At 38.1% G+C, this 246,086-nt stretch overlaps 7 protein-coding genes across 8 annotated transcripts in view; 2 read left to right on the top strand and 5 right to left on the bottom strand.

Moving 5' to 3' along the window:
* Positions 1–2,801: 2,801 nt before the first annotated feature.
* LOC126380067 (sushi, von Willebrand factor type A, EGF and pentraxin domain-containing protein 1) lies at positions 2,802–130,809 on the bottom strand. Its single transcript, XM_050029261.1, has 18 exons — positions 130,561–130,809; positions 47,510–47,689; positions 46,932–47,141; positions 45,090–45,185; positions 34,302–34,430; positions 33,938–34,101; positions 31,707–31,833; positions 26,851–27,000; positions 22,600–22,776; positions 20,618–20,916; positions 14,829–15,063; positions 13,252–13,425; positions 11,786–11,965; positions 10,759–10,995; positions 10,275–10,454; positions 4,846–5,031; positions 4,114–4,402; positions 2,802–3,155 (listed from the first exon to the last, which is right to left on the bottom strand). The coding sequence occupies exons 1-18, from the start codon at positions 130,619–130,621 to the stop codon at positions 2,879–2,881; spliced, it is 3,351 nt and encodes a 1,116-aa protein (XP_049885218.1). The 5' UTR covers positions 130,622–130,809; the 3' UTR covers positions 2,802–2,878.
* Positions 130,810–134,901: 4,092 nt separating this feature from the next.
* LOC126380128 (melatonin receptor type 1A-A-like) lies at positions 134,902–156,142 on the bottom strand. 2 transcript variants are annotated; one of them, XM_050029380.1, is made up of 4 exons: positions 155,921–156,142; positions 143,044–143,244; positions 141,928–142,097; positions 134,902–141,249 (listed from the first exon to the last, which is right to left on the bottom strand). In XM_050029380.1, exons 2-4 carry the CDS (start codon positions 143,222–143,224, stop codon positions 140,542–140,544), a joined length of 1,059 nt encoding a protein of 352 aa, XP_049885337.1. In that variant the 5' UTR covers positions 143,225–143,244; positions 155,921–156,142; the 3' UTR covers positions 134,902–140,541. The 2 variants fall into 2 exon arrangements, with proteins under 2 accessions (XP_049885337.1, XP_049885338.1); XM_050029381.1 differs by lacking the exon at positions 155,921–156,142 and adding an exon at positions 146,899–146,982.
* Positions 156,143–168,028: 11,886 nt separating this feature from the next.
* On the top strand, positions 168,029–175,328 carry LOC126380151 (solute carrier family 66 member 3). Its single transcript, XM_050029411.1, has 5 exons — positions 168,029–168,273; positions 168,899–169,074; positions 172,776–173,001; positions 173,694–173,814; positions 174,924–175,328. The coding sequence occupies exons 1-5, from the start codon at positions 168,241–168,243 to the stop codon at positions 175,130–175,132; spliced, it is 765 nt and encodes a 254-aa protein (XP_049885368.1). The 5' UTR covers positions 168,029–168,240; the 3' UTR covers positions 175,133–175,328.
* A 5,673-nt stretch (positions 175,329–181,001) lies between these two features.
* LOC126380199 (uncharacterized) lies at positions 181,002–184,376 on the bottom strand. Its single transcript, XM_050029457.1, has 2 exons — positions 182,348–184,376; positions 181,002–182,293 (listed from the first exon to the last, which is right to left on the bottom strand). The coding sequence occupies exons 1-2, from the start codon at positions 184,374–184,376 to the stop codon at positions 181,002–181,004; spliced, it is 3,321 nt and encodes a 1,106-aa protein (XP_049885414.1).
* Positions 184,377–185,053: 677 nt separating this feature from the next.
* Positions 185,054–191,210, bottom strand: LOC126380126 (LETM1 domain-containing protein 1). The gene is made up of 4 exons (XM_050029376.1): positions 191,003–191,210; positions 189,371–189,733; positions 187,728–188,016; positions 185,054–186,140 (listed from the first exon to the last, which is right to left on the bottom strand). The coding sequence occupies exons 1-4, from the start codon at positions 191,101–191,103 to the stop codon at positions 185,817–185,819; spliced, it is 1,077 nt and encodes a 358-aa protein (XP_049885333.1). The 5' UTR covers positions 191,104–191,210; the 3' UTR covers positions 185,054–185,816.
* Positions 191,211–218,922: 27,712 nt separating this feature from the next.
* Positions 218,923–222,263, top strand: LOC126380198 (uncharacterized). The gene is made up of 2 exons (XM_050029456.1): positions 218,923–220,882; positions 221,009–222,263. The coding sequence occupies exons 1-2, from the start codon at positions 218,923–218,925 to the stop codon at positions 222,226–222,228; spliced, it is 3,180 nt and encodes a 1,059-aa protein (XP_049885413.1). The 3' UTR covers positions 222,229–222,263.
* A 6,948-nt stretch (positions 222,264–229,211) lies between these two features.
* LOC126380149 (band 7 protein AGAP004871) overlaps positions 229,212–246,086 on the bottom strand; it is a 21,312-nt gene continuing 4,437 nt past the window's right edge. The window contains exons 3-7 of the mRNA XM_050029407.1: positions 244,294–244,366; positions 238,962–239,044; positions 238,211–238,470; positions 231,010–231,190; positions 229,212–229,799 (exon numbers count right to left, since the gene is read on the bottom strand). Of these exons, the coding sequence (XP_049885364.1) occupies positions 229,701–229,799; positions 231,010–231,190; positions 238,211–238,470; positions 238,962–239,044; positions 244,294–244,366 (696 nt within the window). The 3' untranslated portion in view covers positions 229,212–229,700. The remainder of the gene's footprint in view (positions 229,800–231,009; positions 231,191–238,210; positions 238,471–238,961; positions 239,045–244,293; positions 244,367–246,086) is intronic.

Genomic DNA, 246,086 nt, shown 5'->3' with positions numbered 1-246,086 from the left:
CAACTCAGAATCGTGGTCTGAATCATCCCTCTAAGTTTTCGTTACGATGTCACTAACACCTTGTATACCTACGACGAACGGTTCTTAACTGAAAATAAACTGAAAATAAAACAATATGAATACAAATCCAAGAAATTTATTAAACGTATCTATTCACTAACGAAGTTAGGTAAGTATTTAAAATTATTTAAAAATTACAAAATTTGTAATACATATCCTATACAAGTAAAAAGTTGGAAAATTATCACTAAGATAGATGATCACAACGTAAAATATGACAGAAAATGTATTATTTGTAGAATGACAAGGTAATATTGGTAAGATTGGCAAAACAGATTATTACATTCCATTTTTTGTCAACACGTGGAATAAAATAGCTTAAGTAAATAAGAATAGGAAAAACAATTAAGAATGTTTGAAGAAATTAAAATGGTCTGCTTAATTTACGTAAAAGGCAGTGACAATATTCAATAACTACTTAAAAGTAAATAATATCTTCCTAACTAATATTTACAAAAATGATAAAAATAAAATTAAAAAAGCAATAATACATTTTAGACTTATATAAACTAGACAGGCACTTTGTAAAGTTAGTTTTTCACTAAATTGATTTTTGAATAGCACTTGAGACGAAAGTAAAAATTCTGAGGAACAACAAAACAGTTTTATATTCCTAAGTTAACTCCTATCAAGCGATAGTATTATTTTGGCATCATTTTTTTAACTATCAATATGACGACATACAATAACTACTTACAGTTCTATATAATAAATTGTATTCTTAACTAAGTTTTAGAAAAATAAATCCTGAAGGATTTCTTTGTAGGTTAAGTTCTTCATTAAATACCTACTTTCTGTCGACATTTTTACCTACTGCCGATATTTTTTGGGATGTGATGTGTTCTCTACCAGTTCGTAGACAGGCATATCGGTACAGAAATTCTGACTTTATTTTTTCTCAAAATCAGTGGTCTTAAAACTATATAAATATCAATATATATATCTCGTACAGTTCCAACACATTTACATCTTTGGTTTAATACCTAGTAAGGGTTGGCTATCTCCCAACACAATGGAATCTGTTCCGTGACCTTACGACTAACTTCTAATACTTAACAGTTTGAACACTCAAAGTCTAAGGCCGTATGCGCACGAGTCTGGCGTGGTTCTGACCAACTTGTGCTGGCTGGACAATTCTACAATCTTGTAAATTGCGCAGTGTAAGTTAATAGCACGCGTCACAATCCTATTTATATTGGAAGATGAACAAGTTTGTAGCGTTGTCCAGTATACGTGGGCCCGAGCCGCGCGAATTTTAGCGTACTCTCCGTAAGTATGCTTAATACATACAAAGGCGGTTCCGAGAGCGTTTCAGAAATCCTGTTTCTTCAATCGCTAACGTAGGTATTACACGTCCGAATTGAATAAAATCTTAGCGTCAATTTTTTTTTTCTTGACGTGAATTCGCCTCAATGGGGATGCGTAACTGTAAGGCATTCTGATTCGCGCGGGTTATAGTTAGCGAATGTAGAAAGAAATAGAAACATTTTCCGTTTGGCAATCTCGGCGGGAAGGTGAAGTCTGCGATATATAGCCATGCTGAGATATTTGTGTAAACGCGCACTTACAAACTCGGTTACACAATATCTATCCCCGGAAACGCACCCCGGACACTATAGAAAAATCTTATTACCGCTTAACGCGTAAGTGCGAACGAGACACAGTCCGCGCGATCTCCCCCTTCCTCCTTAGCGGCTTACGGCCATTTGGACTAAAGTAAGACCCAGAGGGGATGAGGTCGGCGCATACGAACCGGTGCGGGGCGGAAATTCTATAAGTAGTAGTTCTTTATTCTATGCCGGAAGGATACCGGTGCCGCCTCTGTATGCATCGAGCTTTATTAACGGAGTGATTTGTTGTTTGAGCGAATTCAATTGCTGATAGGCAATCTGCACTACAAATTAGGCATTATTTTCATTAAATATTCTTTTTCACTAAGACACAGCATCAAATGTTCAGGTGACCGTTCAGTTTTTTCACTGTTAGGTATTTTAGTTAATAATTCACTCGAATCTTCAAATTAATCTGTATCGCCTTAAGGTTATACTGGGTTTTCGTACTCGTCAAACGGAACAGCGTTTGAACTTATAACATGTAGGTAGGTGCAAAGCGGTTCCATAAATATGATGGAAAATTCTTAACTGTTTCTTAAAATATATTATACGTCATTAAATGTAGCGTGGTTGGTATGACAGCAAGCCAGAAATATAGTGTTAATTACCAAATGCGAAAGAGACAGGTATCTATCGTCTTTTTCGCACTAGGCTGTATACCTCTCCGCCTTGATGTCATTCTCATGAAGCATATAAACTGTAAACAACGGTGGTTATCAATTTGACCACTATTTAATCAATTTATTCTTGGAATTGGATAATATTCGTTTTTAAGGCTTCTGAACATGTGTGCTAGATTTTATACTATGTAATTAAGTATATAATGGCCCCGATTCCTGCAGACATCTCTTAATTTTACTTTAAGTTATACCTGTCATTTTCTTATCCGCCGAAAAGGAAAGGGACGGATGATTGACAGCTCTTAATTTTAGGAAGAATGCGTAAATAAATGAATAACCCGGGCGAATTTTTAGACGGTTGTTTTAGATTTGTGCTTAAAATTGACGTGTGTTCCATAAATTTTATGCTTGTCGATTACCCGTCCCTTTCCTTTTCGGCGGATAAGAAAATGACAGATATAACCTAAAATAAAATTAGATGGTATTTACAGGAATTAGCACCAATATGTTTGTCTACGCATTTTTTATCCGTTCAAAATCTTCCCGCTCTAAGTTTGGTTCCCAGCATAACCTTTTACGGCTCGATCAACGGACAGCGACTCCGTTGATGGTGACGACTGCGTTAGGCCCCGTTGGCTCGGGTTCATAGGCTGAGTCCGTGTCGCTCCTACGTCCGTAGGCGGCGTTATCGGCGATGTGCTCACTGTATGGCGAGTCGTACACGTTGTCCGTGACGTGGTCGTAAATGTGACGACCATTTGTGTCGTGCAGTGTGGCGTAGCTCATCACGGCGGCGTTCTGGTCTTCCTTGCGCTCGGCGCCCTCGATGTTTTCTGTGTTCTTCACGGGCGTCGCTTTGCGGCTGGGGAGCAAAATCGGATGGATTAAAACGTTTGTTTGGTGTATAAACATTTTTTTGACGTGACTTATTGCAGATTTGCCGCAGATGGCCTTAACTACTTGGCCGGACAAATGGGGAGCGTTGAAGGCTCTCACTCGGTTGGGCGCGAACCTCGGCTCAGTGCGTCGTCTGAGAGGAAAACTAACCTATAGGTATTTTATTTATCGTTGCATCGTAGAAACGACTAGCATTTATGTTTTACATCACCGACAAAAACTTCAAAATGTTCGGGTAAGGAGCTTGCTGCAGCTTTATTTTTATTTCAAGAAACTAAGTAGGTAGTTCTACTATGAAGAAAAATCACGTTTGGAACTATCTTTCTGAAAAGCTTCAACGTAAGTATGTGGTATAAAACTTCCAATGATTAAATATAAGTACTTACAGGATGTTAGTGACATCGTAATGAATAAGGGGAATGATTCAGCTCATTATTCTGAGTTAAAATCAAGTGGAATTTTCCATCGCAAAAGTAGTATAAAGTTTAAAAAAAAATATGTAATAAAAAACATGAATGCGACGGAAAATTCCACTTGATATCAACTCAGAATAATGGTCTGAATCTCCCCTTCAGTATTGCTACGATATCACAGACCCGTACAAGTAGCCCAAGTACGTATGGGTGTTAGTGACAACGTAATGAATACTGAGGGGGATGATTCAGACAATTAATCATTCCGAGTTGAAATCAAGTGGACTATTTTTTTCTTTATTTCTTTCTAAACATTGCAGCTTCATAACCTGCAAGTAAAAAGTAGCTGGAAGAAAGACACAGGGTCCTAAACGTTCGTAAAAAATATTCGGAAGTATGGAAAAATAAACGGGCAATACCACGGGTGCCGCTAATATCCACAAGCGGCGGTGACCACACACCATGAGGTAAGCCTGTTTGCCGTCTATGACACATTAAAAATACACTTACAGCCTTAAATAGATGACTCCTAGCAGCATGAGGAGGAAGAGCACGACACCACAGCCTACACCGACACTGAGTGGCAGCGTGCCGCTCTCTGCCGCCTCATTGCTGGCCAGCTCACAGCTCGGGTCCTCTCCAGACCACTTGCCATCGTCCAGGCACTTCCGCAAGAACGGCCCCACCCTCTGGAACTGTGGTAGGCAGTGGTACTCGATCGAACTCCCGAAGAGCGTCGTTCCGTTTGAGATTATAATCCGCCCATTCTCAATCGTGCCCGGTGACTTGCAGTCGATAGCTGTTCGGATGAAAGTTGTTTTTAAACATTGCATTACTGATTATTTTAACTTTAAAAAAGATTATTAGTAAGAAAATAAGTGACAGCCCTGTTAGGAGAACGCGTGTCTACATTGTAGGGTCGCGGGTTCGAATCCCGGCTCGGGATATAAATCACTAAATTTGACTTAATATTCCTCGCAGGTGTCTGTGCATAACGATGTTATTGATTATACATGTCGAAACATGTACAACTTGACTATGCCTTCAGGGATAGGGTTGCCAGATAGGGGATTTTTTTTACTATTTTGGAGAAAAAAAAACTTTAGGGAAGTTTTGGACGAAAAAGTCCCTTTGTAACTTATCAATTGTTTCAGCCAATCCAGCCCCTGCCTATTTGAAGGACATTGAAATTGACGTGATACTGGCGAACTCCTGGCTAACCTGCAAACATGAGGTACTCACGGAAGCAAACTGGTGGTGAGCCACTCCACTGTCCTCTTGGGAGACAAGTTCTAGACTGGTTGCCCTTTAGGCTGTACCCCCTCTCACAGCGGTAGTGGGCCTCCCCGCCGATGCTCAGCGTGCTCGTTACAACCACCAACCCTGTACTTGTCTTCATCTGACTCGACGGGTCCGGGCATGTGATCTCTGAAAAAGAAACGAATTTTAAAATAAGAATAAGTATTTAAATGTTTTTCTGATATATGTTTATGAGTTCTTAAAATGTCGCCTTAGAGTGAATACCTCTTAATAAAGTGCATTTTTGCTAAGAAAAATATACCGGTGGGAAATAAACGAGTGTTAAGAGAATTCCTAAGAAAAATCTAAATTTTTATTTTGCAATAATGCACTTACGAGGTTTTCACTTTAAGGCGGCGGTGGCGGTGGGTAATACCTTTAGGTACTATGTTCAGGTACAATATACGATATAGGCCTGCAATAAAATGTTTATTACGTTTATTGTTTAAACTTTCTGCACACAGACCCGGGAAAGATAAGCGGGCGCGGGATTTGGATACGAAACCGTAAACGCGCCCCAATCAAAGGTGATCCGGGACAAGGGTCCCGGATATGTTTACATGAATGTTTTGGGCACTTAACTCACCGAGACGCTATGGCCACGTCGCCGGCGAGCCAAACAATTCATATTGAGATACGACGTTTTGGCAACGAAGCCATTACAAAACAAATTATTCTGCGACGTGACTTTCGCGTCTCGGTTATGGCCCTAATAGTTAATAAATGTAATAAAAACAATTTAAAGTGCAGTTGACCAGTTTCAGTGCTGCTTTCCCAACGTGTAGGACAAATGTCTGCTTCCATTTTCAGCTGTTTGCAAACAGTTATTTTTTCCACGTTTTCTTTTTAACTCGTCGTATGTATATTTCATAGAATGGATCATTGTGTTTTTTCAACCATTATTTGAGAAAACAAATGAATGGAACAATTACTCGTTTTAACGTAAACAAAACATTTTAGTCTTAGTTGTCTTATTAGACATAAGACCAAGAAGGGGATATATTAATCGATAGATCTAGGTAAATAAGAAATGTAAGAGAGAGACGCACTATTTACCCGACTGCTCTGACATGTTCCGGATAGGTTTTATCTCCAAATATGTTAATAAAGAAGACGCCGACCTCACTCCCTCTGGGTCTTACTTTAGTCTTAAATGACCTTAAGCCGCTAACGAGTAAAAGGGAGCGCGTGGACAGTCTATCTCGCTCGCACTAGCAGCACGGTGAGAATAAGATTTTTGTTTGGACTGTCCCTTACTGACACTTATCATCCGATATATCGTCACAATATCCGAACTATGCGATCAGGCTACAACATATCGGTTACCATTGGTTGTCATTCGGCAAACGTGACAAGTAAATATTGACTCTAGCATCGACATCCGAGGCGTCGACGACATCAATAAACGTCATGCAATAAATCTAATATAGACACCATGCAGCAGCACTCTGAGAAATAGCATCAGTAACATTGACATTTTCAGCGAGTGATATCCGAGGCGGGTTTGACCGTAGCTGGACATGATACCGGGTGTTAGTGACATTGTAACGAAAACTTTGACGGATAATTCAGACTATGATTCTGAGGTGATATCAAGTGGAATTTCCGTCGCAAAAGTATGGAACTAAAATTTTTTTTATGAATTATCCGATAGGAAATTGAAATCCACTTGAAATCAACTCAGAATCATGGTCTGAATCATCGCCCTCAGTATTCGTTACGGTGTCACTAACAACCATAGGTGTTTGTACGGGGTGTAAAGTGACATCGTATCGAAGACTGAGAGGAATGATTCAGCTCATTATGTAGGATTGTGATTTTATTTCATGATAATATCAAGAGCATGGCCACCCTACCCAGCTCCTGTTTACTCGGCCATAAGGGAAGTCCGCCTCTGTCTTTAGACCAGTGTTATGTAAAGGTTGAATTAAACCAAGCACCGTGTTGGACATGAATGGTTCAAGGTTCCGCAGCATCAGTCATAACATTTTTTTATTTAATATTTAGCTATGTTTTAAAAGCAGTTACTATTTTTTTTAATGTGACTTTTACTAGATTAGTCTCGGATGACATTCACTTTTTGACCGGACAAATGGGGAGTGTTGATGACCATCAGATTATTGCCCATAAATATAGCCTTGCTTATTTAAAAATGTGAACATCGTGCATTTTGCCTTTTCTATTTATGTGTATTTTTCTGGGATAATTAAATTAGTTTTTCTTAGACGTATTTATTTGTTTAAGTACTTATATTTTCATCTATCTATCGATGCCCAAAGCGATGACCAAATTTTAATCATGACGAAAATATTAATGGTTTCGGATAGGTATATAAATGGTTTTATATCTATACCAAAGGCCTCTAAAAATGTGTGGGTATTTCTTTTAAATCCATTGTCAAGTCCAGATGCAACGTAACCCACGGACGCACGGTTCTGTAGGTATTAACCGACTTCAAAAAAGGAGGAGGTGCTTTATATAGCATACCTACATAAATAGCCTATATACGATCCACTCCTGGGCACGAGTTTCCTCCTCTCAATGGGAAAGAGTATGGAGCACATTCCACTTAGCGTGCCTTCCGAAGCACATAATCATATTACTTTTACGGACAATCAGGTGCGAATTCAGTCTGTGTCCTGGGCAAGCTAAGAACATCCTCGCGATTTTTTTGTTAGTAGTGTCTCCTGGAATTAAATCCAGGACCTGCGGATCGTGATCGTGGGTCAGAATCAGAATTTATTCAACATAATTACTCGTATCATAGATGAACTCGTCGAAGACCGATTTAACATTTTTGAATCTACTAAGTACATCATTTATCGCAAGGTATTATGGCTGAAAAAGAAACTGCAACAGCAACACCTATAAATACAATATCTATACATGAGTTCCTCTAGATATTAAATAACTTGTAATGTATAGGACTCATTTAATATAATTTTTATTATTTAGGTAATCATTAGTTTTATAATAAGCCTGTTCAACCATTGAACCGCGGAGGCCGAACATTTAGTAGGCAATAAAACTAACTCCCAATAAGACTAAATCCCAATTGTGATAATCACAGAGCTTTGTGTTAGACCAATGTGTTAGGTGGTGAGCCGTATCGCCGTCTATAATGGTCGAGCCAACTGTGTTAGTGAAAACTGCACTTAAGATAAATTAATAATAATAACTCGTTGGTGCAAGTCCTTGAGGAGCTCGGTGGCGCAGCGGTAAACGCGCTCGGTCTGCGATTGTTGAAGTTAAGCAACTTTCGCAAAGGCCGGTCATAGGATGGGTGACCACAAAAAAAAATTTTCATCTCGAGCTCCTCCGTGCTTCAGAAGGCACGTCAAGCCGTTGGTCCCGGTTGCATTAGCAGTCGTCAATAACCATCAATCCGCACTGGGCCCGCGTGATGCTTTAAGGCCCGATCACCCTATCCATCCATAGGGAAGGCCCGTGCCCCAGCAGTGGGGACGTTAATGGGCTGATGATGATGGTGCAAGTCCTGTACCGGAGTTCGAACCGGCGCTTCCCGATTGAAAAACAAGCGGATGAAGACAGTGACTTATGAGTAGCCAATACCTACAGGGTGTTAGTCACATCGTAATGAAAACTTTGAGGGATACCTCATTCCCCATTCGCAAACGTATGGAAAATATTAAAAAACACTAAAAAAACATGAATGAATTCATCAATTTCATGAATTTTCCGATAGGAAATTCCACTTGATATCAACTCAGAATCATGGTCTGAATCATCTCCCCCAGTATTTGTTACGGTGACACTAACACTCATACGCACTTATATGGCTACATATATTCAAATTCAAAAATATCTTTATTCAGTAGGTAACATAGTTACACTTTGAATCGTCAATTTTTACATAACGACTAGCTTCTCACAACCTGTATAGCCGGGGAAAAGAAGCTGCAAGGAAAACCTCGGCACAGGGCCCTAGACGTTCTTTAAAAAATAAAAATACTTAAACATAAAATATTGGTATACAATTGAGTAATTTAGCTGCCTAATATCAGTTCTCAAACAGTTAATCCCATGCATTCATATCTTCTAAATAATCACTAACTTTATAATAACCTTTTTTGTAAAGTTTTTGTTTAACTACTGTCTTAAAACAGTTGAAAGGCAAATTCTGAATGTCAAACACATGGCCGCAATAAAACATTTCTATTTCTATTGTAAAAACGTATACATTGCCCCTTAAAAGATTTAGTAATCTTATGTAATCGACTGACTTGTAAAGCATATTTATTTTTATTCCGGGTACTTACTTATTAACAATGTGTCGATCGCTATTTTTTGCAAATAATCATATTATACGTACTTGTACATGGTGTAAGTGACACCGTAACGAATACTGAAGGGGATGAATCAGACCACGATTCTGAGTTAATATCAAGTGGAATTTTTCATCGCAAAATTGTGTATTTTTTATTATTTTCAATTCCATACTTCATGTTGTACTTATAGTTTGTACCCGCAATCTTTCAATTTACATTTTTATTTTTTTTCTCACCTTATGGTTGTCTGGAAGAAATCGCTTTAAGCGAAAAGGCCGCCATTTGCCATTAGCTATGTCTTTTGTAATTATTTCTTTTTATTTTGCTGCAATAAAGTATATTTGTATTTACTAACACCCTATATTTGAAAGCATAATATTATCTGTATGTCCGCATTCCTCACGCTATGTTGTATCAGAGTTGTATTACAAACAATGCAAATAATTTCAAACGACTAATCAATACAGAATGCAACAAGCACTCCACACAGAAATACTTTTCGAGTTATTTTAGTAAAATTACTAATAGCAAAATATTGTTTGCAGCCGATATTAATAACCGTTAGCATCTTTTATTCTGTTCTGGGAGCTTAACAAACACCAAATTCAGCTACTTGTCTTCCCGGGCATTATTAACGAGTTTTATTTATGAATTAAGTGACAATGACTACGACTTTGTCTCATAAAATAAGTATCATATATGATTTCGGGAGACTCCGGAATTGTGAATTGAATTCGGAATTGTTTTCCGGGAGTTGTGTGTTACTCCCTGTTTTAAATTATATATTTGTTTTGTATTTGTTACTGTGGTGTCCCTTTATAATAAACGTTTCTTTCTTTCTTTCTTTCTTTATAGACTCCAGGAGTCTCATATTCCTGATTAACGCGGTAGGAACCTGGTATTACGTGTTTTAATTATGATAAATAACCGCGTAAACTTCATACAATGAGAACGACGTTTGACCGCTTTTATTGATGACGTCACACGACAGGATTACCATACAAACTCCAAAGAAAATGTGCGTTTTGACGTTTCGTAAAAAGTATCTCACTTGACTTGGTTGTCAAGTAGCCTATTGCTTACCTTTGCAAGCTGGAGGCTCGGAGCTCCAGGTGCCGTTGTCCTGGCAGAGCCTCCTGGAGACGCCGTCCAGCTGCCAGTGCTCGTCACACTCGTACAACGCTGCTGCTCCGTAGTAGGTCGCGTTGGTCGCCAGCGTCACCTTCCCGTTGTCCAACCTGCCAGGGTTTCCGCAGTCCACGTCTGCGAAGGTTAAGGTGACTTTTTATTATCCTTAATCTCCCTAGCATCATTTGATTTTGAAGATTTGACAGGTTGGTTTACAAAAGCGACTGCCTGTCCTACCTTCCAACTCGCGAAGGGAAATCAACCCAATACATTTATTCAATAAAATATGAATAAAAAAATACTATGTATTGTATGCTCACGACAGTGTGGGAGAGGTAGACAAAAGAGTTTATCGCGTCTTCTCCCGTCTCACCTTCGAAGACCTTCAGATGAGATGCTTTGTACATAACGGACTTTTGATAAATAAAGATGTACTCACACTGGCATTTGGGTGTCACCCCGCTCCACTGTCCGTTGTCTTCGCAAGTGGACAAACTCTCTCCGACCACCTTGTACCCTCGCTCACACCGGTACTTTACTAGCGCACCGATTCTGTACGTGTTCCCACTGTTCACGTTGACACTTGTGCGGATGAGTGTACGTCCGTGCATCCTATCGTTACCAGTCACGGATACTATGCTGTTTTCAGCCACCACAGGCTCCGGGCAACGGATTTCTGTTGGAAAAAGTAAAAAAAAATAGAAATGTTTCGGAAAGATAAATATAGTACTTACATAGTTTGTAAGTTATCATACAAGGTTTTAGTGACATGAAGGGGATGATTCAGACCATGATTCTGAGTTAATATGAAGTTGAATTTCCCGTCGCAAAATTCATATTTTTTTATTATTATTAAGTATTTTCAATTCTACAGATGGCTCAGAAGTTCAGGTTCAAAATGAAAAATTAGATAGATGGGCTCATTGGCCACTACCATTGGGGTACCGAACTGAGCATAGTACCCCGCTAGCCACAGGTTGGTAGTGTGACTAGGGATCGACGATCCAACAGTGTTGTGTTGGAAGTTGTATATATGCGTCTTGCCGTGTAAACTTCGATACCGCGTTTCACGACCGCTTGAAGACTGCATTATTGAATGTGGCGCCATCTGTTGCATGTGAGCGGAACTAGGTGGCCAACTAGTTGGGTCCGCTACACACATGGGGGTGTTTCTGATAGCTAATGAGCCTCTCTATCTAATTTTTCATTTTGAACCTGAAGTTCTTGGCCACCCTGTATACTTTGGCGATGGAAAATTCCGTTTGATATTCACTCAGAATAATGAGCTGAATCATCCCCTTCAGTATTACACTGTAGCCATACAGGTACTTATGGGTGTTGGTGACACCGTAACGAATACTGAGGGGGATGATGATTCTCTGAGTTGGTGCTCCTGTCGGTGCGGAGCAGAGGGCTTTAAGGGCTCGTCTATTCGTATATTCAGTTGTGTTGTGTAACTAATTTACCTTCGCAACGGGGCGAGTTGTCGCTCCACTGATGGTCTTCAGTGCAGACCCGTCTCACGGGGCCTGTCAGCCGGTAGTTGGTGGTGCAGGAGTACTGGATCACACTGCCCAGATGGGTGCTTCCGTTGAGCAGCTCAGCTGATCCGTACGGCAGGGGAGGCAGTTTGCCGCAGTCCACATCTGTATAAAGACAAATAAGTCACTATTGGTGTCTTCCTCCCTTGTGGGTTATGAGGTCAATGACCGACCGCATCACCTTGGTGTCAGAGTTATTAATATATTATTGAGCCACCTAAGGCCCCTGACGTGACTTATGAAATTGTATGCGAAATAAATAAAGAAAGAAGAAAGAAATAAACAAATAAAGAAAGAAGAAAGAAATAAACGTTTCATAAAGAAAGAAGAAAGAAATAAACGTTTATTATAACGTCCCACTGTTGGGCACAGGCCCGCCTGAGGCCGCAGGCAGTATGGAGCATATTCCACCACGCTGCTCCAATATTTAGTCTAGAAGCCCGGGATCAACGGCCTAACGTGCCTTAACTGTTATTGATATTAGTATAACTCTATACCTTATTTTTTGAGAAATAAATTCCACACACAAAAAAACTAAGGCCTATTGGACTATGGAATTCCATTTGCTTCTTTCTTCTATCGTGCGGGTTGTGAGGTGAATTACCAACCCCATCAACCCTGGTGTCAGGGTTATTCTTGAGCCGCCAAAGGCCCCTGACATGGCTCGTGTAACGACTACGTACTTACATCAGTATGTAGTAATAACCCACATAGGAGAGAAGATTACTATTGTTGAGAAGATTATTATTGTTAATTTAATTACTAATTTGTAGATGCTATGTACACTGTGTAATTGTATATAAGTCTTAATTAATTTTAGTAATTGTCTTAGTTGTTAATGTTTTATACAGGGTGTTAGTGACATCGTAACGAATACTCAGGGGGATGATTCGGACCATGATTCTGAGTTAATATCAGGTGGAATTTTTCGTCGCAAAATTCATGTTTTTTTTTTAGTTTTTTAAAATTATTTTCAATTCTATACTTTTGCGATGGAAAATTCCACTTGATATTAACTCAGAATAATCAGCTGAATCATCCCCCTCAGTATTCGTTACGATGTCACTTACATCCTGCACAAGTACATACGGTAGCCATACAAGTAGGTATGGATGTTAATGACACCGTAACGAATATTGAGGGGGATGGTTCAGATCATGATTCTGATTTGATATCAAGTGGAATTTTCAGTTTGAATATTCATGAAAATTTTTGTGTTTTTTTTTAATTATTTTCAGTTCCATACTTTTGCGACGGAAAATTCCACTTGATATCATCTCAGAATCATGGCCTCAATCACCCCTCAAAGTTTTCGTTACGATGTCACTAACACCCTGTATATAATATTATTATGATGTACTTAATAAATAGATAAGATTAAACGAACATACATTCGCATTTGGGCGACTCCCCGGACCACTCGCCGTCAGGTTGGCACACGAGGCTCGGTTCTCCCACCAGCTTGTGGCCCTTCTCGCAGTGGAAGTCGATGGTGGAGTGCACGTTGTAGTCGTACGCTTCCATGTACCCTCCCGCCGGCACCTCCGGGTCCGCACAGGTTATCACTGTTAAACAAACAAAATAAGCATGTAAGTTAGTCATACTAACATATCTATGGACTGTAGTCTGAAAATAAATGATTTTTATTTTTTATTATTTTTTTTATTTGATTTTTATTTTTTTTTAATATATGAATACCTACAAAAATTACACATACATAAACAACCTATATACGTTCCACTGCTGGGCACAGGCCTCCCCTCAATCAACCGGAGGGGGTATGGAGCATACTCCACCACGCTGCTCCAATGCGGGTTGGTGGAGGTGTTCAACAAAAAATTATCATACATTTTTTTTGGCAGCCCTAAGGATTACGCACACATACATAGTCGCACACACAGATGTTGTTGTTCTCTACCAATAGGGCTAACATGCGCATCGTGCTAAAATTTTGTCACGGTTATTTTTTTATCGATTCTGACGATATAATTATGTCATTTTGTCGATTTAATCTAAATAAGTCATGTTGTTCTGTCAAAATACGAACTAAGTCACGTGGCATGCATGTTAGGAAAAAACAAACATATCGATTTTGACAAAAAATATTGAATCGATCGATAATGTTAGCCGTGCTGGTGTGTGGAAGGTTGTAAATAATACGGCGACTTTGAATTCACCACGTTATTTATATCATCAATAAGGCACACAAAAAATACATGTTACGTTGCAGTCGATCGTAGAGAATGAAGAAGAAAAAATAATAAAATATAATTTGTTGGATTTGACCAACAGATTAATTATCATCGTCATTAACAGCCTGAGCTCTTCGACTTTGGTCTTCAAACACTGGGGTATGGTTAACGGAAAGACTCAGACGAAGTTTCCTAAATGCTCCTATAAATATGTATGTACTTACCTATGCATTTAGATAAATATACATAATATTACCTACATACATAATGTCACACCTATTTCATGACACACAACGAAACTAATTAACGGAACTTAATTTCTTAGAATTTTATAAAGCAAGCTCACGACGTTTTTCAAATAGGGCTAGTCAGACGTCTTACGATTTTTTAGCTTGATTTAGTTTATTTCCAATGTAAAAAAATGGCTGCAATCTGCGGCTTCTGACTTTTCCGCAACCCGCAATTTTGTTTTTGTTTAAACCGCTTACATTATTCAACCCTCTTGTGCTCCAAACACACCTATTGTACACACAACAACCTCAAAAATACACCATACTTAACACTACTAACATTCGAAAAGTGTTGAGTGATAGTTTTGGTTCCCGCGCGACCCCTTAATAAGTGAGTTTATTGTTTAAAACACTATTCTCATGATTATATTCCCACCTACGCTCAACGGCCACCAGGGAAAGCTGGTGCCCGTCGTAGCTAATAACAATAAAAGGTGACCGGCGGTCCTGCCGTCAGGATAGCCGGTCACTAACGAATATACTTACATTCACAGGACGGTATATCATGGGACCACTTTCCATCTTTGTTGCACGTGAGCATCTCAGCGCCGGCTAACCAGTAATCTTGCTCGCAGGAGAATTGGGCCACGGACCCGTACGTTGTGGTCCCATTGAGCAGGCGGAAGGAGCCCTTGTGGACCTGCGCGGGGGTTCCGCAGTCCACGTACTTGCACGACGGGGGGACCCCGGTCCACACGCCGCCGAGGTTGCACGTCACGCTCTGGAGGAAAATAGTTTCAATTTTAATAATTTATTTCTGCAAGATACACCCTAAGTATACAGGGTGTTAGTGACATCGTAACGAAAACTTTGAGGGATAATTCAGGCCGTGATTCTGAGTTGATATCAAGTGGAATTTTCCGTTGCAAAAGCATGGAACGGAAAATAATTTTAAAAAACACGAATTAAAATTCATTCATTCTTTCGAATTTTCATGAATTTACCGACAGGAAAATCCACTTGATATCAACTCAGAATCATGGTTTGAATCATCCCATTCAGTATTTGTTACGATGTCACTAACACCCTATCTACTTGTATGTACTTGTACAAGGTGTAAATGACATCGTAACAAACTATTTGAGCGGGAATATTTTCTGCTGGTTTAGATGCACAACACACACATATAAAATATTGCATTAGCAAAAGTCTCGTGTATAAAGATAATAGACACCTTTACCGGGCGTGTGGTACAATGTGACATTTCTAACGTGGTGGACTAATCTTATGGGCGATAGGCTGATTTTATCACCATTCTGATGTGATTTTCTTGAACGAAAGTTCCATTTCCCTGAATTAATTTAAAATTCCCTTAAAATTAACTGGAGAGAAACTAGCGTGCTTATTGCGTGTTCTTTTTCAACCCTCGATTCACATCCGAATGGGATTTTTCAAACGTGGTTTTCACTATATTTTTTATTAATATTCCAAATATTTTTTAAATTCAAAAAACTATTACTCAATTCCGCTCAGCGTGACATACCAATCAAACTTTGTGTTTTGGCCATTCTAAAATTTTTTGTTTGTTTTTGTTTGTACTCCCGTACAGTCACCGACCGACCGTCAGTCAATCAAAGCTTACGTTGGTTTAGAGTTTCACCCTCACATGGAGGGCGCCGGAGGACTATTAATCCGCCCTCGCTTTCAATTATGCAAATCTAATTCATTTAGAACCAGTCAGTTTCAATATCCGGCAACGCAACGCCGAGTTGTGGATGAAATAAGATTAAAAAATGAATGCGTTTTCAAGACGTTCCGACCCGCGAATATTTTTTTGTTTTTAATTTAAAAAAGGCATGATTTTGACAATATGCGGCTTAAACTTTAAGTTCGCATTTGTTAATCGCGGGCCGGGTGCTAATCCACTGAATTCAGACCAATTTTATTTTACCTGGATTGCAAAAATGTCATACGGAGATTTTCCAAAACGGTGCTTTTGTAGTTTTCACTATAACTTGATTCAAACTTGACGCCACTAACAAAATAGGTATTGTTAACGCAACCCAAGACCACCAGGATTTTTTATCGACTTATCGTAGATTTGCCACAATATGACAACTGGGGAGCGCTGAGGGTTGTCACCCGGTACAAAATTTGAGTACAATAGTACAAAAATAATAGAAAAAGTGCCCAGTGGGCGTGAACTTCGGCCAAGAGCTTCGTTTGAGAGGATCATATTTAAAAGAATTAGTCGACCTTAATAGGCTGATAACGATTAAGCGCTGAATAAGGGTCGGTTCTGAAGTGTTTGTTGTCGCGAGCTGATTGGCCAAAGCTTGCTCAGACTTCTGCTAAAATCTTCAGTATATTTTGCTCGGGCCAAGCACTTAATGCCATTTGCACGTCAAAACAAAAACTATTACTATCGATTAAGTTTTTCACCCTCTTCGTTCGGACTTCAGTTATCGCAGTAAAATATATTTAGTTACTTTTTTCACAAATTAAACTGTAAGTCAGTCTTACTAAATGTCAAGAATGTTACTGCAAGCAAAACCGTATGTACAACCGTACAGCGGGTAAGTACATGATATTGCTCATGACGACCTTGAAAAGTATGTGTTTACTTTCATCCAAATCAGCTCAGCGGTTTAGGTGTGCATCCTACTGTTGGGAACAGACCTCCACTTAATCAACCGGACGGGATACGGATCATACTCCTACTATAGTGGTAAAGCAGTTTTTCAAATATCAACCCAAAACAAGCAGCTGCTTTTTTTGGAAATGACTTAAATTAATATGCAGATTAGCCAAAGCGGATCTATCCAAAGATAGGATTCACAGATTCACTATTGACCACAGATAGGGATTACTTTTATATTTATTTACTTTTATTTACTCGGGCACCGATTCCTGCAGACACCTAATTTTATTTTAAGTCATACTTACCTGTCATTTTCTTATCCGCCGAAACAAAAGGGACGGATAATGACAACTGCTAATTTAAAATTTGAATAAAATAGGCATCTCGCTCATATTCAATCCGTTTGACGTGTGATGTTAACTTAATTCTATCGGGTTATTGGCCACTATAAAATTTTGGACTTTTTTCACTTCTGCTTAAAATTGACATGAGTTAAATAAATTGTATGCCTGTCGATTACCCGTCCCTTTCCTTTTCGGCGGATAAGAAAATGACAGGTATAACTTAAAATAAAATTAGATGGTGTGTACTGGAATCTTCTTCTTCTTCTTCCTAGCGTGAATCCCGCCGTCTTGCGCCGGGGTCCGCTTTCCTACTGTTCTTCCTCCACTTTGCCCTATCCTGGACATCGTCTTCGGATAACCCGCAACTCTCCATGTCTTTCTCCACGACACTCAACCATCTCAGCTTAGGTCTTCCTCTACGTCGCTGACCAGTAATATTGAAGTCGAGTGCCACGTTGCCAATGTACTCAGGCGGTCTTCTTTTAACATGCCCATACCAACGCAGCCGGTTTTCCTGCAGTTTGTCAGCCACGTCACGTACACCGAGGCTACCGCGCACATACTCGTTGCGAATCTTGTCGAGCCTCGTCACGCCGCACATCCAACGTAACATCTTCATCTCTGCAACTTGGATGGACTGGACATGTTTTTTCGTTACGGCCCACGTCTCGCTTCCATAGGTTAAGACAGGTCTTATTACTGACTTATAGATAAGCCCCTTCAGCTTTACAGGCATTCGGCTATCACAGGTAACGCCAGTAACTTCACGCCACCTGAGCCAGGCTGCTGATATACGGTGCTGTATGTTGCTCTCCAAATTTCCGGAACTGCAGATTATTGTCCCCAGATATTTGTACTCCTCGCACTGTTGAACAACTTGTCCATCTATCACTATAGGGTCAGCGCTAGGGTTCTTGACGTTGCATTCCATATATTGGGTTTTAGCTACACTAAGTACTAGCCCACCTGCCTGCAACTGACTTTTCCACGCTGCGAGGGCATTCGCCAGTTCTTGTCGGCTTGATGTGCAAATCGCTACGTCATCTGCATATATGTAGGTCCATGTGGCTACTTTCTGAGCATCTTCAGTGAGGGTATCGAGTACGAGACTAAACAAATACGGACTGAGTACTGAACCTTGATGAACACCCTCAGTCACGGGGATGGATTGTGTGACTCCTACTGTAGTTCGTACAAAAGAGCGGACATCCTTGTACATGTCGGCTACGATGGTGACGTATGCCTCGGGAACATTTTTCCTTCTGAGACTCCAGTATATTGTATTTCGGGGCACACGGTCAAAAGCCTTTTCCATGTCTAGGAATGCAATGTAGTGGGGTTCATCTTTTGCTCTGTGCTCTTCAGTAACCACGGTCATTGCAAAGATTGGATCAATAGTTGAGAGCCCTGGGACGAAACCATACTGATTCTGAGAGAGACAGCATTCCTGACGGAGACGGTTATCTATGATTCTCTCATATAACTTCATGGTATGGCTCATTAATTTTATACCTCGGTAATTATTACATTCATAGCGACTTCCTTTGCCTTTATAAAGTGGGATGATTGTACTCATCCTCCAAGCATCCGGCATGCATTTAGTCTCCAGGAGCATGGTGTTGAACAGATTCTCCAGTATTACGACTCCGGTATCACCCAAGCACTTCCATGCCTCAATTGGAATGCCATCCGGACCCAACGCTTTCTTATTTGACATTTTATTTAGCGCGATCTTAATTTCTTGAGGTGTTATAGGGTAAATCAAACCCAGATTTACATCCTCCTGAGGCAAATTTATACTTGCAGTGTTAATATTTAATAGGTTGTCGTAATATTTGTACCACGTTTTCAAGATGTCGTCGTCTCTAAAAAGTAGATTGCCATCCGGTCCTTTAAGTACTTTTGTTTTGACGATATCTTTAGTAGCCTGATCCCGTGACTTCGCCAGCTTGTAAATGATTTTGTGACCATCCCTACTCTCTAAGGAGTGGTACAGATCTTTGTTCGCTTTCGATCTCTCGACAGCAACTACTCTTCTGGCAATCTTCTTTTTCTCCTTATATATATCCCGATCCTCTGTGGTTTTAGTAGACTGCCATGTTTTAAAGGCTTGTTTCTTATCCCTGAGTGTTTTCTGCACTGGTTCTGTCCACCACCAAGTATCTTTAGATATTCGTCTTCCTCCCTTAGTTCGCCCGAGTACTTTGTGTGCTGCCTTTAAGATCTGAGCCTGTATGTGCTGCCACGCTATATTTACATCTTTTCCAATGTCGTCAGGGATACAGAGGTGTTCTAATTCCTTCCGGAACCCTTCAATATTCTCACCCTTTAGAATCCACCATCTGGTGAGTTCTGGTTCCTTTTCTTTCTTAGGTTTTATTTTCCTTCTGAATTCCAAATCCATTACGACAAGTCGATGTTGTGGCGTCACACATTCTCCGGGTATGACCTTGCAATTTTTAACTCTTCCAATCAATGTTCTATTTAAAAGCAAGTAGTCGATTTGCGAACAATTTGTGCCACTTTTATATGTGATGAGATGCTCTGGCTTCTTTATGCAAAATGTATTAACTATTGCAAGGTCGTGAGACATGGCATGTTGCATAATAGTTTTGCCATCTTCATTCGTTGAACCAAAACCGTGACCTCCATGTACTCTCTCGAACGGCTTAAATTCCTGGCCCACATGGCCATTTAAGTCGCCACCAAGAACCGTGGTTTCATTGCTTGGTATCTCCCGTAAAATGTCATCCAGAAGAATCCAAAACTCCTCTTTTTCCGTTTTAAGACATCCTGTTTGGGGTGCGTATGCAGCTATCACATTTACCACTTCTCCTTCTATGACAACCTTAACGCTCATGGCTCTGTCACTAAACCGTTTTACTTCGACGACATTATCCAGGTGTTCCTGACTGATTGCAACAGCTACTCCATTTCTACCTCCTTTTGAGCCTGTATACATCATTTTGTAGCCTTCTCCAATGTTGCGAGACTTTGCCCCTTGCCATCTAGTCTCCTGAAGACAGATAAAGTCTATCCTGCGGCGTTTACATAAGTCTGCGAGTTCCTTTGTCCTTCCGGTTAGTGTTCCAACATTTAATGTGGCAAAGCGGACTTTTAGGTTGCTCTCCGGGACTTGCGTCTTTAACCGAACCCGTCCTTGATCCGGTAGCCCTTGCAAATTTGTCACAGAGTTAGGGCGATGTGTCTGCGCGTCGTTATGCGGCGACGCCCTATCCATTATACAGTTATTATTTGGCAACCTATTCATCTTCATTCTACTTTATCGACAAGAATGGTGTGTACTGGAATCAGCTCTAAAAACTATGTATCAAAAAGTAGGTACTCACAGGAGGGCCAAAAAGGATGAACCCATTTTTGCAGGAGTAGGTTGCGAGGGAACCGGCTTTGTGGCCACTGACTGAGACTGTGGCCCCGGCGACTGGAGGGGGCTCAGGGCACCAGTCGAAGAGGCACTTCGGGGGCTCTCCGGTCCACACGGCCTCGTCGCCGCACTCCCTCTGGGCGTCCCCAACGAGGGTGTAGTTCTCCCGACAGGAGTATAGCGCCTTCGCCCCGTGAGTCGTGCGATCGTCCACCAGCGCCACGTCTCCATCTTGGATCGGCGTTAAGCCGCCGCAGTTCACATCTAGAGGGCAATACAAGATTATTTTGTTAAACGAGGAAGCAGTTTTAGGTCCCCGATACCGACCCCGCCGGCGTGGTCGACGATTTCCCTCAATCAGCGCTTATCGCTATCGACCCACTAAGGTCGATTAATTCTTTCAATTATTTTCCCTCTCAGACGACGATTATCACGTGCTCAGCGGTGAAGGAAAACATCGTGAGGAAACCCTTGCGGAGAAAAGTGTTTTCAGAGGTATGTGACCTCCTAACCTGTATTGGGCTGGTTTTCCCTTCGCGGGTTGGAAGGTCAGACAGGCAGTCGCTTCTGTAAACCGGACCTGTCAAATCTTCGGGTTAGGTAAGCGGACCCTGTGAAAAACGGGATAATGCTAGGGGGATGATGTTTCTTTTTTAAACCCAGCCCAGCAGAATTCAAAACAAACAGAATGTAATCTGAATATTTAATGGAAAAGTAAAAAAAACTAATAAGTACTGCAATCGTAGCCCTAAGGGCCCAGACGTACAAACCCCCTGTATCATTATCACAGTGCCCCCTCTCGACAGTCGAACTCTATTTATTAACATGTCTGGCATTCAATTTCAACCCTCTGCATTTAACATCGCATATTTTGACCGTCCCCTTATGTCAGAGATTAATGGTGTGCCGTTCCCGGGAATGTTCCCAAAGTGGGAAAGTTCTCGTTATAAAGACTTCAATAGTAAGAACACTGGCAGCTTTTCTTTTTCAAATTGTTCTTCCTGGTACTCTGGATTTTTTACACAACTTCTGCGCCTTTTCACAGCCGCGAACGTTCCGAAAGTGGGAACATTCTCGGGCACTGCTCCCGCTAAGTACACTCAAAACTGCATGTAGTTGGGACAAAAACCGGGCTTTGACCAACTTGACACGTCTGAAAATGGAATCCGGGACTGTGAAGCCATTACCTTAGGGGTTGTCAACTATTTGATTGCACGAATTCCGTTAAAAACGAAGCTTGCATCTCCCTTTTTTTAAACTAGCCGTAGTTTTGACGGTCGTCCAGCTCATCAAGTCATCACCTCTTTAGCATTATCCCGTTTTTCACACGTTCTTACCCAACCTGAAGAATTGACAGGCCCGGCTTCGGTCCGCGCATCAAGTATTGTATTAATTAATATCTACGTTAATCGATAAGTACGTTGAATTGATAACATAAATGCTCAGACAAGTTCCAGATAGGTTTTGTCTCCGAATCTTGCATAAAACACGTAAGGGAAGTACGTTATCTTAACAAATAAGACCCCAAACTAATACAAATAAAAATATCAGTTTAAAAACTAAAATTCGACTACAAAAAAAGTATTTTTCTATCAATAATTTTAATAAGTACACTTTTCCCGCTCTTTTGATGACAATAATGCAATTCTTTCTGCCTTTTTTGAAAAAAAAAATCCATTTTATGTACTTACTTACATGATAATATTAGGTAACATACATAAGATTGTACTTACTGTTTTTTAATATTGCATTTTTTTAAGACTTTATTCACACAATAAAGTTTAAAAAAGAAAATTTGAAAGTTAACAAACAAAAAATATTAATACATGGAGATGATACTTGCTATGTGTATGTATTTGTGGTTGATGTGTGTGTGTATGTGGTGTGTGTGTGTGAGCTTTACTTGATTATGTTTAATATTCCAGAAATTGAAAGTATTTAACTTACATTTGCAGCTAGGCGCAGATCCGGACCAGAACCCGTCCTTATTGCATTCCCTGGTCTTGTCCCCCATCAACATGTGGCCTTCAGGACACCCGTAGGCGATGCTGGCTCCCACCTGGTAGCTGTCTCCAATGATGGTCGTGTTGAGCAGCTTGTCTGGACTGCCGCAAGATGGCGGCACTGCGGAGAGAATTCTCTTTACTTTACGTGTCCACAGCCTAGTTGGTTTTCGCTTTCGTACACGATTGAGATGCGCTAGAGGCTTAGCCAAGCAGGAAATGTTCCTATTGGTCAACAAGGATCTTTTATCACTAGGATGACATTGCCAAGAGGGCGCTGGTGTGCACCAAATAACAACTGTCAAAAATGACGTTTCCATAGGATGCGGCGTTGGTTTCACGTGCCTTAAGATTCTTGTTAGTTTGTAGCTGGATTAGAATGACAGGGACAAAAATACAGTACAGTAGTTACGATATTTTTTTTTACACTGGGCTGTATTTTATATCTTTTAATTCTAATCAAGATTTAAAAATGAAGCATAACCAGACGTAAACCTATGGTTTGGTTAAGGTTCTATATTCTTCATAATTTAAAAAATACGTATTTTTTTTAAATTATGCCTACATAGTTACTTACATACGGGGTCGAATTGATAACTTCCTTATTTTGAAATCGGTTAAACTACATAATTAAATGTAGTGAGGCGAATATATTCGTCGAATTGAGAAACACAAAACTATGACACCTATTTAATTGAACGCAAGTTTACAATACAATAAACCTATACTTAGGTTAGAACATACGATCACGATTATATTCCTGAATGGGCTAATCAGAGGTAAATCCATCGAATATATGTGTGAGCATATGAGTGCCCACGCTTTAACTGCGCTTTCTATAATTTATTTATTTTATTTTATTTATTTATTTCAAAAATTTATTACACACAGTGATTATGCTAACTAGCATCGTTAAACCATGGTTTGTGTCGATGCTAGGTATCTACGATGTCCGTCTTACATTATACATAGATGAGTAGGTAACAAAAACTTGTGGGTAAGCAATAGGTAAACAAACATTTTATGCAGTTTGTGTCTCGGCTACGTATCGCAGAGCGCAAGCAAGTGATATGATAACTACATAGTTACAATTGTACCTATAAAACTTATGCCTACTGGCCGATGTGCATAGCAACACGGTAATGGTGGTGGCTGCGCTCACTGCTAAGCCGGACCCTCCCGCCTTCACCTCAGCCGCCGCGTACTCGGAACCGATATACAGGGAGGCCCAGATAATGTTAACTAGATACGTACCTACTTATTTTTAAATTATGTGGATATTTTAATAGACCAACGTGATAGGTGGTAAGTCATGTCTATAGTACAATAGGATAGGTTAGTATTTTTATAAAAAAAAAGAAAATAATAATAACCGGTTCTGTTATAGCAATACCTAAACAAGTATCTATTATAACAACATAAATCGTCTTTATACGCCCCACTGCTGGTTACACGCCTCCCCCTAATCACCGGAGTGGGTACACGAACAAACAAACAAACAAGCAAGCAGGCAAGGATATTAAATAAAGAAATAAAATATCTACAAAAAAAATAATTCGCCGCAGCAGTAACCTACTTAATGTATTTCGCGTGAGAGGTGTTGTAAATGCTTTCTGGCTTTGGTTGAGAGGATTCAGTTTATTAAAAATGTATCTTTTTTAATGTAAATACCGCAGAGCATTACTAGACAAATTGCAGCTATACTCATTATTTACACGAGCACCTCATTGAGGTGACTGGCGACTCATACTATTAAAGGCTATATCGCAAAAGGACTAAATATCATTTCACCTAGATCTTATATTGACGTAGGTATACCTATTCATCGCATCGCAACTTCCCTGAAACCGATCAAATGTAAAAATAAAGCGAATATACTATTGGAAAGTGCCTTGGAAATATTTCTTACTCGTGCGTTAACTAAGTTATTGTACAGGTAAGTCGGCAAGGCGTTTGCAAAGTTTTTTATTTCGCATGAGCAGAGAAATCTGATTTGTCGAAGAAGAGCTGATTTATTTTCTAGGTTTTCACTTTAGAGTTGAGTGCATACATACATAAAGTCACGCCTGTTATCCTTATTGGGGTGCGCAGAGCCAAAAGTAATCAGAAGACAATTGAAGCCACTCTTGATACGAAAGCTTAAAATGGATAATAATATGATGAACCTGATGGGATTCTTCTTTCGTGTGGGTTATACCGACACTGGTATCAAGATTATAATTGAACTGTCATAGTCCGACACGGCTGATGTAATGACTACACACACAACACAGACTTCTAAAAAGACACATCAAAGTAATTCCCCTAAAAGCAATGTAAAAGTAAGTGCGTAATGCTAACAAATGTCAAAAAGCAATATTGCTTTTTTAGATGAATTACGTCAATATGACCTTTTTAATTCCTCAGTAAGCAGTTAGACGGGAACAACGGCTTAACGTGCCTTCCGAAGCAAGGAAACATCTTATTTGTCCGACAGTCAGGTGACTTCAGCCAGCAAAGTCCAAGTGTATGGTGACCAGTGCCGTCATCCATTTATAAGTTTCATCATGTTAGAAAAGACACAATGTCTCTGTCGGTTTTTACGACAGGCCCGGGAAGACAAACAGCTGAACGTGTTCTGTTTTTTATTCGCTCGCAGTCCAGCATAGACGCATTAAAAATATAAAGAAAGTCACAAGATAGAAAGATGAATATGCATTCGCATTATGCAGCACAACATGGTAAAAATACACATTGGTCCCGCTGCTTGGCACAGGCCTCCCCACTGTTTGGAACAGGCCCTCCCCACTGCTGGGCACAGGCCTCCCCAATGCTTCGCACAGGTCTCCCCACTGTTTGGCACAGGTCTCCCCACTGCTGGGCGCAGGCCTCCCCAATGCTTGGCACAGGTCTCCCCATTGCTGGGCACAGGTCTCCCCACTGCTGGGCGCAGGCCTCCCCAATGCTTGGCACAGGCCTTACCACTGCTTCATTGCATTAAATTCACTTACACTAAAAGAAAACACACTAAATCCAACTCTATGCTTATACCTGAGAAGTTTAGAAACGTTTTCCTAAATTATTCTGGAAATAAAGCAAAACCGACTGAGTTCGTGGCCAAAGAATCTTCCTATTGCACAGTTGAAGCTAAGGGTTCAAGCGGTTGTGAGATATTATTTTCTTGTTCCTTTAACTTTTGTAAGTAATTCCGTCCTTTTGAATTCTACATCGGGTTGTAAAAGCAGTCTTGTAACTAAATAAAATCTCTTCCACGTACATTTTCTTGTTTCTTTCATTGGAAAAAGTATGCATTTCTCTTTGACTGGGTTTAGAGCCTTTCATGTTTTCTTTGGAAATATTATTTCCAAGGAATGGGTACGTACCTATTTCTCTATTTTATAAAAGAATATAAGTGTCCACGGTCCTTTTATGCTAAGGAATTCTGAGATATTTCAACGGAATGTAATAAGTACCTATTGCATTACGACTAAGTCTTCATTTAGCTAGCATTTTATTTCAACGTTTAAGTGGCTTTTAGATTTGATCAAGCAAACCTAGTTGTCTGGGGACCACGCGGTTAGTCTGTTGATGCATAATATCGTTGCCTTATTGTGAAAGCCACGTGGGCGCCATTTTGACGTAAGCGCATTCTTCGTTGTTCTTCAACAACGTCCTTCATTTCTTTCAATTAATTTTAATCCGCGTAAAAATTGAGATCACAATTTGTTACCTAGTTTAAGCTAGCTCGTCTATTGCGAGGTCTAAAGTGACTTACTGGAAAGTGGCGACGCCCTGTTGGTCTTCTTCTATCGTGTGGGTTGTGAGGTGGATTACCAACCCCGTCAACTCTGGTTATTACTGGACCGCCATAGGCCCCTGACATGACTCATGTAACGACTATGTACTTACATCAGCAAGTAATAACCGGGACCAACAACGGCTTAACGTGCCTTCCGAAGCACGGATCATCTTACTTTTGGACAATCAGGTGATCAGCCTGTAATGTCCCAGCCATACTAGGGTCACAAAGTGATTTTTGTGATTTGTCCTCACCGGGATTCGCACCTGGGACCTCCGGATCGTGATCACAACGCTCAACCACTGGACCACAGAGGCCGTTACGCCATGTTAGTGTGAACGTTACAAACCATTATTCAGTCACGCATTCGCTGGGGCGTACAGAAAAAAGCGATATGTACCTAGACGTGACACTCACGGTACTGGCAGATCCAGTGGAGGTAGTCCAGGTTGCAGCCCACGTCGTTCCACAGCCAGGAGCGACCTCCGTCCAGGACCACACAGTTCTGTTCCCCGTTGTAATTGTTCGGCTGGTCCTTGCCCCAGGTCGGCCGCGACACCACCTCGCCTGGCAGAGAAAGAGATTTGAGTATAAGGGTATTTGAGGCCAGACAAGACCGCGATAGTTATCGCTCCCCATTTATCCGGCCATCTCATGGAAACGCTTAAAAAAGCAGTTCAGTCTCTTTAACAATAGGTAAGTTAGGTATTCGCACATACACAAGCAATACAATACAATACAAATACACTTTGTTGCAACAAAATTAAAGTGAACACATAATACTTATTTATGTATATACTCATCTATAAGTAATTGTTATATTTCTATTTATGTAATTCAATTAAACATACACAATAAAGGCACACACACAAACAATCAATAACTTTGCTACTCTGAACAAATCCCTACACTTATCACTTAGACCACACGCTATTACACTCACACAGGCACACGCGCCACACGCACTCGCAAAATTGCTGTCTTTTCACACTCGCACTCTTTGCACCTACACACACACACTCATGCAATCACGTCGTATTTCGAACTACTTCTGTACCCACTAACACACTCACAACATGACAACTCCCTACATCACCTTTTGCTTAAATTGTGGTGCACCGCGGATCTTTTTATGTCTACCTACGTTATTAAATGTAAGTACAAAATGTTAGCATACTGTGAGGTGTGGGGCCTGGAGATCTGTAATACAGGCCTTGAGCCTAGTACAGACTCCAGCTCTCATAAGGAACTAAAATTGTATTTTACGTTTTACTAAAATTTGTGTACCTACCTACCTTGTGAGAGAAATAAAGAACTATATTATTATTATTATTATATTCACGAAACAATATCTTTATCAACCGGAGGCAGTGTTCTTCCGTTGATCTAACTATTGACTACGGACATTAAATACATATTATTAAAGAAAGAAAGAAACATTTATTACTTCCGGACACCACAGACACAGACAGACAGGTACATTACATTCAACACAGGACAGAAACCACACGGAAATCAATACAAAGAAAAAAAGAAAACAAAAAGAAAACCAAGATCAAAAATTTTTAACAAAAAAAAAACCGACTTCAAACGCAAAACTAAAAAGCTATAAATAAATTTACTTCGCACAAAGTAATTAGTACGTATTTTCAATTAGTTAATTAATTTATAATTCTGAAGTCGGTGCCAAGTAAATGCTACAACAACCCTACTACAATATCAAATTACTATGTACACACAATATTGTTTAATACCTATATCAAAGCAATTACAAAACAATGTCAAACAAAAAATTACAAAACAATCAGTATTGAAAAATATATGAATCGGTACTTCGTTGTAGCATTTCCTTGGCACCGGCTTCAGATTTATAAAATAATTAACTAATTGAAAATACGTACTAATTACTTTGTGCGAAGTAAATTTATTTATTGCTTTTTAGTTTTGCGTTTGAAGTCGGTTTTTTTTTTGTTAAAAATTTTATTTTATTTTACGATTTTAAGTGATGGTTAGACCGAGCAAGGATGCAGACAGACAGATTTTCTGATTTATATTCATATATAATAATATAATATATTATTAGTAGTGATCACAATTATTATTGATGAACATGTTTACACACACACACTCACACACGCGCTAACGCACACGAGCACACGCGCACGTACACACGCACACACACAGATACACGCACACACACAGATACACGCACACACACAGACACACGCACACACACACACACACACACACACACACACGCGCGCGCGCACACACACGCACACACACACACACACATGTGTATGTGTACATACACACATGTGGTTGTCAGTGGAAGCTGCTATCATACACACTCACGCATACATATAGATACAGTAGATTTCGTGTGGTTCGCTCGCTGCTAAAGCAGCTCGCGTGTCCTGTTTATTCGAAACTGTCCCTCTTCGTATGGCGGCCATCTTGTTTTTCCGCCATTTTGTTTTATTTCACCGGCGACAGAATTTGACCAAGATTTAAATGGGTGTCGTGGAAACAAACAAAATCCAGGTGCAATAGGTTTGCCAGACCGTAGGATGTCTCCCTGATTGGGAGCAGTTTTCAAAGATGACGTTCCGATCACACCCCTATACATCATTTTTACCCCCAAGACATTTTCTGGAAAAACAAAATTTTGTATGGCGGCCATCTTGTTTTTTCGCCATTTTGTATTTTTTTCACCGGCCATTAAATTCGACCAAGATTTAAATAGGTTTCGTGAAAGAAAAATTGGTTCAGGTGTGATAGTTTCGCCAGGCCGTAGGGTGTCACCCTGATGCGGAGCAGTTTTCGAAAATCGGGAAGTATTTCCATACTTAACATGACGATCCGATCACAACCCCGATATATATTTTATATCCCGAGACATTTTCTGAAAAAACAAAATTGTGTATGGCGGCCATCTTGTTTTTCCGCCATTTTGTTTTTTTTTTACGCGCTATGGAATTTGACCAAGATTTAAATAAGTGCTCTGAAAGAAATATTGGTTCACGTGCGATAGTTTTGTCAGGCCGTAGAGTATCTCTCTGATGCGGAGCAGTTTTTGGTGACCAGAAAGTATTTCCGTACTCTACATGACGTTTTGAGTAAGCGCCCCATACATTATTTTTACCCAAACGGGCTTCTTCCAAAATCGACAAAATTTTGTATGGCGGCCATCTTTTTTTTCCGCCATTTTGTTTTTTTGCACTGGCGATTGAATTTGATCAAGATTTAAATACGTTTCGTGAAAGAAAAATTGCTCCAGGTTGTATAGTTTTGCCAGGCCATAGGGTATCTCCCTGATGCTGACCAGTTTTCGAAGGTCGGGAAGTTTTCCCGAAGCCTAAAGATCGATCCGATCAATATGACTTTACAAACGCACTAGTCGCTCCTACGATTTTTGAAAATTCCCCTCGATTTCTCTGGTCTTCCATCATCAGATCCTGACTTCCTTGACATGGGACCCCCTTGGGTATATCTCCTTTCAAACAAAAAAAGAATTATCAAAATCGGTTCATATACGACGAAGATATGCCCGAACAAACATAAAAAAAAAAAAAAAAAAAAAAAAAAAAAAAAATACGGTCGAATTGAGAACCTCCTCCTTTTTTGAAGTCGGTAAAAAATAAAAAGAAATAATTACAAAAAGACTATTAACACATATACACACTTTTTACACTTGAACAAGAAGAAAATAATGAAAGATACATACGTATACAGGGTGTTAGTGACATCGTATCGAAAACTTTGAGGGTGATTCAGACCGTCATTATGGGTTGATATCAAGTGGAATTTTCCGTTGCAAAAGTCTCTTCTACCTTGCGCTATCTCACTTTACTAATTGCTCTCCTAATTTTGCGGCGCCATGACATTCTGTCTAGGGTTGTCGAATCGGGTAAAAAATATTTAGTAATCGGTCGCAAAAGAATGGAACGGAAAATCATTTAAAAATACAATAAAGTTTTCATGAATTTTCCGATAGGAAATTCCACTTGATATCCACTTATAATCATCTCATCTCAGGGTAGCTACGTATTGGTCCCACGCACACGCCTCCCTAATTATCCGGGACTACATAGTCTCGAGACAACATACAAATAATACCTTATTTATTGTGTAAAAAAGTAAGTACAACTTTATTTAGCATTAGAAATAAGGCACAAGGAAATCAATGAAGCTTTAAAATTGCTATTTGAAAATTAAAGTGCACAGCCACTTCGCTGATGGGTTCAGATTGAATGCTTTTGAATCGACTTCGTTCGCAGTAAAAATAGGATTTGTTCACTCCACAAGAAAAGAGAAGAAAGAGGTTGGAAGGGCCAAGGGGACGCAGTACAAGTATGACCGCTCATACTTCAAATTTCCACTCCACTCGTCCTTAAACTTCACGATGATATACCTCTATAAACACTTTCACTATGTTATTTAAAATTCGATATCAACCTCTCACGTGCAATGTTATTTTTCGATAAACACATTGGAATTTTTGTACATAAACATTATTACAGGAAAAAATGTGCCTCGTGTACATGCACGCATGAGGTTCAATTGCCTTATATGTGGTTCATACACAGTCGACGTGTTAAAAGAGCGTCTTGTGCATTATAACTTCTAGGGCAAAAAACTTAGTATCAACCTAACACTTGCACTATTAAAGACCTGTACGAAGCCACTGACAATGCCGTAAGCGTGGCCAATTATTGGTCAGCAAAAATTTAGTTTCGATCGCCATCGACTCGCAAAGAAGAAGAAGATCACGCAAGGAGATCCCTTCGTCTCACAGGTAAACTAAAAACTGTCTGTTACATCTGCCAAAGTACAGAAGCCAATGATGTATCAGTCGATTGATTACGTTCTATCGAACATTACTTTGGAAATCTTGTGGTACTTATAGAATGAGTTGTAAAAGTAATAGGTAGGTCACATCACTAATTTAAGAGCCACGCTCTTGACGGTGTATTCTCCATTCTTGTCTATCAAACGCCTATTCTTTCACTTCCTTATTAAGACACGACATTCACCTTCTCTTTGATTTGTTGCATGTAAGCTCTATTCTTTCTTTCCTTGTAGCATCCCTTCTATAATGTTTTTAATAAATAGTTAGGTATTATAACCTGGCTTATATATATCTCTCTCTCGCTATTTAAGAGCTGCGCTCTTGTCGGTGGAGTAACCGCCATTCCTCTCTTCTTCCCGCCAAAACCTTCACCTCCTTTTATATATCTACCTAGATAAAAAACGAAATAGGATTGTCTTACCATCTACCCATTTCCAGGTCCTGGAGGTGATCCCAGGTTCTTTCTGGGCGCCGATCCATACCATCTGAGTTTTAAGCTGGGACTTGCGTCGCTCCAATTCTTGAATCAGAAAGCTGGATGTGGCACCCTGGAAGAATGTAAGTTTTCAATTTCTGCTCATCCATGCTAATAATAGTATAAATACGTGATAGTCCGGAAGACACGTGGCTTACATCGTAGTGTCTTCGGTTCGAATCCCCGCTGGGGCTTTAAACCACTTAATAATAATTAAAAAAAAAAAATAAGTTTATTTCTCACTCACAATTATTGTCAAACTTAAGTTGTGTGTGTGTATATGTCGTGGCCAGATCGTATAAAATTGATCATTTCATGATGTGTTCGACCATTTCATGAAATGGTCATTTTTCATGAAATGGCCAACTTAAGCTGACCATATCGTTGAAACGTCAACGTTTAATGATATTTCAATCAACGTTTGGCCATATCGTTAATGTAGGCGGTGTCCACACTATGTGGTGTAATAAAAATGCGAATAGTCGATTAATTTCTTAGGTTCAAAATTCCCTAACCTTTCGATATGGAAAATTGTACAATTACATTGATTCATCGAATATAATATCAATCAAGTTTTAAATATAATCGACAGCAGCGCCACTATAATGTTACTAATTTTACGATATGATTGCCAACGTTTCGCCATATCATGAAGTACTTAATCATGCATTTAGTTGTTCATATAGTTAAACGTTTTGTGTTCATTGATCTGGCCAAACTACATCATGATGTGGCCAACGAATGATATTCTATTTCATGAAATATGAACATTTCATGAAATGATCGAGCACATCATGAAATGATCAATTCTATGATCTGGCCACGACATATATGTGTGTGTGTGTGTGTCTGCCTTTACACAGTGTTATTATAAGTGTTCTGAATTCCACTGAATTCTACTTTATGAGTTTGAATTCATGTTCGTAGATGATTGGTATAACGTAGTTTCCAGGATTTGTGCCGGTTTCAATACCTATAGACTGACTCACTAGTACGGTCACGAGTACTAATATGTATACACTTTGATACCATGTCACATTAAGTTTTTTGACAAATGAAACCGTAAGTCTCATTAAATGTCAAATATGATAGTGCGACAGGGTTCTAAAGTGGGTACATGATATTTTATTACTCATGACTGTACATGAGATTATTATATAGATTTTTTTATTTGTGATGTAGTTAATGTAAAATAGTTTCGCCCATCATTACGTGAGTTAAACATAGCTTGCGAGGAGTGGGTGTCTGCTAAACACATCTGCCTACCCCTTCGGGGATACAGCGTGATCCTATGTTATATTGTTTTTTTAATTCACTGGTTGTTAGCGATCTCACATACAAACGTTTGACGTTCGACGAAATCGGGCCTAATCACTGTTTCTATTGTTTGTCTCTGATGCAAATTTCCAGCTCATTATAGTTGGTAATGAGAGAAAACTGCAACGCACAGTACTCTGTACCCACACTACTTACGCTGTAACTACACTTCACTGAGGTAAAGAGTTAAGTAACCGACAGAACAGAACTTATTAAGTCAGTTTCGCCGCTTGCTTAATACTGTCTGATAACCTATCAAGAAATTATCCGAAAAAATAATATTATGTACATTGTACATACAGGATGTTAGTTTTTTAATTATTATTTTTTGACGTGATTTTGCCGGACTAATGAGTGTTAGTGACATCGTAACGAATACCTAGGGGGAAGATTCAGACCATGATTCTGAGTTGATATCAAGTGGATTTTTTTTCGTTACGATGTCACTAACAGCCTGTGTATTTTTTTAATATTTGTGTGTCGTGTCTATATCTCGGGTCTATGGAGTCTCGGGCATTTGCAAGGCGTGGGGCCGAAGCCAACACTTTTTGAGGCCCTTAAATGTATTGTGACACCAACCGACGATTATCCCTTGCACTATGGGAGTGCACCCAAAGACAATTCCCGGTTCGTCTTGGACTATTGCACTATTAAACAGACACTACCCATTGACGTTATGCTTCACGTGCATCTGTGTGTGTGACGTCTGACCCCTATACGATTGAAGACTAAAGTAAGACCGAGGGGGTGAGGTAAACCTAGCTCAGCCACTGGTGGGGAGCGGAGACTTGCCGATCTATATGTAGTATTATTCCTTATTCCATGGTTGAGTTTGAGTTAATGTATGTACGTGCATGTACCTGGAAGCCATGTATGAGGTCCCCGCCGTGAGCCTGACACTGCTTTCTGGCGTCGTCGAAGGAGCCCCCTCGCTTTACGTTGAACTCGTAACAGTTTCTTGAGAACGCCGCCAGCTCGATGTCTGCTGGCGCACTCTTCGGAGCGCAGCGGTCGTTGGAAAACTCTGTACAATGTGAGAAACTATGAGAAAAACTATGTGAGGAACTATGTTAGAATATGTAACGATAAGAAACTATGTGACAAACTATTTGTTTTCGAAAGTAAGACGCTAGAATTATATTAAGTCTTTTGGCTTGAGAAAAACCACGAGGTCGAATTCTCGAAATTCGAAATTTTCTATCTTAAAAATAATAAAATGCGAACCTTCAGTAGTGAAGACCTCAACCTCACAGAGGGAGAGGGACCCCTCTACCCCCACCAGCTGCAGGAACACGTGTTGACCAATCAGGGTGCGTTGCCTGGCACACGTGAACGTTTTCGTCACACCTTCGTCTGAAACAAAAATCATTAAACGATTAGGTTCTATGCAGCTATGCGTTCTCTAAAAGCAACCGTCACTGTCCGTTCGTCGACGACCCGCCAACGACGGACTTTTTCTTATCTATGTCTTCAAAGAAATCTGTCTAACTTCTAATTACGTTATCCGAATAATTCGGTTCGCAATTGCATTGATTTTTTTTAAAACAAAAGTTGACCTTTTATGTTCGGTGAAAATGATTTTAGTTCCATATAAAACTGGAATTTTTGACGGCGCGTACTGTCTGGAATAATTTTATTCACTGAACTTTTAGTATATATACACCCACTCGACTATATTTAAGGGTGGTATTAATAAACCAATCTCAGCTTTGAAACTGCCTTCAAGATCATGTCAATGTGACAGTTCTCATATAAAAACAGGGACTTATGATCTTGAGGGCAGTCTCAGCTGAGATTAGTTTATTAAGTCCCATATAATAAGGGGCCATTAACCGGGCACAAATTCTAGAAACCGCGCGATATCAATTGCCAATCTAAACATTAATTCAGACTCATAAAGTCGGAATTCAGTGGTTCAACTGTTGCGCGTAACTTTAATGCATTATACCAGTTATTCTCTGCTTCGGTAGCATAGTAACCGCATTATGTTGTCACTCCATACCCTGGTTTCCTTGCTGCAATGAACATATGCAGTTCTTATGGTGTAATATAAAGACACGGTTGACATCACAAACGTAATATTATTTTGCCTTTGTTACTTCATCGTCATCATAATAGCCTGCGTGGTCTAGTGGTTAGAGCGTTAGGCTCACGATCTGGAGGTCCGTGTGCGATTCCCGATGGGGACATGGTCGAAATCACTTTGTGAGACTGTCCTTTGTTTGGTAAGGACTTTTCAGGCTTGAATCACCTGATTGTCCGAAAAAGTAAGATTCGGAGGGCACGTTAAGCCGTAGGTCCCGGCTATTAGCCGTAAAAACACCTCCACCAACTCGCAGTGGAGCAGCGTGGTGGAGGATGCTCCATACCCCCTCCGGTTGATTGAGGGGAGGCCTGTGCCCAGCAGTGGGACGTATACTTCATCGTAACACAAAAGGAGGCGGCCCAATGAGACCTGGCGACGCTCGGTTGACCGGGAGTTGAAACTCTCATGTCATGGGAGCATGCTACAGAGGCTACAAAAGATCGCGAGGAGTGGAAATCTGTCATTCGAGCTCTACATCCCAACAGGGGATCTTCTTCTTCTTATCGTGTGGGTTGTGAGATGGAATACCAATCTCATCAACCCTGGTGTCAGGGTTATTACTGAGCCGCCAAAGGCTCTGACGTGACTCATGTAACGACTACATATGTACATTATCGTAAGTAGTAACCGGGACCTACAGCTTAACGTGCCTTCCAAAGCACGGATCGTCTTACTTTCGGACAATCAGGTAGTCAGCCTGATGTTCTAACCAAACTAGGGATCACAAAGTGACTTTTGTGATATGTCCCCACCGATGACATGAGATTGGAGTGGAGTAGCAGTAGGTAGATAGATCCATAATTTTCTAAGGGCAGACATATCTGTCTATTCTCTTTCTTTGCCGCTTGTTTATGTATTTGATATCGAGATCATCGGAATCATCAATCTCATCAGTCATCCCGTGATCATGGCACTTACAACATGGCGAAATATCGGGAGTCTCATTCCTGATTCAAACGCGGTAAGAACCCGTTATTATGTGTTTTAATTATGATAACAACTGCGTAAACCTAAAACAATGTATATATTTTTTTGTTGAACGTGTCGTGGAAATTCCCTCATTACGTCACTTTGTGATACTCATAATCGTAAACTAAAAATCTTGCTAAGTAATCTTAAATGCATTGAGTAGAAGACACAATAAAAGAGAAAATGATTAAATAATTTGACCGAAACAAAACTATTGTCTTAGGCTAAACATGTGAATTTGCTGTTACGTGTGTGTTACGCGACGGTGTAACGCACACTCTGCAAAACAATATAATAGCGAAACATCTTTTATGAAATGTGGGAATGTTTAAACAACAATTGTTGATAATCGGAACCTAGAAACGGAGCTTTAGAAAGTGAATTTTTATACTTTCACTAATGTCTCTATTCATAGAAAGCTCATTGAGGTCACGTTTGTTGTTTCGTCATCGCAATGATCTTCTTCTTCTTCTTGGTTCTTTGTGGGTTGTGGGATGGATTATCAACCCCATCAACCCTGCCTTCAACCTTCTATTGAGCCGCCAAAGGCCTCTACATGGCTCATGTAACGACTACTTACTTACATAACTTACATAAGTAATAACCGGAACCAACGGCTTAACGTGCCTTCCGAATCACGGATCATCTTTCGGACAATAATGTCATGTCCTCTTTCTGCAATGTCCTCCGTGGTCTAGTGGTTTGAGCGTTGGGCTCACGATCCGGAGGTCCCGGGTTCATATCCCGGTGGGGACGTGTCTTCACACGGATCATCTTACTTTCGGACAATCAGCCTGATGTCCTAACCAAACTAGGGATCACAAAGTTATTTTTGTAATATTTCCCCACCGGGAGTCGAACCCGGGACCTCCAGATCGTGGGACTAACGCTCAACCACTGGACTACGGAGGCCGTTATCGCAATGGTGGAATTAATTATATTAATCAGATAATGCCCTCAAAGGGACCATTAACATAAACCCGCTAATTATGATGATATTTAGTTACGCCATGCTATTGTGTTGTTTTTATTACAAAGCTGAACTTCTTTAAAAATAATCTGGTTCGCTGCTTACGAGGTAAGTAAACGGATAAGGATATAGTCAAAAAGCATACTTATTGGAAATTCCCGTTGTCCCGCTTTCACAGGGCTTGCTTTAAACTAATGATTTACGGGTCCGGTTTTTTTACAGAGCGACTGCCTGTCTGACCTTCCAACCCGCGAAGGAAAACCCAGCCCTATACCAATTAGATCTCATGAGTTCGTTTATCACAGAACACACGTTTTAATCATTTACAGATATATGCATCTTTTATCTTTGTTTTTGGATATATGACCCTTGTTATTACACCCAGACACAACGCATCTTCTGTCCATTGGATTAATTATTGTGATCAAAATTATGATCCAAACATCGATTCGGAATTCAGAAACAAATTATTAGCCCCGTGCTGGGAATCGAATCTGCGACCTAACAGTGAGAGTCAAGCGTTCTTCCAACTATCTCGTTTGGTGATGCGTTGTCAGAGCTGTCACCATACATTTCATCATATTTTTTTTATATAATAAGTCGGCTTCTGTAGTGCAGTGGTTGAAAGTCGGCTCTCGTTCGGATCGTTCACCTGACACCAAGTTTGATGAGCTCGATCATTGATCTCACAACCCACACGACAGAAGAAGATCGGCATTATTTTTTTTATTTTTTTTTTGTCGTGACTTTTGGTAGCTTCACCATAGCATTAACTACTTGGCCGCGCAAATGAGGAGGGCTAAGGGCTCCGTGAGTAGATTTCTCTCGGATGAAACAACATTTTTCACGGTCCTGTTAGTTCCTCCGGCCAGCGTCCAAGTCGTCCCCATCTCTTTCGACGTCTACCACGACGCCTGTACCCATCATGAGGCACCCAATGCGTGACGATCCGTGCCCACCGCTCAGGGTGCATGCGACAAACATACCCGGCCCAATCCCATTTGAGTCTGGCGGCTTTACATCCCCCATCAGCGATTCCCGTTTTTGAACGCAGCGTTGTATTTCGGACTCGATCGATTCGTTTGACACCTAACACACTACGCTCAATCGCTCTTTGGCAGACCTTGAGCCTGGAGTTTTGACGTTCCGTCAATGACCTTGTCTGGAAAAAATGAAAGAGGAGGACACATACATACATACATAATGTTACTGTGGCGTCCTCTAATAATAAATACTTTCTTTCTTTCTCTCATAAACTCCCGCCCATTTCCCATCTGGGTAAGCAGAGACTATAGAATTCCATTTGCTTCGATCCTGACACACCTCTCTTGCTTCCTCCACATTCATCAATCGCTTCATACACGCACGCCGGTTCAGAGAAGATTGTATTAAACCTTTTTTAAAAACATCTCCAATGTTAGTCCTTCTCGATCTTCCTCTGCTAGCCTTACCATCAACAAAATAAAACAGTGAAGAAGAGAAGAGGAGGAAGAGTGGGTCTCAGTGAAAGAGGGGGAGAGGTTGAAAAATGGAAAGAGGAAGGAGAGGCCTTTGCCCAGCAGTCGGCTATGTTGTAGATTAGATTAGATACAACTTAGCCGAAGAAATAGGAACCTACACGGTATCACCCAGTGCAAGGTGGCATCAGTTACATGTAGTTAGCAAGTGCGCAGCCCAGTGGAGTTACACAGAATATTCGAATTTCCGATATTCGGTATTCGATTTCCAGTAATCCAAACCAAGATTGATAGTGAAATGTACCAGGGGCAATGCCTGTCTTTCACATGCAAACCCGTTGCTATTGTGAGAATTCCGATTTAGAGCCGTAATACTTGGAAATGTATCAGCTCCAATGACCATAATAAGTAGTTTGTTAATTGAAAAAACAAGTGAGATTTTTCAAAAAAGCGCGTAAGTACTTACTTGCGATATGTATTAACTTCGACTAAGAAAACTAAGAATGTTTAGTTACCCGAGTCTGTTCAGGCAAGTGAGACATTGCGAAATTGTACCCAAGTATAATGTTATAAAGTTATTTATGTATTCGCGGTCATAATGCGCGTGAGTGTTGCAATGTTACGCAACTTGGGTTGTGGCACTTGTGCCAGTAATAGAAGCTCAATGATGTTATCTTATTAATTATCTTTATTTATTTATATCAGGTAACAATTTATATAAATATACTTACTTACATACAATATAAGCAGCGAGGAGCTCGGTGGCGCAGCGGTAAACGCGTTCGGTCTGCGATAGTTGAAGTAAAGCAACTTTCGCAAAAGGCCGGTCATAGGATCACAAAAAAAAAAGTTTTCATCTCGAGCTCCTCCGTGCTTCAGAAGGCACGTTAAGCCATTGGTCCCGGCTGCATTAGCAGTCGTTAATAACCATCATCAATCAAATAAGGCTCGATCTCCCTATCCATCCATAGGGAAGGCCCGTGCCCCAGTTGTGGGGACGTTAATGGGCTGATGATGATGATGACAATATAAGGAGCGGGAAAAGCAAGCAGAGCCAAATCAGTTTATAAAAGTGATCGGTGCAAAAGGAAAAAGAGGAAAAATGGAAGTAAAGAAAAGTGGAAATGAAGCAGTGACAAGTGTAGTGTTAAGCGCAGAGTTAGTGTAGTGCTAGTGTAGTGTTTTGGGTTGTGGCATTTGTGCCAGTAATGGAAGCTCAATGACGTTATCTTATTAATTATCTTTATTTATTTATATCAGGTAACAATATATAGAAATATACATACAATGGTATGGTATATAAGGAACGGGAAGAGCAATGGGAGCAGTTCAGTTTTTAAAAGTGATAAGTGAAGCAGTGACAAGTGTAGTGTCATGTCAAGTACAGTGTTAAGCGCAGAGTTAGTGCAGTGCTAGTGTCTTTCGTGCTGTGTTCGAGAGTCGCGAAATAAAGTGAAGTGACGGTGACGGAGTTATGTCGCGAAGCCCTGTGCGGAAGCTGTATCGTGTGAATAGTGAAGAAATTCGTTTCTTCTTGGACTCAGTGAGTTTTCTTCCAATCCCGAAACCCACTTCCGTAGCAATAGTAAATCAGAAAAATGAGCTGAATCACCCCCCCTCAGTATTCGTTACGAGGTCACTTATACCCCGTACAAATACGTATAAGTTATACAAGTACGTATTTTTGAATTTGGATTTTTATAAATATGACAGCATGATTACAAGTTATATGCAATACTGCGCTGTCAGTTGCATTTCCCAGGCCCACTGCGCATGCGCCGTGAGAGCATGTGAACTCGAATGACATGATTTCGACTTTCTTCTGATCGAGTGAGGCAATCACGCCTAGAAACCTCTGACTCTAGGTTTTAGTGGGGGACCCATAGATATATATACAAGTCAAGACAGGTTTATGTTATCACCAGCTTTTTCCCGCGGCTTCGCTCGCGTTATATTCGGGGTAACACGGTTCCCCTTTTCTGATATACCAAAATGTAACTCTGCGAAAACTGCGAAAAGTCCCGTATAAAACTTCACCCGCTTAACAATTTCTTCCAGGCAACCAGTTAAAACCATTATCTTTATTAGTTAAACAGCCGATCTACCGCGGCGTGTGTATACACTACAAATGCATTGTGACTATAAATCATTAACAGTTTATAAAATAAAAAAAAAATAGGCCAAAGGGTTTCAACACCGACCTGCTTCGGAACTAAAAATATTGTAATTGCGTGCTTTAAAAAGTGTTTGAAGTATCAAATGATAGATATACGATATTGTAGAATTGAGTAGGTACTTTACTTTCATTGCGTTATGTTTTTATCAGAACAGGCAAATTTTCTTTATTATATCTAATCGAGATAATTAATTTCATGCATTTACGTTTAGAATTTCACTATTACCCATGGTAATATAATTATTTTTTTTTCTCACGATCCGGAGGTACCGGGTTCGAATCCCGGCGGGACACAAACATATTAATAATTCCATGATCCCTTCGCGGGTTGGAGGGTCTGACAGGCAGTCGCTTCTGTAAAAAACCGGACCTGTCATATCTTCAGGTTAGATAAGCGGACGCCGTGAAAACGGGATAACGCTAGGTAGATGATGATGACGTTTAATGTACAAGACGATATTTTTACCGACTTCAAAAAAGGCGGAGGTTCTCAATTCGACCGTAAGTATATATTATATATATAGCGACGGGGAAGAAGCAAATACTCCTATCTTACATTTTTAGGCAAATCGACTTTTAGATGTAGTTCGATGCAAAATTTAATTTTACGTTGGCTGGCAATATCTCTTTTGGATATTGTCCACTTATAGGGCGATTTTCGATGAATAGAAATAGCTCTTAAAATAAAGATTTTATATGTAGCAATATTTTTTATAAATATATCTCCTTTCTGCAGAAATAAATAACTCCTATCTCATGTTTTAATCGATTAATATATTATATTTTAATATACTACCGTGGAGCTCCGTGCGTCGTAAGTTAGCGGACGAGTGTATTGCAAATTTGAAGTATGAACTATTTGCGCATATTTAACATTAGAACACAGGTACCTACTTATATTTCAATCAACGTAAGTTCCATGTCTGCTCAGGCTGAAGTATACTCAAGTAATAATGTATCCAAATTGAATAAGCAGGTTTCTTTTAATTTGTAATTAGTATAGTAAGTCTCGGAATGTTATTTAAGTACCTATACCTACCTACTTTTATTTTTTTTGTAGTTCAATTAGTCCAACTCCAATGTTGTTTAAAACTACTCATATGAAAGTGATTGTTTCTCAGTAAGCGAAATTCTTTTTGAAATAAAGTATCTTAAACCTTATATTTGTATAACGCGGGTGGAGCGCTCGCTTGGCCCTTCCAGCCTCTTTCCTCTATTCTGTGGCGTGAGTCATACTACACCTGAACAGCAGTGAAAATGTTTTCAACACTGTATCTTAAGTAAAATAAACACAGGACGCTCTTATTGTTAGTCAGTGGCGGCTCTAGGGCGGTGCGAACGGTGCGATCGCACCGGGCGCCATTTTAGGGGGGCGCCATTTTAGGGGGGCGCCATTTTAGGGGGGCGCCAAAATCAGCGAAGACGGGACCACCCTATCTAGCAGCCCCGAATCTACAGGGGAGTAACTGGGTTGGGCACACCTGCCCTGTGCATTAGACCTCTTAGCAGCCACATAAAACTCATACATTTGGGTATGGGTATAATGGGTGAACGACATTCTTAAAAGAATCTTTTCTCGTGTGGGTTGTGAAAAAGATTACCAACCTCATCAACCCTGGTGTCAGGGTTACTATTGAGCCGCCAAATGCCCCTGACATGACTCGTGTAACGTTTACTTACCTACATCAGTAAGTACCTAGTAACCGGAACCAACGGCTTAACGTGCCTTCCAAAACACGGATCATGTAATCAGCTCAGAATAATCAGGTAATCAGCCTGTAATGTCCTCACCAAACTAGGGATCACAAAGTAATTTTTGTGATATTTCCCCACCGGGATTCGAACCCGGACCTCCGGATCGTGAGCCTAACGTTCAACCACTGGACCACGGAGGGCGTTACTGGAACACGGAGGCCGTTGAAGTTTAAAAGATTTAATTAAGTATATTTCGGTGGCCGTAAACTAATCGAAAAAGCTATATTTTGGGGCGCCACTATGATTTCTGGCATTACCTAAATATTTTCAATTCAATTAAATTTATTTATTTCAGATTAATATTCATAATTATAAGTACATTAGATTAGATAAATTAAAATTAAATAAAATTAAAATTATCAATGTTCTAATAGTATAGTTTTAATCCTTATTTTTGCGTTTATTACCTATTCTTATTTTTTGTAAACTTGTTTATTACTGTTTTTTATTATTGTTTCTATTAAGTTTATTTATATTTAAATAAGTTTATCCATGATAATTATGTTAAATAAATGATTGATAGATGTTCTAATATTTAATAAAATTAATATTACTTATAAAAATGAAATATAATACATTGGTAAGGCCAAAAACACACATACATTGGTTTTGGTATTTTGCTAAGGCCGCCTCTGTTGTTAGTGGTTGAGAAACGGGGTCGATCACCTTAGCCTAAATTCTGTCGAACGATGATATAGAATACCAACATTTACTTCATAGTACGCACGAGGTACGAACCTTGAGTGTGATGTGAACGCTATGTAGTATCTGTCTGTTTACACGCTACACTGCAGTCTATATACCTGTGCATATGTTGTGGCCAGATCTTAGAATTGATCATTTCACGATGTGCTCGATCATTTCATGAAATGTTCATATTTCTCATTCATCGATTATAATATCAATCAACTTTTAAATATAATAAACAACAGTGCCACTACCGGTGGATAATGTTACTAATTTTACGATATAATTGCCAACATTTAAGGATACCAGTTGACTCATTACGGCTGATGATGATGATGAGTAATCATGCATTTAGTTGCTCAATATCGTTACAAGTTTTGTGTTCATCGATTTGGCCAAACTACATCATGATGTGGCCAACGCGTGATATTCTATTTCATGAAATATGACCATTTCATGAAATGGTCGAACACATCATGAAATGATCAATTCTACGATCTGGCCACGAAACGTCTATGAAACTTTCAGTTTTTTCTTATATCTGTCATGTGTTTGCGTGTGTAATAAAGTGTTTATTTATTCATTCACTCATCCCTTATAATACCTACTGTGAAATAGAGTCAGAAAGATCAAAACTGGCAAAATGTTCGCTTTTAGGGCCATGAATTTATGATTCAAAATAAAGAGTAGAACCGTAACGAAATGACGTCTAGAAGTTATGTAAGGACAGCAAAGAAAATAATTTTACATACTTAATTTAAATACCGTCACAGCTGCCTGGTTAAGGAGTCCAAGAACTAACACGTTAACGCATAAGTTATGCCTTAACACATTTTTTTCACTTCATAATTATCGCTATCGTTGACTTGTGGTGAGGAAAACTACTAACCTAAAATACTTAAGCGACGATTATTTAAGGCGCCTATAGCCGCCAATGACCTTGAGCAAGTCAGGATACGGTTTCATTATGATGGTTGCCGTATTATGTTTCTATGAGCGTGTTCACACACAAAATAGTATTTCGGATTCAGTAAGATGAAAAAGGAAGAGTAAAACGTGGAAGTAGAAGTATGTGGAAGACTTAACCTCCAAAGAAGTTCACGTTCAAAATGAAAAATTAGAAAGAGGGGCTCATTAGCTACAGAAACTTTTTGATTGTACATATCAACTCATTAGCTATCAGGGTCCATGACAAATGTGTTTATTATTCTTCGGCGAAGTTTTAACAACTGTAACAATTTTAGTCAAATTCTCACTTTGACTTCCGATAACTTTTTTTATCTTTGATTTGACTTTGATTTATCTTTGATTGAGCGGGACACAGCCTTAGGCATAGTTGTGAAGTAAAATAAAATAATTATTAAGACAGGGATAGCGACAAAATGATTATTTCTGAAGTAAGGTAGAAAATCTAGAAAAAGGTACAAAATGGATCATATCTCCTAAACCGTAAATAATCCCTAAACATACATGGGGGTGTTTCTGGTAGCTAATGAGTCCCTCTATCTATTTTTTCATTTTGAACGTGAACTTTTGGGCCAACCTGTATAAGAAGCATATATTTTTTAAACACAATATTTTTTCCCTAGTTTGGTTACGACATTTCAGGCTGATCACCTGATTGTCCGAAAGTTAGATGATCCGTGTTTCGGAAGGCACGTCAAGCTGTTGGTCCCGGTTACTACTTACTGATGTAAGTATGTAGTCCTTACATGAGTCATGTCAGGAGCCTTTGGTGCCTCAGTTGATATTCAACCTCACAACCCACACGATAAGAAGAACACAATATTTTAAATGGGGAGAGGACATTGGGCTTTATGACGCATTTTGGGTTACCTTCGCCTTAAGAGAATCCTTTTTGGTGGATTTTTTGGGAGTTCCTTCTAACCTAATTAAGTGAATGTAGACTCACCAATAGTGCTGGGAAACCAGGCACAGAGCGGGTTCCTCTGAGGGTCAGTGCTGCTGTTACCGACTCTGATTTCCAGGTCCTGAAGCGGCTGGTGTCCTGCAAATAAAATCAAAGTACGATAAGCTGCAAAAGTCCCATCGGTTTCTTTCAAAGTGATAAATTAACTGGTTGCACTTAAAGCCTCCTGGTCACATGTTGTTTCTGTAATAGACCAAAAAACACCTTCAAAAACGTAAATTTTATAATTATGACAACTAATGGTTACCATTTTATTACTGTTTACGAAAAAATTCTGAACTTTTGCTCTTTGATTGTACATATCAACTTAGCAGACAAGTCACATTTTATTAACTTATTGTAGATTTGCCTCAATTGGCATTAACTACGTGGCCGACCAAGTAACCCCATTTGTCCTAACAAATGGGGTGCGTTAGGGGCCCGCATTTGGTACAACATTTAAGACTACAGACTGCCTGCTCTAAGGGGCTGTTCACAAGACACGCCTACATTTAACTTTCAAGTTTAATAACAGCAAAGATTGCATAACTTTTCTCTTAAATAAAAATGTCTTATAAAATGGGTATAATCTGCTTCTGAGATATCGTCAGAGATATTTAATAAAAGTAAAATTCTTCGGCATCCAGCTTGATGCGAATGCATTATTAAATTACCTGCATACTTGCATGTTGTGTGCACTTCTTCACTCATAATCATACACGGCGAAAGTAACTATGGTCGATCTGTCTGTTAGCTTTTCACATTTAATTTCATATGGGGATAATACTTTTATACTATGTGAATACTATGTGATTTATCGTATAGGCATGTCTTAAAAATCGACATAAGTAGATAATATTGTGTCTTAATTAAAGTACATAATACCGGGTTCTTGCCGCGTTAATCAGGGATATGAGACTCCTGATATTTCAACACTGTTACAAGTGTCATGATCACGTGACGACACATCCCACCCACCCACACACACACACACACACACACACACACACACACACACACACACACACACACACACACGCACACACACAAAGTACATAATACCGGGTTCTTACCGCGTTAATCAAGGATATGAGACTCCTGATATTTCAACACTGTTACAAGTGTCATGATCACGGGACGACACATCACACGCACACACACACTCGCACACACATACACACAGACGCACACACACAGTCGTCCCGTGATCATGACATTTGCAACAGTGTTGAAATATCAGGAGTCTCATATCCCTGAGTAACGCGGTAAGAACCTGGTATTATGTGTTTTAATTATGATAATAACCGCGTAAACCTAAAACAATATTCTGTCCTTTCTATAGCCTTTCCAACATTATGGACGATGAACCGACCACTTGATACCAAGCATTTTAGAACATCGACACTTCAAATTCAAATTCATATTCAAAAATATCTTTATTTAGTAGGTAACACCTTACACTTGGAATCGTAATTTTTTACATAACTAACGTGTCATCGTATAGCCGGGGAAAATAAGACACATAAAAACAGTCATTCATACTATGAGCCGCTTGACGCGTAAGTGCGAGCGAGACAAATATACGCGTGCGAACGCGCTTACTACTTAGCGACTTACGGCCATTTAAGACAAAATTATGACCTAGAGGGGGTGAGGTTAACCTTAGTTACGAATTGGTGCGGGGCGGAGAATTACCGTTCCAATCTTTAACTCTACGACTTTGTATCAAAAGTGATTGAAAGTTGTTTCTCTACATACTTCAAGCTCTATCCGCCCCATTAGGGTTGGCGAGCGTGAGTTTATGTACCTATTTATGTACGTTCTAGCTGCAATAATCGTACTTACCACAGCAGCCTCTTGTTGTCACCCTGATGACCTTCACGGCATAGTGTCGTAGCAGGTCGACCTGCCACCACGGGGATGCTTCCCTCTGGGTCTCTGTGCACCGCTTTCCGTCGTGTTCAGTCGTCTTCTCGCCATCGTTACCGTTGCCAGCGCTACCACCCCTGACTGTCGATGACTGATTGGCCGGCTTGCGAAACGCTACGTTTGTCCCTGTAAATAATTTCAGAATAAGTACCTATAGTCTTTAGTAGGATTCCGGAAGGAGCCGCGGTAGCTCAGTTGGTAGAACGCTTGCCTTTCACTTTGAGGTCGCAGGTTCAAATCCAACACGAATTCAAGTTTGGATCATAAATGATTATCACGTGCTCAGTGGTGGAGAAAAACATCGTGAGGAAACCCACGTTCCCGAGAAATGCATTTTTGGAGGTAAGTATCTAGCTTGTATTGGGTTGGTTTTCCCTTCGCGGGTTGGAAGGTCAGAAAGGCAGTCGCTTCTGTAAAAAACCGGACCTGTCAAATCTTCAGGTTAGGTTAAGGGACGATTTACGGCTGTAAAAGTCAACAAAATTTACACTTACCACAAAAAGGGACTTCCGCAGTCCAGTCGCCCCTCAAGGTGCATTCTCGCTGGTGAGGTCCGAAGAGTTCGTATCCGTCATCGCACTCATACGTGGCAATGGTTCCCGGAACGATGTCTGTGCTGGTCAGGGTGACTCGTGCGTTCGGAGGGACGGCCGGATGCCCGCAATGACGTTCGCCTGCGAAAGAAAATGCTCTATTTAAAAAAAAAATCTATGAACATAATATTATTCTAGTCACAAAGTGCCTCCATGGTCTAGCAACAGCCTCTGTGGTCTAGTGGTTAGAGCGTTAGGCTCACGATCTGGAGGTCCGGGTTCGATTCCCGACGGGGACATTGTCGAAATCACTTTGTGAGACTGTCCTTTGTTTGGTAAGGACTTTTCAGGCTTGAATCACCTGATTGTCCGAAAAAGTAAGATGATTCCGTGCTTCGGAGGGCAAGTTAAGCCGTTGGTCCCGGCTATTAGCCGTAAAAACACCTCCACCAACCCGCATTGGAGCAGCGTGGTGGAGTATGCTCCATACCCCCTCCGGTTGATTGAGGGGAGGCCTGTGCCCAGCAGTGGGACGTATATAGGCCGTTTATGTAGTCACAAAGAGAAAATTTTTAAATAAAAAATATCTGACTCGGAAAGGAGTGGAACCCAAGTCCCAGAATGCGTATCGTAGGAAAGTCAACTTAAATACATTCTTTGCATTAAAAGTTACAGTTAAATATATTTATATATTCGTAAAGTTACCTTTGAAATGTTTGTAATAAAAAAATGATGATGTATTTGATTTATAATCTAAAATGAAGGTGTGTTGTGAGTGTTCCGTTACCTAAAAAGATCGGAGTCCCAATTGTAATGAGTGAGCTACACTATGTATGTTATTCGGATTATCCTCGAGCTAGAAATACACTGAATATATTTGCACGATCTTCAATTACAATATCATTATAAATGCTTTTCTATATAGAATAGAATAGAATAGAAATAGTTTATTATGAAAGGTCACACAAAAAAAGACAACAACATCATATCAAATTTCCACTAAAACAATTACAAAAGAGCAAGACGGATGTTAGTCGAAATAATGATCATAAGGTGGTGGTGGACGTCCTGAGATAAAAAGGGCCTCACTCAGCACAAGTCGCGGCGTGAACCACGACGCTGATATTATGTGGACCCTATTGGGTGACGCACGAACATCGCGTTCCATAAACATGTGTTAATGGTGTACATATACATTATAATACAATACCAAATTACTTGAAATAGTGTACATAAACAAATATTATCGCAAAGGTGTAGGTAAGTACACGTAAATACTTAAGGTTAGGACAAAAAATAACGTTATAGGTCATCATCATCAGCCCATTAGCGTCCCCACTGCTGGGGCACGGGACTTCCCTATGGATGGATAGGGAGATCGGGCCTTAAACCATCACGCGGGCCCAGTGCGGATTGATGGTTATTAACGACTGCTAATGCAGCCGGGACCAACGGCTTAACGTGCCTTCCGAGAGCTCGAGATGAAAACTTTTTTTTGTGGTCACCCATCCTATGACCGGCCTTTGCGAAAGTTGCTTAACTTCAACAATCGCAGACCAAGCGCGTTAACCGCTGCGCCACCGAGCTCCTCAAAAATTAATGTAGGTATAAACTAGTAAATAAATGAAATAATATAAACAAATACGAATTCAATGAATATGTATTCCGTGTACGAGTACTAATAAAGAATTTATTTTTTAAGTATTCCATTTATTAATATAGTTTCTGGAATCAGATAAGAACTACTGCGACTTTTAATGTTGAGAAATTTATTTCGCTTCTTTCTTTCCTTCCGAGAAACTCCGCATGAATCTAAGTTCCAGATGCGAATCGTTCGAGATATTACAGGTTAAGGTTACCAATGTAGATAATGGCCCTGTATAGTTCTATTTTAAATTATACCTGTCATTTACTTACCCGCCGAAAAGGAAAGCGACGGGTAATCGACAGGCATATAATTAAAGGAACACACGTCAGTTTTCAAAACAAGCTATGCATATGCATTTCCTATTACACACCAAAGACTAAAGATGAGTAATATTGTAATAAGGCCGAGTGTATCTAAGTATACTATCTTCCTATTATCGTGTGGGTTGTGAGGTGGATTACCAACCTCATCAACCCTGATCAGGGTTATTACTGAGCCGCCAAAAGCCCTTGACATGTCTCATGTAACGACTACATAATAATAATAAAACACTTTATTGCTCACAAATTTACAAAACATTTACAGGATAAACTTATTCTAAGGTAGGCAAAGGCGACCTTATCGCTAAGAGCGATCTCTTCCAGACAACCTTCGTCAAAGGATATGGTACATTTGTAACAGCTGCAGCACATACTACATCACATACTACTTACATCAGTAAGTATTAACCGAGACAAAAGGCTTAACGTGCCTTCCGAAGCACGGATCATCTTACTTTTGGACAATCAGGTGATCAGCCTATTATGTCCTAACCAAACTAGGGATCATAAATTTTTGTGATATGTCCTCACCGGAATTCGAATTCGGGGCCTCTGGATTGTAAGCCACTGGACCGCGGAGGCCGTTAAAAGTATACTATAAAATACATGGAATTTGAAGAGGGTTGGAAAAGCCATGTGAGCGCTCCACGCGCGACATACAAATATGAACCAGTAGGCCATACTTCAACTTTGCACTCCACTCGTTCGCAAACTTCACGACAGACGGAGCTTCAAGGTCGTCTTGTGCATTATAACCTACAGGGCAATAAATTAAATATCGACTATCATGCAAGGAGATCCCTCAAAGGAAAGATAAAAACCGTATGATCAGCCTATTATACAAAATATCCATTTATCAAAAACATATTTTTGCGTGCAGTACCTTACAAAAAGTATGATAAAATTGCAGCCTATCACATAAAATATCATAGCCGGTGAAGTGGCTGTGGAATTTGAGAAGCAGTTTGTCGAGCTATCGTAGTTATCTGTTTGAAAGAGTAGTAGTAAATGACAGCGGGGTTGAAGCGGTTCTCATACAAAATGCGCGTTACCAGGCCTCTCCAACCTTTCTTTTATACCCTGATAAAATATCATCATTGGTTCGCACGTATTAAATAAGGTTTTTTGTATTATTTTTAACGGTTAAGACTCACTTGCCTGGACAAGTCGTGCGTGGTGTCGGAGGTATATTTACAATCCAATAAATTCCGTCAATATATGTAACACGACTGTGATGTGAATATGACTGCGCTACGGCTGACCACCTATCACGTTGGTCTAACAGAAAGCTCGGTGAGCTGTGGGTAGTTCGTTTTTGTGTATGCGTGTACCTCTGACTACCCCAATTGGGATATAGTCGTGAGATTATGGTGATAAATATGACAGCGAACCAACAGAGGTTAGAATTGATCATTTCATAGTTTCTGGAATCAGATAAGATCTACTGCGACTTGTAATTCGTTAGCCACATCATGATGTAGTTTGGCCACATCAATAAACACAACATTTAACGATATGAGCAACTAAATTCATGATTCATGATATGCAATCACTTCATGATATGGCCAAACGTTGGCAATAATATCGTAAAATTAGTAACATTATCCACCGGCAGTGGCGCTGGTATCGATTATATTTAAAACTTGATTGATATTATAGTCGATGAATCAATGTAATTGTGTAATTACCATATTGAATAGATACATAATTTTGAACCTAAGAAATTAATTGACTATTCGCGTTTTTATTACACCACATAGCATGGACACCGCCTACATTAACGATATGGCCAAACGTTGATTGAAATATCATTTAAACGGTGACGTTTCAACGATGTGGTCAACTTAAGTTGGTTCATGAAATATGACCATTTTATGAAATGGTCGATTACGTCATGAACGATCTGGCCACGACATATATGACAAATAAATATGATCGAAGGGCAGCTGTGTTGATTTTTTAGTAACAAAAATATTGTTCGTGCTAGTCAAATATGTAACCACGCTTGTTTTAAATGGAATACCGTCCTGGGCAGAAAGAACAGAAAGGAATTTCGAACCGACAAACTGAATTCTGTAAACCGTACTAACTAGTTACAGGTAGTTCATGAACTACGAAATAACATTCTACCTAGCGCGGTACGAGTACTGACAGTCTGTTACTTCGTAAATTCTGATAAAAATTGTGAAACAGCTACCACCTTGTTATAAAACGAAGATAAACTAGGTTTAAAATAATAACCCGTGCTACGAAAGTACTCGACGAATTTTAACAAAACTAATGAGGCTACTTTCCCCAAAAAATGTAGATGGCGCTGTTCAGATTTAACTTGATAATTACCTATCTCATTGCTCGGGTACCTACATTAATATAAAAAAATATACAATATATCTACTGGCAGAGGCATACATAAAAATATATTTAGCTTGATATTTGGATCAGATGTATATATAGAATTATGTTGCTCCCTATATTGCTTCTCTTTATTTTGATCAAATAATGGGTGGAAGATGTGTTGTACCTGGGTGTTATAACAAGGGTCATCATTTATCTTTCTCTATTTAAGAGCTGCGCTCTTGTCAGTGGAGTAATCGCCATTCCTCTCTTCTTCCCGCCAAAACCTTCACCTCCCGATACGACACGACCTGCACCTTCTCTTTTATTTGTTTCATAAATGTTCTCCTAAGTCTACCCCTTCCTCTCTTCCCTTCAATGTTTCCGTCTATAATGTTTGCTATAAATGAATCGTGTCCTATCAGGTGGCCAATCATATTATTTCCTCTCCGGTTCTCTATAGTCTTCAATATGTTTCTCCTTTCTTCTTTACCCCGATACCGACCCCGCCGGCGTGGTCGACGATTTCCCTCATTCAGCGCTTATCGCTATCGACCCACTAGGGTCGATTAATTCTTTCAAATATTTTTCCTCTCAGACGACGCCCTGAGTCGAGGTTCGCGCCCAACTGGGCACCCTCAGGCCTGTTGTCTTAAACGTTGTACCGGGTGAGAGCCTTCAGCGCTCCCCATTTGTCCGGCCAAGTAGTTAATGCCAACTGCGGCAAATCTACAATAAGTCACGTCAAAAAAAAAAGAAAAAAAAATCCTTTCTTCTTTCCAGCACTTTTTCATTTGACACCATTTCAGTTCAGCTTATACCCTACCTTAAAACAAAGATAAAAGATACATAATGTCTGTTTTTCACGCACATGGTCTAGTGGTTAGCGCGTTGGGCTCACGATCTGGAGGGACGGGTTCGATTTCGCGATGGGGGCATCTCGTAATCACTTTGTGAGCCTGTCATTTGTTTGACTAGGCATCTTATGCTGCACTATCCTGCTATATTATATAATATTAAATATCTCCTATGCTTAAAGGTTGTCTGCAAGAGATTGCTACTTAGCAATAAGGCCGCCTATTGCACTAAGAAATATAAAAGTTAAAGGTTTTTATTACGTGTGTTTTTTTATCTCTTTATATTTCTCTGTTGTTTTGTATTTTGTATTTCCTGTTTGTGCACTAAAGTATTTAATTTGTTTGTTCGGTTATACATTTTTTTTTCTACCACAAGTATCTTGGTTACTTACTTTTAATCATCGTTATCATCAGCCCATTAAAGTCCCCACTGCTGGGGCACGGGCCTTCCCTAAGGATGGATAAGGAGATCGGGCCTTAAACCATCATGCGGGCCCAGTGCAGAGTGATGGTTATTAACGACTGCTATGCAGTCGGGGCCAACGGCTTAACATGCCTTCCGAAGCACGGAGGAGCTCGAGATGAAAACTTTTTTTTTGTGGTCACCCATCCTATGACCGGCCTTTGCGAAAGTTGCTTAACTTCAACAATCGCAGACCGAGCGCGTTTACCGCTGCGTCACCGAGCTCCTCTGTAAACTTACTTTTAATATAAACGTTTTTTTTTCAGTGAATTTACAATACGCCACGCGTGTGCAACGTTTCGCACTTGTTACGATAATTGCGTTTGACACGTCATAATAACACATGACACATAAAATACATTATTTATTACCTAGGCCAGGCGCGCACTGCGAGATATTCGCCGCGCGGCTGAAAAAAGCAGCGGCATAATGTCGCACTGTAATTCTGTACCAAACAGTTTTAAATTGTATTGCGCGCACTTGACGGCAGAGCCACCGCAGCGGCGCATACAGTGTAATACATACGTATTACAGTGCGACATTATGCCGCTGCTTTTTTCTGCCGCGCGGCGAAAAACTCGTAGTGCGCGCCTGGCCTTAGGCTGTTGTTCTCAAGCTCCGCTCCAAGGTTTTAAGTTGCTCATTGAACATTCACCCTTATGATAACATGTCGTGCTCATAACCAGCGCAACGCAATTTAATTTTAATAACACAAGGTTCTTGGTTCAAGCTTAGGTATAATAATGTCATCCCTTTGTGTGTCAACGAACAATATCGTCGCATCAACTTTAAAAGAATAATATACATTATTTTATTTTATTTTTATTTTATTTTATTCGGGTAGCTTACAGCCTCTTTTACAAAGTAGATATTTATATGTGTAAACAAACGCCAATTACAAAGCTACCACAGGTGAATCTAAAACATTTTACATGTCAAACGGGCTCAGTCACCTAACCTGAAATTAAATAAGGTTCCTTGTTCAGCAAGGTTTTTAAACTTTGAGTACTACTGCAGAACAGGTCAAAGCGAGAGTCAGTATTGAGCTTGTTAACTAATCTTAATGTTCTAGGAAAGAAGCTATTGTTTCTATAATTAGTGTGACTGAGAGGGGCGTGAAGCAAATTATTATGTCGCAAAATTCTATTAGGAACTCTAAGATGGATCATACTGAGGAGATCAGGACAGTCAGACTTACTTTGGGCTATTTTCAGCAGAAATGATAAATCAGCAATCGACCGACGCAGACTTAGTGGTAAGAGATGAAGTTTATGGCACAGATGATCATAGTCCAAGTCAGTGTTGATATGGAACTTATAGCACAAGAAACGTATAAACTTTTTTTGTATTTCTTCAATACTGTTTCGATATTTATCGTATCCCGGATTCCATACTTGGGAGGCGTATTCGAGGTGGCTCCGCACATATGCACAATAAATAATTTTGATTGTTTTCATTTTTTTGAACGATTTTGAGACACGTTTTATGAACCCAAGCGCTCTATAGGCTTTATCCACACACAAGTTTATATGTTGGTCATAATGTAATTTGGAGTCTAACAAAACACCTAGATCACGAGCAGTGTCTGAGCGCTTGATACATTTATCGTTTAGTTGGTAATTATTTATAAAAGTACATCTTTTTCTGGTAAAACTTATAGAAAAACATTTAGATATGTTTAGGTCTAATTTATTGTTATTGCAATATGTGTGTAGCCTATCGAGGTCGTCTTGTAAAAGTTGTGCATCGGATAGATTGTTAACTGTTCTATAAATTTTCATATCGTCAGCAAAAAGTAAAAAATAAGAATTTTGGAAACAAGATACGACGTCGTTTATAAAAATGGCAAACAGCAACGGACCTAACAAAGAACCTTGGGGAACTCCCGAGGGCACTGACACCCATGATGATGAATAGCCATTTAGTACAACTGACTGCGTTCTATTCCGTACGTATGAGCTAAACCACCTGAACAAGTCACCCCTTATACCGAGACCAAGAAGTTTGGAGAGCAGTAAGTCGTGGTCGATGCGATCAAATGCTTTGCTATAGTCAGTGTATACAGCGTCTACTTGATTACCAGCGACCATATTTGAAGTGACAAACTCATCGAGAGTGACTAGGTTAGAGATTGTCGACCTACCCCTTAGAAACCCGTGTTGCTGCGATATGAATACATGCTTGATGCAGCTATAAAGTTGGTTAAAGACAATTCGCTCAAAGACCTTAGCTATCAGACACAGTTTAGAGATAGGTCGATAGTTTTCAACCATATTTTTAAGACCTTTCTTATGGATTGGACTAATAAACGCACTTTTCCATATCGATGGCATAGTGCCCTCCCGAATTGATCGCTGGAAAAGCACACTAACTGGTATAGAAATAGCTTCAGCACAGTTGACCAGGAACAAGGCTGGTAAAGTGTCAGGGCCGGCGGATTTACTCATATCCAGTGACTTGAGGTATTTTATTACCTGTCGTTGGTCAATTTCGATGGTGGAAATGTCACAGGGAGTACAATGAATCAAAGTTTCTTCAGGCAAGTTAAAAGTGTTAGTGCTTTGGTTTAAAAAAGTAGACCTGAAATAAACAGAGAAAAAGTCACTAATCTCTTGACCAGAGTTGCTAGCTACGGATGAGTAAAACATTGTAGCTGGGTAAGAACTACTTCCACGTTTGCCTTTAATAAATGACCAAAATTGTTTGGGATTATTCGAAATAGCGTCCTCTATATTGTTCATATACTCCCTGTAGCACTTATCCTCCACTGATTTAATCCTATCACGCAGTAATTTAAATGTGATCTCGTCCGATTTGTTGCTATATATTTTATATTTAGATAAGAATTTAAATTTTTCCCTAATCATTTTAATGAGCGACGATTTGTACCACGGAGGATATGAACGCCTCCTAGTTGTACGTGTTGGTACAAACTGGTCCCGTATCTTATAGATAATTTCATAAAAAGTAGTAACTGCGTCATCAACCGAACCTTGACGAAGTATAGTCAACCAATCAGTACTTGTTAAGTTACAACATATTTGCTCATAATCAGCCCTGCGATATAGGTAATAGGTACGCTTTGGTACTTCCAGTGGGTTAAGATCGACAAAAGATGGCTGGATAACCAGGGACTTGTGATGAGGGTCTTCTTTAACCAGAGGGTCGAGGCAGTGGGTAACAGACACAGTGTTAGTGCAAAGAACTAAGTCTAGAATAACATTATTCTGATTAGTGTGGTAATTAAACTGTTTTAAACTACATTCATATATGGTCTCAATAAATAAAGTCACTATGTCATCCGTTAATATATTTGTCGGTATCAGGCCGATATCACTTGAACACCACGTAATTGAGGGTAAGTTGAAATCACCTATTATCAGTAATTCACCGGAGTTCAATGCGCTTATCTCCTTTAATTTATTTAAAAAGTTAGTCAATTGAATATTGAAGGAATTACCCATGTTTTGTTTAATCAGATATAGTACGCAAATATGAAGATTGACAGTAGACCTTGTTCGAGGATTTCGTAGTGAAACTGTTAACCACATATCCTCCGCACTTGAATTCCACTCCGAGTTAAATGAAGTAGCCAGATCACGGCGTACCGCTATGGCTACACCACCGCCCATTTTTTGCCGCGTAAGCGCATAATCACGGTCACGCCGATAAACAATGTACCTATCATCAAAAAGTTCCGCGTCCGATATGCCATCGAGAAGCCAGGTTTCAGTCAGAACTATAATATCATAACTGCTGGTATGCAAACTACGTAAAAAGGTGTCAGTTTTTGTCCTTAATCCCCTACAGTTTTGATAATAAACAAGAAGCTTAGAATACATTTTGAAGAAAGTCAACAGCCGTGTAAATAACATAATATACTTACTTCACTTCCCTCCGCCATTACAGTGTAATAATACATTAAGGTTTGAACAAAGAAAACAGTAAACATGGATAAATAACATTCACAGTATTTAAATAATACAAAAAAATAATGTAGTGTAAGTAGGTAGGTATAACATTCAAGCAAGCGCTCAACGCTGCGGTTCAAATAGTAGGCATTTGTGTGAGTGCAGTTGCTACGCACAGTAAGGCGCATAGAATACCACGCGGTGATTCTCAAACTGTTCGGGCAAAAAATACATAAATGATAATTCAAAACGTACATTGTTAATAAATTTTGTCTAAATCTTTTAAACTTTTTATAGTGATAACCTTGGATTCGGGATTTTTTCGGACAAAAATCTTCGAGTTTTTTACCCATGCATAATCGTATTCCTTGGCTTTAGCGAGCTTTTTAACTTCTGTAAAAAGCATTTTATTTTGTACCGTGAGATGGTCGTTTACGTAAATCTGGTTAGAACCCTCGAGGCCAATATCGGTAGGATACAGTTTTTTTCTTGACCGTGCTATTATTACCTCAGAATACCTCATAGTCATAAGCTGAATCACCCCCTCAGTATTTGTTAGGCGGCGTACCAACCTCATCAACCCTGGTGTCAGGGTTACTATTGAGCCGCCACAGGCCCCTGACATGGCTCATGTAACGACTACTTACTTACATCAGTATGTAGTAACCGGGACCAACGGCTGAACGTGCCTTCCGAAGCACGGATCATCTTACTTTCGGACAATCAGGTGATCAGCCTGTAATGTTCTAACCAAACTAGGGACCACAAAGTATTTCTTGTGATATGTCCCCACCGAATCGAACCCAGGACCTCCGGATCGTGAGCCCAACGCTCAACCACTGGACCACGGAGGTCTTTACGTTGTCACTAACACCCCGTATATTGTAACAATATATTGTATAATACCCAATTAGTATTTTTTCATAGTGTTTTTAGCCTAGAAGCTATGAATAAATATATTTTTATTATAAATATGTCGTATCAGTGGGGTCGGGTCGCGTAACATCATCATCAGAATGGAGGGTGGGCGTTAGAAGAGTGGGCGTTAGAAGACAATAATGGCCGTCATCAGTATCACAATCATTTTATTTACTTCCACATAGTTTTTGTATCACGATTAAATAAAGTCACAGCATAAGGTACACACTCACGGCAACGTCACGGTATTCGTAACGGTTACACAGTCTCTCGTTATCTAGCGCGCATAAGGACGTTAGCGCGAAGGGGCTACTCGCCCTCTACTTGCCCTCCACCACCCATGGTTCCTATATTCGGACCGAATCATCGGGACACGTGCTCTTTTCCGATCACACTTTCTTGACGTCCCTACAAGTTATAGGTGAGCGACTATAGCACTCCACTTTCCGATCGTAATTATTCGACACGTCCGTTCATGACGAAGGTTCGCGGCAGACTGCCCGACTAGAACGGCAGTGCAGTACACGTCCGCTCGACACGACGACTCTGTAGTGACTCTCCGACTTCACGCAGCTCTGGCCGTACGCCACCTTTCGTCGGAGCGTTGCAACTTCATAACGGAAGTGATGTAACTTCATTTTATTTTCCGATTTGATCAATTTCTCTTCTTAATTCATAACTAACGCCGACACGGCCATCCTGCGTGACACACGTCCTCGTGTGTTAATCTGAAACAATATACCACAGCACAGTATCCAAGTTCGCTCGGTCATTCCTGACCTGACATGAGACTCTATAAAGGACTCGTCCGAGCTCTATTTGTGACTCTACATGAGCTCTACTTGTGACTCTACATGAGCTCTACTTGTGACTCTACATGAGCTCTACTTGTGACTCTACATGAGCTCTACTTGTGACTCTACATGAGCTCTACTTGTGACTCTACATGAGCTCTACTTGTGACTCTACATGAGCTCTACTTGTGACTCTACATGAGCTCTACTTGTGACTCTACATGAGCTCTACATGAGACTTCAGTACACATATCCATCAAGTGGATTTCCCGTGTGCATCACCACACAGAGTAAACAATTTGAAAGAATGCCTCAATCAACAACTAATGATAAAAAAAAAACAAAAAGTATCTTAGACTGTTCATTATACACACACATACACGGGCACATAAATACTCGGTTATAAGTCAACATTGGCAACCATTTGCCACTTTCATAACAGACCATCATTGGTCAACTCAACAAGGTAATCATATACCACTAAAACCAGGTCCCCATGGACCTAAACAATCACCACACCTCCAGTCGCACACCGCGCCCTGAACAGCCTCTAACGGGACTGCAGTTACGACTACGCTGGAGCCACAGTGCACCTTAATACTCGGTGATAACATTGGCAACCATTTGCCACTTTCATAACAGACCATCATTGGTCATTTCCACAAGGTAATCATATACCACTAAAACCAGGTCCCCATGGACCTACACACTCACCACACCTCCAGTCGCACACCGCGCCCTGAACAGCCTCTAACGGGACTGCAGTTACGACTACGCTGGAAATGCAGCACAACAACAAAAGAGAAAATAACAATACCAAAGTATGTGTGCCGTGTAACATCTTATTCACTCTCTAAATCAGTAACATTTAACTCAGAAGGCAATTCGCTTCGAGGCATTTTTTCCAAGTCTATTTCACTTAATCATAATCCAAATCATTTTACTTCGCAATGTTTACTTCACTTCATTACGATTTCTAATTTAACTAAAGTTAACAAAGAGAACTTTCTGCACTATATTCATTTGTATCTTATTAAAACTTCCCATCTCTCAAATCAGGTAAAACAGATACGACTCACCATGACTTATAAGAATTTCCAATAAAAGATCAACCACTGGTCTTGTGACATGGTTTAGGTCTTCAACAGCAACAGCGCAGCAAGTCCGGACGGTATACAACGCGCTGCCATGATGTCGTCACTTTACACGGCTACAGCTCAGCCCGCGCCATTTTCATCTCCGCTTGCAATCCACCAATTGCCGAACCACGTGGCAAGTTATGACATGAAACAAAAGAATTCACTGTATTATCGTATTCAAGTGACTTTCTTTCAATCGGTTTAAAAAGATTACAAATAAAGAATATTGAATATTGAAACATTTGATGAATGACGGTAGATTACAAAACACGTTATTTAACGAGACTCAATTATCATGTCATGATTAATTTCTTTTTGCTTGGAGTGAGAAAATACAACTTTAACCACGCAGGTTAAGCGTGTCTACACCAATTCGAAATATTTTTAGACCGAAATACAAAGATTTGACAATGATGAAAACAGATTGGAAAACACGGTATGATTGACACGGATTGACACAATATGTCTCGTCAATTTTCTTTTTAAACAAAGGGAAATAATAATTTCCAAGTTAATTTTAAATCAATTTCCTCATTATTAGAAACGAACATTCACATAGCAATGAAATCAATAACAATAAGGTTCCAGTATGAAAATGACTCACCGTAATAACAGTTTCCAAGTTGAGGTACCATAATTTCCAAACACGACTGCACACATTACGGAAATATTGTGATGTTCACGCCATCATATCTCACGGCATGTAGTGATGCCGATCATTAACAAGGTTCATTTCAAATTCAGGTCCATTTTCAAATTCAGGCATGGCTGTAGACGACATCTTCATCACGTGGTCACACGAATGTGATAATCATCATAATCTTCTTCTCATCGTAATCTTCTTCTGATTGTGATAATCGAAACTTGCATTGTCTTATTGTGAACGTCGCATCACATTGTCTTCATCCAAGTTCACTAATCCCGCTTCTGATGTCGTATCAGTGGGGTCGGGTCGCGTAACATCATCATCAGAATGGAGGGTGGGCGTTAGAAGAGTGGGCGTTAGAAGACAATAATGGCCGTCATCAGTATCACAATCATTTTATTTACTTCCACATAGTTTTTGTATCACGATTAAATAAAGTCACAGCATAAGGTACACACTCACGGCAACGTCACGGTATTCGTAACGGTTACACAGTCTCTCGTTATCTAGCGCGCATAAGGACGTTAGCGCGAAGGGGCTACTCGCCCTCTACTTGCCCTCCACCACCCATGGTTCCTATATTCGGACCGAATCATCGGGACACGTGCTCTTTTCCGATCACACTTTCTTGACGTCCCTACAAGTTATAGGTGAGCGACTATAGCACTCCACTTTCCGATCGTAATTATTCGACACGTCCGTTCATGACGAAGGTTCGCGGCAGACTGCCCGACTAGAACGGCAGTGCAGTACACGTCCGCTCGACACGACGACTCTGTAGTGACTCTCCGACTTCACGCAGCTCTGGCCGTACGCCACCTTTCGTCGGAGCGTTGCAACTTCATAACGGAAGTGATGTAACTTCATTTTATTTTCCGATTTGATCAATTTCTCTTCTTAATTCATAACTAACGCCGACAAATATATTATTTATTATTTTTATATTATAAATATATTATTTATTATTATTATATTATAAACTAGCTTTTGCCCGCGACTTCGTCTGCGTGGCGTGTTATATAAGAGAGAGATCTTTGTATGTGTGCAGTTTAGATTTTTTCATACAATTTTTTTCCCAATAACTCCCATTTTTCAAAATTCAGCCAAAAATAAACTTTATATTTACTAAGGTATGCATATGCTAGATTGAATCAATTGATTGAGTTGATTTTTTTTAATTGATTGTTCATTGAGTTTTAATTTTAATACACACAGTTTTCTCTCTTCCCTTCAACGTTGCTGTGCCCTACAGGGTCCATGTTTTAGTTCCTATGCCTATGTAACACCCCATTGTACTACATGGAATGCAATAAATAATTTAATTGAATTGAATTGAAAACATCTATCTTACGCGGTTTCGATTTTTTCATACAAATGTTTTTTTTCCCGCTAACTCCCGTTTCCGTGAGAATTTTGCAATATCCTGTTGCAACTAAGCTTTAAGTTAACTAAGGTACCTGCATGCCAAATTTCAAGCGTCTAACTTAAGCGGTTTAGATTTTTCATACAAAAGGATTTTCCCGCTAATTTCCGTTCCCGTGGGAATTCCGGGAATTCCTTTCTTAGTGCACCTCTACGGTACCTAAGCTATGTCCCTTCCAAATTTCAAATGCCTACATTTAACCGTTCAGGCTATGCGTTGATATATCAGTCACTGAGTCAGTCAGTTTCTCCTTTTATTTAGATTTGATTTTTTCATACAAATGTTTTTTCCCGCTAACTACCGTTCCCGTGGGAATTTTGTAATATCCTTTTGCAACTAAGCTTTATGTTTACTAAAGTACCTGCATGCCAAATTGCAAACGTCTAACTTGAGTGGTTTAGATTTTTCATACAAAAGGATTTTCCCGCTAATTCCCGTTCCCGTGGGAATTTCGGGAATTCCTTTCTTAGTACACCTCTACGGTATTTAAGGTACCTGCGTGCCAAATTTCAAACATCTAACTTGAATGGTTTAGATTTTTCATACAAAATGATTTTCCCGTTAATTCCCGTTCCCGTGGGAATTTCGGGAATTCCTTTCTTAGTGCACCTCCACAGTACCTAAGGTACCTGCATGACAAATTTCAAACGTCTAACTTGAGTGGTTTAGATTTTTCATACAAAAGGATTTTCCCGCTAATTCCCGTTCTCGTGAGACTTTCGGAAATTCCTTTCTTAGTGCACCTCTACGGTACCTAAGGTATCTGCATGCCAAATTTCAAACGTCTAACTTGAGTGGTTTAGATTTTTCATACAAAAGGATTTTCCCGCTAATTCCCGTTCCCGTGAGAATTTTGGGAATTCCTTTCTTAGTGCACCTCTACGGTACCTATGGTACCTGCATGCCAAATTTCAAACGTCTAACTTGAGTGGTTTAGATTTTTCATACAAAAGGATTTTCCCGCTAATTCCCGTTCCCGTGGGAATTTCGGGAATTCCTTTCTTGGTACACCTCTACGGTATCTAAGGTATCTGCATGACAAATTTCAAACATCTAACTTGAATGGTTTAGATTTTTCATACAAAAGGATTTTTCCGCTAATTCCCGTTCCCGTGGGAATTTCGGGAATTCCTTTCTTAGTACACCTCTACGGTATCTAAGGTACCTGCATGACAAATTTCAAACATCTAACTTGAATGGTTTAGATTTTTCATACAAAAGGATTTTCCCGCTAATTCCCGTTCCCGTAGGAATTTCGAGAATTCCTTTCTTAGTGCACCTCTACGGTATCTAAGGTATCTGCATGCCAAATTTCAAACGTCTAACTTAAGTGGTTTAGATTTTTCATACAAAAGGATTTCCCTTCACTACTCTGCTCCTTTTGATTGTAGCGTGATGAAAAGTATACTATAACCTGTCCAGGAGTGTGAAGAATAATTGTACCAAGTTTCATTAAAATCCGTCCAGTAGTTTTTGTTTCTATAAGGAACATACAGACAGACAGACAGACAGACAGACAGACAGACAGACAAAAATTTTACTGATTGCATTTTTGGCATCAGTATCGATCACTTATCACCCCCTAATAGTTATTTTGAAAAAATATTTAATGTACAGAATTGACCTCTCTACAGATTTATTATAAGTATAGATATATTATTATGAGTATAAATTAAGTAAATTAAAGACAAAAAAAATGAGTATAAATAATATATATTATTTATTCGTAACCTAGAAGGTAAATTATTGTTAAATAATAACAATATTAGAGGCGGAAGGCAAGAGGGAAACTGCCCTATCTTTCCCTAAAAAGTTGCATCGAGAATGCTACACCGACAAGAGCGTGGCTCATTAATTAGTTATGATGATGAATAAAAATATTATAGGTGAATTATGGTTAGAAATAAATATTTTGAATTTTAATTTGAAAGCGAGGGGCCGCAGTATTGTATTGTAATAGGTATATATTTAGGTAGACGTCTACTATTTTATTGTATTTATAAATAAATACACAAAAAGTAAACCCCACTATCATGTGAGAAAAATGCTATAGAGAGAGACTGAATATAATATTACAATAGGCTAGTTTGCATCTAGTCAAATCAGTTACATTTTACTAAACGTCAAAACACGAAATCACTAAGGTAATTGCTAAAATTGTATGAACAACACTGTGACGTCATAGAAAACGTGAAAAAATGTCGGACTTATTATTACTTTTTTCTTTATTAAAATTCATAAATAAGTTAAATTGAATAAAGAAAACGTTTTTCGTTAGTTTTAATAATAAAAATAAAATAAAAATGTTTTTATTAAAGGTAAAAACCCAATAATTACAATGTTAATATAAATATAAGTTTATTATTATATAATATATGTGTATAACATAATAAAATACAAATTACTTAAAGGTACAATAGTACAGACCTACTGTATATAACACAAAAAAATAAAACAACACAAAATAAATGTGGTGCGATAATTTTTTATTTGTTTCCCGATGTACTTTGATCCAGTACGGTCACGAGTCACGAGCATTAATATGTGTACACTTTGGTACCATGTCACATTAACTTTTTTGACAAATTGAACAGTAAGTCTCACTAAATGTCAAATATGTTAGTGTGCGTCCTAAAGTGGGTACATTATACAGGGTGTTAGTGACGTCGTAACGAAAACTTTGAGGTATAATTCAGGCCATGATTCTGAGTTGATATCAAGTAGAAATTTCCGTCGCAAAAGTATGGATCGGAAAATATAAAAAAAAAACAAAAAATTTCATGATTTTTTGACAGGAAATTCCACTTGATATTAACTCAGAATCATGGTCTGAGCCATCCCCCTCAGTATTCGTTACGGTGTCTCTAACACCCATACCTACTTGTATGGCTACCGTATGTGTTTGTATGGGGTGTAAGTGTCATCGTAACGAATACTGAGAGGGATGATTCATCTGATTATTCTGAGTTAATATCAAGTGGAATTTTCCATCGCAAATGTATAGAATTGAAAATAATTTTAAAAAACTGAAAAAAAATCATGAATTTTGCGACGGAAAATTCCACTTGATATTGACCCAGAATCATGGTCTGAATCATCCCCCTGAGTATTCGTTACGATGTCACTAACACCCTGTATACCGTATCATCGGGCTTGTCAGGTCTCGGCTAATAACTTTAAGCTTGCTATTGGTGCTAATTCCTGTAAATACCATCTAATTTTATTTTAAGTTATATCTGTCATTTTCTTATCCGCCGAAAAGGAAAGGGACGGTAATCGACAAGCATAAAATTTATGGAACACACGTCAATTTTAAGCACAAATCTAAACCAACCGTCTAAAAATTTTACATCCGTCAATAACCCGACACAGATACGTAGACAGCACGTCAAACGGATTGCATACCAGTGACGTACCTTTAGATTCGCCCGGGTTATTCATTCATTTACTCATTCTTCCTAAAATTAAGAGCTGTGAATCATCCGTCCCTTTCCTTTTCTACGGATATGAAAATGACGGAAATAACTTAAAATAAAATTAGGCGGTGTCTGCAGGAATCGGGGCCACTATCAGAGCAACGCATCTGTCCCAAAATGAAGATATACGTGTCCTAATGATAGCAAAAAAATTTAGATCTGTAATCAGGATTTCATAATTTATCTTGAACCTGGTACACCCATTTGTAGAAGAAGCTGTCTGTCCTAATACGACCAATTAAGTGAGACTTGCATCTGACTGTAATCGGAAAGTACATGCCTGGCACGGAGACGTTATGTGATCTTATTAGGGACTCATTAAAGTGGGAGATAATTGTTGGTAAGGAATGCTCAGATGGTTCGTACAGAGAATGAATGAAAGTAGACTTATAAACTAAAAATATGATGCTGGTGTGTGTGTGTGGTGGTACGAAATGGAGGGCGGCCGTTGCCCAACAGTGGGACACTTTAGGCTATTAGTGACTATTAAATGCATTCATCTCTAATAGTCCATGTTGCATCAACGAAAGGCACGACTGAACATTTCTTCTAAAATTGCATTTGAGTCTGGCCTTTCTAAAACCACAACGAATTACTCGTACAACGCTGGCTAGACAAGAGCTTAAATTAAAATATCCGTTGTTAAACCGGCAATGGAGTGAGGCTCCTGGGTTAGGCAAATGAAGGACACATTGGTATTTCGATTTAATAGTTAATACCTATTTCGTAGCTGTGGTAGCCTAGTTGGTAGAACGTTTGCCTCTTATTTTAAGGTCGCAGGTTCGAATCCAACACAGGCCTAAACCAATGATTGTCGAATTTGTTTCCGAATTCATGTTTTGACCATAAATGATTATCACGTGACAAACCCACATTCCCAAGAAATACATTTTCGGAGGTATATGACCTAATCTGTATTGAGCTGGCTTTTCCTTCGCTGGTTGGAAGGTCAGACAGGCAGTCGCTTCTTTGAAAAACCCGACCTGTCAAATCTTCAGGTCAGGTAAGTGGACCTCGTGAAAAACGGGATAATACTAAGGAGATGATGAATTAGTAAAACTAATCTAGGTAAGTTTATTGAAATATAATCACTAATTGTACTTAGACGTTATGTTTAATAGTAGGAGCCTATTAATTACTTATTAATTGAAAGATGGCATATGGTGACTCGAGGTAGGTATTTATCAACATTATTAATTGAAGAAGGCGTATAGTGACCATCGTCGCGTGCGCAATGCAATATCTTCAATAGCTGCAATCAAGAGAAATGTCGCCACTTCCCGATTCCTGGTGCGTGGGAGTTCGGTGAACGCGTGTTGTCATGGCTACTGAGCGTAGTTATGGGGTGACACGCTATTGCAGATATTGGGGTACGCTTAGGTGCACGACAGTGGGCGGGACAAGTTCTCAAAACAGAATACCTGCCGTGCAGTCCTCAAAATTTAAAATTATCTTTATTGCAGAAATCATAGTTATATACAGAGTTTCAAATACTTAATTAATAATTCATATAATTATCGTTCTTAATATTATAAGATGATTCATTATCAATATTTATAAAATTACTATACAAATGCAATGACACATTAAATACTTGAAACTTGATACTTTAAATATGAAATTAATTCCACAGGGAATTCTGGTAAGTACTTAAAAATCATAAAGATGACGACGGAAAGGCGGACGTTAGGTTAGTGACTTCTTTAAGTTAAGTATCCCTACAGAGGCGGGCAGAGCCTCAAATCGATCGCCATTTCTGATGTTCCGGACGAGAACCTATTAACATGATTGCATTTTAGACTTTTTTGCCTTGAACTCATTTCGTCTCACTGCAGCTGAGTTCGTATTTAAGATACACCATGTACTCGAAATATGACATTTAATTTTATTTTAAGTTATACCTGTCATTTTCTTATCTGCCGAAAAGGAAAGGGATGGATTATTGACAGCTCTTCATTTTAGGAAGAATGACTAAATGCATGAATAACCCACTATTGACCACAGACAGGGATTACTTTTATATTTACTTGGGCCCCGATTCCTGCAGACATCTTTTAATTTTATTTTAAGTTATATCTGTCATTTTCTTATCCGCCGAAAAGGAAGGGACGGATGTTTGACAAGTGTTAATTTTAAAATGAAAGAATAACCCGGCCGAATAAAATAGGCATCTAGCTCATATTATGCAATCCGTTTGACGTGTGCTCAACTTAACTTGGGTGAGTTATTGGTCAGTATACAATTTTAGAAGGGCTTTTGAACTTGAAATTGTCATCTGTTCCAAATTTTATGCCAGTCGATTACCCTTCCCTTTCCTTTTCGGCGGATAAGAAAATGACAGGTATAACTTAAAATAAACTTAAGACGGTGTGTACTGGAATTGGCACTGTAAGTTAAAAAAAAAATACTTACAATCAAATCCACGGGCACGAAAACCAGACAATAAACATTATTTTCATTTTAAAACCATATCTATTTTGAATTTGGATTGAAACAAAGCATCGCTCAATGATGTTGTGTGTATTAAATGAGAATTTGTCACGGGTTTAACATTAATGTTTTTGATGGAATAATTCCTCACATTACATTACGTATTACCGCCAATTCCTTTGACAAACGCCTGTTTTGTGGTTGTTAAATCAGTTAATACTGCAGTTTGATTGTAATGTTATGAATTTTGAGGTTTATGCTTATTCCAATATCGAATTCAGCCTTTGTGTGATAACAATTTTAATGATAATTGAAACGGTTTTAATTGTTACCTAATCCAAAAGTATTGATATTAACAAACTTCAAAAAAAGAGGAAGTTCTCGATTCGCTGGGATCTTTTTTTTTTTCATGGTAAGTATAAGAAAACCAGCTATGCTCAATCCTATGACAAGCCGCTATTGCTAGCCCTATGACGTAAGAGTTACCACTGTGTTACCATTAAATTGGTATCTCTAACATTCCAAGGACGTAAATTTTATTATTGAAAATTAAGTGAACTACTGAATAATGTACTTATTTAATTACTATTACTTACCACATTATACAAAAATAATTTAAACTGCAAGTAAATCTTTTACTAAAAGTTCAAAATTTCCTTGCAAAGTAAATAAATATAAAAACATTGGTCGTGGGTAATTTGTTTTTTACGAAATGGCAACGCAACCTTGCGACCTTGAAAATTTGCTGTCACTTTTGAGCATGTCTCCGCTGTGCGCATGTCGACTAATGTTGAGCTGAGCTCTGTGGTCCAGTGGTTGTGCGTTGGACTCACGATCCGGAGGCCCCGGGATCGAATCCTGGTGGGGACATATCACAAAAATCACTTTGTGATCCCTAGTTTGGTTAGAACATTAAAGACTGACCACCTGATCGTCCGAAAGTAAGACGATCCGTGCTTCGGAAGGCACGTTAAGCCGTTGGTCCCGGCTACAAGTTACTTATGTAAGTATGTAGTCGTTACATGAGCCATGTCAGGGGCCTTTGGCGGCTCATTAATAACCCTGACACCAGGGTTGATGGGGCTGGTATTCCACCTCACAACCCACACGATAGAAGAAGATACATTATCCACACTCAGGATCCCTAATGCGGTGGGCAGAGCCACAAGCAGGCAGAAGACTTGTCGAATACGACGGCCTAAGCTGCCAGCCAATGTCGTATTAGAAATGTCTGGTATTGAATGTGTTCCTCTAGTTATTAAATAACTTGTAATGTACCCGCATTGATTTAAAAGATGTGTTGCTGTTGCAGTTTCTTATCATTTCTTCTCCTCGGCCTTAACACCTTGCGAAATGACGTAATCTGATTTCTGACGCTTCGGCTGAATGTCATTCAGGGCGTTAGTTGAAGGATGCCGATTAGCAAAAGGGCTAGGCTGTTAATAAAATGGCTGCGACATATAAGTAAGTATGAACACAGTCATGTTGACATACTTACTTGGAAAGTATTTGGAAATGCGGGACCATAAAAAGGCTGTTATGACTTTTACTTTTAGCGTAAGTAGGGTAGTAGGCAGTTAGATAATAGGGAGGACTGAATTCGTTTCACAAGTTTGGTATGCGCATACGCCGGTTGAATAACAAAAGAACATTGGCTATGTCGCTTTTGCAATTCTCGACGTTTGTTCTATTTACATAAATATATTTTATATTAGGCTGTTGATTTTCATGCCACAAAAATGTTTATTTTTTTCGAGGAAAATAAACTGAAATAAAATAATTTATGTATAAATCGACGTCATTTTTGGCTATACATACATGTAATACTTATAAACTTAATAATTAATAGTCATTTTAATAATTGGAAAAAAAGGATTAGGTATTTCGATTTAATATAGATTTTACAATTAATTTAGAATGCTTGGTTCCGCCTTACAATTTTATTACTGTATTTTTAATACCATTTTTGTAATATTGAATACAAAATAGGTATAATTATTAATAAAAAAATGGTCATCCAACCAGAACTACGATAGCTTTCATCACCCAGGTAATTTTTCCTAGACAAGACTCAAGATATTAATGTAAACTCTATTATTAAAAATATCTGCTTTGACAGGTATATTAGTGTTATCTAGACTGATTTTCTCGATCCGATCTTCGAATCGTGCGCAGAACTAGTTTCAATCAAAGCCATAGAGACAAAAAAGCATGGGTCGATTCAAGTCATCGACTGCGGCGTGAAACCTTCTTAGACTTATATCTATATAGTACTTATTATTGAACTTTATCACATCTAAATCTATGCTGTTATATTTTTATTTTATATGAAAGATCACTCACTGACTCGCTCAAGACAAAATCCAGAAACTACAAGTGCCAAGAGTCCCAAATATTGCACGGGAGTTCCCTTAGGACGTATGTGAATTAATGATTATTTTTGTCATTTTAATAATTTTTATTTTCTTGGCATTGAGTTTTGTCTATTTAAAATTTTACAAATTTCTTTTTTTGACTTATTAGGACAATAACAGCATGCCTTTGTTATGGCCAAATATTAAAAATGCCGTGCAGTAAATATAAAAAAAAGAAAAAATAAAAAGAAATTTGATTGATTGATTGATGGGATTTTTGGGAATTCGTTCAACAATGGGTTAAAAAACGGGTTGAAAGTTTGTTGGTTGCTTGAAAAAGCGATTTTGATAAAAATACATGACGGAAGAGAGTAGGCTAAATACGTACTTTCTGTATAAATTCCAAAGAAAAGTATCGTTTTGTCATTTTGTAAAAAGTAAGTATTTCTTCTGGCTTAATTAACCACCATAATGTTTGCATATTTTTCCAATGACTTAAACCTCAATATTGGTCTAGAAACGGCGCGATTTTGTCACGTACATAACCGCCGGCGACGGAGCGTGTCCAATGTACTCACCTCGACAACAGAATATACATTACAGCGTCCCAGTGCTGGCAAAATTATAAAGCAGAATTATATTTACCTACCTATATGAGGATTATGTCCGCATGTATGTATATGTTCATCATCCCCCTAGCATTATCCCGTTTCTAACAGGGTCCGCTTACCTAACCTGAAGATTTGACAGGTCCGGTTTTTTACAGAAGCGACTGCCTGTCTGACCTTCCAACTCGCTATGGGAAAACCAGCCCAATACAGGTTAGCTCACATCCGAAAATGCATTTCCCGGGAATATGGGTTTCCTCGCCATGTTATCTTTCACCGCTAAGTACGTGATAATCATTTATTCTGTGCTGGTATCGACCAACTGGCCTACCACGGCTCTATTATGTATGTACGCCTATCCTCTTTTAATTTCTAAACCACTTATCAGAAGTTAACAAATCACGTGTCATGAAGCGTCTTAATTATCCTGTGGTTATATGCTATATGACGTGACTAAATTCAATGTAGCGCCCTTTTAGAAGACATAGAATGAGGTATCGTGTAGTGTGTCAAAAAAGGGCTTAATTTGCGCATTTTGTTGTTGATACGAAGTCCTGAAATGGATATAATGAACCTTATGGGGACAAGAGATCAGCTTATCACCATAATATTATAGTTGTCCATCATGTTAGAAAGGATATTAGTCCATCTGTCGGATTTTACGACATGCCCGGGAAGACAAGAAGCTGAAGGTATTCTGTTTTTTTTATTCTCTCACAGAACAGCATAGAAACTACTTATGTTTAAACTGAGTGACAAAAAATCGCCTAGCGCCCGCTGTCAGTCGAGCGCATAATATGCATGCGTTCGACTTCTGATTGTGAAACATAGAAAGTTCATTTCTAAAGGATTAGAGAATAAACTTATCGAGCCATCTAATTAGAACTCACGAGCAGTTCTATGAACTCGCAAACACACTTCAGAAAAACTTAATGAGTCCATTTGAGTAAACTCTTGCGATCTGCCCCTTAGTTTGGACATTATTTTTTTGACGACGTCGTAAATGATGAGTTACGACATTTTATACAACATAAACACGGTTACCGTCTAGTTTATACTCAAATTGTCACTTGGATAAGTAGCTATCGCACGAATTGTTACGCGCCAAAGAATACATTCCCTAGGTCAGTTTTTACGATGCTTTGTATACGTATAAAGCTGAACGCGTTAATGTAACAAATTAAAAAATAAAAATTGAAAAACAAACTCGACTACGGAAAAAACACGCTCTGGAAAGTAAGAAACAAGAAAAAAATCTTTGACATTCTTCCAAAGGGTATGGTGTAAACAAACTCTTAGGTCACATAGACTCTTCTTCTATCGTGTGGGTTGTGAGGTGGATTACCAACCGCATCAACCCTGGTGTCAGGGTTATTATTGAGCCGCCTTAGGCCCCTGACATGACTCATGTGACGACTACGTACTTACATCAGTAAGTAGTAACCGGGACCAACGGCTTAACGTGCCTTCCGAAGCACGGATCATCTTACTTTTTGGACAATCAGGTGATCAGCCTGTAATGTCCTAACCAAACTAGGGATCACAAAGTGATTTTTGTTATTTGTCCCCACCGGGATTCGAACCCGGGACCTCCGGATCGTGAGCACAACGCTCAACCACTGGACCATGGAGGCCGTTACATAGACTGCCGGCACATAGATTATAACTACCGGACGACCAAGGCGCTTCTAGTGACACCTCATTTGTTATATTCTGACAGGTGGTTTAGAAGTTAGGTTAGCATACATACATAGCGGTCAAGCGTTTTCTTTTGCTTCGCTGCAGTCGGGTTATGAACATAAGTTCACGACTAATTCCTAATAGGGGTAGTTACATCCCTCACAGGAAAATCCCTCTCAATCGTGCAAGACTACGGTATAAAACAGGCATATTAACAAATACTTATATTATTCCGTTTTATTGAGGTTACTTGACTCGGTTGACCTTCATTTATATGCCTTAAAAAACTAGAACTGATAAAATCACAAAAAAAACAGATGCAAAAAGTGTACGTATCTGTCAGACGATTTTACTTACTTTTATTATTTTTTGACTTCAAATTGTAGATTTTCATTAGACGGGCAAACGGGGAGTATACAGCTGATTGGCAAGTAAATATTCTACCCATGCGAAAGTAACTTAACGATGAACTGATTTAAATTAAATTTGGAATGGATTCCCCTACCCTTATCCTATTATTCCTATTCCCTTACCCTGGTAGATCACTAGATTTAGTTTTCATCCCAGAAAACGTCCCCTAAGGAGATGAAAATGGGAGTGGGAAAAAAATAAGTATCGCGCGCGGAATGCTTGTGGTCTGTGAACATTGATCTTTAAGTATAGTATGGTCGCCATTTAAATGTTTCGCTGGACTAAGCGACCTATTGCGTACGCGCCACCTCTGACATTTCACTGTATAATTACTTTACGAAAATATAGCTTAATGTAATAGAAAAATACAACGTATAGATCGTTGTGAGTCGTTTTCGTAACTGTCATATCGTAGACTGATACCTAAAGCGTAGAATACGCAATGGCAACTTTCCGCCCGCGCTGATTCAGTCCTATCAGGTTCCGACCCCACCCCCTCTGAATTTTGCTTTGGTCTTAAGTGGAGTCAAGGGGAAAGGCCACTTTTATCGCGACAGTCACTGCAATAGTCGCACGGATGCAATACTGCAGCACCGCGGCTCATTTAAAGTCGGCCTTCGGATACTACAAAACTCACAACCATCCATATTACCTAATTTAATAAATTCGAAAGTAACTCTGTCTGTTACCTTTTCACGCTTAAACCGCAGAATCGATTTTAATGAAATTCGGTATGGCGATAGTTTGAGATCCAGAAAACAACATAGAATAGTTTTTATCTCCGAAATCGTATCTTTTTTAACTTGACTTATTAGACTTGCCGAAAATGGCTTTAACTACTTATCTTTGGCTTAATTTCTTTAAATACTTATATTTGCCTGTTGTACTACCAATTTAATTATAATACTAATGCATTTTTAATGTGATTCAAGTGCAATAAAGAGTTTTTGTATTGTATTGTATTGTACTTGGCGGGAGAAATACCACCCGGTACATAATAAAATTTAGGACAACTGGCCTGAGGGTACCCGGTTGGGCGCGCAATAACCAAAGTCCACCACGGACGGAGTAGCGTGCATAATTAGTATGTATAATCCGACTTGTGAAATTATACATACTAATTATGCACGCATATTCTCATAAGTATATATATATAATTAGAGTTAATTAGTATAATGAATAAATGTAAACCATGTGGCAGTACTAATTAAATAAATAAATAAATAAATAAATAAATAAATAAGTACTTATGAGAATATGCGGAGCCTAATATTTCGCCATTGGCTATCTTTGCACCGAGAACCCAACAAAAAGTAAACCCGTAATTTAAAAAAAAATATCAATCAATCAATAATACTTTATTGCACAACGACAAATACTCAGGACATAAACATACGAATAAAAATAAGGACAATAGGCAGCCTTATTGCTAAACAGCAATAATGTCCAGCAATAATATGTATGTGTGTTAATGTGTAATGTATGTAATGTAATGTGTAATGTAATGTGTAATGTAATATGTAATGTAATGTGTAATGTAATGTGTAATGTAATATGTAATGTAATGTGTAATGTCCTGTGTATTGTATTATTTATTTATTTTGTGTCTTATTGTAGGTACTTAGATTAAGATTAGAGATTTGTTATGTGGATTTTTTTGCCTGCAATACATAAACACTTTATTATTATTATTATTATATGATCGGAACACGAGGTCTGAATAGTAGTTGCCTCATTTCTCAAAATTGAAGCAGTCTAAGTTGTTACCACTTGACCGACTCCCACGCATCGAAATTGCTTTTAAATTAGCATGTACCCATCATTCCGCGGTGGTAATGAGATCGATGCATGTTGGGTTGAGTAACTTGCGTATGGTCAGGGTTTATGTAGCAGTAGTGGTCATGTTAATTAAGTTTTTCGTCCTCTGTGGTCCAGTGGTTGAGCGTTGGGCTCACGATCTGGAGGCCCCGGGTTTTTATCCCTGTGGGGGACATCACAAAAATCACTCCGTGATCCCTATTTCGGTTAGGACATTGCAGACAGGATCACCTGTATTGTCCGATCTAATTATGTGGTCGTTATAAAGCGTAAGCCAAGTCAAGGGCCTTTGCCGGTTCAATAGCAACCCTGACACCAGAGTTGAAGAGGTCGGTCAATGAACTCACCATTCACACGAGAAAATAATGAGATTATTCTGTCCTCATTTAAGAGAGTTTAATATCGCCCTAGCATTATTCCGATTTTCACAGGGTCAGCTTACCTAACCTGAAGATTTGACAGGTCCGGATTTTTACAGAAGCGACTGGTTTGACCTTCCAACCCGCGAAGTGAAAACCAGCCCAATACAGGTTAGGTCATATATCTCCGAAAATGCATTTCGCGGGAATGTGGGTTCCTCACGGTGTTTTCCTTCACTAAAGCACGTGATAATCATTTATGAACCAAACATGAATTCGAAAACAAATTCGACTATTCGGTTTAGGCCTGTGCTGGATTCGAACCTGCGACCTCAAAATGAGAGGGAAGCGTTCTCCCAACTGGGCTTCCACGGCTTTAAGAGAGTTAAATCACAAGATTTATTCCAATCGGATTCAATCCAAATAATAACCTAAATTAGAATGTAAAATCGTTTATTTTCAACGTGTCCACAAGTACACTGGCCGGTGAAGCCTCCTTTCTCTGCGATAATAGAAGCGCCTACGCACAGTAATGCTTCGAATTCAGTACAACGGTGACCTAACGGTGAGCGATTGTTCTAACACAAAAACCTATACACAGCGGCTTGTGGCCTACTTACATGTGGTCAAGTGATGCGAATTCGCGGTTACGGTCAACTTAATACGTTATTACCTTATCTAAGCAAATAAAGTATTCTATCCTATTCTACTGCCTTCGTGGTCTAATAGTTAGAGCGTCAGGCTCATGATCCGGGTTCGATTCCCGATGGACATTGTCGAAATCGCTTTGTGAGACTGTCCTGTATTAAGGACGCTTGAATCACCTGATTGTCCGAAAAAGTAAGATGATTCCTTGCTTTGGAGGACGTTAAGCTGTTGGTCTCGGCTATCAGCCGTAAAAAACACCTTCATCAGCCCATAGTGGAGTGATGGAGTATGCTCTATAACCGCTCCGGTTGAGTGTGGGGAGATAATCGGGCGCTGACCTCACCCCTTCTGGGTCTTAATTTAGTCCTTAATTATTCTATTATGTACTTTTTACACAATTAATCAATTTTGTTTATATGTCATTTCCACATCTCGGGCCTTTACGGAGTCCCGCACAAATGGAAGGCGTGGGGCCGATATTATTTTATTATTACTTAAAGAAAACACTCAACAACACAAGAGACAACAGGGTCACTACTAACCTAACCTTTATTTTTTTATGAGGAGAAATCCATCATGGATACCCAGCCGCCCGGGAAAGCGACTGGGTTATGTGAGACTCCTACTCACTAAAACTCACTACTAACCTAATCCAACCTTAATCTTTGTTCGATTCTGGACGAGAGCCCCATCTGCGTCACTGAAGTGGGTTACACGCGTCCAAATGTATTATAAGCTTTTGATATTGTTCTGTTCTTTTTATTATTTTATACCAACACTAGAAATAAGTCATTTACTAACATATTTGAGTCAATGGTTACTCGCACTAAATATTTTATTTATTATTAAAACCCGGTGTCAATATTGCCTAGAAGGACTTACATTGACCAAATTGGAGGTGTCCTTAGAAAAGGTTTAGTACGATCTACTCTGAACCAGCGTGAGTGTATGAAGCGATTGATGAATGTGGAGGAAGCAAGAGAAGTGTGTCAGAAGAGAAGCAAATGGAATTCTATAGTCTCTGCTTACGCCGGTGGGAAAAAGGCGTGAGTTTATGTATGTATGTATGTGTTAATATTGCAATAAAAATGAAGTAGGTAGGTATTTATGTTTTGTTTTTTTTTTCTCTAATCACATTCGCATAATCTTATTTCTCGCGCCATACAGTCGTGGTCAAGAATGTACCGGCGCGGTAACGGCCGTAAACTACTCTTACGCATACGAAACTGCGGCGAAACGGCGCACTTACTCAAATGACGCTCCGAATAACATGTCAATATTAGAACCGCATGTTAGCCGCGCTCTTTAGTTCCTGAAGTCATTCCATACTTCCTGTAAGACTACAGAAGACATTATGTTGACAAACCACTGCAATATTAAAACACCTTTTAAAAGGTAGAACATATTTTTAAATATTATATTTTTATACATTTCTCTATGACTTTGTATCAAAGCGTTTACTTATCCCGGTGGAAAATAGGCGTGAAATATGTATGTCTGTATCTGTTATACATACATAATCAGCATATACACGTCCCACTGTTGGGCACAATCTACCGGAGGGATAGAGTGGAAATTTCACAAGTCGTTTCTCATATCAGTATACTAAGAGCTGTATGTGAGAATGTGCAGAGCCAAATATTTCGCCATTGGCTATCTTTGCACCGGGAACCCATCATCATCAGCCCATTAACGTCCCCACTGCTGGGGCACGGGCCTTCCCTATGGATGGATAAGGAGATCGGGCCTTAAACCACCACGCGCGCCCAGTGCGGATTGATGGTTATTAACGACTGCTAATGCAGCCGGGACCAACGGCTTAACGTGCCTTCCGAAGCACGGAGGAGCTCGAGATGATTTTTTTTTTGTGGTCACCCTTCCTATGACCGGCCTTTGCGAAAGTTGCTTTACTTCAACAATCGCAGACCGAGCGCGTTAACCGCTGCGCCACCGAGCTCCTCAGCTGCACCGGGAACCCAAAAGAAAGAAAACCCGTAATTTAAAAATTTAATTTCCTGTGTATTGAATTATTTTATTTATTTTGTGTCTTATCATCTTTGTATGTTATGACCATACTGCACGACGCTGCTCCACTGCGGGTTGGTGGAGATGTTAAGGCTGATAGCCCGGGACCATCACCAACCGGGACTGTTATATACAGGGTGTTCGTGACATCGTAACGAATACTGAAGGGGCTCATTTTTCTAAGTTAATATCAAGTGGAATTTTCGATTCCAAAAGTATAGAATTGAAAAAAAAAAAAACATAAATTGATGGAAAACTACACTTGAATTTAACTCAGAATCATGGTCTGAATCATCCCCCTCAGTATTCGTTACTATGTCACTAACACCCAGTATAATATTAAAAAAAATGGGTTTATTTGTGAAATCATTTGACTGTACCTATCACGAACAGGGAGTATAAATATACCACAATAGTAAAAGCACAGGTCATTACAATAATGTCAGAATGAGAACGTGAAATGATTAGTGCACATGATGGTAACGTAATCGAAACCAACTCATCCCCAGCTATAACACGGCTACTTCAAAATGGGTGCACAGGTTTATTTATTTATTAGGCATCAACAGCAGTACCAGTCCTATAACCAAACTAGGGATCACAAAGTGATTTTCGTGATGTGTCCCCACCGGGATTTGAACCCGGGACCTCCGGATTTTGAGCCTAACGCTCAAACCACTGGATCACGGAGGACCTGATTGTTCGAAAGAAGGTGATCCGTGCTTCGGAAGGCACGTTAAGCCGTTGGTCCCGGTTATTATTTACTGATGTAAGTTTGTAGTTACATGAGCCATGTCAGATGCCTTTGGCGGCTTAATAGTAACCCTGACACCAGGGTTGATGGGGCTGGTAATCTACCTCACAACCCACATGATAGAAGAAGAAATAGTACCAGTATATACCTACATACAGCATTGATACCGTAACGAATACTGAGGGGGGTGATTCAGACCATGATTCTGAGTTAATATCAAGTGGAATTTTCCGTCTGTATCATCCCTCAAAGTTTTCGTTACGATGTCACTAACACCCTGTATGCAAAACACACGAAATAAAATACACATAGGAAATGTTCCGGTATGATACATGTTGTATTTAAAGGCATACAACCTTCAATGGACTTTTCGTGATTGTCAATTCAATTTAATTCTTTATTCAGAATAAATATTACACGTCAGCAAATATTGCCATGAGTAGGTACACATTCAGACGGCTTTTACATATTTTTTGACGTGACTTATTGTAGATTTGCCGCAGATGACATTAACTACTTGGCCGGACAAATGGTGAACGCTGAGGCCTCTCACCCGGTTAGTCGAGAATATATTGAACGATGGTTGGATGATAAATTAGACGCAAGCAGCAAGCAGGAATATATATCATCATCATCAACATCAGCCGTACGACGCCCACTGCTGGGCATATGTGAATAACACTTCACCAACGAATCAAGAATTAGAGGGCACGGCCAGATCTAAACAGTAATAATATACTTATGTTGTTATTATGAAGGTCGGGGATGCAATGAGTCAGTGTAAAATGAAAGGAAATGCGGAATGGAATGAGAATTTCGTAATTTAAAATGATGACGGTCAGAACGAAAGGCCAGTATGTGCAGTCTGTACTCTGCTACAGAAGCTAAACACACGACCATAGCGACTCAAACTCGTGCTTATAAACGTGTGAAAAGTTATAAAGTTGTTTTCAGATTACACTCGCCGCTGTGATTTTGCTCACGTGTAACAGTTGTATTGTATTTGTAAAGTAAGCCCTAAGCATACTACAATAAGGTTCTAGGACGCTACTTCACAAATAGAGGTCCTTTTGTGTGAGAACAAGGAAGATTGAGGCAAGAATACGAAGTGTTATTCTTTACACAATGGCAAAAGTCAAACAGTTGCGAAATTTAAAGTTTGTTTCTCAGTTTAAGTAAGTACTTGGGAATACAAATATAATATTTTTTCAGTATATTTTCTAAGACAATTACTTATAATTTAATTCCAAGAGGTAAAATAAAACTTCGATTTGTTTCTCTGTAAGTAAAGAAAGCAATTTTATTTATCGAGTAGGCTACACAAACATAACAATGTAATCTTTATATAACTAACACAGCCTTACCTGTAAGTAAAGAAACGACAATAAAAGTTTATTTTTACCTCTCGATTCACATAGCTTAATAAACTACTAAATTAATTAACTTCAAAATCTCAACAAACAAACAATGAAATTTGTTCTTTTTACAGTCACAGATTCATTGACGCGCCACGGCGCGGCTCACTCTCGAACTAACGGTGCGCGCGCATATTCAAATTAAAGAAGTAATTTTCTTTACATATATACATTATATTTATTTATAATACCACTAGTGTTTAGTATTCATTCACAGGTATTCATACTAAATTCATTTCTTCATTCTTATCTCCCTGTTCGCCCCACCTCCAGGATGAGAATTACAATAAAATAAATATAATTATCACACTTAAATAGTCACAATTTACACGTTTTCAGCGGTGCATACTCCACCACGCTGCTCTGCTGCGGGTCGGTGGAGGTGTTTTACGGCTAATAGCCGGGAACAACAGCTTAACGTCCGCCCTCCGAAGCACGGAATCATCTTACTTCTTCAGACAATCTGGTGATTCAAGCCTGAAAAGTCCTTAACAGATGTTTCGACAATGTCATCAAATTCAAATTCAAAAATATCTTTAAGTAGTACCCAGGTAACATAGTTACACTTTGAATCGTCATTTTTTACATAACGAACGTCTCATCCGCCTAAAACTACTGCAGCTTCACACAACCTGTATAGCCGGGGAAAAGAAGCTGCATCGGGAATCGAACCCGGACCTCCAGGTCGTGAGTCTGACGCTCTAACCACTACCACGGACTTACGAGTGACTCTTCACACCACTTGGCACAAATCCTGAAAACCACGTGATGTATTAGTAGTTAGTATTAGTAGTTGTAACTAATAAAAATAAAATTGCATAGCTGTTTTATAAGTACTTTAGAAATTCCAGGGACTGTAATGACTGGCGACCAATTTACTTGATATTATCATAAAGCCGCTCACCCATAACTGCGCACGCACATACATCATGCACGCATTGTTTGTATGTATGTAATATTTTGATTTTAGTAATTTAACTAATGCAGTTGGCTTGACCATTACTTATAAACGGCGATACAGCTCACCACGCCTATCTCTTGGTCTAACAGAAAGCTCGATGGTGGTTTAGGTATCTTGCGATGTACGTCCCTCTGACTACCCCAATTGGGATATAGTCGTGAGTTTATATTACGTTATGAATAGGGAAACGAGCATTCTACAACCATCGTTCAATATGTTCTGGACTAACCGGGTGAGAGCCATCAGCGCTCACCATTTGTCGGGCCAAGTATGACCATGAACTTTTGTGTGCCTTTGTTCTAATTACATGTTTAGTTTGAGCATGATGTAACTAATATACCTAATATAATTTTAAAGAAAAAAAAATGTATATTAAAAAAGGATGTGTCATACGTACCGTACACGCATTGAGTCACATTGACTCAGCATCGATATAAAAATCGGTCGTCCACCTCAAACGAGTCCAACTTTCGATTTCGCCTTGCGAATTGAATTCACGTTCTCGTAAGACAAATTGGTATTTTTAAACGCAGCGCCCTAGAAACTCTCATCTAATTTTCACAGGGTCCGCTTACCTAATCTGAAGATTTGACAGGTCCGGTTTTTTGCAGAAGCGACTGCCTGTCTGGCCTTCCAACCCGCGAAAGGAAAACAAGCCCAATACAGGTTAGGTCACATACATCCGAAATGAATATCTCGGGAATGTGGGTTTCCTCATGATGTTTTCCTTCACCGCTGAGCACGTGATAATCATTTACGATCCAAACATGAATTTGAAAACAAATTGGACAATCATTGGTTTAGGCCTGCGCTGGATTCGAATCTGCGAACCAGCCCCTTAAATAAATGAAATGAAAAAATAAAAGAAATATTCAGGATCTTGGTGACATCGTAAATAATACTGAGGGGGTTGATTCAGACTATGATTATGAGTTATAACAAGTAAATTCTTTGCAAAATTCATGATTTTTTTATTATTAAAAAGAATGATTCTGAATTGATATCAAGTGATTTTTCCTGTCGGAAAATAACAATGGGCACATTTGTATGAAAGTTGGTCCAAGAACCTCCATTGATGAGACTTATATATAATGAAAGATTATGCTGTCCCTATGATTCTGGCAAAGTCCCATCAGATTCTGTCCCGGGGTTCTTTTTCTACGTCCATGTTTGTCCTGGCTAAAAATATGATCAAATACAGTGGGGGACTAAAATCGATTCCAGATTTGTTGCTGAATAAGTAGGTCTACATGAATAATGATGTATCTAGTTATGGAATCTGGAAGAAAATCTGGAATCATAGGGAAAGCATAAGCTTTCATTACATATTAGTCTCATCAGTGGAGGTTCTTGGACCAGTTTCGCCCATTCTCCTTTTAGTGTTTTTTTTTCAATTATTTTCCATTCGATGATTTTGAGACGGAAAATTCCACTTGATAACTACTCTGTATCATGGTATGAATCGTCCCTCAAAGTTTTCGTTACGATGTCACTAACACCCTGTATAAACTCGGATTGTGTATTCGCGTCTTGTCGCATCAAGTGTGATGTGTTGTGATGGCGATACTTCAACAGTCTGCGGTATTTTGGACAAAGGAAATAATACGTTAATATAAACGTAATGTAAGGACAATAATGCACTTTATTTGGATTGTGGCAAAAATGATTCGTGAGTGAACCCCACGACATAACATACAGCTTTATTTTCCTTTTTGGTTCATTGTTGTGGATTTTCCTCGCATGGCATTCCTTGATCGGACAAACATTATTAACGGGCTCTGTGGTCCAGTGGTTGAGCGTCGCGCTCACGATCTGGAGGTCCCGGGTTCGAATCCCGATGGGGACATATCACATAAATCACTTAGTTTAATTAGGACATTACAGGTTGATCACCTGATTGTCCGAAAGTAAGATGATCCGTGCTTCGGAAGGCACGCTAAGCCATTGGTCCCGGTTACTACTTACTGATGTAAGTGAATAATCGTTACATGAGCCAAGTCAGTGACCTTTGGCGGCTCAATAATAACCTGACACCAGGGTTGCTGAGGTTGGTAATCCACGTCAAAACCCACACGATAGAAGATTATTTATTACCTAGCTCTACGGAACTATCATTATTAGCAGCCCTTAAAATCTGCTGCAGTTGAAGTATTTCCCATGATTCATGAATCATTAGCCATTGTCAGAAACCTATCATCATTATCCGTTACTTCACCCAGTCTGTTGACTCTCCAGGTCATGGTCCAGTCATCAGCTGTTTATCCACTTAGCCACGCAAACAGAATAATGATATCTATAGAAAAACATTATTTTTCATTTAGCTAAGAAACAAAAAACGGTTGCAATTAAAATAAGTGTGGGAAAATGGACACAATGGTGACTCTTGCGCCATGGCCGGTTACCCTTGACGCTGAGGTGGAGTATGTCCTCTAAGACACTTGTAAATTACTCGATACTTCATTATGTTCGTAACGGCCAATGGTCCAATGGAGCGTTGGGCTCACAATCCGGAGGCCCCGGGTTCGAGACCCGAAAAATCAGTGATCCAACTTAGTGATCCCTTGTTTGGTTAGGACATTACAGGCTGATTATCCGTGCCGTGGTTGATCCGTGCTTAGGAAGGCACGTTAAGCCGAGTCATGTCAAGGGCGTTTGGGGGCACAATACCACCTCACAACCCACACGATTTAAGAAGATTATGTTCATTTGCTGAGTTATCTACAACGAACCATGTAACCGCTCTATCTGGATAGTGGACGCAAAGATTTATAACTTACGGCCTAAATACACTAGGATACCATGGTGGCGCCACTTCAGGCGCACTTCCATCAAAATGTATGCAGTTGACACCTAGAGTTTTGTTGGTTGCGCATCCAATAAGTACTTAGGCGCGACCGTGGTTGCGCCACATGAGTGTCCCAGTGCTATAGGGCCCTTAGTGAGATGGTATACCATGTCGGGGTAGACTCCGAGCTCGGGGGTCGGATGACATAGTATGACTTGCGCAGGACCGGAAGGAATTGCGTGAAAAAGAGGAGGCTTGTTACCCATTTCTTCCATCGCGGAATCACAAAACTGTTGTATGTAATTTCAGCGAAATTTGAGGGGGTACAGATAGCCTCCAGAACTCTTTTTTTGGAAAATAGAATATAATTGACTACAAACATAAGTTTAATAATCGAACAAGGTGTAGACAGTGCGGTAACTGACAAAGTTTGACCGGCTGGCTTCAAAAAAATGAGCCAGGACTCCAATACAAAAGAATGCTAATTTCCATGTTCATCAATAATTAAGATTTATTGTCGGAATTCGAATTCAGAATTAAATATTGTATTGTAGTTTTGTTTAGATTGCGTGAACAACAGAACAATGGTAACTTCATTCGGAATTCAAATTCTGATGAGTCGGTACACGATAAATCATTAGTTTGTTCGGAAATGCGATGACTGCCGAATGATCAGAACCACACGTAGAAGCCAATTTTATTAGCCATTTTAGATAATGACGAACCGATAATCATCTGTTATGTTATCAGCGTCTTGCCCATTGCAATGTCCCAACAAATTCACAATCGTATTGATGAAATCGTGTTTTTAAACAGAAAAATTGTACTTCGTTTCATTTTTATTTTTATAAAATACGAGATTTTTCGCCCGGTCATTTGCATGTTTTATGAAACATATGTCAAAATGTCGGCTTACGGTGTCTGTCTTGTTTTACAACTTTGTAAGTGTGGAAATATGTCTGAGACAGATAAGACTGTTCCTTCAAATAGTTATGGCACCATAAAACTGTGTGGTTCAGTTTAGGGGTTAGTAAACAAATATTTGGAATATTATTACCTACCACAGAACATTCTCGTGTCCAATGGACTGAATGACATTCTATTAATGGAGTTCGTTATATTCCGGAATAATTTTGATTGTAAACCGTTGGCATATATGATTTTCGCCCTTAAATCAATACAGCTATGTTGAAAATTTATTGGCATGTATTAAAGTAAATTATTTTCATACCTTGATTTCGTCAAATACAAATACAAATCTTTATTGGTAACGTAAACAAGCTACATGTCATGTACATTAATTAAGTGTATATATTATTATAGGAAAGAAATTTATTAAAGTCATAAAATATGTTCTTAAATATCCACTCTTTTATTTATGAGCTTTTTAAAAGAGTGGGTGGACGCTGCATCCAGTATTTCCGGTGGTAAGCGATTATACACAGACGAGCCTATTATATCAAAAGATTGCTCACTCTTTTTTAATTTGTGTTGGGGTATTACCAATTGGTTCTTTTTAGAATTTCGACGGAGGCTATGCAGTAGATCGGCACCTCGACGATCAAACATGTCCGAATTCGCAACCGTCTTGTAATTAACATTCAACAAGTTTATCATGATTATTACATTGATTATCCCTGCTTTAAACGCGGTAAGAACCCGTTTTTATGTGTTTTTATTATGACATACATATTATGCTGTACACCTTTGGGAATACAGGCGTGGTTTTATGTTATGTGAAATTGCCATAAGCCGCTAAAGGAGTTAGGCGGAGCGCGTATATCTCGCTCTCGCTCGCACAAGGGAACAAATTTTGTATGAAATATCCGGGGTGTATCGGCGTCCGAAGATGATGATACGATCCCGACGACCCGATTACTCTAGAGGCAGCCAATCAGCTCGCGACACCAAACAGGACCCTGATACCGACCCCGCCGGCGTGGTCGACGACTTCCCTCAATCAGCGCTTATCGCTATTTTTCCTCTCAGACGATTCCCTGAGCCGAGGTTCGCGCCCAACTGGGCACCCTCAGGCCTGTTGTCTTAAACGTTGTACAGGGTGAGAGCCTTCAGCGCTTGCCATTTGTCCGGCCAAGTAGTTAATGCCATCTGCGGCAAATCTACAATAAGTCACGTCAAAAAAAATGTCCGGAGTGTGCCATGAGCATTTTGACAGTCGACGTAAAAAAAATGTGTTATTTATTTCGGCCATCCTTTGTGAAAAATCACATCCTGGAATTTATTGCACATTGTAAGGTTTTTGCCTTTAAAACAAATATAATAATTATTGTTAGATAAAAATGTTAGGAAAAAACTTAAGAATAATAAACATGGTCTGACTTTACTAGAGGTTGTTACTGTATAAATTATTTTTAAGTTTATTTTACTTCTTTTCTTGTCTTTTTCGGTTTGTTTGCAAAAGAAGTACCGACGCGAGGTGCGCGGCTAACGGGTTTTAATTTTTTGAATTCGGTGAGAGCTCTCAGCGCTCCCCATTTGTCCGGCCAAGTAGTTAATGCCACCTGGGGCAAACCTACAATAGGTCACATCAAGAAAGCACTAACTTTATTACCTATTTTTTATATCTGTTTTTATGATTGTAATCTACTCTTATGAAACTTGCCACATATCGTTATATCAAATCGTTTGTGATTTTTTCAAATTGGACCAGGGGTGTTAATATGGCCACATTGACGTAATTCATCTAAGAAAGCCATATTGCAATTTGACATTTGCGCATATAAAAGTAAGTGCGCAATGCAAACAAATGTCAAATAGCAATATTGCTTTCTTAGATAAACTGCTTCGATGTGGCCATTTTAAGCCCCCAGAAACGGAACATGTGTTTTTTTTAGGGACAGACTTAAGGGATTTAGTTCGCGCGTTCGTAGTTTATTAGGTACCGAAATCCCTGAGAACGAAGTTGCAGATGCAGTCGTACAGACAAGATTTTATTAATGGTCACACTACCGGTTTTGTCAAGGTTATCAACGTCAAAATGTAATAATATAAAAATACAAGTATCTTCCTACTAATTGTTCTAGACAAGTGGGTTAAATATAATCTTTGACTCAACTAGTCCATTTGCTGTTAAAATAGCAGTGTAGTCATTTGTCAATGACGATCATGACGTCACCGCTTAACACAAAGATCCATTTTTCGACTCCTGCGCTAGTAGGGTGAATATGCGATGCGAGCTAATTGGGCAAGTGTCGTATTTCTTATGTTAAATACTTACATATTTTTAATTTGAAAAGTAAATAAAATCACGAAATTTTGGTCAAAGGAAGTATGATTTAATAAAAATATTACTGTAATATAATGATTTAATAAAATAAACGGAGTTATTTTTTATCGAGGTCATAATGAATGTCGAAAGTTTTAATTAAAAAAAAAGCCACAATTACTTTATTGACAAAGATTATTCTGATTGCAAAAACCAGATTGAGAATTTAAGTAAGTAGGTATAAAGTTTATTTGATGTTCTATGGTCATGGTACATAAAGCAACCTAAACTGCTGATTTACTTAGATTAGATTTAGTCTAGTTGAATTTTATAATACGAATGATTTTTTGAATAAATTATATTTAAGTATTTTGAGATTTTGTTTCTATTACTTTTCTGTTTTTTTTTTAATTTTGACGTGTGAGGAAAACAAGAGGAAGTATTAGTTCCGATCTAGAAATTATAAAATGTCTTTAGGTGTAACTTTTTCATTACTTATATAACAATTTAAAAACTGACGTTTTTCACTATGTTTCTAGCTGACCCTAACTTATACACACTAAAATACACCTCTAGAAAGTGAAAAATACTGTTTTATATTTTGTAGATGCACAAATTCAATACCAAGTGTGTGCCGTTAGCAAAGTCCCAAATATTCAAATCCTCGTGGTGTTTCTACCGGGGAGGGAGCGGTCTGTTTTACAGATGTCGTCAGTTTGGGTCGAGCAGGGATTTACTGCCCACTTGTGGCCCACAAAAAGCCGTAAATGGACCATGTGTGGCCCATAATGATGGGGGACCGGCAAGCTGCGGAAGTATGGCTTTTTTTGCTACATTCTAATAATAATTACATCATGAAACCTTTTATTTGAGTTTTATTATTATTACATTATTAAAACGTACAATAAGACTTTTTTTTATTAAATGCTAACCTAACCTGCTGGACACAGGCCTCCCCTCAATCAACCGGAGGGGGTATGGAGCATACTCCACCACGCTGCTCCAATGCGGGTTGGTGGAGGTGTTTTTACGGCTAATACCCGGGACCAGCGGCTTAAACGTGCCCTCCGAAGCACGGAATCATCTTACTTTTTCGGACAATCAGGTGATTCAAGCCTGAAAAGTCCTTACCAAACAAAGGACAGTCTCACAAAGTGAACCTAACCTAACCTGTATTGGGCTGGTTTCCCCTTCGCGGGTTGGAAGGTCAAGACAGGTAGTCCCTTCTGCAAAAAACCGGACCTGCCAAATCTTCTGGTTGGGTAAGCGGACCTTGTGAAAAACGGGATAATGCTAGGGAGATGAAGTAAGTAAGTAGTCATGTTATGCCTGTTGTCTTGTGCTTTATGTTGTGTGGCGTCTTTGAACGTATCTTTCATTCTTTCTTTATGTAATAATTTAAAGCTTACATTTGTTTGTTTGTTTGTACTCGTCTTTCTAGTTCTCAGCCATTACTCTGCCAAATGTCGTAAGTACAAATCGTTGCTAAATTGATCTTAATCATTACGTCGAATAAGGGAATTTAATTAAAATATTTCACTTAACTATACTTAAACGTTTATATTCCAAAGTGTTTTTTTTTTCTTTCCATTCTAAAATAAGTAACATAAGCGCACGACTATATATGGTTTATATTATGCTTAGCTTATATACAGAATAAATAAAGAACCATTAAAAAAAAATGCCATATGCGAGTCGGCCTGGCGCACGAAGGGTTCCGTAGGTACTATTGACTAGGTAAACAGCAGTAGGTGCACAATTTTTAATATTGTTAACCTGTTGTTATTATACGTATCAAAAAATGTCGTCGCAGCGAAGTCTTAGTATTAATAGGGCCCCTTTTACTCTTTGGGTACGGAACCCTAAAAAGTGTTCAAGGTTCAATTTGCACCGTCAGGTGGTGAAGCCGTTCCCTCTGACGGAAATGTCTCACCTGATGTTTGCGTTGGAAATTTGCTTACGTAGTTGTGTTACGAAATATAATTTCATACTTTTATTAGACAGATTTTCAACTCGGTACGAGTAAACAAGTGTTTTTTTAGAAGGAAATGCAAACAGCAATGCTTTGATTGCCAAATGAAAATAAAAACTAGTGCGCGATAGGTTTTATTTCTGTCATTTCCATTGTGTGCATTTACCTTTGTAAAAAACGACTGTTGACTCGGGATTAAATTTTACCGAATATGTCAAAGGATTGATGAATTTCGAGAATATAATAAAAGAGCAAACAAAATAAAACTCTATGGTATTTCATAGTAAAGTATATTTATATATGTACAAGTGACAAACGCAAACATTGATTCGTAGTTTTATATTGCGCACTGCAAATTCAAATTCACATCAAAAATATCTTTATTCTGTAGGTAACATAGTTACACTTTGAATCGACAATTTTTACATAACGAACGTCTCATCCGTCTAAAACTACTGCACCTTCTCACAACCTGTATAGCCGGGTAAAAGAAGCTGCAAGAAAAAACCTCGGCACAGGGCCATATTATACGTTCTTTTAAAAAAATAAACATAAAATATTATTATACAATTGAGTAATTTAGCTGCTTAATGACAGTTTTCAGACCAAGTCAGTTTTGAGAGAACTTCTAAATAATCACTAACCTTATAACAACCTTTTTTGCAAAGTTGCACACACTTAATGAGGTTGCAACCAGAATCGACTTATTTGTTTGTAGTCTGAGCGATTTTGTAAAAGCTACCTTGTATGTATTGTGTTATTTGTCATAAGTAGATATAAGTGTTGCACTATCGGATTAGGATGGTCCTGTAGTGATAGTTGTAAGTTTTGATAAATAAATAAATATACATAACATAAGCTCATACATAAACAGCCTATATACGTCCCACTGCTGGGCACAGGCCTCTCTTCAACCAACCGGAGGGGGCATGGAGCATACTCCACCACGCTGCTCCAATGCGGGATGGTGGAGAACATAAGCTCACGACTACTTATATCCCGGGAGGCAAGCTACTCCCATCGCAAGATGAACTTAGTACCCACACCTCACCGAGCTTTCTGTTAGACCAAGGTGATAGGTGAGCCGTATCGCCGTCTATAATGGTCGAGCCAAAGGTATTAGTGAAAAATGCACTTAAGATAAACTCATTGGTGCAAGTCCGGTACCAGGATTCGACTCGGTACTCCCATTCTGAGTAGCAAGACGGTAAAAAAAATATAAAAATAATACTTATTTATTATGTTGGCAATATATTTTTATTGTTGTGTTTATACTGTTTAAAGAGATCATAGCGTTATTATATAGGGTACATAATTATGACAATCAACAATGACAGTGATAAAAATGTATGGGATATAAGTTATACATATATTATATGATATGCCAATGACATATATTTTTATCTATAACTGTCAATTATTGTCAATTGTTTTGCAACTTGACTGAGACCCCTGGTGTGTTATGAGCAATTACATGGGTGTTAGTGACATCACCCGATGGAAAATTCCACTTGGTATTAACTAAGAATGTTGAGCTTGAATCATCCCCCTCAGTACTGTTTTTATAAGAAAATAAATAAATAATTCGTTACGATGTCGCTTACACTACACCCCGTACAAGTGGGTACAGGTAGCCATACAAGTGCGTAGTGGGTGTTAGTGACACCGTAACAAATACTGAGGGGGATGATACAGACCATGATTCTGAGTTGACATCAAGCGGAATTTCTTTAAAAAAAAAAAACACTTTTTTTAATAAGTAATTCTTTTCAGTTCCATACTTTTGCGACGGAAAATTCCACTTGATATCAACTCAGAATAATAATTATGGTGTGAATTATCCCTCAAAGTTTTCGTTACGATGTCGCTAACACTCTGAATAGCCTCTAGACAAACCTTTTTTTTGACGTGACTTATTGTAGATTTGCCGCAGGTGGCATTAACTACTTGGCGGACAAATGGGGAGCGCTGAAGACTCTCACGCGGTACAACGTTAGACAACAGGTCTGATGGTGCCCAGTTGGGCGCGAACCACAGCTCAGGGCGTCGTGTGAGAGGAAAATATATTTGAAAGAATTAATCGACCCTAGTGGGTCGATAAGATAAGCGATAAGCGCTGATTGAGGAAAAACTAGAATTACCATTGAACAGTGTTTTATCATTACTTTTAACATTGAATTTCACTTCAACATTAAGTTTCAAGTTCAAGTTTATTTATTTTATATAATATGTCGAAAATTATACAAAAAAATAATAACAATATATCAGTAATAAAATAATATGTACGAGAACAGTAAAAAAATAATAATAATAAAAACAATCTAATAAAGTTAATAAAGTCACAAAAGCGTCACTATGTGAATAAAATTAATGACAAAAATTATTACCTAATTTCAATATGGCTACATGATGTCAACAGCACTGATTAAAAACTACAAGAAAAGTGAAACAGTGTTTGCAGTGTAACAATTGTTTTAGATGTAGATCAAGTTTGTTGTTATTAGGTACACACAATTGTTCTGACGAAACTTTGCAAGCTGATTGGTCTCGTACAGACAATGCAGTACTTATGCTGTTAACACAATGTCTGTGAAGGTCAGAAAATGTAATCCTCTACAATATCGGCGGTTACTGATAGTGACGGGCGAGCACTATCAAACCACCATTAGGCCGGGTTTTCACTGACGCGGAGAGCGTTCGAAAGAGCGATTTAACTAAAAAAAAGCGGCCGGCGAGTCGGACTCGCCCATGAAGGGTTCCGTAACAGTAAGTAACATAATATAAAAGTATATTACGGTTTACGATTTATGATGTATTAAAAAAAACTACTTACTAGATCTGGTTCAAACCAATTTTCGTTGGTAGTTTGCATGCTAATCAACATCATATATTTTTTTTTAGTTTTATCCTCTTCTTATTTTAGAAGTTACAGGGGGGGGGGGGACACATTTTACCACTTTGGAAGTGTCTCTCGCGCAAACTATTCAGTTTAGAAAAAAATGATATTAAAAACCTCAATACCATTTTGAAAGACCTATCCATAGATACCCCACACGTTTGATGAAAAATTTTTTTTTGAGTTTCAGTTCTATATATACCCCCAAAATTTATTGTTTTTCTTTCTATCATTGCATAAAAATCTTAATGCGGTTCACAGAATACACATATTTATCAAGTTTCAACAGTATAGCCATTATAGTTTCGGAGAAAAGTGGCTGTGACATACGGACGGACGGACGGACAGACATGACGAATCTATAAGGGTTCCGTTTTTTGTCATTAGGCTACGGAACCCTAAAAAGGACATTTCCTATTTGGTCAATGTACGTCCTTCTAAGTCTTCCTTTGATTTCCCTACCACCATCTTTCGCGTTATATGCTACTTTTTTAATTTATAAAAATAATGGTGAGTAATTTTATCAGGGGTACATTCATTGCAAGTCTAACTAAGTACCCACGCCTCACCGGGCTTTCTGTTAGACCAACGTGATAGGTGGTGAACCGTATCGCCGTCTTTCATGGTCGAGCTTATTGTAAATTCCAAAATATAATGTTATTATGTCTTTAAATTAATTCTTTTATTTTTTTAAGTGTGTCAGGATCGAATCAAATAGATTTCCATAGTCTTTGCTTACCCCGTTGGGAAATAGGCGTGAGTTTATGTATGTATGTATGTATGTAGTGAAAACGTTAGCGATTTTATATCCTGTAATAATTATTTTTATAACATTTATTAACTTAAATAAATAAATTTAATATTTTTGACAAAAATTTTAAATCAAAGTATTTGCGTTGTTCACTTGTAATAAGTACCCAATCAATATGAATAATTAAAATACCTTTCTAGTAATTAGTTAAAATTGTTTCATCGAAATTGTGAACCGGAAAACTTTATCAATAAAAAACATCGAAATAAACGCATTCACTCACACACATAAACTATTACACTTATGTAAGTGCTGTTAAAACGTGTGATGTGTGGAGGACGGAGATATTATGCTGTTGTAAAATTCCATTTTAGATTTTAAACACAAAATGGAATTGATATTCAATAAACTAAATAAAATCGGAAACGTGAAAGGTTCAGTAGTACATAACCGTGCACAGTTTAAAACCGTATCACATTAAGAAATTAGACAAATTCGAATTTGTAGTCTCACTAAATATAAACGGCCTCTGTGGTCCAGTAGTTGAGCGTTGGGCTCACGATCCTGAGGCCCCGGGTTCGAATCCCGGTGGGGACATAACACAAAAATCTCTTTGTGATCCCCAGTTTGGTTAGGACATTACAGGCTGATCACCTGATTGTCCGAAAGTAAGACGATCCGTGCTTCGGAAGGCACGTTAAACCGCTGGTTCCGGTTACTACTTACTGATGTAAGTACGTAATCGTTACATGAGCCATGTCAGGGGCCTTTGGCGGCTCAATAGTAACCCTGACACCAGGGTTGACGAGGTTGGTAATCCACCTCACAACCCACACGATAGAAGACTAAATATAAAATAAATAAATGCAATAGGGTTCTAAACTACGCTAGTGATACTTGCAATATTATTTAAACCTGGTACTTACATACATAATTATAATTAGGATGTTCTAGTAGGCAAAGTAATCGTTGAATCTTTATTAGACTCTCATATTTATTTTTTATCCCATTTACCTGATCCTATTTTTGTGTAAATTTCCGTTCCCGAATGTTATTTTCCTTCCTTTTCGTTTCCCAATCTTTTAAAACTTGACATTGGCACAAAGCAACACTAGTGCCATAAAAAAAAAGTTGAATCTTCGTTGTTATGTTTACTGCAGACATTTTTCTTTTCTTTCGTCTTATTTTTAAATAGTTTATTTAAATTCAGCATGTTTTATTCCGGATCGGAATAGTGAATTGTTAGTTATTATTATTTTTTACATATCTTTTTTGTGTATCATTTGTTTTTAATAAGTATAGTGCAGCTTGTTTACCTTATTTGTAGTGTGTGTAGTGTAGTATTGTATAATTAATTTTATTAACATTGTATTTAGTAATAATAATTTTACTCTAAGATTATAATTAATTTTACTTGTTTTTGAATTCGAAATAAATAAAAATGTTTATTATTATTATTTTATGTTTTTTTCTATACGTTTTCAATAAGTTTAGTGTTTATGCTTGTTCACCTTACTTGTATTTAGTATAGTATTGTATAATTAATGCTATCAGACCGATTTATACTATGTCTATTTGTGGAAACCTATAATTGGCTCCGCTGTATCGTATATATTTTTTTTATGTATATATGTAAAAGAGGAGGAGCTCGGTGGCGCAGCGGTTAACGCGCTCGGTCTGCGATTGTTGAAGTTAAGCAACTTTCGCAAAGGCCGGTCATAGGATGGGTGACCACAAAAAAAAAGTTTTCATCTCGAGCTCCTCCGTGCTTCGGAAGGCACGTTAAGCCGTTGGTCCCGGCTGCATTAGCAGTCGTTAATAACCATGAATCCGCACTGGGCCCGCGTGTTGGTTAGGGCCCGATCTCCCTATCCATCCATAGGGAAGGCCCGTGCCCCAGCAGTGGGGACGATAAAGGGCTGATGATGACAGCTACATTAAACAATATAATACAATGTATTATATTATATTGTTTTATTACATTGTATTATATTGTTTAATGTAGCTGTTGGTTTTCCGAAAATAAGTAAATAAAAAATGTATGAAGTTGTATAAAGGATACCTCACCTGTCGCCTTATGTCATTTCGTCGATTGGTGCCAATAATTGAACCCAAATAAGTCGTGCCGGTCTGTCAAAATATGAACAAAATCACGGGGCACGTATGTTTGACAAAAAAAACAAATTTATCGATTTCGACTTTATTGAATCGATCGATAATTTGATCACTGCGCATGTTAGTTCTGCTGAACACTTTCGACAGTTTTTGTTAACGTCATTTACCGGATGTGGTACTAACTACTTGGTCGGACAAATGTGGACCGCTGAGGGTTCATACGGTAACAATTGACAGTGACAGTTCACTGTTTCATCTTGTGTCAATTCCATACATTTTTATCACTGTTACGCTGCCACTGCTGATTGCCATAATGGTTTGCAACTTGGCTAAGGCCCTAGGTTAGTTTCCAACTAGTCAAATCAGTTACTTTTTACTAAACGTCAAAACACGAAATTATTATGGAATTTGTATGAAAAAGTAACCTGTCGGAATTATTATTTTATTTTTCTTTATTAAAATTCATAAATAAATTAAAAAGAAAATGTTTTATTGAGGCTTTTTGGCGGGAAACGGGAACGGGACAGTTGCTTTCTTCATTGAATAATCTAAATAATTAATACGAAGTGGTGTTTTGTGGTTAATGATCGCATTAAGTTAGTCGGAAGACATTCGCGAGTGTTATTATATTGGAGTATTCAATAAACAAAGTGTATCTGCCTATTTTCGCTTCGTGCCGGGAAGCCGCTTCATAACTCAAAAGTTTATGCGGACTTTTGAGTTAATTCGTTTGGGGTTCGGAGTAGGAGTCTACTCCGAGGGTGAGTGCTTAGGTTTCATCATCATCACCTTTCATCATTTCATTAATCACCAAGAAAAAAAATACGTCAGACATGGCTGTATGGGAATAGTTCCCTTTGCCTTACCCTTCGGGGAAAACAAAAAGAAAAAAAAAATGCTTTGTTCTAGGTTCTAGCAAATTCCCCAATTGTTTCACTTTGTTGAAAGAAAGCAGATGACATATGGCGGACAAAGTATTTCTAAGACAATGTAACATCTGGCAGATCACTGAACAAAGTAACTTCAAATAGTGCTATTTTTGCTTGACTGAGAGAGAGAATGGACAATTAATAAAAAAAAGCTTCTTTTTCGGACATGACTTACTTATCGTAAATTTGCCGCATTAAAGCATTAACTACTTGACCGGACAAACGGGGAGCACAATAAAGAAGGTATATAGCTGCTTATTATAGTAGCCACTTATGTGCGCTGTAACCTAGACGAATACATAACGGCTAGGGAGGTGCATGGACGCAACCTGCGGAATGGTGGTAGACTGGTAGGTGTTCGTCACAGACTCGCCAAGTCCGATCGGCTGACCCACGTCATGGGCCCGTCGGTGTACAATAAACTGCCGACACACGTCACTGACGCACCGTCTATACCTTGTTTTAAATCGCGACTCAAACGTTGGCTTCTTGAGCACACGTTCTACAGTTACGATGAACTTATTAATTTGTAATTTAGATAATTAGGTACTGGACAGTAATATTGTAATTTGTGACTAATTTTGATCTTGACATGTAATACGAATTATTACCAATAAATTATAATTATGAATATGAATATATTTCCGGGAATGTCGTAAAAAACGTCGCGTCATAATAGTCCGCGATAGCCCTGTTTGGAGAATGCGTGAGTTACATCGCAGTGTCCCGGGTTCGAATCCCGGCTCGGAATTAGACTTTATGAGTTCAAACTCATAATTCATGGTTAGATCATAAATAATTGATATCACATGGTTTCGGGTTAGGAGGTGTAAGTTTGTATGTAAAAAATATTTTAATTTTAAAGCCGTAGAATTCAACGTCATAATACAATACGCGTGAAGCCAGGGCGAGTCGCTAGTATGAATATTAACATAATGCATACCGTAACGAGTAGATTTCAATATTAAAGTAGTCGAATTATTGGAAAAGTCAAGGATCAAATCGAGTGCAACGATCTCGTCCGCCTACTCGCTGTCATACCTAAGTTCCTTAAATCTGCGCTGGCGCATAAAATGTTCCTTTCATTAAAATGGTTATTTATTATTTACATTTCACGACTTTACAGTGCAGAAGCGCCAATGCGCCGTGAAACTTTCCGTATTAACAATAATATAATTAGACATATGAAACTTAAGTGTAAACAATATAAAACATATTAAATTTTCACACATCATTCATCACCTCGCAGAACCTCAGACACTCGCGACATTTATTTATTTATTAAAAATAAGTACAGTACTTAATACATTTTTTTTTAAATTGACGGTGCAACAAAAACCAACTTTGGTTTGTCCGACAACATGTTACCTATTTTATTTATTTAAGTAGTAACGTTTCGTCAAAAATTTATGAATTTCATTGTCATTTAATACGTGTTAGCACACTGCAATGAAGCGACGTTCCGTAATAAAAATGTAGATGGCGTTGCCTTCGTTTAACCTTCTAATTACATGGATTTCTGACATTGGCCCCGATTTCTGCAGACACCTCCTTATTTTATTTTCAGCTATACCCGTCATTTTCTTATCCGCCGAAAAGGAAAGGAACGGATGATTGTCAACAAATTAATTTTAAAACGAATGAATAACCCGGGCGAATAAAATAGGCATGTCGCTGGTCTGCAATCCGTTTGATGTGTTGTCTACTTAACTCTGTCGGGTGAATAGGCCGGTGTAAATTTTTTAGACAGTTGTTTTAGATTTTTGCTTAAAATTGACGTGTGTTCCATAAATTTTATGCCTGTCGATTACCCGTCCCTTTCTTCTTCAGCGGATAAGAAAATGACAGGTATAACTTAAAATTAGATGGCGTCTGATATAATATACATATATATTCCTATCGGTAAAATAGGTTGGTTAATTACAAAGTGAAGCAGCATTTTAGCTGCCATGCGCAAGTCGACGTCTAAATCGTGCGCGTGGGCATCATAAATGTGTTTAACAAAGAGTAGCGGCTGACTATAATCTGCAACATTGAGATCTAAGATCAATTCCACATACTTAGATAATGTTTTGATAACTTGTTTGTAGTAAGTATGTAGGTTGTGTAGTCACGAGGTATTCTGTAAAATCCAGACTTTAAGTCAAATCGAATACTTGACAGTTCTATTGTAACAATAAAGTATGATATATGTCGGATATGGTGGTTTATCATTTAATGATAATTATATTATTCAACAGCTATTTTATTAAGATCATTTTTAAATATTTATTTTTTACAAAATAAGAATGCTATTTTTTATCTGTTTATTACAAGACTCGAAACACGGGCGGCCATGATTGGGCTTCGTAGGTACGTGTGACGTCACATTTCACAAAATAAACCAAATCTATCTGTCATGTTTGCAGTTATACTGTTTGACAGTTACTTTGTTTGTTGAAATGTGATGTCGCTGGGCAAAATGACACGTGACCAATCTTTTTGCGCGAAATTTGAAAAAAATTAAGAGAAATATTTATTTAAGAAAATATGAAAATAAAATATTTTAAGAAGTATAGAATAGCCGTCTGCATTTTTTTTAAATACTTATGTCATGATCACATGATTTAATGAAGTGACAAATGGTGATGATGGGAGTAACACTTGTAGTCGTAGGGAGTGAAGCGATGGAGTTTGAGAGTGAGAGTTCGATTTTTTATCGAAAACAAAGTGAAGGTTGAGCGTGTGCCAGGTTTTAATGTTATGTAACCTACATAATTAACAAAAATGTCAGAAACTCAATGTGACAGTTCTGTAAGAACCATGTGGCATATCCATCTCAATGGTTTTTTTATATACATATTAATTACAATGGTGCAAACACTAGCCTTAAGAAAGTTATATTCATTGTTGTGTGTTTGTACTGTTGATGTGCCTAATAAATAAATAAAAAAAATAATTAAAAAAATGTCATGTTTGACAGTTGTTCTAAGTGGAAAATGTATGGGGTATTTTTATTTTTTAAGTTATAAGTACTGTACAATATATTTCTAACAAGTAGAATGGGGAACTCTCAAAATTTAAGAACACTCAGCAGTAGCGACACCTGGTGGGAGAAATAGTCAGTTTTTATCCTCATTAGGTATACCTAAAAAGACATTTGGCAAGTTAAGTACATACCTATAGTCCGTTTAGTACAAAATTATGTTACGCTTGGTAATTGGTCACGATTTAGTTATTCTAAAAAAACAGTTGGAAATGTTGCTATTTAATGGGTTGTTCTACCGCTATGGACTCGAAATGAGGGTAATGTCGGGTAATTTTAATGAAAAAAAAAACTGTATAAGAAATGGAAGTTCAAAGGTTACTGTCCACGAATAATAGCCCATTAATTGAGTAGTTATGCCTGGTTTTCCGGCAGTTTGAAAATTGATGATTTTATAGATTTGACATGGGGGGTTAAAATGGCCACATCGAAGCAATTCATCTGAGAAAGCAATATTGCTATTTGACATTTGTTTGCATTGCGCACTCACTTTTATATGCGCAAATATCAAATTGCATTGCTTCCTTAATTGAATTGCTTAGATGTGGCCATTTTACCCCCCTGCTCTTTTTGAATTTCAACAGCTTGCGCCGCCATATTGAAAAAATGGCGCTCAAAAAGAGGTTTTTGACAATCTACTTTGGCCTTGGGCAGTAATTGATATTTTTAACCGTTTTTAGATACTTATAGTGCGGGGGACGGGTCGCGTTGATATGACCATCAGTGTTTTTATGACAAACATTGAAGGGCTGTGACTTATGTCTCGTCTCCGGTTGTTACTTATTTCATAGAATATATTTTAAAAAAGTGGTCCAGTGGTTGAGCGTTGGGCTCACGATCCGGAGACCCCAGGTTCTAATTCCGGTGGGGACATATCACTAAAATCACTTTGTGATCCCTAGTTTGGTTAGGACATTACAGGCTGATCACCTGATTGTCCGAAAGTAAGATGTTCCGTGCTTCGGAAGGCACATTAAGCCGTTGGTCTCGGTTACTACTCACTGATGTAAGTATGTAGTTACATGAGCCATGTCAGGGGCCTTTGGCGGCTCAGTGATAATCCTGACACCAGGGTTGATGACGTTGGTATTCCACCTCACAACCCACGCGATAATAAGAAGATTATAAAATCGTAAACTAAGGTGGGTCCCCATTGAATGAACGTTTTATTTTCCTACGCTTTTTGCTTCTGGTATATAGTAATGGTAATGAATAAAATTAACTATTCAATGGTGCTGATTTCCTGTAGACAAAATTTTATTTTCAGTTATACCTGCCCTTGTCTTATCCATCGAAAAGGAATGGGACGGATGATTAACAGCTGTTAATTTGAAAAAGAATGGCTGAATGAATGTATAGCCCGGGCGAATCAAATAGGATCTCGCTGGTATGCAACCCGTTTGACGTGTGCTGTCATCTTAATTCTGTTGGGTTAATGGCCAATGTAAAAATTTTAAGAGGGTTGTTTTAGATTTGTGCCTAAAATTGTCGTGGGTTTCATAAATTGTATGCCTGTCGATTACCCGTCCCTTTCCTTTTTTGTGGATGAGAAAACGACGGGTGTAAATTAAAATAAAATTCGATGGTGTGTACAGTCATGAGCAATATCATGTACCCGCTTCAGAATCCTGTCGCATTATCATGTTTGACTTTTAATGAGACTTACGGTTTTGTTAAAAATTAAATGTGACATGATTTCAAAGACCGTACAGAAATTAGCATCAATGTTTTCAGAAAGTGCTCGCCTCTTCGCTAATCTTGGTCTGCGCTGACCCATACAGCAAATATCAATACTAATCCTATAATACGCAGTAACCCTAAGTGTCTATAATAATGAAACAAGTCTATCAAACTAGATCCTCGCATATTGTTAAATCAACAGATGTCCTTCTCAATCGCGGATAGCCTGGGAACTTAAGAAATGAGGTCGTGCTATTAAAAATCCTTACCATTACCAAATTAGCTTGGTCTCTAGCTATGAATAGAGTTGAAGGAATCAGAGGTCTTTTAAACTGGAGTACAGTGGCTGCAAAATTAATCTGCTTGATTCGAAGGAAACTGTTTTAATTGTCGCGTAACATTGCACACTTATATGGTCAAGTACCTACATCGTTAGAAACGTTAATGGGTTTAGCGTTCCGTATTACTCATTTAATTATCCACATGCTTACACGCGTTATTATTATGTTTATGGTATGACCTAAGCGGTGAATGCATATCGCGGCGTTTAAAATATACCATCATACCTACAGGTCCCCAGTATCCAATCCTACAGAGTAAGGTAAGTATATTTTTTTTAATTTTATTTAAGTCATAATTAACAAAACGAGGAGCTCGGTGGCGCAGCAGTAAACGCGCTCGGTCTGCGATTGTTGAAGTTAAACAACTTTCGCAAAGGCCAGTCATAGGATGGGTGACCACAAAAAACAGTTTTCATTTCGAGCTCCTCCGTGCTTCGGAAGGCACATTAAGCCGTTGGTCCCGGCTGCATTAGCAGTCGTTAATAACCACCAATCCGCACTGGGCCCGCGTGGTGGTTTAAGGCCCGATCTCCCTATCCATCCATAGGGAAGGCCCGTGCCTCAGCAGTGGGGACTTTATGGGCTGGTCATTCCCCAGCTATACAGGTTGTGAGAAGCTGCAGTAGTTTTAGGCGGATGAGACGTTCGTTATGTAAAAAGTGACGATTCAAAGTGTAACTATGTTACCAACTGAATAAAGATAATATTTTTGAATTTGATGAATGAACAAAACAGGAGTAGAAAGATTTTTTTAAAGTTCGAGGGTTTTAGAGACGTCAGACATTATATTTTTGCCGCGTAAATGCGAAAGAGACAGACAGACAGTTCCTCCTCCTTAGTAAAAGCAACATGGCGCGAGATCGGCGCATGAGACGAATTGGTGCGGGGCGGAGTGTTACCGTTCTGCCTGTACAGTCATGAGCAATATAATGTACCCACTTTAGGACACTGTCGCACTAACATATTTGACATTTAGTGAGACTTACAGTTCAATTTGTCAAAAAAGTTAATGTGATATGGTACCGAAGTGTAGGTATACATATTATTGCTCGTGACCGTATGCAGTATCATTCTTTATTCTATGGCATTGGTACCACTCTAGCCATAGAGGCGGCCAATCAGCTCGCGACACCGAACATTTCAGAACTCCAGATACAGACCCCGGTATCGACCCGCTAGGGTCGATTAATCCTTTCAAATATTCTTCCTCTCAGACGACGCCCTGAGGCGAGGTGTGCACCCAACTGGGCCTGATGTCTTAAATTTTGTACCAGGTGAGAACCCTCAGCGCTCCCCATTTGTCCGGCCAAGTAGTTAATGCCATCTACAATAAGTCACGTAAAAAAACATAAGGTATGGTACGGTCACGAGTACTAATATGTACTAATATACACTTTGAAATCATGTCCCATAAACTTTTTTGACAAATTAAACCGTCATCATCAGCCCATTAACGTCCCCACTGCTGGGGCACGGGCCTTCCCTATGGATGGATAGGGAGTTCGGGCCTTAAACCATCACGCGGGCCCAGTGCGGATTGATGGTTATTAACGACACGACGAAAACTTTTTTTTTTTTGTGGTCACCCATCCTATTACCGGCCTTTGCGAAAGTTGCTTTACTTCAACAATCGCAGACCGAGCGCGTTGACCGCTACGCCACCGAGCTCCGAATTAAACCGTAAGTCTCATTAAATGTCAAATATAATAGTGCGATAGGGTTCTAAAGTGGGTACATGATATTGATCATGACTGTACTCCTATTTACTGCTCCGCTACTGCTTCTGTATCTTCAGTGTAAAACCAAGACGTGATCTTGAACCTTGGGCAAACAATTAGCCACGCCAAGACACAAACCCACATGCATTCTTGTGACAACCAAACATTAATAACTTTACTCTTTATCCAAGTTCAAGTTGAGACACGATGTTTTGCCAAAATGAACCTTAATGTGATGGACATAAGCACCGAGGAGAAGCCTGACACTGGCATATTTGCGTTGGCGGGTTTGTAGCATCACCGAAATTCTTTCGTTGTTAAATTAATCATTTCGTTTGAATCTTTGTTTTGCTAATCAGGAAATAAACTTACTGGTTAATCTCGATATCTATATCGGGGTAGACAGAGATAAAGCGAGTAAGGCCGAGTAGTAGATGCTTAGTTCCACTGTACTTACCTGAAATTAAAAAAAAACAATTAGAAAAGTGCCAAAATGCTTAATAAGTAGTGTGACAAGGTGAGTGAAGTCCGTACCGGACATCTTGCAGTAGAATCTGTATGACGTCTGCTACCAACCTAATTCTGTCGGGTTATACGCCAGGGTTACCTACTGAATGTTACATTTTGAAAGGATTTTTAGATTGCAGCCGAAAACAACGTGTGTTCCATACATTTTTAGCCTATCGATTAGCCGTCCCTTGCCTTTTAGGCGGATAAGAAAATGACAGGTATAATTTAAAATAAAATTAGGAGGTGTCTGCAGGAATCAGGGCCATTTGTAGGCTAAATTTACAGGAAAAAAAGAATGAGTAAAAACTCTTATACCTAACTTAATTAGGTTAAATGCGAATTAGAGAATGCAATCCAGATCTCGCAAAATCTTATCTAATTTTTCGGGATCAATCTCGAAGCATAATATGACGAGATCTCATTCGATATTGATGGGATGGGGCGAATCTCCTTGAGTTATACTTTTTGTTTTCATTATGCTGATTTCCAAAGAAAACTTAATTATTTAGTTAGTAATATTGAAGAATAAAGGTATTTGATTTCTTTCAAAAAATATTTTGATTTAATTAACCTCACTATCACAAATAAGCAGTTTTCATCGTTTTCAGCCATCCTAAATTTACATTAAGTACCTATTTTATGAACAAGATGAGATCCTGAAAATTTCTGGATCTCTCGGGATTGATATTTCCAATCCCGCGGATCTCGAATTTGCGATCTCGAGTCGGGATTGCATTCCCTAATGCGAATCTAACTCCTTAGAATTTATGTAAATCAACAATGAATATCCAGCCGAACTACAGGTATTTTCTTTTCCTTTTTTTGACGTGAATTATTGTAGATTTGCCGCAAATGGCGCATTAACTACTTGCCCGGATCAAACTTCACTGGCAACAAGAACTTTCCTAGAGCCAATAGCCTTAACATTTGAGGTTTCACCGGACAAAAAGTCTTACTCAAATCGAGATATAATTTGATAAAGACTTACGACACCGGCTGCGCTTGCGCCACAGACCTTAAAACACGAACACGATCATGATCTAACAAATTGCAGACTGTTGTGTGCTCTTTAAAATAAAATATGTTGGAAACATATTGTTTTTATTTTAATTCGAATAAACTTGTAGATATAGACCGTACAACTTTAGTGTCATAATAATAAACGCTCAGACGGTTAAGGTCTAACGGAAAATACCAAAAATATTTTTTTGGCCGGCACTTTGACTTCTGGCCCAAATCCGATGATCTGAGACGTTATACCTTATTAAACCTTCGCCATGGTGCGCGGGTGCGATTCACACTTGGCATTTTTTTATATTTTTTTTTATTTTTTTGTTTCATAATTATTTGAAAAAGTTACCAACAGTACAACTAATATATTGTTAAATGTACCTACTTAATTATATATGTCTACCTTAAATAAAATAAATTATACTTTCTTTAGATCAAATAGGTATTGAGTTTGAGTTTCACGTGTATTTTTAGGGTTCAGTTTACTGTTATATTCAGTTAGAGAAGAATTAAATGCAAATGTTCTTGTGATCGCATTACTTTGTGGGAGAGAGGCAACGGACTCAACAGACATGAATTTAGGTTCAATAATCTAAAATGAATTTAAATTTAATGGCCTGGTTCTACAAACAAATATGTTATGTATTAAGTAGGTACCTTAATTAGGTGTGGTTTTAGATTTCCGTCTGAGTTATTATTATGACCCAGGTTTATTTTTGTATTGTTACTTTGACGAGTCGAGTAAACTTTCATGTTACTTTATATTATAGATAAAAAAGATGCTTTAGAAATGTTTTGAGTAAATAATTTTGTAATAAGTAGCTTAATATTTTTAATTTAATTATCATACTATTCTGTCATTATTAAAACACATAATAACGGGTTCTTACCGCGTTTAAAGCAGGGATATGAGACTCCCGGTATTTCGACACTGTTGCAAGTGCCATGATCACGGGATGACAGTCAACCCGTTACTATGTGTTTTAATTATGATAATAACCTCGTAAACTTACAACAATTTATGTCATTATCATAGACGCCACGCTCTTGTCAGTGTATCCATTTTTCTCTGTCCAAACTATTTTTGACTTCTTTATAAGCTAAACTGGAGCTTGATACAATGTCGTTTGTCCTTTTTTTCTGCTGTATTTCCTCAAAGGATCATCATATTATTTTCCTTGTATTCTTCTTCTGTGATGTGGATAATGGTGTCAGGGTATTTCTGAGTCACCAAAAGGCCAGTAATAATGCTCATTAATGGACTACGTGTTTAAGTCATCATCATCAGCCGTACGACGCCCACTGCTGGGCATAGGCCTCCCCCAAGGATCTCCACGACGATCGGTCCTGCGCTGCCCGGCCCCGCATCCAGCGGCTTCCCGCGACATTCACCAGATCGTCGGTACACCTTGTAGCGGGCCTACCCACTGAGCGTCGTCCGACACGTGTTTAAGTAAATCAAATCAAATCAATTAAATCCTTATTCATACAAAAATATAAAAGTATAAATTGTAGAAGAACGAAGTCAAGAGCAAACCCATCTTAATTAAAAAAATATAAATAAATAACATAAACTACAAATACAATACAATACAAAAACTCTTTATTGCACTTAAATCACATAAAAAAAATAAAAATAGTAATTATAATTAAATTTTGTAGTACAACAGGCGGCCTTATTGCTAAGGTAGCAATCTCTTCCAGGCAACCTTTAGGTATAGGATATGAATTTAATGAAAAGTGTAGCGGGATAGACAGTGCAAAATAAGAAGAAAAAAAAAAATATATGTTGAAAAATATAAGTACTTATATAACTAGATAGACTATATTAAAACAATACATAGAAAGCAATAAATAATGATTATAATAATTATATAAATACGTAAATACATACATTACTATGGAAGAAAGGAAACCATGACAGTACTACCTACCTTATAAAGAAGAAGATGTAAGAAGAGTGGAGTAGAAAAGAAAAGCGTTATAAAGAGGAGAGAGAGCTGAGAAACTACCTATATACGTCCCACTGCTGGGCACAGGCCTCCCCTCAATCAACCGGAGGGGGTATGGAGCATACTCCACCACGCTGCTCCATTGCGGGTTGGTGGAGGTACAAAAAAATAAAAGTATATAATTAATTAATTATGTTAAAGGTATTAAAACGAAAGTTGATGATAGGGCTGGCAGAGGAAGACCGAGAAGGACTTACGATGACCAAATTGAAGATGTCCTTAGAAAAGGTTTAATACGATCTACTCTGAACCGGCGTGCGTGTATGAAGCGATTGATGAATGTGGAGGAAGCAAGATAAGTGTGTCAGGATCGAAGCAAATGGAATTCTATAGTCTCTGCTTACCCTGGTGGGAAATAGGCGTGAGTTTATGTATGTATGTTAAAGGTATTACAAAAACTAAATCCGGCCCTGACCATTCCCATTCATATCGAAACCGTTGTGGTCACGGTGACCACGAAAATAATGACGACATAGATCGGTGATACGACCACGCTGCTGCGCCCTAATATGGCCCTGCTTATGAGACGCGGAACGGTTTTGGTACTGTCAAATTAGCTGGTCAGATGCAATTTTTTTGTCTTAAATTCCTCTCTCATTTTATGGTCGTGCATGCTTAAAAATACATACTCCAGCAGTAATATTATAGAAGTATCTGATTAGAAAGAGAGAAAGAAAAAATATTTATTCGACATACTTATTGTTTTCACATATTAAAACAAAATAATACAGTTATGAATGTATGCCGAAACGGTTCCACCTCAGCATAATGCCATAGCCTAGACTATGACGCTGATTGTCATTTGGAACCGGTAAGGTAATCAGGTAACACATTAAACAAAAAATGGACACGAAGTCTAAGCACATTTTGAATTTTCTAATTAAATACATATTTTAAATGAACGTGCTGAAAAGTAAAATATATTTATAATAAAAAAAACTAAATAAAATAAAAGGTATTCGTGTGTGTCAGGATCGAAGCAAATGGAATTCTATAGTCTCTGCTTACCCCGGTGGGAAATAGGCGTGAGTTTATGTATGTATGTATTCGTGTATGTGTGTATGTTTGTATTCTTATATGTCTGTGTTTAGTATGTACTGCAAAATATATAAGTAGGTATCTAAGATAAATATTTTATAAAAACTATTAGGCATTATTATTATTATTTACGAAATGTAATTAAGTATAGTTACCTAATTAGTTGGTCGTTTTCCGCAATAAAAGAGTCTTACCTATACATTGGCCCCGATTCCTACAGACACCTCCTAATTTTGTTTTAAGTTATACCCGTCATTTTTTTGTCCGCCGAAATGGAAAGGTACCGATTGATTGTCAACAAGTTAATTTTTTAAAATGAATGAATAACCCGTGCGCATAAAATAGGCATGTCGCTGGTATGCAATCCGTTCGACGTGCTGTCTACTTAATTCTGTCGCGTTATTGGCCGATGTAAAATTTTTAGATGGTTGTTTTAGATTCTGCTTAAAATTGACGTGTATTCCATAAATTTTATACCTGTCGATTACCCGTCCCTTTCTTTTTCAACGGATAAGAAAATGACAGGTATACCTTAAAATAAAATTAGATGGCATCTGCAGGAATTAGCACCACTGTGTTATAGAATAAGGAATAATACTATGTACAGACTGGTAGTGCTTTTATTTAATTTATTTTTTCAATCACTTTGTGAGACTGTCCTTTGTTTGGTAAGGACTTTTCAGGCTTGAATCACCTGATTGTCTGAAATAGTAAGATGATTCCGTGCTTCGGAGGGCACGTTAAGCTGTTGGTCCCGGCTATTAGCCGTAAAAACACCTTCACCAACCCGCAGTGGAGCAGCGTGGTGGAGTATGCTCCATACCCCCTCCGGTTGATTGAGGGGAGGCCTGTGCCCAGCAGTGGGACGTATATAGGCTGTTTATGTTATGTTATTTTTTCATAATATCCCTAGGCAATCATCGCAGTTCCGAATACAAACGAATGCAAAATTCATCAGAATTTTAATTTCGGAATTTTAATACCAATACTTTAATGTTGGTTGTTTACGTGGGAATTATACAACAATAAAGTACTTAGTTCTTGAATTCATATTCTGATACCTGTTTTCTCCGAACCTGTACATAAATTCTGTGTGAAATAAAATAACAGACAGCGAGCGGGACTTTACCTAGAAATGGGTAAGTACTCGTACCTATTTACAGAGAGAAACAACTTTATCCTGCTTTTATTTTATAGGTCATGAAACATTTTGAAAAGTTTTAAGTATTTAAGTATGTTTGTTTTCTGTACACATACTCACGACTATATCCCAATTGGGGTAGTCAGAGGTCACCCTTATCGAGTTCTCTGTTAGACCGACGTGATAGGTGGTGAGTCCTAGTGAAAACTGCACTTATAAAAAAAAACCCCCGACAAAAAAAAAGTACTCAATTATTATGACAAAAGGTTAAAAATGCTAAACCCTATAAAAAGCAAAAAATAATTTATCCCACATATGCTTGCAAGCAAACTGAGCGTGTAACATTCCTATCACACTTAACAAACGACCTGATGACCTTGAAGACCTGAACCGATTTCCACCAAACATAGCTAAGAACACTCTCGACTGATATACCTTTCAAACAAAAAAGAACCGCAATAAAATCGGGTCATCCGTTTGGGAGTTACGATGCCACAGACAGACACATACCACACACACCATTTACACACACAGACACGTCAAACTTATAACACCCCGTCGTTTTTGCGTCGGGGGTTAAAAATTCAAATCGCCGCTGGTGTACCACAGGACCATACTACAAGAGTTGTCATAACCTTATATGTTTTCAATTCTGATATCCCACACAACACTATATCCTGATTATTGTATAATAAACATAAAAAATAACTGACAATGTTCCAAGAGTCAATATCAAGAGTCGTAAGTATAGTGGCAGAAGGTGCAATGTTTGTGAAAGTAAGCGCAAACGTCGCGGGGCAGTGTCGACTGGACTACCTTCGCACATTCATGGTCATTCGCCACTGGCCGTATTATATCAAGAGTACGCACCAGGTTGTCAAACCAAGTTAGTAATATTTATTATCTTTGCGGAATAAGTAACTAATTCATCTCCCATCAAAAACGTTTTTTCCATCGTATCGTGTTTGGTTAGGACATTACAGGCTGATCACCTGATTGTCCGAAAGTACGATGATCCGTGCTCCGGAAGGCACGTTAAGCCATTGGTCCCGGTTACTACATACCGATGTATTAAGTCATTACATGAGCCATGTCAGGGGCCTTTGGCGGCTCAATAGTAACCCTGACACCAGGGTTGATGAGGTTGGTACTCTGTTATTTTGAAAGCTGTTAATTTGAAAAAGAGCGGGTGAATCAATGTATAGCCAGGGCGAAACAAATAGGATGTCGCTGGTATGCAACCCGTTTGACGTGTGCTGTCATCTTAATTCTGTTGGATTATTGGCCAATGTAAAATTACACGATAAAAGACGAAGAAGCAAGTTTATCTTTAATAATGTTGAATAAATAATTCTGATAAAGTGCTAAAGATACTTTTAAGGTCTTCACATTCCGTTTTCAGGTGACCTAGGACGAGATAAACTACAGCTATTCTTCCAGGAATTGCAAACAGACGACTTAAGTAATGGAAAAGCAATAAAAACACTGTAAAGCTATTTTAGATCGATTGTTCCAATAGTTGGCCATCATTTTGGTATAAATCCTGTAAAATCTAGTTCGTGTTTTATGAGTTCCTGGTATCCAAAGCGTTTGGACCTATTTTCTGTAGAAATTAGACACTAATTCAAAGAGGGTCTCGTTAAATTCTATAGCTATTTTCCTAAAATTGCTTATCTGCTGTAGTACTAAGGAAATGTATTCAATTCGCTTTAACTAGTGATAGCCTTGTCCGGTGATCGAGTGAGTGTCACCGGTTTGAATCCCAGTTCAAGCTCTAAACGACTTGTTCTATCGTGTGGACTGTGAGGTGAATTATCAACCCCATCAACCCTGGTGTCAGGGTTATTACTGAGCCGCCAACCACTAAATTCGACTTTATGAGTTTCCAGGTTTGTTTTCAGGTGCCCGATAATGGCCCTAGGTTCGCGCCCTCATCATCATCAGCCCATTAACGTCCCCACTGCTGGGGCACGGGCCTTCCCTATGGATGGATAGGGAGATCGGGCCTTAAACCATCACGCGGGCCCAGTGCGGATTGATGGTTATTAACGACTGCTAATGCAACCGGGACCAACGGCTTAACATGCTTTCCGAAGCACGGAAGAGCTCGAGATGAAAACTTTTTTTTTGTGGTCACCCATCCTATGACCAGCCTTTGCAAAAGTTGCTTAACTTCAACAATCGCAGACCGAGCGCGTTTACCGCTGCGCCACCGAGCTCCTCTTCGCTCCCTACGAGTGTATATTACTGTACCCTTTTTTACGGTTTCCCAAGAAACAGGCTCCGCCTAGTTTGGGAACCTCTCTTCATTTGGATATTGTATTGTTTTCTGGTAATAAAAAAACATTTTTAATTTTTTTACCTTCGGGTATACAGGGGTGACCCTACGTTATATTTTTTTTTCATTTACTTACTTTTAAAAATAACTGCCTTTGCCAAAAAAAGAACAAATAAACGAGTGCGGCGTCGATCAACCTTGATCAACTTAATCAACCTGCACACTAAAAAGCGTCCATTTTCTCTCAACAGCAACAGTAAATTAGGTTGTGTTTTTTTTTGTTGCCACGCTTTGTCGAAATAGACAGAAGCAAGTTGATTGACTTGCACCAATAAGAATGGGTGAATATCTAAATTTCAAGTTTGATGGCGAAATTTTTCAGAATTATAATTTTTTTTCATATTATTTTTTCGTGAAAAATTGGGTTCCGACATGAAAAAGATCCAAAAGGATCCTGGGTTTTTCATGTCGGAACCCAATTTTTCACGAAAAAAATATAATGAAAGTTTGCACAGTTTGATATTCACCCTTATTAGTCATTAATTTATCTTAAGTGCAGTTTCTACTAATACAGTTGCTTCGAACATCGACGGCAATACGGCTCACCACGTTGATCTAACAGAAACCTCAGAGGTGTAGGTACTTAGTTCATCTTGCAGTGAATGTACCTCTGACTACCCCAATTGGGATATAGTCGTGAGCTTATGTTTTAATGTTTTAGTGCGTACTCTAACACTTATGCACGACACACATACACACACACACACACACACACACACACACACACACACACACACACACACACACACACACACACACACACACACACACACACACACACACACACACACACACACACACACACACACACACACACACACACACACACACACACACACACACACACACACACACACACACACACACACACACACACACACACACACACACACACACACACACACACACACACACACACACACACACACACACAGACACACAGACACACACACACACACACACACACACACACACAGACAGAGACACACACAAAGACACAGACACACACACACACACAAAGACACAGACACATCCATCCGCGCCTTCACTTACGCACTCAACCCACATACCCTTACTCCAACACAGATGTAACTTATTCCTATCCAAATTTATATTTTAAGTTCCCTGGGGCACATTCGATCGACAGGTGTCAAAAGCGAACATTTTCAATTGAGCCTGTAGTTATGTAGCCTGTTATGCATTTACTTTTGTTTCTTTTTTTTAGTTTAGGTTTAATTATTTGTGTATGTATTACTTCTTCCTTTTTCTTTCTTTCTTGTATTATTTGTAATATTAAGTTTAAGAACATTTAATTGTTAAGTTTTTGTAAATATTTATATTACTAGTTCCCAAACAAGAAACAAGAAACATTTATTGAAAAGCTGAGTAGGTTCATACATGCAGGTGTCAAAAATTATAAAATTGTCTCAACAGTTTACAACTGTTTAATAAAACTTACAATTGTAAATTACAATGACAATTCGATGTACATTGCGGAGTGTGTGATCACGAATATTTTGCAGTTTCATATTAGCTACGTAATGAACACCAAATTGTCGTTGTAATTTACAATTGTAAGTTTTATTAAACAGGCCCCTGGTCGGACGTACAATATTACAAATAATGTCATTATTAAGCATCAAGGAAATACCTAATACCCAAGGAAGTACCTAATAATTAGTCACATTATAAACATTTGTCCCTGTGTTTATTATTGCTTTCGCTTGACAAATTTTGGGCCAAACTTACTTGGTCCATTGTCTACGGTTTCCCAAGATACAGGCTCTGCCAGTTTGGGAACCTCTGTTCATTTACAAAACTTATTATGTACCCCACCTCACGCATATTTGCCTTCTTTATTTTTTGTATTACTTCTGATAATAAACACAATCAGATTCAGAATCATTTATTCATCGTAATTATCATGGATAAACTCGTTGAAGGTCAATGTAATATTTTTGAATTTACGTCATTTCGCAATGTTTTATGGCTGAGGAGAAGAAACTTCAACAGCAACACATCTTTTAAATCAATGAGAGTATACGTTACAAGTTATTTAATTACTAGAGGAACACATTCAATACCAAACATTTTTATCATTTAGGTTGTCATTAATCTTATAATATTTATGATTTGATTATGTTTCTCTGCGTCTGTGTTTTCAAACGTCTATTATTGTAGATTATGCTAGTAGAGTAAGATCGCCAGCTCATCGTTTCTTGTGAAGTGTTTCTAGGTCAAGCGCAGGCGCATTTGACCGACGGTATTGATGTTCAATAGCGGTATTCCGCTATCTAGCTGTTAACACCTGCTTTTTAACGAAGCCTCAATCTTTTCATTATTTTCTGATAGTGATTTGTAAAAGGTACTGACACTTATCTAATTAATGATGTATAATGATATTTTCTGACCAGCTGTTTTGTTTCTCAATGTCTATGTTCTATATAAAGTGTGACAAATTCAAATATAAAAAAGTACTTTATTACATCAAAATATAAAAGAAATGTTACAAGAATGACATAACTAGGTACATGGCAAAGCGGCCTTATATTGGTAAAGAAAAGCGTTCTCTAATAATAAATATTTTCTTCCTTTTTTTCGTGCTGGACTAAAGAATTCCCGGTTTTTGCTCTGCTGCTACGTTACCGGTGGAGCTATGTGCGTTGAGCTTTATTCAAGAAAACTAAAGCGACTTTTGTCGGTTGAAACTCTAAGCGGATCTAACTAAGGAGAACAAGTTGACATCATGTCTCTATAGCATAAAATATGCACAGGGACCGGTTCTGTGACGTCATTTAGTAGCCTAGTAGCACAACTACTTAGCTTGACCACGATACGTGTAAGATTCGCTACTACATGTGTTGTTTGTGAGTGTTTTTTAAATATATGTGCTTTAGTATTTTATTTACAAGATATTAATTGCAATTTCGTTTTAATTTTAGGTTCTTAACTTGGATTTTAAGTTGTTTCTTACTCTTAATCTATTGCGTCGCTAATGCAATAAGCAAGTTTATGTTGTGTGGGGTTTTTTATCGGATCGGTACTGACCGATAGTATCGATTGCGAAGCTATAGAGAAGGTTCTCGATAGTTTGACTGAGATAGGTATCTCAGTCTATCGATAGGCAACACTATTTGGATTAGTGCTTACTTGGTCGTGAGTATATGAACGTATGCTTAGTATAAGTAAGTACCTACAGTACCTACATTTAATAGTTTTAATAATAGTTTACAAAGATCATAAAAATTAAATCTTTCTTCCTTCAGATCAAATTCCTTGGTCACGCCAACTGTGGCATGTGACCATTCATGTCCTTAGGCGAGTTTAGGTCATGACAGAACTTTCTCCCAGACAACTAGCAATTACCGGTCCGTACCGGTTTCTGAGAATATAATTTCTTTAGATAATCTTTAAGATTTTGATTAAAAAAATGAATGCGGTGTGTTTGTGTGTGCTTAAAGCATTTCTTTTTCATCCATAATAACTGGCACTAGCATTTTCGGGATTTTTCTGGTGATTAATTTTCACTTATAGAATTGAGAATATTATTAGTTGGAATATTACTTACTCGTAAGCTTATGTTAAATTATACAAGCAGATTGGTTAGAAAAATAAATTAATAACCACACTTTGTGAACGACTTAGATTTTTTGTGAGTTATTGTATATTTAACGCCCTATATAATTTATATTTAACGATTGTAACAGCCTCCGTGGTCTAGTGGTAAGAGCGTTAGGCTCACGATCTGGAGGTCCGGGTTCGATTCCCGATGGGGACATTGTCGAAATCACTTTGTGAGACTGTTTGGTAAGGACTTTTCAGGCTTGAATCACCTGATTGTCCGAAAAAGTAAGATGATTCCGTACTTCGGAGGGCACGTTAAGCCGTTGGTCCCGGCTATTAGCAGTAAAAACACCTCCACCAACCCGCAGTGGAGCAGCGTGGTGGAGTATGCTCCATGCCCTCTCCGGTTGATTGAGAGGAGGCCTGTGCCCAGCAGTGGGACGTATATAGTCTGTATTTATGTTATGTATATTTAACGCATAATATGGCATTGACTATTTGACCGGTCATTTATTTTTCTTCTTGTATTAGGCAGGTAGGTTAACTACCTACCAGTTCGGGATTGATTTCGAGCTAAACGCGTTGTATTAAAAACAGCATACGGCGAGACTTCCCAATCTCGTCCGTCTCGAACGATCTCGGACGAGATATTATGCGGGATTGATCTCGAAACATGACACAAGACTCGCGAGAATGGGATTACATTCCTTAGACACAACTTGTGACACGTCAATATGAGAACTAGGAGTGATCAGGTTTGCAGGAAATGAAACACACGGATCGAGGACGTGCAAATAATGCATTTCCTTTTCATTATCGGCTTTGTAATGCGCTGGTAGAACATTTCCTATGCAGCCTTGCATTCTCAAAGCAAAGGACAATGCTCGAAAAATCTAGAAATGTAATGTTATGTTATGCCCAGCAGCGGGCGTCGTACGGCTGATGATGATGATGAATGTTATTCGAGCTGAAAGTTGTGTCAGTTACACTGACTGAATCAATCTCATTATAACTCAATAACGTAATAATCGGCAGTATGACTACATATTGTCGAGTTAGGTATAATGAGTTTAAACCCCACGGATTCAATCAGTGCTATTGTCACTTGTTTAATAACGGCATTCACAATTACAACAACAAAACGTATATATACAGAATGTTAGTGACATCGTAACGAAAACTTTCTGAGTTGATATCAAGTGGAATTTCCTGTTGGAAATTTTATTTTAAATGTTCCATTCTTTTGCGACGGAAAATTCTACTTGATATCAACTCAGAATCATGGTCTGAATCATCCCTCAAAGTTTTCGTTACGATGTCATTAGCATCCTGTATATATACGTTTTGTTGTTGTAATTGTGAATGCCGTGTATATTGCGAGATGGATTACCAACCCCTAGCAACCGGTGTGTGTCAGGGTTACTATTGAGCCGCCAAAGGCCCCTGACATGGCTCATATTACGACAACTAACTTACATCAGTAAGTAATAGCCGGGACCAACGTCTTAACGTGTCTTCCGAAGCACGGATTATCTTACTTTTGGATAATCAGGTGATCAATCTGTAATGTGCTCGCCAAACTAGGGATCACAAAGTATTGTTTGTGATATTTCGCCACCAGGATTCGAACCCGAGCCCTCATGTTCGTGAGCGTAACGCTCAACCACTGGACCACGGAGGCCGTTATAAGAAGATACTTATTGTTATCTTCAGTAACAATAACTGTATTCTCTATTCTTATCAATGTAACTTTTTTTTAATGTTTGCAGTCCGAACATATCGCAACACTATTATATAAATGAATTTACCACATATTTGATTTTTTTAATGTCTCGCAAATAAATTGATTTGATTTGATTCCGCAACAATCCATTCCGTTATGTATTCTGTGGTTGACCTGTGTGCGGAGCTTAATATACTTTCTACTATTCTATCGGTTACCTTACAAACAATCCGAAGAAAATCATAAATTACACATAGCGGTGGTTTTTATATGTTTATTTAGTTACCGTTAACCACAGTCTTGCAATAACAATGTAACCAGATATGAAGGCGGTCATGATACTAAAGCTGTTGTCCGCGACTTCCACGAGGTTATCTTGGAAAATCCGTTCAGACGCGTCGTGGCTGCTGTGCGACTTACTGATACAATTTGTATAGATTTATGTTGCAGCGCGACAGTAGTGCGCTTAACTTGTAGGCCCTTATGGTCATATCATTCCACTGTATTGTATAAACCATGGTATAAGAAGACCAGATCTACATGGCAACCGCGCCGCGTAGGTTCTTTCTATGATGTTTTGGAGTAAGAATGTACTAACTGTGGCGTTGCATTCTTTGAGTAAACAAAGGAAGTTTACTATCATATTAAGACATTTTTAAATTATAAAGTGATACGGACTGTTGTGTGGTATTGACATAAATTGTATTGACATAAACACACACACACACACACAGACACACACACACACACACACACACACACACACACACACATAAACACACACACACACACTAACTCTTCTTTTTTTTTTCCTTTGGCATCCTCTTTATATTTTTACTAGGTATGTAATTATGTGGATAGCTGTAATTGGTCTTACATATTGTAAATGAAATCATACATTGTACAATTAGATATAAGACTGTTGTTGTCCCAAATAAAAAAAAAAAAAAAAAAAAAGTCTGACGCATCCCTGAAGACAAATCGATAGCCGGAGTAAAGAAAATGTACAATCATGAGCAATATAATGTACCCACTTTTGGACTCTGTCGCAATATATTTGACATTTAGTGAGACTTACAGTTCAATTTGTCAAAAAAGTTAATGTGACATCGTGCCAAAGTGTATACATATTAATATTCGTGACCGTATGTGTCCAGGCTTCAACGTCTTTGGCTCCAATCTGCCAGGAAAACAACCGACTTCTTTTCAGAGAATTCAAAATACTTACAAATCTCTCAAAAACCAGTCTTCTTCGGTCGTGTGGATTCTGAGGTGGATTACCAACCCCATCAACCGTGGTTTTTTTTTTTTTTAATTCTAATTTTTGTCGAGGCTTGAGCCACTCTTGGTGGTTATGCCAGCCTCATAGTTTAGAGCATTTAATGATGATCAAATCATCAATCTACAAAAGAATACCATTACAGCACTACACCATGCTGTTCAGGGATTGTTATTCCTAAGAGACACAGTACAGTATTTATATACAAGCCTTGCCGCTATATACCATATAGCATCCTCTGGCTAATCATTTTCTTCCCTCGGTGAACAATGTACTTCTTCTCTCGTGTGGGTTGTGAGGTGGATTACCAACCTCATCAACCGTGGTGTTAGGGTTACTATTGAGCCGCCAAAGGCCCCTGACGTGGCTCACGGCCAGTTGCACACATCAGAGTACTTACCAATTTTTATTATTAGTGTTTATCTCTTGTTATTTTCGTTCTTTATTGTCAGTTTTTATACGCGTAATAAAGAGTGACATTAAGTTTTCCAATGGTCGACTCCGCCGCCTACTTTCTAGTTCAGCGCGTTTAGAATGTTTGAGGTCAATACTCATTTGGGATCAAATAAAAAAACATTAGAACGTGTTTTTATTGCTCATATTTATATTGTCTGTATCTCTAAAGGGGTAGACATACTCCTCGCCAGCTATTATATTCAAGTCCATGTACGGTCACGAGTACTAATATGTACAAATTCAAATTAAAAAATATCTTTATTCAGTAGGCAACATAGTTACACTATGAATTGTCAATTTTTACATAACGAACGTCTCGTCCGCCTAAAACTACTGCAGCTTCTCACAACCTGTGTAGCCGGGGAAAAGAAGCTGCAAGAAAAACCCCGGGGCATATGGCCGTAGACGTTTTTTTTTAAAAAAAACATGAGTAATATATTGTTATACAATGGAGTAATTTAGCTGCCTAATATTAATTCTCAGAAATACGTAATTAATCCCATTCATTCAGATCAAACACTTTGAACCCATGTCACATTTAACTTTTTTAACAAATTAAACCGTAAGTCTCATTGAATGTCAAATGTGATAGTGCGACAGAGTTCTAAAGTGGGTACATGATATTGCTCATGACTGTAATAGGGGGCGAGCCTATTACCATTAACCGGGCACAAAACCTGGAAACCACGTGATATCAATTATCTGTGGTCCAGACATGAATTCAAGCACATAAAGCCAAATTCAGTTGTTTAAGAGCTCGAGTGTGTTCTCCGAACAGGGCTATTTATTTATTATGGTGCATAAACAGCAGTACATACACAAACAAAATAAAATACACATAGGTAAAGTTCCGATCGTCGTGGAGATCCTTGGGGGAGGCCTATGCCCAGCAGTGGGCGTCGTACGGCTGACGATGAAAGTTCCAGTATGCCTTCCACCGCCACTGAGGGGGATAATTCAGAGTTGGTATCGAGTGGAATTTTCTGTCGCAAAAATTCATGTTTTATTTTTGTGTTTTTCTTTAATTGTTTTCAATTCTATACTTTTACGGTGGAAAATTCCACTTGATATTAACTCAGAATAAGCTGAATCACTCCCCTCAGTATTTGTTACGATGTCGCCATACAATTATAGACCCACACAACACTGACAAAGATAATAATAAAAATTACCTAAAACTTAAATTAACAAATTAAAAAGAACAATAATTGAAAAAACATGTGAACTTTTTTAAGTAAAATTTAAATTGTATGAAAAAAGAAAACGAAAACTACAACTATTGCAAAATAAAACTTAGAAATAGGTAGGTAAGTCCATAATATTAATAGTGATGTAGGATAAGTTTCAGCATTTTACTTATTATTGATTGAATTGGTTGGAGTCATGAATTCGACTATAAATTCGTTGGTAATTTTGCTTATAGACATACTAACGACTTGGCTAGGCCCAGTGTGGGTATATCGTTCAGTGGAGCAAGCCGCCGCTAGCCGGTTCTTGCGATGCGAGTGAAAGCTATCGGGCACGCGATCTTCTCACTCAATGGATACACTCAACTCTCATCCGTTGTTACCGCCTGTGCATAAAAGTTGCCAGTAACCAATACTGAGGGGGATAATTAAGACCATAACTCTGAGTTGATATCAAGTGGAATTTTCCGTCGCAAAATTAATTACTTTTTGTGTAGTTTAAAATATTTTCAATTCTACACTTTAGCGATGGAAAATTCCACTTGAATCATCCCCCTCGGTATACGTTATGATGTCACTTCTACCCCGTACAAGAACGTACAGGTTTGGTAGCCAAGTGCGTTTGGGTGTTAGTGACACCGTAATAAATACTGACGGGGATGATTCACACCATGGTTCTGAGTTGATATAAAAGCGAAATTTCCTGTCAGAAAATTTTAGCGTGTTTTTTAAAATTATTTTCAATGGCATACTATACATAGTTACATTTTCTTTTCTTTTTGGATTTTAATTTTGTTAATTCTGAATTATGTATCAGTGAAGTTTGAAATACTTAAAAGAAAATATTATTATTATTGGAGCCCAAGCTGGGATTTGATCCACTTTTTGTGGCTAATTAATTCCTCATTCATAACTAGGTAATTTATTTTGCCCGATGCACTTATACCGTCTATACCTCTTATTACGTAATCACTTACTAAGCGATAATTATGAACGCCCAATTAGACAAGTATTTTACTGTTTACCATAAATAGAACTACTGGCAAACTCGAATAACTTGACCGGAATCAAGCTGAATCTGGCTTTATTTTGTATGGCGATTTAAGTAAGAGTAAGTAGAGACTATGGAATTCCATTTGCTTCGATTCGGACACACTTTTCTTTCATACACGTGCGCTGGTTCGGAGTAGATCGTACTGAACTTACTACGAATCACGTATTATGTTGTTTTCGTATTTACTTACTCATGTGCTGCTGTTTATATTTATTATTATACCGTTTCGGTCTTTTTAATATATATTTTTTTCTATTTATCTTTATGTTATTGCACTAAGTAATTGTAAGCGGATTATTGCGCCGAGACAAACCCGTGAGGGGTTTAGCGGTGTTATTTAATTGTTTTGTTAACTTTTCGTTGTATTAAAAAAAAATGTAATTTGAAATGAGGGACTTTCCAGGCTACGTCCACAAATTAAATCAAATCAAAAATCAAATCAAAAAATCAAATGCTTTTATTGTATAACTATAGGTAAATACATAACAGGCCTTATGCTTCTTCTTCTTCTTCTATCGTGTGGGTTTTGAGGCGAATTACTAACCTCATCAACCCTGGTGTCAGGGTTACTATTGAGCCGCCAAAGGCCCCTGACATGACTCATTTATAACGACTACGTACTTACACAGTAAGTAGTAACCGGGACCAACGGCTTAACGTGCCTTCCGAAGCACGGATCGTCTTACTTTCGGACAATCAGGTGATCAGCCTGTAATGTCCTAACCAAACTAGGGACCACAAAGTAATTTTTGTGATATGTCCCCACTGGGAATCGAACCCAGGACCTCCGGATCGTGAGTTCAACGCTCAACCACTGGACCACGGAGGCCTTATGCTAATAGTATGACATTCTCTATAGTTTACCTCTTTTCAGGTGTACAATGTTTATTAACAAAGAAATAGTAATTATTTAATAATATTACATACATAACATACATAAACAGACTATATACGTCCCACTGCTGGGCACAGGCCTCCCCTCAATCAACCGGAGGGGGTATGGAGCATACTCCACCACGCTGCTCCGTGCGGGTTGGTGGAGGTATTTTGACGGCTAATAGCCGGGACCAACGGCTTAACGTGCCCTCCGAAGCACGGAATTATCTTAGTTTTTCGGACAATCAGGTGATTCAAGCCTGAAAAAAGCCCTGAAGCCGGAGTTAATAATATTATAAATTCTAAATTAAAACATACCATTAATTATAATTCTGGACATCTCAGACACAACACAGAGAACAGACTAACATTATATTATTACAATTTACCCTCATTCACCAAAAACAATATGGCGTTGTACAGCTTAACGTGATAATCACCTATTTTCTCATTGCTCGGGTAAGTACATAGTTATTGAGGAGCTCGGTGGCGCAGCAGTAAACGCGCTCGGTCTGCGATTGTTGAAGTAAAGCAACTTTCGCAAAGGCCGATAATACGATGGGTGACCACAAAAAAAAAGTTTTCATCTCGAGCTCCTCCGTGCTTCGGAAGGCACGTTAAGCCGTTGGTCCCGGCAGCATTAGCAGTCGTTAATAACCATAAATCCGCACTGGGCCCGCGTGATGGTTTAAGGCCTGATCTCCCTATCCGTCCATAGGGAAGGCCCGTGCCGCAGCAGTGGGGACGTTAATGGGCTGATGATGATAGTTATTCCAAAATACAATGTAAGTAATGGCAATAAAAATAGTTGTTGTTTGATATTTGGATCACATTATGTACAGAATTAGGTTGCTACCAATATTGCTTTTCTTTATTTTGATCATAATAATAATGGGTGGAAGATGCAATTATACATACATACATACATAAACTCACGCCCGTAATCCCTAATGGGGTGGGCAGAGCCACAAGTAATCACAGACAACTTGCAGCCACTGTTGATACGAAGTCCAAAGATGGATATGATGAACCTTATGGTGATAAGGGATCAGCCTATCGCCCATAACATTAGTCCATCATGTTAGAGGACACAATCCCAATCCCAATGCAATTATACCAGGGTGTATAAAGAGGGTCATCATTTATACCCGAAAACAAAGATAAAATATGCATATTATGTCTGTTATCCATGATATTAAAAGGTTAAACGAAGAAAAATCTATACAGCGCCATCTATATTGTTTCTGAGGAACGTAGACTGGATAAAATATTTGACTTCTGAAAATCTTTTTTTCAATTATTTAATTAGTTACCTACCTACTTAATTTTTGTTTTTTTTTTTGTCCAAGTTATTAAAAATTGTGTTTTTCGAGGATGTTTTACCGACACATGAGTCTGCCCATCCCAATAGGGATACCGCTGTTACACTGTTGGGATACTTTATGTATGGATACCTATTATAAAGTTCAAAAGTTCCAAAGTTCAATAGTTCAATAGTTGCTTGCGTAGATCCATTTTACAGATAAGAAAAGAAAAGGTAAGTTTCATAAGAAGAAAGGCATAAAGGAACTGCAAAATAAGTAAGGCATTGTGTTTGTAAGTATCAACATTGAATAAAGAATAATAGGATGTGGTAACAGTGTAATTAGAGCGCCCGACCGTTCTAAAATTATGGCGGGGATACACATGCCAGCTTGTAACTTGTACACTTGCATGCTTGATGGAAAAATAACCGTCGCTAGCCCACGCCCGTAATCTCTAATAAGCTCGGCAGAGCCGCAAGTAGTCATACTCAAAGCCAACTTGCAGCCACTGCTGAAGTCCAAAGATGGATGCGAAGAACCTTTTAGTGACTAGGGATCAGCCAATCACTCATTAATATTAGTCCTATAAACGACGCAAGTTATAATAAAATAAAATGGAAATAGGATTTCAAAAATCAAGCTTTAATCGTCGGCTTATAGGACAACTCTCAGGTCTGTCAAATATCATAATTAAATAATTAAAGGTTAAACTTGTCGACAATCAGGTTTAGGATAAAAAAAAAGTTAAATTGCCTTTTTATAAGTTTATCATTGATAATTATTATGTTAGAGTATGTGAGTACTAAAAAGAACTAATTGGTAACAAACACCCCAAAACAAATTAAAAAAGAGCGAGCAATCAGTTTACCACCGGAAATACTGGATGCAGTGTCCATCCACCCAATCTTTTAAAAAGCTCATAAAAGAGTGGTTGTTTAAGAACAATTATTCTATGAATTTAATGAATTTCTTTGCTTTGACAATGTAAACACCTAATTAATGTACTTACTATTGACATTACTTAGCTTATGTCACCAATAAATATTTGTATGCACTTCGAAAAAAGTGCGGTACTAAATGGAATTATAATGCAAATAGGTACTCCGACGCGCCGCCAGCACTTCGGCCGCGGGAATTACTTTATGGCGCGGAGTCTACAATAGTATATTTTGATATTTGACAGATCTCAGTTGTCAGAGCAAGTTAGAAAATTGTAGATTTTTTGTGCTGGCGTACAGGCGTGTGTATCCCCGCCTTAACACCCTTGAACTTATGCCCGTAATACCTATAATGTATCTCGTTTAATAGGTACTAATGGGCCTATGTAATAGCCGTTAATGTCATAAACACAATCCCAGTGACAGTTTTTAAAAGAATCCGACTCTGCTTAGTGGCAGTTTCAAGTTACCACTACACGATAGGTATACATCGTGAGGAAACCCACATTCCCGGGAAATGCGTTTTCGGAGATGTGGGACCTAACTTGTATTGGCTGGTTTTCCCTTCGCGGGTTGGAAGGTCAGACAGGCAGTCGCTTCTGTAAAAAAACCAGACCTGTCAAATCTTCAGGTTAGGTAAGCGGACACTGTGAGATGATGCTAGGTAGATGACGATGACCGTACGATATACAGGGTGTTAGTGACAATAATTCAGCTCATAACCCTGAGTTAATATCAAGTAGAATTTTCCGTCCCAAAAGTATGGGACTGAAAATAATTAAAAATGCACTACAATTTTCATGAATTTTTTGACCAGATCCACTCAGATATCAAATCAGAATCATGGTCAGAATCATCCCCCTCAGTATTTGTGACGGTGACACTGACAGATCATTATTCTGAGTTAATATCAAATGTAGTATAGAATTAAAAATAATTAATAAATATATAAATTTACTTATTGACGGAAAATTCCTCTTGATATCAACTTACAATCGTGCTGATCATCCCTCAAAATTTTCGATACGGTGTTACTAACACCCTGTATACCGATACGACATTAACCGTTTACATCTAAAATAAGTGTAAGTAATTTTGTTCTAACGTGGTAGAGAGGTTACGGCGAATATTGCAACGTTAACAGCCTAGCGGCTACCGCTTGTAACCTGTCATTGGCACAAACGCCAAATCAATGGTAACAAGTGGAATTATCTACTTGATAACCTATTGTGCTTATGTTTTATTTGTATGTTTATGTTTTATTATGTTCTTGTGCAATAAAGTATTATTGATTGATTGATTGATTGATAACCTGGTCAAATGTGATACTTTTTACGAAACGTTAAAACGATAGTTTTCTTTGGAATTTGTATGGAAATACTGTCCTGTTACGTCATCAATAGCAGCGGTCAAACGTTGTACTCATTATTACTTAATACGAAAATAAAATTCGAAACTAAATCGAAAAGAAAAATGAGATTGATTTTTGATCATCTTAGACTGGCTTTTGTTTTTTGATTAGCATTTTATAATTTATCGTTTTCCCAGTCACACCCTACAGTAATACCCTATTACTGCAGACTGTTCTAGAAAGAACTATGATTAACAACTAAATACAAGGAACCTTGACTCACAATTCTAAACGGAAACAGAAAATTCATCGAAATGTACTAATTAGCGTAGAATGTAAAATGAAATTATTGATTTTAGATTAACTTAAACCTTGTATAATTTGAATTTGCAGATTACAAATTAAATTTCTATCGAAATACAGATAACGGAACCGTCTATCATAACATACTTACCTACTCTGCACATACATGTATAGGTACATATTGGGGTAGGCAGAGCCAGAAGTAATCACAAAACTGTCATTGTCAAATGGTCGACTTCGTATCGAACAAAAGCAGTGTCGTGACTTCCCAGTACCATGAGATATATAGAACTTTAACAACCAGAAATCCTTGGCTCCGACTCAAAGAAGTTAACCTTAAAGTGCTACAGTTCTTGCGTGCCTCTATACTCTTGTTACCTACTTTACAACCTTGTCAAAATAGGATGGTTTGTACACGAACTTATACAAATAGGTAGGTACCATAGAAATGCATTGTCTTGGTACTTTGTAAAATCTCATTTGACTGGGTTATCCTGTCATTTACCTATTAGGTACTTCTTCTTTGCGAGTCGATGGCGATCGAAACTAAATTAGGTACTAAAAATTGCTATCCGAAATACTAGGTTAAGTAACTTAATCTGTTTTGGAGTTTGGACAATATTTTGAATTTGTCAGAAAATAAATTTACTTAAATTCAAAAATATCTTTATACAGTATAGTTACACTTTGAATCGTCAATTTTTACATAACGAACGTCTCATCCGCCTAAAACTACTGCAAAAGCTCATGTGAAGCTTACTTTATGTAAAAAAGGTTATTATAAGATTAATTATTACCTAAATGATAAAAATGTCTGGAGGGTTAGAAAGGTCATATGGAAGCAATTCATCTAAAAAAGCAATATTGCAAGTAGACGTATGCGCATATAAAAGTAAGTGTGCAATGCAAACAAATGTCAAATAGCAATATTGCTTTTCTAGATGAATTGCTGTGATTTTATGATTGTGACTTTTTGTTTTCTTACTTTGTGTATCAAAGTGGCCGCCAAAATCCCCATTTTTCTTTTAAGTTAGTTACGAAATAAGTTTATTTAAATTACTCAAGGTGGTTTTATCGTTTCACTGAGTGTCAAGTAGCCTATTACAACCGTTTATATTTTGTTTAAGTACATTAGGTTAGTTTATAAGTTTTCATTAAGTGAAATGTAAATTTCTTTTGAGAATAAAGATTTCTTTAACCTGAACAATCGCATAACACATGAATGAACAACCCTATTACTACTACACCATATTGTAAAAGACAACAAAATGCTACCAAAGCCAGGAGGTATACTTTCAAAGCATTTCACACCGACATACCGATATAACCTTCGTACGTTCAAAGTAAACTCGATTTCAATGTAATCGTTATGAGAACAATGCCACGAATATTTTATACCAATTAAGTATAGGATAATAAACGAATATAATATATTAAAATGCGAATACTGTGAAATCTGTAACTAATACATCCCTATATTGTTGCGAACATAATTAAGTACCTACCTTCACGACAATGTTCGGAAGTACCTATTAGTTACAAGTAGTGATGTGTTCCCGTTGTTGTTGAGAACATCCCGAGAACGACGAAAAGCAACCAAAAACTTATGTAAAACTTATGTGAAAAGACCTTATTAACTATACTATAACCTTTAGGCGAGAGGAGCTCGGTGGCGCAGCGGTAAACGCGCTCGGTCTGCGATTGTTGAAGTTAAGCAACTTTCGCAAAGGCCGGTCATAGGATGGGTGACCACAAAAAAAAAAGTTTTCATCTCGAGCTCCTCCGTGCTTCGGAAGGTGCGTTAAGCCGTTGGTCCCGGCTGCATTAGCAGTCGTTAATAACCACCAATCCGCACTGGGCCCGCGTGGTGGTTTAAGGCCCGATCTCCCTATCCATCCATAGGGAAGGCCCGTGCCCCAGCAGTGGGGACGTTAATGGGCTGATGATGATGAACCTTTAGGCAGATAAAACCACAGTACAAGAAAGAAGACTATGAAAAGGAAAAGCAACAGTGTACTCACTTCTAAAGAGCTTTTACAACGGGAAAATTCCCGCTTTGGGGACATTCCCGGTAACGGCTCATCACTGGTACAGGGAAAGACAAAATTAGGTACTTACCTATCACTTGCAATTTAGTGAGACAAAGTTCTGTCGCCGGAATCTTTAATATCAATTACCTAAATATGTGCAAAGTATGAAATGAAGTCTGGGGTATACTCGAGAGCTACTGAATAGATTTGCACGCTGTTTTTGCCCAGGCAAACGTCCTAAATTTTTTACATAACTTAATCGTGGAGTTGGTGTCAAGGGTTTTTACCACATACTTTAAAAACAGAATAAAGAATAATAACGTACAGAACGGTAACTCTTCGACCCGCACCATTTCGTATTTTAAGCCTGATTTACCTCACCCCTAGAGGGGTCGGCCTAGAGTTCTTGATGGATAGTGTAAGTTTTGAATGTTATGATTAAAAAATCAACAGCCTCCGTGGTCTAGTGGTTAGAGCGTTAGGCTCAAGATCTGGAGGTCCGGGTTCGATTCCCGATGGGGACATTGTCGAAATCACTTTGTGAGACTGTCCTTTGTTTGGTAAGGACTTTTCAGGCTTGAATCACCTGATTGTCCGAAAAAGTAAGATGATTCCGTGCTTCGGAAGGCACGTTAAGCCGTTGGTCCCGGCTATTAGCCGTAAAAACACCTCCACCAACCCGCAGTGGAGCAGCGTGGTGGAGTATGCTCCATACCCCCTCCGGTTGATTGAGGGGAGGCCTGTGCCCAGCAGTGGGACGTATATAGGCAGTTTATGTTATGTTATGATTAAAAAATATTTATAAAAGGCATATTCGCTTGACCAACCATTCAAACCCCTTAGCAACCATGCTGTTGGAAACCAGGTGAAGAGGCTCAAGAGAATGGATGTTCTTGGGCACTAAAAATAATGGAAGATAGTGACATTGGTTGCTTTACTTCTAACAAATCAATAACAATGCATCAAATCTGATAAAAGTTTTGCGACTAATGGCAGATAAAAAGAACGGAAAAAAATGATTAAAAGAGTTTGTGACTAAATTTCTAAACACGCAATTTAGATGCACGTTTTCTCGAAAAATTTCGACTCACGAAATCTCGACACATAGTATATCGACAAACTAAATTTCGACACACGAAATCTCGACAAATGATATCCCGACTAACATTATAGGTATCCTATCCGTGTTCGATAATGACGGACACTGAAAATTACTATGAGATATCCGATGGATGCAGTGCGCAAGCTCACATACAAATAGTACTTCTGCCTCTTCGGATTCGTAATTCTCGGACAAGAATCGGATTCGAATCGGACGCAATGTGAAATATGCGCCTTAAATTTCAAAACACAGTATCTAAAGAAATAAAAATCACAATTTTTTTTACTGTTTATTCTTGTATCATTGGTTACTATAATAAACTTTCATTGAGGTTATAATTAAGTAATATAAATACTTTCTTAGTTTTATGCAAAATGATGCGGGTACGTAGTCATTGTCATTGTTGTCATGGTTTGTTGACATTTAAAAAAAAACTGTATAAAAATATGTATTGATTATATCGAAAAAATAAATAAAAATAAACTGTAATTATGTAAATAGGTAATGTTTTTCATATTAAGTTTAGTTTTAATATTATTTTTAGTTTTTATAAAATATATAGTTTTTATTTTTGTAATTATATCGAATATAGCAATATAGGTACACTTGTCGAGATAGCGTGCAAAAAAATTACGTATTACACCCATTAAAAAAACCATTATTATGGAACAATTAGAATGAACTCGTTGATGTATTTTGTATGAAGGAAGCCCTAATCAGTGTTAGCAGGCAACATCACGCCACATACAGTTCGACTGTCAAGTTCTGTTTGCGCCGATTTTATAATTTAGACTCTAACATTGTATTTAAAAAAAATACAGAGACGTGGTGTAAAAGACGATATAGTAACTAAGATTGAGAAGGGAATGTTAGGTTGGTTTGGAAACGTAGAGCGGATGAAGGATAATAGAATTGCAAAAGCGGTATATAAAGCAAAAGTTGATGGTAGGGCTGGCAGAGGAAGACCGAGAAGGACTTACGATGACCAAATTGGAGATGTCCTTAGAAAAGGTTTAATACGATCTACTCTGAACCGGCGTGCGTGTATGAAGCGATTGATGAATGTGGAGGAAGCAAGAGAAGTGTGTCAGGATCAAAGCAAATGGAATTGTATAGTCTCTGCTTACCCCGGTGGGAAATAGGCGTGAGTTTATGTATGTATGTATGTATTATTTTTGACGTCGGTTTTAATTTTTTTAAATTACTTTTTTATCATTTATTGTAGAGGGTGAAGAGATTTATTTAACAAGGGTAAAAGGTTGAGAATCGCTGGTTTAAAAGTAAGTTGTTAAATCTTTTGAGCAATAAAGTACAATCGTTATCAGTCGAGTAAAAGTAGGTACCAACTTGTCAATCAAGGCCGCACTTGTCTTGCATGGAATTTTCGACTAGACCCTGCTTTGCCTGGGTATAGTTTGAGTTTGTGTTGCTATCTTCATCTCCTCACTCAAAGACCCTTCTCTTGCACTATCTTCCAAATAAATTCAGGCTCAGCAATTAGTTTTGTTTTGACTTGAGCGGACGAATGGGAAGGACAGAGGGGTCTCATTCGGTACAAAGTTTAAGGGAGACTGCCCTCAAGACCACGCTTAAGTCCCTGTTTTTATAATAAGAACTGTAACATTGATATTGAAGGCAGTCTCAAAGCTGAGATTAGTTTATTAGTAAAGACAAGAGGCCTGAGCATGCCCAGATGGGCGCGAAACTTGACTTGTTGTCTTCTAAGAGGATTATATTTGAAAGAATTAATCGACCCTAGTGGGCATAGTAAATGAGGGAAATCGTAGACCACGCCGGCGGGGTCGCTACCGAGGTCCTGAAGAGATTGTTGTCGCGAGCCGATTCGCTGCCTATACGGGTAAAGTAATCGGGTTATCAGGATTATATTAAGTCCTTCGGGGGCTGATACTTTTTATTACCGTGTTTAGGCGGGATGTATTCCGAAGCCGCAACTACTAGGGGATTTAGGTGGTGCGTAGCAGAATCGAAGAGACGTTTAGAATCTAATTTGAGGTGTTGAGCAATTGTTGCGGTCGACCTATGTAAATGTGCAGATTTTCAATCCGAAGACCACGGGGCTCAGCAATTCTTGAACCAGGTATTGAGTGTACTTATAAAAAAATGTAATAGGTATCATTTGTATACATAACACTCACAACCCAATGACCAATGGAATAGAAAATGGCGGGGCCATGACTTTTGTCAGTAAAAGTATTCGAAAGGAACCCTTCGTGCGCGGGCGCACTCTTGCGCGATTTTATTACCATTTTCGCGCCATTGCCCACAGTCATTATAAGACAATGAAGTCTACTAATTAATTCTTATTACAAGCTAGTACTTGTTCCACCAGTTTTTATCTCCTCTGACGATATAACATTATTAGTGTTAACCTAAATTAAGGTTTCGAGATGACAACATGAATTATTGTTTTATATTTATTTATGTAATTGTGCAAACTCGTGGTTTTGTAATTTACAGAAACCAGAAATGCTGCGCCATGTCATCTCTGTTATGCGCTAGAGTTGATCTAGGTCAACTAAATTGCTTACTTCGACATTAATTTAGATATTAGCGTCACTGAGATTAATAAATATTTATATAAGTATATTGAAAAAAAAATCGAATTCGCACCGAGCTATTAGCTATAATATAATCAGTTTATATAGGTATACGTGTTATTATGTATATTAATAATAATAATAATAATAATATCGTTTATTTCAGATTTAAAAATCCATTCATTAAAAAAAGATACCACAAAGAATATACCACAATTAAAATATTAAAAATCAAATTCAAATTACAAAATAAACAACTTAAAATTAACTTAAGGTTTTTAAATTATTAAAATATTCATACAACTAACTTGATAGGTATGTAAGTATCACAAGTCACATGCATCGTATTTTTCGCATAATTCTTTTAAAGGAAGCAGTGTGCATTGTTCCACAGTGGTACCACTCACCTTGGGCCAGAGCCGGCGTAAGGGCGCTCCAAATAACAAGGCATAACACACTCAGAAACATTTTGCAATTGTCTCCTTTCGATTAAAAAAAAAACTAATAAATCACTTTTTCATAATCCACAACACTCACATCATTTTATTCGAACACAGTTTCGATTACGCGCGAAAGTAAAAGTTTCCCGTTTAAAATTCGAACGTCCGCTCGGAGCTTTGATTGGTAGAGTGCGAAACACCTTGTCGGAGTGTGCGCGCGCGCCGGACTGTCATGGCGGCGAGCCTGTTTGCCCCCACTCAGTGTCCGCCTTTCACCGTTACAATTCGTAACCCAAAAGACTGTTGAGCAAGGCTATATGACGATTGACATTCAACAAAAACGGGCCGCTTGCACGGAAATAGTCCGTTTATAAGATAAAATAATGCTCCGGGCTAAATAAGTCTCCATTGTCACTAAATTGCGTTAGCCCTCCGTCAATGCACTTTCTCTAAACCATTGGTGAAATACCTACTTACACCTACTGATATTTTGCAAACATTTAAATACAAATACTTAATGTACTTATTTTCGCGCTGAAGATGTCATCATCTTCCTAGCATTATCTCGTTTTTCACAGGGTCCGCTTACCTAACCTGAAAATTTGACAGATATCGGACAAAAAACATTATAATTATTTACGTATTTTGCAAGAAACTACCTAGGTGTGATTAAAATAAAAAAAAAATGAAATAAAGCTGGTCAGTAAGTATCTAAATAAATCTACGAAAAAAAAATAATAAATCTACGAAATAGATAATAGTTAACGATTTCCACCGTAAGCGCATTTTTGACAAATCATATCGGTCTTTTTTGTAAATAAATACTTGCAGTACGTATACAACAATATAATTATGTATACTTAGTTTCAATACATGTAATAAAACTGCGGTCTAAATTTACACTTGGATTGAAATTGATGGAAATTTATTAATAATATCGATGTTTTGTTCAAATGGGATTTTTCAAAAAGGTCCTTACGTGGTTGTCTCTGATAACGTTATTGTAGTGTTGTGATAAAAATCCATGCTAACATACCCTTTATTTGCTCTCATTATATACCTTCCTCTCTGTTCGATTGGGGGCGAATCAGAGCCCCTATTTGCGTCACTGCAGTGGGGCACACGCGCCCAAATGCATTATAAGCTTTTAATATTGTTCTGTTCTTTTTATTTCATACTAACACTAGAAACAAGTCTTGTATTGTGTTAAGTAACACATGAGTCAATGGTTACTTGGAATAGCTTATCGCTATCGACCCACTAGGGTCGATTATAATTATTTCAAATATTTTTCCTCTCAGACGACGCCCTGAGCCGAGGCGCCCAACTGGGCACCTTCAGGCCTGTTGTTTTAAACGTTGTACCGGCTGAGAGCCTGCAGCGCTCCCCATTTGTCCTGCCAAGTAGTTAATGTCATCTGTGGCAAATCTACAATAAGTCACATCTAAAAAAATGTTACTTAGATTAAAGATTTTATTTCTTTATTTATGCCATTAGAAGTACACTTCCCAACTTAGTAGAATAATTGGATGCCAGGTAAAATTAGACTGCAAATTAGGTGAATTGTATGACCTACCTATATCTGTCTTTTATGATTGACTGGTGTACAGAAATCAGAATCATTTATTCAAAGTAATTATCATGGATAAACTTATTGAAGGTCAATGTAACATTTTTGAATTTACGTCATTTCGCAAGGTGTTATGGCTGAGGAGAAGAAATGAAAAGAAACTGCATCAGCAACACATCTTTTAAATCAATTATAATAAAATATATACATTACAAGTAAATAATAACTAGAGGAACACATTTAATAACAGACATTTTTATCATTTAGGTAATAATTTATCTTATAAATAGCTTTTTTACATAAAGTAAGCTTCACAATGAGCTTTATATTTATTTTGTGACAAATTCAAAATATTTACTGGTATTTTATTGTAAAAAAAATCACACCGTATCTGCAAAAGCATCCATAAAATAGTCGGGGGGTCTAATAATTCATCTAAAAAAAGAGAAAAAGTATCGCTTTTTGACGCAGACTCCGCTTCTCAATTGTTTCTCTGTCTGTATTTTCTCGGATACATTTCGGCGAGTTAAACGCGAGTTAATTCCATCATCCCCTTTTCATCTCCAGCTAGCAGCTCTCCAGCAGCAAGAGCTGGGAACCCATCCCTTAGTCGTCACTTCGTACGAATCGTTTCGCTTCCTCATTTCTAATACTAATGGCAAAATTCTGGAATTCTCCGCCCGAGAATCTGTATCCTAATGACTACAATATGGGCCTCTTCAAGGCAAGAATGAATAGGCGCTTTCTAGGTAAGCATGTCCCAACGTCGGCTGCATCGCCACTTACCATCAGGTGAGATTGTGGTCAAAAATACTTATCTACTACCACCTACCTTTCTTCCATAAAAAATATTGCTATGACACACTTTTGATAAGCGGATCAAATATTGCTTTTTTATATGAATTGCTTCAGTGCGATCTTTTTAGACACGTTCGGTGACATGGAAGTGAAGCCAAACTCAAATAAAGAACTTAACCTCTTCTACAACTAAGGACTTACATTTAAACTTCTTTTTCACGCTGTAACTAATGACGGTCGTTATTGTTCATGAAAGTGTTAAGGGAAAGAAAGGGGGTGGGAAAATATAACGCGGCCCGCGCGACACCGCGAGTCGCGTAGGGAAAGCTAGTGGGTATACCTAAGTACCATAAAACTCAGCATCACTGCACACTTGCGTCTGGTATAACCGCATCTTCAAATAGTTCGGTTTTGCGAAGTTCTCAGCTCAGTTAGAAGTTCTGAGATGTCTTCAGATTTTAGATCCAGCTACCGCAGAATAACTTGTATGCACTTAACAGTTTTCTAGAGTCGTACAACATTTCTCAACAGATACTTTATAATTTAAGTTTGTCACCTTAGCAATAAACTACTCGTTTACAGTGGTTAGGGTTGCCAGAGTAATAAAACTCAAAACCTGTAATGTGGGGCCGCAGTGGAGCAGCATGATCATTATATATATATATAAAATGTAATGGTTAGTGTTATCTTAATCACTACATAGTATAAAACAAAGTCGCTTTTTCTGTCCTTATATCCCTATGTAAGTATTACGCTTAAATCTTTAAAACTACGCAACGGATTTTGATGCTGTTTTTTTAATAGATATAGTGATTCAAGAGAAAGGTTTATATGTATAATAAAATCCATTAAATAGTAGGGAGATACCTACTCTTATTTTTGAGGTTTTTAATGTGATGTCGTAAACAATTTCATTTTTTCCTTAGCATTGCACCCGAGCCAAGCCGGGGCGGGTCGCTAGTAATTTATAATTAAAAGCTGGGTTTCGGCAAGTGCTCAAGACTCTTATTATAAAAAAATAAGCCGGTGACAACCCTAACATCTGCACCTGCAGATTTCCTTTCATTTCCAAACTTAGAAGCTGAGTTTGAATACTTTACCGTATTGTCAATGATGAAAAGGAAAACTTGGAATTTTTCGTACATACTTACACGAGTAGTTATTTATTAGAGATTCACCCGAATAGTGATTTAACCAAATAAGTACCGACCGTACTAAGTATAAAATATATAAATCTTTAATGTGTACGTAGTTTTGCTGAAACCATCTGAGGATGTAAACGAGATAACCTGTAGTTACTATCTATTCTAAATCACGGTATTTCGAAAAAAAAAATTCGTGTGCCTTCAATCTAACCTTTGTTTTTTTTTTTTTTTTTTTTTTGACGTGACTTATTGTAGATTTGCCGCAGATGGCATTAACTACTTGGCCGGACAAATGGGGAGCGCTGAAGGCTCTCACCCGGTATTCAATCTAACCGGACGCTAGATGGTACACGCTTTCTTAGTAAATGACATGAGACAAGGTTTTTCTTGCAGCTTCTTCTCCCAGGCTTTACAGGTTGTGAAAAGCTGCAGCGGTTTTAGGCGGATGAGACGTTCGTTATGTGAAAAAATGACGATTTCAAATGTAACTGTAACCTCCACCAACCCGCATTGGAGCAGCGTGGTGGAGTATGCTCCATACACCCTCCGGTTGATTGAGGGGAGGCCTGTGCCCAGCAGTGGGACGTATATAGGCTGTTTATGTATGTTATAAATTAATAATAATATTTATGCGAGAAAATAAATCGAATACATACCGAATATTCGGCGCATCTGTATGATTTTTTGACTAGAGTATTTCTTTCAGTAAGTATTATGCGGGATGTATTCGGAAGTCGCAACTAACTACCAAGTGGATTTGGGTGGTGAGGAACAGCATCGAAGAAAAATACAATACTTTTTGATATTTTTTATTCGATACACATTGAATACAGAGAAGTATCAAGACAGGTACACATAATACATTAAAGTCAATAGACACAAAACATAATTATCATGTTAGAAGCAGGAACTTCCTAACTTCTTATTTGCCAGGGACAAGTCCGATTTTGATGTATAGTTTTCTTGTTAAGGTGTATTTTTTATTATTTAAAAACAAATACATTTTGCGTGGGGAAAACATACATTTCGACCATATAAAAAAGTTCCATATTTTTATATCAAAAATATTCATATCGTATTTATATACTTATTAAAAATATATATTTTTTGTATAAAAAATCTTTTTAAAATTCAAACGAAAAATGTGTTTTAAATAATTTTCTTTTGTACAAAGACCGCTTCCAATTAGTATTCCTAAACCGTTTTTGCATCAGTCCGTCAGAGGGCCTCACCTTACACCTCAAAAAGAAAAAAAAAACATCAAATTCCAACCCGTCCCCTGCAAATACGAAACCCTTCATTGGCTCTACTATGGTAAATACGGTTATAGCAGTTAATTACAAAAACTTACATTAACAGCTGGATTTGGTGCATATTTAGACTAGTTCAGGAAAAATACAAGCCTACATTTTCCGGCGTAATGACCTTCGTATTTCGTAGGACCTACTCTCAATCGAAATGCTTATTCATAATATGACGTATCAAAAAAATAAACAGTTTTTTTTTCAGTAAGTATCAGGATCAGTGACATACCGTTCCCGGGAAAGTTCCCGTTTTAAAAAGTCTTTAATAGTAACGAAATTGGCTGCTTTTTTTTCAGGTTTCAAATTAATATATTATTATTGTGTTTCTTTCTGTGTTCTATTGTGTACAAATAAATAAATAAATAATAATAAATAAATATATTGTTTGACAGTTTCTTTGTTTATTTAAATGTGACGTCACTGGGCAAAATTTTTAAATTAATGAAGAAACATATGTTTTTTTTTCTATTACACGTATTAAAGCTTTTTCGAAAAAATAAAATGTTTTGAGAGGTATAAAATAAGTGTTTGTAATTTTTTAAATACTTTTCCGAAAACTGTCGGTACGTACGAACGTGTAGAAAGACACCCTCCGTCCCGCACGAATTCGAGCTTGGAGCGAGCTTGATTTACCTCACCAACCCCCCCCCCCCCCCACGCCCCCGGCGGGGGCTACTTCAGTCTACTTAAACCGCAAGCTGTTAAGGAGAAAGGGAGCAAGCGCGGACTGTTTGTCTCGCTCGCACGCATGAGGCAAAGCGGCACACGATTATAAAGAGATTTATGTATGGAGTGTTAGGGCTGTGCCGGTAATCAAGATTTTATACTTACTTACTTACTACTGGAAACTTTGAAATAGTACAAAGTTCACATTTTGTTACTTTGATTGACTAGAAAAAACACAAAATACCTATCTGTTTATATTTTATTTGTTTTTGAGACAGTCATAGTATGTAAAAAAACAAGTAAAAACATAGTGGCGAATAGCAATAAATTCGTTTTTTTTTTGTAAATAGTTTCCAAATTACGCCGTAAGCCTGCACCTTACATCTACAAGGACATAATTATTAACTCTAAACATCACATTTACGCCTTTTGGCCTTATATAAGTTAGGTAGATAGGTACATAAATAGTGATGTGCCATTCCCTAGAATATTCCCAAAGTCGGATCCAACTCGGATGGGCAGCGTTCGGGAGGCTGCGGAATATCTTCTCGTCCAAAATACCTCAGTGTCTTAAGACGAAAGCCTTTGACCAGTGCGTGTTGCCAGTGATGACCTACGGCAGTGAGACGTGGCCGCTTACTATGGGTCTCGTGAGGAGGCTCGGTGTCGCTCAGCGGGCAATGGAGAGAGCTATGCTCGGTATTTCCCTGCTCGATCGAATCAGAAATGAGGAGATCCGCAGGAGAACTAAAGTCACCGACATAGCTAGGAGAATTGCAAAGCTGAAGTGGCAGTGGGCAGGACACATAGCGAGGAGAACCGATGGCCGATGGGGCGGAAAGGTTCTGGAGTGGCGACCACGTGTCGGACGACGCTCAGTGGGTAGGCCCGCTACAAGGTGGACCGACGATCTGGTGAAGGTCGCGGGAAGCCGCTGGATGCGGGCAGCGCAGGACCGATCGTCGTGGAGATCCTTGGGGGAGGCCTATGCCCAGCAATGGGCGTCATACGGCTGATGATGATGGGAATGTCCCCATTGTGAAAATTATTTCTCGTAAAAAGACTGGTTGCTTTTCTTTTTCAAATTGTTCTTTCTGGTCTTAAAGATAAGGTAATAAAGCTCTTTTTACAAAACTATTGCGCCTTTTTACTGCCGTTTTTTTTTTGACGTGACTTATTGTAGATTTGCCGCAGATGGCATTAACTACTTGGCCGGACAAATGGGGAGCGCTGAAGGCTCTCACCCGGTACAACGTTTAAGACAACAGGCCTGAGGGTGCCCAGTTGGGCGCGAACCTCGGCTCAGGACGTCATCTGAGAGGAAAAATATTTGAAAGAATTAATCGACCCTTTTTTACTGCCGGGAACGTTCCCAAAGTGGGAATATTCAAGGGAACGACACATTACTGTACATAAACGATTATAAAAATACGTTCTGTACCTAAGGTCTCGTACGTATATCCCCGCCTTATACTGACCGATTTTAAAATACGAGGCCTTAGGAACTAACAGAACTCTTACGTCTTGTCTACACTAGAGCATAATCGGTAAAAAATAAGTTAAAAAAAAATGCATTGTGCTCGAAGTACCATACTTTACCATACATAACTACACCCGACAGATACATAAAATTACCGCGAATTTATTATACTCTAGTGTAGACGAGGCCTTAGTCAAGTGAACGTAGTCTCGCGTACGTTCATAAGGTTTGACACGAAGTTATTATTAATTGTGCCCTCAGTTTTACGTCTTAGCATAGAATAAACAATATTACTACGTATAGAAAGGACACCCCCCGTCCCGCACCAAATCGAGCTTGGAGCAAACTTGATTTACATTCCCCTCCCCCAGATGGGGCCACAGCCATAAACCGTTAAGGAATTAGGGAGCGCGCGCACAGCTTTTTTTTGCTTTTTTAACGTGACTTATTGTAGATTTGCCGCAGATGGCATTAATTACTTGGCCGGACAAATGCGCGCGCAGCGCCACTCTGCAAGGACAACATTTTCGTATGGAGAATCCGGGCTTCAGTTCAGTTCTGTCCGGTTGTACCGTCCCCATCATGATGGACTATAAGAGAGATGGGAGTTAGTGCAAGAAACGTCTTCGAAAACGAATTCTTTGAAAATCATGTAAGTAAAAGTGAAAAAAAAGAGGTAAATTGAATGTAAAATAACTTAAAACAACAAGTTAAACGTGCCGCACGCCCCAATATCAACATTAATTTCATATTTCGTGTCAAAAAATATGAACAAACCTTGAGTTAGGTTAGGTTACCTACATAAGTATCGTTAGTTTATAAAATCTCTAATCAGACATTTAATACTTGTAGACAGGTATATTATAACATACATTGCATATTACATTTAATATATTTAATTAAAATGCTATTTCTTACATATTAAATAATATAATAAACATTTATATAAAATATTTGAGATACTAACAACAAAATAGTGTAATAAATAAAAATATTTTGTAAGTATTCGCATAATCTTTTATAAAAGTCTTATATTTAGCAAGTAAACTTAAGTAAAAAAGCTCTTCATAAACAACGTCTTTTTTTAAATAGGTGTTGGCATTTTTGTGCCTTCAATAGCGGCGTATTCTTGGTATTAAACTATTAAAAGATACAACATGTGCATATTATTATGTATCTCATGATTATATTTCAAGTGCAAATCACGGTACTATTATAACTATCTTATTTATATCCTTTGAATATATTTAACCTGCGTAAATAAAATTTATCGTAAGTACAACATATATTTTTTCTTTGTTTTATTTTTTGTAACATTTACAACACTGATTGATTACATATAAATGAGTAAGTAAGAAAAACATTTATAATTTAAATATCTAGTTCCAAGCAGATAAAATGAAGTTACATCAATACAATTCAACAACTGAATCTTATCTTTGCTAGGTGATAGAATTACTTTTTTTAAAGTTGAAAATAACAATCCTCTTCGTAACTTGCGGGAACAACCTCGATAGAGTTGACACTGTCCCGTGTCCACAGCTCTATAGAATAAAAATAAAAATATTGACACGACCTCCTTGATGTCGAAAATGTACAAAGGGAAAATTTAAATCGAAAAAAAATTTACTCGGACGGGACTTGAACCCGCAGTTCTAGTCAAGCCGGTCCTCCTCCTGTCCATGCGAAATTCTTTCTCCATATCTCTATAATCTCCATCTCTAATTTTCCCTTTGTGAGTTTCCCTAAGCACGGGTAAGTTCTATAAAAACAAAAACAACAGTCAAAAATGTAGTCGCGAATATAGGTCACGACCATCGTAGTATCAAAATATAGACGCGATTCGCCTGAAGAAAAAAAAAAGATTGTGCATCGTGCTCACCTGGTCAACCAGATTTATATCATCAGATTCTTAAAAACAGTTATATTTAATATATACACATAATATATAAGGCTGACAGTTTATAGCGATAACTAAACCTTAGTACATTGTCTCTCTAACAAAGAGTATATCACACTCGGTACCCATTTAAAACATCTATCATAAAGCTCTTCGGAAAATACAACGTTCGATATATATATCAATCGTCAACGATTAGCCGTTGCTTGCAACTATCATAAACCATTTTCACATTTAATACTTATAGTCATATACTATGGTGCCGTTGTGTACACCGATACTTATACATCGTCTGAAAATATTACTATTAGAAATATTATCATTACATGTATAATATATATAAATACTATAATATATATAAAGGTAAAACAGTCAGAATTTAGATTTAGTAGTAGTTAACTTTACAATAAAAATATAAAAATGCAGTCTTAAAAAAATATTAAGTAAAAAGTATAACTTTTTTATCAACAAGATGTTCAGTAAGTGCTTCTGAGACAAAAAAAAATATTGTATACTTTTCTAAAATACATTTTTAAAGCACATAAAATATATGTATAACCTTATAATAAGTATTGGTAGAAATACAGGTAAATTGTACGCATTGATGATAAATATTTGTAAATATAACCATTTAAATTGCATTATAGCGATCGAAGTGTCTGAAACATGTTACAAGAAGCAATGGCTCTTATTTATTCATCCGAATATATAGTAATGACACTTGAGAATTGAGAATGAGTATTGGCACTACAGATTGAACACAATATACCCACTAAATAATACTAGTACGTTCAAGTAGGTACATGTACCACTACACTGGTATAAAACACAATGACACGAAAATAAAGTTGCCTGCCATTTCACTTAATCTTAATTAAAAAAGGGCAAAGTATATTATAGGAAATGTGGTACAATACCACTTAGAAATGCAATCGAATCCACGCCAGTGCGAAGGCGTCCAAGCGGTAGGTATTTGGCAGCACACCACCATAAAATCAGCAGGTTTATACTGGAGTGTCTCTGTACCGCCTGTATCGTTTCTGTCGGATGCCGGCGCCATAATAACGCGCACGCGTGTTGTACACTCAGAGTTCCTGCGTGTCCCGCGAAGAGGACGCGGCCCGCTGAGGGCTCCCGGCGTTCACTGCCTTGTGCATAATGTGAACCCTAACGTCACCGCTTGCAGGCTTGTATTCCAACGCCCTCCTGTGCCGGCTGGTAAACGAACTCGACAGCGAGCTCTTGCAACAACAGTAATTAAACAAATGCGCAAACGCTCGCCGGAAGTCCCTGTTAGCTGACCCGTACAACCCGCCAGATATGACAGCACGGAAAACGCCGATCCAGATGCAGTGGTAGAACGTGGGGTCCTCCGAGTCTGGGAACCCGACCGCTATTATCACGTAGGGTGACCAGGCGATAGAGTAAACCATGTAAGCCGTCAGGTTCAGCCTCGCGGTCAGACTGTCTCTTCCGTACTGTTGTGACCGGTTGTATTGTGGATTATTTCGTGCGCGGCGCCTGACGCGAACGTAGCATATGATGAGGCTACCGACAATCAACACGAAGGGTATGCCATGGAACGCTAGACTGGTAAACAATCTATAGTAGTAGTTTCCGTAGTGTTTCCTTTCGCAGTAGTCGTAGTCCAACTCCAAGAACACTCCACATGCAGCGGAGGTGACGCTGACAGTAAACACGATGATTGACACGAGTCCAACACGCATCGACACAAACATTTCGTATTCTCTTGGGGACTTGCAGAGTTTGTAATAGGTTTCAGCTGCGACCAGCTGTGGAAGAAACTGCGTGTCAGACGGCAAATATGTAGAAGTAAAGGGTTTAGTCAATAATGTCCGATCGAAACTAATCATTACAACCGAAACCGAAATATGCATAATTTTTGTATGTATATTACTTTATCTAATCACAAAAACGTGTGCGTATTCATAGCAGCAGTTTCAAAAAGAAAGAACTCTCCACTACACTAATCGCTTTCAAACCTTTTTTTTGAGATGACGTATTGTAGATTTGTCGCAAATGGCTTTAACTATTTGGCCCGACGACTCGGGGAGCACTGAGGGGTCTTACTCAGTACAAAATTAAGACGAAGGTGCTCAGTTGGGCGCGAACGTCAGGGCGTCCTCTGAGATGATAATATTTGAAAGAATTAATCGACCTGATAGCGATAAGCGTTGAATAAGGGACATCGTCAACCACGCCGACGAGGTCTTGAAGTGTTTGTTGTGCGTTTCCGAACTGAGGGATTAAAAAGGCCACATCAGAGTAATTCATCTAAAAAAGAAATATTGCTATTTGATTTTTGTTTGCAGTGCGCAGTTACTTGAATTGTTTTGATGTGGCCTTTTTAACTCCCCTGAAGACTGCATGAAAGGCCAAAAACTTAGTTTCGGTTTCTATCGCGACAGTTCCGTCGGACAGTACTGATCAGCATTGTGTTGTCTACTTACAGAGAAGAATATGCTGTAGCAGTAGGTTGATATTTCTGTGAGGAAGTGGAGACCGAGGCACACTGGTATATTGTCCCATTCGCCGGAGAGCAGGACCACGATGCCAACTGGGATTACGCAGGTGGTCACTATCAGGTCTGCTAAACCGTTGCATGCCAGGAAGACGTTGCCTGCACAACAGTTTGACCATGTATCGCTGCGTCGTAGTGAAGACCACGGAATAGAAGAATGAGGTTGGAAAGGCCCTAAAGCGCATTTTGTATGCGAACCACTGTCGCCGATTCAACCACACTCTCTTTTACTACTACTCCTGCAAACAGTTAACCATGACAGATCTAATATTGCTTCTCAAAATTTACAGCCACTTTACCGGCAATGTATATTTTATATGATAGATGTAGTTTTTATATTAGTTTTCGAAAGATACTGTACCTATATAAAAGTATTTTTTGATAAATAGCCGACCATACTAAAGTTTTAAGCTCTCCTGTGATAAGGAGGTCCTTGTATGATAGTTGATGACTAATTGCCTTGCAGATTATAATACACAAAACAACCTGTTAATAACGGCTTCCGTGGTCCAGTGGTTGAGCGTTGGGCTCACGTTGGACATATCACAAAAATCACTTTGTGATCCCTAGTTTGGTTAGGACAAGCTGATCACCTGATTGTCCAAAATTTTAAGATGATCAGTGCTTCAGAAGGCACGTTAAGCCGTTAGTCCCGGTTACGACTTACTTATGTAAGTACGTAGTCGTTACATGAGCCATGTCAGGGGGCTTTGGCGGCTTACTAACCCTGACACCAGGATTGATGAGGTTGGTAATTCACCTCACAACCCACACGATAGAAGAAGAACCTGTTAATATATTTTCGCGGAGCACCGTGGATCGTAAGGTTTGTGGACGAGTGGAGTGCAATGATGAAGTATGAACTATTTGCTCATACTGGTAAGGGGCGCGTTTCGCGGTCCCTTAGCCCATCCCACCTCTTCTATTCCGTGATTTAAACACGCAAGCGTCTTCGATTCGATAAGCTTGTCACACACATTAAATAAAAGAAGAGATTTTTAATATGTTATTCAATATATAATACAATGTAATAAAAACAGCTTACCAACTTTCTTGAGGGTGTGCTCTATGAAAAACGAGGAGACGAAGAATCCATTCAGGATCGACCCCACAGTCGCACAGAAGAGTAGGAACAGAAGCTTCTGGAGTTTCGGCCATTCTGGACTCAGGGTTATGGGTGAGTACTTGACAAGGGCACTCCCGTTCACGTCTAGAGCCACATTCATGGATTTCTTCTTCTTAGCCCCTGTTGGCAAAAAAGCACATTTTTTAGCACCGGCAGATGCGGCTCCATATTTTTTTAGCTTTGCAACACCTCCATGGTCCAGTAGTTGAGCGTTGGGGTCACGATCCGGAGGTCCCGGGTTCGATTCCCGGTGGGGACATATCACAAAAACTACTTTGTGGTCCCGAGTTTGGTTAGGACATTACTGGCTGATCACCAGATTGTCCGAAACTAAGATGATCCGTGCTTCGGAAGGCACGTTAAGCTGTTAGTCCCGGTTACCACTTACTGATGTAAGTAAGTAGTCGTTACATGAGCCACGTCACGCCTTTGGCGGTTCAATAGTAACCCTGACACCAGGGTTGATGAGGTTGGTACTCCACTTCACAACCCACACGATAGAAGAAGACTATATTAACCATATAGCACTAACATCCTATGAACAAATATGTTCACATTTGCTTAGGAGTATTTTTCTTAAAAAGCGTCGAAACAGTATTGTAAATACGTAATTGATCAATTCATGGTTTGCTCGATCATTTATACATTAAGGTATGTAGATAATATAAGTACGTTCCCTCAAAATAATTAAACGGTTCTACAGTGTCATAAGTAGAAGGAAAAATTTAAGGGAAGAGAGGAAGGGGTAGACCTAGGAGAACATTTATGAAACAAATAAAAGAAAAGGTGCAGGTCGTGTCGTATCAGGAGGTGAAGGATTTGGCGGGAAGAAGAGAGGAATGGCGATTACTCCACCGACAAGAGCGCAGCTCTTAAATAAAGAGAAGAGAGTGTTGTTACACGCCGTCGCTTGTGACAAGATGCTTTTTTTTTTGTTTTTTTTTTGACGTGACTTATTGTAGATTTGCCGCAGATAACATTAACTACTTGGCCGGACAAGAGGCCGCGGTCACTTTTTTAAGAGATTTGGTTGTGTATTTGTTATACAAGGTCTGTGCCATATGGTTGTTAAAAGAAATAAATAGATATACGTATATGTACTATCAAAGTTGTAATACCGATTAGGAGGAGCGGGGCTTCCTGACACAGGTCTTTAAATGAGGCTTACTAGGAAGTCCCAATAACGTGGTTATACAGGGGGTCAGTGACATCGTAACGAAAACTTTGAGGGATGATTCAGGCCATGATTCTGAGTTGATATCAAGTGGAATTTTCCGTCGCAAAAATATGGATAGGAAAATAATTCAAAAAAACACAAAAAATTCATGAATTTTTTGACAGGAAATTCCACTTGATATCAACTCAGAATCATGGTCCGAATCATCCCCCTCAATATTCGTTACGGTATCACTAACACCCATACCTACTTGTATGGCTACCGTATGTACTTGTACGGGGTGTAAGTGACATCGTAACGAATACTGAGAGGGATGATTCAGCTGATTATTCTGAGTTAATATCAAGTGGAATTTTCCATCGCAAATGTATAGAATTGAAAATAATTTTAAAAAACAAAAAAAATACATGATTTTTGCGACGGAAAAATCCACTTGATATCGACTCGGAATCATGGTCTCACTCAACCCTCAAAGTTTTCGTTACGACGTCACTAACACCCTGTATATTGATGTACTATTTAAAGCAAATAAACTATTTTGATTTTGATTTTGATATGGTCCAAATTATTCCGTAAATCAAGTCCGTAACCGTGGTTGCCCAGTTAGAAAAACGCTTGGCTCTCACTATGAAGTCGCAGGTTCGATCCCTGCGCAGGCAAAAAACGATTTTAGAATTTGTTTTCGATTTCATATTTGAATCGTTAATGAATACACGTGCTCAGCCGTGAAGGAAAACATCGTGAGGAAACCCCATTCCCAAGATTTCTCGTTTCGCATTGCGAAGGTAATGTGACCTAATCTATTTTGGGCCTCCGCGAGTTGGAATGTCAGACAGGCAGTCGCTTCTGTGAAACAACTGGATCTGTCAAAACTCCAGGTTAGGTGAGTGGACCTTGTGAAAATGGGATAACGCTATGGAGAACTTTCCCGAAGTGGGAATATTCGCGGGAACGTTACATCAGTGTACGTGATACCTAAGTATACAAAAAAAAAACTGAATAATGGTAATTGCGACTATGGAGTTCGAAATGAAGTCGAATCATTATTTGTTTATGTGTGATTTAATTACACTAAGTATTGTAGAAATATATGAAACAGAAAAAAAAAAACAATATGGTCGTTCCCAACTAGTTAAATCAGTTACTTTTTACTAAACATCAAAACACGAAATTACTATGGAAATTGTATGAAAAAGCACACTGTGACGTCATAGAAAAACGTGACAAAATGGCGCACATATTATCAAATTTTTCTTTATTAAAACTTATAAATGAGTTAAATAGAAAAAAGAAAACGTTTCTTGTCACCTTTAGATCTATCTATATTTATGAGAATTTCATAATTTATCTTTGACCTAGGAAACTACCCAATTGCAAGTATCCATAATTAGACAGTAGGCAAGTTAATCGGTAGCTAAGTATGAAGATATAAAAAGTTAAAAGAACGACACACCCACCACAAACCAATGACCCTAAAAACCTACACGAAAAAATGCATGGTATTCATTTAAATATCAAAAAAGAAACTAAACTAAAAAAGTTTTTAAATGTCAAACTATTTTATCAACAAGCGACATCATGATAAGTGGCAACATACTGGCAATATTAAATGAATAAATAAATAAATATTGTTTAATTGGTAAATAATTTACAGCAATTCTGACCACAAACTATTGGAAGATATTAATCTAAAATCAAGAACTGGGTTTAGTTCTGTGCAATAAAGTATATTTGATTTGATTTGAACTGGGGGGTTAAAATGGCCACATCAAATCAATTCACCTAAGAAAGCAATATTGCAATTTAACATTTGCGCATATAAAAGTAGGTGCGCAATGCAAACAAATGACAAATAGCAATATTGCTTTCGTAGATGAATTGCTTCGATGTGGCCATTTTAACCCCCCAGATGAAGAACTGGGTGATCTAACTTACTACTTATCACAATACGATATCAAGATAAAATATGCACCAGGAACAAAATTTAGAAGCGGATTGCCTAAGCAGGAACCCTGATCAAAAATCAAAAATGAAAATACTGATTAACGGTTAAAAGTTGTTAATATAATAAAATAAGAATCAAAATATAAACTAAGAAATACAGAGAAATAAAATGCTTTGTTTACAACGCAACACATGATAGTATTATAGCCAAATCCCGTAAATTAAATCCATAAATAAAATAGTAACACGGAAAAATAAAACCTTTATAGCAGATGTGTTGATAATTACACACATTATATTCTAATGCTTACAGATTCACTTCACACATCTCTATTTAATTATTTTAATAAACCGTTTTTATTTTCGATTTATTTTAATAGGTAGCACCAAACAGATCAAAACCAAAGAGATCAAAATGAAAACTAAGAAATACAGAGAAAAAATCCTTTGTTTGCAGCGCCACACACGGTCGTATTATAGCCAAATCCCGTATATGTAAATCTTTTAATCTTATTTAAGGGACCCACAACGCCAAACATTTATAACTACTGAAACTTACATAGGCACATAAATAAAAAAATAGTTACACGCAAAAATAAAAACTTTATTGCAGATGTTTTTAATAAATACACAAATTATATTCTAATGCTTACCGATTCACTTCACACACCTCTATTTAATTATTTTAAAAAAACGTTTTTATTTTCGATTTATTTTTGATACATATTTTCACTCATTCATTTTTGATTTATTTTATTAAATAAACCGTTCATATTTTCTGTTTATTTATTTTAATAAACCGTTTACTGCAAGCGAAGAGCACACGCAAACTGTCAGAAATTAGGTCACTATCACTGGGTTACGCGTTGCAAGTTCACGACTGGATGGAACCGACTGACTTTGTTCAACACTGTTCCCGGCATTCATGTTTGACTGACTTTGACAAAGATACTTACTAGGTACCTATAAACTTGAGAATATCACTCGCCAGCACTAACCTATTTAAAAACTAGATCAAACTTCGCACTATCGCATGGAATTTACTCGAGCCGCACAGCTAAAAGCATAAACACTTAAAAATAAACATTTTTAATTATGTTCGTGCTAGTTTTCTGCGATAAAATCTATCAAATTGTCACTTAGCATTTTTTCATCTTTGATCGACTCACGCATAATGAAAAACTTTAGAATAAATTAATACTTAGCCTTACTCAGGACGAGATTGCGTAGTTTATTTACGATCGTCGTTTTTTTCACACCATCTGCATCTTTCGAGTTGAAAATGAAAATACATAATAATAAAATAAACAAATACGATAAGGTTTTCATCTTGACGTGTCGCTGATTTAATACGGACTGAAAGGTACCAAAGTTGCATCGGTTGTTATTATGCACCAAAAGTAAAATGGTATTGCTAGGCGCGTGCGTGAGCGGTATGGGCCAGGTGTTGCTGTTATCACCGGTTTAAATTCTTTGTTTTTCTATCATACATCGCGTATTTAGCTTGCTGTTACATCGAACACCTCTTTGTAAGCGAGCAGTGCAAAGCGCAACGGCTACGGAAATGTTGATAAAGATGCGGGAGCTAGAATTGTCTGACATTGACCTTGAGGTATCGGCCAAGCGCTATCTAGCTCGACGCACTGCCTATTTACCTGTACGAGAGAGGGAGATGAAACTATAATTTCAATTTCAGTTTATTTCAACCTGCGAGGGTGAGGAATGCAGCACTATACGATGCGCCCCACCACAGCCACTCGAGTGGCACTGGTGGGTGGTGGCGGTTGTCCCGCGGAAGACATCCGACTGAGCTATCAAATCGCGTTTCCGAGAAAACTGTGCATTTCATTTATTAAGCGGCGAGAGAAAAACTTTACGGAAATGTTGCCGATTTCACTGGAACCGGTAACTATTATTGTGTTAACTAGTAGCGGCTCGACCCGGCTTTGTGTATTTTGTAGCCTTTTTTATTTTTAGACAAATTGAAATCGTAAAAAACCGCATGTGAATCCAATCAGTGATAAACAGTGATAGTGACACTCGAGATTACCCCGAGCTATAGTAACATAATTAAGTATATCAATGAGCCGGATATTTCTGATTGCGTACGACTTGCCGAATTTTTTTTTAACTTTTCGCAGCGCCGCGCGGCTTTTACTTACACCTAGGGTTGTTCCTTGTTCTTGATTTACTAAGTAAATAAATACTTTGGTAGCTAGTACGTACTTTTGTTTATAGTAATAATAAAACTATCAACCGTGATTACTCTTCTTTTCTCGTGTGGGTTGTGATTGACCTTATCATCCCGGGTGTATCAATAAACGTGCCTTCTCAAGCACGGAAACATCATAATTTTCTGACAATCGCCGGGAAACGAACCCAAGTTTCCGAATCGTCGAACGATCAACGACTCGGTCACGGACCGGTAACTAAAATTTTTGTTGTTTCATTAGAACAAAACAAAATTAATAAAATTTAAAAGTGCTTAAAAATTAAGTGAAGTTTTCTATGCAAGTGTAACAATTTCATACAGGATTCCTATCAAGGGTAACTATGATAAATTTTTAGTATGGATTCTGAAAATTCTGATTTCGCGTATTATTCGGAAGGTGTGTGGAAGAATAGTTTACTTTTATTTACATAGGATATAGGAAGAAGATTTAATAATAAATAATCCGGATTGGTGTATTTCCGTAATAGATAGAAATAAAAATATATCGCAATAAACCTACTTACATAATGTACACAAAAGACTGATAGAAAAGAAAACATTTACAAAAATCAATAGGTACTTTATGGTCACATTTCCACACCAACTTGCAATGATTGATACAATGGCCTAAAATATATAATAATCATTCAAATTATTTATTAAATGCGTATTATAATCAACAAAAATAAAAATCAATTAAGTATATAAAATAAATACCTACTTAAATAAAAATAACAACAAAATAATAAGAACAAAATAATGGTAAAAAATAATTTAAATTTTGGCATTCTAATATTGTGAGTTTGATTGTTGAATTAATGATGACTTTAATCAAAAATCATGTGTAGCGTCACGCATTTTCATAATAAAGGACAATAGATATATTTTGTCGTTTTTTCACTTGCATTTATTTGGACACAGATGAAAGAAGCAACAATATTGCTTGTAGAAGAAAAGCGAATAGAATGGTAATGAAGGATGTGTGGTGTGACTAGAACGAACAAGATAATGAATGAGTAAATATTTTACAATAAGATTCCTATTGATATTCAAAATTAAAGTACCTTTGATTAATTTTAAGACAGTGATTAAAAAATATATTGGATTAAAAATAACATGCAAATCGAATGTTCATAATGGATGTGTGGTGTAATAGAACAGACAAGATTGTGAAAGAGTGAGTATTTTACAGTATAAGATTATTCTTATTGACATTCAGAATTTACCTTTGAACAGTTTTAAGACAGTGATTAAACAGAAACTTTGTAAAAAAGGTTATTGACAATTTAGAAAAAGAATCGTTCTTTCTAAGGACTTAAAAGGCTAATCTTTTTAAGGACTTGGAACACTGTGTCGAGGTTTTTCTGCAGCTACTATTAGTTATTACTACCTCGGTTATCAGTAGTTTTAAGCGAATGAGACGTCCGACAAAAGATAAAAAAATATAAGTAAGTATGTGAATAATGTGTAGCATCTGTGGTATCAAAATATGATAAGAAATGGGCCCCTAGAGTTCTTTGTAGGTATGTAACAGTTAGTAACGAAATAAACAAAAAATACTTTTTTACCTGCAATTTTAATTCCAAAAATACAAATACAAATATACTTTATTGCACCAAAAAATAATTAAAAGAAATAATTACAAAAGACTCTTAACTAGGTACATGGCAAATGGCAGCCTTATCGCTTAAAGCGATTTCTTCCAGACAACCACAAATCCAATGTTATGGAGAAAACCAACCTAATCAGAATAATCACAGACTGTTTCTTTTGTCTTACATAACCTTTAGGTTTTAACAATACGGTACCCTGATGTACCTACTTCTATTTTATGTGACTTATTTTGTAGATTTGCCGCAATAGGAAATAACTACTTGGCCGGACTAATGAGGAGCGCTGAGGGCTCTCACCCGGTACAAAAATTTAAGACACGGGCATTTACGGGCCTTCAGTTAGGCGCGAACTAAGGGAAAACGTCAACCACGGCGCGCCGACGGGGTTGGTGTCGGGGTTCTAAAGTATTTATTGTGTAGAGCCTTGTATCACAATTTGATTTATTTATTTTTTGATTTATTTTTTTTAATTTGTTTTGTAATGTAAAAAAGTAACTGTTTTTAGGGGGTGTGTTACCGACGGCCTCCTTGGTCTTATTAAGTTCTTTTTTATACATGTCAATTTTATTACGTTCCATTTTTATTTAAATGTCTTTGTCAGTTTTTCTAATAAAATATGATGTTTTTTGCTTTCGATATTCTGTAACTGTTTGCTTAACGGTGAACGGTGTTTTCCTTCGCCGTTAAGAATATGCTTAACGGTGAAGGAAAACATTGTGAAATGAAAATGAAAATCTATCGTAATAATAAAGTTTTTATTTACACCCTGTTGAGAGTGCATACAGAATACCGAATAAATTATTATCATTATGATAATATAATATGATATGAAATTGGTTGTATGTTTGTTTGTTATGATTCAAACAATGAATTCGGAAATAAGTTTTACGCCTGCGCTTGAAAGAAGACTTATAATACAATAAAAAAAAGTCAAATAGGGACGTCGAATTGTTTAACTAAATAATAAATGTTGAAAATCGTCGGTTTTTTAAAGCAACTAGCTAAGCAATTAAAAAAGAGTTAAAATCGTCCGATATTTTAACTATTTTAGTCTGACTTATTTTAAACTTGCGACACATTGCATTTATTTGGCCGGCCGAATGGGGACCACTACTATTTACTTAAGTAAGCATGTAGTTAGTTATAAGAGCCATGCCGAGGGCCTTGGGCGGCTCAATTTTAACCCTGACGCCAGGGTTGATGGGGTTGGTAATCCACCTCACAACCACACCACAGAAAAAGACTGGTTTTTGAGAATTTTTGTATTTTGAATTCTCTGAAAAGAAGTCGGTTGTTTTCCTGGCAGATTGGAGCCAAAGACGTTGAAGCCTGGACACATACGGTCACGAGTATTAATATGTAATACACTTTGGTACGATGTCACATTAACTTTTTTGACAAATTGAACTGTAAGTCTCACTAAATGTCAAATATAGTGTCACGTGAGAAGAATGGAGATTGCTCAGGGCTCTCACCCAGAAGTACTATAATAGTGCATAATATAATGCATTTAAATATGTTAATAAAGTCAAGGGAACTGAGACTATATCCCAATTGGCTTAGTCAGAGGTACGTCACTCAATTTCCGTTAGAATATACAATAAATTACCTAAATACATCTCTTCAAAATGTCGTTAAAAATACTTAACTGAAAAAGGATTCTATACGCTGCATGAGATTTTTAACGAATTTTTGAGATACTGATTATTGTAAATGTACATATCTTTTATTTTTATTATTTTAACATAATCTTTATTATTGTTATTATTGGTTTGCTGTTTTTATTGTGTAAATTTTAAGTTGTTATGTTACCTCTATTTTAGACCTCTGTTAAAATATCAGGAATGCAATAAATATCTTATCATCCATCGCAGGATGAACTAAGTATCCACATCTCATCGAGTTTTCTGTTAGACCAACATAATAGGTGGTGAGCCGTATCACCGTCTATGATGGTCGAGCCAACTATTAAAATGGTGCTAATTCCTGTAATTTTATTCATTTTATTCCATCTTATTTTATTTTAGCTTATACTTGTTATTTGCTTAACCCGGAAAAGGAATTAACAAACAATACGTAAAACAAACACATGGTTAAGTGATTACTTAACATAAACATAAACTGCCTATATACGTCCCACTGCTGGGCACAGGCCTCCCAGTGACCGCACAGTGATTACTTAATAAAATCTTATAAAAAATGGATCGTAAGATGGTGACAGTAAATTTTCGCAAGTGCCTCTTTTTTTCTAATTAAGTACGATTAATATTTTGTTTTGTCAATTTTAAGGAGGACCTAAAACTTAGGTATTTACTCTTTCTTTATAAAAACCTATATAAAACAGAGAACATATTGACCAAAACTAAAAAATAAAGGCATATTATTTTCGCGGCGACTAAAAACTTAAAGGGCGACTAATTGTTTTGTTACAAATAATTACTTGGCAGCGATTAAATATTATTGCGACAATTATATTAGATGAGCTTCGAAATGCAAGGATTTATAAAAACTCAATAATGGCTGCTACTTTAAGGTAGCAAAAATATTTAACAGGGCCAATGAAATTATAGGTGAGGTATTATAAATAATGACTTGGCGACTAATATTAAGACAGGAGAATTAAAAATATTTTATTGGCAAATATAGGCTTCCATATAAAAATACACTTTCGGGCTGCGATTTGCAAGCACCTAAAAAAATAAAATGGGTACTGTAATTAAGTATTAGGATTCTAATATTTTTGTTTGGGAATCAAAATTTAATGAAAACGGCGCCAAGCGCGCACGCTTAGCAGAGTACGGGCCGCGGTGCGGGGGGTGGTGTAGGGCGTTATTAGCCAATGGCAAGCGGCGGGCGGTTATCACGGCATGATACGATTGCCTGTTATTGTTTACTTGTAATATTTTCACATAAGTGTCACTATACCGAACAACGTTTCAACAATTTTTACTATTAGCCGAAGTCTCTTTTGAAGTTTTTTCATTCCCTATATGATCTATTTGACATAATATTTTGGTTAGTTGTGACCATCGAGGCCCGAAGGGCCGAGAGGCGGCGGTGAAGATTTGTTTCGTAACGACAGCAGTCACGGGTGCGAGCGAAGCGAGCACGGAAATTCGCGGCACCCCGACACTGTAGATATAGGTTACGAAGGCTGTATGGCAGGGGGCGAGCAAAGCGAGCCCCCTGCCATATAGCCGAGTGGGTTAGGTTACTTGTGACCATCGAGGCCCGAAGGGCCGAGAGGCGGCGGTGAAGACCTTTTAAGGTCACAGATTTTGAAGGTTTATTAACAGTAGTGTAATGAATGTTCGGCATCATGATATTTGGGACAAAATGTATTTCGGCCAACCCTAACTTCGGAAAATAGTTTTTCCCACAAATGAAACGTCGGAGTAACGAAAAGAACGAATTGTTATTAAGTCAAACGAAACTTAGGCAAACGTGATTTCAGCGAAGTGAAAAAAACCGAAACGAAAATAGTCGAAAAGTTTTCTGTTTAATGAAATTCGGCAGAAAAAACCATCAAACTTAAGATACAAGTATTATCAAGTATTATTATAAACCAATAATATTTTTTGCATGCCAATATTTGCTTTATTTACACCTCATAAAATGTCGCACATAGTATGTTTTATATGACCATGTGCATATTTTTTCTCACCCCATTTAATTTTATTAAACGACCTCATTGTATAATTTATAAAAGCCTATTTTCTATATTTTATCCGCCGTCAAGTTGTCGCCTAACAATAAATTTAGTTGCTACACAAAAAAATCGCTGCCAATTTAAATTTAAATAAAGCTTATAACTTAATATAAAGCTGCCAATGGCCCCGATTCCTGCACACACCGTCTAATTTTATTTTAAGTTATATCTGTCATTTTCATATCCGTCGAAAAGGAAAGGGACGGATGATTCACAGCTCTTAATTTTAGGAAGAATGAGTAAATGAACGTGTCGGGTTATTGACTGATGTAAAATTTTTAGACGGTTGGTTTAGATTTGTGCTTAAAATTGACGTGTGTTCCATAAATTTTATGCTTGTCGATTACCCGTCCCTTTCCTTTTCGGCGGATAAGAAAATGACAGATATAACTTAAAATAAAATTAGATGGTATTTACAGGAATTAGCACCACTTTATGCTTAAAAGGCTACTTCACTGTAGCTGCCAACCTATTATTTTTGCTACCCATTTTAATTATTTTTAAAACCCTAAATCACATTAGTTTGTCGCCGCGTTAAATACATGCCAAAAATAAATAAATAAGTAGATTCTAGGCAGGTATACTTAATACTTAGTTAAAATTCGCATTTGCCCGTTTTACCTACCACAAAGGACTTCCCGGGCTACGTTCCTAGAAAAAAATATATAGATGGCGTTGTACAGATTTAACGTGATAATGGCCCCGATTCCTGCAGACATCTCTTAATTTTACTTTAAGTTATACCTGTCATTTTCTTATCCGCTGAAAAGGAAAGGGACGGATGATTGACAGCTCTTAATTTTAGGAAGAATGAGTAAATAAATGAATAACCCGGGCGAATTTTTAGACGGTTGTTTTAGATTTGTGCTTAAAATTGACGTGTGTTCCATAAATTTTATGCTTGTCGATTACCCGTCCCTTTCCTTTTCGGCGGATAAGAAAGTGACAGATATAACTTAAAATAAAATTAGATGGTGTTTACAGGAATTAGCACCAATTACCTGTTTTCTCATTGCTCGGGTACATAATTTCCAAAAAAATAATGAAATGTCAGAAGCAATTGTGTCTAGATCTAATAGGAACAAGGTTCATCATTTATACCCAAAAACAAAGATGAAAAATGCATATATTATGTCTTATCCATGAAATCAGAAGGTTAACGAAGACAAAACTGTACAGCGCCATCTATAGTTGTTTTGGGAAACATAGCATGGAAAATCCCTCTTTAGGTAGAGAGAGAGAGAGAGAAATGTTTATTTTGCAAAACTGCACACACAAAAATCAAGCAAAAAACAAAGAAGAAGAAAAAAAACAGTAAGATCTTACAATAAGAATAAAAATTACTTACAAACAAAGATACATACAAAAGTTGTGTGCAGTCAGGAAAAAGGGGTACGACTCAGCGATGGTACCTACTAGGTAACCTACAGGTAGTATGTAAGTACGTTAATTATAATACTTACTTACTACTTAATACACTTGTTGAATAAAATACACTTTTAACAGTTTACGAATGAAGTCAAAGTAATCATTATTTTAAATGAACCAAAAATATATAAAATTTAAAAATAAACAGTCCAGAATTAATTTCAATTTTTAGACGTTAGTTACGACGTGTCGTAAGCCGATGCTACTCACATCTCGACTGACAGCTTTATAAGAAAAAGAAAACAAAAGATTTTTTAATTAGGTATTTCAGCGGGAGATATAAAACTGGCGTTCCGTTTCACTAAACGATGGAAAACGTTCGATTTATTGTCTAGTTTATGGGCTGACTCCGGCTGACACAACGTTCATTGCCAGATGGCCGCTAGCCGGATGCTGTTAGCGAAATAATTGGGTAAATGGTGATAAAAATGAAATTCGCGTTTTGATTACAGGAGAACTTCATTCAGATTTTTCAGTCGCTGTGTGATGTTTTTTTTTGACAGCAAGACTGATTGTTGACACAAAGAGGTTAGGTCAAAACTACCATTTTTAAGGTTATAGCTTATAGGCACTTAACTATCCCAACTTACCTTAACGAAATTTATTTAAAAAATATCGAAGTCACAGTATAGTTCTGCTTAAAAATAAATTTGTTTTAAGTTAAAGTCACGATCAATAGGTATATTATTAAGTTAAGCATTATTTCCTCTCACCTTGTCACATCAGGAACGAAGTAACGACTTCAAATGTTGTCCTAAGATTATAAACGCTCCAAAATGTAAATTACAATTTATTGTCTGTATCACTTCGTACACAAATATAAAGTTATGTAAAAACCTTGGAAAACATTTCGAAAGTCTTAGCCGGCTAAGAAAAAATAAGAAATGTTGAAAAAAAAAAATGTTAAACGCGTTGCTGAGTTTACGCTCAGCTGCGATAAGGAACTACCGTCTTATTTTATTAAAAAAATAAAATTGACTGATTTTATGTGGTTAGAATGGTGTTGCTAGGTGCAGAGGGCGAATAAGGGTTGGGACAAAGCTGCGCTATGGCGAATTATGACCTTGTGCGCACCCACCCGCTCCAACTTCGCACCACTACAGGCGGCCGGCTCATGACGTAATACGCAATCAAAGTCATAAATAAATTCCCATCAAAATTTTCAATGTTACAAGGACAAGTTCTCTCACCAAGCTTTGATCCTCATTTATTTATTTATCACAATTCGTATGAAAGATACACGTACTTAATAGGATACTCCTACTATTCCTCCCATCAATGAGATTTGCAAGGAAGTCCTAGCAATAGTTTGAAAGATCTTTTCTCTTGCGTTATTCCGTTTTTACGGGGAGCGCTTATCTAACCTGAAGATGAGAGATTAGATTAGGTCCGCTTTTTTACGGAAGCAACTGCCTGTCTGATCTTCCAGGGTTTGGAAGATTGAATTCATAACATTGATTACACGACCCACTACTCCTGGATGCAGGCGTCTCCTCAATCAAATGTAGGGAGTGTGGAGCTTATTTCACCATTGACTTAACTCGTTATGGAGTCTTGGAGTAGTCTTCTGACTTGAGGTACCATTGTACATTCATCGCAAGGTGAACTAAGTATCCACACTTCACCGAGCTTTCTGTTAGACCAACGAATGTGGTGAGTCGTATCGCACTCTATAATAGTAACGAGTTGGTCATAACGAGTTGGTGGATTTAATTACCTATTTAAAAAGAAAATAGATATCTCAACGTCATATTGCCAGTTGGAGTACATCCATCACACGATGATGACGATTAGAAAACTGAATACATGGAAAATCGAACTATATTCGTTTCCGTCTACCTTGCATAATATGTTAGTAATTTGTATGTTTGTCTAAAAATATTGCGATGCGTCAAGGTTACGGGCTTGCCAATAGCAAATTGGTAGGGCGTAACCATGGTAACCACGACCTCGAGCGAGTTGGTGGAGAGTAACCATGGTAACCATGTTCTTCAGCTAGTGTAAAAACGTCGATTTTTCCCAATCTCGTTGTAACCTTGACGCATCGGTTTGGGTGAATTGGTTGATGTAATTAGCGCTTTTTTAATAAAATAAATTTACTGAGCACCTAGATCCTTGAAAACCCCATAGAAAATTTATGACTCCCAGCATTTTTAGTTTCTAAGTTTTGTTGATAAATGAGTCAGTAAGTGACCTTTCGCTTGATAGACGTTACGCTGATTTAAGATTGATATGACAAACAATACACATCCCCGTCTCAAGAACTTGGGTTGCGCACTACCGTGTGCTTAGATTTATAAAAGCATAAAATGTTGATTGCTCATAAGTACCTATCTACTTACCCACATTCTTCAACTCCTGTCAGTATACGGGTGGGTAGAACGACAAGTAATAATATAATCAAAAAGAAAATATTCCACATACATTCCCATATATACAAAATCACGTGTGTAATCCCTAATAATCCCGATTGGGGTAGACAGAGCTTATTGCACGACCCGGAGGTCCCAGGTTCGAATCCCGGTGGGGACATAGTCACAAAAATCACTTTGTGGTGGGTTTCCTTGTGATCCCCAGTTTAATTAGGACATTGCAGGCTGATCACCGAAATATTCCATGTCCCCATGCTTCTTATATTAGATTATTTTTTATTGACGTGACTTATATTGAAGATTTCCCGGAAATGCGGCATTAACTATTTGGCCGGACAAATGGAGAGCGCGTGGTGGACCTCATGCTGCTCCACTGCGGGTTGGCAGAGGTGTTTGGGCTAGTAGCCCGGGACCAACGGCTTAGCGTGCTTTCCGAAGCATGGAATCATTTTACTTTTTCGGACAATGAGGAGATTCAAGCTCCATATCTCCTCCGGTTGATTGAGGGGAGGCCTGGGCCCAGCATTGGGATGTGTATAGGCTGTTTATGTTATGTGATAAATACTTTAGTCCACACATAGGAAATACAAAACAAAAGAGAAATAGAAAATCTAAATATTGATGAAAATAAAAAAAAAGCCTATGGTCCTAATATTTGTTATTCAGGAGTTAAAATAAGGAAGGATCTGAGGAGATGGGCCTCCTTTTATAAATAAAAGTCCGAACTGGATGGGTATCTTGTATTGTCCATCAATACACACGGAAATATTATTAACATAGGTTACATACAAAAACTCTCTAAAATCTCGGAGCGAATTAAAAATACACCTGTCGCCTAGCAAGCTTTTCACCAAGAGAGGGACGGTCTTGTCATACGCCATAGATGCACGTTGGTCTAACAGAAAGCTCAGTGAGGTGTGGGGTAGTGCTGCGATAGATGGTAAGCACGGAATAGAAGAAACTGATTGGAAGGTCCAAGTGAGCGCGAAACGCGCGCCATACAATTACGAGCGAATAGTTCATAAGTAACTTCGTCCGTTTTTGTATTCTTCTCTTTTTTTGGTATCACAGATTCCTAATCTTCATTCGCTTCTACTTCTTCAGCACTTACACTTTTTCCTACCACTACCTCTAGTTTTCTTTTATTTTTGGGTTTTCTAATATTCATTGATCCATAACGCAATTCTCTTAACAATTTTAAAAAACTATCATGGCTTCAACTGTCATTTTTGCCTCTTCGTTCTCTTCTTGGAGAGGCAGCATTGACTTGGCTGCAATCTAATGGCACTATACCGCATTTTTTAAACCCAGCGATAATATTTTTTCCGAATTTAAATGCTTAGGTCGTCCATTAGTAGTTTGAGCATTAGTGGAGAACATCCCTTTGGGACGCATGATTTCAACTTCCCACCTTCACTACTTTTCCACTTGTTTAGTATGTGGCGCCACGTAATTTCCGTGGGCCTGAATACTGCCACGTCTAGTGGTTGTGTCAGATGTGTTGAATTTGCTGGTAGAAAAATAAATTGAATGTCATGTTCCTTGCATAGTTTGATGGGATCTATAGATAAATGTGATGACAAATTATTCCCAGTCAACACTTTTTTACCGTGTCATTTCTGCATAAAAGGTATTACTATGGTCTTGACCCAATCTTTAAATACATCAACATCGAACCAGCCAGATGAAGACCTGTGGTATCTGGCATTATACGGTCCCCGTGTCGTCCATGAATCATATAAATGAGCTGCCTTGTAGACAACATAATGCGGTAGGAATTCACCATCAGCTATCGCTGCCATCATTAAAGATATTGACCCTTTTGAGTGATTGACTATACGTTCTGGATATTTGCATCCACGTCTTACTATTACTTTCTTGCAGCCAGGGTCATCAGTGAGATTGGTCTCGTCATAATTTATTATATTTTGGGTTGGAACGTTTTCTAAAGATTTTCCCAATTCATCAAGATATTGTTCAGAAAACACAGCCGCCCTAGATCGCTTTATGTTTTGACATATTCTTTGACACATTTTATTTGCATGTCTCTTCATAAACCCATTGACAAAGTCAATACCAGGCATTATATTATTGTTTTTGAATACTTATTTTGTGTAAAATTTATTATATTTTGGGTTGGGACATTTTCTAAAGACTTTCCCAATTCATCAAAATATTGTTTATAGTGTCAGAAGACACAGCCTCCCTAGATCGCTTTATGTTTTGACATATTCTTTGACACATTGTATTTGCATTTCTCTTCAAAAACCGATTGGCAAAGCCAATACCAGGCATGTTGTTTTTGAATACATATCTCGTGTATAATTTATTATATTTTGAGTTGGGACGTTTTCTAAAGACTTTCTCAATTCATCAAAATAATTTTTTATAGTGTCATAATACACAGTCGCTCTAGATCGCTTTATGTTTTGACATTTACTTTGACACGTTTTATTTGTATGTCTCGTCAAAAACCCATTGACAAAGTCAATACCAGGCATGTTGTTTTTGAATACTTATTTTGTGTATAATTTATTATATTGTGGGTTGGGGCGTTTTCTAAAGACTTTCTCAATTCATCAAAATATTTTTTTATAGTGTCATAAGACACAACCGCCCTAGATCGCTTTATGTTTTGACATATTCTTTGACACATTGTATTTGCATGTCTCTTCAAAAACCGATTGGCAAAGCCAATACCAGGCATGTTGTTTTTGAATACATATTTTGTGTATAATTTATTATATTTTGAGTTGGGACGTTTTCTAAAGACTTTCTCAACTCATCAAAATATTGTTTATAGTGCCAGAAGACACAGCCTCCCTAGATCGCTTTATGTTTTGACATATTCTTTGACACATTGTATTTGCATGTCTTCAAAAACCCATTGGCAAAGCCAATACCAGGCATGTTGTTTTTGAATACTTATTTTGTTTGTGATTAATATCCATTAAGTCCAGATACGTTTTTATTATAATATGTCGAAGGTCTGTTGTATCTAAGGGGTAGCCCCATTCTCCGCAGATATTTATTTTTTCTACAATAATAGCTCTACTTCTTTGGTTAGTGCTATTGGCCTACCATGGGGTTTCATTCCCGATTTTTATGGCAGCATAGTACTGATTTTGATATGTAAAATTTTTCAGCTACAGTACTTAAACTAGTATCTATTGGCTATCTCGTCCAGGGTTTGTTGTAACTTGTATTACTAATCGTCATATTTTTTGTAACGCTTATCAACTGATTTGGGTACCTACGTAATTGCGAGGCATTCTGAAAAACATTGAAAATTATAATTATTATTCAAAACAGTTTGATTTTTGTGTCGTGTCAAAAGCAGAAAAAGTTAATGACATTTAGATAAATTGATGGCTATTCTTTTTTTTAAATGAAACAATTTCGAAGACATAGGTAGGTAATTTGCGCATTTAAAGAATAGATTTGAAAATGTCGTCCGCGCGCATGGTTTATCGTTCACACTATTTAGCTATCTACAGTGTGTAAGCGAAACGATGTTTCACATGCGATCGGGCGCTAATTTCAGATCTATATATTATTAACTTTTTTACTCGGAGCAGGAAAATTATTCTCTTTTTAATGTCATTACCGCACTAGTGCGTAATTGGACACATGCTTTTTCAAGAAAATAAATTTAAAAAATATAGCTCCAAAATCACGAGCAAATGTGCAGAAAAAATAATTAAAAGTACTTAATAAAAAATAAAAAGAAAATAAGAAAATATAAAAAAGTTATAAGAGGGTTTCTTGTTTACAAAAGCAAAATGATATTTATTACTGTTTACCTATTTATAACTGTGTAAATTAGGTACATCATACATAATGTAGATTACCTACCTACATTTTACTCACGAATTAGGTGGATTCTGGTTTTGACAACCCTATTTAGGGGTTCCAATTTACCTCTTAGTCAAACCAATTATACGTGTATATGTGCCTTTTCCCCCCCGTTGCGTTCCTATTATTCCTAAAACAGCCTAGAAACGAGTGCCTGACTAAAAACTAAGATTGTCAGTAAAATTTCCCAATTGTTTACGTACCTTTACGTTTTTTTAACAAAATTGCAAAGCTGAAGTGGCAGTGGGCAGGACACATAGCGAGGAGAACCGATGGCCGATGGGGCGGAAAGGTTCTGGAGTGGCGACCACGTGTCGGACGACGCTCAGTGGGTAGGCCCGCTACAAGGTGGACCGACGATCTGGTGAAGGTCGCGGGAAGCCACTGGATGCGGGCAGCGCAGGACCGATCGTCGTGGAGATCCTTGGGGGAGGCCTATGCCCAGCAGTGGGCGTCATACGGCTGATGATGATGATGATGATGACGTTTTTTTAAACCACAATCCATTATTATAAATAGAAGCAAGTCGATTTCAACCCTTTTTTAAATAAAACTTTGCTAAACTTCGTTAAAAAGTACGATTTTAACATGCCTAAAGACGACCTCGACCTCTCTTTGAAAGATTTTTTTAGTGAATCCTGATTGGTTAGTTTAAATGCACAGTGTAGCCAGTAGCAAAAAAACAGGCATGTTCAAAAATACAAAAAAGTATTGATTTATTAAAAATAGTATCCAATGACAATGGCCCCTGCAAACACCTCCTAATTTTACTTTAAGTTATACCTGTCATTTTCTTATCCGCTGAAAAGGAAAGGGACGGATGATTGACAGCTCTTAATTTTAGGAAGAATGAGTAAATGATTGAATAACCCGGGGAAATCAAAGAGGTGCAGATCTTGCTGGTACGCAAACCATTTGACGTGTGCTGTCAATTTAATTCTGTCGGGTTATTGGCCAATGTAAAATTTTTAGATGGTTGTTTTAGATTTGTGCTTAAAATTGATGTGTGTTCCATAAATTTTATGCTTGTTGATTACGCGTCCCTTTCCTTTTCGGCGGATAAGAAAATGACAGATATTACTTAAAATTAAATTAGATGGTATTTACAAGAATTAGCTCCATCAACAGAATTGCCTCGAATTCCTACTTACCTCGCCATTCCTGTTTACCCCGTTTTTTCCAGGTTTTTTCCACTCGTCCGCAAAGGGCTATGAACCTTTCTGGCATATCTCAGTGGCGCCACCTAGCGGATTTTTCAAAACTGCGGCGCACGATGAAACCTGTGCAAATCGATAGGGGACACTTGTCTGAACAAAAAAGCTTTAATGGACCTATGCTCTAAAGTGTCACGTTTTCAAGATATCTAGCTTGAAAGTTACGAAAAGTGTCGTATGGATAAATCGATTTTACTCTTTATCTATATACAATCGTAATATAGTGACAAAGTGATTGATTATACATGAAACATTATTTAATATACAACATATTTATCTTATTGAAAAGATGAAATTAATAAATACTTGCAACAACATTAATGGTTTTTGTCTTTGCTACATTATATAGGAAGTACATAGGTACTTAACTGTGCACACCTTATCTAAGGTTACTAATTGCAAACCGAGTTTATCAGTTTGTGTTATGTATGATATAGGCGTCATTTACTCCTTAACTTGATTTTACTTGACACAACGACAGGATCTAATGAAATATAAAATAAAGTTTACATTTTTATATACGCTATGCGTTTAGTGCGGCATCATTAGTACTCGTTAAAAAGCAGAATTCTCGAAGTTTAAGAAATCTGTGTAAGAGAAACAAAATGGTGTACTTATTAACTGCCATTTTGCTTTCTCGTTTAATTCCAGGAACTACGAAAATGGAGGTCCTTTGTTTAAAGTTGCACGAATTTCTATTATTTCGGCGGAATCAACAAGGATAGCGAATAGCCATACAATAAGTGTGAGTGAGACAACATCATTCAATAAATACAATAGGACGATTGGCAGCCGGGTGAACTTTCAGTCAGTTTGCCACTTTCACTTTCAACGTGCGCACGCGCTTTTCTCTGTTCTGAGACTCTATCCTGTTCATTCTGTTGTATTTGTTACCACTGTTGAGTTTGTTAATATTCCTCTTGAGTTTGTTAGTATTTTTGTTGACTTTGTTAGTGTTATTGTTGAATTTGTTGTTGTTGTCTTGGCAAGATGTCCAGTCATGTTGGTGCCAGGTAATGTTTTTTGTTGTGGTGTAAGCACTGTTCGTGGCCCGCGCCGAAGATCTCGGCGTCCTATACAGTCTTACTTGACAACTGAAGATTATATTGCTAGGCACTTCAACATCCTGAATTATGCTCGCCACTTATTTGACGATCGAGAGCTAAGTAATCTTATTTGAACATTGCAAAAATTAAAAATCTCAGTATGCAGTATATCTGGTATCTATATTATAGTCCCTGGTCAGTATAATACATAAAATGACAATATATAATTCGGCTCGTTTCTCAATCGTGCTTTTCATAATCGAAATGTCATATGAAAAAAATTCGTGTATGGAAATAATATATCCTACTTTATCGAAGCTCTCATTATGTAGCGTCTTAGACGAAGTGTAATCAACGCAAAACATTTTTAACAGAAAGTCGTCAACTTATCTCTATTATAATTAGCCAGAGATAGCTCTTACGCCAAGCGTATCACTTGTGTACCAGACTTACGCTTTCAATAGATTTTATAGCCAACTATTACCACTTAATTATGTATAATAAATGATATTTGCATTTTTTTGTAACAGTAGAAAGTAATCAGTTCATATTAATGCAAGCACAACGGTAAGGCTGTTTTTTCATCTGACATGTGCTACGTTGCTAGGTTTAATATCCACCAATCAGATAATTGGGTCTGATTCTGATCGGCACAATGAACCCGATTGTAGGGTATGCTACGTAGCATCTAGCATGTTACTGGTGGAAACGCAGTCTAAATGTGACGTACTTACTTCATTATTGATGGAACAGTATTCTTATCGTTTCCAGCTAACTACGCAATACCGAATATGCCACATTTAAAAGAGGAAGTGAGGATTGCTTGCGCCCTAATAAATGCCTTCGGAAAACGGGTGACAGATCACCCACTCGTAAATGAAGTAATCAACGATATATACCTTAAGCACGACGCCCCAAACTATCTGTGCGAGTTTGTAATACAAAACAATTTAAATCAACGCAGAACCGCTTTCCAAGCTTTAAACTCAAGTGAAGGCTTTCAACAGTTGCCCATCTTATCATATGAGGATCTGTTGATAATGTCTCTGGGGCCGTATCAAGTGCCTTGCCTGCGTCAAGAAGCTACTATGGCGAACACCTAAAAGAAAACGGAACGTTTTTCATTGAAGTGTATGAAGATGTTGAAGTTGACTATAATTTAAATCAATACAACATAGTAGTTTGTGATCCTTGGCTGACAAGAGCACCCGAGGCACCAGAGCAACAGAATTTATTTTGTATATATCTTGCTAAATAATAGTTTGAAAACAGAAATAAACTTGTCGGTCACTATTGCAGCTGTATAGTTGGAAAACGGACACTCGGGTGCTGTGCTCATGTCATGTGCATAGTTTGGTATATGGGATGGGCTCGACACCAAGAAATTCAACCCCCTGCTGCCTTTTTAGATCAAGTTATTATTTCTGATGAAGAAGAAGATTGATTATTCAAGAAGACTGATATTCATTATCCTAATAGGTACGAATTTGTATAAAAAAAGCCTATTTGTTATAACTATATACACTGTATGTATTCAATAACAATTAGTATTGATTTCATTTTTAAGCAAAATATAAATAACTATATGACTACTTTTACGATGTTTTATTTCATACTTATAAAAACACAACTAAGAAAATCGATGAATAATTGAACAATGTGTTCATGTAATATGATTGTTATGAACTAAAAAGCTTAAGGTCCCGTTGCATTGAAGGCACACACCCCATTGGTGTGTCTATACGAACTGGGTATGTTCCATACACTGCTGTAAAGTAGTCCTAAAAGCAAATTTTCACACCCCACCTGCTTTCACTGTGATTAGACATTTAAGCTGCCTTTCATTGAATAAACATAAAAACTCAAAAAGTGTGAAATTGTTAGACAATCATAGCAAATAACTTTGAGCGTGATTACCACGAGAATAAGTCATGAGCTGTACATGTCACGACTCGTTTCTGGATTTCTTTTAAGTTACACATAAAAGTAAGTTATAGATATTTATTTTATCTATTTTCTATTTATTTATTTTTCAATAAAGTAAATATGTGGTATATTAAACACTAATATTCCATGCATAATCACTTAGTCACTATATTCCAATTGCATATAAAAGTAAAATCGATTTGTTCATACAACACTTTTCGGAACTTTCAAGCTAAATATCTTGAAAACGTGACGCTTTAGAGCATAGGTTCATTAAAGCTTTTTTGTGCAGAAAAGTGCCCCTTATCGATATGCACAGGTTTCATCGTGCGCCGCAGTTTTAAAAAATCCGCTAGGTGGCGCCACCAGGCTATGCCAGCCTCCATAGTGAAATGTTCAATGCCCTTTTCCGCAAACTTAACGACGCGACACACGAAGCTCCGCTGCAGGCCAAAAAATCAAATATTGACTAACATGCAAGAAGATCCCTCCATATTACAGGAAAACTGAAAACCTTTTTCTATCGGCTATTTATCGAAAAAAATACTCTTTTATGCTGTAACTTAAACGAAAAGTAACTTTTTGATAAACTTGCAGCCTATCACATAAAATTATGACGTATACATTGCCAGTAAAATGACTCTGGAATTTAAGAAGCATTTTAGAAGCATTAGAGCTATCGTAATTATCTGTTTGCAGAAGTAGAAGTAAAAGAGAGTGGTTGAAGCTTTTTTTTTTTGACGTGACTTATTGTAGATTTGCCGCAGATGGCATTAACTACTTGGCCGGACAAAAGTGGTTGAAGCGGCAACAGCGGTTTTAATACAAAAAGCGCGTTAGGGCCTCTCCGTCTTCAAACGACGCTAGTTCGCGCCCAACTGGGCACCCTCAGGCCTGTTGTCTTAAATTTTGTACCGGGCGAGAGCCCCCAGTTCTCGCCATTTGTCCGGCCAAGTAGTTAATGCCATTTGTGGCAAACCTACAATAAGTCACGTCAATAAAAAGGCCTTTCCATCCTCATTCTTCTATTCCGTGGTGAGCGAGCATACTTAAAATGGCGCAAGTCTACCAGCGGGGTTTGAACCGGTGCTCTCCGATTGAAAAGAAAGCCGGTTGACCACAGGGCCACAGTGACTATTTATTATAATTTTATAATATCATTGTATAATTTTATAATTTTTTAACAGCCTCCGTGGTCTAGTGGTTAGAGCGTTAGGCTCACGATCTGGAGGTCCGGGTTCGATTCCCGATGGGGACATTGTCGAAATCACTTTGTGGGACTGTCCTTTGTTTGGTAAGGACTTTTCAGGCTTGAATCACCTGATCGTCCGAAAAAGTAAGATGATTCCGTGCTTCGGAGGGCACGCTAAGCTGTTGGTCCCGGCTACTAGCCGTAAAAACACCTCCACCAACCCGCATTGGAGCAGCGTGGTGGAGTTTGCTCCATACCCCCTCCGGTTGATTGAGGGGAGGCCTGTGCCCAGCAGTGGGACGTATATAAGCTATTAATTTATGTATGTTATGTTATAATTTCACCTAAACCTTTTACATATTAAGTTGGGAGGAATATTCGGTTCAGTAATAATTTGACCGAATAATATTCATTCGTTCTACAGTTATTTCACTATTCGGCACATCTGTAATATTTACTTACATAAGAAAATAAAGGACACAATCCTTCAGTCGGTTTTTACCACACGTCCGGAAAAATCAACAACTGGACGCGTTTTATGTTTTAATAATTAAATCGAGATAGGTATTATTATTTACGTACGTAGTACCTACCTCCGTAATATCTGATTTTATTCTTAAATAGGTCCCTATTTCGATATTCTCCGAAAATACCTCTGCCTACCCCAATAGACCCGTAGGTCTGACCTGATATAGGTGCGCCATATTATATTGTTTCAATGTTTAGATATTAAATGTTTATTTTTTTGTTTCCAGTGGAAAGAAATGTATCATTGGTGCAAAAATTTTTCATGGACAAAGGTAAGTGGAGATTTGTTATTTGCGCCGCGTTGTTCTAGTATTAACTTTTTCCCTTAGTTTGATTAAAATCGGACTCCTATCGACATCTAGTGGAAATGTATAAAACTATTCTTTTGTCACGACAACACTGCAACTGGCACGTTTTATTCCTATACTTGGCACCATGTAATACTTGTTGCAGTCTTGCAGTGATTTTAACTATTTTTCATTACTTATTTTTTACCAGGTACCTCAAGGTCATCAACTTTCGACGACATTGTGCTAAGTCAATGCTAAGCTCAACACCTCTGTAACTCTGGAATGGAAAAAAAAACAGGATCGTGAATTGAACACTTTATAATACGATTAAAATAAGTAATAATTGGCGTCAACCTGGCAACACTTGCATATAGCAATTATAGCATATAGCCGCTCCGCCGTTCGTTTTCTGTCAGTCATGACATGACATGACCGTCTGTCATATGAAAAATGGCGAAAAAGTAGTCTAATAATATTCAAAATTCTGAGCCGATACAATATTCCATCTCCCTTCATGCATTACTAGGAGAGATACAATACAATGTCCCGACTAATCCGTGCAGCAGTTGTAAAATTTATCCATTAACCAGTTACCACTACTTGATAGAAAATGCTGAAAAAAAATCTCGTTGAAAATTTTTGGGTAAGTAATGTTTTCTGTGACATTACGCTGGCCTTGTGATAAATCAAGCTAAGTGGCGAGACAATTGATTGATTGAACAGCAGACCCCTGCCCGTATATATTTGATTTCAGCAATATTTCATTAGCTTTAGTAACCGGTCAATTGGCTAGGTCATACGGTGTTTTTTAAGCGCTAGTGTTTTTGAAGTGTTTTATGTTTCAATTCTGTTAAGTAACTAGTGTTTAAAATTCTTTGTAACCAGCATTTACTTTACAGGTACGGTTTAGACTAATTACAGTGTTGATACTTCATCATCATCATTTCTGCTGTGAAAGTCATTTTTTTGAAAAGCGATATAATTTATGTTAATTAAAGCGAGCGAATTTATATCATCATGATTTTATACTGCTGTGCTGTAAAATAATCTGCCATGTGTAATATTTTCTATTCTCTTTTATATCTCCCACTCACACATATATGTTGATGCCATAAATTCTATAATATGCTGTTTTATATCACACATAGTATCAATCAAGCCTCTATTACATGAGACTTAAATGTGGCTGGCGAGTAGTGGGTGTACTGTACACCCACTACTATCCATTCTGAGATAAATAATCATATTAATTTTACATTGTTTTCCAGTTCTCCACTGATTTCCTCAAGATGGGCGCCTCACCATGGGAAGTTCTTGCAAACATCTTGAGCTTCGTCACTATTGTTTCCTGCCTTTTTCTAAAGGTGCCTCAAATACAACACATCAGGCAAAAGAGATCGGCAGAAGGCATATACTTACAAGCCATGTTGATGGAAATCACCGGGTAAGTACTTTTTAAAGTAATTTATTAAAATTTACATTAAAATGTCCTTAGAAAAGGTTCTGAACCGGCGTGCATGTATGAAATAATTGATGAATGTGGAGGAAGCAAGAGAAGTGTGTCAGGATCGAAGCAAATGGAATTCCATAGTGTCTGCTTACCCTAGCGGTAAATAGGGGTGTGAAGAAATCCTTGGGAGTCGGGGTGGTAGAATTTTATTTACAAATTAAAACAGCAAGGCATAGTTCTTGTGTTGTATTGAGAGAAGCAAGAGTGGAAACTCCGAACGAACGATCATAATCATAAAGTGTTTCCATATTTAAAAATCTTAAATATATTTATATGTTTTCACCAGGGTGAGTTTATGTAAATCATAAAAATAAAAGATTTGTGGTTGTGTTCAACCATAATACAATCAGCTGAGACAAAGTCAAAAGGATTTGTATGATGTGTATATATGAGTATAAATAAAGTCTATCTATAAAATATTATACATTATATCTCTCTTGTCATGTAGGTCAGCCAGAACAAATCTCTTTGTACAGATAAGTTTGCAAGTTCCTTTTGTCTGTCCTGTTGTGTAAATAAATAAGATCACGCCTATTTACCGTTCGGGTAGGCAGAGACCATGGAACTCCGCTTACTACTCTGACCCACACTTTTGCTTCTTCCACTCTCATCAAAGTCTTCATGTCTGCCGGGTCAGCATGATGACCACGCGGCGCGGCGCGAATTATATCGAGCGCTTCGACCAATAAACGATACGAATGCTATCTATGTAGATGGACGTCAAACTGAGCTTCGATATAAATCGCGCCGCGCTCGACGCGGTTGCCGTGCGTACCTACAGGCCTGTGTTCTGTACAAATAGTCTTGGTAACAGAAAAGGGTCAAAATGGCTGATACAACACAATAATTGGATGCTTAATGTAAACAAAGCAATGTTTCGTAACAGTACGCTAGTTTCCAACAAGTCAAATCAGTTACTTTTTACTAAACGTCAAAACATGAAATTATTATCGAACTTGTATGAAAAAGTACACTGTGACGTCGTAGAAAAACGTGATAAAATGTCGCACTTATTATATGTAGGACTTATTATATGTATGTGAGACAGTAGGGCTATATGTAAGTGTGTATGTATGTCTGCTTTCTCCTAAACATCACTCACATTTGGAAGAATTTCAGAGAATTATTTACTTTATTCATGATTTTTAGAGCGCGATTTTTCCGTAGTTTAGGTTTTGGTTTTAAACATATATTTTTGTTCTTCATCATGTAGCATTTTTTTTTCACTCCAACTGCTAAGCAGTCATGGAATGCCCGCCTATTGTTGGGATCCCTGTATGTAGATTATTGTAGACTGTTACAAGTTATCTCAAGTGTAGAGTCTCTTCAGACGTCTTTTGGTAGTGGCTCTCTTAAGACTTGGGCAAGTTGGTTTTAGTGATGTTCGACCCTGTCTCTGTATGTCGCTTTTATCTCCTATGGTATCCAAAATTGGCTTGCACAGCCATGAAAAGAAGTGCAGACTTATGAGGCCTATGTCTTCTTCTGATTATAGAAAATAATAATCAGAATCTTAAATAACCTAAAACAAACAGATAGCTGTCAACCACATTTCCGAAATCATAAAATACACTTCTCATCAAAAAAATCGAAACACTTCCGTTTTCATTGTTTCTGCCCGAATTTAACACAAAAAAGAATTCATACGATGAAAAAAAATACATAAATGTATAGCTGGCAGTTTGGCGAAAATTCAAAATTCAAAATTAGAATTTCATTTGTTTATCTTATAAACGAAATGAATCACTGTTTTGAGACAAATGTGTGTTTAGGGTTGGAGTACATTTAGCGTTTAAAAACTAAAAATTGGCGCCTATCCTTAAACTTTTTGTTTTTTATTTCAATACTGTGACTTTGGGACGTCTGAAAAAAGGTTTTTTTTCTAAAACGTATGGATACTTCGCCCACAGAAGCCGCCCAAGTTGTGGCATTGCTGGATTCTGGCCTTAGTCAGCGTGTTGTGGCTGCAAGACTGCATCTAAGCCTGTCATCTGTTCATAGAGTCTATAAACGTTATCGGGAGACTGGTTTGTTCACGCGCCGTTCAGGATCTGGCAGGAATCGGGTCACTTCTGAGCGAGATGATCGATTTATTGTAACAACTTCTTTAAGAAATCGACGCCTTAACGCTTTTCAACTGCAGCAGCGGCTTCGTGTTGTACGAAGGGTGGCTGTAAGTGACTCTACAATTAGAAGAAGGTTGAAGGATCGTGGACTGGTACCGCATAAGCCAGCAAATGGGCCGAAATTAACTGCAGACCATCGAAGAGCGCGCCTTAACTTTGCACGTGAGCACCTAAATTGGTCATACCTACAGTGGAGCAAAGTTCTCTTTTCTGATGAGTGTAAAATTATGCTGTATGGTAACGACGGAAGGAACAAGGTCTCCAGAAGAGACGGAGAACGCTATGCACAATGCTGCATTGAAGAAAAGGTCAGCTATGGTGGCGGTTCGTGGACGGTTTGGGGAGGAATCAGCGCCGACGGTAAGACAGAGCTTGCTTTCGTGTCTGGGCCACGTCTGCCTGCACTAAACTGTCATCGGTACGTCGAAGAGTGTCTCGAGCCTCATGTGATGCCCTATGCACATTTTATTGGCAACGGCTTCATATTCATGCACGACAATGCTAGGGCTCACACCGCGGGCGTCGTACGAGATTATCTTAACGAAGTCGATATCTCTATTATGGAATGGCCAGCAAGAAGCCCGGACATGAATCCCATTGAACATCTGTGGGATGAATTAAAGAGACGAATTCGAGCAAGAGATCCTGCCCCAGAAACACTTAGCCAGCTGCAAGATGCAATCCAAGAGGAATGGGACAATATACCACAGCATGTGATCGTGACTCTCATCCGATCGATGAAGAACCGTATGGAAGCAGTAATTAGAGCTCGGGGAGGGAATACAAGTTATTAAATAAACGTTTTTTAGCTTTTTTTTTCATTTACGTGTGTTGTTTTATCCATTTCCTTTATACTCCATACGGAATAAAAATGACTCATTTAACAAAATACGAAACCTATGAAAAATTCATTTAAATTAAGAACATTAACATTAAGATTTGATAAGCTCATATTACTCACTATTAAACGACATTTAACATTTATTCCTAAATGTACACATTTTTCTGATAATCCTGACAAAACGTAAACTTGCAAGGTGTTTCGATTTTTTTGATGAGAAGTGTATTTACGCTTCCTGCTCTAAATATTTTAGAAATTTGTAAATTTGTTCTTAAATACCAAGATTTTTTATACTATATATTATATATACTATATTTATTTAAATACACATTGCGTCATGGAAAAATATTAAATTTACTTAGGTATATCTCTAGACTAGCCCATATGTGATGTCCATCAAAATTGCCTAACATATTAAAAGAAGAAAAAAGTGACAAAATCTTTAATAAAAAAAAAAAACTACAGCACTAGTGAATACCTTAATGATACTGATGTTACTATTTGAAAAGGTTCCATCTCTCTTTTAAACTTCTATTTTGTTGTGCCCGTAAGGGTCTCTGATGTGAAACTCATATGTAACTTACAAACTTGTACACCATTGTAGTATGCAAATACGATTGAATGTCTGTTGGTTTAATAAAGCTAATTTGATCTCCTTTCTTTTTCAGCTTCACGATCGTGACGCTGTACAACTACAAGAACAGTTACAGCATAATGACTTACATGGAGTACCCGATCATACTAGTTCAGATCTACGTGATGTTATACTACACAATTATGTACAAACGATTGATGCGGTATAAGGTGGTACCAATCTCTGCGATGACGTACGTTGCTCTGGTGATCGGTTTTGCGTCTGGCATGCTACCGAAGGACTGGCTTACCTACATGGTGGTAAGTCAAATGAGGAACTTTCCAGGCTATCTTCCCCAATATAATTGTAGATGGCGCTGTACAGCGTTGCCTTCGTTCAACCTTTTAATTTCATGGATCTTCTTCTATCGCAGAATGAACTAAGTATCCATACCTCACCGAGCTTTATGTTAGAGCAACGTTACAATATGTGGTGAGCCGTATTGCCAACCATAATGGTCGAGCCAAACTGAGAAATTAAATGAAAATCGTGCTAATTCCTGTAGACACCATCTAATTTTATTTTAAGTTATATTCGTCATTTGCTTAACCCGGAAAAGGAATTCTTCTATCGTGTGGGTTGTGAGGTGGATTACCAACCTCATCAACGCTAATGTCAGGGTTGTTATTGAGCCGCCAAAGGCCCCTGACATGGCTCATGTAACGACTACTTATATCAGTAAGTAGTAACAGGGACCAACGGCTTAACGTGCTTTCCGAAGCACGGAGCTACTTTTTGGACAATCTGGTGATCAATCTGTAATGTCCTTACCAAACTGATTTTTGTGATTAGTCCCCACCGGGATTCGAACCCGGGACCTGCGGATCGTGAGCACAACGCTCAACCACTGGATAACGGAGGCCGTCATTTCATGGATAACAGATATAACGCATTTTATGCATATCTTAACTTGTTAATAGTTGCTTTATGTATTTTTTTTTATCTATTTCAGCCATGCTGCACACCTATCAGTGGAATGGCCAAGATAACCTACATTTACGGCATATATTCGGCTGACAACGCGGACGCAGTCTCTTTGATTACATGGATGATCTCGGTCTTCACCAACTCTTGTAAGTTATTTGCATCATAGATAAACTCACGCCCGTAATCCCATTAGCGGTGGTCAGAGCCACAAGTAATCAAGGGCAACTTGCGGTCACTCTTGATATAAGTTTTAGGATGGATATAATGAACCTTATGGTGCTTATGGTGAACCTTTTGGTGCTTATGGTGAACCTTATGGTGCTTATGGTGAACTTTATGGTGCTTATGGTGAACCTTATGGTGCCTATCTCCCACCATAATAATGATAATGCTAGGGAGATGATGACATTTCTTATGTGTGTGTGGCATTGAGTAGATGTGTAATGTCTGTGTATTAGTCACTTCCCCTTAAAAGTGACAGAATAAAAATGTATTGAAGAGCCAGCCCGAAGGCAATTCCTGTCTAGTATCTCACTCAGGCATAAACTCTTTTTGATATTTTTTTCTTTCGTTTATTCAAATTGCTGATCTTGTAGCCAATTACTCTCAGCTACAACAGAGTCCATATCCTCGTAAGGCCCGGATTTCCAGACACAATAGTTAAACAATGGGATTTGGATTTTAAAAGGCATTTGGGCCTTACGACCTTATACAAATACAAAAATATTTATTTGTGAATGTTGTGTGTTACAAGATATTACAGTGTTGTCATCTGTCTCAGAACATTTAGCCAAGAATTGTCATACAAATTTAAAATTGTCATTCATAGAACAAACTGAACTTGAGAAATCAACATAATAGTATGAACTTAAATAAACTCAAACTTAAATAATTCAATAACATAATTAAAATTTTAACTCAATAATAATAATTCCTAAATGTCATGCAAAATAATATATCAATCATTAATTTCAATTTATAAATAAAAGTAACCAATAAAAAATCCACATAATTAACAATCAATAATACCTAACTAAAATAATAATTGTCCTTGTGAATGGTTGTATATTGTTATAGCTGCACGGAAGAACACTGACTCCAATAATACAGATTCACTCTAGTTTGGGAATTCAGCGCGATAAACAGCCACAAATTGTAAAATTTATTTTTAGCTCCCTGTGTATTAGGCTATTTGATATTTTATTTATTTATTTAGTATTCCTCTGAGGGTGACACCAATGTTCTCTTTTTTCAGCTCGCCTGTTCACAGTATACATGGACTCCGGTGACATAACACTCATGGCGAATTTCACCATATCAACATTGCTGAGTGTGACAGTGTTGTTAGTTGCATTGTACTATCAACAGAAGCACAAACCGAGGGCGGGCGTGGTGCCAGCGAAGAGACGCAAGTCATCAGTGCCTACTATACACCGCGACATGCAGCATTATCATAGTGATTGAACACCAGGTTTTTACCCGGTAAAAAATTGGCTCATCTCTAGCTACGATCCCGTCAACGCCAAGCATGAAATTAAAAAAAATATACATATTTTTAGGTTTGAACTTGTCTGCATTGGTACCGACTCTGGCAGGTATAAACTTAATTGTTAGTTTCAAAAACTAAAATTTTCACCATCTTCTTTGTATCTTTGTATAACGAATAAATAATAAGTCAGGAAGAGTAACAACGCTCACAATTTGACGCCACTAAAATGTACACTGAGTGGGCGGGGCTTAAAAAGACTACTCGCACCTACTTCAATCTGCCTTGCGCCATCACTGACGTATGTCATTGCTCGATTTATGCAATATTTCTATGGAAATACTATGAAATATTATGTAAAATGTCGTCATGTGTAGTTAGTTGGTGTAGGAAACGAAACAAGCGCAGCAAAAAGTTAACTGGAATAACTTATCATCGGTAAATACACTTCTCATCAAAAAAATCGAAACACTTCCGTTTTCATTGTTTCTGTCCGAATTTAACACAAAAAAGAATTCATACGATGAAAAAAAATACATAAATGTATAGCTGGCAGTTTGGCCATTACAGTAATAAGCGAAAATTCTAAATTCAAAATTAGAATTTCATTTGTTTATCTTATAAACGAAATGAATCACTGTTTTGAGACAAATGTGTGTTTAGGGTTGGAGTACATTTAGCGTTTAAAAACTAAAAATTGGCGCCTATCCTTAAACTTTTTGTTTTTTATTTCAATACTGTGACTTTGGGACGTCTGAAAAAGGTTTTTTTTTCTAAAACGTATGGATACTTCGCCCACAGAAGCCGCCCAAGTTGTGGCATTGCTGGATTCTGGCCTTAGTCAGCGTGTTGTGGCTGCAAGACTGCATCTAAGCCTGTCATCTGTTCATAGAGTCTATAAACGTTATCGGAAGACTGGTTTGTTCACGCGCCGTTCAGGATCTGGCAGGAATCGGGTCACTTCTGAGCGAGATGATCGATTTATTGTAACAACTTCTTTAAGAAATCGACGCCTTAACGCTTTTCAACTGCAGCAGCGGCTTCGTGTTGTACGAAGGGTGGCTGTAAGTGACTCTACAATTAGAAGAAGGTTGAAGGATCGTAGACTGGTACCGCATAAGCCAGCAAATGGGCCGAAATTAACTGCAGACCATCGAAGAGCGCGCCTTAACTTTGCACGTGAGCACCTAAATTGGTCATACCTACAGTGGAGCAAAGTTCTCTTTTCTGATGAGTGTAAAATTATGCTGTATGGTAACGACGGAAGGAACAAGGTCTACAGAAGAGACGGAGAACGCTATGCACAATGCTGCATTGAAGAAAAGGTCAGCTATGGTGGCGGTTCTGTAGGTATGACCAATTTAGGTGCTCACGTGCAAAGTTAAGGCGCGCTCTTCGATGGTCTGCAGTTAATTTCGGCCCATTTGCTGGCTTATGCGGTACCAGTCCACGATCCTTCAACCTTCTTCTAATTGTAGAGTCACTTACAGCCACCCTTCGTACAACACGAAGCCGCTGCTGCAGTTGAAAAGCGTTAAGGCGTCGATTTCTTAAAGAAGTTGTTACAATAAATCGATCATCTCGCTCAGAAGTGACCCGATTCCTGCCAGATCCTGAACGGCGCGTGAACAAACCAGTCTCCCGATAACGTTTATAGACTCTATGAACAGATGACAGGCTTAGATGCAGTCTTGCAGCCACAACACGCTGACTAAGGCCAGAATCCAGCAATGCCACAACTTGGGCGGCTTCTGTGGGCGAAGTATCGATACGTTTTAGAAAAAAAACCTTTTTCAGACGTCCCAAAGTCACAGTATTGAAATAAAAAACAAAAAGTTTAAGGATAGGCGCCAATTTTTAGTTTTTAAACGCTAAATGTACTCCAACCCTAAACACACATTTGTCTCAAAACAGTGATTCATTTCGTTTATAAGATAAACAAATGAAATTCTAATTTTGAATTTAGAATTTTCGCTTATTACTGTAATGGCCAAACTGCCAGCTATACATTTATGTATTTTTTTTCATCGTATGAATTCTTTTTTGTGTTAAATTCGGACAGAAACAATGAAAACGGAAGTGTTTCGATTTTTTTGATGAGAAGTGTATAACATTTCTGTTCTCGTAAACACATTGTACTTTGGTCCGCATTATTCAAAAAATTCCTAGCTTAATTCAGATAAATTATAATTTGTAATACTATGCAGTCAATACTAACAATTTCCAGCAAAATATAAGATTGTCTGTTATTTAGCCTTATCGAAATTTCATTTTTTTATTTTCCCCAAAAATGAAAACCGACTGCAAAAATGGATAAAAGCAGTTCGATACGAAAGAAGAGAGGATGGTCGGCTTCCATCCTATTACAGTAAATAATAAGTAAATAAAAAGTCACATTGTAATTATATTTATATATCATCCAAGTAAAAATTTGAAGTATTGAATAGTTGTTTTTACTAAATACCAATTAATTCAAAACACAAAACATGCAATATAATAATACTACTTGAATACATGATTCAGGAACACGCTTCATCCGAAATACAAAACACTGAAAATTATTAAATCCACCGTTAGTTTCGTAATTTTTTTTACTTATACTCACCCATGCATTGCATAACAACATCCTTGATTTGAGAACCCCGGAAACACACGCACCAACCTCTATTACGATGCCTGTTGATAACCAATCACAGCGCTTGTCGCAATGAAGCGCGTCACGGAATCGCTACTGATTGGTTTTATGGATTTACGACCTTTTAGAATGTCGTGGGGCCAATATTTCGCCGGCGTTTGTTCATAATTACTCTTCCTGACTTATTATTTATTCGTAGGTATAAGCTTAAGGATTACCAGTTCTTTCAAAAATGTCTTGGAGAAGTTTCTAAAGCTTTTGGAATTTTTGTTATATTGAATGCCGAATTTCAAAACTTTTTTTTTACAAAATTTTTCCATTTTAAAGTGTAATTTTGAATTTGGAAAGGCAGTAAACGCACTTTTGGAATTCATTTAATTATATTATATTGAATTGGAGAACAGGCACTACCTTAAGCTTGTCCTTACAGCTGTAGTACAGCAGACGCGACGCGACATATATCGTCGACAGTTTAATCAATAGACAGCTGGCGATATTTTATCATGTCGCGCTTGCGGTAACTACGGCTGCTTGTATACAACTATGCAGTATTATGGTCTGATCAATCGTTGCGAACGAATGAAATACCTCCAAAGGATTTATTAATATCACGATAGACCTTTCTACGACGATTCGGCACTCGTTAATTTGTCAACGCGCTGTATTTAAAGTAAAAAACAACATCGCATATAAATATCATGTATAATAGTTATTTTAAATGGAGAATGTATGGAGATGGTGCACACCAGCGCCCTCATACAAGTATCACATGATCCTTGAGTACGCACCACGATACTAGTCCCGCGGATTTTAATGGAACTAAATGACAAGTCATAATGAAATGAAGATAATGCGACGCCAACGCCACCGCTGTGTATCTTCCCTCATGGCGCGAACACTACCTATAAGCTTCTAGGTTACGAATAGTAACACTGTAAACTTATTAATCCCTGGGCTTCACCAGTGTTGCTATATCAGAATATAATCATAGATAAGCTATATTTGGGGGTCTAAAAACGCCGCATCAAGAAATGCAAAATAGCAATATTGCTTGTTTAGGTGAATTGCTACAATGTGGCCTCTTTAAATCCCCTGTTTTAGATATAATTACCCATTTACAGTATGTGGAAAGACAGGGCCCTACCATAAAATGGTTTTTGGTTAAAGTGTAGCAGTTGAACAAAATTTTAACAAATTCAGTCAAATAATTGTCGAATGGACTTGGCTGTCGAATTTTTAATCTTGTGAGAAACATTGCAAAGCTTTTTTATGGTAAGACCACTAATATATTAATAATCTAGTCATATTAAACGTTTGTGTTTTAAAAAAACAAGTTAGGCATCTTCTAATTGGTATAAGTATAAAAAATTGAATTTTAGAAAAATTGGTAATACATGTAGTCTCAAATAAATTATTGTAGATATAAGTTTATTGTCATAAGAAAATGTTAATATTACGAACTTTGTAGTGGTTTCCAGCATAATATATTTCTGATTTTATTAGGTACTATTATAAGAATCTCTTGTGGCGTTTGCAAGTCAACTGTGGTGGCAAAGTTTTAAGATTTTTTCCCTTGTAAAGGGTTTTAGTGACACCGTAACGAAAAATAAATTTGAAATAAAGTCAAATGTTTAATTCATATTTTAAGTTTTTGCCGCGCCGCAGTATAAAAGCTTTTTTATTTTGTATCTTAAATGTGGGTTCTATACAGCTTAAAGCACAATATGGGACTGAAAATAATTAAAAAAAACACTTACCACCTTACAAATAAAAAAAATAAACCAGGCATGAACGTGGGTAGTTAATTGGTAGTTGACAGCCAAGCAAAATTGTATCCAATTATCGTACAATTCGACTGAACTTTGCTTGGCTGTGAAGTACTTAAACCACGTTTATCCCTGGTTTATTTTTTATTTGTAAGGTGATTAAGATTTACATTAATTTTCCGTCAGGAAATTCTACTTGATATCACCTGAGAATAGTGAATCATCCCCCAAAGTTTTTGTTACGGCGTTGCTAACACTGTAATATATTTGCTCAATAATCACAAATCCTACTTCAAGACTAAGCTATATTAATTACCTCTGCACTTGTAGGGACATTGTGTTTATTTCTCTCCATTCACTTTGGAAACTAGCATGTACAGTCATGAGCATTATCATGTATCCACTTTAGAACCCTGCCGCATTATCATATTTGACATTTAATGAGACTTACGGTATAATTTGTCAAAAAAGTTAATGCGACACGGTTTCAAAGTGTATAATACATATTAGTACTCGTGACCGCACAATAGGCTAGATTCCAACTAGTCAAATCAGTTTTTACTAAACGTCAAAATCCGAAATTACTATGGAATTTGTATGAAAAAGCACACTGTGACGTCATAGAAAAACGTGATAAACTTTCGGACTTTTTAAATGTAGGACTTATTAAGTTTTTCTTGATTAAAATTCATAAATAAGTTTAAATGGAGGAAAGAAAATGTTCTTAGTCAGTTTTAAATCAGTCCTTACGTAGTAATCTGAATTTCATAATTTATCTTTGACCTAGGAAACTATCCAATTGTATTCTGTCTGTAATAACTGGACGACTTTCCAATACCTATAAGTAATGTTAAGGAAAATCTGTTAGTGATAAAAATTAAATATTTAGTAATTAACTCTTAAAAGACAATTTCGATGTACAATTTTTAAGACGCTATAAGCTATTCCAATGTTTTAAACTTAATAATTATATAATCCTATTTTATTAGTGATACCCTGGTGGTATTTTAACATATTATAATGTAGTGCCATTTGAATTTGTTGTATTTAAAAATGATAGTTATTTTAATCATTGCCAAACTTATTTATCATAGTGACTCCCTGATGGTATTTTTGAACTTGTTGTAATAATTATTTCTAAATTATAATGTACTTCCAGTACAGTACTATATTTTGGATTATTAAATAAAGACTACAATCACATTAGATGCGTTTATTTTTTTAAATTGTAGATTTGCCGCAAGTGTCATTGACTACTTGGCCGGACAAATGGGGAGCGCTCAGGGCTCTCGCCCGGTACAAAATTTAAGACAACAGGCCTGAGGGTGCCCAGTTGGGCGCGAACCTCTACTCAGGGCGTCGTCTGAGGGTAATATTTGAAAGAATTAATGTACCCTACTGGGTCGATAGCGATAAGCACTGGATGAGGGAATTTATTTAATGTAATCAATAATCGTCATTTCTAAGTTGTTGGAACCTTTGTAAAATCTTCTGTGCTGGCGACACGTTGACGAATGTCGACGATTTTATAGTCAACAGATTGGATCTTATATTGTGACTGATGTCGAAATTTCGGTAACGAGGACTCTTTCTTATTCTTGACCTAAGACTTTCTCTGGAGGAGTATATTCGTCTCGCAACGAGGAGGCGATTGCATAAGAACCGAGGTGACGCAAGTTCAAACGAAGAAGATGATGAAAGCCTCCCCCTTGGAGACGTTATTGAACCGTGTCTGGGCGAGCTGACGTAGCTCTGTTCACATCTGTACACATCGTGCGTTGGACTCACATTCAAAGTTTTCTCCTCAGGCAGTGCCGGCAAGTCCTCCGGCTCACTCGTAGAGTTCTCTTCTGCCGTTATGTTCAAGTGCAGTGGTATCTCTTTTATCGGCTGGTTTTCTATTTGCATCAGCCCTTGTGGTTCTTGAGCTGCGAAGCTAGACCGACTAGTCAACGCTATTTGACGCCCCCGCAGTCTTGCTCTGGCCTTTGCTATTTCTGCTACGCTTGGGGATGACAGCAGATGAATATTATTATCGATATAGCTGCATACGGCTTCAGCCTCCTCTTCTGGAGTCAAGTGAGCGTCGCGGAAAAAGCCGAACCCTGTGCGCAGGTCATGCACGCCTTCAATGAAAAGCCACCCGAGAGTAGCTACCACTAACAACACGGTGGTGATGACTGCTAGCGCCGTGGTCGTATCAGGTCCAGACAAATTGTACCTGATTTTCCCAATAACTCCGTAAGTAACGATATTACGTGTACGTTTGTTAGTATGCGCTCGACACGTGTAGAATCCTCTGAGATCATTATCTGCGGAAGCGACAAGCCGAAGAACTCTTCCGTCATCGACGGATCGTACTGTTTTATCTTTGAAAATATTTCCGATAGTGGTGTCGAGATAAAGCCAATGCGCGGCGTGCGGTGACCGAGTGCTTCTGGCGTGCAGACATGTTAAGTTTAATCGATTCGATTTTCCCCATGCGGTCTCCTGATAGGATCCAGATACGCTCGCAGTCCTAGAAGATACTTGGATCTTCTCGTCTTTACATCGTTCCACACTAAAGGAATGTAGATCCTGCAAAACATTGTTTATACTTATCGACGCAATCAAACCTGAAAACGGTGTAAACTCTTCGGTTTTAGCTCGGTTTTCACCAGGAACACCGCCCACAAAAAATTCGTCGTTGCAAATTGCAAATGAATCCGATTTATACTCGCATTGTCCATTCTTAGGAGCTTCGCGACAAGAAATATCACTCGCAACTAAGCCAGCATGGCCGCCCGTGTGACCAATGTGCTTGTTGGACATCTCCCGACGTTTGATAGCAGTTTCTTCTAACACCACATGTAAGCGTTCACCTCCGTTTATCGATGCTTCAATCGTGTTAGTCTCCTGCTTCTTCATAAGTAGAACGTCAAGCCATTGATCGGGAGGACACTCCGTAGAGCCACTATTCTCTGAATGAAGGTCTTCAATAGAAACTTTCAATTTTAATCTCATGTTTTGCAACCCCATGTGTAGCCAACTATTGGTGGATTCGTCTCTTAAGAAAAGTATAGTGCCCGATTCTCTTTTAGATTTAATAGTCAATTCCAATCGCCACTCTTCTTGTTCGTTAAAACAAGGCAATCGGAGGTATTGGTCATTGTATAGAGGTAAATATGCTTCTTCAATGGCTGCCTTTTCAAAGGCTACGTTCGAAGCGGAAGTAGGGAAGAATTCTGATCTCACTGTTCTTCGATTACGTTCAACAACCATTTTTAAAGGAATGAAATTTAAAACCATCTCTTGTATCTCTCCATGTAACTTTTCACCGACTAAAATGTTCATTTTATTGTCTAACAATTCAGGATCACAAGGGAAAGAAGCTCTGATAGGGACTATGGCATCGTCCATCCTGAGACTCGCTGCTTCGCTGGTGACTGTGACAAGTGCTGTATGCCAGATTGCTGGTTCTATAACGGCGGGCGAGCAAATTCTTGGTATTGTACACGACAACGAAGTACCGCTAGCATCTAAACAGACGTGCCATTTCTGCAAACTGAGCCGTACATTTGGACTGTGCACCGCTCCTCGGCGGACGAGAGTTCCTCGGGGCGACAATGGCATAAACCGTACAAAGAAATGGAAGAGAGTAGATCGCTTTTTGTCAAAATTGTACTGCAAAAAGGAGTCGCCATTCAATAAAACAACGACGTGGGTGAAAGCCTCACAAGGACTTAGGTAGCAAGCCATGAATTCAGTTTTAGATCCAATACAATTTTTGCCACCTCCTGAGGGTACTGGTCTCGTGCAAGATCGAGTCCTGGATCTTTTGCCAGCGCCGCAAGACTGCGAACAGGGACCCCAGGCGCCCCAACCTGACCAACCTCCACTCAGCAAGCAGTCGTTACTTTCACAGACCTCGAACTCGTCATGCTGTCCGACACAATGGGTGCCCCAAAGGCCAACAGGGCGGGAAATCGTTTTCTCAAGGCAAGATCGTCGACGGTGTCTCACACCTATTCCACATTTTTCGGAGCAAGCTGTCCATTGACTCCAAGTGCTCCACTGGCCACCAGTATTCACCTCACTACTGGAAGCGCACTGGTCACCCTCGCATTCCTCGGCTTGCAGCGGGGTCCCTGTACAGACAAGTTGAGCATTGGAGGGGGGCGGAGTGTCGCACCTGCGCAGCCGCCAGCGCAGGCCGCGGCCGCAGCGAGCGCCGCACGACGACCACGCCCCCCAGCTGCCCCATTCTCCTATCACAGGACAACCGACATTATGCTTCACACACTGCAGCGAATTCCATAAAGCTTCGGCGTCCAATTGCCAAGTATTATCAGTGGCTAATGCGTTTTCGATCGCTGAATAACGGCATTCAATTTGCAGACATCGCTCCATGAGGGCTGGTACTGTCTCCAACTGGTGGAAAGCTTCCATTCTCGTGGAATCACCTTCGGTTAGTTTCCTATAGTCTTCGACTGTGCAGTTGGTAAGGTAGCAAGGTTCTATTTCTTCCTCGGGCCCACTGCAAGGTATGCCATCGTCGGATGGAACGGGATTGACGCATTGCCTTGTCCTATGGTGATGACCTGCATCATCACAAGACCCGTGGCAAGCGGACCAAGGTTCCCACGTGGTCCAGCCTCCGTCAACTGGGCAATCTGGGTCAGAAATGACGCCCAACTCACACTCTATACGCCACACTGCCTGTTGCCTCTTATTGAGTGGTTTGCTGCTTTGAATGAATGTAGACAGCCATAGAACAAGAATGCACGATGTAAGAAAAACTTGAAACTTGTCCACAAACAACGATATACTATCAAGTGGCATTTTACAGTAGATTCGGCTGGAGTCAACTTCAATAATAGAAGGAAATCCGCAGTAAAAATCCTTATTGTAAGAGAATATTTATGTTCATTCCAGAAATAAATTCAATTTTTAATCACAATCGCAAATAGCATCAAAGAATAGCATTGACAGTAGGTAACATCCTGAGACAAAGATCAAAGAGTCTTCGAGTCTTTTCTCATTCTCTTTGCTTTTTTCTTGAACAAACTGAGATCAGAAGATGGAAGGTAACCATAGAGCAACACGGACCTTAGGGGAACCAAGTCCGTCTTGTTTCATGGAGGACATTCTTCAAAACAAAATTTTGTGTAGCTCTATGAAGGAAACGTATTACATATCAATGCAATTAACTATATAGTAATATTTCATCTCTGTAGAGAAATAGATAAAATTTGCAGTGGTCACCCATGACTAAATCTATCGCCCAGGGGTCACGACCCGCCCCCCCTTACCCTTGTTTCCGCCCATGTGTAGGTATGTATTTGCATCATCATCAGCCCATAAACGTCCCCACTGCTGGGGCACGGGCCTTCCCTATGGATGTATAGGGAGATTACAACTACCTACACATAAATATAAGTTATGAAATCAGTACTAAGAAAGCATGACTCTGTCGAAACTATACATTACTTAAGGAATAGTAGAATAAAACATTGAAATAATGGCTTAGCCTTGTTTATTATAATGTAAGCGTAGCAAAATTATTAAATACATTTAAAAAACAAATTCGCAGCGGCATTCGTAAACTGTACGAAGTAAGTAGGTATAAGGCCGTAGTATCAAATATTGGACCCTCCAATATTTATAACTATATAAAGGTCACTGCACTTTACAATCAAAGCGCGCCGTTGGACATTTGAAATACAATTTAAATTTCGTTTTGCTACAAGTTTGAACGCTATTGAAGGTCTAGCATGTTGTATCTTACACCCGTATTCCTGAGCTGTTAACTCAAACCTTCCTCGATTATCGAACTCAGCTCAAAATCGCCATTTTTAGATGTCGCCTCAACCTTATCTTGAGTTGAGTGAAGCCATGACGCCAATATTTTTTTATCATGTTGGCAGTATGACATGCTGGACTCCAGTGACTAAAGTCCTCAAGTCGACAACTTAAATTGCCAAAATGCTTAGCTGAGGCCGCGTCTTGAGTAAACACGTTAAAATACGGGTGCTAGAGGCGTTTGAAGTATTTAGAGGTGCCAAACGGGCGTCGCGACGTCGTAACGTACTGACTGCTATAATATCGCGCCGCATAGTGTTGTCTCTCTCACTCTTATTCATCAGCGCTAACCGCAAATCGTTAAATTACAACAGTATGACATTACTAGTTTAACGTCTCCAAGACGAATACTGCAATAAATAACAAACAATAAACAACAATTTTATAATATCACTTTCAACGTGTACATTAGGAATTAAATTAATAAATTAACATCCAATTTTGTGGATGATTATACGCTAAGAATATTGGACAGTGGAGGATTAGAGAATATGAATTCTTGTCCACATTTACTGAGACAAGGAGCCATTGTTTGAGCCACTCTCGCATGTGTTTGTTCGACAAGTGACTGCTGTGTAGACCTCTGATGTGGCAGGCATAACACAAAGTATCCATATTGAGTTTCTCCACCCCACCCTCCCTCACAATCGCTTTATCCATTTCCAAAAGTAGAAATGCGTGATATTTCAGTTTATTTGTTCTGAACAGGTTTTTCCTTAGCCCGTGCATTTTGAGAAGGTAGCCCTGTAATTGAGAAATGTTACATTAGCTTTATCAATGATGTGCGCTGTGAGGTGGATGACTAACTTCAGCAACCCTGGAGTCAGGGTTATTCAATTCGATAATTTATTTCGGACAATTCACAAATCATAATTACAAAGAATAGACACGTAAGTAATTTATAATTGTATTAATATTTAATTTGTAATTATAATAATATATATAAGTGACTGTTTAGGGTATTATACTGGTATATTGTAATTTGATTAGATATTATTTGTAATTTGATGAAATGTTAATTACAAAGTCATTATAATTCAATTATTGAGCCAACAGAGGCCCCTGATGTGGCTCATGTAACTCATGTAACGACTACGTACTTACATCGAAGTACGGTCATGAGCATTAATATGTATACACTTTGGTACCATGTCACATTAATTTTTTTGACAAATTGAACTGTAAGTCTCACTAAATGTCAAATATGTTAGTGCGACAGAGTCCTAAAGCGGGTATATTATATTGCTCATGACTGTACGAGCCGGAATCAACGGCTGAACTGGCCTTCCGAAGCATGGAATCATCTTATTTTTCGGACAATCATTTGATTTCATCCTGCAATATCCTAGCCAAGGAAGGTACCATGTATACAAAGTTTTTTTTTTGGTAGATACGGTTACCACTGGGAATCGAACCCAGGACTTCCGGATCGTGAGCGCAACGTTCAACTACTGGGACCACGGCGGCCGTTAGTTTTATTATGTATATTTTTATATATTTAGATGAGAAGATATTTTACGTTATTTATTGATAAATAAACACCTTTACCCCCTCCTTTTCGCTTCTACGCAGTTGGATAAAAAATAAATGTACCTACTATAAATTGTTCACCGAGGGAAGAAAGTGGCTACGCCTCTGGTCCCTTACTACACCCTCGTTGGTAATACACTTAGTACTTTCTACCGAGTGATACATAGAGCTTTACACTATGTCACAATAATTCATATATTATTGTACAATATGAGGTGAAGCGCATGTCATCTTTTTTATTTATTATTCTCTTATTTTTTAAAGTCGGTAACTATATACCACACATTACATTTTGTCACAAACCTGTTTGTCTTTTTCGAGATGTTTTCACAAAATTTAAAGTTAGAATGCGGGCGGTAACGGATTTCTTTTCCCTCCCGCTTATTTTGTATGACAGTAATACCGCCGTACTTTCTGATTTCTTTATAATAAAGAAGTCTCTTTTCGATTACGTGTACTATACGTGAAACCGTACAGCTATTTGGTATTTTGCGTATTTTTAAATTAATTAAGTATACCTACTAATCGATCATTATCTTCCCTCGGTGACCGGAGGTACTATTCCCACTTTAACAGGGAAGTTGAAAATTAAAGTATAATGGCAAGTAATGATCCGTGGTAGCCCAGTTGGTAGAATGGTTGCCTCTCACTTTAAGGCCATAGGTTCGAATCCAGCACAGGCCTAAACCAATGATTGTCGAATTTGTTTTCGAATTCATGTTTGGATCATAAATGATTATCACATGTTCAGCAGTGAAGGAAAACATTGGTAAGTAATGGTAAGTAACTTGGTACACTTACCATATGCGAATACGTCAAATTATTCAATTGGTATGGTTCTTTTGTAAACAAATCTTTGCACTCCAATATATCATTTGGCGTAGGGTGGACTCCAGATCCTAACAGTGCCAGTATTCTACTCCATTTCTCCTTTAGTCCACTGTCCTGAATCATATCCAGCTTCGCTTGCAGAGCCCGGAAGACAGGTTTGTTGTTACGGAGACGTTCAGTCAAATCCTGACGAGAGAAATCTACTCTTTGCTGTATCGACCAGAAATGAGAGCACAATAGTGTCTTTGGCCGAAGAAACCTGGAATTAGAAAGTTTCACGGGATTAATTATTATTATCATACATCTTGAGAATATAATCAATAGCTAGTTCTTTATTTTAGACTTTTTCGAAGTATAAAAAAGGTGCCTAGTCTTTTTCTTCTGTTGTGTGGGTTGTTGGTTTGTTTGTGGGTTGATGCATTAACAATCTAAGCAACCTGGGTGTCAGGGTTATTACTGAGCCCTCAAAGGCTTCTGGCTCATTTAACAACTAACTGTGCACTTTACCTTCGAAGCATGGGTCATCTTACTTAAGCTCCTAGTGCACTATATTATTTTATATTATTTTTATACGATTACAAACACAAGGCTAGGTTTGTTTCTTCACAATGGCACCTAGAGTACCCACCTACAATAGGGTAGATTTCAACTAGTCAAATCATTTACTTTTTACTAAACATCAAAACACGAAATGAATACGGAATTTATATGAAAAAGCAACCTGTGATGTTATAGAAAACCGTGACAAAATGTCGCACATATATATTTTTCTATATTAAAATCCATAAGTTATCAGTGAACAACAAAGTTATGATCTACAAGGTGATCTTAAAGCCTATATGGACTTATGGAATAAAGCTCTGGGGATCTGCGAGGATGTCAAATATAGAGATACTACAGCGGTTTCAGAATAATGTGCTCAAGAAAATTGTTATTGCCCCATGGTTCCCGAGAATGGATGAAATCCACGAATACTTAGAGATACCCACTGTCAAGGAAGAAATATCTAACATGACAAAGAGATACAAAGATAGAATCACACACCATGTAAACCACTATGCCCAGAACCTCAGCGAACCGCTCGATACGAGACACCTTAGACTGCTACATATATGGGATAACCTATCACAATAAAGGCTGTCCAACAATGGAAGGACAAGCCTCACTCGACATAATCTAAATATATAAAAGGAGATAGCATATATAAGGACTGCTGAAAGTCAAAGGACTGATTGCAAGTCTATAAATTAAAAAATATTTCATAAATTAAATACAAAAAAGAAAATGTTTTTGTCACCTTCAGATCTGTCTTTATTTAGTAATCATAGTTTCATAATTTATTTTTGATCTAGGAAACTAGTCAATTATTAATCATAATAAATAAATAAATGAAAAAAATATGCTTTTTATTTAAAATAATTTAAATAATTATGTATTTATTATTAGGACAAAAAATTTTGATAAAAAGTCTCTAGCCAACTAACTTTATATTTCCTAGCAGTATGATCTTACGGGATCATAAAATTATTGCGAAATGTGCTTGCAATGGCGGCCAAAGGGAATGTCAGTGTGTTGTGATTACATAATCTTAATAGAAGTGGTATAATACTTACGCTAATGGAAAAATAACATAGTTTCCAAATGGAATTGCTGACAACACCAGCACAGGGGCTATTCTTAACATGTCCGATGGCATCTTCTGAAAGAGTTCGATATCTTTCCTACTCATTTTCGAAAAGCCTTTGTCCTTTGTTATTTTTATCCTCAATGATATGTAAGTTTTCAAATCTCGTAGGAAGTCCTTTATTCCAATGCTGAACACTCTGTACATTCGAACAGCTGTGGGGAACCGTACTTCCAAAGCTGACATGTAATTTTTCACATAGTCAATGTATCTTTGAACAATGTACATTCGTACTTTTTCTTTTTCATTTTTTAGAGCTTTTGTTTGCTTTGGTTTGTCTACTGTTAGAAACCTGGAATGTCAATAGGATTATTTTTATAAATACACATATGCAATCCATAACTATTTAGAACTACAAATCATTGGACCAACTTGAAATTTGCAGCCACACTTATGAGGCCCTAAGTTTAAATGATGAACCATATAGAGGTAAGTAATCAGTCTATTGCTGATATAGTCTGAATGCCTGTAATAGTGTTTGCAGAGCAATTAATAATTTCGAAATATTTCTACCAATGATATCATCAGAATAATAATAATAATAATAATAATAAAAACACTTTATTGCACACAAATTCACAAAACATTTACAGGATAAACTTATTCTAAGGTGGGCAAAGGCGGCCTTATCGCTAAGAGCGATCTCTTCCAGACAACCTTCGGCAGAGGATATAGTACACTTGTACAGCTGCAGTGTAATAATATTAAATACAAGTATTTTTTTTAAGATGAAAATAAGTAATGTAACTTTACAGTGGCCCCGATTCCTGCAGACACCGCCTAATTTTATTTTAAGTTATATCAGTCATTTTCATATCCGTCGAAAAGGAAAGGGACGGATGATTCACAGCTCTTAATTTTAGGAAGAATGAGTAAATGAATGAATAACCCGGGCGAATCAAAAGGTACGTCGTTGGTATGCAATCCGTTCGACGTGCTGTCTACTTAACTGTGTCGGGTTATTGACGGATGTAAAATTTTTAGACAGTTGGTTTAGATTTGTGCTTAAAATTGACGTGTGTTCCATAAATTTTATGCTTGTCGATTACCCGTCCCTTTCCTTTTCGGCGGATAAGAAACTGACAGATATAACTTAAAATAAAATTAGATGGTATTTACAGGAATTAGCACCAGTGGGTACTACAAGGTCTTTTAATTCTTAATATTTATGTTACAAATTTAATTTTAATTAAACTCATGTCTTGGAAAATCTGCGATTCTTTGATGAAGTATAGTTATGTATTAAAATGGGGTCATGTAAGGGCATCGGAAAATCATGGCTCTAGTATGGATGTAGTTGTTTAGGCCATCAGTCTTATAACAGAAATGTGCTAATTTCCAGCCAGAAATTACTATGGAAAAATGAAACATTATAAATAGACTATTTTGTAACATCAGCATGTATTGAGTCATCAATTATCATGTTGTAAACAAAATTACGACGTAGATTTGTTCCTGAAATTATTGATACTTGGCTAAAGCAAGTTGTTTACCATACCTCGACAGAACAAAATAACAAGACCAAGATCCCCACCTACATAAATCAAAAATAAAAACTCACCTGCACTTGTTGATTGGTTGAATCTTAGGTTTTAAAATAAAATTTGAACTATTACATTGTAACAATACCCTAGAAACAGCCACTATTCGGTGAATAGGCATAATGAAGCAATTTTTTTCGTTTTCTAATTTAATTGAATTTTTTATCGCTTCATCCCTCGTTTGAAATTATTTTGACATGCGATGTATGTAGGTAACTTTTTTATCGAAACACCTTGCTGTCATATTTGACTTTGACGTTTTATGTAGAAGGTTACTATTGTAAAAAAGCTATAAAGTTTCCTATAGCGCAACCGGTATGATAACTACTTGAAAATAATAAGTATAATAGTAATGTATATTTTTTTTCGGTTAATGCTGTTTGCACATTTTCTGAATCTGACCTTAGACTTTCTGACAAAAAGAATCCTAGTTTCATCTACATTTTTCTCTGTTTAGTAATGCTGTATAGTTTAGTACTTTTGCCAACTTTTGCCTATTATTACCGCTAGATGGCAGGTTTTGGTTTCCCGCTACGATTTCCCGCGAAAATTACTATGAATATTTTTGTTTAACTTGCATGTGCATGTCATTATGTTATGTCAATCAATGTCTTCAGAGAAAGAAAACGTAAAACATTTTTTTACATCTTACTAGTTTAGTTATAGTTTTAGGTGATTTTTGCTAACGAAATGTTGTTTCTTAATAAGGATAATTCATGAATTATGGCAGAAAAGACGTGTTTATTTGAGTATGTAAGAAACAAAGCTTTTTTTGATACCCATCATTTGCCATGCATCCATACATCCTGTTATCCCTTTGGATAGTACGTCGTCATCAAGGCTCAGCGTACTTACAGAATCACAGTACACGATGACCTCTGAGTCATATGACTATCAGGTGTAGACAGTGTCTTCGAAAACTGGTGGTCAATACCGTTACCGTTTATATCTTACAACTAGAACTTACGTAAGTTCCAACTGGATATTTGCAAAAAGACGTGCAATAAGCGACTTTCCAGACTGCGTTCCTCAATAACAATATAGATGGATAACAATAACAAGATTTTCCTTCGTTTAACATACATACATAAACTCACGCCTATTTCCCACCGGGGTAAGCAGAGACTATAGAATTCCATTTGCTTCGATCCTGACACACTTCTCTTGCTTCCTCCACATTCATCAATCGCTTCATACACGCACGCCGGTTCAGAGTAGATCGTATTGAACCTTTTCTAAGGACATCTCCAATTTGATCATCGTAAGTCCTTCTCGTTAAACCTTCTAATTTTATGGATAACATAATGCATCTTCTATTTTTGTTTTTGAGTATAAATGATGACCCTTTTTATTACACACAGGCACTATTAAATTAATTACACCTTCTACCCTTTATTAGTCTAATCAATATAAGAGAGGTAATATAGGTAGCAACTGAAATCTATAGCTACAGTCATGAGCAATATAATAATGTACCCACTTTAGGACTCTGTCGCACTAACATATTTGACATTTAGTGAGACTTACAGTTCAATTTGTCAAAAAAGTTAATGTGACATGGTACCAAAGTGTATACATATTAATGCTCGTGACCGTACATAATGTGATCCAAAGCAAGCAACAATTATTTTTACTTACGTATTATTATGCGTCTGCCATTACAGTGTATTTATGAATAATTATTTATATACTTACCCGAGTAATGAGAAAATAATATAGTATTTTATGCAACAGTTGTATAAGAAGGGTCAAAAAATGCGAGTGGCGTGAGTTGCGATGTGAGCCTTGGCGAACATCGCAATAAGAGACGCCACGAGCATTTTTTGACCTAGTTATACAACGTTGCATACAATACTTTTTCTACGACGACGTAATTGTAAATGAAACAAAAATTATACAAAGAAAAATTTTATTTATAAAAATGAAGATGTAAATCTTGAGCTAACGTTGAAATTTCTTCTGGTGTAGAATTCAATAGTTCTTCATCCATTTTTCCTTTTTATTTTATACTTTTTAGTGTTTTGAAACGAAACACAAAAAATTTCCAATTTATTTTCCAACGCGCGGGAAAATGGCGGCAAATGTATACTTTTTTTTATAGTATATCTATGGCACCAAACAAAGTAAAGGTGCCAGTTTCCAGGTCAAAAAAAAAAAACAACAACAATGCTTTTTTGGCGACATTATAGTACAGTTACACTTTGTAAACAATGCTTTTATAGGCCATAGAGCGTACACTTTTTCAAAGAGTTTAATTATGTATGTACTTATATTAGACTTTTTGGTTATTTAAATGCCAGATTAAAGTAGAGGAGTAGAAAATAGTATTTTATGCAACAGTTGTATAAGAAGGGTCAAAAAATGCGAGTGGCGTGAGTTGCGATGTGAGCCTTGGCGAACATCGCAATAAGAGACGCCACGAGCATTTTTTGACCTAGTTATACAACGTTGCATACAATACTTTTTCTACGACGACGTAATTTTAAATGAAACAAAAATTTTCCAATTTATTTTCCAACGCGCGGGAAAATGGCGGCAAATGTATACTTTTTTTTTATAGTATATCTATGGCACCAAACAAAGTAAAGGTGCCAGTTTCCAGGTCAAAAAAAAAAAAAAAACAACAACAATGCTTTTTTGGCGACATTATAGTACAGTTACACTTTGTAAACAATGCTTTTATAGGCCATAGAGCATACACTTTTTCAAAGAGTTTAATTATGTATGTACTTATATTAGACTTTTTGGTTATTTAAATGCCAGATTAAAGTAGAGGAGTAGAAAAAATAAATTATCTATCGACAACGACCTCTATATTATTTTTGGGGAACGAAGCTTGGAAAGTTCTACATTCTAGGATATCTCTGCGTTTAATAATATTGACTTCCGGTGTTCATCCGTTAGTACTTAGTTCATTATGAGATAATTGCAAAAACGCGGGTAGTTCATTATGCGATGCTGTACAGTCACGAGTACTAATATATACACTTAGAAACCATGTCACATTAACTTTTTTGACAAATTAAACCGTAAGTCGCATTAAATGTCAAATATGATAGTGCGACAGGGTTCTAAAGTGGGTACACAATATTGCTCATGACTACACCTCCGACTAACCCATTTGGGAAAAAAGTTGTGAACTTATTATTATTGTTACCATTATTATATTTTTAGGTAAATAATTATACCTTTAATTAACTAAAGGTTAACAAAAAATACTTTTTCATGAATATTTCGACGAGATACTCTACTTGATATCAAGCCAGAATCAAGGTCTGAACCATTCCCCTCAGCATTCGTTACGATGTCACTAACACCCTGTATATGCCTATTAAGTGGCACAGGCCGTAAAAAGTGCTTTTATTTAAACAGGGATAGAAATATTGAGTTTACATATTTTTTTTTATAGCAAGCCAAATATTTTTACAGATGCAAGGAAGCTAGGATATGTCAAAAATGTAAACCAGCTCTCAGAGGCACATTCAAAAAGGCTTTAGAGTTAAAAAGCTCCGGTTTATCGATTTACGTTCATAATAATGGGGATGTAAGTTCAACAAGTGCAAGCACGCTAATCCATAAAATGCCGCCGATGGACGATAAGATGGAATAGTCGGCGTCGATCGTCAGTTGTTGCTATACAAATCGCTGTCGATTGATTAGTGTGGTGGCACGTTTATGTTATGTATGGCTGACCCCCGCGGCACAGCAACCGTGCGAATTATATATCAAGGGCTTCGCCCGTACGACGTTTATCTGTACATTCGCTGCGTCTGGTTGCTGTGACACGAGGGTTATACATTTTATAACATAACATATACTGCTGGGCACAGGCCTCCCCTCAATCAACCGGAGGGGGTATGGAGCATACTCCACCACGCTGCTCCACTGCGGGTTGGTGGAGGTGTTTTTACGGCTAATAGCCGGGACCAACGGCTTAACGTGCACGAAGCACGGAATCATCTTATTTTTCGGATAATCAGGTGATTCAAGCCTGAAAAGTCCTTACCAAATAAAGGACAGTCTCACAAAGTGATTTCGACAATGTCCCCATCGGGAATCGAACCCGGACCTCCAGATCTTGAGCCTAACGCTCTAACCACTAGACCACGGAGGCTGTTTGCCATACATTTTATATTCCATAGTTCGGCATACATTTTATAAAAAGTGTAAAAAATATCTGTAATGACTACATCAGTAACTGATAACTAGGACTAATGGCTTAACATGCCTTCCAAAACACGGATCATCTTACTTTCGGACAAAGGTGATCACCAATGACTTTACAGATGTAAAGTGATTTTTGTGATCTCCCCACCAGGACTCGAACCCGGGACCGCTGGATCGTGAGCTTAACGCTCAACCACTGGATCACGGAGGTAGTTATCGAAGGGTTGGTAACGCTGGTCAATCTCCTTGACAAAATATTTATTTGTGTTTTGTCTACCTACTTTTTGACTTTTTGAAATTGTTTTTTTAGCAAGAGAAGAAGAATACGCAGAAAGCAGAACCAGTAGTTATTTACAACCATGGCCCCAGAGACGCTAATAAGTCGAAGTACCTCCAAGAGATTAGTAAGTCTTCTCGTCGTTCATTTCATTTCTAATCCTTTTATCTCCTGTTGGGATGTAGGGCTCATACAACAGGTTTCCACTCCTCGCAATCTTCTAATAAGTACTAAATACATGTTTGTTTGGAAAGCCTGTTGATTGTTATGAAGATACTTCTTTGGCGGTGAAAATATGCTGCATGTCATCCAGGGCATGTCGACTAAGGGATTAGGGTGAAATAAATTGAAAAGTAAGCGTACGCTGGATGATGAAAATACAGTAATATTTTAAGATGAAAACACATAAATATTTGATGATCTACAACCGATTTCGACCACGGCAACTTCGACTCCTAGTCAGCACGACGCTGATGCGCTCCAAGATGGCTTATGTACCTATCTTCACGATGAACTCCCATGCACAGCGAGGGCATGTAAGGACACCATTTCATAATCCTACTAACTTACCTATACATATAATGCAATTTTCCAACTTGGTAGATCATCTTTTCCAACGTAAGGGCGTGATCGCATATTATCTTGTACCGTTCATCATGAATGACACTTAACACCACGGACGTTTGTTTAATTACCACATAAGTATTTATATGTATAAACGCCTATATAAAATTGACCCTGCGATATGTTTTCAGATAATTATGGCTCTAAATGTAAGCGATGCAGTTCGATCCTTACTCAAATACGAGATTTGTTAGAGGAGATACAGGAGATTAAGAAAGATGATGTGACTGGCATATGCGAGTTTTGTAGGTCGTCCGGTTCACCTACTAAGTGTGAACGATGCACTCATTTAGTTAACAAGTTCCTTGTTGGGAAAATGAAGCAGTATGAACAACGCCACGAACGTTTTAAAGACTGGCTTGTAAAAGTAAAATATCTCACAGCAGTGTTATTACAAAAAGGATCATCGAAGTCTCTAGATGATAGCAAGGAGCTAAAGAGGCTTCTGCAAGAATTACAAAGACTACGTCCTGAGCGCGAGCCTGACATCACAACTTTTCCCGGTCCAAAAGAATTGCCTAAAGACAAACAAGAAGCATTAGAAGCTCTAGCTAAGCAAACCGACCAACTTGGTAAAATATTAAGTGACTTTGAAAGAGACATGAAAGGAAAAAAGACTACAGACAGATCGCTTTTTGCTAAGGACATCCCAGATAGAGTTTTAGCTAATCTTGGGAAACTTACTAAGGAAAAGTTAGAAAAGCTATTAGGGCCGGAGCTAACTAGAAATATGATAGACCAAATATTGGCTAATCTTGGTAGTCTTACAAAAGATAAGGCTGAGATGCTATTAGGAGCTGAGCTAACTAAAGAAATATTAGATGCAATGTTGACTAATATTGTAAAAGGACTTCCGGAGGACGAAGCAAAGAGACGTCTCGCTTCTATGATGAGATCCGCTGAACAATTGCGGCAAGGGAAGAGCTCGTTGAAACAAAAAGGTAAATTTGCAACTGGTGATCAAAGAAAGGATCAAGATAGTTTGGAAAGACACTTGGTATTTGGGCAGACAGGTTCAAAACCTCAACCAAAAGCTAAAGAAGACAAAGGTGCTGCATTTATTCCAGATTTTATTAAACAAGATAAAAAACATGAGACTATTCAAAAAGTAAAACAAAATATCGGCGAAGATAAGCTAGCTCTTTTATCCAAAAAAGAAGAAGCTCCAACGCGCGATACTTCGGGAATGGCAAAAATATATAAGGATAGAAAAAAATCTAAAGCGACTTCAGCAGCAACTTCAGTGAAAGAGTCAAAAGGAGGTGATAAGACTCCTCAAATTTCACCAGCAAAAGGATCTGAAAAAGAGACAAAAACAGAATCTTTAAAATCTAAAGAAACAAAACCTTCTCCTGGAAAAAAATCTATGGATACATTAAAAAAAAGTGAATCTGGAAGAATGATAAAGAAACCAACATCTAAGCAGTTGATGTCTCCTTCGGGTAAACTAAAGGTGGGTCCACCTTCACAAGGTCGATTGTTGATGCAAAAAGTTATCAAATCACAATTGCACATGGCTTCTAAGACACAGCAATCTATGGGAAAACTTATGGTTGAACCCTTAGAAACAAAAGATTCAAAATTTGATATAAGAGATACAGTGCCGATGGATGAAGTTAAAAAATTCAAAACGAAACCTAAAACTAAACTTTTTCAAATTGTCTCACAGGAACCTGAAAAAGAAGAGTCAGAGAGTGAGGAAAGAGATGAAGGCTATAAAGGAAAAAAAGGTAAAGGAAAGAAAGGAAAACCTAAAGTTTCGGTCAAAGGAAAAGAAAAACTAGAGGAGTATATTGAAAGTGAAGAGGAATCATCGGAAAAACACGAGACAAAAAGAAAGCCTATGAAACTGACCGAATCAAGGAAACATCTTTTGGGTCAAATGAAGAAGAGAGAGAAAGAAAGGAAGGCAGCTGAAAAAGCAAAACTTAAGGCGCAGAAGGAATTAAATAGAATAAAAGTAGCTGATTTCAAAGAGTTGCCAGCGTTACCAAAGGCTGAGAAAAGGGCCCCCATAGAAGTAGGTGGGATAGAAATATGCCAGACAGGACCAGAGTTGCCGACGGAAATGATTGAGGGGCTAAATATAGTTAAATATCAACGCACACACGTGGAAAATATTGGCAGTTTAAAACCCCTGTTTTTTTCTAGTGAACCAATTTGCCCACCGCCCGTAGTGAAGGAATTACCACCACCTGAGAACATTCCTAAGCAAACTTTATCCTCTATTTATAAATCTATGGTAAGTACGAGTGTGTTATATAACAAATTGAATATCGACTCCAGTCTAGGTCCCAGACGAAGGGTAGTAGTAGGAACTTCACGAGTCAATTCCATCCACTCCATTCCATCTACAGACAACTAGCTGACGGCGGGCATTTCATCCTTATGTTGTTGATATATCAACACTCAACACTCCCCAGATGGGGCTCACTTCACTGATCACACAGACACTTGGATCACGAAAATCGCACTACATTAACTATTTTTAATGTTTTTTTTTTTTACTGCGGAGCACTATAAAAAGCGTGGTGGCTCCGTCAACAGTTGGAATAGAAGTGTCAACAGCGAAGGATTGGAACTGCCTTCCGTCGTTTGTTTTTCCAACTCGTTATAATCTCGGAGTCTTCAAGGCTAGAGTGAATAGGCATTTGCTAGGTAAGCGTGATCCACCCTAGTCCACATCGTCACTTACCATCAAGTGATATGATCAAACGCGTTCGCTTTATATAATTTAAAAAAGAATAGACATAACATAAGCTCATGAGGAGTAGTTAGAGGTATATCTATTACAAGATGAACTAAGTACTCGCGCCTCACCGAGCTTTCTGTTACACCAACATGATAATTAGGTGGTGAGCCGTCTTGCCGTCTGTAATGGTCGAGCCAACTGCGTTAGTAAAAACTGCACTAAGACAAATCGACTCATTAGCGCAAGTCCTGTACCGGCGCGACGCTACTTAGAAAATACAATCTGCATTCCATTTAAGAAAAAATGATCTTCTTCTTCTATCGTGTGGGTTGTGAGGTGGAGTACCAACCTCATCAACCCTGGTGTCAGGATTACTACTGAGCCGCCAAAGGCCCCTGACATGGCTCATGTAACGACTACTTACTTACATTAATAAGTAGTAACCGGGACCAACGGCTTAACTTTGCTTCCGAAGCACGGATCATCTTTCTTTCGGACAATCTGGTGATCAGCCAATAATGTCCTAACCAAACTAGGGACCACAAAGTAATTTTTGTGTTATGTCCCCATCGGAAATCGAACCCAGGACGTCCGGATCGTGAGCCCAACGCTCAACCACTGGTTCGTTAAGAAAATATGATGATGGTGTATAACATACATAACAAACATAAACAGCCTATATACGTCCCACTGCTACGCACAGGCCTCCCCTCAATCAACCGGAGGGGGTATGGAGCATACTCCACCACGCTGCTGGACTGCGGGTTGGTGGAGGTGTTTTTACGGCTAATAGCCGGGACCAATGGCATAACGTGCCCTTCGAAGCACGGAATCATCTTACTTTTTTGGACAATCAGGTGATTAAAGCCCGAAAAGTCCTTAAAACAAAGGACAGTCTCACAAAGTGATTTTGACAATGTCCCCATCGGGAATCGAACCCAGAAGATCGTGAGCCTAACGCTCTAACCACTAGACCACGGAGGCTGTTAAATGGTGGTGTATAACGTTGGCCTATTTATTAGGTCTGGATCACCTATTACCAAGTTTCTTCATAAGCCATCTTAGGACTGCGGAAGTCGCTACATGTTCTTTTCTGTGATTGTAGATGTTTTTTTTTTTGTAGGGTGACAGAGAGATAAAAGGCATCATACGATATGAACTGTCGAACCCAGAATACATCGAAAAAGGCTGGACTCAACTACCAACTGTTAGAATAATGCGCAGGGTAATATTTTAAGCTAATTTTCACGAACTGCGCATCTAATTGAATTTACAATAATAATTAATACGAGTATCTCCTATAAGTACTTACCCAAAGGTTACCTAAGTGATATTGTTACATACATATACATATAAACTCACGCCTATTTCCCACCGGGGTAAGCAGAGACTATGGAATTCCATTTGCTTTGATCTTCACACTTCACTTGCTTCCTCCACATTCATCAATCTTTTCATACACGCACGCCGGTTCAGAGTAGATCGTACTGAACCTTTTGTAAGGACAATACCAATACGGAAATATTGTTAAGTACTTAGGAATAAGGTCGCTTTGTACTCCCTCCATTTCTCTGTTTGTTTTATATTTATATATTTTCTGTGTGTACAATATGAGTAACTACATACATAGACTTAAGCCCGTCGTAAGGGATTCTCTTAAAATGCATAAATGTTTTTGTCATAATTTTAATTATCATAATCCTTTTTGCATAAGGCTTTTTAGCATAAGTAATAGTACTTTCCCATAATAACATCTAGGAATACTGGTTTGTTAGGTATAACTTATTTTTGGACTAATATTTGTTGGCATAAATTTGATTCGCATATAAATAGCTTTCCATAATTCTTTTTTAGAATAATAGTGTTTTGTCATAATTTTTACAAGGGATAATAGTAGGTTAGGGTGCGGCGGGGGTGGCCCTTGGGCCACCCCTTCGCTGCCAGCATGTTTATCTTACACACCAAAATTATACTGAATGATGACCAACAGCATGAAATAGTGTCAAAAAATATAAAAATGTCACAATCATGAACCAAATGCAGCCAAGGAAAAGTAAGTTTCGAAAATGTTCAAAGTTGTGCCAAAACTTTTCTTATTCGGAGTATAGTTTTTATGCTTATAATAATTATGCTTATATGTCATTATTGTCATTAATTATTATACTTATAGTAGTTATGAGTTTCAAAATTATGCTTAAAAAGTTTATGACAAATGAATACTATGCGTAACTAATAATAGGACAAGTAACAGTATGCCAAGTTAAATTATTACATAAAATTTTATGAGTAGTAAAAATAGAGATCCCCGTCGTAATCCTTAATCCAATGCAAATTAATGTCATTTTACACGAAACAAAATTGATTGCTCGCGCCGCTGTCCGCGTCGTCGCTTACTTATTACGCGTGTCACATACTCCCAACCCTATTTTTTCACCCCTTTTCATCCATTTAAAGGGTGATTTCCGGGATAAAAACTAACCTGTATTCTTAACTGATTTTCAAACTATCTCCATGCCAAATGTCATCTCAATCGGTTCAGTGGGTTAAGCGCGAAAAGGTAATAAATAGGAATTAGGCGCATTAGGGCTAATTCGAGTAAATAAAGTTACTTCCGCAGTTATAATATTAGTATGGATCTCAAATGTTATAATTATTGTACAGTTTTCTCTGTTGGCCAGAAAGTAAATAAATATCACAGAATTCCTCTATTTACTCCTATTTTCTACATAAACAGTGGGTTCATAACTTATGACATAAAATCCATCGTCTTCTTATCAATTTAATCTAAGCAGGTATATTTTCTTGTCAAAAAATTGTAAAACACTTCGGAATTCTAATTCAACAAAACCTTTTTTAATTCAAAAAAAATTTTTTTTTTTAATTCTAATTCAACAAAACAAGAATACTAATTTAGTTTTAAATTTGAATTTGGAACAGTAATATTAGGGAATGAACCTTATAATGCCAAGTGTAAAAAAATAACTTTAAGTAATTGGTTTTTTACGTCATACTTGCATTTAATACTTTAGTGATAATCCTTACGAAACGTAAACTTGTGAGGTGATTCGTTTTTTTTATGACAAGTGTAGGTTATGTCAATCCTATACAGGGTGTTAGTGACACCATAACGAAAACTTTGACGGATTATTCAGACCATGATTCTAAGTTGGTATCAAGTAGAATTTTCTGTCGCAAAGTATATATTTTTTTGAAAAATACTTTCAATTCTACATATAATTTTGCCATTGGCAGTTTCCAACTAGTCAAATCAGACTTTTTACTAATCGTCAAAACACAAAATTACCATGAATTTGTATGAAAAAAGGGAAAAAGCAACCTGTGAAGTTATAGAAAAACGTGACAAAACGGTGCAATTATTATTATATTTTTCATTATTAAAATTTATAAATAAGTTAAATAGAAAAAGAAAAGTTTTTGGCACCTTTACATCTCTCTTTATTTATTAATTAGAAATTCAGAATTTATCTTTGACCTAGGTAACTACCCCATTCCACGAAATACCGTGTATGAAACGTCTTTTGATGTTTTCAGTTCCATATATACAAAATGATGCCAGCGAACCCTGAACTAGATTGGTTTAGTAGGCATAAAGATGATAAGGTGATATTTTACGACACCGGCGAGAAGCTGGCCGAGATAGACCCGGATGGACATGGCAGATGGTACTACAAGAACGGAATATTGGCTTTAGATTTCTATAAAGCTGAAGGTACAGTCAGAAGAATATAGTTAGTGACAGTCAAGGTGTACATATAGTTAGCAACGATTTGCGGACTGAATTTCGACAGTACATTACTTCGACATGTAGCGAACAGAACATCCAGAATGTCCAATAATTAGGGACGTTCAAGGTGGCCGTATAGATAGTAACACTTTCATCATCATCATCATCATCAATTTAAGAGCCACGCTCTTGTCGGTGCAGCATTTCCATGCTACTTTTTTAGGGAAAAATAGGGCAGTGGTTTCTCCCTCACACGCACGCACATACACACCACACACACAGTAACACTTTAAGTGACCAAAAACATCGGCACAACCTGCGTGTTCAACAACCTACCATTAACGGGACTTGAACCCGCAGTCCTTGTCAATACGGGTCGAGCGTGTTAACCATTACACCACCAGGTCCTCCTCCTGTCCATGCGAAATTCTTTCAGTCTATCGTCTAGAATATTGTCTATCTATTTAGAACATTGAGGACTAATATTACTTCTTCTCTTCTATCGTGTGGATTGTGGAGTACCAACCTTATCAACCCTGGTGTCAGGGTTACTATTGAGCCGCCAAAAGCCCCTGACATGGCTCATGTAAAGACTATTTGGTTACATCAGTAAGTAGTAACCGGGACCAACGGCCTTTCGACGCACGGATCATCTTACTTTCGGTCAATCAGGTGATCAGCCTGTTATGTCCTAACTAGGGACCACAATATAATTTTGGTAATATTGTCCCCATCGGGAATCGAACCCAGGACCTCCGGGGGCCTGCTTAATAAAACTTACAATTGTAAATTACAATGACAATTTGGTCTTCATTACGTAGCTAATTTGAAGCTGCAAAATATTTGTGATCACACACTTCGCAATGTACATCAAATTGTCATTGTAATTTACAATTGTAAGTTTTATTAAACAGGCCCCAGATCGTTCCAACGCTCAACCACTGGACCACGGAGGTCGTACTAATATTACTTTAGTAGACTGACAAGTCTACAGTTACATGTAGATCTAATCTAATCTCTAATCTACAGATTATTTGAAAAATTTTTAAGTTTTTTTTTGGAACTTTTTTGATTTATATTTTCGCTATATACGTAATTGGTTTTTTGCAGAACCAAACGCCGAAAATAGATATGTCGTGTACAGTACGGGGGAAAGGGAGGAGAGTACAGGAAGACGAAGACCGGTGACCATGTTGGCTAGTTTCGACCACCTCGGTACCGGCATAGTGTACGACCACTTCGGAAATGAAAGGTAATTGAGTATCATCATCATCAGCCCATTAACGTCCCCACTGCTGGGGCACGGGCCTTCCCTATGGATGGATAGGGAGATCGGGCCTTAAACAATCACGCGGGCCCAGTGCGGATTGATGGTTATTGCAGCCGGGACCAACGGCTTAACACGGAGGAGCTCGAGATGAAAACTGTTTTTTTTTTGTGGTTACCCAACCTATGACCGGCCTTTGCGAAAGTTGCTTAACTTCAACAATAGCAGACCGAGCGCGTTTACCGCTGCGCCACCGAGCTTCTCGATTGAGTACCTATATTGTTAATTGAGTATGTATAAATTATAAAATTGTAATCTAGAAAAAAGCCAATGTAAAATTCGGGGAGCGTCGGTTGGAACCCTGGTACCGGACTTGCGCCATAGAGTTAACAATTTATTTTAAGTGAATTTTCACTAACACAGTTACCTCGATTATAGACGGCGATTCGGTTCGTCATTTACCACGGTCTAACAGAAAGCTCGGTCTTCTTCTATCGTGTGGGCTGTGAGGTGGAGTACCAACCTCATCAACCCTGGTGTCAGGGTTACTATTGAGCCGCCAAAGGCCCCTGACATGGCTCATGTAACGATTACTCACTTACATCAGTAAATAGTAACCGGGACCAATGGCTTAACGTGCCTTCCGAAGCATGGATCATCTTACTTTTGGACAAATAGGTAATCAGCATGTAATGCCCTAAGCAAACTAGGGACCATAATTTTTTTGTGTCCCAACCGGGAATCGAACCCAGGACCTACGGATCGTGAGCCCAACGCTCAGCCACTGGACCACGGGGGTCGTTAGAAAGCTCGGTGAGGTGTAGGTACATAGTTCATTTTGCTATGGATGTACTGACTACCCCATTTGGGATTTGTGAGGTTATGTTATGTGTAAAATTACGAAATAGCAATATTTTTCCTGTCTTCTGATTACTTGAGGTTCTACCCACCTATTAAGAGAGAAAGAGAATCGAGAGTTTAGGTTATGTTTGAATACAATATCAACTCCCTAGCATTATCCCGTTTTTGACAAGTTTTTATAGGCCCGGTTTTTTACAGAAGCGACTGCCTGTCTGACCTACTAACCCGCGAAGGGAAAACCAGCCCCATACAGGTTAGGTCACATACCTCCGATAATGCATTTCTCGGGAATACGGGTTTCCTCGCGATTTTTGTCTTCACCGCTGAGGTGATAATCATTTATGATCCAAATATGAATTCTAAAACAATTTCGACAATTGGTTTAGGCCTGTGATCGAACCTGCGACCTCAAAGTGAGAGGCAAGCGTTCTACCGACTGGGGTATGGCTCTCCGACGTTTGAATACAATATAAACTCAATATTTTTTGTGGTTTGTAATAAATGTACGTACGTACGAGTGACATCAAACGGAACCCCAACAACAATATTGAATCGCGCCCATTAGCAAACAAATGCAGTTTATTAACAGGGCCGCGACAACCCACTGATTGCCCGCTATTGTTTCAAAAACCGGCTCCACTTGTAATTTTTTTTTGACGTGACTTATTGTAGATTTGCATTAACTACTTGGCCGGACAAATGGGGAGCGCTGAAGGCTCTCACCCGGCACAACGTTTAAGACAATAGGCCTGAGGGTGCCCAGTTGGGCGCGAACCTCGGCTCAGGGCGTCGTCTGAGAGGAAAACATGTTTGAAAGAATTAATCAACCCTAGTGGGTCGATAGCGATAAGCGCTGAATGAGGGAAATCGTCGACCACGCCGGCGGGGTCGGTATCGGGGTCCTTGTAAAATATGTCCCATAAAGGGCGCATACTCATACTAATGATGTAAGTAAACATAACATAAGGTCACGACTTCATCGCAATTGAGATAGTCAGAGGTACATCCACAGCAAGATGAACTAAGTACCCACACCTCACAGAGATGTCTGTTAGACCAATGTGATAGGCGGTGAGCCGTATCACCGTCTATAATGGTCGAGCCAACTGTGTAAGTGAAAACTGGGGGGTTAAAATGGCCACATTAAAGCAATTCATCTAAGAAAGCAATGTTGCGAATTGACACTTGCGCATATAAAAGTAAGTGCGCAATGCAAACAAAATGTCAAATATCAATATTATAAAAAAAATACTTTATAATATAAGTTATTTATAAAAAAAAATTAAGAAAAAGAAAAAAAATGTAAATGTATATGTCGCAGGGATATGATAAAAACGGGGATTTGATCAATTCCCTAAGGGATTTGATCAAATCACGGAGGATGTTAAAATAAAAACACGATTTTATCTTTTCCCTAAACAAATCTAGTGAATTGAACAAATCCCTAGATTCAAATTCAAAATTCAAAATTCAAAAATATCTTTATTCAGTAGGTAACATAGTTACACTTTGAATCGTCAATTTTACATAACGAACGTCTCATCCGCCTAAAACTACTGCAGATTGGTTCAGTGAAATGAAAAAAATAATTTTGCTTGGGTATTTTAAAGGTTTATTTGGTAAGATATACCTACATAATTATAATAATCAGGTGTAATATTTTTATAAAGAATGAACAAAAAATTATTTCAAAAATATAAAATATATATTTAGTTGCGTATGATATGCCTATTTGTAATAATCACATGTAGCTGATTTGTGGCATCGTAAATTACAAAAAACATTATTTTTCTTACAGGCACATCTATTCGTTTTGCATCGTACTTTGGACTTTTGGCAAGAACATTGAAGAATATTGTTCTAAGTAATGGTGATTTTTATATCACTATTTCCTTGTGTTGCACACACCTGATATCATAATAATGTAGGTATATCTTACCAAATAAACCTTTAAAATACCAAAGCAATATTATTTTTGTCATTTCACTGAACCAATTTAGGGATTTGTTCAATTCACTAGATTTGTTTAGGGAAAAGATAAAATCCTGTTGTTATTTTAACATCCTCCGTGATTTGATTAAATCCCTTAGGGAATTGATCAAATCTCCGTTTTTATCATTAATTACCGTTTAAAAAAAGAAAAAAAAATATAGCAATATTGCTTTCTTAGATGAATTGCTTCGATGTGGCCATGTTAACTCCCCTGCACTTCAGAAAAAATAATAACTCATTGGTGCAAGTCCAGTACCGGGTTCGAACCGGCGCTCCCCGATTGAGAAGCAAGCCGGTGTACCACACCACCATAGTGACTTATAGTAAGTATACTTGCGTATAACCTACGCATACTGCGTACCTACTCATCTGAGGAGCTCGGTGGCGCAGCGGTTAACGCGTTCGGTCTGCGATTGTTGAAGTTAAGCAACTTCGGCAAAGGCCGGTCATAGGATGGGTGACCACAAAAAAAAAAGTTTTCATCTCGAGCTCCTCCGTGCTTCGGAAGGCACGTTAAGCCGTTGGTCCCGGCTGCATTAGCAGTCGTTAATAACCATCAATCCGCACTGGGCCCGCGTGATGGTTTAAGGCCCGATCTCCCTATTAGTGATGTAACGAATATTCGCATTCGCATTCGCATTCGCGAATATCCGCAAATTTTTGAATATTCGCATTCGCATTCGCATTCGCAAAATTTATGCGAATACTTAGCGAATGTTTTAGCGAAAGTTCATCTTGAGCTACATTAGAGTGGTGAAAATGTGTCGCTTTCTTTTTACATTTGTTAATGGCTGCAATGATTGATTCTTGTGACTTAAGCCCTTCTTTAACAACAAGTTGGATTTGGTGCGATGAACAATCAATGTTTTTAATGCTCAATAAAGAAATACCTTTTTTCATGTTAGTGCCACCATCTCTTACAATACATAATACGTTTTCTTTGGGAATTCCCCACGATGACAACATAGTTTCTAACTTTGCCGCTATATTTTCTCCTGTATGTCGCCCATCGTTGAATACTTCTGCTTTCAATACAATCATTTTTCGTTCAAAATTATTGGTAATTCCGTGACAAGTGAAACTTATACGAAACGTCAAACCTATCAAACATTTTAAGCGCGCTTTTTTGACATTTTAAAATATTCGCATTCGTATTCGCATTCGCGAATGTTGAAGATAATTATTCGCAATCGCATTCGCATTCGCGAATGTGAAAAATCCAACATTCGTTACATCACTACTCCCTATCCATCCATAGGGAAGGCCCGTGCCCCAGCAGTGGGGACGTTAATGGGCTGATGATGATGATGATGTCTAAGTATATATTATTACTCGCTTTATCGATAAAAAATATAGAGGTAGAAGCGGTGAACATATTGACAGACAGGCAAAATTGAATTCAATTCGATTGAACCGACTTTTTATTGCATCGACTTTTCTTCGGCTATATAGGTTGAAATACTGCAGTAGTTTTAGGAGACTGAGACGTTTGACAATACAAATGTTTATAATGTAAAACTGTCGATTCAAAGTGGAAGTTAGTATGTTACTAATAAAAGAACGTCTAGGACCCTGTGCCGACGTTTTTCTTGCAGCTTCTTTTCCCCGGCTATACAGGTTGTGAGAAGCTGTAGTAATTTTAGGCGGATGACACGTTCTTTAAGTAAAAAATTACGATTCAAAGTGTAACTTTGTTACCATGTGAATGAAGATATTTTTGAATTCGAATAGGCTAGTTTCCAACTCGTCAAATTAGTACCATTTACTAAACGTCAAAATACGAAATTACTATGGAATTTGTTTGAAAAAGCACACTGCGTCAAAAAAAAAACGTGATTTAAAATGTCAGACTTATTATTACGTTTTTCATGTTTAAAATTCATAAATAAGTTAAATAGAGAAAAATAATGTTTTTCGTTAGTTTTAGATATGTGTCTTTATTTAGTAAGTTATCAGAATAGGCTACTTGACAACCTAGTCAAATGAGATACTTTTTACGAAACGTCAAAACGAAAGTTTACTTTGGAGTTTAAAAATGGCATTCGAGCAACTTTTACTCCTCGTGAGGACTTGATGGTGTATTTAGCTGGGTCATAGATAAATATACGATGCTAATCCAGAAATGGAAGTCTTTCTCATCTGCCTGACTATTGTTGAATGTGCTATCTGGTTCTCGCTTCGAAGTAAAATCGTCATTACTAGTTTTAGGTTTGAGCTTCTTTTTGATATGTTTAGCAACCTACCCACTATGTTTATCATAATTATAACATAAGTGGCTGAATGTGCATGCATGTTTTAATGTTATAGTCTAGTTTTACGTTACACTTAATTAGATATCTAATTTCACGACTGTAACTAGTTATGTATGCCATAAATAAATAAATAAATAAAATAAATAAAGTTTGTGTGGAAATACTGTCCTGTGAAGTCATCTATAAAAACGGTCAGACGTCGTACTCATTGTTACTTAATTCATAAATAAAATTCAAAACTAATTCGAAAAGTAAAATGAGATTGATTTTTGATCATCTTAGACTGGCTTCTATTTCTAGATTAGCGTTTTATAATTTATCATTGACCTAGTCAAATACCGTATTCCATAATTTATCTCGAACCTAGTATACGACCCAATTACCGCCATTTTGAGAGTTTTAACTTTGCTCGGCTGGCCAACACTATACAGGCTTCACGGCGTGTTTATTTTTTATTGGTGAACGGGTTAATTTGCAGGTTGAAGTACAATCAAAGCGAGGGCATGGTCTTGGATGAAAGTATCGGTGCCCCTGGGAGATGGAAGTGGCATAGCTTGAATGACCCCCCTGAAATTACTTCTACTTACATGGAAAACGTCATGCAAGGGTTCGTCTTGCCCGACATCGAAGAATATCCTTCTCCAGCTAAGAAGAGGTCTTCCAGAGGAGACGAAACGTCAAGTAAAAGGGAATTGAATGCACAGCAGATGCGTCGAGAAGAATCCAATGCTAAGCAAGCTGCAAACGACTCAATGATAGCAATAGAATACAACAACTTCGTCAAAGAAAAATCACACAAACTTCTCCAAAAATTCAAGCAGTTTGAGATACTGCCGAAGTTCTGTAGGATTAATGACTATTTTTCGCTGAAGATTATGAATCAGAAGAATATTTGTCTTCAGTTTAGATGTGGTCAGACGTTACTTAGGCTCAATTTGGGAATGATTCTCATCGATTCTGAGATTGTGGACAGCGAGAATGTGGAGGTGACTACTGTCGCCACACCATTCGATAGGTATTTGGTGAGGTCGAAGAGTGTAGAAAATCTTAAGGAGTTAATTAAAATGACCAGAGTGAAGACTCACGTCAAGAGTTTGTATTAAACTGGGATATTCTTCATCAATCATGTGGGTTGGAAGGTGAATGACCAACCCCGGCAACGCTGGTGTATTATTGAGCCGCCAATAAGTAGCCTTAACGTACCTTCTGAAGCGCGATCATCTTATGAAGTTATAAGTACTTAAATATGAGAAAGTAAGTAGATACTGGTATTTGCGAGAATAATTTAGTCTGTTTAATTTTTATTTTAAATGTTAAATTCAACTTATTCTTAAGATTAGAAATAATGAGAGAAAATTCACGCCGGCAACCATTGGGCGTTGGTGTTTTACGCAAAAGATAAGATACGGGTGTCTGTTACCTTTTCACGACTAAATCACTCCATCGATTTGGATGAAAATTGACACATAGACATATTGTGAGGTATCTTCTAAGATGGACGAATTTTGGCGGACAGTTCTTTCTACGGCGCACTCCGGACATACCGCGCGCTCTCTCTCTTAATCCTTAGCGTAAGACCCAGAGGGGGTGAAATCGGCGCCCAATACGAATTGGTACGGGGCGAAGAGTTACCATTCTATACGTAACTAGTATTATTCTTTATTCTACGCGTGTATATGCTATAAGTGTTACATAATAGTATTTGCTGGACTTCCTCCCTTGCAACATTGAAACGCGTTACAAAATATACAATTCACATTGCATTATGTGTATTTATAACTAAGTTATTCGTTTCAGTTGAGTTTCATTACTTTAAAATTAATATTTAGTTTTAGAATTAATTTAGCTATAACTTATTGTAAGATTTTTTATTTTACCAAGCAAATATGTTTAGTTACGGCCCAAATGTAGTTGTAATTATTAAATTGTTGTTTATTTTAAGTTTATTTTAGCTTTACTACTTAATCTATTTACCTACTTTAAAATTATTATAATATTGTAGTAGTTTTAGAGTTAATTTAAGTAGGTCTAAAATTTATTGGTTAAGATATTTTATGTGTCAAGCGAAATTGTGCCTTGTTATGGCTAAATTATAGATGTAATTTTATGAAAAGTGTTTCATTTACTGGCAATGTTTTAGTTGTGAATTATTAAAGCTTGAAGCGGTCTCGAACTAAAAGAGGCTGCAATGCAAGTTGTCTTCTTATAACTTGTGGCTCTGCCCACTCCACTAGGAATCACGGGCGTGACTTTATGTGTATTCTAACTACACGTACAGTCATGAGCAATATCATGTACCCACTTTAGAACCCTGTCGCACTATCATATTTGACATTTAATGAGGCTTACGGTTTAATTTGTCAAAAAAGTTAATGTGACATGGTTGCAAAGTGTATACATATTAGTACTCGTGACCGTACTTTATATTATTACACTGAAAACTTGGACCACCATTACCAAAGGTCACTGACTTGGCTGAAACATACGGTCAAAGCAGTAGACGATTTCCTAAATCGATAGAAAAATGTTCTACTTAGTTCCATGGACAATTCTTTTAAAAATAATGACCCATAATTAAAGAATTTGGGCAACAGTATCGATTACATTATTACAACTATTATCCACAACAAAGATGGGTAATGAAGTTACGTTACCAAAGCGGTTGGTAAAGTTTTTCTAACACATAACATACCATTGCATTCCCGAAGGGGTAGGCAGAAGTGTAAAATATATAGGACGGTAGTGACATCGTAACGAATACTGAGGGGATGATTCAGATCATAATTCTGAGTTAATATCCGGTGGAATTTCCTGTTGTTTTTTTTTATTACTTTCAGTTCCAAATGTTTGCGACGGAAAATTCCACTTGATATCAACTCAGAATCATGATGGTCAGAACCATTACTCAATGTTTTCGTTACGATGTCACTTACACCCTGTATATTATTATATTTGTAGTAACACTATGTAAGTTTACTAGAACCCTGTCCCACTATCATATTTGACATTTAATGAGACTTACGGTTTAATTTGTCGAAAAAGTTAATGTGACATGGTACCAAAGTGTATACATATTAATGCTCGTGACCGTACTAGGTTCAAGATAAATTATAAAATTCTATTTTTAAATAAAGACACAATCTAAAACACGACAGCCATTTTATTTCCTACCTAACTTATTTATGTTCAAGTTATTCAAGCTTGCAATGTCCTTACCAAACAGACAGTCTCACAAAGTGAATTCTAGAATGTCCCCATCGGAAATCGAACCCGGACCTCCAGATCGTGAGCTCAACGCTCTAACCACCAGACCGCCTGTTTATAAGTAATTGACTCAAAGCGATATTAGGTATATCAAAGAGGCGCCATGCAAACGTGTGTTGAAATCGACCGGGAAACTCAAACAGGAACAGGAAGTAATGGATACGGTAGGTAGGTGTAACCACCAAAATGGGGTTAAATTATATTGCTAGTACGTAGTATTATTCTTTATTTCTAGTCTATAGACACACCGCAAAAGGCACTACACATTGTACAGGTATAACTGAGTTTCTAAACGCCGGTTGGGTGCATTGCTTGAGGGTTAAGGCCAGGCGCGCACTACGAGTTTTTCGCCGCGCGGCAGAATAGAGTAGCGGCATAATGTCGCACTGTAATACTGCGCCGCTGCGGTGGCTCTGCCGTCAAGTGCGCGCAATACAATTTAAAACCGTTTGATACATAATTACCGTGCGACATTATGCCGCTGCTTTTTTTCTGCCGCGCGGCGAAAAACTCGTAGTGCGCAAGGGGCCTAAAATGGCCACATCGAAGCAATTCATGTAAGAAAGCAATATTGCTATTTGATATTTCTTTGCATTGCGCAAATGTCAAATTGCAACATTGCTTTCTTCTTTCATTGCTTCGTAGTGGCCATTTTAACCGCCCTTCTCGGTTACCTAGTTTCCAACTAGTCATAGTTACTTTTCAAAACCCGGGAATTACTAACGAAAACGTGTGTCAAAGAAAACGTGATAAATTTCGGATTTTACGTTTTTATTGATTAAAGTTTATTAATAAGTTACATAGAAAAAAAATGTAGTGAAACGTAAAAGGGTACCGACCTTTAAAACACAAAATTTGATCAGCGTTTATTTTCACTAAAACGACTCCTTTCATAACGTCTCTCTATATTAAGCAACAGTGGACTCTAGCTCATAGTCCATAAGAATAATCAACTAAGTCTAGACTTTACTTCTTTAAGCAATAGCTTTTAAAAAAGCTTCGCTTAGATCATAATGACAGCATTTAAATTCCACTGTTTGTTTTTAGGACGAACTCTGAGTCCGGGGAGAAATGATATTGTGTTCCGGCAGTAAAAAGGCGCGAAACTTATGTAAAAAGAGCTATATTAGCTAACCTTTAGCCAGATGCGATCAGAGTACTTATAAGAAAGAACAATCATATTCATATTGTTATTTATGTTCCACTTTTCGGCCAATGGTCTTGTAACCAAAGCCGCAATAAATTAAAAAAAGAAAAAAAAAGAAAGAGCAATGTGAAAAAAAAGCAGTCAGTGTCTTTTACAACGGGAAATTTCCCACTTTGGGATTATTCTCGGGAACGCCACATAACTAGAGATAAACAAATTATATATTTTTTATTTCTATGCCCAGCATAGAAGCAATTTGTATTTCTACTACTTCTTCTTCTTATCGTGGGGTTTTGGTTAAGCCGCCAAAGGCCCCTGACATGGCACATGTAACGATTACATACTTACATCAGTAAGTAGTAATCGGGACCGACAGCTTAACGTGCCTTCCGAAGCACGGATCATCTTACTTTCGGACAATCAGGTGATCAGCCTGTAATGTCCTAACCAAACTAGGGATCATAAAGTGATTTTTGTGATATGTCCCCGGGGTCTCCGGATCGTGAGTCCAACGCTCAACCACTGGAGCACAGAGGCTGTTTCTACTACCTAATTATAACTCCCGGCAAACTTCTTGAGCATCGAGTGTCGTAGTGGGGGAAAGTTCGCGCACGTACACTTCCGTGCAAAAAAATGAACTTTTGATTATTTTCTTAACTTCATTAAAAATAAAATATTATATTATTTAATTATGTAAATAAAACTAAACTTATATTATATTATTATACTTAATAAAAAACTAATCGTCAGGTAAGTGTAATATTTCTTCCATGAGGTTGAAACCAGCAATACCAGAGCTAGTGCTAGGTTTTGGATCTGTAGACATAGACCTCGTGCTAGTAACTAATTCTTAAACTTAAACAAATGAGCAATAACAAAAAAACTAACAAAAGAGCAATAACAAAAACGTGACAGTTTCACTGCACGCAAGTGTATTCGGGATCGGGAGTCAAAGGGGACGAAGACAAGAGTGCGCGGGGGAAGTATCGACTGATCTACCAATAGCCGGTCGGTGCGGGACCCGCGCCCCGTACCGCACCACCAAAGAGATCTAAAATTCGGTTGTGCGCAGTCAAGGTCGATGCTCAAGAAGTTTGCCGGGATCTATACATTACTTGATATGTTTTTTTTTTATTATTTCGGAGTTATAAGGTTTCATGGACATAATATGCTTATATTATACGCTCACAACTATATTCCAAATGCGGCTAGTCAGACACACAATCACATGAATCCATCGCAAAATGAACTGAACAACCTACCGACGCTTCACCGAGCTTTCTGTTAGACAAACCTGAGAAGTGGTGAGCCATATCGCCGTCTATAATGAGCGAACCAACTGTGTTAGTGAAAATTTAAATTAATAACTCATTGGTGCAAGTCCTGTACCGGGTATCGAACCTGTGGTTTCTATTTTAAGAAAATACCATTGGATTTTTTTTCTAAATTTACATTTTCTCTCCCTTTCCTCTGAGATACTTACTTATTGGATGTTTTTTTTTTTAAATAAGTAAGATCTACTCTGAACCGGCGTGCGTGTATGAAATGATTGATGAATGTGAAGGAAGCAAGAGATCAGAGAAGTCAGGATCGAAGCAAATGGAATTCCAGTCTCTGCTTACCCCAGCGGGAAATAGGCGTGAGTTTATGAATGTTTGTGTGTATAGAAAGCTAAGAAAATTTTAAGAATTTGAAGAGATCACGTCTGGAGGTCCGGGTTCGATTCCCGACGGGGACATTGTCGAAATCACTTTGTGAAACTGTCCTTTCTTTGGTAAGGACTTTACAGGCTTCTAGTGACGTGTCTTGTTTGCGAGTAAGTACTTAAGTACCTACAGTCATTTCAAGTTGACTTAAGTCATAACATCGATCGAAGTGAAGTTATAAAAAATTCAGATGCCTTAGTGGGTTAGTCGACTCTACAAATTGTCTTGTAAAGATATATGACAGCAAATGAGATACTTTCTTCGGAAAGTCTTTTTTACCGTGACTGTCGAGTATTGTCTGCCTCGGACGGCATTGACTGCTTGGACAAATGGGGAGCTCTTCGGGTTCTCACCCGGTACAATATTTAAAACAACAGGCCTGGGTGTGCTCAATTAGGCGCGATCCTCGTCAGGGCGCTGAGATTTCCACTCGTTTTTTTTAAAAGCACACCTCATCATCATCATCATCATCAGCCCATAACGTCCCCACTGCTGGGGCACAGGCCTTCCCTATGGATGGATAGGGAGATCGGGCCTTATACCATCACGCGGGCTCAGTGCGGATTGACGGTTATTAACGACTGCTAATGCAGCGGGACCAACGGCTTAACGTGCCTTCCGAAGCACGGAGGAGCTTGAGATGAAAACCTTTTTTTTTGTGGTCACCCATCCTATGACCGGCCTTTGCGAAAGTTGCTTAACTTCAACAATCGCAGACCGAGCGCGTTTACCGCTGCGCCACCGAGCTCCTCAAAAGCACACCTATGATAATTTAATATTTATCAAAAAACCAAACATGTATTACTGGCGGACCCCGCATTAGGGAAACCCTGTATCGCGGAGGTCCTGAACATTTGTTATTACTAAACACTTTTAAATAAGCCGGCGAGCTAGCGTTTCATAACAATATTATAACATATTAATGTACAATTTAGAATAAACAAAAGTAAGTAATAGAAAACAATAAAAAAGTTACATTTTATAAATATGGCACATTTGACGACAAAGAAGAAGATAAAAATATAGAACATAATAGAAAATAGTAATGAAATGAGTGTCATGTAAGGTGTCAGTGTGCATGATTGTGAGAATGTGGATCGAAAATAATAGTTACTGCCCACCAGCTTGCTTCTCAAACGGGGAACTCCGGTTCAAACCCCTTTTTCTGAGCTACCTTGCAGCAGTGTGAGATTAATTTATCTTAAGTGCAGTTTTCACTAACACAGTTGGCTCGACCATCATAGACGGTGATACGGTTCACCACCTATCGAGGTAAAGTTGTGAGGTTATGTTAATCGAAAAATGTAGGTTAACAGAAAAGCACGATAATATAATCCTTCATAATAAAACCACAGTTTAATACTTTAAAATGTTTGTGAATAAAACGAAGTTCTCAAAAAACAAATACGTCAAGTTGACTCCACTGCCCCGAACAATGAAATCATTATTCAAACTCATGTATCAGGTTTAATACTTAAAAATCTTACTAGAATTTACTTGTTTTTTTTTTAAATTGGTTAAGGACGGAGTACCAGTGCGTCAAAATAAGTCATAATATATCCTCTTTATTAATAAAAGTGATTGCGTGTCCTTCAAAAAAAATACTACCGTGTTAGTCAGGTCATCAATCAATCAGTCGTTACCTACTAATTTTCAGTTTCTACAGAAATCATTCTAAATTCAACCAGACTAAAAGTCAACATTATCTAGGTGTTGCTAGTGGTGTAGTATGTGAGGTACCGTTCAAAAAAGTATAAAGGCCTATCACGTAGCCTTAAGGGCTCAAACTAGATGATAGCAGCAGCGGCGCGGCGGCGATAGCGGCGCGGGGAGCGGCGCGGGGAGCGGCGCGGGGAGCGGCGCGGGGAGCGGCGCGGGGAGCGGCGCGGTGGCCGCTATTCCGTTCTCGATGCCAGCGACCAGATCGCGCGGTTTTGCGGCGGTATTGAGTTGTGTCTCAAATGAACGCGATGTCGAAACGGCGACAACGCATTTTCGATTGTAGTTTTTGAACGCGCCGCTCCCCGCACCGCCGCTGCCGCTGTCATCCAGTTTGAGGCCTAAAGGGCTTATTACACCTACCTGTCCGACAGGCCAGACGCCTCAAGGTCACGGGTGATTACCATGACCAACTCCCGTCTGCCGATCAGATCGTGTAGTCTAATAGCAAATCGTAAAGTAACGGAATTAGCGAGCAGCACCGTGTATAATATTACATTCTTTATTCTACACCCGAATCACCAATCCTAGAGTGGAGTTTGCTCCATACCCCTCCGGTAGTTTGAGGGTAAGCCTGTGCCCAGCAGTGGGACGTTCAGCCTAATGTACATAACTTTAATCTATAAATAATTCATATTAACACAATAACAATAACTGACAATGACGTGTGCATACCCCATTAGCAGTAACAACAGCTTTTTCCGATCGATTTGTGATGTCAAAGGAATTGTTAATGAACAGCCGCTAAGGGAGAGCCCACACGGGCGTAACCAGTCCGCTGCGTCATCGCAACGTTGTGATAGTATACTGTTAACGCGTCAAAATGTATCGTTGTGATTTATGTATAAAGCGACGACGGATTCTCGCCGGTGTAAAATTTACGACAACAGGGGGGTTAAAATGGCCACATCGAAGCAATTCATCTAAGAAAGCAATGTTCGAATTTGACATTTGCGCATATAAAAGTAAGTGCGCAATGCTAACAAATGTCAAATAGTAATATTGCTTTCTTGGATGAATTGCTTCCTCCTTCACATTTATATTAGGGAAAATGGTGATAAGATGGACAATTGAGTCTATTGTCTAAGTTCTGTTCAAAAACCATCGATTGCTAATTCAGAATTTGAAATGCGTCCTTAAATCTCAGGCTTGGCTAACATAATATTTACTGTAGGACGCACACATACATTTATGGTGTAGGACGGGTTGTTGTGGACACGTCCTTAGACGGAATTCACTTGCCATTTTACTTTACCATTCTGCTACTGCGCCGGCGTTTTTCTTTCCGAAATAAAACAGAATATTCATTTATTTGAAAGACATTTGCAGCGATGCCCTTAAAATGTACATTTTCTAAAAAGCCACCCTAATTTCTACGCAGAGAAGACAGTTTTATAAACAAATCTTACTGTATAAATGTTAGTGTTATAAATTTTACAAAAATGTATGCATATTAATGACATCCTATTTTTTGCTATTTCTAGTTGTACGGTTTGCAACCGTACATGTCCCGCGTCAGCTATTTTACCTTTTACGCAATTGTATAATTAGTTCACGACTCATCAAGGTAGTGTGTACTCGCGTATTAGTGTAATTAACTTTAACAAGAAAGTAATCAATAAAACGCACTTTTTACGCTATCAAGATTGTTCTCATTTTGCCTCCACATCAGTTTATCAAGATTATCATCTTATCATCAAAAGATCATACAAGTCTAGCAAGAGACTGTACATCTTTTTGGTCCTTCGAGCAAACACGAGGTGTTCGCGTGTGCAGAGTGATAGCGAATCGGTTCAGCCGGCCTCCCACCAGCGGGTCTCACCGGCTGGATTGAGAAGGCGCAAATATCATCCCAGGACACAGTGGACATAGCAATCAGCAAGACAAGAGGATTATATCCACTTTATCAAGTTTTGTGAAGTTTGTGATATAAGAAAAGAACTCGCAAATTATCAAGAATCAGTGCAAGTGATAACAAGTACATCAAGTATCAAGTTTATTAAGAGCATCAAGGCTTATCAAGCACGTAAATGCATCAAGGCTATCAAGTAGGTACCTATACTATCAAGTGATCAAGACTAATACCCAACGCCAGGGATTAGTAAAAATTGAAATATTAATTGAGATTCAATCAAGTGAATATTCAAGTACAATTCAAACAAGTGAATAATAACACTCAATCAAGTGAGTCTATATCAAGCTTAATCAAGGAAAACAAGTTTTCACCATGGAAAACATACTTGAAAATCAAGCAATTTTAGAAGATGGTATCAAGAAAGTTTTAATAAACTTTAAAAAGGATGGTGCAAGTCGCAAGACCCCTGAGAACATCAAGAGACGTCTCACGACCTTGGACTTGTACTGGGAGGATTATGTCTCTAACCACGGTAAGCTTAAGGAGCTTTTACCTCAAGACCACGAATACTTCTCCGGTCGTTATTACGAAAACGCAAAGAGTGCTTACTTAGAAACAAGGGAATTTATAGAAAAATCAAGCGTAACTATAAACCCGGTCACGGTGGTCGACAAGGACAACAATCCAGTGGATGATTTCCAAGAAAGTGTTAGCCAACAAGGTGCTTCCACTTCTAAAGATAATGAGTTCGTGCGGGAGAATAAAATCAATACCGGAAGTAGCAGCAAGCTTGATGACATGATAAAAAAGCAATTAAGCAATTTCAAGGCTTTTGCTAGAACAGTAGTTAACATCAATATAGAAAACATGAATGAAAAGTGGGAGTTCGTAGATAGTCTGCATACCCTTCAATCGCGTTGGCAGGCTATAGACGCTCTTCATTGGGAGTTAGACAGTGAGCTGCAAGGATCTAATCAGCAGTACGAGAGCAGGTTCACCGAACACGAAGCTAAGTATTTAGCAGTCAAGAAGGCCATTAATACCAAGCTATGGTCCGTATCACATCGAGAAAAGTCAACTCCGCAGCTTGATATACCTGTTTTTATCGGGAACTACCAACAATGGGTATCATTCAAGGACTTATTTTGCGAGGCGATACATAATAATCCTTCTCTGTCTAACGCCCAAAAGTTACAATACCTTAAAAGCAAGCTTAGGGGAGAACCAGAGCGCCTAATCCAACATCTTCCGATCAGTTCAGACAACTATGTCGGTGCCTGGGAGATTCTCAACAACAGATACGAAAACAAGAAACGTATCTTCAATTCGCATATTGGTGCGTTAATGAACCTTCCAGTTATGCCTCAAGCTACTGTTCAAAATCTCAAGCGCCTACACGACGTCACTACCGAGTGTCTAAATGCCATAAAAAACATAGGTGTTAACATAGACACCTGGGACCCGATCCTTGTGTATATTTTAGCACAAAAACTCGACACAGATACCAACAATGACTACAATGACTCATTGAAGGATTCGAAACAGCTGCCTAATCTAAAAGAATTTCTAGAATTCTTAGAGAAGAGATTTACTTCCATGGAAAGTGCCCGCCGCAAGCAAGAACAAAAGTCGAATACAAACTCTACAATTACATCGGACAAACAAGAAAAACAGTATCATTACAAGCGATACTTTTCCAGCAACAAGGCTACATCGCAATCATCAAGATTTAATAAAAATAACAAATTGAAATGTCCGGTATGTAATATGGAACATGGAATTTATTACTGCAAGCAATTCTTGGAAATGTCTCCGACTCAAAAACGTCAAATCATATCAAAATTTAACATTTGCTGCAATTGTTTATTCAGCCATAATGGTAAACTTTGCACTTCAAACAGGCGATGCCGTGAATGCAATGGCTGTCATAATACAATTTTACATGAAGCTTGTAAAAACAACACGACACCGACTCACGCGGAATCGTCACATCGGGGTGAACGAGCGAGTGGTATCTCGCACGTGGCTCAACAAGGAAACACACCCGAGACACTTTTATCGACAGCTTTGGTAAACGTAACAGGAGCCAGTGGAGAGTCGTATACATTACGAGCTCTCATTGATCAAGGCTCACAAGTGTCATTGATCACAGGGCATGCCGCACAATTGCTTCGTTTGCCAAGACGCAAATGTAAAGGCATCATAACAGGGGTTGGCGCCAAGGACAACACCTGCACTGGAATGTTAACCATCAGCTGTAACTCACTAACTGAAGAGTTTATTTTCAACGCTGATGTTTACATAATGAAAAGTTTAACAAGAAACTTGCCAAGTAAGTCATTTGAGAAGCCATCATGGGACTTTTTAGAAAATATTCAATTGGCTGACCCAGATTTCAATTTAAGTAAACAAATTGATATTTTATTTGGTGCTGACGTATATTCGCATATCATTCAAGGTGGCATATGCAACGTCGGCAACATGACACCAGTTGCACAACAAACAAGGCTTGGGTGGATTTTGTGCGGCAAGGTACAAACTCTACAATGCAACGTGGTTTTAAATAATATTGAGGAATTACATCGATTTTGGGAAATTGAAGATATACAAGAGGACACTTCATTTTCGACGGAGGAGAGCCAATGTGTTGAGTTTTATAAGACAACGACAACAAGGTCGGAGGATGGAAAATATCAAGTCAGACTGCCTCTAAAATCAAACATAGATCAACTAGGACAATCGAAACATAAGGCTATAGCACAGTTTCATCAGCTTGAAAGAAAGTTTAGCAAGAATAAAACTTTAGAACAAGAATATAAGCTGTTTATACACGAATACCAAAATTTGTATCATATGAAACTAGCTGACGGCAACACGAAGCTCGACTATTATTTACCACACCATTGCGTGCTACGCGAGCAATCTACTACAACATCGCACCGCGTAGTATTCAATGCTTCGCAAACTACAACAAGTGGACAAAGTCTCAATGACTGCATGTGTAAAGGGCCTAATTTACAAAAGGACCTTTTAACTTTGATTTTAGGGTGGAGACAATACAAGGTCGCCTTCACCGCAGATATCGAGAAAATGTTCAGACAGATATGGATTCACAAAGCTGATCAAGGTTTGCAGAAGATCGTGTGGAGAGATAGCCCACGTGACCTCTTACGTGAGTACCAACTGACGACAGTCACCTACGGCACCAAGGCCGCTCCTTTCCTCGCAATGATGACACTGCGTCAGCTGGCCGCGGATGAAAAAGTACACTACCCAGAAGCTTCTCAAGTGGTGGAGAATTGTTTCTACATGGATGATTTACTTCATGGAACCCACTCCTTAGAAACCGCATTACAACTAAAACAAGATCTTATGGAGCTTATGAAATCTGGAGGGTTTCATTTAAGAAAATGGAATTCTAATTATCAAGAACTAAAACAAGAGGGAGACAAACAAGGTCAAAATAACTATAATTTCAAGCAAGCGGAATCAACAAAGACCCTCGGTTTAATTTGGAACCCAGATCAAGATATTTTCATTTTCCAATCAAAAATCCCTAACGAAAATGGTGAAAATACAAAACGAACGCTATTGTCGGACATATCCAAGCTGTTCGACCCGTTAGGGTGGCTAACTCCACTATCTACAAAAATGAAGCTACTGTTCCAGCAAGTATGAGAAACGAACATGGCTTGGGATGATAAACTGCCCGATCACATCAATACGGAGTGGCAAGAAATCAAACAAGATATTGAAAACATCAATAATATTCAAATACCTAGATGGTTGGGCACCGACGTCACGTGCAGAGTCGAATTACATGGCTTTTGTGACGCGTCGCAGAAAGCGTACGCGTGCTCTATATACAGCAAGATTGTGACATCGAATCAAGTCAAAATCGTTTTGGTAGTTGGCAAATCACGGCTAGTTCCGATTAACAAGGAAATTACTCTACCAAGACTGGAGCTGAGTGGAGCTTTGCTTCTTTCCAAACTTATGATGAAAGTCTTACAAGCTTTATCATCACATCAAGACATCAAAATCTACGGATGGATAGATTCTACGGCAGTATTAGGATGGTTACAAGGCAATCCTAATCGTTGGAAACCATTCGTATCCAACAGAGTTCACAAAATCACCGAAGTAATGCCATCTGATTGCTGGCGTTATGTGAAGTCTGCAGACAACCCCGCAGACTGCGCCAGTCGAGGGCTGACAGCGACAAGGTTGCAGCAACATTCCCTGTGGTGGCAGGGACCGGCATGGCTATCTACTTACAACAGTAGAAAGCAAGAGGAACCAACAGTATATACAACAAGTGAAGATGAGAAACAAGCTCAACAAGTTAACGTCGTAACACAAGGTACGGCAAGTCAGGAAAATCTAGTAAACGAGCTTATAAACAAGTATAGCTCCTACAACAAGGTAGTTCGCGTGCTATCATGGGTGCGCAGATTTTCCACGAAAAAGCAAGATCGTCAGCATACAACATGGCTCACGCTATCTGAAATAAGAGAAGCCACTTCAATTCTTGTAAAACAAGTACAAGAACAAATTTTTCATGACGAAATTGGGAATCTGAAAGACAAGAAAGTTATATCAGGAAAAAGCAAGTTATTAAGCCTGAACCCGTTCTTAGATGATCATGGGATTCTGCGCGTTGGTGGGAGATTGCAAAACGCTCATATCAGCCCTGCAATGAAGAATCCAATAATTTTACCTCAAAATCATCGACTTACCGAGCTACTAATAAATCATGCACACAAGCTCACATTTCACGGCGGGGCTAGAGTTACACTAGCGCTCACGCGCCAAAAGTATTGGATACTGAGTGGTAATCGAACAACGAAAAAATACTTACATCGATGCGTGACCTGTAAGAAGCAAAAGCCTAATAAGCAAGTACAATTAATGGCTGACTTACCTGGATCGAGAGTGAATCCTTCTCGTCCTTTCATGCACACCGGTGTAGACTTCACTGGTCACATCCTGTTAAAAGCCAACAAGGGCCGCGGGATAAAAACCACAAAGGGATATGTGGCAGTTTTCGTGTGCATGGTAACGAAAGCCGTCCATCTTGAGTTGGTCTCCGATATGACTACTTCTGCGTTCATAGCAGCACTGCGAAGAATGTCTGCGCGCAGAGGGACACCGCGTCATATTTACTGTGACAATGGACGCAATTTTGTAGGCACAAGTAGAGTCCTTCAACAAGAATATCAAGAGCTTATGCAAACATTCAGCGACAATGACGAGTTGCAAAAGGTGCTAACTGAGATGGAAATCAAGTTTCATTTTAATGCACCCTCATGGCCATCAGCAGGGGGCCTCTGGGAAGCGGCTGTCAAGAGCTTCAAATTCCATTTGAAAAGAGTCATTGGCGAGCAAAGACTCACTTACGAAGAGTATTCAACATTGCTTACCCAGATTGAGGCGTGCCTAAACTCTAGGCCTCTGTGTGCTTTATCCGAAGATCCAGATGACCTTGCCTTTTTGACACCGTCACATTTTCTCACAGGTGGTCCAACACTGACACTTGTCGAGACTGAAAGAGATCTACGAACACGCTGGCAGCTTACTCAAAAAATATTACAAGATATTTGGAAGAGATGGCGTGCCGAATATTTGTCTCAGTTGACAGCAAGGTCAAAATGGAAACGTCCGCAAGAGAATATCAAGCTAAACGATGTAGTTCTCGTGCATGAAGATAATCTGCCTCCAGGCAAGTGGATTATGGGCAGAGTAGTGCAGCTACATCCAGGAAAGGACGGCTACACCCGTGTCATCACCTTAAAAACAAAGGGAGGCTTCATGAAACGGCCTGTAATAAAGTTGTCTGTACTAACAGAACATGATGACAACCAAGCAAGCAATTTACCTGTACAACAAGCGTACTATGGTAAACACGCCGAACAAGAAGGCAAGCCACAGAGAACAAGTAACGCAAAAGGCAAGAAGTTTTGCCTTACTTCAATTCTTACTGCATTCATGCTGTTTATGATCGTCATATCAGAAGTTGAGAGCAAAGTCAATGTTACCAAGTTCAGAGAGAATCAAAGTATGTACTTTGACAAAGTCTCAAATATGCTCTTAATCAAAGATGAATGGAAGCTCGTCGTGTACTATCAAATGGATCCTTATTGGCAAGGTAATAAGGCCCTCGAAACATACGTGAATACAATGGAGAACGCATGCACAACAATACGAGAACAAGCTCACTGCAAAGCGATACTACTCCAGTTACGTCATGGCTACGACGAACTCGAACACTACAATCAGCTGTTGCTCAGTCAGCAAGGCGAGCAGCGCGTGCGCCGGCGCCTCAAGCGGGGGCTTATCAACGGTGTCGGATATCTCGCTAACACGCTGTTCGGAGTACTAGATGAGAAATTCGCCGAACAATATCAGAAAGACATTGCCCTCCTACGTCAGAATCAAAACCACATCGCAAGCCTATGGAAAAATCAAACTTTAATTGTCGAATCAGAAAACAACCTATTAAAACGCACTGAAAGAGTGATGAACGAGCAACATAAACTCATACATAGACATATGAATACATTAGAAAACTCCGTACAAGAGCTGAAAAACGTGGAACGCACAAATAACGTCCTTAATGACTTCGCATTAGGAGCCATTATAGCAAGCAACGTGCTCCATAATTTAAAAGGCCTACAGGACACATTACTGGATACAATCACGGATATTTATCAAGGCCGCTTCAACTTACACTTATTGACACCGGAACAACTAATCAATGAACTCAGCACTATATCAAGCAAGTTAACCAAAGATGTGACTTTACCAGTTGACAACATCCATTCTGATCTGCGAAAGTTATACAGTTTAATGAAGATTAAAGCAAGGATGTTACAAGACTATCTACTTTTTGAGATCAGAATACCCCTCGTCAGCAGAGAAACATTTGAGATTTTAAAATTGGTTCCAATACCTAAACTACAAGGAGAGAACATTATTAATCTGATACCAGTGTCAGATTACATAGCCATGAACTTGAAGAAAGACACTTTTATACCTATGAGCGAGATTGATGTCAGAGCATGTATCGTACAATTAGAAGTATATTATTGTCACAGCCAGAAGCCAGAATTTCATATGAAGATTGACAAGAATCTATGTGAGATGCAGAAACAAGACTGCAAAACAACAACAAGTACTTGTAAAAACAAGTGGCTAGACAGTTATTCAATCAACATGTACATGTATTTTTGTTGTGAGCCCTGTCAAGTTAGAACAATGTGCGAGGATCAAGTAACCACACAACAGCTGACAGGCGCTGGACTCATAAGTGTAGGTCATGGCTGCATTATCAAGACGGATGAATTCATGATTTATCCACACAAGCCTCATACAAGTGAGATTAGAATATCACCGAACTTGTACACTCCAACAATCTCTCCGATTAACAATTTAATTAATCTCACCATACCTCACCTCAGCTTAGCAAACGCATCTTATTCGGAGCTAGAACAAGAAGCTTCCGACATTGGCAACAAGATAAAAACTCTCAAAACAAGCGAACCTGTTTTGAGTGATGGTGTTACTTATCATGATGTACACCATTATGCCATGATTTACGTGATATTTGGCATAATAGCACTTGCAGCAATTATATTCTTAACAAGAAGAATTCGAAGCCAACACGGAGCAACGACTGCAAGCGCATCAGGGTTGCCAGCAGCACCACCGGCGCCAGAGCCGGCACCGACGGCCGCGGCGCGGGCCGCGGGGAGCGCGCGACGGACAAGCAGCGTGCGTAGAAAATACGACACCAAGTCTACAAGTCCCGTTTTGCGAAAATTTAATGATTCTTTTAATGAAAATCCTGTTTAAGATACTTTTGTTTAATTTCAATTCAATTGTATACTTACATTCAAGTTTTATATAATTTACTAACATAGCAAGTAATTCATCTCATCATAATCTTCTGGCCCGGGAATATGTACGGTTTGCAACCGTACATGTCCCGCGTCAGCTATTTTACCTTTTACGCAATTGTATAATTAGTTCACGACTCATCAAGGTAGTGTGTACTCGCGTATTAGTGTAATTAACTTTAACAAGAAAGTAATCAATAAAACGCACTTTTTACGCTATCAAGATTGTTCTCATTTTGCCTCCACATCAGTTTATCAAGATTATCATCTTATCATCAAAAGATCATACAAGTCTAGCAAGAGACTGTACACTAGTTACATAAATATATTAGAGAGAGAAATAAATACAAAGTTGATTTCACGTTACAACATTTAATATATATTTTCTACGATTACATGGTTAAATATAATTGTAGTTAATATTTAAAACTTAATTTTATTATAATCATTTGCCTATTGAATTTTATTCAAACTGACGGAATCGATACACTGATATTCATATTTAACAAGTTAATATTAATAATTATTATATTTTGATATTAAATCTGTGTTTTCAGGGGATTTATCCTTAATTATAGTATACATATACGGGTGTTATACAAATAATACCTGTATAAGTATAAACAATTAAAGCACTAGGTATATAAGCACATTTCGGGCCCAATGCCACATGCGATCATGCGTTTATAATTAACATCAAAACATTTAGGTTCCAGGCAGTAAAGATAGTAAGACAAAACAGTATGGCCATTACCAACTGAGACGTTGTGTCATACACGAGACGACCGAGCTGATACCAGCCATACATAGGCCTAAATATTTTTATCAAAAAAAAAAACAAAATACTATCTTCACTGCGTCCTCCATAATCATACATTGAAAGCTACGACATCAAATAACGAGCAAGCATCACGATTTGAAATGCAATGATTGGCCAAGTCATTACATTATGGTGAATACCAACCGAAAGGGTTTACGAGTAATGTAACATAGAATTTTGATTACACGCGCTGTGACGCTCTCGACGTATTTACTTTTGTACAAAGTACCGTTTTATAAAGCATTAAAACACATACAACAACATTGGAAGTTGTGTCGTTAGAGACCTGAGTGGCTTGAAGTTAATTGAGGTAATGCTCTATGTCACCCTATGTCACATATCCTTTCGATCGGTATTCACCTTTACAAATCGCGACTGGTCAGTGACACAGGTCGATATTTTTACCGTGTTCGACCGGATTCAAGAGAAGTAACACCCACGAATTTCATTGCCCCACCCCGTAAGTAGTCGACATCATTGCAATCATACGCGATCAATGAAACCTTGAATTTTAATTAAGTAATTAGGTCCCCGCCTCGTTAATGCGCAAGTGTGTCGTACCACAGAGTAATTGTATTACTTTATTACGTTATACGTTCGAACGAATAAAGCTTCATATTCAGTAGAGGACGAACTGCGACACGTGTCGCTAAAGAAGTCGCGAAATAAACGTTCAGACATCCTGTATCGCTACCTACCGGGTCTGCAGGACAACCGCGCCGCACGCGGCGCGAATTATATTGAGCGCTTCGACCAATAGCCGTTTGATGTCCATCTACGTAGATAGCATTCGTATCGTTTATTGGTCCAAGCGCTTGATATAATTCGGCACGGTTGTCATGCAGACCCGGCAGGCTATACAAGCCACGTGTGCGACAAAATCTGGCGATATAATCACGACATGTGGCGATAACTGTCGCGGGACGTTATGTTTCCTACTGAATACGAGGCACTATGTGTGTATGAGTTGGTTATGTCGTCGGGACAGAGACAAAAATGTAACTATCGACGCGTGATTGGCTATCATCTAATTTTTTTCATAATTAAATTATAGCCAAAGAATGCAGCTATCGCATAAGTTGCAATGGTGGTACTACATCATTTCGTCAATTTTAGATACGTCAGTGTCATTTCAGATGATTTAGATCGATCCCGTAAGTTTGAATGAAATACTTACTTATATAATTTTCATATAATATTTTATATTTTTTTAATAAATATAATATTTTATAATTTGCGTAAAATATCTCATTTTGATTGTAACACTTAGCTGAAATTTTGATTGCTGACCCCATATTCGAATTTAATTCCTGAATTTTTGAAGTCTAAATACGAATATTGTGTAAGTAGGTATATATTTCTGTAAAATATTGATATCTGTTTATAATTTAGTTTTATAATTGTTTTCTTCTTTTCTCTAGGCACCAAAATCACAACTTATTTTTATTTTTGAAAAAATATTCTGGTAGTTTTATTTCTGTTGTGGTATTAATTTAGGACTTTATATTTTTAAACTATGTTTATAATTATTATACGTAATATTGAAAGTAACTTAAGTATAGTACAATCAATAAAAAAATATTATTTACTAATACATATTACGAACTAAAATAATATATATTTATTCTATTACAATTTAACAATCTATCTTATTATGACTTTCTAACATTTACTTTTATTTTTGTTCTTTTGGCAATTTGCATTTTTTTTGGTATTTTCTGCTTAAGAATAAACTAATATCTACTGATTTTTTTAGTATTTTCTTATTGGTTTTTTATTTTTTTTGGTATATATTATTAAGACTTACGATGCCTATTTACGTAAATGACGAATAATGGGATAATATTATTATGAAACGAGCTTAAAATTTGAAATACTATTTCTAACATTGAGATTTTATTGGATAATATATTTACCTATGCCTTTTATTCAAATGTATAAAATATATGATAGTTTGAATGTTGCAAAAAATATGTAAATGTGAAAAAAAAAGTAATAATCTTACTTAATCAGATTCGATGTTGCAATCCCGCGCATTGTCTAACCCATCAAATGTCGCAGCATAAGCCGTCTAGTTTGCATAGAACTCTGAGATAGAACTTTATCGATCTAAACTGTTCTCAAATGAATCTAGTATGATATAGTTCTGAATGCAAGTAAGTACTTTCAATCATTGACTCGTTCTGAAATTTTAAAATAAGAACACCGTTTCGTATAAAGAACAATAAATGTCTCGATTTTTGTTGCGCCCATTAACAATTTTCATATAAAGTTCAGGGGACGCTCAAAGCAAGTAAAATACGACCGGTTTTATGCAAAACTCATTTGATACTAACTTCAACCCGTTTGATAACTTTAGCAGTGTATCATTTATAGGGTTACGGTGTGGAATTGCATTCACATTGACACATACCTAACAGTTTATGAGTATTTTATGCCTCTTCTTTGGCTTTGATGAAATAAGTCAGAAGGTCGATGGGCAATGGGAATACTATTGTTGAATTCTTCTCAGCCGATATTGTGTTGAGCGTCTGTAATCATATATATCGAAGTTATATAATATATAATGTAATTTCTTTCTTACTTAATGAGAGTTGATGAAGGGTTATGTATGTGTGTGTATGTAAGTAATATATATTATGTCGTAGCAGCATTAGATCTTAGAATTGATCATTTCATGACGTGTTCGACCATTGCACTTAAGTTGACCATATCGTTGAAACGTCAACGTTTAATGATATTTCAATTAACGTTTGGCCATATCATTAATGTAGGATTTGTCATAAAAATACTCAATCAATTTCTTAGGATCAAAATTATTTACTTAATCAATACTATCGATATGGAAAATTGATCAATTACATTGAGTCATCTACAAATTATATAAAAGGAGAAACTGACTGACTGACATCAACGCACAGCCTAAACGGCTAAACGTAGGTACTTGAAATTTGGAAGGGACGTAGCTTAGGTACCGTAGAAGTGCACTAAGAAAGGAATTCTGGAATTACCGGGAAAATCCTTTTGTATGAAAAATGTAAACCGCTTAAGGTAGGCTGATACCCGAGTGAGCAACCGGAACGCGGCAGACGCGTGAGGGCAGACGTCATTGATGGTCGTGCAAATATTGAATTTTGCGGAAAAACTTTTCACTATTCTTGGATGGTTCAAATCTTTAGTATGTAGTTTTTTGAATTTTCCAGGCGGACGTTTCACGGCCCTTGAATTATCTTATAATTTTATGTTGTAATTTCTAAAAGTTGTTTAAATAATTGTAGGTTATAAGTCTTTTTAAGTTTTTTTATTTGCCATTTGTCATTTCGCCGTTAAAGTAAAATTAAGCATTTTTTACCTTTCTCCCACACACACCAAGATCTCTATTTTATGACACGCCACGCGGACGAAGTCGCAGGCAAAAGCTAGTCGATTATAATATCAATCGTATTTTAAATATAATCGACACCAGCGCCACTACCGGTGGATAATGTTACTAATTTTACGATGTGATTGCCAACGTTTGGTCATATCATTTAGTATATTAGTTGCTCATGTCGTTAAACATTTTATGTTCATTGATTTTGCCAAACTACATCATGGTATGGCCAACGAGTGATATTCTATGTCATAAAATTTCTTGAAATGATCGAGCACATCATGAACTGATCAATTCTAAGACCTGACCATGACATATAAATATGTACCTCTATATTATGAAGTTATATATTATTATGCGTGTAATACCTGCAAGTAGCGCAGCTGAAGCGCCGCGGGGCTGTCTCCGATGACCTCGGAGGCCTCTCGAAGGGCCCTCGAAGCCTTCTGCTCTCCCTCAGCCGCTATTACCTTCGCCCGGGCCTCTCTCGCTGCCTCAGCCTCCGCGGCCATGGCCCGTTGGAGCTGGACAGGCAGTCGCACGTCTTTGCTGTTGCGAAAGAAGGTATTTAGTTATGCGATTCTCTAAAAGCAGCTCCGAAAGCTGTATTGTTATTCTATCACATTTTGTTGCGTTCACAAACTTATTTGTAGTTGATAAACTAATCGCGACTTGGATCGATGTATGGAGACAATAGTTTTTCAAAGACAAAGCTATCTTCATTCATTAATTTATATTTCATTTCATTTGTTACGGCAGTGCGTACGGAACTCTCGGAGTGCGAGTCCGACTCGCACTTATGCGTTTTATTTTGTTGAAAATTCTCTCAATTATCTGCCTACCCCAGCCAGAGGTAAGCATGAGTTTATATAATATATTCGTATGTTAGTTTCTTTAGTTTCCAGACAATGGAAGATATGAGATATTAAGTTAATTAACAAAAAGTAACCATAACATCCGTTTTTATTAATTTAAATTATATATATCAAAGTTCATCATATCTTAAGCGTTGCCTCATTTTTTACAGGCCTTACCGAACTTGAAGTTTTGACAGGTCCGATTTTTTGTTACAGACACGACTGCCTGTCTGACCTTCCCACCCGCGAATGGACCAATGCACCAGGCCAATATAGGTTAGCTCGCATACCTCCGAAACGCATTTCTCGGAAATGTCGCTTTCAGTTTTAATTATTCTTTATTTGCATAAAACTTGTTTCTTCACGATGTTTTCCTTCACTGCTGAGCACGTGATAATCATTGGTGCTAGGCGCGTTCTGGGAATTGGGTATTTCATATTTTATTACAGTTAGAGTCAAGCGTTCTTCCAACTCAAGGCTCAAAGTTGTTCTTTACAATTGTCAACTTGACAGTTTTCGGATATGTATTTAAAAAAATACAATTGCTTATTTGATACCTCTTAAGATATTATATTTTCTCGAAAAAGCTTTGTATAATAGAAACAAACACATTTTTTTTCAATTAGTTTAAAATTCGCGCGAAAACGGTTGGTCACGTGGCATTTTGCCCAGTGACGTCACAATTCGATAAACAAAGAAACTGTCAAACAGTATCATTTGAAACCTGACAGATAGATAGCTTTTGTTTATTTTGTGAAATGTGACGTCAGTTTTTTTTTTGTTTTGGTTTTCCCCGAAGGGTAAGGCAAAGGGAACTATGCCCATACAGCCATGTCTGACGTATTTTTTTTCTTGATGATTAATGAAATGATGAAAGGTGATGATGATGAAACCTAAGCCCCCACCCTCGGAGTAGACTCCTACTCCGAACCCCAAACGAATTAACTCAAAAGTCCGCATAAACTTTTGAGTTATGAAGCGGCTTCCCGGCACGAAGCGAAAATAGGCAGATACACTTTGTTTATTGAATACTCCAATATAATAACACTCGCGAATGTCTTCCGACTAACTTAATGCGATCATTAACCACAAAACACCACTTCGTATTAATTATTTAGATTACTCAATGAAGAAAGCAACTGTCCCGTTCCCGTTTCCCGCCGAAAAGCCATGTGACGTCACACGAAGTTCAATTTATTTTACATAGATAAAAAAACGCATTCTTATTTTGTAAAAATATACAGTGTTACTACAAAACACAAACTAAAAATAAACTAGGTTTGAAATAGTATTTTGCGCCACGAACGAAGTCGGCGGATTTTAATGAAACTAACGTGACAAGTCATAATAATTCTATGCAGAATCTGCGACAGTAGCGCCGCGGCCTTCGGGACTTCTTTCGTATACGGATTATATTTTACACTGCCAATATTTAAAAATGATCTTAATAAAAAAGAACTACTTATTGGATAAATTGTCCATACCATACCATATCCGCAAATGGAATTCTATAGTCTCTGCTTACCCCGGTGGGAAATAGGCGTGAGTTTATGTATGTATGTATGTACTACCATATCCGACATATTTCATATTTTATTGTTACAACTGTCAAGTGGCCAATTAGGTAATTCAGTAAGTAGTTGTAACTAACAACTTTATTATCTATTATTAAAACGCGTGTTGTAAATTTAGGAAGGCGTTATCGTTCTGAAAGTTTTTGAGGGTAAGTAAGTACTACAACTTTGATTTGTTTAAGAAACATAAGGGCTTGTCATCTGCTTATATTCTCACGCTATCGTTATATTCCGGACACTTCATACAAAACACCTCGTTTTACACAGACTGTACACATTGATGTTATCGTACACGCGCATCTGTGTGTGTGACGTCTGACGCCCAAACGATCGAAGACTAAAGTAATACCAGGGATAATCCGAACTCAGCCGCTGGTGGGGAGTGGAAAGTTGCCGTTCTATATCGTCATCATCATCAGCCCATTAACGTCCCCACTGCTGGGGCACGGGCCTTCCCTATGGATGGATAGGGAGATCGGGCCTTAAACCATCACGCGGGCCCAGTGCGGATTGATGGTTATTAACGACTGCTAATGCAGCCGGGACCAACGGCTTAACGTGCCTTCCGAAGCACGGAGGAGCTCGAGATGAAAACTTTTTTTTTGTGGTCACCCATCCTATGACCGGCCTTTGCGAAAGTTGCTTTACTTCAACAATCGCAGACCGCTGCGCCACCGAGCTCCTCAATCGTTCTTTATTATTATGTAGTTATTATTCCTTATTCTTTGTCATTGTGGAAACGTATGTTGGTCTTCAAAATATAAATACTTTTTGTTAAAAAATCCTAGATCTTGATTGTTTTAAGATTCACTGAATAAATATATGAGAAAAATTCTAGATATAAAACTCAACAGATTAATTAAGTAAGTACTTAATATCTATATATTTTATTTTATTTTTTAATTATTTTAATCATTTTGTATGCAAAAAACACATGTCATTACTTAAAAACTAACTATTTATAATTACTTTTTGAATTTAGTGTGTAATTATAATTTTATTTTTAAATATTCACTATTAAATGTATAAGTTAATACGCCGTAATTGTCATACAAACAGGGTGTTCGTGACATCGTAACGAAAACTTTGAGGGATGATTCAGGCCATGATTCTGAGTTGATATCAAGTGGAATTTTCTGTCGCAAAATTTTACTTCAACTTGGGAAAATTCCACATGATATCAACTCAGAATCATGGCCTGAATCATGCCTCAAAGTTTTCATTACAATGTCTCTAATACCTTGTATATTTCACAACAAAACCTGCAATATATTTTAAAACGTTTTAAAGTATATGATGTGGCTGTACTGCACAAATAAATGAATATCCTATTATAACCTGTACTGGAACGGATTTACGATGAATTCTGCAAAGGACAATGCACCAAAAGAACCCAGAAATGTAATGTTAATTGCTCAACCTCAAAGTAGTTATTAAATGAGTGCCAATAATACTGATTGAATCCACGGGGTTTATAGACTGATTATTATTCGTCAATTGGCGGTAGTTTTGTCGCGATCGACTATAATTTGGCTACAGCGTTCATACATTTCGGTTATTTATAAACGTTGCCTTGAAGCCTGTTTTGCATTTTTTGTATTTTCCTATTTTCTTTTTGTGTTTTTTGTGCTCAATAAAATATAACCTGATATTTTTTTCTGTTGCTTGTTTTTTGGATCACATTATTTATAAAATTATGTTGCTACCTACATTGCTTCTATTTATTTTGACCATAATAATAATCAGATATGTTATGGATATGAAATTTCGGATACGGGTTGGATACGGATTCAAGAATGATTATTAACGGATACGGTTACGGATACGGATGATAAATTATTTCGGATTATCCGTTAGTTTCGGATAATTTCGGTTACAGATTTTATTTTTTTAAGGAATTTCAAAAGTAAAATACGAATAGGTAATAAAGTGGTTCCATTAATAACGACAAGTTATATTGTTATAATGACAAAAAATTTACAAACAATGCCAGTCGATCAAAACAATTTGTCATAACGTGTCTCTATCCGATATTATCCGGAACTTTTATTTCGGATTCGGTTACGGTTATGATTTTTTACATCGGATATCCGAAAGTTTCGGTCACGGTTACAGAGCTCCCTAACATCCCTGATAGTTATGGGTGGAAGATGTAATTGTGCCTGGGTGTAATAAAAAGGGTCATCATTTATACTTGAAAACAAAGATAAAAGATGCATATGTCTGTTAAATTAGAAGGTTTATCGAAGGAATATCTTTACACTGCCATCTATATTGTTTTTGAGGAACGTAGTCTGGAAAGTTCCTCATCATCATCATCATCAGCCCATAAACGTCCCCACTGTTGGGGCACGGGCCTTCCCTATGGATGGATAGGGAGATGACTATACTACGTTTTCGCTACGCCTAATTCCGTAGCACATCGCTACGTGCTACGAGAACTGGAAAAACTTTATACACTTCGGGGTATTTATAAAAAAAATAAGAAGGAGATTTATTGTATATTTCTAAGACAAAATATATTTCGACGTTTTTTATAACCTTTCTCTCGGCCTTAGTTCCTGAGTCCGACACACGCTTGACATAATTTATTTCAAACTTGGAGCATATATTTACTGTGCTTGAAGTGTCAAGCCATCAATCATGGGTTAAATATTAACGACGGTAGAGTGGCTCCTGTTAGTTGCTGTAATTATAAGTTATCGTTTCGAGGTTACTTTATTGGAAATCCATGCTGTACCTAATAATCATCTCTGGAAAAGAGCAAGGTATAATAAAACAATAGAATATAAAGAGTAGTATGAAAAAGAGTGGAATTAAAAAAGAGTGAAATGAAAAAGAGTGAAATGAAAAAGAGTGAAATGAAAAAAGAGTGGGACATTAAAAAGCCGACCCGAAATGGCTATGTATGTTTACATCGAGCAAGCGCCATAGTCCCACATAGCCCCAGTATCCCGGTCCACTAACCCCCGACCCAATAGTTCAGTTCCTTTTGTTCCCATAATAATATGCAATAGTCCTACACAATCGCCGTTGGTTTCGTCCCCACACACTCCTTTCAAAAGTCCGGGACAATTATTAATAGTCCCGAGTTGTGGAAATAAAGAAGTCCGTAGGTATCTGTAGAGTCTGTATAACTCACTGATTCCCGAGAAATGCATTTTCGGAGGTATGTTGTAGCAGAGTACAAACTCTGCACATACTGGCCATTCGTTCTGACCGTCAATCTTTTTAAATTACGAAATTCTCATTCCATTCCGCATTTCCTTTAATTTTACACTAACTCATGGCATCCCCGACCTTCATAAGAACAACATATTATATTGTTTAGACCTGGCCGTGCCTTCTAATACTGGATTTGTTTGTGAAGTGTTTTTAATAAACTGTATATATTCCTGCTGAAGTTTATAAGTTATTTTGTCAGCGTTTATCACAATGCAATAGAACTGCAAACCAACTGTGCAGCACGACTGCACGCCGACTGCAATTGAACTAACAAAATTGTTGCAGTTGTGTCAACTGCATTCAAACTGCATCGGAACTGCAATTTAGCAGTCGGATTGCAGTTGAAATGCGGTCCGTCTGTCTAGAGCTTTAATGATTGTTCTTCTTTTATGTGAGATGCAAGGTCGGCCTGCTGTGTTATAATCATTAAGGACATTCCCATTTTTTGTTATATTTTACATGTCGCCACTGGAAACTGAAATAAGGACCTTAGGATCGTGAGTCCAATGGCTATGACTACATGGTTTAAAACTCTTTGTCCTACTTTTGAATCGAACAAGACACCCTCTACTTGTCAATGAAACGTTACCGTTTGATTCAATTTACTGTAAAAGTATCTCTATTACTTACTCTATAAGGTGCATAAACCTAACTCAAACCTTCGACCCGGTGATTTAATAATCAATATCTGTCATGACAATAGTTCATACATACCAATCGAATTGTTAGGCTAACAACAACGACAATCATTATCTTGTTTTAAGTATATTTAATAACGAACCCCTGGTCCAGTGGTCGAGCGTTGTGCTCACGACCCGGAGGTTCCCGGTTCGACACCCAGTAGGGACAAATCACAAAAATAACCTTATGATCCCTAGTTTGGTTAGGATATTACAGGCTGATCAGAAATCAGTATCAGGAATAATTTATGCAACGTACTTGTCATAGATAAACTTGTTGAAATTCAATGTAACATTTTTGAATCTACGTCATTTCGCAAGTTATGGCTGAGGAGAAGAAATGACATGAAACTGCAACAGCAACACATATCAAAATCAATGTACTTAGATATACATGGCAGCACAAGCTGAGACATTTCCTTTTGCCCGTATTCGCAATATTCATAATTAAGTACTTAGTTTATATAGCAAATGTACATTGTTACTGGCAATAAATTTATTTTATTCTTATTCTTATTCTTATTCTTATTCATACATTATAAGTTGTTTGATAACTGGAGAAACACATTTAATACCAGGCATTTTTATCATTAAGGTAATCATTACTATTACAATAAGCGGATCTCTGGCGATAGGCTTATTCCTTATCACCATAAGATCTATCATATCCAGCTTACGAAATCGTATCGACAGCGGTTGCAAGTTGTATTTGATTATTTGTGTCCCTGCTCAACCCGTTAGGGATTATGGGCGTGAGTTTATGTATACATAAACAGTCTATATACGTCCTAATGCCGGGCACAGGCCTCCCCTCAATCAACCGGAGGGGGTATGGAGCATACTCCACCACGCTGCTCCAATGCGGGTTGGTGGAGGTGTTTTACGGCTACTTATTTACTTTTGAGTTTATGTATGTATAATAGGAGCTCGGTGGCGCAGCGGTAAACGCGCTCGGTTTGCGATTGTTGAAGTTAAGCAACTTTCGCAAAGGCCGGTCATAGGATGGGTGACCACAAAAAAAAAGTTTTCATCTCGAGCTCCTCCGTGCTTTGGAAGGCACGTTAAGCCGTTGGTCTCGGCTGCATTGGCAGTCGTTAATAACCATCAATCTGCACTGGGCCCGCGTGATGGTTTAAGGCCCGATCTCCCTATCCATCCATAGGGAAGGCCCGTGCCTCAGCAGTGGAGACGTTAATGGGCTGATGATGATCATGTATAATAATAAGTACTTACATCTCAACTCGTTCCACCTTGATGCCCCAAGCCTCGGTGGCTTCATCCAGAGAGATCTGCATATTTCCGGAGATGGTCTCCCGTTCACTCAGAATCTCATGCAGCGGCCGCGTGCCCATTGTGTTGCGGAGTGTCGTCTGCGCAAGTAACCTGGTGGAGTGGTGCGCGTTCTCCACGTTGGCGATGGAGATGGTGGCGTTATGGACCCTGTAGTACACCACTGCGTCCACTGAGACTGTCACCGAGTCCTTCGTTAGTACCTGGACGTAATACAGGATGTTAGTGACGTCGTAACAAATATTGAAGGGGCATGATTCAGACCGAAACGGAACGGAACGGAAGGCGATTGGGGCAACCACCGTTCTACACGCCCTATCTATGGAGTAATGGCGATTACTCCGCCGACAAGAGCGCAGTTCTTAAATAAAGAGAGAGAGAGAAAGAGATGATTCAGACCATGATTCTGAGTTAATGTCATAGTGGAATTTGACGTAACAGACAAATTTCGTGTTTTGACGTTTAGTAAAAAGTAACTGATTTCACTAGTTGGAAACTACCCTATTGCTATACATTTTGAAACCATGTCACATCAACTTCTTTGACAAATTAAACCTCTAAGTCTCATTTAATGTCAAATATGATAGTGCGAGAGGATTCTAAAGTGGGTACATGATATTGGGCATGACTGTACACGACCCAATTCTAAAACTACCGATAATTCTGTAACACTATTTCTTTATCGAAGGCTTACCTCTTGTGGTGGAACGTCGTAAGTGCGTGTGCGGAGATCAACCCGAGCGTACGTGTCGATGCACGGCAGGATAAAGAAGATACCTGAAGACAAGATCGATATTCTAGAACATTCTAAGAGAGGATACACGGGTTCTGCCGGTTCGTAGCGCTATGATTTCAACGCACTACCTCCTATTCAGTAACAGTTGGCTCGACCATTATAGACGGCGATACGGCTCACGACCTATCACGTTAGTCTAACAGAAAGCTCGGTGAGGTGTGGGTACGTAGATAATCTTACGATGGATGTACCTCTGACTATCCTTTGGGATATAGTTGTGAGCTTATGATAACATAAGCCAAGCCATGTTGAAATCATAGAGCTATTAAATGGCACCTCGTCACAGCGCATCGTGTGGCATGTAATTGTGATAATGTAAAGCGTAGAGTTACTGAACAGGCGGCGACGCAACGCATCTACAACGAATCGTGAGATATTTTTTTATACGGGGATGCATCATTGATTTTCTAATTGCCATTTTCTGTAAGTAAGTTTTAAGTCTGATGTTTTCGTATTGTTACTAATCTAATCTAGCCTACAAGATCCCACTGCTGGGCAAAGGCCTCCCTTTCCTCTTTCCATTTTTCGTGGTCCTGTGCGTACTCCGGCCAGTCCCTCCGGCAAGCGTCCAAGCCGTCACGCCATCTCTTTCGATGTCTACCACGACGCCTGTACCCGTCATGAGGCACCCAATGCGTGACGATCCGTGCCCAACGCTCAGGGTGCATGCGACAAACATGTCCGGCCCAATCCCATTTGAGTCTGGCTTTTCGTCCCACATCAGCGATTCCCGTTTTTGAACGCAGTGTTGTGTTTCGGACTCCATCAACAACTACTATTTATATACATTTTTTAAATATTGTCTAACTTGTCTACACGCGCATACTCTGTTAAGTAGATAAAAATGTGCATGGGTTGTCTCTAGTACTGACATATCTCTACCGGCTCCCTCTGGGTTCAGGACACCATGGAAGCTTGCCAATGTGCAACCTGTGCCCAAAAAAGCTAGTCCTGCCGACCCTCCTAACTAACTAACTAACAGTAACCTCCATTGTTTGTAAAACAATAGAGCGAAACCTGAACAACCGCCTGCTAGCGTACCTTGAAGCCTACGATCTACTCAATGACCGCCAATTTGGTTTCCGCCGGAACAGGTCAACTGGCGATCTTCTTGTGTGCGCTTACACACTTATGGAGTGAGGCCACAGAGAATCAATGCGAGGCTCTTGCTATACTATATTTTTATTTTATTTATTTGGGAAACAAACAGCTATAACATTACAATTATACATTACAACTAAACATTAACATAAGCCAAAAAAGTTTCCACCACCGAATAGTACAAATGTCAAGAGTGTACAACAAATATGCAATATATAATAAAATAAAATATAAAGGGGTAGTTATTAATAATACAATTACCATATTTAACCAATTAGGTTAAGAATAATTTTGATAATAGTTTCCACAATTAATTCATGTTCCTAATTGACGTATCGTAACATAAAAGTAGCCAAGTTTAACAATAAGAAACTACCCTCAGGATGGCGATTATTGTCAACCGCAAATATCACCAGATATCACATTGAGTTCACACATGAACATGTAACATTATGTATTATTATGTAGCATATTATGTAGCATTAGCTTGTAGACTTTATCCTAGAAATATAAGAATAAGGCTTTTCAATCGTCATTGTAAATGCGACATGTTTTATTCGAAAACGTTTCATATCTCTTGATATTTCAAAGGTTTTTTGGGTTTGGCACGATAGCCTTATTGATGAGCTTCCAGCATATGGGGACCCTTCTAGCCTGTGTTATTTGATATCAAACTTCCTGAAGGATAGATTGATTTGGGTAGTCGTTGACGGGTGCTCGTCTGATCAACATGGTATTAATACCGGAGTCCCTCAGGAGTCTGATGTCTCCGCTACTCTTTTCCTGCACCACATCAATGACCTGCTGATTTTGCCCGGTATCTTTAGGTAACAATATTTTATCATAATTAAAGCACATAATAACGGGTTCTTACCGCGTTTAGATGGGGATATGAGACTCCCGATATTTCGACACTCATCTTTTCGTTATTATGTGCTTTAATAATGATAATAACCACTTAAATTTAAAACAATGTATAAACAATATTTTATGGTTATTTATTTTTTTAAAGAACATCTAGGGCCCTGTGCTGAGGTTTTTCTTGCAGCTTCTTTTCCCCGGCTATACAGGTTGTGAGAAGCTGCAGTAGTTTTATTCGGATGAGACGTTCGTTATGTAAAAATTGACGATTTAAAGTGTAACGATGTTACCTACGGAATAAAGATATTTTTGAATTTGAATTTGAATATGCAGACGACAGCACAGTGAAAGAGATATTCATGTCCAATGCAGGAGCAAGCACCAGGGATGTCAGTGGTCTCAGAAAGGAATCGTGTGACCCTTAAGGGTCAGACCGTTAAGTCTGTCGGTGTTTTATAGGATACACAGTGTGCACAGGAACTTCACGAGTTAATTCCACCCAATCCATTCCATCTACGGACAACTAGGCGTCGGCGGGCATTTCATTCTTAAATCTTGTGGATATACCATCTTTTCGATGCGAACAGCGAAGGATTGGAACTGTCTGTTTTTCCAACTTGTTATAATTTGGGAGTCTTCAGAGTGAATAGGCTTTTGATAGGTAAATAAAATAATAAAATAAAATAAAAATTAACATGTCTATTTCTTTATCTTTGTTATTTTTACATTATCAGGTGCACGGAGGCTCTATTTAATCAACGATTTGCTTGTGACATTTTTTTATTTTTTTGACGTGACTTATTGTATTAACTACTTGGCCGGATAAATGGGGAGCGCTGAAGGCTCTCACCCGGTACAACGTTTAAGACAACAGGCCTGAGGGTGCCCAGTTGGGCGCGAACCTCGGCTCAGGGCGTCGTCTGAGAGGAAAAATATTTGAAAGAATTAATCGACCCTAGTGGGTCGATAGCGATAAGCGCTGAATGAGGGAAATCGTCGACCACGCCGGCGGGGTCGGTATCGGGGCCGGCGGCGTCGGTATCGGGGTTTGCTTGTGACAGGAAACTCCGTTCTTCTATAGATTTACATTATTATTTAACAAGGCTAGAGTAATTAAGTAAAACTAAGTACGTCGTGTTTACAAATCAAGAGGTAGGTAAGCGTGATCCACCCTATACCAGATCGTCACTTACTATCAGGTGAGATTGTGGTCGACAGCCTCCGTGGTCTAGTGGTTAGAGCGTTAGGCTTACGATCTGGAGGTCCGGGTTCGATTCCCGATGGGGACATTATCGAAATCACTTTGTGAGACTGTCCTTTGTTTGGTAAGGTCTTTTCTGTTTGTCCGAAAAAGTAAGATGATTCCGTGCTTCGGAGGGCACGTTAAGCCGTTGGTCCCGGCTATTAGCCGTAAAAACACCTCCACCAACCCGCATTGGAGCAGCGTGGTGGAGTATGCTCCATACCCCCTCCGGTTGATTGAGGGGAGGCCTGCAGTGGGACGTATATAGGCAGTTTATGAGATTGTGGTCAAACGCGAGCCTATACTGTTTAAAAAATATAGTGAGTGCGTGGCTGTGGTTACGAAACGAGGCAAGCGCGGACGAGGCGAGAGGCGCGACAAGCTAAGAGACGGGTGGCCACACAACGCGACGTCCTTTCAGCTTCTAACCTTTAGAATCAAATGTTTTTTAAAAATAAACTTGCTTTACAAGTCAGTCGATTACATAAGATCACTAAATCTTTTAAGGGGCAATGTATACGTTTTTACAATAGGATTCCCATTGTCATTCAAAATTTGCCTTTCAACTGCTTTAAGACAGTAGTTAAACAAAAACTTTCCAAAAAAGGTAATTCTAAAGTTAGTGATTATTTAGCATGGGATTAACTGTCTGAGAACTGATATTAGGCAGCTAAATTACTCAATTGTATATCAATATTTTATGTTTATTTTTTTAAAGAACGTCTAGGGCCCTGTGCCGAGGTTTTTCTTGCAGCTTCTTTTCCCCGGCTATACAGGTTGTGAGAAGCTGCAGTAGTTTTATTCGGATGAGACGTTCGTTATGTAAAAAATGACGATTCAACGTGTAACTATGTTACCTACTGAATAAAGATATTTTTGAATTTGAATTTAAACCATGGACACAGATTTGTCATGTTTGCTAAACCATCCAATCCTTGGATGGGTAATGTTTAGCACAAGAGATATGTGCAGGGAGATATTTTTTATATCTCTTTACCTCGTCGAAGAATGGGGTCAAGAGCAAACCCATCTTTAATTAAAAAAAAAAAAAAAATATTCAGCTATGAAATAATTCTAGTTTTTTTTTGACGTGACTTATTGTAGATTTGCCGCAGATGGCATTAACTACTTGGCCGGACAAATGGGGAGCGCTGAAGGCTCTCATCCGGTACAACGTTTAAGACAACAGGCCAGAGGGTGCCCAGTTGGGCGCGAACCTCGACTCAGGGCGTCGTCTGAGAGGAAGAATATTTTAAGGATTAATGATCCTAGTGGGTCGATAGCGATAAGCGCTGAATGAGGGAAATCGTCGACCACGCCGGCGGGGTTGGTATCGGGGTTCTGAAGTGTTTGGTGTCGCGAGCTGATTGGCCGCCTCTATGGCTAGAGTAATCAGATCATCGGGAAATAATTCTAGTGTGAACGGGTCTAACATTGTTATTTTTGTTATAATATTTTAGTTAATATTGAAAATAAAATTAATCGTTTCTCTAGATGGTACTTAAGTATACCATATTTGTTTCAAACAACTTATACGATGGACTAACCATTGGCTCATTTACCATAAAAAGTAGCATGGAGAGCAAAAATATGCTGGTAAACTTGTCAGTCGACTTCATGTAACAAAAAGATTTTCAATCAATTTACGACGCCATAACTCATTGTTTCCTACGTTTTTACAATTTACTTGACTTGTTGTAAATTCGCCTCGGATTGGATTAACTACTTGGCCGGACAGTTGGGGAGCGCTGAGGGCTCTCACATGGTACAAAAATTTAAGAGAGCTGGCTGGAAGGTGCCCAATTGGGCGCGAACCTAAGATCATCTGAGAAGAATTTTCTGAACTTTCTCAGAAAGAATTAATCGACCCTAGTGGGCCGATAGAGATAAGCCCTAAATGATGGAAAGAGGCGATCACGCCGGGTCGGTATCAGGGTATTATACTTGTTTTGATATCGCGTGAATTGTATCACCGCGTGAGGAACCTAAGTAATTCTGATATACCGACAAGAATTTTCTACTCACCGGGACCCTTCGCTCCTCCAGACAGAAGACGACCTAGGCGGAAGATGACAGCGCGCTCGTACTCTTGTACAACCTGAGGAAAAAACTTGTATGAACAGCAATATTCACACACGTATATACCCTTAAGCCTCGTTTACACTTGTTTTACTTCAGCTGCAAGTTAACTGTCAATCACGGAAAGCAAGACCTGTTTAGTCTGGTTTGTCGGATGAAAATATAATTGTTGATTTGTACCCGAATTAGGGTTGTTTTCGTTGACATTTTAGTGAAGGGTTTCTTAAAATTTCTTTGTAAGTAAGTAAGAATTAACACTTATGTTTCAGTACTTTGCAATGCAAACTGATCCTTTAAACACATGCAAATAATCAAAAAACCTCCCGTACAAAGTCACTTTAACATTTTGTAACTTATGACAAGTGAGGTTATTAGTTAGTTACTGATTTGAAGTGTCCTATTTCGGGTGGATTGAAGGAAACCTGTGACCTGTAGGGGAGATATGCAGAGCTGTTATATTTTAATTATACTTAAGTAAATGTCAAATTATTTTCCAATGAAAGTTTAGTTCAATCGAACTTCAAATTAACTCACCATGATAAAAAGTGAGCCTGCATCTACTTCTCGTAAAACCTGAGTAAACGAGGCATAACACTAACTAGTATTAACCGAATAAGTCAAACATTTCCTTTTTGCTGCTACTTGTCAAACAATCAATCAATAATTAACTCCTTAGAAGCACAATTGAAATGGAAAACAGAACAACAGAACTTTCAATACTTTTTGGAGGTCGTCCTATTATGTTGTGTCAAGTTGTGACGTGTCAGTTATTGATTGATCAATTTGTACTTATTTCTAAAATATACTGTTAGGGCAGCAATACATTAAACTTGGCACATTAACATTTGGCAGCGATATTGGCATTGCTGTGTTGCGTTACCGCACCAGATCTTTGTGTTGAAGCCCTTAGAATTACTATTAACAATAACTAATCGTAATTTCGAGCGAGAAGAATAAATATAACACATACTTGAACGTCATTATATGACAATATTTTATGATTTTTTATACAATACTTAATATTCAAATTAAATACCTACACTAAAATACGTCAAAACACACAAATATATAGAAAACCATATCAGGCGTCAAAAAGCCCTCCCGAAAGCGAGCCCCGCCCGTATTTGGACGTAATACGTCCCACAGCTGGTCATAGGCCTCAAAAACGGCAATAGTTAATAACCAACACCCCATAAAATCCCACATTCAATTATATTAAAATATATATTATTTGAAATCACAACCCTAATTTTGGCTTCCGGGTAATTATTAACAAAAAACCCTTTTATATCCACTACTAAACCCCCTTTAACCCTGTTTTCCGAACGTTAATAATATTCATATTCATTTATTGCATGTCACAAACATAAATTAAGCAATTAATTAATTATTATTATTAATTATTATTATTATTATTATATTAATTTAAAGCTACCATTAATACCGATTCATTAATTTTGCCAAGATGATAAATAAAAAAGAAAAGAAATAAAATAGAAAAGATCGGTGAAATGTGAGTAGGTAAGTTCGTCATGCGATAGCTGTACCTCTTACTAGCCCACTATATTGTATTATTTTTAAACAAATGAATAAATACATCATAGCTCAATTTACGATTAATTATGTTTAATAGTAACCGGTTACCTCGAGTCGGAAACCATTCTCAGAGTTCAGGATGACGTCAGCGTCTTCTTCAAAGCAAAATCTACCAACTAATTAAAGCTACTGGTGTTCAATTC

This window comes from Pectinophora gossypiella, chromosome Z, assembly GCF_024362695.1.
Source record: "Pectinophora gossypiella chromosome Z, ilPecGoss1.1, whole genome shotgun sequence".
Taxonomy (NCBI): Eukaryota; Metazoa; Arthropoda; class Insecta; order Lepidoptera; family Gelechiidae; genus Pectinophora; species Pectinophora gossypiella.
This window is presented reverse-complemented; position numbering and strand designations above follow the sequence as displayed.

What these genes read in the sequence shown, in the direction of transcription:
- LOC126380199 (XM_050029457.1), bottom strand. Translation starts at nt 184,376, where the DNA reads ATGCCACTTGATAGTATATCGTTGTTTGTGGACAAGTTTCAAGTTTTT. An exon ending in GATGTCCAACAAGCACATTG is followed by an intron (nt 182,294 to 182,347) that starts GTCACACGGGCG and finishes CTTGTCGCGAAG; the next exon opens with CTCCTAAGAATGGACAATGC.
- LOC126380198 (XM_050029456.1), top strand. Translation starts at nt 218,923, where the DNA reads ATGGAAAACATACTTGAAAATCAAGCAATTTTAGAAGATGGTATCAAG. An exon ending in TTTAACAAGAAACTTGCCAA is followed by an intron (nt 220,883 to 221,008) that starts GTAAGTCATTTG and finishes ATATCATTCAAG; the next exon opens with GTGGCATATGCAACGTCGGC.
- LOC126380151 (XM_050029411.1), top strand. Translation starts at nt 168,241, where the DNA reads ATGCTGAAAAAAAATCTCGTTGAAAATTTTTGG. An exon ending in ATGTTGATGGAAATCACCGG is followed by an intron (nt 169,075 to 172,775) that starts GTAAGTACTTTT and finishes TTTCTTTTTCAG; the next exon opens with CTTCACGATCGTGACGCTGT. An exon ending in ACTGGCTTACCTACATGGTG is followed by an intron (nt 173,002 to 173,693) that starts GTAAGTCAAATG and finishes TATCTATTTCAG; the next exon opens with CCATGCTGCACACCTATCAG.
- LOC126380067 (XM_050029261.1), bottom strand. Translation starts at nt 130,621, where the DNA reads ATGTTTCTGAGTGTGTTATGCCTTGTTATTTGGAGCGCCCTTACGCCG. An exon ending in TCATCCTTTTTGGCCCTCCT is followed by an intron (nt 15,064 to 20,617) that starts GTGAGTACCTAC and finishes ATTTTCCTCCAG; the next exon opens with AGCGTGACGTGCAACCTCGG. An exon ending in GGTGACACCCAAATGCCAGT is followed by an intron (nt 10,455 to 10,758) that starts GTGAGTACATCT and finishes TAACCTTCGCAG; the next exon opens with ACGTGGACTGCGGAAACCCT.
- LOC126380128 (XM_050029380.1), bottom strand. Translation starts at nt 143,224, where the DNA reads ATGAATGTGGCTCTAGACGTGAACGGGAGTGCCCTTGTCAAGTACTCA. An exon ending in GCACACCCTCAAGAAAGTTG is followed by an intron (nt 142,098 to 143,043) that starts GTAAGCTGTTTT and finishes ACTGTTGTGCAG; the next exon opens with GCAACGTCTTCCTGGCATGC. An exon ending in GCTACAGCATATTCTTCTCT is followed by an intron (nt 141,250 to 141,927) that starts GTAAGTAGACAA and finishes TTTCTTCCACAG; the next exon opens with CTGGTCGCAGCTGAAACCTA.
- LOC126380126 (XM_050029376.1), bottom strand. Translation starts at nt 191,103, where the DNA reads ATGCCTATTCACCGAATAGTGGCTGTTTCTAGGGTATTGTTACAATGT. An exon ending in CAACCAATCAACAAGTGCAG is followed by an intron (nt 189,734 to 191,002) that starts GTGAGTTTTTAT and finishes TTGACATTCCAG; the next exon opens with GTTTCTAACAGTAGACAAAC. An exon ending in ATTTGACGTATTCGCATATG is followed by an intron (nt 186,141 to 187,727) that starts GTAAGTGTACCA and finishes TCTCAATTACAG; the next exon opens with GGCTACCTTCTCAAAATGCA.